Consider the following 288,358-nt stretch of genomic DNA (forward strand, 5'->3'; position numbering starts at 1 on the left):
CTTCAGAAAATTACTTGAATATCCAAAATTAACTTATAAACATAAATATCGCGATGAAATTCAGCACAAATAAATATTAAATAAATATTATATAAATATAAATACATTCACAAAACTCTATCGGGTTTGGTCCATATTTGCCCCTAGCCCCCCATATAAAGTGTCTTTCAGAAAATTAGTTTTTCATCAATAAATTTCTTGAATGTATCGGAACAAGGTAATATTGAAGATAAATGCTTTATTATGAAAAATAAATCACATTTAATATTCATAACTGGTGTAGGGTATCATATGGTCGGTCATAAGGAACGCACAACAAGCCCGATAGTGGCCTAGGTGTATTCTTCGGATTTGATGAGTAAACATCCTCCTATCAACCTAACCTAACCTAAGATTTTATGAAAGGGGACTTTTAAACATGAAATTAAGTATGTAAGCCCGGATTAGTTGAGAAACTATAACTTTTTGGTACTTTTTCGTTCTAGGGGAACGAAAAAGGGGACTTTTTGTACTTTTTCGTTCTAAAAAAGGTACTTTTTGAATTTTCTATAGTATTGACCTTGGGAAAATTAAATTACGTATGTAGAGCCCGGATTAGGCGAGAACACATAAAAGGGGACTTCTTGGTACTTTTTCGGTCTTCGATAGGTACTTTTTGAATATTTTATAATATTAAGCCCGGAAACATGAAATTTAGCATGTGGGACCGGGTACTTTTTCCTTTTTCAAAGAGTGGCTTTTGAATTTTTTATAATATTGAACCAAGAAACATAAAATTACGCATTAAGAGCCCTAAGTTAATACAAATCTGGAGGAAACGATTTTTTTTATCTTTTTGTTCTATGACTGGTACATTCTTTGGTTTTTATACACATACGTAGCATCCTGATTGAACGAGACTCTATAAAATGGTACTTTCTGATTTTTTGTAATAATTTTTTTAACATATTATGGTGAAGGGTATATAAGATTCGGCATAGCCGAATGTAGAACTCTTGCATGTTTTTCATTTGATATAACGACATACAAAAATCAATACTACAGATTTTTCCATCTCTGTCTAAATCTGCAGCACCACATCAAAGATATTTAAGAAAAATCGCTCTAAAGTAATTTGTACAAATAGCAAAGGTAAAGTAAAAGCGAAAACAATGCAAAAAGCTAGAAAATGAACACAAAATAAAAACATGACAAAAACATTCACATGTGTGTGACCAAAAAATACAAATCTTCAAAGCTTTTTCCACATGTTAAATTGACAGTAAAACAATTGTGAACGACGAAAAAGACACGAAGAGGAAAATGCAAAGAGTGGCCAAAATGAAAAGCCAAACAAAACAAGTAAATCCAAACAGAGCGGAAGGAAATTTTGTGTGTGAAAATTCACTACGCAACGATAACAACAATAACATTAATAAACAAAATTAACACTGTGCGCACATGCTTGCTGGCGAAAGTTGACATTACTCGCTCTATACATAGAGAGAGGAAAAGCTGCTAGTTGCTGCCAGCAAAAATACAAAAAAAAAAAAAATAAAGGAAAAACAACAACAATACTGAACTATTTGACGAATGCAAAGTTTTCATTGGAAAATATTTTCACTTTTCAGTGGAGTAACGGCCACAGTTGAAAACGGACGTATCGATTCGAAACGCTAGTACGTGCGCGTTGAAAGCGCCCAAATAAAATTGTATTTTATTATTATTTTTTGGCATTACCTTGAAACTGGGTGAAAATATATACTAAGTGGCAACTAAATTGAAAAAAAAAATATGAAAAATTTTCACAATTTGAAAAAATTAAAGTAAAATGTGAAAATTTCAATTGAAAATAGGCAAATATTTGATGAAAATTGTTTAAAAATTTTGTTAAATAAGGAATAATAACGAAAAATATTAAATAAATTTATGAAAAAATTATAATAATATACAAATAAAAAAGAAAATTTTCAAAGAAATTTATGTTAAAATTAACTTAAATCAATTTAAATTTAATGTAATCTATTCTATTCGTTGCAAATCAAATAATTAAAATTGCAATTTAAAGGTGAATATAAAGTGATGAAATGATTTTTGTGTGAAATTTGTAAAAATCAAAGAATAAAAATTGTTTTTATTCAAAAAAAGAAATTAAATGAAAGAAAATTGAATTAAATAGAAAACAAAGTTAAACAAATTACTCGCAGTGTTTTCTGAATCAATATTCTACAAATCGATTTTAGCAACAACAACAACAACTAATTACAACCGAAACTGTGAGAAATTTATAAAATTTATTTACAAAACTCTAAGCACATTGAAATTTAGATATTTATTTAGTATTTTTGTACAATTACTTGTGTATTTTAAATGTATACCATTTACTTATACTTTTAATTCAAATTACAATTATTATTTATTTTTTCTTCTATTTTCATAATTTTTTATTCGTTTTCGGCTTTTTTCTTTTATTCTAAAATAAAAATTCTACACCATTTGAAAAATATGTATAAGAAGTAGTGGCAATAAAAGAGCAAGAAATAAAAAAACACTGAAAAATCAATCAATATTTAGGCTTGAGAAAATTATAAATACATATGAATATATATTTTCATTTTCAAATACACAAACCTACAAATATACACAAATGTAGACGACTTGTACAAACAAATTTTCGAGAAAAAAAAAAAAAAAAAACAAAAAAATACACAACAATAACAAATGACAATTATTTCACTAAATATTAAAAGAAATGTCAAAATGAAAAAAAAAAAATCTAAACTAAATACATAAAAACCCCCAAAAATCCACCCTCAATTATGTTCGGATGGCCATAGAATATTTACTTTTCCACTCGAGTACCGAGTTGTTGTCGAAGTACCAATTTGTAAATGTAATAATTTTAGTACTTTTTCTATTAAGGGGGTGTTTTTTTTTTTGAATTGTTTTAGAATTTATTATAAAACTGTTTTAACAAATTTAAAGGTTTGATCGAGCACATTTATTTACATCAAATTGGAAAATATTAACTTGACTTTGAAGTTTAGAAACGGATTTTCAATGAAATATTATTTATTTTACTCATGAATAGGCATGGGCTTCTACGGTTCCTACATAAAATACTTTGAAAAAAACATCTCCAAACTTAAACAAGAAAGTATAGTCGGGCGTGACCGACCATATGATACCCTACACCAGTTATGAATATTAAAGGTGATTTATTTTTCATAATAAAGCATTTATCTTCTATTACCTTGTTCCGATACATTTAGGCAATATATGGATGAAAAACTTAATATCTGAAAGAGGCTTTATATGGGGGCTAGGGGCAAATATGGACCAAGCCCGATAAAATTTTGGGAATATATTTATATAATATTTATGTCATCGCGACATTTGTTTTTATAAGTTAATTTTGGACATTCAAATAATTTTCTGAAGGGGACTTTGTATGGGAGCTAGGGTCAAATAATCTTTATGAAATTTGGCAAGGTCATCATGACTTCTATAAAACTTAATTGTGCCGCTTTTTATCGATATACAGGTATATTTAACATAATTATGAGCTCAGAAGCGCTTTTCGGGGGCTTCAATGTATGGGGGCTAGGTGATATAATGGACCGATTTTAACCATTTTCAATAGGATTCGTCCTTGGGCAAAAAAAATTATCTTGAAAATTTCGACCTGTACCTTGCACACAAGGTTTACATGGACAGGCAGCCAGGACGGACATAGCTTAATAGACTCAGAAAACGATTCTTATACTTTAAGATGGGTTATACTTTAAAATGGGTACAGGACGAATATTTTTGTATGTTACAAACATCAGCACAAACCCAATATACCCTTCCCACTAAAGTGTTGTAGGGTATAAAAACGGTGCAAAACTAAAATCAAAAATATGTTTGCCGATGATGTGCACTCATATTTCTTCAAGTTACTTAAACATCATATATGTCATTATAAAGGCCTCATCTTCTTCTTTTTCCGTTGAAAAACTTAAAATCGGCTTAGATTCAACTGAGTTCAAGACTTATAAGTGTTTAAAGGTACGTAAAACCGGTTATTCATCATATTGGAGGTTTTTTGGAGGTTTTTGGCAAATTTTTAAAAACAGATTCTTGTTCTACTCGGATCCACTTTTCAGAAAAATAGTAACACTTCCCAGGTATTTATTTTGTCGCATAGTGTAATTTTATAAATAAAACTAAACACTAGTTTTTAATTATAAAAAACTATCTTGTAAATATAGTACTTTTTATCACATCTACTTTTATATTAAAGTACACAATTCATCCCCTTTAAAGCAAAAACAACATTTTTCAAAACTTCGTTTTGAAAGAATGCTTTTATATGAGAGTACGAATGTATGCGCTAGTGTGCAAAAATTTTGAACATGCTTAACTCTCAATGCTCGTTCGTACCCACGACTACAACAACAATAATAATAAAACAAGAAAAGGAGTAAAACGAAGCACATTTTTTATGGTTTACGTCGTTGATAAAGTGCGTTCGTAAATAACAATATAGATAAAGTTTTGTATATTTTTGTTTGTACTCTCCACTATCCCCACCATAACGAAAAATGGGGTAAATTTCAGAGTACAACTACGAGTACTATTGCTACATTTACGTTTTACTACTTACTAATTGACGAGGGGTGAAAGAGCATTAAAAGAGGGTTTTATATTAAAAAACATTACCATTAAGTATCAGGATATCTACCATCTATCTTGTTGTATCCTTTCGTACGTACTTATAACTATCTATTTACTCTATCTACATACTATGTACATATGTATGTATGTATCAGCAAACTTCTAAATGTATTACAGTATAATAAAGTAGAAGAAGAATAAGTATTTTAGGAAATTTTTATATGCATCATTGTACTTTCCTATTGCTTGACAAGTTCTTTTTTTAGTAAATTAGACACGCAGGATGACAAAAACTTGTATAATGTGGCCACTTATTGTTACAATGACAATACAAGCAACAACAACACACCAACGCCAACAATAAACACACAGACAATATAAAACCCCAACGAAGAACCAGTCAACCATATAAAAAGTCTATATAAGGATATTTAAGGCTCTGTATGTGGGATTGTTTTAAGTCTGGACATACATACATATGTTTCCTACTGAACACATTTTGTTTTGGTTAATTGGAACAGAATTTGCACCGGGCCTTATGATAATTATATTACATAATATTTTTTAATATTTACTAAATTCCAAATGTTGTATTTGAAATCCGAAAATATGCAACAACTATGATTTTATTATCTTACATAGTAATATTATAATATTGTACAAAATATTAGAAAAAGACTTTAGAAAATTTTCGAACCTTTCTAAATTCGAGTTAACAAGAGCAGTCTTAAGGGGTTTGTTCTCCTTTTGGTTTCAGAATATATACCTCACACATTTTAAAAAATAAAAAAAAAAAAAATTTTAAAACTGCAGACGATCCCTAATATAAAGGCATACATATGCATGTATGTGTGTACTAGGGCTCGTTGTAAAACTGTTAGTTTAATAAATGTGCACTGGGATGTACTTTCATGTACATATGTTGATTAGGGTGGCCTCAAAACGGAAGTTACTGATTTTCCCATGGAAAATAAAGACTTAGTTCATTATAAGATATCACATTAAAATTTTTTTATCCAACGTCAATATTTGGTGAGCTGGATCAAAGGATAAAAAGTTTTTTTGGGTTTTTGTGTTTTACAAAGAAACTATATGCAATTTTGGTATCATATGAAAGATCTTCCAAAGGGGCATATTTATGTATTTTATTTGAATTTTTAAAAACTCATTTCTTTCACGATCTTGCATTAGCTATTTATTTTGTATATTAATATGATTTCTTTATTTATGATTTTTTCTTGATTTATGATTTCTTTAGATTACACAGGCCGTCAAATTTATAAAAGTCGAAACCCTGACATCAAGTTATACTGAAAGTCCATTCTTTCAACTGTAAAATAAAAGCTTAACATCTGACATATCTCTTTCTCACTTTCTAAATTGATTTAACAATGTCTGTCCGCCCGTCAGCAATTACAGCAGATTTTTAAAGAATTCGTAAGACATTTTTATAGGAAAACAAGTAAGAGTTCTATATTCGGCTGTGCCGAATCTTATATATCCTTCACCATGATGTGTTAAAAAACAGTCAGTACGAATTTTATTACAAAAAATACAAATTGTAAAACGGTAAGGTACCAAAAAGTCCCCTTTTATGGGTTCTCACTTAATCCGGGCTCTACATGCATAATTTAATATTTCTAAGTTCAATATTATAGAAAATTCAAAAAGTACCCTTTAAAGAACGACAAAGTACCAAAAAGTACACTTTTATAGGTTCTCACATAATCCAGGATCTACATGCATTTTCATGTTTCTGGCTCTACATACTTAATTACATGTTTCTAGGTTCAATATTATAGAAAATTCAAAAAGTACCCTTTGAAGAACGACAAAGTACCAAAAACTCCCCATTTATAGGTTCTCACTTAATCCAGGCTCTAAATACTTAATTTCATGATTCTAGGTTCAATATTATAGAAATTTAAAAAAGTACCTTTTGAAGAACGAAAAAGTACCAAAAAGTCCCCTTTTATTGGTTCCCACTTAATCCAGGCTCTACATAATTAATTTCATGTTTGTAGGTTCAATATCATAGAAAATTCAAAAAGTGGCTTTTGTAGAACGAAAAAGTACCAAAAAGTCCCCTTTTATGTGTTCTCATCTAATAAGGGCTCTACTTACTTAATTTCGTGTTTCTAAGTTCAAAATTATAGAAAATTTAAAAAGTACCTTTTGTAAAACAAAAAAGTACCAAAAAGTCCCCTTTTATTTGTTCTCATCTAATCCGGGCTCTACTTACTTAATTTCATGTTTCTAAGTTCAAAATTATAGAAAATTCAAAAAGTACCTTTTGTAAAACGAAAAAGTACCAAAAAGCCTCCTTTTATGTGTTCTCGCCTAATCCGGGCTCTACAAACTTAATTTCATGTTTCTAGGTTCAATATTATAGAGAATTCAAAAAGTTTATTTTGTAGAACTAAAAAGTACCAAAAGTCCCCTTTTATAGGTTCTTACCTAGTCAAGGCCCTACATGCTAAATTTCATGTTTTTAGGTTCAATATTATAGAAAATTCAAAAAGTACCTTTTGTAGAATGAAAAAGTACCAAAAAGTACCGTTTTATGTGTTCTAGCCTAATTCGGGCTCTACATACTTAATTTCATGTTTCTATGTTCAATATTATAGAAAATTCAAAAAGTACCTTTTGCAGAACGAAAAAGTACCAAAAAGTTCCCTTTTATAGGTTCTTACCTAATCAAGGCCCTACATGCTAAATTTCATGTTTCTAGCCAATAACAACGTAACGTGATGTTCATTCTTTGCTTGGTGTTTATAAACAAGAAATTACAATAACAAAAAATTTACCGTTTTGTTTTTGTTTGTTTATTGTTTCTTTGTTATTTATGGGCCGATTGGTCTGATTTTAAATAGCGTTCTATTTGATCGTATTTCCGATAGAATTATTGAAAATTCGGATCTCTCAGATATCTGGAGTCTTCTGAAAACTGATTTCAACATACACACAGACAGGCAGACGGACATGGCTAAATCGACTCCGCTATCTATAAGGATCTAGAATATATATATACTTTATAGGGTAGGAAAATTATATTATAGAAATTACAAACGGAATGACAAACTTATATAAATATATCCTTCTCACGAAGGTGAGTTTTTTTTTTGTTTGTAAATTAAAGGCGAAATCAGTTTTTGTAAATTTATTGTTGTATCAAGCATTAGGTTAAGATATCTAGAAGAAGAAAAAGATATGTCAGATGTTAAGGCATTATTTTAAATCTAGCAGAATGGACTTTGAGAAAAGCGCTGTTATAGCGTCTTAAAAAAGATACAAAATTTCTTATTTTAAACTTGAAAAATTATAAACGTCTATTAAATTTTAATATTTTGACCCAGTTTACCAAATATTGACGCCATAACAAAAATTTTGAGAAATGGTATTTTAGATAAACCAATCTTTCAATTTCTTAAGAACATTAGTACCTTATTTTTGTTCCATACAAACGGGGCTACCCTAATATATATATATACATACATATATGTGTGTGTAAGTTAACTTTTGTGAATTGAGCTCCCATGTGGGCCATATTCTTTGTAAAAAGGCACAGCATAATAGTAATGCTGTTTTTTCTGGTTTTGCTCCTACAAAAAAAAAAAAAATTAAAAACTAACGAATACAATTCATACATTTTACTAAGTTTCATTAATGTATGTAAGTGTGCATTTAATTTGTATTTAAAATAATTGTACTTTTTAATAAAGATTTTGTGTTTTCAATTTGAGATGGCCAGTGTGAAAAATTTTATATAAAAAATTAAATTTATCAAATCCCAAAAATATTCGGGATCTCAAAATATTTCTTGAAAAATTCCTGGATTCCGAGATTATAATTTACATAGGATAAAGTTGTGTCGATTTTAGTAGATACTAGTAAGTTAGTTAGGAGTATGTACTTATATTAAGTAGGGTTATAACCGCCCTATCGAATACTTTAAAGCATTTGCTGCGGAAACACTTTTCAAAGCTCGGGAAAGGTGATATACCTTAAGTACTTTTTTAAAATCTATGTGGAATTGCTATTTTTAAAAATTGTATAAAAGTTATAACCCTAATACATAACATACTTCAAATCCAAGGAAATAAACCTAGGCCTCTATGGGGTCTATTGTGCACTCCTTTACCAGAGCCTCAGATAGAACAATATTTAATATAATTATAAACTCCAAAGCAGTTCGGTTTTGTGCACCAAGCACATTATAGCATAATGGACCAATTTCAACCATTTTCGATTAGCTTTGAATTTGAAGAAGAGTATGTGCCAAACTTCATCAAATTATGTTGAAAATTGTGATATGTAGCGTGCTCACAAGGTTTAATCAACTTCGAAGTGGTTATAAGAATTTCTGGCGTTACAAACATCAGCACAAACCCATAATATGTAGGGTAAAAGAAATATGGGGAATTTCATATCAAGTGACCCAACTAAAACAAGTAGTCGGGCATGGCCGACCGTATGATACCCTACACCACTGAATATGTTAAAAATGTGGATTATTTTTAATAACAAAGCATTTAAGTTGTTTACCTTAATTCCGAAATATTTTAACAATTTGTTGAGAAAAGTGATTTTCTAAAAGAATGGTTATGGGGGCAAGGGTAAATATGGGCCTATCCTTATACATTTTGGTACATGGCTTTACGTTTACATTAGAGTTATGTATGCTGGATTTCATCGTGATACTAGTGTTTATTAGTGAATTATTGACCTTCAATACATTTTCTGCAGGGGACTTTGTATGGGGGCTAAGGTCAAATAAGACGTATATTGAACTAAGATTTGCCGATTTTTGCAGAGATACTACAATATTTAACATAATTATAACCTCAAAAGCCCTTTTCGTGGGGTAGGGTTGTATGGGGGCTAGGTGAAATAACGGACCGATTTCAACCATTTTCAATAGGCTTCGTCGTTTAGTCGAAAAACACTTATGTTCCAAATTTCATCGAAATATCTTCAAAATTGCGACCTGTACCTTGTGCACAAGGTTTACATGGACAGCCAGCCGGACAGACGGACGGACATGGCTTTATCGACTCAGAAAGTAATTCTGAGTCGATCGGTATACTTCAAGGTGGGTGTAGGACCAATATTTTTGTGCGTTACAAACATCAGCACAAACGTATAATACCCTCCCCACTATGGTGGTGTAGGGTATAAAAATCGATTTTGACAGAATTTGCACCAAGGTTAGCATTATTGGATAGCAGTTCTTGACCGATTGAACTGAAAATTTGTGTCTGGCATACTATTCCATAGTACTAACCTTGGTGTAAATTTCATGCAAATCGGAAGACATCGATTTAAAAGTTGGATCACTTGACACGAAATTCCCCATATTTTAAAATATCTCGAGCCCTTTTCGCACAAAAACACGTAACCGACAAAAAATAAATTTTACAGGAAAGCATTTTTTTAATTATCTTCGAATATTTATTAACTCCGTTAATAAATATTATTACATCTAAAATATGGGATGCAGTTTGTTTCAATTTTATATTGACGCTATATCCGATTTTTTGTCGGTTACGTCTTTTTTGTCGAGACAAATTTTTATATAGAAAACTATGAAACTTGATTTAAATGTTAACAAGTGATTTAACTTTTATGATAATATACGTAAGCAATTTGTTTTGAGTCCATTTCTTCTTTGATCCCGTATTATTTTCTGTCACACTTGCAATCACTTTTTGTAATACAATTAACAAATAACCAATTGCTCGTTGAAATGCATACATTTAACGAATAAAAAAAAAAAACTTAAGAAAGCGCACATTGTGAATTTTGTTTGGTAAAGAACAGCTAAAAATATAAATTTGGTTTAAAACGATTATCCAAACGGGGTTGTTGCACGAACACTGTCTTAGAAACAAATTACATTTTGTTAAAATTATTAGGTTATTGTAGATATGTAAATTCAATTATAAAATCAATTTTTATGCAATTTCTTAGGATTTTCTTATTTGTTAAGACAAATCTAATGGAATTTGACATGTATAAGTCTGAAACACGTGTTTGTTATACAAATATATAGTTATTTGTCACTTGGGTGTTAGTTTCTGTTTGAGGCTATTGAATTTAGTTACCAAATATGTAATACATATAAACAAGTAAGAAAGTATAGTCGGGCGTGGCCGACCATATGACACCCTACACCAGTTATGAATATTAAATGTGATTTATTTTTCATAATAAAGCATTTATCTTCAATATTCCCTTGTTCCGATACATTTAAGCAATTTATGGATGAAAAACAAATTTTCTGAAAGAGGCTTTATATGGGGGCTAGGGACAAATATGGACCAAGCCCGATAAAATTTTGTGAATATATTTAAATTTACATAATATTTTATTGTGCTGAATTTCATCGCGATATGTGTGTTTATAAGTTAATTTGGGACATTCAAGTAATTTTCTGAAGGGAACTTTGTATGGGAGCTAGGGTCAAATGGGGCCCGATCTTTATGAAATTTGGCAGGGTCATCAAGACTTCTATAAAACTTAGTTGTGCCGTATTTTATCGATATATCTGTATATTTAACATAATTATGAGCTCAGAAGCCGTTTTCGGGTGGTTCTGTTCTATGAGGGCTAGGTGAAATAATGGACCGATTTTAACCATTTTCAGTAGGTCAAATAAAACGTGCGTGCCAAATTTCATCCAATTATCTTGAAAATTACGACCTGTACCTTGCGCACAAGGTTTACATGGACAGCCAGCCAGACGGACGGACATATCTTAATCGACGATTCTAAGCCGATTGGTATACTTTAAGGTGGGTCTAGGACGAATATTTTTGTATGTTACAAACATCACCACAAATCCAATAAACCCTCCCCACTAAAGTGGTGTAGGGTATAAAAATAAGTAAGAATATATGGTCGGGCTTGGCCGTCAGAATGATAAACTAAACCAATGTGTAATATTTTTAATAATAAAGCATTTAACTTGTTATTTGCCTTAATTCCGAAATATTTAAATAATTTCTTGACAAAAAAAATTGATTTTCTAAAAGAGGGGTTTTTGGGGGTAAGGCTAAATATGGGCCTATACTTATAAGTGTTGGTAAAGACGTTACGTTTACATTAAACTTATCGTGATACTATTTTGACTTTCAAGTCCTTTTCTGAAGGGGACTTTGTATGGGTGCTAGGGTCAAATGTAGCTCGATCATTGCGGAAATTGGCGGTATCATTTATACTTATACAAAACTAATCGACTTAGAAAATGATTCTGAACCTATTAGTGTACTGTAGGACGAATATTTTAGGACCAATTATGCACTTACGCACAATACCCTCCCTACTATGGTGGTGTAAGGTATAATAAAATTAACAAATAAGAGAATCATTTTACCATGTTATTTTTGGATAAGGATATTTAATAGGAGCCCGATTCTTATGAATCGGGCTGTTATACTGATTTTTAAAGCCATTTATAAACGTATGGGGGCTAGGGTCAAATTTGTGTTTGCCCAGATTAGAGCATTCCATGTAGCAATGGGTTCCTATGGGTATTTCCTCAAATGTTCCATTTGAACATTAAATTCTATCTGAGATCAGTGCTTTAAAATGCCCTACAAATTCTGTGTCTAGCGTACGATCAGGCACGTCCAATATATGTATATACATATGTGCATATATAGTGGCGTTACTGACTGATTGATTATCGCACAACCTAAAATAACAAATGATATTTGTATTATATATTTTTGGTGATGAAGATCAATTAATTTAAATTTGTAGGGTGTAAGAAACGGGTAAATTCGGTAACAAAAATGTTATACATATCGTTGTATTCATTTCATGAATTTTTGGGAGTAAAAATTGTATTTTGGTACCTTTTTTGTTTTTAACTGGTACTTTTTAAATTGTCTGTAATATTGAACATAGAAACATAAAATTAAACACACATAGTTTTGATTGAATTGCAACCTATAAAAGAGTATAAACATTAAGTATACAAATTCCTGAAATTTGAAATATTACCCTGCAAAAATTATTGGAGCACATGATGCATTTAAGTAATCCATTGTTAAAATAGAAGATCCGTTTAGTAGACCTAAATAATGCAGGCATGGATCATATTTATTTTATTGAAAACAACATGGTTTATAGCCTGCATTAAAAGGGACTATGTTGCGGATCATGCAATCCAATAATTTAAGCAAGCAGTTTTGGGAATATTCCAATATAATACATGGTTGGATTACGTGGTCCTCACTGAATGTATTGTCGTCCGATGTTCAGAAACTCCGTTTCTTGGACGTTATTCCTAAGAGTTTTCTAATTAATGTTCACGAGGGAATACTCCCAAGATATTTAGATCTAATTTCGGCGAAAGCCTGACAATGGCAATGAAACTGCTCCAGAGTTTCACTGTCCTCTCTACATGCTCCATATTCGTCTAAATCCGTACGTTCATTTGTAAAGCCGTATCTGTAATCCTGTGTGTCCACTCAGAATACGTACCATCATACTAACCTCAGACTTGCTCATTTTGAGGAGGCTTCTCGTCCTGCTCTCGTTAGGGTCACCCCATAGAATCTTTGTGGTTTTAGCCACCGTTTCATTATTTTAAGAGGAATAATTCTCTCACCCATATTTTTAATTCAGCCATCGTTGCATCAAATGGTTTCGCGTTCGTTAGGTTAACTACCTCGATCACCCTTCCCTTTAAAGTTATTTCATTCGCTCTACTCCTGAGTGGCCTGGTACCCATATAATGTAAACCCTACCTCTGGGAGAGCATTCAGTTAGAGCTTGTTTACAATCTAGTACGCCCTTACAATTGGGCGCCATATTTCTTCTAATCCAATTTTCACATTCCGTTATAGCTCAGACTTCTGCCTGGAAGCTTGTGTTGTGAATAGGTAAGCGGTGATATATTTTTGTTTCCGGGTCTACAATATAGAACACCAGACCCACTTTTTCCAACGGGCATTTGCTATAATGTTCCACTTGACCAAGACATTTTATCTGGGACCAGCGTTTAAAATTTTTCGACACATTCTGTGTCTGCTATGCGATCAAGCACGTCCGATGATTATGAATAGCCTTCCAATGTGTACACTGTGCATTAATGACGTGTCCTGTAACCGTTCGCTTCGGTCTAATGTTATGAGCCATTCGGTTGTAAGTGAAGCCTCTTATCCTAAATATGTTTTAATAGGTGGAATACCTAGTAATGTTTCCAGTGCCTATATTGGAGTAATACTCATGGCACCACTTGTTAATTTGCAGTGATTTCTTGCATAAAGTAGCTAAAAACAATTAAAAATATGTCTCCAGTATGATGTTCAGCTTAGAAACTTAATCAATATTAAAGCATTCTATGTCATCAGATGGTTTCAGAAAGTTGTGGAAGGAGAATAGGACACTTATACATCTGTATACATATACTATGAAATTATACATACTACATACATATGTATGTATATTAAGATTTTATATACTTTGCGATTTGAGGAATTTTGCCACAAAAAGTGTATTCTATTATATAAAATGTTTTTAATAAAACTTTATTGAGATTATAGCTGAATATATAAAAGTATAAAAATTACTCGTATTTTCTTTTCGCCACATAAGTATGCGTGCTTTTGTTGGTATAATTAATTTCTTTAAATTGTAAAAATGTCAAAAAAGCAATTAATAACAAAATGGTTATGGCATTTAAATTGTACAGAATTCATGTATTTATGTTCAACGTGATATATTTTTTAGGATGGTACAAAAAGTTTTGTTTTATATTAAATACAATAAAATGTTGAGGAATAACAAATCGCATTTCCTCGATCTAGAACTACAAATATAAAGTTGTATTATTGGTTAGTGGTTCATAATTCATAATATGTATTATCAAAATCTCGTAGTATTCCCATCTATACGCTTTGAAATTTCCAAAATTAAATACTTCATCATACAAATAAAAATTCACCCTAATAGATATTTATTTGCAAAATGATATACACTCATTGTGTATACTTTATTTCTCTTTGTTGTTTTTTGTGTAAGGTCAGTCCGAAAATTGTGCTTGGATAAAGTACTTAAAATTTTTTTTCGGTATTATTTTTAGCATCAACATATTTGCTGAGATGTAGTGATTTTTGTTGTTGTTTGAACTTGGTGCGTTATTGATGTGTCGTGGTTTTAAATTTATACAGAAACAATCTGTTTATTTCATTAAAGAAATATGTATTTTAAAAATACAAAATAAACAACTTAAATGTATGTATGAGTATGTTTAAAAAAAAAATCATGGGTGACTAATAAAAAATAACAGGATAAATAAAAATAATTCAGAGAGGGATGACAACAAGGGATAAACCAGAAATGTAATGTATTAACAAATATGTACATCTTTATAATATAAAGATACATACTAGATTATTTTATAGTATTCTTTAAACTATTCATCGTAACAGCTTTCTTTAAATAAATTTTATAATATTTTTTCCATGATGCCATAATTTTGTTTTCATTATTTTATGCATAAAATATTGACGCTCGTTTTTAAATTCGTGCTTAAATATAATTTTATTAAATTGAATTATTTTATTATTAATGCAAATTGTTGTATTAAGTGTGAGTGTGTGCATGCAATATTTAAGTATGTTTGTATGTTGGACAGTGGAGCAATAGCTAAAATATGTGTACATGGCCGACCATATGATAATAATCAGCAGTTTAGAGTGTGATTTCATAATAAAACATTTTTGTTGAATTTGTTCTGAAACTCCACTTTCATTGCCACTGTCAGGCATTCGTCGAAGTTAGATTCAAATATCTTGGGAGTGATATTATTCCGGAATTACTTCTAGGAAACTGAGTTTCTGAAATTGAAAGTGAACACTGTTGTTTTACCTATAAACATCGTTTCTTCCATGTGATGGAGCACTCAACAGGCCCGATAGTGGCCTAGGTGTATTTCTTCGGATTGGGTGTAGTATACATCCTTTTATCAAAGTAACCTAATCTGAATTTGTTCTTAGTTCTGTTTTAATTAAGTAATTTGTTGATGAAAATCTAGTTTTCTGAAAAAGAACAGCCACGTAGTGGCTGTGGTTTAAACTCACATTCACGGGAAGAGACTGTTTGTCGGGGCAATTATTGGGTTCAGTTGACTTTGGAAATTCTTAAATCCTTTGTTACAGATCGGTTGATGAAGAAGGATTTATTATCTTGGGTATTTCGGGTATTTACCAAATACGTCTCTAGGTGCTGTTGCCAAAACCAACAGAAGCCATCTCAGTAGTATTGTTGGGCGGCTTTAAGAGGTCCAGGAATGGACTGGGGTGAGTTTTTAGATGATGAGAATGTTTTGTAGGGACACGAGCATTCCTCATAACATCAATAGGGTGTTTTCACCTGATGTTGGGTCCGCCCCTTCTATTGACTCTAACCAGTGATTTCCTTTTCCTGTCCTTCCCCAGCGGGGCTACTATGGCAAGAGATTAGATAACTCGAGTGCCACCTGATTTCTTCATTGAAGATTAAAGGGCCGATGGTAGACCGTTGTCAAGGCTACTCAGTGGATGAAAAAGACCACCGTGAAATAAGGCCCTCAGGGCAGGTGTTCACGTAAAGCACTTTGACATTCTTGTATGGGTCCAGTGAAATATTGCACCGATTTCAACCATTCAATAGACTTCGTCCCACATAGGTCTAAAAAACGTGCGTACCAAATTTCATCGCATTAGCTAGATATTTAACACCTGTACCTTGAGCACAAAGTTTGCATTAGTATATCATCGGTTCAAATCGGTTAGTGTGTAGGACTCATAGCCAGAGATGTACTTTGCTTCCTGATTCACTTGAAATTTGTTTTGGTCAGTTCTAGGATCACTGTTTAAGTTAGGATCTTCCCAAATATTAACTTGTTAATCATACTATAGAGACTGAATTATTATTATTTACTATGATATTAAAAATACATAAGTAGCTGATATTTTCAAATTATTTCAAATTTATACCACTGTATTCTACTATATTATAATAACTATTTAATTGAATGAAATTTTATTTTGAATTATACCAATTTGCTTTCATTTTTTCTGTTTCTAGTTTATTCAAGAGTGTTTATTTTTAGAATTAATACAATTCCATATCAATATGTCACGAAATAAGATTAAAATTTCCAAGCTTATACAAATGGCGAAAAGTGTGCAAAATATAATGAAATATATAAAATTCTGAATTAAATTATATATATTGCTTCTTTTTTTTTTCTTTTAAAAATAATGTAGGTCAGTGTTAACTGAAGAAGTTTAGAAAAAGAAAAATGGGTTCAGGAAAAAGAAAATCATTAAAAACATAAAAAAAGAAATGAAAAAATAAAACAGAACTTGTATTTAGTAAATGAATTAAGTTTTGGGCTTGCTCACACACACACGTTTATATACACGCACAAAGCTCATACTTTCACACACACACATACGTAGGAAAGTTTTTCAGAAAAGAAACAAACAAAAAAAAAAGAAGAACACAAAAAAGAAAGAAAATAAATAGGAAAATGTGAACATGCGACATGCTGATAAAACAAAAGCCATACATTTTCCTTTATTGGTGTTGTGGAAGTATGTATGTGTTGTATTTGTGAGAATGTTGGTGGTTCTCGTGCGACCTTCCTACTTCATTTTTACAATTTTGTTAACACAACAACAAAGCAGACGAAGAAGAAAAACCCACAAAAATTTCCCATAAAATTCAAGTATTTACAGGACATTCAAAATTGCTCCATTCTCTCACTCTCTCTCTATCGCCCGAATTTTAAAAAGTTAACGAAAGAAAGCAAAGTAAATATAACGAGAGAAATAATAAAACTAATTTGTAAATAAAATAATAAAAGAGAACTGCAAAGTGGTAAAATTTAAGACTTGGAAATGTATGAGAAGAAAAACTCTCATTGAAAAGAGAGTTTTCATGATAATAGAATTTTCCAAAATTAGCTTTTATGCTTTTGCGCTTTTATTTTTCATTTACAGTCTTGAAATCAAGAATTTAAAATCATTGCAAATAGTTCCAACGAACACGTCAGATAGTGAAAAGCGTTAGAAAAATAAATAGTAAAAAAAAAATAAAAAAAAATATATTAAAACTTAAAAGAAAAAAAAAAGGATAATAAATTGTGGTGAAACTTACTCAATTTAAAGTGTCTTAAATGTGTTGAAGTTGAATTAAAAAATTAATATAAAATAAAATTTAAAAAAAACTTTAAGTTAAAGTTTTAAAGAAGTGTAAAATAAATAATAACAAATTTCATATTTGTAAAACAATTAAATTATATGGAGTTGAACTTTGTTAGACTGAATCTAGAGCAAATAGTAATTTTGTTTGTCTTTCATAACACTTATTAAATGAAAATTTTTAAAAATTTATAATTGACTTGAAAAAAGTAATAATAAATAAACTACCACAAAAGGAATAACAAAAAACAAAGTAAGTTTTATAATTTACCTCTGCAATGCAAATAGGTACATACAAATTTTCCACCAACATTTGTGTTTCCTCTTTTTACTTTCATCTGATTCTGCCAGAGGTTGTGAATTCTTGTTGATGTTTGTTACACCCAGAAATACTGTATACTGAAACCACGTTTCGATTTTAACTGGTCAGAATTAGCTGAACAAATATTTTGCGCAAATATGACAGAATAAATTTAAAACTAATTCTTAATTAATAATTTTATAAAATTTTAAATTCTTGATGAATATTTTGAAAATTTATTAAACATTTAAAATAAAATAAGTTATTAAAATTTGCTCTGATTATTATCCGTCTCCCGCCACGTGTCAAATTATTAAATGCAAAAAATAAGTATAACCAATTATTTTCAAAATTTAGTTTAAGAAATTTTAGAAATGTAAAAATGACTTGTTGTTTAGTACAATTTGCATTATAAGCAGGGTTTCGTTGTATGTATTTTTTCAGATATTATAAAAAATATTTTTATAAAAACTTATTGTGACTGTTAGGTCACCGTATAATAATTACTAACATTATTATTTTGTTTTGTTTAAATTTTCCATTTTTTATTGTATTTAAATTTATTCATATTTTTGGCTCACTGTTGCCACTGTAATTTGTCATTATTTTTTGTTCATACTAACCACTGTACATATTTTTGGTAATGACCCGTTAGTTTTTATTATTTGTTTCTCACTCCAATTCTTATTATAAGCATATTGTTGTTGCTCTTAAAAATGCAATTTCTTATTTTGGAGACTTATTGCATGTATTTTGTTTTTGCATATTTTGAATATAAATAAACAAGTTGAGTTGGTACATTGGAAGTGAGAAACAAATAATATTACAATAACAACAGTGTAGCCCTTATTTACATGATCAATTGTTAGGCTTAAGAAAAGAATTTTTAAATAAATAAATCATTGTCATAGTTGAATTCAATCGAACAACATCATCTTTTATTCGTGTCTCGGTACCACGGTAGTTCTTTTGTGTTTGTTAATTAATCACTGCCCATCGAACATTTCAGCAACCTATAGACAACAATTCAAAGTAGACCGAATTGCTCTATATCGTTGCCGGTGAAGAAAAAGCTCTTCATCGTACATTTTTGGCGCCCAACGTGGGGCAAGTGATTAATCTAAATCTTCCTAAATTTGTCGTTCTCGGTCCGTGGTATATTCTAAAAACTTTTCGTTGTAGTACAACTTAAAAAAAAAGTGTACGGTCATATTGTGAAGTGGAAACAGTGGTTCTATTACAAGGGCAATATCTAGTGCTACAAAAAGAAAAATAAAAAACTTTGTGGTTCAATAAAAAAAAAAAAAACCTGTGCAACAAAAAAAATTTATAAATCATTTAAAAAAAACTAGACAGTGCAACATATAACAAAAAAAAAACTGTTAAACAAATTTGTAGTGACGTACCTACTACAAATCTAGTTTTTTAAATACCTATTACAAACATTATACAAATTTTGTCGGCTCGCTAAATAGAATCAGTTTTTGTCGAAAAATAAAATAAATAAAAGTGACTCTAAAATTTTACCGCAAATTTTTATGTACAAAAATAAATAAACTTTGTTCGCTCGTAATTCGGGTTAAATAAATTTACCGCTAATCTTTATATACAAGAAAATACATAAATTTGTTCGCTTTTGGTTCCAGTACATAATATAGAATTTTGTGTATACTAAATTTGTCGCTCGGAATATTGCGGTACATATTTATATAGAAAGTGAATAAATACATAAAGTCTGTATATAAACATTTTTGGCGTAAAACTTTTGGCGTCGGTGCTCTACAATACATAGTATCATCCATTTTGAAATTTGTTTTTGGAAATTTTTGGCTCACTTAACCAAACTTTTGGAAATTTATGATGACTTTGGAAGAGGTTAAGCAGCAACGGGCTAATACGAAGAAGAGTATTACCCGCATCAAGAACCAAATCGAAGCCAATGGAAGGGGTGAAGGTAAGACACTTTCGTCTGCTGAGTTGAAGTGCCGTTTGGGGATACTGGAGTCATATTTTAAACAGATATTGACGTATCAAACACAAATTGAAAAATATGATCCCGAGGATAATGCTAGGCCCGAAATTGAAGATTTGTACATCTCAGCCAAAATGAATATCCAGTCGCAGCTTGGTGAAGATGTTCATAACACAACGTTGTCCGAGTCCACCATTTGTTTCCCAGCTCCCATCCATAAATTGCCCCAACTCAAATTGCCCACATTTAGTGGTAAGTACAGTGAATACAAGAATTTTATAACGTCGTTCAATCAAGTTATCGATCGTGAGTTTGGCCTATCAAATATTGAAAAGTTTAATCATTTGCTCAACTGCCTCCAAGGCCAAGCTCTAGAAACGGTCAAGGCTTTCCAGATTACGAACGAAAATTACCCGAAGGCTCTGGAAAGGCTCAAAACGCGTTATGATAATAGCTCGCTTATTTTTATGGAAAATATTACCGCCCTTTTTGAACTTCCTACCATGTCCAAATACAATTGTGCCCAATTACGAAGTCTCGTCGATAATGTTTCTGCCCTTTATAGTTCCTTACTGTCTCTTGGCTCACATAGTGATATTGCTAATTCCATGCTGATTTACATAGTGATGGAAAAAGTGGATGAAGATACCAGAAGAAAGTGGAAAGATTCCTTGGACTTTACCAGATTGCCAACATGGGATGATTGCTCCAAGGTCCTTGAAAGGCGTTGTCAATTTTTGGAATCGGTTGATACCAACCATACTTTTGTGGCCCCTCGTAAGCCTGATCATCAATCTGGTAAGTCCAAATCTAAAAATTCAAAACCTGGCTATACTTTTTCGGTATCAAAACGCTCTTGTGTGCTTTGCTCCAAATGTGACCACTCAATTAGTCGTTGTTCTCGGTTCAAAGATATGGATGTTAGTCAAAGGTATGAAAATGCAAAACGTCTAAGCCTTTGTCTAAATTGTTTGTCCAAAGGGCATCAAGTAAGTAGTTGTTCCTCCACATTCAAGTGCAAATTTTGTTCTCGCTCGCATCATAGTTTGCTTCATCGGTCTCAGCCAGCTTCTCGGCCCTCGTCCCCTGCTGCTGAACCTACTACTTCTCATGTTGCCTTGAATGAATCTTCTGCCTCGGTCCATACCCATATGGAAAAATCCTCGCCGGAACAGGTGCTGCTTGCTACTGCCATGGTTCTAGTTCGTGACTCCACTGGTCGCTATCAATTGGGACGCGCTTTGTTAGATTCTTGCTCTCAATTGAATTTCATAACCGATGAATTTTCCCAAAAATTACATTTGTCTCGTACAAAACAAACTACTGAAGTCTCTAGCATTGGTAACACTCTTAGCAAATCTAAATATAGGTCGTCCACAAATGTAAAATCTCGAGTCACAGATTTTGAAGTTTCGCTCTCATTTTGTGTCACACCTCATATTTCATATCAACCTGATAATGAATTAGATGTCTCATCCTGGAATTTGCCCCCAAATACTGAACTTGCGGATGAAAACTTCTTCAAATCAAAACGAATTGATTTACTTATTGGTACTGAAACGTTTTTCGACATTTTAGCAGTTGGTCAAATAAAACTTGGCCCTAATTTGCCTAAATTACACAAAACACTTTTCGGATGGATTGTAGCAGGTCGTTATGTATCAAAACAACCCAATATTTGTGGCTCTTCTTGTATGCTCTCGATAGAAGAAGATATTGATCTTAAATTACAGCGCTTGTGGGAAATCGATGAAGTTCAATCTGGCTCAAATGATTTGACACCAGAACAATCTGAATGTGAAACATTTTTCAATGATACTGTTCATCGTGAATCTTCTGGTAGGATTGTTGTTAAATTGCCCTTCAAGGAATCTCCTGACGCTTTAGGTCTTTCTCGAAATATGGCTCTTAAAAGATTTGTATCTCAAGAGAGACGATTTGCTCGTGACAGCAATCTTAAATCACAATATGTTGCTTTTATGAAGGAGTATGAAGATTTTGGACATATGAGTCTAGTTCGTAGCCCTCGTCTACACGAGCCTCATTATTTCATCCCTCACCATTGCGTTTTCAAACCAAGTAGCACTTCCACAAAGTTAAGAGTTGTTTTCGATGCCTCGTGTCCATCATCGTCCCAGAAGTCTCTCAATGATCTTCTTATGGTTGGCCCAACAATTCAAGATGAGCTGTATAAAATTTTACTTCGGTTCCGTCTTCATCGCTTCGCTCTTACTGCCGATATAGTAAAAATGTATCGACAAGTCCTTATTGACTCCCAAGATAGAAAATTCCAATATATTTTGTGGAGAAATTCAGAAGAGGAAGAAATTCGAACATATCACCTAAATACAGTCACCTATGGAATGTCAGCTGCGCCCTACCTTGCCATCAAAAGCCTTCACTATCTCGCAGACCAATACATGGACCAATTCGAACTTGGTGCAAAAACCATTAAGTCATCATTTTACGTTGATGATTTTCTTTGTGGCTCAGATACGCTTGAAGAATTGTCTCGTATGAAGCAGGAGGTTAATGAAATTCTAATTCGTGGTTCGTTTCAATTAGATAAGTGGCACTCTAATCATAGAGATTTTCAGGACGACAAAACTGTCAAAGACCTTAATATTGAAGATTCTGCAGTAACTAGCGCTCTTGGTATCTCTTGGGACCAACAAAAGGATGTTTTCTTATTTTTGTTTTCGCCTAAAGTCCAAATTGATGAAAAAATAACCAAACGTACAATTTTGTCGCTCTCGTCAGCGCTTTTCGATCCCCTAGGACTTTTATCCCCTCTCATAATAAAAGCTAAAATCATTATGCAAGAGTTGTGGATTCTAAAAATTGGCTGGGATGAGTCTGTACCTCAAGAAATACACTCGGCTTGGAAATCTTTCGTCTCTGATCTCAAACTATTACCTTCACTTAAAATTCCTCGTTTTTGTCTCGCTCCTGATTCTAAATCAGTTCAACTTCATGGCTTTTGTGACTCATCAATTCGTGCTTATGGTTGTTGTTTTTACTTTCGTGTTAAAACTTCTTCAGGAAATGTTGTTGTTCGGCTCTTTACTGCCAAATCTAGAGTTGCTCCTACAAAGCGAAAATCGTTACCCAAACTTGAGTTATGTGGCGCACAACTTCTAGCAAAATTGTATTCCAAAATCAAAAATCTTTTCGCAATACCAAATCTGGAAGTCGTTCTGTGGACAGATTCGCAACTAGTTCTTCACTGGCTAAAGCAACATTCATCTACTTTGTCAGTTTTTGTTGGCAATAGGGTATCAGAAATTCAAGATCTAACTAATGGCTGCGTTTGGCGACATGTCCCAACCCAGTTCAACCCTGCTGACATCGTTTCTCGTGGTTCAACTGTGCAGGAACTCGCCTCATCCATCTGGTTCAACGGACCAGCATTTCTCGCTCTCGATCCTGTTCAGTGGCCCCCTACTAAAACTGATAAACTCTCCGAAGAAAATCAGCAAGTATTCGACAAAGAAAAACGGAAAACCGTACTTCATCTTGAAACAAAATCTAACTACATCCTCGATTCTGTTGGAAAATATAGCTCGTACTTAAAAATCATTCGTATTATTGCCTGGATGTTTCGTTTTGCTCAAAAAACAAAAACTAATATTTCCAATTCTGACTCTTTGCAGCCCCAAGAATTAGAAAATGCTAAACTTTGTATCGTTTTCAACATCCAGAAACTACATTTTCAAGATGACATAACTCGAGCTCTAAAGAAGAAAGATCCCCAAGGTGCTCTAAAGTGTCTGAACCCCTTCCCAGATTCGTCAAATGGTTTCAACTTGCTCAAGGTCGGCGGACGCTTGGAGTACGCGGCAATTTCTGAAGGCCAAAAACACCCCATAATCTTGCCCAGCAAATGCCATTTCGTCTACTGTTACGTACGTCATCTGCACATCAGTAACTACCACGCTGGACCCAAGGCTCTAATGTCATTGATTCGCCAACAATTTTGGATCATCAACTCCAGGAATTTGTGTCGCAGCATTGTAAATTCGTGCCCTCAATGCATTCGCTATCGCCCAAAGTTGTTGCAACAAATGATGGGAAATTTGCCTGTGGAACGACTCAACCCGTCAAGGCCCTTCGCAAGGTGTGCTGTCGATTTTTGTGGTCCAGTCAACACCTACCTAAGAATTAGAGGAAAGGTCCCCTACAAGACATACATCGCTATATTTGTTTGTCTCGCTACCAAAGCTGTCCATATTGAAGTGGTATCCGACCTGTCAACAGATGCCTTCATTGCTTCCCTAAAACGGATGATTGGTCGTAGAGGTCTGCCCACAGATATATTCTGTGATAATGCAACAAATTTCGTTGGTGCAAACTCTAAGTTGGCTCAATTAAAGTCGTTCCTTTTTGAGCCAAAAAATTCAAATTTTATTACAAATTATTGCTCGAATCAATTTATTAATTTTCGATTTATTCCCCCTAGGGCACCACATTTTGGCGGATTGTGGGAGGCGGCCGTCAAATCGGCCAAAGGTCACTTAACCAGAACCCTGGACAACACAAGGCTCACCTACGAAGAACTCGCAACGGCTATGATTGAGATAGAGGCAGTTTTAAACTCGAGGCCCATTTCGCCTCTATCCTCAGATCCCAGTGATTTTGAAGCTCTTACACCAGGACACTTCTTGATAGGCGCTCCCCTCCGTAGTTTGCCAGAACGTGATGTCCCTACAAATGAGATTAACAAACTTGAATATTGGGCCCGAATAAGCGCCATCAAGCAACAATTCTGGAAAAAGTGGTCCCATGATTATATAAATGAGCTCCAGACTCGCAACAAATGGACTAGCACCAACTCTAATATTACCCCTGGTTCCCTAGTCATCATCAAAGAAGATAATTTACCCCCGCAGCGTTGGCTCATGGGTAAAATCATCAACATTGTTCGTGGAAGAGATGATCGTGTTCGAGTTGTCGACATCAAAACTACAAAAGGAGTTATACGTCGCCCTATCCACAGACTGGCTCTTCTATCTTCTTGAAAGTGTCCTTTCAATGGGGCCGGAATGTTAGGTCACCGTATAATAATTACTAACATTATTATTTTGTTTTGTTTAAATTTTCCATTTTTTATTGTATTTAAATTTATTCATATTTTTGGCTCACTGTTGCCACTGTAATTTGTCATTATTTTTTGTTCATACTAACCACTGTACATATTTTTGGTAATGACCCGTTAGTTTTTATTATTTGTTTCTCACTCCAATTCTTATTATAAGCATATTGTTGTTGCTCTTAAAAATGCAATTTCTTATTTTGGAGACTTATTGCATGTATTTTGTTTTTGCATATTTTGAATATAAATAAACAAGTTGAGTTGGTACATTGGAAGTGAGAAACAAATAATATTACAATAACAACAGTGTAGCCCTTATTTACATGATCAATTGTTAGGCTTAAGAAAAGAATTTTTAAATAAATAAATCATTGTCATAGTTGAATTCAATCGAACAACATCATCTTTTATTCGTGTCTCGGTACCACGGTAGTTCTTTTGTGTTTGTTAATTAATCACTGCCCATCGAACATTTCAGCAACCTATAGACAACAATTCAAAGTAGACCGAATTGCTCTATATCGTTGCCGGTGAAGAAAAAGCTCTTCATCGTACAGTGACATATAAATGAAAATTAAATTAAAAATCCAAAAGAAAAAATTGTGAGCTTTGAAAAATACTATGGCAAACCCTGCTGTGATAGAGAAATTCTCAGAACAGATTCGGAATCAGCGTAACTCATTCTTTTAGAAATGTGCAACTTGATCTCTGGGTTTCTACTTTTTTTTAATTGTTGGACTCTGATAACAGAGTTTCACTTTCTGTAATACAAAATTTTAGAGAGATTTTGGTTTTTATAAAACTTTTACTATATTGGTATTTTTAAGCCAATTTTAAAAGTTAAGGTTAGACTAGGTTAGTTTGATAGGAGTATATATACTACATCAAATCCGAAGAAATACACCTGGGCCTGTTTTGAGCTCCTTTTGATGAACAAATTAAAGAAATTGTTCTCTGAATGTATTATTTTTCAATGTTCTTAGGACGAAATTCCTTAGAATTTTCAAAGATTCTTTGATCTAACTTCTGAAAGAAACTATCCTTTCCACATGCTCTACATTAGTCTGAATCCGCACGTCAAATTTTATATATATATGTGTTCCAAATCCACTCAGAATACTTACCATCATACTAACCTCAAAGTTGCTCATTTTGAGGAGATTTCACGTCTGCTCTCATCAGGGTCACCCCATAGGATCTTTGTGGTTCTACCCACCGTTTCACCCATATTTTTAATTCAGCTTTTATTGCGTCGAAAGGTTTTGCGTTCGTCAGGATAACTACCTCAAGCTCCCTTCCCTTTGAACCTATTATATTCGCCTATTTACATTCATATCGCCCAGCACCGATGTGTCTTATTGATCCAATCCTCTATGTGGTGTCTCCATTTTAATTTCCGGTCAAGGATTACACCTAAGTACTTAACTTTGCCTGTCACCGGTATCTTCTTGACCAGCAAGCAAGGTTCAGTATACATAGACATTTTTGGCTTTCTTGTAAAAAGACAGATTTCCGTCTTCGCCGGGTAAGAGCCTTCTCAGCTCTTTTACACAAGTAATTTGGATCCTTTCCCTTTAAAAGGATTACGACATCGTCTTCATAGCAGACAGGTCTAAGTCCTTTCTCGGTTAAGGTCCTTCGAAGGCTATTAATCGTAGTAACCCAGAGTAAAGGTGACAAAACGCCACCCTGTGGTATACCGCGAAATGCCTTTTTGCTGATAGTTATATCGGACATCTCGCAGCTTATCCATCTATTCCTTAGCAGGTATTTGATCCAGTTATTGAAGGCGCCTTCGATGTCAATGCATTCGCCAGTGTATACAGTTTGCTATCTAAGGTATAAATATTACCATTGCATGCTGCCATTTATCTGGTGTATATGTAAATTTCAAGCATGCAGTGAATATCTGAGACAGATGTACGGAAACCAGTTCCGCCTCCATCTGCAAAAGTGCGGGAAAATGCCATCCGGCCCTTCCCTTTAACCATATCAGATGTTATAACTATTTCCGTCTTAGCCTCCCCTTCCACCAATATCGGTTCCTCTATGTTATTCGATATACCGGGTGGGAAATGAGGAGTTTCGTTTTCTCCTCCACCTTCTCCAGCCTCCTGCCAGTGTAATCGACCATATACTGCGGTTGGCCCAGGGTTTCTCCTGGACCAGTAATAAGCGTTAAAGTAATTTTCTGAAGGGGACCTTATATGGGGGGTAGGGTCAATTATGGACCGATCCTCATTAAATTTGGCAGGGAGTTTTTGGCTCATATAAAACTTATTTATGTTGAATTTCATCGCCATAGTTACACTTTTAGAACATATATGCCCGTTAAGGCAGTTTTTCGGGGGTCCACTTGTATGGGGGCTATCCGAAAACGTGGACCAATATAGCCCATTTTCAATACGAAGCAAACCTTACCTATAGAGAATATTTCAAGCCTCTAGCTCATTCCGTTCGGACTCTATAGTGTTTCAAAAGACAGACAGACGGACGGACATGGCTAGATCGTCTTGGAATTTAATAAGGACCCAGAATATATATACTTTTGTGGGTCTATGACGAATATTTCGATGTGTTACAAACGGAATGACAAAATCAAAAAAGATGGTGGGTATATTGACAGTTTTTCACGATTCATATGGTAATACATATATGGTCTGTGAGCTGTATTTGAAGGTGTTACACACTGTGTGAAAAAGTAAAAATTATGAAATTTTCAACTCTAAAATTAAAAATGATTGATGGGAATGTATGTAAAAAATAAATTCTTGATTACCGTCTCAGTTATATGTGTAAGCAATTTAGTTTTGATAACATTATTATATGATAACATCGCAATACATAATAACTAGCAAAAAAGTGGCGACAACAATCAGTATATATTTATTTAAAATAATCGTCAAATATTTGATCAATATGAATATACATAGCTTAAAGGTTATTTCAATACACCATTGACGTGTCATTATTTCAAAGATACAATATTTATCCATCATTTTTTTACCACTGAATGCATTGCATTTCTATGTTTGTATGTTGAGGACATCCCCAGGGTATTGGTATATAATGAGCCATTAATGCTCAATTTAATTTTGTGTAATAATTAAATACTTTATTTTCCATTAATAAAACTTTAGTAAATACCTGAAGAGTATTTCTTTGTGTTACGTTTAAAAGTTGATTACGTTGATTAAAGTGCAAAAAGATTCATATAATAATAATAATAGTATATAATAATATTATATATTATAACACCGTACAACAGTGATTTTCAACATCTCTCAGTTTTTTATAATTAACTCTTATGCCTCTGTAATAAGACCTTAGATTTTTATTATTTTTAGATTTTTTCATATTTCTGTATACAAATTTAGTATCGCATGAAAGATCTTTGAGAGACGATAAAATATTGTAATTTTTTAGAAAAATTTTAGGTTTTTAAACTTTTTACATAGAATTATTTAATATAATTAATTGAAATTATTGTATTATAAAGCTCATATAAATTTACTGAAACGGTTTTTTTCTGTTTTTCGAAATTTGATTTTATTGAAACTTTTTTTAAATCCTTTTTTCTCAGCTATATTACGTTAGCTATATTTATCTAACATACAAAATATATACAAGGTTATATTCAACTATGTTTCTAATTTATACCCTATATAAGTTTGTCATTCCGTGTGTAACATTGAGAAATATTATTGGTCGATTTAGCTATGTCCGTCCGTCTGTCTATGTAAAATAGGCTCACGTAAAAATAAAGCAAAAGAAATTAACAAAATGTATTTAAAATATTTCCTATTGTCCTGGGCAGTTTGGTATTAAAAATCAGCAAAATTAAAAAAAAAAAAAAAATCCTGCAATTTTTACAAAAACTATTCAATACATTTCCAAGAAAATAATCACAAATTTGCTTTTTGTTGTTAATAATTATGAAATCAAATAGTATTTAGTCTATAAATATTTGTCTGTCTTTCCTTACAAACGTATTTCCAAACTTCAAACCTAATGGGTCGGCTTTGTTAAGATATCCTATATATGTACATATATTTGTTTTTCAATCTTGGTAAACATATATTGATTTTGTCATTCCGTTTGTAACACATCGAAATAGACCCACAAAAGTATATATATAAGGCTATCTAGCCATGTCCATCCGTCCGTCTGTCTGTTGAAGACACGATAGAGTCCGATCGGGATGAGCTAGAGGGTTGAAATTTTCCACAAATATTCTCTATATGTAAGGTTTGTTTCTCGATCCAGGTTTTCGGATAGCCCCATACAATTGGACCCCATAAAAACAGCCTTAACGGACTGTGTTAGTATAGCAATGAAATTCAACATAAATAAGTTTCATATGAGCCAAAATCTCCGTATTAAATTTTATGAGGATCGGTCCATAATTGACCCTACCCCCTATATAAGGCCCCCTTCAGAAAATGATATTAACGCTAATTGCTGGCTTAAAAATACGAGTATAGCGATGAAATTTGACATAAGTAAGTGCCTTGCTAGCCAAAATATCTCTACCATATTTCATGTGGGCGGTCCATAATTGACCCTGCCCATTATATAAGGTTCCCTTTATAAAATGACTTTAACTCTCAATACTGGATTGAAAATACGAATATAGCGATGAAATTGGACATAAGTAAGTCACTTTCAAGCCAAAATCTCTTTACCAAATTTTATGTTGATCAGTTCATAATTGACCCTACCCCCCTTATAAGCTCCCCACCAGAAAATTACTCTAACGCTCATTACTGGCTTAAAAGTACAAGTATGGAGATGAAATAATAACAAAGTTTCTTATGAGACAAAACCTCTCTACTGACTTTTTTGAGAATCACCATATCCGGGCTGGGTCAAACCCCCATATCATCTCCCCTTTAGAAAATGACTTTAAAGATCATTACTAAAAAATATGAAAAATTTGGAAATAATTTTGGATAAGGCCTACCAATGACAGAGGAAGTGTTCCAGAGTTTCATTATTCTATAATGTATACATGTGCCGTAATCCTGTGTAACCCTGTATCATCAAACAAATCTTATAGATTCCTAGGAGGCTTCTGCTCCTCTCGTTTGAGTCACTCTTTAGAATCTTTGTGTTCTCATTTTTATTTCAAGCGGTCAAGTGGTTTTTCATTCCCCAGGTTAACTTCCTCCTTCTTTTTATGGTATATAAATTTGCTCTGTCATTGTCGATTCTTCCTGAGTATTAAATGATCCAAAAATATATTAATTCAAGTCAACGAAGTAGTAAGAAATTTGGGGAAAATAATGAGTAAAACGCATACATGACTCCTTGTAATACTGCCGGATTTTTTAGCTGCTGTTATATTTCTCAGCATTTTCCAAATTTTAATATCGATGTTTCATTTTTATAGTTTCATTGTCAAGTTTATTTAGCACTTAAAATTTTAAACTCTTATTGGTTTTTCTTTGTTTTGTTTTATTTAATTTTTTTTTTCAACTTTTTTACCATTTTCATTGTATGGTGTTTTTATTATTATGGTGTAGAATTTTCATTTTTTTTAAAACGTTCATTCTCCAGACGGAATAAATTTTGTTATGGATACAGAACAAAATAAAAAAAGTATAAAACAAAAAGATAAAAAGTTCATTGAATACAAACACGAGGAATAAATTTGAATAAAATTATTATTTTTTGTTTTTTTTTTTTTTTTTTTGGAATGTATTGTGGTAGTGTTTAGAAAACCCCAGAAAAAGTAATAATTATTCATAATTTTGTATTCTTTTTTTTATTTTACAGAATCTCTTCAACGGAATAATACGGTGAAATTTCATAAGAAACAAATAACAACAAAGGAAACAGGAAGTCCTTATAAATAATAAATATAATTAAAAAAAACTGTATTCATAAACTCATATTTATATTCTTGTTGATAACGTTAAAAAGTGATAAAAATTTATTATACGTTCTTAAGCTAAATATTAAACTACTGCTACTATTTACCCCACTTTGCTCCTTTGATCCGCTCGCTTAAATCAACATAACTAAAAAATATAATAAAAGCATCCTTGTAAAATCAACTTAAAACAGTTTTTAATAATTAAAACGCTTATAAGCTGAAAAGAAAAAAAATTAAAATAATAATAAAGTCTAGTTAAAAATTTAAACACATACAAATAAAATACGTATAAACAAATTTCAAATAATAAATTTAAAAATAAAAATTAATAATATCTAGAAAAAAAGTTAATGGAAAACATAAATACAACAAAATATTCATATAAATATTATTAATTCATTTATTTGGCTGCTCAAACTAAATGTTCATCGCAAAAACTTGTGCATAAATTTAGGTAAGTTGTTTATAAGAAATTTTTATATTTAGTGTCGACATTAGTAGGTTTCGAGTGTGCCAAATTTGGGTGACATTTATTAAAGTTGATAAAATGGCGAGTTTTCGATCTCGACAGATCTAAAGTTTTTCATTCATATTTAGGCCTAAGAAATTTTTTAAAGCACAGCAAACTTTTTGAAAAATAGCACTTGTAATAAATTTAGAATAAAATTTTGTGAAAATATTTTAAGAAGATTCAAAATCGGTCAATGGCAGACCAAGCACTATGTACATTAGAGCGTCCCGAGGAACATCCTTTTTAAGAATCTCATGTAGGAATACCTATCAATGGATGTGTAATAATGTACTGAACACGACGCAAATATTTTTTTAAAGTTTCTCAGTTCCTTACCAGCGATTGGAAATCTTGATCTCAGTTAAAATCTTGATCATATAGTTGGTTACTGGAAAAATAATTAAATTATTTAGAGTACTTTTGGTCCCCAAAATGATTTTTAGGGGGCTTCGCTTTTTATCGGAATAGGTGTCCATTTCAAATTTTTTTTGGATTATTATGGAATTTATAAGCCCCTTAAAAGGCCAGGATACTCTAACAAAACAATAAAATCAAAATTACGAAATTATTAAGACTCATTGCAAAAACAAATTGTTTGAATATAATATATTGTACTGAGATCAAGATTTTCAATAGCTGATACGGAACTGAGGCCCTTTTCAAAAAAATATTTTTAATTTTTCTCATACATCATCATCATTTTAGTGGCATTCCTAGAAAAAAGTGCTCCACGGGACACTCTTGTATACTATGTACATATTTATGTGTTAAAGTAATTTCCCTGCATTATTGGAATACAAAATCCATTTACAAGATCCCAAAACTACTCTCTTGTAAACATTATTGGAGTACATGTAGTCCTATATTATGCAGGCATGGATTACATGGGACCATGTTGCAGATCATGTACTCCCAGAATTTAAGCACCTAAGTAGTTTTGGGATTACTCTGAATGAATGGATTACATGGTCCTCACCTAGGACATCACAACGATAAATGGTGTATGTTTTTTCCTTTAGTCCATTGAGGAGTACTCTTTACACACGTGTGTGGAGTAGTTTCAATTATTGCAGGGTTATATAATCTATGAGAAAAAGTGCAGGTAAAAATAATAGAAATAGTGTTTTTTAAATTTTTTAAAACTTTAAGATAATTTTTAATGATAATAAATAGATTAGGTTAGGTTGATAGGAGGATGTATAGTACATCAAATCCGAAGAAATACACGTAGGACATTATCGGAACTGTTGTACGATCCTTTTCCTGAAAAAAATTCGTCTGAATCCGCACGGCCAATTTTGTATAGATATGCACGTAATCCTGTGTGTTCACCCAGAATAGGTACCATCATACTAACTTCAAACTTGCTCATTTTGAGAAGATTTCTCGTCTTGTTCTCATCAAACGCAAAATCATCGAATGGTTTTGCATTTGTCAGGTTAACTCCCTCGAGCTCCCTTCCCATTAAAGCTATTTCATTCGCCCTTTCGTTGCCGACTACTCCCGAGTGGTCTGGTACCTATATGATGATTTTGGAAATAAAAATAGTATTTTTGCTCTGATGTTTCATATTAAGGTTTAGGAGACCATAAAATTAACTAAATGTAAAATTAGTTTTTGAACCTACCGATCTGTCGAAAAGAACTAAAAGTATATTTATTTATAAATATATTTTTTAAAAACTTTTCTATTTTTACAGCTACTTAAATAAACATGAATTTATGTTTATGGTAAAAGTTTAATGTCGAAACCTCTTTGTCGTAGCTATTTTTATAAAAATAGTTTGCTATTTTTAAATTAGCGCGGTTAGAGAATGAAATACAATAACAGACATATACACTCTGCAAAATTCACATACAAATATGTATATAGCATAAGCAAACGTAACGAAAATTAAATATACATAATTATATGTATCTGTCTTATATAAGGACAAACATGTACATATGTATATATAGATATGTACATAGTACTATTATGTATGTATGTATATGTCGTATACCCGCATTTATCTTGTAAGCATTGAGTCATGATAACAACTCATAAAATTATTTTTTTTTTTATATTTGTTGGTTTTTATGTAGTTGCTGTTTTTCTGCCTTTTTATGACAAAATGAGCAAAAAAAAAATAAAACAACAAACATTATTTTAGAAAATAAAATAAAAAAAGAAACAAACAACAGGAAAAAAATAAGAACAATTTTCTTTATTTTTTTCGTTTTGTTTCTGAATGTGTATTGCATGGATGTCTGAACATCCGCAAAAGAAAAATTACACAAATACAGAGACACAGACACTACAGCACTAAGATATAAAAGTATCTATAGTAAAATGGAGCCTATAATTCATCACTTTGTTACAAATACTGAGACAATTTGGTCACTCAACCGCACCGAACACAGAGAAATAAAACCAAAATAAGGAGACGTATTAGAAAAAAAAGTGGATAAAATAGGAGACAATCATTCGCTTCACTCAACGTAACAAACGACTACGCCTTTATGGTGTAATGGGTAAAAATGTGTATTCATAAGTGATGGTTAAAAGCGAGTATTCGATTCACAAATGTATGTAATTCCATACTGAATTTAGGTTTAAGTATATTCAATTGCGACATAATCTTGCAAAGATATATGTATGTACATTTCCCTAAAAGCTCCTTAAAACATAGCAGTATATCTAAATCTATATTTTGGTGAGAATGCACTGCTTTAGGATCCAAGTCTAATATTAGACGTATGGCCAATAAGAGTTAGAACAACTTCACAAAAAAAGGGGCGGTTATATCATGTCCACGCCTACTTCTTGTGTTATTACTAATTTTGGTATTCTTGAGTACAATAAAAAGCAATAACTTAAAAACAAACAAACTGAATCAACCCTTATAAGATCTGAATGCTTTAAAGAAGTAGGCGTAGTTATAATAAGGAATGTTTAAAAGTGGGCGTGGTTAAGAAAATATTTTAGTTATATTTGTTAAATGCTGATTTTAGTAAACCTTTTGCTTTAAACAGTGATCAAAAGAGAATTTTCAAGTCACGTAAATCAAAACCAGCAAATAAAGTGGGCGCGGCAATGATATTACCGCCCACATTTTTTGTAGGGTTATGACTAAGTTTATGTCAAGTATGTGCATTAGATTTAAGATAATGTCTATAAAATTGAAAAGATATTCAACCTTTAAAGGCTGAAAATGTCGCTTCCAGACGTTTTTACTAATAGCTCTAAAATTATCGGAGTTGCAAAAGGTCGCAAAAGTTAGCTTTTGAAATACATACTACAGATATTAGCAAATGCACCACATATATAGTCCGACCATCACATCGGACCAATTTCAAAAAGATTAAAAATTACTAATTATTAGTAGTGTTATAAAAATCTAAGAAAAATATCACTTAATATAATATTTTCCATAAATATTTTATAATTTTTAATCCTTGATTAGTACACTTTTATATGTAATTTAAATTGTGTAAATATCTAATGGCATATAGAAGTTATTCACTTTTGTACATAATATTCTTTGACCTATATTAGTAACCAGAAAAATTTAGTTTTGAAAGTGAAACTTTGGAGTCAAGTTTCTTTGTTAGCGAACACCTTATCTGATTTTTTCCGATTTTTTATACTACTTAGGACTTATATATAAAAATCGCCAAAATTTTTGTTTGACTTGGAACTGAGGGTATTTTCAAAGAAAATATTTATACCCTACACCACTTTAGTAGGGAGAGTATATTGGGTTTGTGCTGATGTATGTAACGCATTGAAATATTAGCTCTATACCCACCTTAAAGTATACACAGAGGGAAAAAGAAATATACACGCCTGGTACCATATTGACACCAAACTGTTTATAATTCGTTGTCAAAGTATATAATTATGTACGACAACTCTATGTAATGTTGACAACATTGCAACAATTCTTTGTCGAAATCTAAATTTTATACACATCCGTTGTCTAAATGTTAACAAACGGGGTAAGCTCACTATTGACAAACAATCCATTGCCAAAAGTGAGCTTACCACGTTTGTTAACATTTAGACAACGGATGTGTATAAAATTTAGATTTCGACAACGATTTGTTGCAATGTTAATAACGTTGCGTTGTCAACATTATATAGTGTTGTCGTACGTATGTATATACATTGACAACGGAAGTTATTGAAAAATTATAAACTCTTTGGTGTCAATTACCGTATATATTTCCTTAGGCGCGTATATTTCCTTTTCCCTCTGTGTACCAATCGGCTCAGAATCAGTATCTGAATCCTTTTAGCTATATCTGTCCGTCTGTCAAACTACAGGTCGCAATTTTGATGAAATTTGACACAAAGGCCCGACTATACATTCTTACTTGTTTTAAATATTTTGGTATTTAGTACATTAATAACCATTAAAAATGTGTTTCACTGGACGTCCTACTGTCCATATAAAGCTTGTGCACAAGGTACAAAGTCTCATCTTTGAAGATTTTACTATTTAATAATGTCGCTCTAATCAATGGTTCATATGCAGATGAAGATGTTGAAATTTTAACGAAATGATCGAAAAACCTTCTAAAAAGATATGATATCACAAATTTCAAAAATTTCGTGTTAAATACACACATAGATTTTATCTACCTATTATAAAACTAATTTTTTCAAAAGTTTATTACGACTATTGTCACCAGTAACTCTATATTGGTTTTATTATAGAAAAGTTTGTAACATAAAATTTAATTTCCAAAAAAAAAAATGTTTTTCTCATTTTATATACAAAAAGATGTTACCCAAATGTGTATGAAACTTAAACAAATATGAACTTTAAAAAGTTATAGACTTTTTACAAAGAAATATTATAATAAGGAGACAGTAGGAAGAAATGCTTTTACAGTTGTAATTTTATTATTACACAAATTCTATCTGTTTCTTTGTTTGTGTGTAGCATCTAATACAAATGTGTTTACACATCAGTACATGAGTATACACGTCAATTTAACATGGAGCAGGAAAAAAACAGAAACATTAAAAATGCCGAAATGCCGGACAAATAATACTTTAGGGAATATTTTGCGAAAAAAAAGAATGAGAAAAAACACACAATGTTTCGTAAGCATAAACATTATTTTGCTGATTTTGTTTTTCTTTATTTTCTAGGAGAATAAACAAAATAGAAAATTTAAGATACTCACATGTATAAAATAGGAAAACTACAAAAAAAAAAAAGCTACAACAATATAAGTATATTATCAATAAAACAAAAGCAAAATGAACAAATGAAATCCTGTTAAAACAAAGTACTACATACCAACAGAAACAACTACAAAAGTAATGAACCCAAAATGCGGGTTGTGGCCATAATGTTGTTTTTGTTTGAGTATCTATTAGTTTTAATAGATTTTTGTTGTAGTCTAGATAATATGTATGTATTTTGTATATTCATACATATTTACTATTTTAAATAGTTTGTCGAATTTGTTTTTGCTTTATCAGAGAATTTTTTTTTATTAGTCATTTTCCATCAACACATACCGAAACACTTTTACATACATACACACACATTAGCAAGAATAATGACCAGAATTTGTTACAACTTTTGAAAAAGAGTAAATAATAGATAATCAAAACCCGATACGGTTAATCATACAAAACCCCATAACCAATAATACCACCATTGAATTGTGGTTTTGTTTCGGTGTTGTTTTAAGGGTTTTTATAGTTAATTTACAAAATTGTACAAAAAAGGTGTAAGACTGGGTGGTAGATTTGCTGTTTTAGTTTATTTTTTTTTAAATAATGGAAGATTAGAATGTATGTAATAGTTTTTTTTTTTAATCAGTAACAGTAAAGATTTTGTTTGTAAGATAAAATTTATAGGACCTTTTTAGAATTAAATTAATACTAGTTTGTAGTTAAATATCTTTATGTTAGTTCTTCGGAAGTCATTTTCGGAATCCAAATTTTAGATTTTTCTATTTTGTGATTGTTCATATTTATGTCAAATGAAAGATATTTTGGAGACCTTTCATTTGATATGTGGGCAATTTCGTGTCAAGTGACCCAACTAAAAAAAAGACGATTTGGATGAAATTTTCACCAAGGTTAGTACTATTGGATAGTAGACCAGACACAAATTTTCAGATATATCGGTCAAGAACTGCCGGACTTTGAGGGGGTCAAAGTTGAACATTTTGGTCCTACAGGGTTTTAATCAAATGAGTGTAACATTTCACTTATTGTTCCTAGCAAAAATTGTCTAAAGAGTTTAGATAGCTATGTCTTCACTGTTTCCAAAAAGAAAAAAATAATTTTTCTTAAGATTTAAAAAAATATTTTTTTTCTAAATGGGCTCACGAAATTGCCCACATGAATGCATGTACATTAGGGTGGCCCAGTTTGTATGAAGACAAAATAAGGTACTAATGTTCCCACCGAAAATGAAAGCTTGATACAATTTCTCAAAATGTTTGTCCTTAGGTCAATATTTAGTAAGCTCTTTCAAAGAACAAAGTGGTCCTTTTTAAGGTTTTTCTTATTTTTTTAAAGAAAGATATGAAATATTGACATCATGTGAAAGGTTTTTGAATGGCGTATCATCAAGTTTTTCGCTATTTCAAAAATATTGAAAATTTTATAATTTTTTAGAAAAATTTTACATTTTTAATTTGTAATTCTATAAATTTATATAAATTTTTTTTAATTTTCTTCAAAGTAAATTAAAATGAATTACGCAATTTTGAATTATTCTCTGAGGTTGTAGCTGTTGTCATAAAGAACAAAAATTGTGAACAATTAAAATCAAAAAGTCTTCATCTTCAATTTTCATTTCAAGTGGAAAGTTTTTCATAATGAAATTGTACTACTTTTATTTACGACACCTGTACGTATACGTGTTAATGATTTATTGATATAACAAATATTAAGTATACGCCTAAATTAGAGAAGCACTTGAAATATACGTTGAAGAATACGTTTTTTTGTTCTTTGCGACTGGAAGACATGGATCTCTTTTTTGTCTTTTATCACATAGTGATGATCGTATATGTTTATATACATATTTTCGTGTTGCGCAGTGTTATTATAACTAAAAAATATGTTATTCCTAGTTAAAAGTATTGAAAACAATAAATATGTATTTATATCAGAATTATTGCAAGTATCACAAACCAGTTTACAGAATATGTATGTATTTATTTAGTCTCAGATAAGTCTCGAAGCACTTGGAGATGTAAAAAATACATTTTATGACGATTCAAAAACATAAAGATTAGAAAAATAAAATAAATATTTTGTGTAGCTGAGATTCCATAACTTTTTTGTTTCTTTATGCCTAAAATAATGACCCAAAAAATTTATCCACCATATTTGGCTCCAATAAACTGACAATAAGTCACCAAATAGAAAATAAAGCGTAAAAAAGAAATAAGAATTTAATATTTGATTTTCAACACAAGGGGAAGAAAAAAGCAAAATTTCAACAAAAAACCCACTTAAATGATGTAATTGCCTAAAGTTTACTTTTTTTGGGCGAAAACATTAAAATAAATATTTTAAATGGAATTTTCTAAAATTTTTTTTGTCATCTTGTAACTGTGTACATATTTATGTGCAAAAAAATAAAAGGAACGAAAAATGAAAGAAGTTGGTGTGGTAGTATTCCATAACTAAGCAAACACAAAAGTTGCAAATTTAAAGAATAAAACAGCGACATAAAACTGAAACTTAAAAACGTCATTCATTTCAAAATTGTTAGAGAAAAAAAACTAGAACAATAACAAGAAAGAAAAAACTTTTATTCTTATTTCCTTTGAACGCCTACAATTCAGTTAAGAAAATTATTCGATTTTTTTCTTGTTATTCAGTTGAATTCTTTTTTAGTTTGTTCAGTTCGATCCAGTTCAGTTTAGTTTTTGTAAGTTATTTTACTTAAAGACTGGCAGTATTTGAAAGTTACAATTGCAATTCATGTCAAAAGTTAATAGTTTTCTTTTACATTACATACCCACACATTTACAAATATACCAATACATTTTCCAATGTAATTGTAGTTGTATGTGTCTGTCTGTATCTATGAGAACTATAGACATGGACAAGAGTAAATGGATTGTGCAAGAAAAAAAACTTTTGTTTACGTGCCAGTTACAGGCAAAAAAAATATTTCAAATTCCTTTTTTTGTACATATGTATGTAGTGTATGTATCTTTAACCAATCGGTTTGTCAATCTAACAAATTTTTAAGTAAAAAAATACCAATACAACGACAGGCATAAACAGATACTGTATTTTAAAGAATTTTTAACAAAGTATAAGTGTGACAATAAAATTGCTGTTTTGAAACCCAAATATGTGCACTTTTTTATTTGTGATTTGATTTGATTTCTTTTATTTAAATGTACTACTTAAGTACAATGACACCTCTTTTTATAGTTTTTGTTATATATTTGTTAAGACTTTCGTATTAGTTTTATAATGAAGAAATACTATACATGTTAGCAATTTACAGGGGTTAATAGTTCTAAAATATTTTACTGGTTTGGCCTGCACCTATTTTCAATATCAATTAACAAAGAATATTTGGGAAAATATACAGAGAAGATATTTGCAGCGAAGTTGAAAATTGTTTTATCCCTGTAACTTTAATTTAAGGTAAACGAGTTCGAATTCTTTTTTACAATATAGATGCAACTCATAACAATAACAACATTTTCAAATAACAATTGCAAATTCGTTAAAAATTTAGTGAAATATTTTGAAATAAATTCGCGATTTTTGGTAAATGTGATATTTTTTACTTTTAACAATATTTGTTCTTCTTACATCATGATACCATAAACTTATATACAAATATAAGTCTTTGGAAGAAGTAAGATCCTCACAAACATCATGACAAGCACTTACAAACATCAACAACTATATTTTTTAAAAGAAAGGACATCGCATTTATCCAATTCACTGTCGGTATCGTATTGTTGTATCATTGTAATGACATACAATATTATTTCGCAAACAAAAATTTACGACACAAAAACAAAAGAATGGTGAAAACTTACGACATACAACGATACAAAGTTACGGCACCGATAGTGTATTGTGTAATATTTCGGATTACTTGTACTTGTAATTAAAGTTTATAAGTTTGGCCAATTACAATTATTTGTATTTGTAATTGAGGAATTTCCAGTTACAATTACTTGTAATTGTAAATTTTGTTCCTTATAATTACGTGTAATTTTGTAATTAGTAATACCTAAATTTCAATTACAGGTAATTTTAATTGGAAACTTCAATTGCAATAACAAGGTTATTGGTCAATTACACATTACAAGTAATTGTAATTCAATTCAATTGCAAATAATTGTAATTGATTATTTTTCAATTACACATTACAAGTAATAGTAATTGACGATGTAGTGAATTATTTTGTGTAATCATTACCCCCCCATGTCTGCTGCAATAACTGTCATCATGATTATACTCTTTAGAAAGATAATTTTGTGTAGATTTCCATGTTGTTAAAAAAACTTCGAATTGAGTTACAGTTCTGCAAAATTAAGTAAAATCTTCTAAAAAGTGTCGTAAATAGTGTTTGTACAAAAATCGCAATATCTCGAAAACTAGAGCTAACCGAAAATTCTTATAACGATATTTGAACTCAGCGGGTAGAAATACATAGGAATCAGCTTTTTCTATTTAAAAGGCACCCAAAAAGTTCGATTTTGTTGACATGTGTAGTTTGAGTGTAATGATAAATCTGTGTGTACGTATGCCACTACATCATAAAAGATAAAAAAAGACCAAAAAAGGATCCATGTCTTATAGTTTTGTCCAAAGTCATGCATTTTTATGGACCACCAAAGATTTGGGTTATTTTTGCAAAAAAAAGTGATAATTTTCTCAGGCTTATATTTTACTTTCTAAGGCAAAGTTTGTAGCTCTTGTCATAAATTGTGAACAAATAAGATCAAAAAATAAAGATGAAGTTTATAAGAACATATAAACTTCATCTTTATTATTTTCATATCATGAGGAAGAAAGTGTTACATTGTGAATTTGCACTGCTTTTATTAACATCACCTGTACGTATACGTGTTAAGGATTTATTGATATTACAAATATTAAGTATACGCCTAATTTAGAACAGCACTTGACAAATTTGTAACGCGTAAAGATTCGTTTTTTTTTAAGTTTTTTTGCGATTGATTGAAGATAAAGTTTTTTTTGATTTTATATTTTCACAACTGATGTTTTCACAATTTAGCTACAACTTTCCCTCAGAGAGTAATTCAAAATTTCGAAAGGTGTGCATGACTTTAGGTAAAACTGGGAGACACAGGTCTTTTTTTTGGCCTTTTATCACATATTGGTGTACGTATGTATTAGAGCCCTGCATGAGTGACTTAAATAATATTTTAAAACATTTAATTTTTTGAAAGTACTGTTTTTGACTCACTCATTGTTTTTTGAATGAATATAATAATTTATTCAAAACAAAAATGTATATGACAAAAAATTCAAATAAAGTAAAATACATGAATGTAAAGAGTATTGTATGATATGAGTATTGAGAGTGTTTTTGTGTTTCAAATCGAGTGCAAAACAGCGAGTGAATCGAATTATAGAAGGATTTATTATGTGTTTTAATTAGAATGCAATTCTTTGAACGAATTACCGTTCTTATGAATTTCTATAGCGAGATTACAAATAAAATGCATTATTGTTATGTATATATGTATATTTTATTAATTTAACTCATGTAATAATTATATTTGAATGTTATTTAGAGATGTAAACAAAACTACTGTAAAGTGAAAAAATATGAAATATAAGGATTCTTATAATTATATATTAGCACTGAGAGCACCTTCTTCTTGTGGAACAGCGTATTTTTTGTGATTCATGTGTAAGAAAATAATTTGATTTACAGCAATATCATTTGAGCCAATGGAGCATCTTTTTTCAGAAATTACGTTGCGGGCACAAGAGAAAACCCGTTCTGAAGGTGCGCTACTTGCTGGTATTGCTAAGATTCGGCAGCTTAATTTGTGTAAAAAGGGGAACTCGTTCTTATGCGAATCCCACCACTTAAGTGTGTCGAAATCATCAAAAAATGACACTTCTGTGTTTTCGTATCGTCTCAACTCTGAGGCCACTAAATCCTCGTTGGTTTGAAAATCAGATGATCGAATAAAATCTGAAAACAGCTCTAAATTTTTCGATGAGATTGAGGCTACTGACAGTTGTTGTGGTTCTGTTATAGGCTCACAATTCTGTACTAGGCTTTGTATCAACTCGATACATTTTAATTTTATAAGATTTCGATCTTCTTCAGAAAAACTTAGCAATTTGTTTGCAGGGGGGAACAGGAATAGAGCAACTCGATGCCAGATGGACAAATTAGAAAAAACTACAGTATCCAAGTAGTGCCTAAGCTTGCTTTTCAAAGCCTGGGCAATACTTATATCCTCGTTGTTTTCAGCGCATTTCTTTTGAAGGCTGTTTACATAAATGTAGACCAAATGAATTGTTGGATATTTCTCTCCCTCTAGTATCTTCGAGGCTTCTTCAAAGGGTCGAATTATATCCAACACAGCAGTTATATTTCTTAAATCAATATTCTGTATACGATGGATTTCATGCCTTTCTTGTAATATGAAAACAACTTCGTCCCAGCTGCTTTTTAATGACGACAACAGATAATAGAAAGTATTCCATCTTGATGGACAAAAGCTTTTTAAGGACTTTCTTATATTTGAATTTATCCCAGACTTTTTAAAGTACCCCACTATATTGGTGGCTACATCGCAAATAAATTTTACTTCTGGGACTGCATCTAAGGATTTCTGAATAACATTATTCAGTAGATGGTTAATACAATATATATGGGCAGTGCTGCGGAAAGCAGCAACCATATTTGATCCTCTGTCCGTCACGACGGTAACATTTTCAGTGAATACACAATCAAATTCGCTAAGTATGTTACAAACTTTGCAGTATATGTTATCACCTAAAGGATTTCAGAATAATTAATAAGAAATCAGTGGCCATTAAAATTTTATAATGGTATATACAACTTACTAGTACATTTTTCGCCATTCATGCTGCGTATTCCCAACAAAACGTTATTCAATTGTGTATCTTTTATATAATGCATTGTTATTGCCAAAAATGATTTGTGTAAATGGTGGTTAGAGCGAACCCAATGTCCTTTACTTTAGTGATGTCGGATTTTATCTCAGAAAATGCTACATCGTAAAGCTTACAAACATTTCTTCCTACTGTTGTTGAGTGTGGAAGTAATGATTTTACATCGACGTGCTTACCATATTTTGAGCCGATGGACAAAACGAAGCTAACAAGTTCATGAAGACCGGAATCTTCCACCAATGTAAAAGGTCTGCAGTTTTCAATAATCCATTTGGTAAATATATACAATGCTTTCCTTTTTGTGTCACTATCCACTAAAACGTTGTATACGTTATCCCGATCTTTTGTGGCGATGTAGCATTTATGTCTTACCAAGTTTGTAGTAGATTTACTGTTATGTTTATACACGCTAAAGCAAAATCGACACGCGACTACATTTAACAATTCTTCACCTGAGTCGTTTATAATCATTTTCCATACATTACTACGTCCCGTTTTATTGCTTAATTTATATTCTTGGTTAATTATTTTTGTTTTTATTATATCATGGCTTAACAAGCTAGTTCCACTGGAAACGGATGCTGGGCTCTCAACGGCGTCGCTAGAATTCTGTTCCAATTTACAATAAAATATAATATAAATTAAAAAATTATCATACGGTTTAGTATTTATTAATTAGATATACCTCATTGTTTTCATTTTTAAATTAATTTGCGATATCATGTTTTTTGTATTTTGTATTCTTTTAATATACGTAAGTTGTTAACTTACTTGATTTGAATGTAGACGTACACTTACACAAAAATACTCGCAATGATTGAGTAAAACAAAAATTTGAATTATTAAAATCAAATGTACACACTCTTTGTAAATAATATTCAAAATACAAAATGAGTTGAGTGCAATGCAGTGGATTACTCATTGTGGGTGACAAATAGAGTCACTCATGCAGGGCTCTAGTATGTATATGGTTATATTTTTTCGTGTTGCCCTGTGTAATTTACTTCTGATCAAATTTACAACAATCTCATTATTTTTAAGATGACATAAACTATTTATTTTTAAAGCATGACACGCTCACAATTATCCATATTTTCTCACATTTTTTTCAGTTTACTATTTTTGAATGTTGAAAATCTGTATTTAGTCAAAATTAGACTATAGGTCATGAAATTAATTTCAGGGAAAACGTGTGAAAGGAGTATTGTCTAATAATGCTAAAAATATTAATTTGAATTTACAGTTTGTCATGGAACAGTAGAAAATTTAAAAAATTTCCTTTTATAATCTATCGATCGTGAAGGACTAACAAACGCCCATGTTTTGTTTTGGAAAATGTTTAAAAAGTAAATAGGTATTTATATAAAATTCTGCTTAACCCACATGCTAAGCAGTTGATTTTATTATAAAATAAAACCCTTTCATGCCAATAAATAAATACACAATTGCTTTGAATAATTTTTATAGCTTTTTTTACTTTGGCACATCATAATGATGATGACGACAATCGAATTTAAGCTTAAAAACAAAAAAAAAAAAAACAACTGTATCTATTGACATTAACCACTTAACTTTATGTAGATACAAGTAGATTCAACACAAATAAATATACAAAACACATATGCATATAAATACATACAAACATATGTATTTGTCAATATGCATGTTGGTTTATGTACATATATACATACATTTGTATTAAAAAATATAAGCATGAAAGTAAATATGTTAACATGCAAGTAGTAAATATTTAGACTTATTTATACATTTGAGTATATACAATGATACATACATTATGCATGCATACATAGATACATTTTATACATACTAAACAAATGACATAAACAAATATAGTAGAAGAAATCATGAAAATTTTGTTTAGATCAATAATTGGCAAACATCCGAATATTTTTTTTCTCGGTTTATTTGTATTTTTATATATAAATATATATTTTTTTGAAAATCTACTTATAATCAACTAAAAATAGTGGCAAATTTGTATAAAGTATAGAAAGCTAAGAAAATAAACAGTTACTATTTATTCATTATGAAATTTCTATGACACAAGCAGAAAGTAATGTATTTTCGGAACCCGCTGTGGTCCTCCTTCGTACTCGGAAACTTCGATCTACCTCAACATAATTTGAATTAAATGGGAGTAAGACTTTCAAATATGAGAGTTAAATATTTAATGTTCATGGACGTTATGACACATCAAAAATTGTCGTAGAGTCCATGGACGTTATGGAAACTTTTAAAGGTGCCATGATGTCCATGAGTTTTGGAAAGGGACACTCTTATTCCGAAAAAAATGCTCCTAAATTTTATGTTGGATTCCTTTAAAACTCTGCTTTATTTCGAATATCGGGTCCTCTAAATTAAGCATTTTTGATAAATGGGCTCTTTCAAATCCATGGACTTTATGTCATTTTACTCATAGATATTGTGACACTTTCGAAAGTGCCATAACAACCATGTACACTATGACTCACTATGACATCCATGGACATTATGACACACCACCCCCACGAATGCAATATATTTTTCAGAAAATTTGGCAATACATTGCAAGACAATTATCTGACAATTATTTTGTCTGACAATAATGTCAGAGTTCTCAGTTTGTTTACATTTTTCGCTTTTTTTTTTTTTTATCTGACCACATTGTCAGATGTTAAAACTCGCTCATCTGACAATATAAAATGATCTGACAACGTCTGGCAAATTTTTTGGCAAATGAAACGAAGTGTGTTTAAATGGTGGTCTGACAATGATATAACAATGCTTTCTCTGACAATATCACCCGACACAAATTGTAAGAAATTTTCTAAAAATTTTTCCGAAAATATTGTTAGATTTGACAAACGCGTGACATAGCTTAAAAATTGTATATGCGTTTTATTATTTTTAATCTATTGGTGTATTTTTTATAGTGTAGGGTAAAAGTGTAATGCATATAAAATTCCGCAAAATCATTTACACAAGACTGTGAATTGAGCTATTATATTTATTCAAAATTATTTAACATTTAGTTTGTTCTTTTAGAAAAATTTACTTTCTTGTTTCGTGTTGTTCTGCAATTTACGTAATTATGTTTAAAATTTTATGATTTTTTAACATTTTCTTGTTTTTTTAAGCAAAATACTTCTAGTGGCTTGCTCTTCCACTTACTTACATACATTTGTGGGAAATATAACAACACTTGTAAATTAGACTTTTAACTAGTTGTTGTTAAAAAGCAAAAGTTGTATAATGGATGAGGTGCAGTGTTGCCATTACTTATTCTCCAAAAGTCAAATATAAGAACAAGTTAACCCTCTATAAGTTAGCACTTTCAAATTGCATATTTTCTATGAATTCAGATAGATGTTCAAATTTAAGGAAGCATGTATTTTCTATAATATTATGTTTGACAAGCGATGATCACCATTAACCTGGTTCTAAAATATGTATGTTTTGATATTTAAATACATTCATCAATTTTCCTTTCCATTCTGCTAAATCTGATGAAACGTGGCAACAATAGCATGATGAATATGTATGTATCGTGTTTTTTTTCTTTTTTTCCACAGTCTGAAGTAGATATAAATGAAGTATACACATATATGTGTTAAGTTTAAAAGACTAAAATTTCTATAAATGAAATACAAGTAAGAAAGTGTTTGTCGGTCAAGCCTGACTTGGCGATATCCTGACATCGCGTTTTACAGATTTTCCGAAGAATTGTAGCAATTATGAATACTAGATGGAAGCTATAACCAACAGTTTTTTGTGTGCATGAAAGTTTCTGTATTGGTGGAAACTATATCTAAATACGGTCCAATATAAGTGTATAAAAAACTTAGACTACCTTGGAGAGGCTTTGAAATGACATATACATAAGTAATTAGGATCTACTACGGCATAGTGAAGTTCTTCGATAAGTTGATAAATAAGAAATCAGAAACAGAATATTGGCTAAACGCCTTCGCTATATATAAAAATATTTTCATGCTCAGACTCTAGTGAAAAGAAAAATATATATGAGAAACAAAAATTTAAATTGGATAGCACCACTTTATATTCTTAAAAAAATAAAAAAATATTTAGAAATAAATATCTAAAACCCGATGAAGTGACTTTTAATCGATTTTAGTAAAAAAAATTTTAAAACAGCATAGAAATACTTACATTTTTAATGATAAACATTCGTAAGACTGTGCACATTAAGCGTGTATACAAAAAGATGCAGAAAAGAGAGAAAAACAAGAAATTAAACTTGACAGATATAAGGACTTGGTACATTAGCATAAATGTACATTAATATCAAACACAAAAACATTTAAAAATACTTTATATACTTATGTATGTACAAGTCAACACATACATACCACAAATACATTGATGACAAGTTTAATTTCCGTTTTAAATAATTAATTTTCTGGTAATTCTTTACGAAGTGTTCTGAAAATACCACTGAAAGGAAAAACATTGCATAACAGGATTTGTACATTAGTGATTTTAATAAGTAATTTTTTTCATTATAATACGGCCGCAAAAAGTTGTTGAAGTGTTAAATTTTTTTATTAAAAATATGTAAATGTCTGCATTTGTGACATTATGACATCTTCAACCGCAATTATTGCAGTCTTTTTTTCTGTCATTCTTGGGTTTGTTGTACTCTCATACAACGCTTTAATATGCATTTCTCAGATACATTTACGCAAATTCTAATACATTTACACTTACATACTTGTATAAATGTCTAAGAGTGTTTCATGTATTGTTGACTTTGTGTAACATTTTCTTATGTTAAGTACCCATCATTTGCACTTACGAGTAAATAAGTAAAAACATTTAACGATTTATCTTATTATCATTATTACTTGTACTACATGTACTACAATAGTCGTTGTTATATATCTATAGTATTGTTATAAAGCGTCCTTACAAATATAAGTGTAAAAAGTATATTTACTGTTTGCAATAATAGTAAATATTTTCTTTGATCATCATTAATTTTCATCAATCTGTTGATGTAATTTTGAGACGTTCGTTCACTTTATAGTAATGTCTGTATGTATTTTGATTTTTGTCTGTGAGAGTTTTTTTTTTAGAATTCACCCATAATTATAACAATGACTAGGTGTCTGTCTGTGAGACAAGAGTCCTTATAAATGTAATTTATCTAAAAAGTTGTTTTTTCGAATCATTATTAAGAAAATTATTTTTAATTATGAGAATGTCTGAAATGATTTGTTTGAATTTCTTTTTGTTTATTTGTGGACACGTCATTAGTCATTATAGACAGTGATTAGGAAATTTGGGAAATTTAATTTAAATTTTTGCAAAAGAGATAGATAAATTAAGTATTATGAAGGACTGCTTAATCTGCTGTTTTGAATTTGTAATTTTTGGTAGAGTTTCAAGATTTTAGTCAAACTATTTGAATATATTGGTTGATTTAAAGATATTGGTTGATTATTGGAGCGTCTAGAATTTATACATCCGAGAAGTGTTTGTTTTTTAAGTTTTGAAAATGAGAATGTGAAGAAAACTTGCCAAAACCAGTTAAAAGTATAGCTTGTCTGAAAAAATAAAATTGTCAAAAAGATTTCTTATTTCATCATCAACATTTGTATTGTAATAGTTGAGTTGCATATCTTTTTCGTTTTTGATGATATCTTAATCTTGTTACAGATGTGTAATATTCTAACACGTATACGTTTGGGTGTAAAATTAAGAATTGCAGCCTGACCACATGGACGTATGAGTGGCTTAATATTACTTATACTTACACTACTCATATTAATATTATTTCAGCAAGAAAATAATAATGTCTTGCTGAGAGCACCGCCCTAAGTCCAATAGATAAATTATGAAAGGGGAATGAAGGGCGATAGCGAATTGGTAAAAAAATTTAATTAACTAAGTCAAAATGGCTTAAAGAGATCCAAATAATTAAATTAGTACCAAAAAATAACTAACTGAATTAAAAATAATTTTCAATTTTTTCGCTGAAATAATATAGTATAAGTACTTTTATACTTTAAATTGTACGACAGTACAAATTTGCCTGTTCGAAGAGTTCAAGATGTATTGCCCCAATTGTGTCAATTAATATATTCTATGGTTTGTGACTGTTCCTGTAAATATTTGTTTTCCCTACGAAAGTAAGATTAGTATAAATATGTACACATGTACATGTATGTATGATATATCTACTTTTAAAATTTTACACCAAATTACATAAGTTTATATGTCATAAATTCTCTTATCGAAAATCAAAATCACCAGCATATTTTTTAGTTGCCAGTTTACCTATGCTTTTCGCTTTTTGAGCAATGTTTCAAAATCTTTGTATAAAAAATAAATTCTTTAATTTCTTAAGTTTTTAGAAAAAATAAAACCCAATTGGCTTTATAAATTTTTAACTGAAATGTCTGGTTATACAATACATATTTACCGAAAGATACACATCTACATACATCATAATTCATAACACAACAAGCATTGTGTTTAAAGTTTCAACCAATATTCATATTCTAAGGATGCTAAAAATGTAGGAATTTATTTAGATTTTTCCATAAGATATTCAAGAAATCATGATTAAAAGAAATGCAAGCCCTGGTCTAGTTCACAGTGCAGTGGATGAAATTGTCTTAAAATATATGTTCTACTTTGATACAATTATTATTTTTTTAGAATTGATATGTAACAATTGTGAAAATACATTGCTCTACTTAGCACTAGCTTTTAAGTTTGGCACATCAACTTTAGAGAAATTAATCGGTACTCATAATGGCCCCTTCAACTATAAAATGAACATTTGTTTTGTTTCTCCATTGTAAGAGAGATAATAGTTGGATTATAGTGATTTTTATGTTTCAATGTTTGTTGGGTTTCTACAATCGCCTTAATACACATAATCATAATTTTTAGACTTTTTTTGTATCCGTTTACATGTGAAATCAAATATTAGGTTTAGACATTTTATAAAACATTCTTGTTTGCCAATACAAAAAAAAAAGAAGCAAAAAGACATGCAAGTTCTCGCACTGGAAAAAATTCATGTTGAAATTGGAATACATACCAAAGCGACTAAAGGAGACATACATTTTGGCAGATTTAAAGATATAAGTATAAGAACCAAAATGAATATTAAAAGTTAGTCAAGTCAGTCTTACTTCAACGGAAAATAGAAAAATTTCATATAGACAAGAAATGAAAGATAAATATGCCAAATAAAAAACGAAAAAAAACAACAAGAAAAAAATGCAAAGTGTTATAGGAAAAAATTCTAAAACATATTTTTAGTTTTCTTAGAAAGAAATCAATAATGTCACATACTTTAGATTGGCTAGTTACATATGAGATACACAGATACTCAAATAAACACACATACGAGCAAACAACCATGCATTCATTCTTAAACATAAGAAGATTTCTAAGTATATGTACATACATATGTGTTTATATGTTTGTAGGTAATACGATTATTATTAAATACTAGTAGTACCTAGTACAATATTTGTTTTTTTATTATTATTATTGTTATTGTTGGTTGTCACTTTTGAATGTAGTGGCATTCGAGATTTTTTAATGTTGATAATGTTGAAGGTGGTGTCATACATCCCATAGACTTGCAAAATATTACATGGAAAGGAAAAAAACTACAAGAAATAAAAAGTAAACCAGAGCAAATATTATTTGGCATTAGCAAGAATCTTTACTTGAATAAATATTTTAGATTTTGTTATTGAAGAAAACGAAAAAAAATAATAATAAAAGACTACGACGACAACGACGACTATAATGAAAACAAGCACTTAAGCACAATAATAATAATAATAATAATAAACTATATCTAGACGACAAATAGATAAAAGACTATTGATTTATGTAAATACTTATACGTTCTAAGCTTTTTTGAAAATAAGGTAAAAAGGATTACAAAGGAAATTTAAAATGATAATATTAAATAAAATTACATTTAATGTAAAGTTTTTCCTTAGAATTTGTAAATGCGACAAAGAGGTGTATTAAAATGAAAATAAACCCACCAACCCCTTTTTATATTTATATTCTAATTATAATAATGGAAACTGAATAGAAATGGAATGCGTTTCTATGTAATTACATGCCATTTACATTCCTGTGTTGTGAACTCTTACTAGCAATAGATATATTTATTTACGTATGTATGAATGTTTGGTATAATTCCTATTGTATAAATTTCATACAGAAGTTACTTTCACATTTACATAATACGTATGTGTGTAAAATGTATGAGTGCCTGTGTTTATGTGTACGAAAGTGGAAAATATTTTCCATTGTGAAACACACCCACAAATTCAATAGCAACAAAAAAATGTATACATATTTTCAATGCTTTAGATATATACTTATAAATTGCAAAAAAAAAAACAGGCAATTGGGTGCAAAATTATAGGTAAATTATTTATTGACAGTAGCAATCCTATTTTTAGGGATCATACGAACAAGTTTAGCATTAATTTAGTTAAAATGTTAAACATTTTGTCTGATATGCAGATGATGTTGTATTAGATCTAAGGGGACAGGATCCAAAACACATGAGTAAAGTGGATGTCGAGGCCCTCAATACGGCCTTAAACTGGCAATAATAAATAATAAAATTCCAAAGTAAATTGACCCCAGAGCAAAAGGATACCTGTAACCGACAAAGTACTTATGTTGGTTTAATCTTTGACTGAAAATTAAAATGGAGATGGGATCAACAAGTCACGTCGGTGCTGAGGGCTATGAAGGAGATCCATACGAGATATTAGATGAGATTAGGGCGATATTAGGCGATAAAGTCAAATGTAAGACATATAGGACCATAAGAGAGCATTAAATAATACTCTTCCAATGGTAAACTTATCCTAATTTGGATGCCAGACCAAGAGTAATCGGTGGTACGTATTCTGGGCAGACACACAGGAAACGAATCTAGATCACGTGGAGAGGATAGTGCAACTATGGAAACCTTACTTTGCCTGGCTTTCATCGAAATTAAATCAAAACATTTTGGCAGCGATATAATTCTGGATATACAAATCCTCTCGAATACTGATTGCAAAATTCTTAAGAATTACGTCCAGGAACTTCTGTACATCGGACGATAAAACTTAATAGATCACTATATAAAGATTTTACCCATCAACATTTCCATCTAAAGTAGAGTACAGGAAGGTTAGTGGCCTTGGTGTAATTCTTCGGATTTGATGTAATATACATCCTACTAAAAATAAAAGCAATTTTTTTTTTTCAAAGTTTCCTTCCAAAAAGCAACATATGTACACATTTTATTCAAGTATCGGTATTCTACCGATAATGGAATTTCGGCAACGATATTTTAGGGACAACGGTAGTAGAATTAAAATGGTAACCATGATTTTATTTAAAGGCAGAACTAATATATTTACATGTCTTATAAGGAAACTTTAATAACCGGCTCCCTTTCCAAATATTCTACAATTTTAAACATTACTGCCATCAAAACCTATCTAAATACTCCATGAACCTTGACGTAAAGTGATAAAAACAACACTACGCAATTAACAAAACATTTCATTTTATCTTCATGACACACAACTTAACACTCATGGCAATTAGTTGATGAAGGAATGAAATGAACAAAACCCATCATCAAATAGCACCCCTTCATCAATTTCTTCCCTTGTCACTGCTATTTTCCATGCAAAAAAACAACTGATGATCATCACTATTGGTTGTCAACGTTTGACAATACGACAAAGTTTTCCATCTTTATCTAAATGTTCGTATATTCACCATAGCATGGGAAGTGTTTGTGGTGTTTTTTTGTTGTTGTTGTTGTTTGTCTTTATTAAGAAAAATGAAATTAACATTTTCACAGTTTTTAATCGATACTAGTTCGAACCTATACCACATAATCATAAAGAAAATGTTTAATCCACTTGCTATTAACCCACAAGTTTACAATACAAGAGACATATCGTTTACGAGTATATACATACATACTTGTCAGATATATAGTAACTTACCTCCTTCCAGTTATCGTTAATCTATAAGCTATTGTCATCGCCATATCATCATAGCCAAGACTTGGTAAAACAATAACAACTGCACACTGTTTCCTACCTGATGTGAAATAATTTAAATTTGCCACAGTATGCCTACGGTGGCGTGTCATAATGTCCTGTGTCATAATATCAGTGGACGTTATGACACACTAAATTGAGTCATATTGTCCATGGACGTTATGAGAATTTCAAAAGTGTCATAGTGTCTATGTGCAAAATAACATAAAGTCCATTTATTAAAAAAGGCTTAATTTACCGAAGCCGGTATTCGAAAAACCCCAGAGTTTAAAACCCCTACGCCCCACAGTGGGAGAAATGGTCAATCTGGTGGATCTTTATTTATATCTTTATAAATAGTGATCTGATCTATTAGAAATGTTCAGTGAAATTATAGCCAAGGACATGGTCTTTAAAAAAAATTTTTTTTGGGACATGCCACTTTCGTACAGGGTGCGCCATAAAGTGTTGTATCGGTCACCCTTGTTCATATATTTAATAGTAGTAATATGTTTATAATTTTTGTATTTCATTCGATTTGAACACTTTTTGAAAACAATATCATGTTTTAGACATTTTAAGTTATATTTATTGATATTTGGACTTATACCCTACAGTCAGTATGCACCGAAACTATTACTATTTTTTACGTTAAATTCTACGTTAATTCCTAAATATTAAGGCAATTTAATGGTGTACAATTTATTTTTTGAAAAAGGCCATATATGGGGACTAGGGTCAAACATAGGCCAATCTTCATTAAATTTGGTGGGAGTATTTATGTTTATATTAAAATTATTTTTGCTAAATATAATCGATACACTAGTATTTATATGGGAATTATGGATATTTAAGTCATTTTATGAAGGGACTTTGTATGGGGGGTAGGGTCAAATGTGGTCCGATCATTATGCAAATGGACAATGTTATTTAGGCTTATATATAATTTATTTGTAACGACTTTTGTAGAGATACTAGCGTCTTTAAAAAAATTATGAGCTAAAAACCATATTCTAGATGTCCGTTTGTATGGGGGCTAGGTAAAATAATGGGCCGATTTGAACAATTCTCAATAGACTTCATCCTTCAGCAGAATAGTGTCATGTATGGCTGTTAAAAGTTTTTTTTGTTGGTACTGGTTCAATGTACAAAATGAAAAAAGTGTGCGTTTTTTCATTTGGAACACTCATTAAAAAACGTGATAAGTCAAAAAGTTGCAAAAAGTTGCAGCTAATTTTCTTACTTGACATAGAAAACAGACCAAAAAAACTAATAAACTAAACGATAGAGCGAATCTTGTCGAATCCACCCAACTTTTATTCAACAGAAGATTATGTTACACATAATAAAACACTCTCCTACAAAGGTCATTTTGTGTACCACAATTCAGAACTAACCCGTACAAGCAGAGGCCACAAACCAATTTTTTCCCTTAATAGATTCCCAATAATTTCAATTAAACTACTAATCCAAATAAAAAAATCTAAACTTAAGATTTTATGTGTAATCAAACTTAAACTGTAAAAAAGTGAAAAAATAATGAATTCAATTGCTAAAAAAAATGCAAAGTTTGAAAGCTCACTAATGTGTGAATATTGCGAGTAAAATGAAATAAAAAAAAATCAAAAATCACTTGGTTTCTTAGTTACCAGAAAATAAAAAAAAAAAATTCAGAATTCTCAAATTTAAAATTTCCTTAAAGCGACACCAGATTGGCCATTTCTCCCACTGTGCGCCCGGGCGAGGGATATCTATCCAATACACTTTTTAAAAGAAAAATGCAACATACACCAAATTTGGGAGTAATTTTTTTTAGGTATAAGAATGTCCTTTTCTTAAATTCTAAACAAATTTTGCAATACATTTCAGTTTTAAAAGTGTCACAATGTTCATGGACGTTATCACTATGACACTTTTATGTGTGTCATAACGTCCATGGTTATTATGACACGTCACCTATGCCAACAAGAGAATAATTTAGGCGGTTTCGTTGAATCTAGTAGTATCCAAAGTAGGAAATTATCACTTGTACTCCAAGATATTTCTGATCGCGCTCTTTTAGACGGGAAAATCACACAGAAAGTATTGCAAATACATCAAAAACTTCATTTCCGCATGTTCCCTATCTTGAATAAATATGGGTTATTTCACAATGTATTGTCTGTGTTAGGTCAGGATATGAACTTTATGGAAAAGATATTTGACCTAATTACGTTGCGATTTATAGCCTTAACATACATAATATTTCCCTCGAAAATATTGTTAGTCGATTTCTTGAGATTTAGTTATCGTATTTGTTTCATGGGAAGGACAACCTAAATGCATAATTGTTCGACAGAACGTTATGTAAATTTTGGATTCGCAAAGAAATTTCTGCTTTAGATATAATAAAAATGGACACATATTTTTCCATCAAACAAGTGTTCATAAGATTATTTATTGTTGCAGGGACAAAATGAATATGTAATAGAAAAACTAAATAAAACGTTAACTTAATCGATTTTCAATGCTATGCCGGAAACGGTGTTCATTATTGGCAACATCTGAAGGTTTGGAATAAAAAGACAAAATGATATAAAAAACAAAAAAATAACTGTTCACAAATACCACAATTGCCAATCACAGTTAGTAAATAATGATACATTCACACTGACAAGCAACCGGCATGTTACAACACATCCTGCTGAACAAAAGATACAAAAAAACTAAGGATGACTTTTCGTTGGAAAAGTACTACAGCAGGAAAAAATCTAAGTATTTATGTACCTTTTCTATTTAAATTTTTACCTCAACCAAACTAAGTGGCTTAAGTACCTTTAAAAAGGAAACGGAGGCAAGACAATTAGCACTATGTAGCTTGTACACGATTATAACTTATGGTGGTTGGTATTAGATTCTAAATATAGAAAAGTATTTGAGTATATTTGTATAAGTATAGACTTCCTTTTTTGTATTTTTTATTACTTCTTATTAAACACTTATATATGCTTTTTTGTTTAATATGTAGTTATGTACTTATTATTATTGAAAGTATGTATATATTTATACCTGCCATCAAAAAAGATGGGGGTATATTGTTTTTGTCATTCCGTTTGTAACACATTGAAATATTCGTCTAAGACCCATAAAACTATATATATTCTGAGTTCTTATTATTCTAAGACGATCTAGCCATGTCCGCCCGTCTGTCCGACTGTCTGTTTAAAACATGATAGAGTCCAAACGGGAGTAGCTAGAAATTTTGCATAGACACTTTTAGTTGACGCAGTTTGTTTTGTATTCAAAATGGGCAATATAGGTCCACGGTTTCGCCTACCCACCATATAAAGTCCCCTTCAGAAAATCACTTTAACGCTCATAACTGTCTAAAAGAAGCACCTATAGCGATGAAATTCGACATGAACATATTTTATAAAAACCTAAATCACTTTGTAAAATTTTATAAGGATCGGTTCATAATTGACCCTACCCCCATATAAGGTCCCCTTCAGAAAGTGACTTTAATGCTTATAACTGTCTACAAGAAGCATCTATAGCGATGAAATTCGACATGAACATATTCTATAGAAACCTAAATCGCTTTGTAAAATTTTATAAGGATCGGTTCATAATTGACCCTACCCCCATATATGATTCCCTTTAGAAAAAACTTTAATGTCTACAAGAGGCATCTATAGCGATGAAATTCGACATGAACATATTTTATAGAAACCTTAATATGATTGTAAAATTTTATAAGGATCGGTCCATAATTGACCCTATCCGCCATATAAGGTCCACTTCACAAAATTACTTTAACGCTCATAACTGTCTAAAAGAAGCATGTATAGCGAAGAAATTCGACATGAACGTATTTTATAGGAACCTCAAAAATTTTATAAGGATCGGTTCATAATTGACCCTACTCCCCATAAAATGTCAACTTCAGAAAATGGCTTTAACGCTCATTACTAGCCTAAACTAAAATCAATCTAGAAAATTTGACGAGGATCGGTCCATAATTGACCAAACCTCCCCCTCACTCTCAGAAAATGACTGTAACACTTTTTACTACCTTAAAAATACAAGTACAGCGACAAAGTTGTACAAAATTTTCTCTACCAAATTTTAGGAGGATCAGTCCATTTTAAATAGTCAAATGATCATAAATAAAGAAATACGACAGGTATTATTTTTCCAGAAATACAAAATTCTATCGTCAGTTGTTGCAGAAAGTGATGACCTTATAATTTGTATTGATTAGCTTGGAAAAAACCAAAAAACATTTAATGATTTTGACAACACAAATTAAAAAAATATGAGTAATATTTTAAAATTAAGAAAATACTTAAAATTAAGTACAACAATAATTAACAATTAATTTGCTGAAACAATTCACTTCTAATTATAAACTACTCAAAACATATTAAAAATATTTTCTTATGTTGCTGATACATGCGAAACCCACTCTATGACACATGCAGAAGGCATATTTGGCACTCGTGTAGACATGGTTCTTTGTACCAAGTATAAATGATACTTGTTTTAAGATTTCAAGTAGACTTGAAAATGTCACAAGTGTTCTAATGATGCTTTTTCTACTCGAAGGCGGCTTCTCTTTATAGCATACCAACCAAAAACAACAAACAAAATTTAATAGTTTCAATTCAAAAATAATAAGGTGCCTATTTTTATTCGCCTACTTTTTTCATTTAAAAATAATGTTAATATGTATAAGAATTTATATACATATGTATATAAACAGATCCCAACAGTTTTAGAAGGCGTCTAAGTACAGAGTTTTTTAAAATTTATGTTTAATTTGAACATTGCATTTGAACATTGCATCTGTAACAAGAGATATTAACTAGTTCGGGACTTCCACTAAGAACTACAAGGGTACGATAAATTGTTTATTCTTATGTTAAGATGTTTGCTTTCAATGTCATTGGATTTCTGTGTGATTTTTGTTAGAAACGCATCTCATTATATAATATTTTGGCTTTTTATTCCCTACATAATACTTAACAAGTAATAGTGGTATATTCGGCAATGCCGAATCTTATGTATATAAGTGGGTATATATGTTTCGACTATGTCGAATCTGGCCCTTCAGAATTAAAAATATTGAATAATGTTTTCTAACAAATATTTTTTCGAATTTTTAAACGATTTAAATAAACTGTTGGTTTATATAAAACAACCTTTATATTAACATATATAACGTTTGAGTAACCTGTACCGCAATTCAGTAACTTTTTAACTACAAAATTCTGTCGTTAAATAGTAAAAATTCGAAAGTTAACAATAATTGTCGTTATGTGGTATTCTGAATTTTATTTCACCGATTTCTTTCGTTAAACATAATCATTACTTAACGAAAAGTATCAGCAATGCACAGTGGGGCAGAATGGAAATTTTTTGGAAATAAATCTGGCATTTCTAAACGGCTGATCCGATCGGGATAAAATTTGGCGTGAGCGTAGCCAAGGAGTATTCGAGTTTAAGTTTTGAAGATGAACCCTGCAGATGCCCCAGGGACGGTGCTGTGGCGGCTCAAAGTAGGGTACCTACGATATGTAAAATTTTTAAACTCGTGCCATTTTTTTGTTTTTCAAATACAAAGATTTTTATATTTTCTGAAAGCGCTCGACGAGATCTTGAAAAAACATGCTTGGACATACTACTTATCTCTTATAATATCAGAGTTATAGGCATTTAAAAATTTAGTGATACAAAATTTACCATACCTTGGTCCGCCTTTTTTTGAATACCGGGCGTAATTTTGGACCAAATGGACTCAATTTGTTCTTGTTAGTTAGACAACAAAATTTGCAATAATATACAAAAAATTTCAGATCAATATCATTTACAGATCCAAAAATATACGTTTTTTAATTTAAAAATTCAAAAAATTTTAGATTTTTGCTGTTTTTTTACCAAAAATGTGTCTTAACTCTTTTATTAATAAAATAAAATTTTCTTTAAGAACATATAACAATTTTATAGTTTTCTAAAAGGTATCTTTACGCAAAACGCTTTGGCGTAAAAAACTTGTCCTATTTTTTGAAAATGTTGCCACTGCGTCCTTTCGAATATGACCTATTTTTTATCAAAACTTCAACTTTGGGCGACATGTTCTAAAATCCCAAAGCTGGGATCAGAAAACTGAAAGCAGTTTTGGAAACCTCAATATGTTTTCTATTTACTCCAAAAGTATTTTCCCAACCCTGAAAGAAATGTGGACCCTATGGGCAAAAAAGTAAAAAATCTCATTTTTGGGATTTTCATTCCTATTTTTGGGAATTGCGGGATGCCCTTTGACCTTTTCAATTTTTTTTTGCATTTTCTTATTTGAAATGACAAATTTAATAAGCGTTGAAAATTTCATTGAGTTTTGTTGATAAATAAAGATTTTGTCATATATTACATATTTGTTTAATTTCTAAAACTATGATTTATATCAAAATTTTAATAGGGTCGCAGATAGCTACAACAATTTAGTCCATATTTATCCCTTAATATCTTTTTTTAGTTAGATATGGAAATTCTCGATTCTTTACAAAAATTTTCAAGCCAATATCTCAATTACATTCAAAAATATGTTCATTTAAACCTGTATCCTTTAATTTCATATTTTCATATTTTAGTATTAAATATGACAGAACATATTTAAATCTTATATTTACCTATTTTATATTTGTTTGCTTATCCTTATAATTGAAAGGTCCTATTATGCTTAAATTTTCAGAAATTTATAACTATTTTTTACCAAAATTTTTTCTACAGATCATTTCGTTCTGTTTCGTTTATGATCATGTAGGTAAAAATATACGGGTAATGATAATTTCGATTCATTCACTAATAAGAAATATTAATGACTGAATTACAGGTTATAGTAATATAGTCCTAAATGTTAATAGGTAGACAATTCGTAATTTTTTATTTTGGAATACCTGTATCGGAAATGACAAGAATTGGTATATAAGTAAACTTCTCAGATTTTAAGTACCATATTTAATAAATCTACAATGAAGATTACATTAAAGTACGAAGAGTTGTGTTCCGTTTTATGGAGTGTATCTTCAAAAGGGCCAGAAAGAATTGAAGACATTTCAAATTATATAAAAACTACATATAGTAGAAAAGTAGACAAAACAGGCATATCAAAAATTGAAAACTTTTTAAAACTTTTTGATGTAAAAAGTAAGTCTGTGGATGGAAATCAAAAGAAATTTCGATTAAAATTTTGTAGTTGGATGGAAACTACTACGGAAATCTCAACTTACAACACATCAACAGGAGCGCCTTGCAAGTCATACGAAGACTTATGTTCAAGGTAAAAAAAAGGGGGTCACACAAAAACTTTTTTCAATTTCAAACTATCCTACAATCACCTATTGCTGTTAATGATGTGGAAGCTTGTATTGATATATCATCTTTGCTCGAAAACACAGCATCAAGAATTGTGTCAGACTTTTCAGAAGACCAACTAAGGAAAATTCATAACTGTGATGTTGTCTTAATGTGTAATTGGGCATGTGACGGTTTATCAGCACTTCCAGAATACAAACAAGCTTTTGGAAGTCGGACATTAGCAGACTACAAAAGTGTATTTATGTCATCATTAGTGTCATTACGAATTCGTTCATATTCCCTTAATCCATCATCGTCAAGCATCGGAAATTCATTTGAAGATATATGGATCAATACAACTCCGGGTTCAAAAAATTTTTGTAGACCCATTGGATTTGAATATATAAAGGAGTCAAAGAAAACAACAAAAGATTTAGTGGAATATTTAAAAGATGAAATAAATGCACTGGAGTCCATTTGCATAAAAATAAAGGAATTCTCTATTAACGTATCATATCAGCTAAGCTTAACAATGATTGATGGAAAGGTCAGCAATGCCATAACAGAAACTTCTTCCTTCTGGAGATGCTCAATATGTAATGAGAAAAAGTCGCAATTCTCAAATATAAACAAAAACAGAAGTATTAATGAAAAGTCCTGTCTTTCGGAATTTCACCACTTCATGCTAGAATACGATTTTTGGATTACTTTTTACACATAGCATACGACCTCAAATATAGAAGTGTGCCAGAGAATCTTACTAAATCAACAAAAAATAATGAAGAATTGAAAGAACTGAGAGCTGCGGAAAAAAGCAGAATCCAAGTAGAATTTAAAGTTCAGATGGGATTAAACATCGACAAACCACTTCCAAGTTGCGGTAGTACAAATGACGGTAATACGGCGAGAAGGTTTTTTCGTGATTTTGAAATTACTTCAAAAATAACTGGAATCGACAAGGAGTTGCTTCGAAGAGTTAACACTATTTTAATGGCACTGAATAGTAAACATAAAATTAATGGAAATCGATTTGGGGAATATACATCTGAAATTTCTAAATTACTTGTATCTCTGTATCCATGGAGGGAACTAACACCAACAGTACACAAAGTATTGTGCCATGGTCAAATCTAATTGAATCGAATATTCTACCACTTGGAGAGTTAACAGAAGAAGCCCAGGAAGCGAGGAATCGAGATTTTAAGCATGTTCAACTATTCAGCTCAAGAAAATGCTCCAGGCAATCACAGAATGAAGATATTTTTAATAGTTTACTTCTATCTTCTGATCCTGTTCTTTCAATTATGCGAAAAAGATGGATTTGTTATGAAACTCTATCATCTCAAAACATGGAAGATTTAAAGGACTTATATTACCTTCTGGATAGTATACCGATATGACAGATTATTTTATAGAAAATAAGTAGTGTTAGGAATTAACTATATAAGTAGGTTGTAAGAATTAATTGTATTATGTTTAAGATAAACAGTTCAAATAAAAAAGCTATTATACTAACTGATGATATTGTATTAAATTGTGTTTTATATTTCGGTGGGAGGGAAAGGTGGTTTGTGTGGGGTGATTTAGGTGTTGTTGTGCGTGGCTCATAATAAAATTATAATTTTTTTATTGTATATACAATGTTATAGTCTTTAATAAAATAATTAACTAAATAATTTTTAAAAATTGTCCAAATATTTTATTCAACACCAAATGTATGTTCTGTCATACTTAATACTAAAATATGAAAAAGATGAAATTAAAGGACACAGGTTTAAATGAACATATTTTTGAATGTAATTGAGATATTGGCTTGAAATTTTTTGTAAAGGGTCGAGAACTTCCATATCTAACTAAAAAATGATATTAAGAGATAAATATGGACTAAATTGTAGCTATCTGCGACCCTATTAAAATTTTGATATAAATCATAGTTTTAAAAATTAAACAAATATGTAATATAAGACAAAATCTTTATTTATGAACAAAACTCAATGAAATTTTCAACGCTTGTTAAATTTGTCATTTCAAATAAGAAAATGCAAAAAAAAAATTGAAAAGGTCAAAGGGCATCCCGCAATTCCCAAAAATAGGAATGAAAATCCCAAAAATGGGATTTTTTACTTTTTTGCCCATAGGGTCCACATTTCTTTCAGGGCTGGGAAAATACTTTTGGAGTAAATAGAAAACATATTGAGGTTTCCAAAACTGCTTTCAGTTTTCTGATCCCAGCTTTGGGATTTTAGAACATGTCGCCCAAAGTTGAAGTTTTGATAAAAAATAGGTCATATTCGAAAGGACGCAGTGGCAACATTTTCAAAAAATAGGACAAGTTTTTTACGCCAAAGCGTTTTGCGTAAAGATACCTTTTAGAAAACTATAAAATTGTTATATGTTCTTAAAGAAAATTTTATTTTATTAATAAAAGAGTTAAGACACATTTTTGGTAAAAAAACGGCAAAAATCTAAAATTTTTTGAATTTTTAAATTAAAAAACGTATATTTTTGGATCTGTAAATGATATTGATCTGAAATTTTTTGTATATTATTTCAAATTTTGTTGTCTAACTAACAAGAACAAATTGAGTCCATTTGGTCCAAAATTACCCGGTATTCAAAAAAAGGCGGACCAAGGTATGGTAAATTTTGTATCACTAAATTTTTAAATGCCTATAACTCTGATATTATAAGAGATAAGTAGTATGTCCAAGCAAGATCTCGTCGAGCGCTTTCAGAAAATATAAAATATTTGGGTGAAAAACAAAAAAATGGCACGAGTTTAAAAATTTTACATGTCGTAGGTACCCTACTTTGAGCTACCACAGCGCCGTCCCTGGGACATCTGCAGGGTTCATCTTCAAAACTTAAACTCGAATACTCCTTGGCTACGCTCACGCCAAATTTTATCCCGATCGGATCAGCCGTTTAGAAATGCCAGATTTATTTCCAAAAAATTTCCATTTTGCCCCACTGTGCAATGTAACGACAAATAAAAATTTCACGTTAATAATTTTATATTTTAAAAATATTTCAATACAAAACTTTTGACATTCTCATATTTTTCCGATCTTTGTCGTTAAAATATTCTAAAGTCGTTAAAAAGTTACAGAATTGAAAATTCGTTAATGCAACCGAATTGTCGTTACTTAAATCATTGCTGGCCAGAAAGAGAATTTTTAAAATGCATATGTTGTAGTGTAAAATATGAAAGAGAACATAAATGAAAATATGTGTGCTTTGCACTGAAAAAAATTATATGTTAGTACTTATTTGTGTTATTCATATTATTTGTATTATAAATGAACAACAGAGAGAATGTATACATCGATGTATGTATGTATTGACGAAACGATGTATTGATGCATATATTGATGTAAGAATGTATTAATGCATATGTTGATGTATTTATGTACAAATGTATGTATGCATGTCCGTCTATAAGTGTTCAAATGATTAACCGTTAATCGATAAATGACAATACAAATAGTAAATAATTATTTACATAATAAATTTATCCATCAAAAGTATTTATACAAACATTTATTTGTAACGGCTTTTAAAAATATTCTCTGTGTATCATTTCATAAAGAGAGCAACTAAATTAAATTGTTTTTGTTTTGTGTATAGTTTGTTTTGTTGCTGAGAACATTCGTATTGCATGTGTATGAGTGAGAATAACACAATGCCCGCAGGGGCATGATTGGCCGCCAATGGCCACGCCCGACTATACTTTCTTACTTCCCAGCTAAAAACGATCATATATGATTATATATGGATCATATATGAATCATATATGGACCATATATGTATATTCATATATGTTCTTATCCGAAAAATGGCGATATATGATCATGTCATATATGGACACATATATGGAATCATACATAAAAAAATTTTCCATATATGGATAAGTATGGAAATATATGAACATATATGGAAATATATGAATATATATGGAGATTATGCCCAATTCCGCCAATTTTCGGATATGAACATATAAGAAAATATATGCTTCATATATGAATCCATATATGATCCATACATAATCTTTTTTAGCTGGGTTGTTTATTTTAGTTTTGCACCGTTGTCCAAGTTTGGAGATGTTTTTTTGAAAGTATTTTGTATATGAACCGTACTATTTATTAATTGATTAGAAACCTATGTCTATTCATGAGAAAAATGCAACTTTGTTTTTAAAAATCCGTTAGCAATTGACGACGTTATTTATGAAAATAGTTCGTGAATTATATTATAATATTTCTTAAATTTTATAAAAAATGTTGCAGTTTTATTTAATGGCAATATAATTAATATCACTATCGGGGGTGTGATGTACTTCGCACACCCCTATATGTTTAATTTCCCTTAAATTTACGAAAAAAATATTACGAAAGTTTTTCGTTTTTTTTAACAATATTTCGTATTATACACGAAATTTTTGTAAATATTACGAAAAAAGTACGTAGTTACGAAATTTATTTTTCGTAAAATTAAGCATGGATTATTTTCAGTGTATGTAGTATTTATAAACAATATTAATTTATTGGTGAATAAAAATTTCGTTTTTTTGCGTTCCAAATTGTTATGATAATAATTCTGAAAATCTCTTGCGCAAAATATTGGCTTTTTTATAAAAAAGAACATTTGAAAAATTAATATTTTATATCTTACAATCATTTTTGTTTTATAATTTATAACATCTTAAAGGAAATAACTCACTTATTTTTGTTTGTTATGAAATAAATAAATTTAAAAATTTTTTTTTTAATTAAAATAAAGTATTATTTCCTCCCGTTCAATAAATTACTTATTTTTCTTTTAAATAATAAAACATGATTTTGTTGTTAAAGTTTTTATTATTTTAAATTAAATTATTGGAAATATAATTCATTATAAATATTAAAATTTTATCAATGGAAACATAAATTAAAAGTTTATACAATTTTCTATCCACAAATACATTCGGTATGTACAATATTTAGATAAATTTCATGTACTAATTATAGGGTGGGGCAATGGTATGAGTCATGTTATAGAGAAGTTATAATATATTACTCAAAAATTAATAATATTTTTTAGCAGCCAAATAATTAATATTTATTTTTTAGTTAAAATTTTTTTATAATATTTGTTAATAGGTTTGTAGTAATTGTTTCCCTGTTATTGAATTTTAAATAAATATTTTTACGTTAAAATATATGGCTGCTGAGCTCACAGTTTAAGCTTCCCACATCACTTTGTTTACCGTCTACATCAAAAGTTATTGCGTGGACATTTGTCTCCTTGTCTCTCAATAAATTTGGTAGAGAGATTTTAACTTGTATAAAACTTATGTCTGTCGAATGCCAGTAATGAGCCTTAAAGTCATTTTCTGAAGGGTAACTTATATATGGGGTAGAGTCAATTATGGACCGATCCACATAAAATTCGGTGCAGAGATTTTAACTCGTAATAGATTTATTTATGTACAATTTCATCGCTATAATCGTACTTTTAAGCCAGTTATGAGCGTTAGAATAATTTTCTGGACGGGACCTTGTAGGGGGGTAGGGTCAATTATGGTCCACATAAAATTTGGTAGAGAGGTTTTGGCTCGTAAGAAATTTACTTATGTCAAATTTCATCTTTGTACTCGTATTTTTAAGACATTAATGAGCGTTAAAGTTATTTTCTGAAGGGGACGTTATATGGGGGGTAGGGTAAATTTTTCTAAGAGGACCTTATATGGGCGGTGGGTCAAATAAGGACCAGTCCAGTTTTAAAACATATATGCCGGGTAAGGCTTTTTTTCAGGGGTCCACTTATATGGGGACTATCCGAAAACGTATACCGATATTGCCCATTCAATACCAAACAAACCTTACCCATAGATAATATTTTTGGAAAATTTCAACCCTTTAGCTCTTTCCGTTAGGACCCTATCGTGTTTTCAACAGACAGACAGACAAACGGACAGACGGACGGACATGGGTATATCTTCTTAGAATTTAATAAGGCCCCGGAATATATATACTTTTGTAGGTCTGTGATCAATATGGCTTTTATAAATACGGACAGACGGACGGACGGGCATGGCTAGATCATCTTAAAATTTAATAAGGAGCCAGAATATACATACATATATACTTTTGTGGGTCTGTCACCAATATTTCAAAGTGTTACAAAAGATATGACAAAATCAATATATCCTCTATCTTTTTTGGTGGTGGGTATAAAAAGGTTCTCGAAAAAGTGAAATTAAGAAGTAATATTTCCGGTAAAGTTTTAAAAAGTTTTCAAGTAAATCATTTCATCATAAGCGCTACTCAAATGTAGTAGATTATACATTTTTAGTTAAATTAATTATTTATATTAAAGAATTTGCCTGGGAAACTATTGCATTCTCATTTGATAAACAAATTTTTGTTTACTATGTATTTTCGTTATTATTATTTATTTAAAAAAAATGTTTATGGTTGTCTTTGGGTATTTACTACACACCCGAGATGTCGTCTACAGTCCACATTAATATTGTAAGTATAAACAGACGAAAACGCCAACGAACTGATACGCCCATAACAAAATGGATATTATTATATAAATATTTATTTAAGTAAAAATACTTTTACAAATAGTAAAGCATGCAACTAAAAGTAACCAACACTTAAATACTCATTTATTAATCCACTATAGTTTGGGATAAATTTACTAACCCAACGATTCATGTTTTTCCCAGTGAATACAAAAATGGCGAAATTTTCTTAGCTAGATATGTTTTGCTTGTATTTAATACTAGATTACTTTCAGTGGACCAGTAAGTAAATAAAATTGCAGAAAAATTTTGTTAAGTTATCTAAACTTGAGGGATCTCCCTTGAAGTCAGTTCAGTGCTATTTCAAGTAATTCTGCTCAGGATTTTGTGTTTACTGGGTTGAAGAACCTTATTTGCTTAATTCTGTCATTAATGGTTTAATGTAAGTATTAGAAACAACAAAACAAAAGATACAAACTATGCAAATATGCTCAAGTTGATAAATAACTTCAATTAAATAATCCCTCACATGATTGTTTTAATATTGTATATAGGATTAATCAGTTTGTAGAATTAAAATACAAAGCATTTGCACAAACCTAGAGATATACATATGCATGTATGTAGGTCTATGTATATATGTTCCTAAATATGTATGTACATACATACAAAGATTACGGAAATAATAAGGAAATAAAAAAAGAAATATTTAAACGGGATTATAGATGTCTTTCAAACAAGTTTTCCTCTCTAAATAAAATAGAAATAAAACACAGAAAACTAAAAATAAATGAATAAAATTAATTGAAATTTTTATACAAGTCATTCAATTAGCATTTGTAAATACTTTTTTTTTCAATTCTTTCAAAAAAAGCGGATACTTCAAATTTTTGTTTCATCGTGATTGTATATAGTAGTATTGATAAAAATAAAATTCCTTCAAAACATAATTTGTTAATCTTGACTTTATGAACAAGTTCTTAAAGACTATAAAATTTGTGCTGAATTTCATACATATGTACCCATCAAAAACATCCCAGCAATAATTCGATAATGGGTTGTACTTACATAACCACTCACTCTTCAATGACTACAACTTATTGTCTGCATTACTTAGAAGTACTCTTGTAATGACTTTCTTATAATCTGATATAGATGTACTTTATTTTCGGCTTTGTCATTTTGTTTGTACATTTTACTTGATTGCGACTTAAGAATTGTGTTTTACAAAAAGGAGTGAGTAGAACATTTGACTAACAAACCGAAGTCCCCGGTTAGTATTCCCGCTGGCTCTCTACATACCCTACACCACATTAGTGTGGAGGATATATTGGGTTTGTGCTGATGTTTGTAACACACAAAAATATTCGTCTTATACCCACCTTAAAGTATATCAATCGGCTTAGAATCATTTTATGAGTCGAATAAGCTATGTCCGTCTGTCCGGCTGGTTGGCTGTCCATGTAAACCTTGTGCGCAAGCTACGGGCCACAATTTTCAAGATATTTTGATAAAATTTTGAACATACGTGGTTAGTTATGCTGAATCATCATCGCTATACTAATGGTTATAAGTCAATTTTTGGACGTTTAAGATATTTTTTAAAGGGGGGTTTGAATGGGGGCTACGGTCAAGCGACGGCCGATCATTAAAGAAATCGGCATGGTCATTTATGGCTATATAAAACTTAGTTGTGCCAAATTTTGGAGAGATAGTAGTATATTTGACGTAGTTATGAATTAAAAACCCCAAATCGGTTGTATGGGGGCTAGGTGAAATAATGGACCGATTTCAAACACTTTCAATAGGCATCGTCCTTGTGCCGAAAAGCACGTATAGTCCAAATTTAATCAAAATATATTGAAAATTGTGGCCTGTAGCTTGCGCACAAGTTTTACATGGACAGCCAGCCAGACGGACTATATTAGCGTAGGGTATAAAAATACATCCCTCCTCCCAATTTGTTGAAGATCGACCCATATTTGACTCCCATATAAAGCATCTGTTAAAAATTTTGTTTTTCATCAATAAATTGCTTAAATACATCGGAATTAAGGTGAAATTCAACATAAAAGTTTCTTTATGAAAAATAAATTATTTTAAAATATACTAATGGTGTAGGGCATCATATAGTCGGCCATGCCCGACTTTACTTTCCTACTTGTTTTTTTTCAGAAACAAAACTACTTAGTAAGTACATAGCTAGCTCCCTATTTGTAAGCGAGCGTGGTAAATATTTGCCTCCAATGTCTTTCCCGTGTAAAAATAATGACTATTGCTATTGTGTAAGTAAATTTTAGCATTTTAACCCCTTACATTTAAATGTAAGTTTTTGCTGGGTATGTTTATGTTATATATACATAACAATATTTAGTATATATGTATGTACATACATATACACATAACCAAATGGGAATGACTAACAGGACTGAGTTGAAATTTCGTGAGTTGTAGGAGCAGCGGTGACACAGCAACTATGGAACCTATAGTGCCTGCTGACATTAAAGACTCAATTCAACAAATGTCACATAAACTAAAATACAATCAACAATAACATGAACAAATACAATAGCAACGAATTGCTAACACACACTCAATAATACGACCATAATCTATCCTGGTGGTTTTACGTGCAGATATTGTATACCTTTTAGACGATATTTTCAACAAATGATAGATTACGTGATAGACTAGTATTGTTATATATTTTGTTCATTACAGTGTCAATTGCAATTACTTTTAATGTGTAATTAAGCAATAACCAATTTCAAATACTTGTAATTATAATTGAAGTATCACCAATTCAGAAAACAGTAATATAATTGCGAAAAGGTTAAAGGTAAATTATAATGATGCAATTAAATAAATTTAATTGACGTATTATCAATTACAAATAAGTAATTAAAAACTTAATTTACAATTATTTCTAAAGTAATATAATTGGTTGTGTAATTGCCATCCCTCAATTGATTTTCTACTCCGACAAGCACACATTGCAATAACTATTCTCTTTTTTAGTTCTGTAATATGTAAATTTACTATATTTTGACAGTCACCTAGAACTGTTGGGCTTATACATAAAGTCATACTGCTAACTGTAACATTTTGTTTAGAGTATTGTTCAGGTTAAAAGAGGACCCTGGAGAAATTTACATGAACATGGAATAAATAAAGTTTCTATTGACACATTGTACTGCACACAGACGCATAATACTCGTGTGTGTACACTGAAAAAAATCCACATTTTCATTCCTGCGTCTTAGAAATTTTAGGAAACAACTTCTAAATTTGTAGTTTCTGTTTATATTTTTTAAGTTAACTCTTTTCTTTTGCACGAAAGAATCTCATTATGCAGAAAATGCATCCGTAATTTATACAATATTGAAAATATTTTTCAGTGTACAAAATATTCATTGATATTGGTTTCTATTGTTTAATTATGTTTTAGCAATTTATTTGTTGTAGAAATTAATACTTATTATAATGAAAAATAATAATGTTTAACAATTAAATATAGAAAATTTATTTACATATTTAACTTTAGTTATTAAGTCGTTTTTAATTGCCAATAAAATTAAAACAGGTCACCTAGGTCGAAAACGAAAATTTTAGTGTAATATTTAAAATGTAATAATTTCAATAATTTACCATAAAAAATTCTATGTAAATAATTTGTAAAATGTTTTTTTTTCTGAAGTATTATATTAAATGCATTCCAACGCTCTTCTAATATTATCGGTATTATGATTACATTCGAAGTAAGTACGTCTTATAGAAATTGGGGCACATTGTTTCTTATAACGTACAAAATGCAATGGAAAAAAAACTATTATTTAGGTTTCTATAATTAGGGGACAAAGAAAAAGGAAATGAAAATTAATCATTAGCTATATCTAAGAAAAAACAAAACTGAATGCTATTGAAATTAATGGATCTTTTGTTTATTAACATTAACTTACACTGTTTTAGTTGTAATTACTATAGTTTATGTAAAAACAAACATAATTGATGACACATGTTATGCGTTACTCGCAAAACATTAAAAACAACTTAATGTCCTTTAATTGTAATTTGTAAAGAACGCAATAACTAATCTGTAGTTTGGGGAATGCTTCTATGTTGTATCCTTACATTACTTATATAACTAAAAGTCCATGGATAAACTGTTGCTTGTCGATTAAAAAAAACTTTGTCTTAATAAAAATAACCTTCAAAGTATACTTATTGAAAATAAATCGCTAGAATTATTTCAACTATATATTTTTATACCCACCATCAAAAAAGATGGGGATATATTGATTTTGTCATTCCGATTGTAACACATCGAAATCTTGGTCATAGACCCACAAAAGTATATACATATATTATGGGTCCTTATTAAATTCTAAGACGATCTAGCCATGTCTGTCTGTTAAAAGCACGCAAGAGTCCGAACGGAACCAGATAGAGGATGTTCTCTATATGTAAGGTTTGTTTGGTATTGGTCAATATGGTCCACGTTTTTGGATAGCCTCCATACAAGTGGACCCCCGAAAAACAGCTTTAATGTGCATATCTGTTTTAAAAGTACGAATATAGCGATGAAATTCGACATAAATAAGTTTCATATGATTCAAAATCTCCCTACCAAATTTAATGAGGATCGGTCCATAATTGATCCTACCCCCCATATAAGGCCCCCTTCAGAAAATTTGTTGAACGCTCGTTACTGGCTTAAAAATACTAGTATAACAATGAAATTTGACATAAGTAAGTCTCTTATGATCAAAAACTGCTCTACCAAATTTCATGTTGATCGGTCCATAATTGACCCTACCCCCATATAAGGTCCCCTTCAGAAAATTACTTTAACGCTCATTACTGGCTTAAAAATACGAGTGTAGTGATGAAATTCGACACACATAAGTTTCAATGAAGCCAAAATCTCTCTATCAAATTTTATGTGGATCAGTCCATAATTGACCCTACTCCCCATATAAGGTGCCCTTTAAAAAATTACTTAAACGATCATTACTGGCTTAAAAATACAGAATACGGAAAAGCGATGAAATTCAACACACATATTTTTTATACGAGTTAAAACCTCTCTACCAAATGTATTGAGGAACGGTCCATAAGAAAATTACTTTAACGATCTTTGCTGACTTAAAAATACGTGAACAGTTATGAAATTTTATATAAGAAACATTTATAGGAACGTAAATCTTCCTACCTAATTTCATGCGGAAAGTGTCGGGAAGTGATATTCGATGTAAAGATGTTTTATATGAACCAAAATTGGTCTAAAAAATTTGTATGAAAAACGGTCAATTATTAACCCTGTCTCTAATATAAGGTCGTCTTCAGTTAATTTGATGAGTAATATCACCCTGATGTTTATAGGAAAGCATTCCTTTTAAGGTATACGGTTTGATGGTGGTATATGAGATTCGGCACAGCCGAATATAACATTCTCTCTTGTTTCTTTCTCCACTTAACTTTCTGCATCTTTATATAAACTTTTAATTTAAAAATCAAAACAATAATCTGCAAAAATAGCGTTTTCCTTCGAGAATATATTATATAGATGTTATTTCATAAAATAAAAGAAAAAAATGAGTATTTTTTTAATATTTCTTTTGAGTTTTATTCATAAAATATAAAAGTTTTACATTTGACAGAAGAGAATAATTCATAAAAGTTTCTTGCAGTTTTCTTTTGAAAATTATTCGTATACTTACGAAAATATTTATACGAACATAGATATGTATTTATATTAAATACTTTATTGAACTAACTTGGTCTTCCTTCAATATGGCTAAACTTGATAAATTATCCATTTTCACACAAAAGGTCCTTAAGCACACTAAACTATAATTTTCGAAAGAAAACGTGAATAAAATGAAGGTATAATGTGTGAGTTTATGCATAAATCAATTTTATCTGCATCTGTATTAGAATATTAAATACTTCTTAACATGTTAAACAAGTTGTTGTTTATTAAATTGTTTTGATTATACGTGTGTCTGAATTTTCCAATTCACATAGATACACTTATTTAGCCATGCATATATTATTCGAAACTATTATTGCATTTGTATACAATACACCTACAAATGCATGTGTGTCTGTGAGTATCTGTAAAATACATAAACATTATGTGTTTTCGTTCTATCAGGTGGTTTATATTCTTAAAATAAATGAAAACACAACTAAATTTAGATTCATATGCAGATTTCTATTTTCTATTAAAGTTTATTTTTTTAATTGTGAGTTTCTTTTAATGTTTTTTCTTCTTTAACATTTGGAATGATAAATTTATTTGTTTACAGATCAACTAATAAACATTTTATGAATTGGGAACAACTGAATAATTTTATTGTGTTTTTATTCCCAAACGAATTACAAATACAGTTATTTGAAAATGAATGTTTGTTATTAAATATGGAATGAATTTATTCTTTAAATCCTTTAAATTAGGTATGTCGAATATAATTGTTTGGAAATAATTCAATAGCTCCTGAACTAATGTAGATATTGTAGTGTATTTGCTTTTAATTGAATACATAGTTATTCGGCTTGGAAATTAGGGAGGGAAATCATTCTCTCAATATTATGGAATGGCAATTTTAAGGGTATCACAATGGGCCACAAGGCCTCCGAGTGAACTCGCTTACAGCGAGCAACCCACGTAACCTAATTTAACCTAACCTATTAGGCTTCATAGCTGCAATGAGGGCTAGTGAATGGGCATTTAATGTTGAAAACCTTTGTCTAAAAAACAACCAACAAAAAAAATTTTATTAACATTCTCCAAAACTATAGTAGATTTTATAGCAGCTTTCAGAAGAACATATTAAATTATATCTAACGACCAAAGGAATAGCTATATGTGATTTATAATAAAGCATTTATCTTCTATTACCTTGTTCCGATACATTAAGGCAATTTATGGAGTTTTCAAGATATACGAAATTTTGTATTTAATTCATATATGGGTGCCAAGCCCCCCAATGAAAGTCCGCCCGTTGTTCTCTAAATGTTTACATTAATGTCAAAGTTCTTCATGTAAAATTTGAAGATTCAGCTCTTATAGTTTCTCAGATATACGAATTTTTCTATTTAATTCATGTGGGGGCTTCAAGCTCCCAGATGAAAGTCCGCCCTTTTTCCTCCAAAATGTTCAGATGAATATTAAAGTTATTTGCGCAGAATTTGAAGAATTTAGTTCTATTAGAAAGTCCGCCCTTTTTCCTCCAAAATGTTCAGATGAATATTAAAGTTATTTGTGTAAAATTTGAACAATCTAGTTCTATTAGTTTCCCAGTTAAACGAAGTGTTGTATTTAATTCATATGGGAGGTACCAAGTCCACCATTGAAAGTCCGCCCTTTATACTCTATATGTTCAGCTTTATGTCAAAGTTCTTCAAGTAAAATTTAAAGATTCCAGGTCTAATAGTTTCTCAGATATACGAACTTTTCTATTTTATTCATTTGGGTTCCCACAGACCACCCCCCCCCCCCAGATGAAAGTCCGCTCATTTTCTTTAAAAATGTTCAGATGAATATTGAAGAATTTAGTTCTATTAGTTTCCCAGATAAACGAATTTTTGTTTTTAATTAAAATGGGACGTGCCGCTCCCCTCATGGCTAGTCCGCCAATTTATTAATTGTAATAGTTTCTAAGATAAACGAATTTTTGTATTTAATTTATATGGGAAGTGCCACGCCCCCTAATGCTAGGCCGCCCACTTTTTATCCTAAACTATCATATTGATACTAAAGTGGCTCCGACAAAATTTGAGGACTCTAACTGTTATATTATCTCAAATATACTGATTTAATATTTTCTTAATAGGGGCGTGGCTCCTCGCCCACTTGAAATTTCAAAATAAAGAGTAGCCTATTACCTATTCCAGACATAAAGGAATACGCTGTGAAAATTTCAAGATCGGTTCAGCCGTTTAGTAGTCTATAACGTTCAAACATACAAACAAACACACATTCATTTTTATATATAGATTTATTTGTGCTGAATTTCATCGTGATATTTGTGTTTATAAAATAATTTTGGACATTTAAGTAATTTTCTGAAGGGGACTTTGTATGAGAGCTAGGTTCAAATGAGGCCCGATCTTTATGAAATTTGACAACTTGGTCATCAAGGCTTGTATAAAACTTAGTTGTGCCGTTTTTATCGATAAACAGGTATATTTAACATAATTATGTGCTCGTGCGTTTAGGTGATTTTCGAAGTGGACCTTATATTGGAGCTATGACCAATTGTGGACCGACTGAGATCTACGTTGGTAGTATGATTTCATATTATATTCGCATGTACCAAATTTTGTGTTGATAGCGATATATATGAGGGAGTTATTAACGATAAACTAATATCCGGGAATATATACCTTTGTATGGGGGTTATGGGAAATATTGGATGAATTGTTGAGTTTAAACATACTTGATCCCTGGCAGAAAAAAATAATGTTTGACAAAACTAATCGAAATATCTTTGGTAGTTTCTGAGAAAACTACTAATGAATTGGAAAAAATATGTAATTTTTTTCGAGGTAGTCTGAAATGTTTACTCATAACTTTTTACCTCGTGAACCGATTTTGCTGATTTTCAATATTAAACTGCTTAGGATAATAACAAATATTTCTTGTGAATTTGATTGATTTCCTTTAATTAGTTTTAACGTGAGCATGTTTTACAGACAGACATAGCTAAATCGACTCAGAATTTCACAAGGACCCAGAATATATATACTTTGTAGGGTCTAAGATGAATATTTCTTGATATTACACACGGGATGGCAAACTTATATAAACCCTCTATCACCACCATCAGTGGTGGGTATGGAGGGTATAAAAAATATTTTTTAAACAAATCATTTATATAAGATTTCATTTTTTTACATTATTGCTAGTGGAATGACTAAAAGAACGAACAAACTTTAGTTAAGTGGCAATTGAAAGTGATTTTTTTTTAATTGAACGCATCACAAGTTTTAAAATAAACTTTTAGTCATTTTTTTTACTTAAAGACAACAACACACATTTTATAACAGACATTATTCTAGAAATCTAAATTATTTTACTCTTTCATTTCTTTACAGAATCTGTCCATCAGTTTGCTGTGCGTGAAATCAACCGAAATTTTCTGATTGTGGTAAGAATATAGAACTAAAATTTTGTAGTATTTATACAACTTGTACGAAACTTACGTCATTAATTTATATTAAGACTAGCGAACTAAAAACAAGACACTGAAAACACACTTGTTTTCGAAAAACAAAACACACAAATGTTTGTATTTTATTTATGATTTGTTGAATAAACATTCGTATTTGAAAACAAAAATTATTAAACAAAAATTTATACTAGAAATTATTTTAACAGCCGCGCGATGACTGAAATGTGTAAATGCAAAAACAATGACGTTATGGTTTTATTTAGGCTCAATGATTTATTAATAATAATAATGCAAATGTGACTGTTATATACACATTCGGTCATATTGATGCTGCAATTCAATTAATCGAATAATCGTTTATGGTAATTTGGTTTTGGTTAAACCTTTATGGTTAGCGCATTTTCCTGTTGTATTTTTTTAGTATTTTATTAATATTGGAAGTATTCAATGCAAAACAGCGTTGAAGTCGTATTTGCCGCATCTGATAATACTCTACACTAACTATTAAAAGTGATTTTTTGTAGGTGTCACTTTAGAGAGGATTGGAACATTTAAAGAAAATTTAATAAATAAATTTCGGTAGAAGTCTATTTGTGGGCATCAGAATGATCTTTGGAGGAAGACATTCTTATAGGAGCAATTATGAGGCTATAGGGTTCTATAGTTGAAACAACCTTTTGAAATTTATAAAATGCTTTAATTTTTCATCCATATTATTCTCAACTAATAAACCAACCAAAATTAATCGATTAACCGATAACCAGTCAATCGTCGTGCGTTCTCAAGGTTCTTAAAGTTTTCAACGATTCGCAATGATAGATAAAAACGATGTCATAGATTTTTTATTTCATTACATATAAAATATAAATAAATATTGTATCTTAACATTAACATATTCTTTGAATATACCGTCTATATCGTGTAGCTGAAGAAGAAGGTCATTGTATTTCAATATTTTTACGAAATATTTATTTTTGGTTTTGCAACAAAACAACACAATGTAAATGCACCAAAAAGTGCTGCATGCATCAGCACCAACATGAACATCATCTAGAGTCATCACAAATATATTCATCTGTGGGGTGGGTGGATTTTTGCTTGGTTGAATGTATTAATACATTAAATTTTGTTTGCTCTTTAATGCATCAGCAAATTATTTTTATTTTTTAATTTTGAACCAGTTCCGGATTCAATGTACGGAACAAAGAATATAACATATTTTTTTTTGTTTAAATCAATTCCATCATAAAAATATTTATGATAAACATACGATTCATTCACCTACTCAGTCATTGTACTACAACACTTAAACATTTTTCCGATATATTATTTTTGCATTTTAAATTTGTCAAATGTTGGAAAAAAATAAAAATTAGAAACAGTTTTTGTATTCAAGTGGGTGTTATGGTTATATGTATATTTCCTTTGGATTTTTGGATTACGTTTTAATTTGTTTATTTCTCATATTTGTTTTTATTTTAATAACGAATTTTTCAAAAATTTTATTAATAAATCTCAAGTTTAAACAGATGTTGCAATACACAGTGGGGCAGAATGGAAATTTTTTGGAAATAAATCTGGCATTTCTAAACGGCTGATCCGATCGGGATAAAATTTGGCGTGAGCGTAGCCAAGGAGTATTCGAGTTTAAGTTTTGAAGATGAACCCTGCAGATGCCCCAGGGACGGCGCTGTGGCGGCTCAAAGTAGGGTACCTACGACATGTAAAATTTTTAAACTCGTGCCATTTTTTTGTTTTTCACCCAAATACAAAGATTTTTATATTTTGTGAAAGCGCTCGACGAGATCTTGAAAAAACATGCTTGGACATACTACTTATCTCTTATAATATCCGAGTTATAGCCATTTAAAAATTTAGTGATACAAAATTTACCATACCTTGGTCCGCCTTTTTTTGAATACCGGGCGTAATTTTGGACCAAATGGACTCAATTTTTTCTTGTTAGTTAGACAACAAAATTTCCAATAATATACAAAAAATTTCAGATCAATATTGTTTACAGATCCAAAAATATACGTTTTTTAATTTAAAAATTCAAAAAATTTTAGATTTTTGGCGTTTTTTTGCCAAAAATGTGTCTTAACTCTTTTATTAATAAAATAAAAATTTTATTAAGAACATATAACAACATATAACAAGTTTTTTTAAAAAACTTGTCCTATTTTTTGAAAATGTTGCCACTGCGTCCTTCCGAATATGACCTATTTTTTATCAAAACTTCAACTTTGGGCGACATGTTCTAAAATCCCAAAGCTGGGATCAGAAAACTGAAAGCAGTTTTGGAAACCTCAATATGTTTTCTATTTACTTCAAAAGTATTTTCCCAGCCCTGAAAGAAATGTGGACCCTATGGGCAAAAAAGTAAAAAATCCCATTTTTGGGATTTTCATTCCTATTTTTGGGAATTGCGGGATGCCCTTTGACCTTTTCAATTTTTTTTTGCATATTCTTATTTGAAATTTAACAAGCGTTGAAAATTTCATTGAGTTTTGTTCATAAATAAAGATTTTGTCATATATTACATATTTGTTTAATTTCTAAAACTATGATTTATATCAAAATTTTAATAAGATCGCAGATAGCTACAACAATTTAGTCCATATTTATCCCTTAATATCATTTTTTAGTTAGATATGGAAATTCTCGACCCTTTACAAAAAATTTCAAGCCAATATCTCAATTACATTCAAAAATATGTTCATTTAAACCTGTGTCCTTTAATTTCATCTTTTTCATATTTTAGTATTAAGTATGACAGAACATACATTTGGTGTTGAATAAAATATTTGGACAATTTTTAAAAATTATTTAGTTAATTATTTTATTATAATATTGTATATAAAATAAAAAAAATTATAATTTTATTATGAGCCACGCACAACAACACCTAAATCACCCCACACAAATTACCTCTCCCGCCCACCGAAATATAAAACACAATTTAATACAATATCATCAGTTAGTATAATAGCTTTTTTTATTTGAACTGTTTATCTTAAACATAATACAATTAATTCTTATAACCTACTTATATAGTTAATTCCTAACACTACTTATTTTCTATAAAATAATCTGTCATATCGGTATACATATCCAGAAGGTAATATAAGTCCTTTAAATCTTCCTTGTTTTGAGATGATAGAGTTTCATAACAAATCCATCTTTTTCGCATAGTTGAAAGAACAGGATCAGAAGATAGAAGTAAACTATTAAAAATATCTTCATTCTGTGATTGCCTGGAGCATTTTCTTGAGCTGAATAGTTGAACATGCTTAAAATCTCGATTCCTCGCTTCCTGGGCTTCTTCTGTTAACTCTCCAAGTGGAAGAATATTCGATTCAATTATTATTTGACCATGACACAATACTTTGTGTACTGTTGGTGTTAGTTCCCTCCATGGATACAGAGATACAAGTAATTTAGAAATTTCAGATGTGTATTCCCCAAATCGATTTTCATTAATTTTATGTTTACTATTCAGTGCCATTAAAATAGTTTTAACTCTTCGAAGCAACTCCTTGTCGATTCCAGTTATTTTTGAAGTAATTTCAAAATCACGAAAAAACCTTCTCGACGTATTACCGTCATTTGTACTACCGCAACTTGAAAGTGGTTTGTCGATGTTTAATCCCATCTGAACTTTAAATTCTTCTTGGATTCTGCTTTTTTCCGCAGCTCTCAGTTCTTTCAATTCTTCATTATTTTTTGTTGATTTAGTAGGATAGTTTGTTTTTTTTTTCCTGGATCGCCTTGTATGATGGTAATATATTGTGTCCTTTTTCATGCAGAGCTTTCCTTAATATTTGGTACTTATTTCGACTGAGACCCAGTTCCAACATAAGCGCTATTGCTTCCTCTTCAGTAAAATTTGATTATGATGTTGGAGTTGGTATACTTTCCACAATTCGCTTAAGTCGTTTTGGTGATGCATTAGGAAGAATAGTTGCAATATGTACGACATCCATATGTTGGTTTTCCTTTTTCAGCATTTCGTTAAATGTATCAGCAATTTCCTCATTTGAGATTGAAAAAAGTTTTTGTGTGACCCTCTTTTTTTTTACCTTGAACATAAGTCTTCGTATGACTTGCAAGGCGCTCCTATTGATGTGTTGTAACTTGAGATTTCCGTAGTAGTTTCCATCCAACTACAAAATTTTAATCGAAATTTCTTTTGATTTCCATCCACAGACTTACTTTTTACATCAAAAAGTTTTAAAAAGTTTTCAATTTTTGATATGCCTGTTTTGTCTACTTTTCTACTATATGTAGTTTTTATATAATTTGAAATGTCTTCAATTCTTTCTGGCCCTTTTGAAGATACACTCCATAAAACGGAACACAACTCTTCGTACTTTAATGTAATCTTCATTGTAGATTTATTAAATATGGTACTTAAAATCTGAGAAGTTTACTTATATACCAATTCTTGTCATTTCCGATACAGGTATTCCAAAGTAAAAAATTACGAATTGTCTACCTATTAACATTTAGGTCTATATTACTATAACCTGTAATTCAGTCATTGATATTTCTTATTAGTGAATGAATCGAAATTATCATTACCTGTATATTTTTACCTACATGATCATAAACGAAACAGAACGAAATGATCTGTCGAAAAAATTTAGGTAAAAAATAGTTATAAATTTTTGAAAATTTGAGCATAAGCATTATAAGGATAAGCAAACAAATAGAAAATAGGTAAATATAAGATTTAAATATGTGCTGTCATACTTAATACTAAAATATGAAAAGATGAAATTAAAGGACACAGGTTTAAATGAACATATTTTTGAATGTAATTGAGATATTGGCTTGAAATTTTTTGTAAAGGGTCGAGAATTTCCATATCTAACTAAAAAATGATATTAAGGGATAAATATGGACTAAATTGTTGTAGCTATCTGCGATCCTATTAAAATTTTGATATAAATCATAGTTTTAGAAATTAAACAAATATGTAATATATGACAAAATCTTTATTTATGAACAAAACTCAATGAAATTTTCAACGCTTGTTAAATTTGTCATTTCAAATAAGAATAAGCAAAAAAAAAATTGAAAAGGTCAAAGGGCATCCCGCAATTCCCAAAAATAGGAATGAAAATCCCAAAAATGGGATTTTTTACTTTTTTGCCCATAGGGTCCACATTTCTTTCAGGGCTGGGAAAATACTTTTGGAGTAAATAGAAAACATATTGAGGTTTCCAAAACTGCTTTCAGTTTTCTGATCCCAGCTTTGGGATTTTAGAACATGTCGCCCAAAGTTGAAGTTTTGATAAAAAATAGGTCATATTCGGAAGGACGCAGTGGCAACATTTTCAAAAAATAGGACAAGTTTTTTACGCCAAAGCGTTCTGCGTAAAGATACCTTTTAGAAAACTATAAAATTGTTATATGTTCTTAATAAAATTTTTATTTTATTAATAAAAGAGTTAAGACACATTTTTGGCAAAAAAACGCCAAAAATCTAAAATTTTTTGAATTTTTAAATTAAAAAACGTATATTTTTGGATCTGTAAACAATATTGATCTGAAATTTTTTGTATATTATTGGAAATTTTGTTGTCTAACTAACAAGAAAAAATTGAGTTCATTTGGTCCAAAATTACGCCCGGTATTCAAAAAAAGGCGGACCAAGGTATGGTAAATTTTGTATCACTAAATTTTTAAATGCCTATAACTCGGATATTATAAGAGATAAGTAGTATGTCCAAGCATGTTTTTTCAAGATCTCGTCGAGCGCTTTCACAAAATATAAAAATCTTTGTATTTGGGTGAAAAACAAAAAATGGCACGAGTTTAAAAATTTTACATGTCGTAGGTACCCTATTTTGAGCCGCCACAGCGCCGTCCCTGGGGCATCTGCAGGGTTCATCTTCAAAACTTAAACTCGAATACTCCTTGGCTACGCTCACACCAAATTTTATCCCGATCGGATCAGCCGTTTAGAAATGCCAGATTTATTTCCAAAAAATATCCATTCTGCCCCACTGTGCAATATAGCAAAATTTGTTTTTATAGACTTTCGTTATTATTAGTTTATCTATTTAGTTAAAAAAATATAATTTATAATAAATAAGAATTTTTAACATTTCTCACTCAGTGTCACATTATTGTTATTGTTACAAGAATTTTCGGTTTCAATAACAATATTCTTCCGATTACTTGAATATCGGAAACAAAATAATTTAAAATAAATAAGTATGTAAATCATAATGTTTTAAACACCATTTTTTGGAAATAGTTCGGTATTTCGTTAAAAATGGATTAAAAATTTACAAAAATTTTTTTATGATCAAAATGAAATGTCTAAAATAGTGATTTTTCTAATCTATTTCAAGAAATATTTAATTTACACAAATATTTGTTCTTAATTTAGTTTTTTACTTATGGGGAATTTTGTGTCAACAGACCGAACTTTAAAAATCGATGTCTTCCGATTTGGATGCCACTAAGGTTAGTGCTATGGGATAGTAGGCCAGACACAAATATTGAGCTCTATCGGTCAAGAACTGCAGGAGTCAGAGGGGGTCATTCCAATGAATGTAACTTTTCACTTATTGGTCCTAGCAAATATTGTCCAAACGAGTTCAGAAGGCTATTTCTTCATTCTTTCCAACAACATTTTTTTATTTGTTTTTACACAACTTCCTTGAAGAACTTTATAGTCCCATAATGAGATGCGAGTGAAATATATATCAAACAATTATTTAATTATTATCAAGAATAATTTTTTTTTTCAATATTTGGAACTTAATTTTCACCAATTTTTTCAAAATGACGTTTTTGTTGAATTTTTTTACTCAAAAGAAAGTTTAGACCATTTCCTTTAAGAGCTTTGTGGTCACTTTCGAAATAAAATTTTTTAACTATTTTTTTAAATTTTCTTTATTTTTTTAAATTTTCAAAGTCTCGGCTTATTTGATTCATTCGTATTTCGGTCTACCGGTTACGTCTCTAGGTGCTGTTTCCGACTCAACAGAGGCCATCCCATCTGCGTGGTTGTAATTGACAGTGATGTTTTTTCATCTCGGAAGTTAAGCAACGGGGCAGCAATAGTCAGAGATTAGATAGCTCGAACCCTGGAGCAAAGTGCACGTATACTGGACGGGGAATTCCATGTACGTAGGACGGGCATGGCAAAATCGACAACGCTATCTATAAGGATCCAGAATATGTATACTTTTTAGGGTCGGAAAATTATATTATAGAAATTTCAAACGGAATGACAAACTTATATATGTATGTATATACCCTTCTCACAAAGGTAAAGCGTATAATAACGAACAAAAAAAAACATTTTAGAAATTAATTTCCGTGCGGGAAGTTTTTCACGATATTGACTGAAAAAAGCCTTTTATTATCAGAAAGTATTAGCTATAAGGTAGTGCCGTGGTATTTGCAACCCAAATAAAGTAAAACCCGAATGTAGAGTGTTCCAAGTATGTATAAAGGAAAACAAGTAAGAGTGATAATTCGGCTGTGCGGAATATTTTATCTTATATAGTATTATAAAGTCGAAAATTACAAGCTCAATGACAAACTTATAAATACCCTTCTTACGAAGGAAGGTGGAGTGTATAAAAACTTGTACGACAGGCCGTCCCACAATAAAATTGTTCTTTTGCTTTTAAAACTAGGTTGTGCAACTAGATAGGCTTATAGAATAACGTTAACAGATGCGACAAAAGCTCTGAAGTTTCTAAATGTATTTACAAGAAAAAAATTAAATAATTAATTTTGCACTTTCTTTTAAAGGAATCGTAATGTGCACGGCATTTTAGAAAGTTATAAACCTCAATTGGTTGATAAATTAAGAGGCATAGTAAAAATGTCATAAACATAAACGTTGAGTTAATTAATTAAATTTAAAAAAAAATCACAATGATCATTAAAGTTATTTGTAAATAGTGTTCACTCATTATATACGTTTTAATAGTTACAATACATAAATTCAAGAAATACCGAATTATTTAATAAAAATTTTCAAATCCTCTGCCATCCTTTACCAAAATGTATAAATTTTAGAAAACAATTAAAATTTCAATAGTTTTAACCCCACAGTTATTATGGATATTTGATATTTTGGGTAGCCATTGTGCTATTGAGCTTCACATATGTATATGTTTATGGGGTGGTGCACATATATACATATATATATATATGTAAAAGAATTTAACAATTCTTGTAAGTACATATGTTTAAATAAACAACCAATATATGTAGGTCTGTGGCACACTTCAAACAGAAGGCATTTTTGCCTTCATATTTATACTCAAGCATGTGGGTCGAATACCAATAAAATCAATTTAGAAAAAAGTGTCCACAAAAAACGCAACCTCCACCTTGAAGTCAATACGATGATGATGATGCGATTAGTTTGTATTTAATGTGTTTATATTATGTACTTCATGCATGGACGTGTTTATGTATCATGTCTAAATAAACATAAACAATACCGTACTCTTGAACTACTTTGAATTTACTTTAGCTGATGTTAAATATAAACAAAACAAAAAATTTAAAAAGAAAAAATAAAGCGACAACATACATCTACAACATAATGACTAAAATAACAAAAATGCATTTAGATGCCAAATTAACGAATGAGATATTGAAGGGTGTCATTGATGTTTTGTGAACAGCCAAATTTACAAAAAAAAAATTAAAACTATTTTGACTAAATATAGAGAAATAAACATGTTCAAATGAAAACAATACAAAAAAAATCATTTTACAAACACAAAATTAAACACGAAAGAACAGGGGATGGCCAATTTATAATTTTCTATTTTTTTCTAATAAATTTGTTTGTTTTTTTTCACAAAAACTTTTCAAAGTTCATCACCATTAATACCTCGAATATTCAAAATAAATTTCAAAGTGTTTTGTTTGTTTTTATAGCAGAAATCAGTAGTGTTGCACAGTGGTATAGGAAAAAAAAAAGAGGGAAATAATTCGGTAACTTCTAAACGGTTAATCCGATTTTCATGAAATTTGGTATGCACAAAGAGGAGGTGTTGTCGAGTTTAGGTTTTGAATTTGGACCTTATAGGCCAACCAGGGGCCCGGCGGGGGGTCCTCAAATTAGGACACCTCGGCTATGTTAAATTTTTAAAACGATCCTATTTCTTCATTTGAGTTCCGATTTAAAAAAAATTTCGTATATAGAATCTCCTCATCTTTTAGAAAATTTACCTAGCACTATTATTTTCATCCATATATGTAACAAATTTAAGAGTTAACCTTATGGATGAAAATAATAGTGCTAGGCAAATTTTCTAAAAGATGTTGAGTTTTCCCTAATTAATTTGTCACTTAAAAAACATTAGGTAGGCATGTTATATATCAATGGAAAGGTAATTTTGTCTATTTTTCAAAACTGTATATAATTTTTGAAAATTAAAAAATTCGCGGAATACTTTTTTTAAAAAAAATTAAAAAATGTTTTTTATTCAGTTTTTGCGAAGATACAAATTTTTCTAATTGCAATAAAAATTTTATTTATGAATATTTTTTGATGAAATTTTACAGTTAGGTAGATTTTTTTACTTAAAATCCAAAATTAAATCAATATTTCGAATTTTCTTATTAGAAATCCCGGAATTCCCAAAAAAGTTTTAAAAAATCCCAAAAATGGGATTTTTTAGTTTTTTGCCTATTATATCCATACCAGGGGCGGGGTTATCGAAACCCGTTACAAAATGATTAAGAACATATTGGGTCATATAAAACAGGTCACTATAATTTGATATCGACTATGCGATTTGAGAATTTTTGTTCAAAATTTAATTTTCCATAAAAAATAGGGTTTTTTTGGATGGACCTGGTCCCCTCGGTATCAAAAATTTTTAGGTTTTGTTTCATTTATCGTACTTTATGTAAAGTCAGCTTTCCAAAAAGTATAAATTCTATATACATCTTCTTAGAAACTTTTTAGATAACTTAAAAAGAAAAAGATACTTTTTTCCCAAAAAAATGACAAAAAATCGCCTTTTTTTAATTTTTTAAATTTAAATGCCTATAACTTTGGACTCAGTCATGATTTTTACATAATTCTTTCACTGCTTGGTATATAAACTTGTTGTTAAGCAAATAAAAAAAAAATGGCGAAAATCGGAAATATTTGGACCTGCTATTATCAAAAAAACTAAAGTAAGGACGGTAAAAATTTTAAAATTTTAATATTCAAATGCGAATATCTCCTAAACTATAAGAGATAATTTACTGCTACGACGACATTTTTTATAGTGCTTGATGAGGAGATTCTATATACGAATTTTTTTTTAAATCGGAACTCAAATGAAGAAATAGGATCGTTTTAAAAATTTAACATAGCCGAGGTGTCCTAATTTGAGGACCCCCCGCCGGGCCCCTGGTTGGCCTATAAGGTCCAAATTCAAAACCTAAACTCGACAACACCTCCTCTTTGTGCATACCAAATTTCATTAAAATCGGATTAACCGTTTAGAAGTTACCGAATTATTTCCCTCTTTTTTTTTTCCTATACCACTGTGTGTTGTGTTATTAATATTATTTGTTAAAGTATTTTATTTATTGTGAAACACAATAAAATTAATTATGAAGAAAACATTCATTGACCTTGAATATAATTCATGGAAGTGGTTTTCATTTCCAAAAGCACTACAATTCACAAAATATTTCTTCATTCATTAATTTTTATTCATACACATAATTGTTCTCAACAAAATTCGTACATATTTATTATTTTAATATTATGAAAGTGTTGAAATTTAAAAATATGTATTTTTCAAAAAATTCTTATACCTCACGTCTTGTTGATGGAACTGTTCACTTTTATGATTTGTTGAATTCAAATTTGAACTTAAATTTTAATTTGAAATACAAATGTTAAAAAGTTAATAAACTATTTTAAAGAAATATTTAGCACTTTAAGCTAAATGATTTTCATTTATTTGTGTTATGAATTGTTTGTATATTTTATTTTAAATTTATTACGTTTTTAAATAAATAAATATGAAATGTGTTATTGTTGTAAGAATAATATTTCTTTTAGGTTACATTGAACTTAAAATTTATATTTCTAGTGTAAATAATAAATAATTTCTATTTCATATACTGTAGTAAATCTGGCCTGACAACCAGAAATACCGTTTAATTTTAATCGTTCATTACTTTGTTGAAATAGTAATTTTTAATTAAATTTTTTAAAAATACCTTTAAGTTATATTGAAAAACCAATTTACTGTACTTTTTCCTCTCTATATAAGAAATTGTTTTTAACAATTTAGCCCAGTAGATCCAAAGACTATTTAATATTCTTCCTAATAAAATTTATAATAAAATTTTATTTGCAAATCGATTTAAAATTTTAAAATGATAGTTTTGACGTTTTTAACAAACACAAAATAATAGACAATATGTTAGGTGCCACGCCCACAATAGCTAGGCTGCCCATTATATCCCCATTAAGGACTCCAGCGCTTGCAATTTCTGAGATATCGACTTCTACTACATATTTTGTATATGGGCGTGGCAAGTCGCCCACTTGAAATTTTGAATTAAAAATTACAATTTAGTTCCTTCCATACAGAAAGACCTCTTCATTTTTTTATATATAAAGAAGAATCAAAAAATTTTTCACTCCTTTAAAATTTCATTAAACGACTTTAAAGAACTATAAATTAACTACTTTGTAATTTGATAAACAAAACTAATTAAATTATTATATAGTTAGTGCTTGTAAGTAATTAAAATTAAAAACTAAAATGTTTTACATACCCTTGCAAATAGCATGTCATTTTATATTGTTTAAATATTTAATAAAAAAAAAACAATGTCTGTCCATCCGTCCACATGAGAGAAAAGTATTTTGTTACAATTTTGTTACTAAAATGACTAAATGGATGATTAAACATGAATTGGGGCGTGTTTATTGTTTATTTAGTTCATCATTCTCTCGGTTATTGTTGTTGTTTTAGTTGTAGTTTTTATTTATTTTTCAACAAATCGAAACTGGTCTATAAAATAATAGTTTTTTTTTCTCCTTTCATCTAATTTTCTTTGCCATCAATATTTTATATATTTTTTGAATAAATTTTAAAGTGGGCATTGTGGGAGTTGTTTCTTTTCACTCAAAAGAAACAAAATAAAACACAAAACTTAAATGAGTTTAGTACATGTGTTTTCAGTTACAAATAAATAGTTTAATGCCTTTATGGTTTTTATTATTGTTATATTGATTTTTACAGCACATTTTTATTGTTGGTTAAGATGATGTTTTAACGATCAGCTCATTAAGATTTAAGTTTTCCTTGTTTTTCGTTTTTATTTTGCGGTTGCCATGTTATTACAAGTTGTTAATTTGATGACAAAAATAGCAAATAGCAAATCGTAAAACATAGTAATTTTGTAAACAATTTGCAAGAGTAAAATATCTGCGGTGACAAGCCATAATAGGTTAACTTGAAATCTTAAGTCGTATTAGGCAGTAATCGTCTAGTAGACAAATAAAACATGTTAAATCTGCTTTTAGTTTTTTTTTTTTTTTTTTTTTCTTGAAATTTCTCTATTTAATTTGAAGTTTATCTTTTACGAAAAAACATAAGAATACTTAGATGGGGTTATATCGGATTTATCACTCGAAGTATTAGCCAGGATATATATGTAGATTATAATCCACGTACGTCTGTCTATTTAGTCGAGCCGAAAGTTTCCTTAAATAAGTTTTGTTTGGTATTAAAAATAGCAAGCATGAGTCTACGTTTATGATTGGATTAAAAAAATTATTATATCGATGAAATTCGTTATAAACTAGTTTTATTATAGTCAAAATCTTTCTAACAAAAATCATGAGAATCGATCCTGAATTGTGTATAAAACATTTTACAGAAATCAGCTTAATGTTTATAAAAAATAGTGGTATTAAGATAAAATTAAACAAAAAGAAATTAATCAATGTTTTAAATTCTCTACAGTTTGATCCAGTTCGGTCCATACTTGAAGCAAGCCTCTTAAATTATAATCCTTTTCTGATAAGTACTCTATTGCTCATGTTTATCCCGCGTACTAATAATATAATATATGTATATAAAAAAGAGTAAATGTCTAATTCGTTTTATTGATTAAATCTGTAAAATCTCCACAAATATAAAACTTATCACAAATCACTTCACTTCAATAATTTGCACACTGATACTATTATCCAATCCCTAGACCAGTTTTATGTTGAACGGGTGCTCCGTTACTAGATCAACTACATGCTGAGGAACTGATGGATAAGCTGCGCGATGTACGATATAACTATCAAGAAAAAGGTATTTCGCGGTATACCACAGGGTGGCATTTTGTCATCTTTACTCAGGGTTAGCATGATTAATAGCCTCCTAGGACCACAACCGAGAAAGGACTTAGACCTGTCTGATATACAAACGATGTCGTAATACTTTTAAAGGGAAAGGATCCAAATTACTTGTGTAGAAGAGCTGAGAAGACTCTGAATATGGCCTAGAGCTGGGCTCAACCGAGAAGCCTCAATATTAACCTGGCGAAGACGGAAATCTGTCTTTTTACAAGAAAGACAAAAATGTCTATGTATACTGAACCCTGCTTCCTGGGCAAAAAGATACCGCTGACAGACAAAGTTAAATACTAAGGTGTAATCCTTGACCGGAAATTAAACGGGAGACACCACATAGAGGATAAGATCAACAAGGCACATCGGTGCTTGGCGATATGTAGGAGAACTATAGGCATGAAATAGGGTCTTAGTCCTACTATGACAAATTGTTTAGCTTATGATTCAATAATCTGGTGGACTGCTTCGGACAAAAAGTGTTATATCAAACTACTACAGGGAGTTCAGCGTACATGCTGCTTGGGTATAAGTGGTGCCATGTGTACGACTTCAACCAAGGCTCTGAAAACGTTGTTACATAATCCACCCATTGAAACATATTTAATATATGAGGTGGCGCTTACAGCCGAACGGCTCTTTACTTTAGGCGAACTAGACAAAAGCGATTATAGGACACGTCATCAATGTATACTGGATACATTGGAAGGTTATACACAATCATCGGACGTAGCTGATCGCATACCAGACACAGATTATGTCGGAAACTTTGAAACGCTGATCCCAGATAGAATGTCTTGGTCAAGCGGAACATTAGATCAAATACCAGTAGGAATCCGTTGTTACACGGACGGCTCTAAATTGGGGGACAAAGTGGGCCTGTGGTTCCTAATCATAACACAAGCTTCCAGGCAGAAGTTCGAGCAATAACGGAATATGTAAATTGCATTAGAATAAATAAGCCCACAGCCCTTAAAATATTTACCGGCAGCCAGAAGGCAATTATGGCGATATCGTGTTATAGAATTAAATCTAAGACCGTATTAGATTGTAAGAAAGTTTTAACTGAATACTCTCTCAGAGGCAAGGATTACATCATATGGGCACCAGGCCACTCGGGGTAATCGGCAACGAAAGGTCGAATGTAGCTTTAAAGGGAAGGGAGCTCGGGGTAGTTAACCAGACAAACGCAAAACCATTCGACGCAACAAAACCTGAATTAAAACAAGTAAGAAAGTATAGTCGGGCGTGGCCGACTATATGATACCCTACACCAGTTATGAATATTAAATGTGATTTATTTTTCATAATAAAGCATTTATCTTCAATATTCCCTCGTTCCGATACATTTAAGCATTTACGGATGAAAAACTAATTTTCTGAAAGAGGCTTTATATGGGGGCAGGGGCAAATATGGACCAAGCCCGATAAAATTTTGTGAATATATTTATATTAACATAATTTTTTATTGTGCTGAATTTCATCGCGATATTTGTGTTTATAAGTTAATTTGGGACATTCAAGTCATTTTCTGAAGGGGACTTTGTATGGGAGCTAGGGTCAGATGTGGCCCGATCTTTATGAAATTTGGCACGGTTATTAAGGCTTCTATAAAACTTAGTTGTGTCGTATTTAATCGGTATATCTGTATATTTAACATAATTATGTGCTCAGAAGCCCTTTTCGGGGGGTTCTGTTCTATGGGGGCTAGGTGAAATGATGGACCGATTTTAACCATTTTCAATAGGCTTCGTCCTTAGGTCAAATAAAACGTGAAAATTGCGATCTGTACCTTGCGCACAAGGTTTACATGGACAGCCATCCAGACGGACGGACGGACGGACGGACGGACATAGCTTAATAGACTCAGAAAACGATTCTAAGCTGATTGGGTCTAGGACGAATATTTTTGTATGTTACAAACATCAGCACAAATCCAATATACCCTCCCCACTAAAGTGGCGTAGGGTATAAATATGAGGGAGAGAATCCCAAAAGGAGTTATTATGTTGGTACGTATTCTGAATGAACACACAGGATTACGAGCACATCTATACAAAATTGAACGTACGGATTCAGACGCATGTAAAGCATGTGGAGAGGACAGTAAAACTCTGAAGCACTTTCTTTGCCACTATCAGTCATTCGTCAAAGTTAGATCCAAGTATCTTGGAAGTGATGTTATTCCGGAAATAACATTCCTGACTAACACTGATTGAAAAATTCTCAGGAATTACGTTCAGGAAACTGAGCTTCTGAACATTGAAAAATAATACATTCAGTGAACAATTTTTTTCATGAAAAGGAGCGCACATCAGGCCCGATAGTGGTCTAGGTGCATTTGATTTGATGTAGTATACATCCTCTTATCAACCTAACCTAACCTACCTATCACAAAATTCTTAATAAAAAGAGAAAGTTAATAAATTTGTATTACAACTTCTTTACTAAAACAGAAGTTATAGAATTTATCGAAAAAGACTCTACAATAAAAGAATTAACCAAAAATTATTTGGAAAGAAAATTCAAAAAAAAAAAGTTCTTTGAAAATAGAAATTAAAAGAAAATGTAAAATTATGTTTAAAAATTAAGTTTGTAAATAAAGTATTAAAAACATATTTTATCAAATTCCAAGCCTTTTTTACCACCTTGATCTAAACTTGACTTATGACACTTTTAACAGTTAAAATAATTATTTTGAAATATTTTTCGTGTATATGAGAGGGAGAGAGTAATTGTGCGTGCTCATGTGCGTATAACTAATATTTAATTAGTATGTTGAAATGTAATATTACTTATACGCAGTGTGATAAATTATTAGGAATTTTATTTAAATATTTTTTGCATGTTTCAAATAATTTTGTGTGTGCATGTTTGCTTGTACTGATGTTAGAATTTTGTTTAATAAAAATTGCAAAATTCATGGGATTTAAAAAAAAACTAAAATTGTTTGGTATACTTTTGAGCAGCATATTTTTGTTGATTGTTTTTTGTTTCAATTCTCTACACCATTGAAGTGATACAAACATGTAAGAATATAAATATTAATTTTCAAATCGCTAATATTCTATAATGAATGAAACACATATGGGCATTTTGAATCACATCAAACTATAAATCATACAAATAAATCATAATAGTAAACGTAAAAATACAACAATATTTGCCAATTATAAAACATACATAAGTACATGATATCACTCAAAATGATTGATATTCGACAGAATATTTTATGGACGTTAAGTTTGTACTCTAGCAAGAAATTTAATTGCAAATATGTATAAATGCGAAACGATAATAGAATAAAGCTAGAGAAAAATTTTGTTTGAAGGACGATCATATACTACCCCTACACCATTTGTTGTCATAATATCAAAATGTACAGTGAAGTTTTAATATAATGAACAATCATTTGATTGTTTCCATTTATCCGCATAAACTAAACAGACCACAAAATTTTGTATAGCATGCAAAAGAAAGAAGAAGAAGCGAAAACATTTGTTGTGCCACTTATATCTTCTTCTCATTTCAAAGTGATTGATACTGTTTATTTATTTAAGAACTTTTGCAGTTAAGTAGAAAATTTTATTTTCAATATCTATTTTCGAAAAATTAAAGAAGACTGAAAATTAAAAAAAATATCACAACGGAGCGGAAACAACAAATACAATCAAATCAGATTTGATTTGTGTGCAAAGTGTTTGTTTAAAAACTTTCAAGAAATAAAATAAACAACTCATAACGTAGATATAATCAGTAAAATTGTATTTTAAAATACACATTTCTAAGTAAAAAGATAAATGTACAATGCATATAATAACTAAATTGAAACACATTCTTACACGCTTTTGAATTCAATCTTATGTAAGAAATTACACATATATCTACATGTGCATAACTAATAAAAACGAATGTATGTATGTATATGTTTAAATGTATTTATAATTACTTTAGTTACATTCTGTGGTTTCTAGATACTTTTGGCAATTTGTAAATTATCTTTTCATTTTACTCTACGGTACTATTAGTTGATTATGAAAGACCTTTAATATATCAAAAACATTTAAATTACCCAAAATGACACATATACATATATAGCGGGATGGGAGGTGAAATAAAAAATCCATTTTGTTAGTTAAATATTTAATGCTGTTAAAATATAATTAGATAATTACTCGAGTAAATGTTTTATAATTTTTGTAAAATTCTTACATATTCTTTTCACCTTCAGTAGCTTAAAGCATACAAAGCAAAGTTATTAAATATTTATTACAAATTTATGTAGACAAAAGTTTATAATTATTATATGCAGATAAGAAAGTTTATTTGCAATTTGGCTACTTCTTTCGGCATCTAATGCAATCTAATTTTTAGAACTTTATTACTGTCGTTGTCTGAAAAGTTTTGCAAATGCGTCAAGCTGTTTTTTTTGGCACAAATATTAAAATCTTATTTATTTCTTAGTTATAAAGCTATCTGGCATAATGATTTAATTATAATTTTAAAAATTATGGCTTTTTATCAACTAAATTAAAAATTTCTGATAACAGGAAATATGTATAATGAGGCTGAAAATGTATATTAAGATAAAAAGAATCGTAACGGGTTAAAATGCTACAATTTACTTACACAATAGCATTTTAAGTCATTATTTTAACATGGTGATGTCATTGGAGGCAAGTACTTACAACAATCGCATAGGTTAGGTTGATAGGAGGATGTATCTACATCAAATCCGCAGAAAAACACCTAGGCCACTATCGGGCTTGTTGTGCGCTCCTCATGGAAAATGTTTGTTGGTAAATAAACCATATATAGTATTCAAATGTATTATATCCGATGTTCAGAAACTCAGTTTCCTGGACGTAATTCCTAAGAATTTTGCAATCAGTGTTCGTGAGGGATATTATATCCGGAATAATATCACTTCCAAGATATTTGGATCTAATTTCGGCGAAAGCCTGACAATAGCAAAGAAAGTGCTCCAGAGTTTCACTGTCTTCTCTGCATGCTCTACATTCGTCTGAATCCGCACGTCCAATTTTGTATAGGGGTGCCCGTAATCCTGTGTGCCCACTCAGAATACTTACCATCATACTAACCTCAAACTTGTTCATTTCAATCAAAGTCAATCCATAGCATATTTGTGGTTCTACCCACGGTTTTATTATGGGTTTCTCTCACCCATAATTTTAATTATTCTAATCCAATTTACGCATTCGGTTATTGCTCGGACTTCTGCGTGGAAGCTAGTGTTGTGATTAGGTAAACGGTGGTATATTTTTGTTTCTGGGTCTTCAATATAAAAACCAAGCCCACTTTGTCTCCCAATTTAGAGCCATCCGTGTAGCAACGGATTCCTATTGGTATTTGCTATAAAGTTCCGCTTGACCAATGATGTGTCCGGTATACATTGATGACGTGTCCTATAACCGTTTTTGGCAGGTTCGCCTAAAGTAAAGAGCCTTTCGGATATAAGTGCCTCCTCATATCTTATATATATATGTTTCAATGGGTGGAGTATCTAGCATTGTTTTCAGAGTTCATGGCTCCTAAAGTATTTGAAAGTATTTATATAACACATTATCAATATAAGGCGAAGAAGAGTCGCTACAATACCTTTTATGTGACTGCCATGTTCTACAGAGGTCAGACTGTGATACATATCTCTGAATAATAAACTTTCATGATCTGGACTGTCTCAAATATTATCGAATCTCATGAAATTTTTTAGAATTAGAAGTAAAAAGACAGCTCATATTATATTCATCTATATAATCTTTTTTAATTTTTTTATTTGAGTTACTTTAGTTTTACATATTTCTATTTATAGCAACCTTAATTTTACTAGTATTTCACAGAAAATATTAAGTTTGTTTCTACACCAAAGAGATAAAATAAACAAAAAATTTCACACACATAAAGATGCATCTATAAACCGTATAGAGATGTCTTTGCCAACAAAATTATTTCTTCTGTGGCATTAAGTGGTTCTTGTATTTTTGTTATTCTATTTTTCTTTTTTGTATACATTTCATTCAGATTAAGGTGATTATTGTTTGTTTATGTTAATGACATAAAATGTTGTTGGAAACACATATGCATAAACAAACAAACATGACAATACATACTTACATATGTATGTATCTGTATTATAAATAAGCATTACCCAGCATTTCTATTGACTAATACCAAACTTGAGATTATAATATGTAAGCGAGTCCTTTCAAAAATCTTTTATTTTAGTATATCTAGTCCCGAAAACTCTAGCATATTACATATGTATATATGAGTTCATAGATCTTTACAAGAATATACCTAAAATTCTAAATATTTTTCTCAAGATTTAGGTTGTCAATCGAAAACTTATAAACATATATGTACATACATATTACATTTTATTTTATATGTATGTAACATTGTACTTTATATGTATGTAACATTGTACTTATGTACATATATGTACATATATGTACATATATATGAAAATTATCTCTGTTTTTATTTATTTACGTCTGCTTTTATTAATGTGTTTTAATGTGATTATGAATTCAATGGATAAAAAGCAGAAAACTAAATAAAATACAAAACATACACAAAAACATAAATAATTACAAAGATAATGCTAATGCTTAAACAAAATAATTATAATAATTATGTTTATCTACCTGTCTAAGGGGCCTATCAGTAGGATTAAATTGCAAAAGGTACAAACTTTAAACTGCATACATATTAAGTAAAATTTAAGTTTAGATTCAGTTGACAAACCTGTTAACATCTTATGCTAGTTGGTAGTGTTTTATTCTGTCTCTCCAAAGGTGGTGTGTACGATTTCCGCCAGAGTCACAGAAACGATGCTACAAAGAGAGAGAGAGAGAGAGGTTCAAAGTTATTCAACTGCTTCCAAGAGGTAGTTCGGGAATTAGTTTTCGTTCTATTGAATAACTAATGTCAAATAACTAGTTTCTAGAAAACTCTTTAGAAGAACTTTAGAACCACAACAATGTTCTGAGGAACGTGTTCAAGAAGTAATGCCGACTTCATTAGTTGTTGTTTAAGAATCTGAAGTGGTTCTGTTAATGCTCATTTCAGATCTAGTTTTTTATAACAAGTTCGAACATGAATGAATATGTATTTGAACAGATTCTAAGAGGTTGTTTTGGAACAAGTATGTGTTCTATTGAACTAAAGTAGTACCAATGTATAACTAGTGTTAAAGACCTAGTTCCTAGAAAACTTTGTAGAAGTATTTTAGAACCACAACATTGTTTGGAGGAACGGGTTCCAGAAGTAATGCCGACATCACTAGTTGTTGTTTAAGAATCTGAAGTGGTTCTGGTAATGCTTGTTTCAGATCTAGTAATTTTATAACAAGTTCTAAAATTTTCCAAAAGTCGAATAATCTTAAAAAAATTAAACCGTTTTTTAAATTAGGTTTTTAAATATTTTTACATAAAATTTACTTTGATTTTTTCCTTTAAATACATTTTTATTCCAATAACAGAATGTAATACTTTAATATCCGGAAAGAAACGCCAAAGTTTAGAAGGAATTTGATGACACAATGATAATGACGATAATGCTGTTGGTAAACTAATCTGAAGCGCTTTTCATGAATGTCGATCCGACTGTCTCTAACACTAACATAGATACATACATACTTACATACATGCCTATTTATCAATGTTAATGTATAGATACACATACTCACTTAGTCTTTTTATTATTCCCTTTTTTATTACAAAGTTGTTTGTTTTTTTTCCTGTTTTAATATTCTTAACTTGACTCCCATTAATTCCAGTTCCTTGGGTACTTTGTAGAACAAGTAGAAAGTGTAATGTTTAAAAAATAATAATAATAGTAGGTACCTTTTCATCCTTATTTTCTCTGAAATACAAAAATAAGCGCATATACACAAATACAAATTTCGTGCACAAACACATTCACGTTTATATGTTTTTTTTTTTAATCTAGGTCGGCCTTGTCGTTCTATTAGTATCTGTGGATATGTTTAAAGTTACGTATGTATTTATTGCTTTCATTGGGTTAAGGAAACAAAATCAGTGACGTCATTGGTTGGCCATTATGTTTTACATGGTTGTACATAGTATTTCGCTATTATTTTTCGAACTTTTTGTTTATTTAGCAATTTGTGTAAAAATATTTTTCAATTTTATTTTTGAGCAAAAATTGTAAGATATTTCAAAAATTTAAATGAGTTTTTAGTAAAATGTAATTTTAAAATATTTAATATTATTTTATGTTTTATGAAAATTTACAATTGTTTTTCCATCTTCTTTGCTTTCACATTTTCAATTTGCAATTTGTGTATTTGCTTTACCTTGTGGAATTTTTGTTACTTCCAGTGAAATGAGAGTTATTTCAGAAACATCCTTTTTTGCGTCTGCGTTGCCATGAATTTGGTTTGAAAACAAAAAGAATAAGAGTAAAAAAGTTAAACTTGGAGTAAAAACGTAGTGAAGCCATGTGCAAATACAGATGTGTTCCCATTTTAATACTACGTACGTATGTATATATTTATTACTCTACATATACAGATGTGTGTAAGTGAGAAAATATGTGAGTATGTACCTTATATTTGAAGGATTTAATTCTGGGAAATTTATGTTATTTCAAGTATTTCCTTTCTGTCTGCTTTCAGTTTTTTTATCGTTTTTGGCATTTTGTTTTTTGTTGCTCTTATTCTCTATTTTTCTATTATGAGCTGGCCAAATGTTGGCTTTTACGTGTGTCCTGTTTGTTATTCTGTGTGTGTGTACACTTGTGAATATAAAACTAGTTTTAATTTTTCTTTACTTACAACAAGCATTTTATTTAGAGTTTGCTTATACTTTAAAATTAAACTCTTTTATCCAGAGGCAGTAATTAAATCATGCCTTTGAGTATTAATACGGTCATATGTAACAAATATAATTTTCTATATTAACATCTTCCTATACTTCAAATTAAAAGTATATAAAACGCACATATTTTTGTGTCCACAAATATTTGTATTGTTTTTTTTTCTTTACCAAATTACTATGTATTTGTTTAAGGCTTTCAAACGTAATTGTTATTTATGTATTTTTGGCGTTTTGTTTCATTTCTATTCATTTTTATTTCATGAAAAGAAAAACAAACAACGTCTTTCCTAGAGAAGAGGAGAATTTTTGTGTTACTTTTCTTTTTCAACTTCACCGCGCCCTATGATAATATAATTTTATTTTTCGTATCTTTCATTTCTTCTTTTGTGACATTTGTGTTGTGCCTACTGTGTCACTACTACACAGGAAATCAAATACAACTAAAAATGCGTAGCATATTTTTGGGCTTCGCCAACCTATGGATGTCTGTGTTATGATGTTATTTATGTATGGATTTCTTTTATACATATTAACAAAAGTTGTTTTTGTTGTTTGAAATGTTTCCTTTTTTCCTTTATTTTGCTAAAGATAAATGGAGATTTGTTATGCTTATCCATTTTCAATGACCTGCTTAAGAATTAAGTCAAAATGTTTCCTTTTTCTTCTTATATTTTGTTTATTTATTTGGCAATATACTCAAACTACGACATACACAATGAAACATTATTTACGCTCCATTTTCGAAATATATCTGTTTTTATGTTTTGATAACTTTAATATTCATGTTTAATAGAACTCTCTATAAACTTTACATACGTGATTAACTCGGAATTAGCTTTGTGTTGCTAGAATATGTATATACTTTTGTAAATGTAAGTAATACATTAATATAATGTAATGCTAATGGAATACGAAATTTTTATCAAATTTAAGTTTTATATAATTTAAATAAAAAGTTTTCTTAAGTTCGACGATAACTGTTTTTATACCCTTCACCTTCGTGAGAAGGGTATATATAAGTTTGTCATTCCGTTTGTAATTTCTATAATATAATTTTCCGACCCTATAAAGTATATATATTCTGGATCCTTATAGATAGCGGAGTCGATTTAGCCATGTCCGTCTGTCTGTGTGTATGTTGAAATCAGTTTTCAGAAGACCCCAGATATCTGCGAGATCCGAATTTTCAATAATTCTATCGGAAATACGGTCGAATAGAACGCTATTTAAAATCAGCCCAATCGGCCCATAAATAACGAAGATATGAATAAAAATCCGAGACCACCTCTGAAAATTTCATCAAAAATTTACTTTTTTCGTGCATGCTTATACAAAACAATAAACAAACAAAAACAAAACACAGTATCAAACGGTAAATTTTTTTGTTATTTGTTATTGTAATTCTTGTTTATAAACACAAAGCAAAGAATGAACATCATGAACATATGTAGAGCCTGGATTAGGCGAGAACACATTAAAGAGCACTTTTTGGTACATTTTCGTTCTACAAAAGGTACTTTTTGAATTTTCTATAATATTGAACCTAGAAACATGAAATTTAGCATGTAGGACCTTGACTAAGTAAGAACCTATAAAAAGGGATTTTTTGGTACTTTTTCGTTATACAAAAGGTACTCTTTGAATTTTCTACAATATTGAACCTAGAAACATGAAATTAAATATGTTGAGCCCGAATTAGGTCAGAACAAATAAAAAGGGACTTTTTGGTACTTTTTCGTTCTACAAAAGGTACTTTTTGAATTTTCTATAATATTGAACCTAGAAACATGAAAATTAGCATGTAGGGCCTTGACTAGGTAAGAACCTATAAAAGGGGACTTTTTGGTACTTTTTCGTTTTACAAAAGGTACTTTTTGAAATTTCTATAATATTAAATCTAGAAATATGAAATTAAGCATGAAGAGCACGGATTAAGTTAGAACGTATAAAATGGGATACATTTGGTATTTTTTGATTTTTTTGTAATAAAATTCGTACTGACTGTTTTTAACACATCATGGTGAAGGGTATATAAGATTCGGCAAAGCCGAATATAGTACTCTTACTTGTTAAAATATATTATTACATTACCGATATTTATATATCCTTTGGATATCACTTCCAAGGAACGAGTGACAACTATACATACATACATATGTACTATGTATATGTAGAAGGTGTCCAAATATCTTCACATTTTATTATTGAGATACAATTCGACAAAAATTATAACAAATCCGAAGAAATACAACTAGGCCTCCAAGGGACCTGTGGTGTCCTCTCAGATGTAAATCGAATCCACGACCTCCGATCTGACAGATTAGAAGAAAAACTACTAATAAGCTAAATACAATAAATCATTACATCGCTTTAAGAAATTATTAAAATATAGACCCTAGATTCAAAGACCGCTTTTTAAAGTTTTATTTAAATTTAGGACGCATGATATGATGGTGTATGTGTAAGAATCGTCATTGATGAGTAAAGCGCACTTACTTGTTGAATTTGGTTGTTAAATAAAACTGATTTTATAAATTATTTTATTCACTATTATTAATACAAGTAAAAATGAGAATACATATCCATTTATTCTTTAAAAACAGAAGTTTTTCTAGTACTTTTAGTACGGAGGGTATAATGCAAAATTAACTTTTCTAAACAAAACTTAATAGTTTGTGATAAATTTGAATCAAATTGTTCCTGATATTTACAAGCGTATTAAAATTTTGATACAAATTATAATTTGTAGTCAAACTAAATTTGTCATTCTAAATAAGTAAAAAAGTGCCAAAAGATCAAAGGAAATCTTGTAATATGTTCTTACACAATAGCATTTTAAGTAATTATTTTAATACGCGGATGACATTGGAGGCAAGTACTTACCACGCTCGCTTCCAAGTAGGTGGTTAGGTAAGTACTTTCTACGATCGCCTACAAATAGGGAGTTAAGTAAGTAGTTTTGTTTCTGAGAAAAAAATGGTAATGAGAATACGTCCACTGCGTCTATTATCAATTTTCAAAAAAAGGCTAAAAAGAAAATACTTATTATTTGTAAGTCATTGCTAGACTCCTTCTAAGGAATGCAGACGGTATATAGTAGTCATTTAAAAGTAAGTTGTTGAGTAAGTACAAGTCATTACCATGGTTTTAGTATATTTAACTTTTTACAGGACCATATAATTTCTTTTTTGGTCTTCCTGAAAAGTTTGCAAGTTTCGAAATTACAATTAATGTGTCATGTAAATTTTTTTAACTACTTTCTTTCTTAAATAAAAAACTATTCTAGTCTTAAAATTAATTTTGATACTAAGCCTTTTTAGTATTTTTTTTTTTGTAAACTATTATATAAATTATCTTAAACTAGGCTTCAAATCTGTCCCAATGTAGATATTTATTTCCGTGCTATTTAAACTATTTAAAAAAAATACAATTTATTTGCTTATTGTAAATGAAAAAGAAAAAATAACATCTAGATAATGCATCATAAATTTAAAGAAAATAAAAAATAACTAAATGACCACATTTATATAGACAGGATATTTACCAAACCAACAGGCAACGCCATTATGCCATCATCATTTTTTAAAATATCTACTCACCCTCGAACTTTGAGAATACCTGTCAACATGTGTAAGTTTGTAAAAATGTACAATGTATAAAGCATTATTTTAAAGGAATTGTTTCATTCAAGTTTCAGTTAATACTGCTTTTCAAATAAAATATTTTTAGACAATGCTATCAAAAACAAGTAATAGTGTTATAATCGACTATGCCGAATACTATATAACCACTATCAAACCGTATGCCGCAAATGTAGGGTCAATTATGGACCGATTCTCATAAAATTCGGTAGATAGATTTATGTTCGTAAGAAACTTACTTATGTCGAATTTTAGCCTAGAGTCGTAATGGGCATTAAAGCCATTTTTTGGAGGAATAGGGTCAATTATGGACCGATCTTCAGAAATTTTTATAGAGAGAATTTGGCTGACGAATTCCATCGCTATACTCGCATCTTTAAAACAGTTATGACTAATAAAGCTGATTTTCGAGGGGCCACTTGAATGGAGGCTATGCGAAAACGTGGACCGATACAGCCCATTTTCAATACCAAACAAACCTTACATATATGAAATATTTGTGGAAAATTTCAACTCTCTTGCTCTTTCCGTTCGGACTCTATCGAGCTTTCAACAGACAGACGGACGGACTGATCGTCTTAAAATTTAATAAGGACCCGGAATATATATACTTTTGTGGGTCTATGATTAATATTTCTATGACAAAATCAATATACCTCATCTTTTTTGATGGTGGGTATAAAAAAATAGAGAGCCGATAATATATTGTAATCGGATTTTAAATATATGTATATTCGATGATCTCAATCTTTAAAAATATTTTTATAATGATTGAAATTGTTATTTTAATACTCTGACATATCCGCTGATGTGCCCTCTGAAAGTAAGGGTTTTCATTAACTTTTTGATTTACTAACAACTCCTAAAAACATTCTTGGCACTCTATACTACATTAGTTATAAGCGTTAACTACCTAAGTCGACTTAAGACAAATTTAGTTTATTTGATATTCTCATTTCTGTTACAATATGTTCTGATAAAAATATTTTTTTTAGTTACATATGTGCTTTTTGCTACTGACACAGTACAACTTTTTATTCAACAATTACAGTTGAGAATATAACAATAATTTACGAAACAAAAATCAGCGAATTAGAAAAGGGCAATTCCAGGAAAACACTCTTTCTGTAAAGAAACCCTATTTGATGAATAAATATACATATGAAACTCTATCTAACAAGAATGTTTTTCAATTTCCTTTGGAAATTAATGTTCGAAGTAGTTAATGTTCAAGGTAATTGAGAAGGTGGAACTGCAGCCACAACCTCGCAGACATACTAAAATATATTCAAAGCATTTGATTCATCCATCCATCAAGTGTTCGTACATATGTATGTGTTTATATATACATACATATGTGCGTAAGAAAGGACAAGCAACAATTTTTATAAAATATAAAATATGTAGAAATTTAATTTTCAATTTCTTTGTTTTAAAATTTCTACAATATTTATGCTCTACACATTAGAATAAGTGTAAATGATTTTAACGTTTTTTTCTTGTTGTTCTTTTTGGAACATTAATTAAAAAGTTTTTTAATTAAACAACAAGTTTAAACTATTTAGTTTTCCTCTTTTCGTATATTTTCCCCTTTTTTTCTATTTAACTTGTGCACAAATATGTAACTTAGTAAGTTAATTTAATGTTCATTTTTACGATCATAATGATGTTTTGTAGCTCCTTTTTCGCCAACTAAAACGACATCAAAAATTGTGCTGAAAGGATAATTGAGATGACATTTTTTTGCTGCTTAAAACACAAACAAAAGGAAAATTGTGTGTGTGTAGAGTATGAAAAAGTCATATAAAATATTTAATAGTTTTTACTTAGAGACAACTTGTAGTTTTGAGGTTTTTTAGTAAGTTTTAGTTACATGATAAAATAATAAATACTGGCAAACAAACAAATTAACAAACAAAAACTGTAAAACAAAAAATAAAAAAATTAAAAGAAAGTAAAATAACAATTTGGCAGCTAAAACTTTGTTATGGTCCAACAATATTTATACCAAGATAAAAAATTAAATATAACACACAACAAGGATAAAACTAAGATCAAAGTAGGAATAACAACAAAAAAATAAGAACAGGAACAAAAACGAAACGGAATAAGAAAATTCCAACCATTTGTGTCGACAATAAAAATATTTCTACATTAGTAATTCTTAGTACTTACAACAAATAGAGACATAAACATATGTCTCTATTATTTTGATAATGTTGGTTAAAATTATAAATTTTCAATTGTTCGTTTTTTGCAGATTTTATAAACTATTTTCACAATTACTCTATTTTATTTTAAAATTTTACTAAATACATATTTCGAAGGCTTTGAATAGAGGCGAGGGTCAAATGAGACCCTGTCACCAAAAAATTCATCAGGGTCATGAAGTATAGAACTTGGTTTCTCTGTTTTTTGTCGAGATACGAGTTTATTGAACATAATTATCAACTTAAAAGCCCTATTCGGAGGGTACAGTTGTATGGGGGCTAGGCCAAATATTGGACCGATGTTACCCATTTTTAACAGGATTCATCTCTAGTACGATAGAAGATCATGTGCAAAATTTTATTGAATTATCTTCAAAATTGCGACCTGTACTTTGATTACAAGGTTTACAAGCCCTTTTTGGGCAATAGGCTTCGTCACTGAGACAATAGAAGATCATGTACCAAAGATCATTGAATTATTTTCAAAAATGCGACCTGTAGTTTGATTTAAAGGTTTACATGGATTTACGGACATAGCTACATAAATCGACTCAGAAAATGATTCTAAGCCGATTGGTATACTTTAAGGGTATAGGACCAATATTATTGTGCATTATAAACATCAGCACAAATCCAATTTTTTATAATATTGACCATAGTGAATAAAAGGGCATTTTGTAGTACTTTTTCGTTCTCTAAATGCTACTTTTTGATTTTTCTGCAATTTGGAACTTAGATTTCATTACTAATGGAATGAAAATTTATAAGAGTAAACTTTTTGGCACTTTTTCGTTCTTCGTACTTTTTGATTTTTTTAATATAAAACCTAGAAACATAGAATTAAACGCGAATTTTATCCTAACAACTTGAATATTGTATAATATGGAATCTAGAAACATATTAGTTATTTTTATTTTTATTGCGATGAAGATAGCGAAGTACATCGGGTTATGCTAGTATAAAATAAATAAATAAAAACTGTCATTATTTGTTTTAGTTAATATAATATTTTTTTATGTTTTAAACTTAAATAAAATTTAAATTAGAACTTTATAACACATATTATTTTTTTTTTAATTGCAGGTATGTAAAAGTCTTCACGATTTTTAATAAATAATACGTGAGTATTTGCTAGTTTTAATTTAATTAAAAATTCTAACCATAGAAATTTGCACTTATATCTAAGAAATTCGAATTTGTTTTGACGATGCCAGTTATAATTATCAAAAGAAGCATTCAAGTATTTTGGGTTTTTGAAATGGTACCAAAATCTACCGAAAATTGACTTTAAAGCACTGGTCTATACATATGGAATAAGGTTTAATTCATGGACATTTGTGCTAATTTTTTTTGGATATATTTCATGCAAAATTTTATCGTAAATATTAATTGAAATAAAAGAATTATGGAGTTAAAATCACTTTTTGGAGAAGGGTTTGTATGGGGACTAGGCTTTCTAAATCCGTTGAGAAACTTAAAATCGGTTGAGATTCAACTAAGTTCAAGACTTATAAGTGATTAAAGGTTTTTACCCGTATATCACGATTTTGGAGATGTTTGGCAAAATTTAAAAAAAAAGATTCTTGTTCTACTCGGATCCACCTTTCAGAAAAATAGTATTACTTCCCAGGTATTTACTTTTGACGCATAGTGTAATGTGTCAATTTAGTATCCAATATCATTAATTAGGTAATCTTCTACTGTACTTTGATCACAGAGTTTCACAAACAAAAGGATGAATGGACATTTTTCGATTGTTATACAAATTTAGAACTGTACACTTTTATACCGTAATTTAAACGGCTTACTATAGATTGACTTGTCTAAAATTCATATATTGGATTTCAGCTGAAGCTTAAACAATGTCCTTGTATGATATGTTTACAGAAAAAAAAAAGAATTAAAATAAAAACAACTTACACTTGCATCCTTTTTCTATTTTGTCTCAGCATGTATTCCATTATGATGGCTTTTTCAACCTAAAAACAATTTTATTTCCAACATCTTACAAAAAAATCAAGCTAAACCAAGAAAGAAATTTATAATAAACAAAAAAAAAAAAGAAAATTGTAAGAAAAATGCTTTCTGCTCAAAAAAAAAACATGTGGTGCAAAAATGGAATAAAATGAAATTTGCCACAAACCACGCACAAAAAAATGTCTTTTTACACTTCAGTAACTTCCAAATATTAAAGTCGATAAAAGAAAAAAATTTGAGATTTTTTGGTTTTTTATCACATTTTCAAGATCACTCAAAATTTATTTTGAAACTATTAAATTTTGTTGATTGAATGAATGGGGAGGAGAAATTTAATTGCTATGTCTGTCATAAAAATTGTGACAGATATTATAGATACATATGTATGTATGAAAAAATTAATGATAGCAAGTACTTGTGTTGTGTAATAGCAAATAAATAAATATTAAAAAATGATTTATTTAAACACCAATTTAACTTTAATAAATAATTAATAAAATACAAATTTATGATTTTGCACATTGAAGTGAAATGAAAACGATGCAAAGGAATTGCCATAAAATATTATAATTTAAACAATATATTTTATTATTATTTATTATTAAATGCGTTTGTTTGTGTTGTTCGTTCGTTCGTTTAACGTAAACGTTAAAATCAAAACAAAAATCAATTTTTCACAGTCTAGGAAAATATGCCGGTATTTTTGTTTATAAATGGATATGTATGTAGATATTTTATATTGTGTGAATTATATGTAGTTAGTACGTTTATACTGTAATTGTATTATTTTTTTTTTATATAAAACATTGATTATCAGATGTTTTAAAAAGCGATTATAAATATACACAAACGTTTTACCAACGTTTTTTCACTCATTTCCATACTGTATCTATCCATTTCGTTGTTGTTTTCCTTCTTTTTTGTTTTTGCAGCTTTTTTGCTGTTTCGTTTTGTTTGGCCAAAATCTCTTAAATAATTTCTGGACTTTTGCCAAAAACATTATTTCTCACATATAAAATGCACAACAAAATTGCGAAAAAAAAACTTTGAAAATATTGTAAAAACATGAACAACTAATAATAAAAAACGAAACAACATGAAAAAAGTATATTTTCAATAATAAATAGAAAGTCTTGTTTTTGCATTTAATGACGTCATTACTAAAGCATCAGTATTTTGAATTGAATGGAAAAATGATTTTCTTCTGTGTGCTAGTGACTTCCTTTTATTCAACACACGTCAAATGTAAACAGCAACAAAAAGAAAAACAATAACAAAATAAAAGAATACATAACTGTAAAATTATATGAAACTATTTAGACCAATTCTAGGGAATAATAGCAATTTTATGGACCATTAGCATTAAAATATAGTAAAGCATCCGCGATTATTAAATACCCTACTAAAAGCTATCATAATGGGACAACCAACTTCCGAGTATAATTACTAACTTTTGAGCGATCTACATACATATGTATGAAACCTAATTACATACATACATATAGTAGCATATAGGCGAAACTGATTGTCAAAGATCTAACTGGTGAGAATGTATTAGTAGAAGTACAGAAATAAACACAGTTGTTCAAAAAGTACTAAATAATAAATGTTGTGTTTAAGTGATGAGAAAAACTATAAAGTGCTAATAACCTCGGAATTTCGCGAAGAAAATTTAAAGTTTTGTTAGTGCTTTTAGTTCTATCAAGTGTGTTTAATTCTCTCAGAACTCGTCTATGTGATGAGAATAAAAAAATTTGTTTGACAACCGCTTCAGTTTCGCCTATATGTATGTATAATATGCCTAAATATTTCAATTTAAAATGTGCTAACAATCTGAAGTGTTGGATTTCTTAGAGTGAGAATCATTAAAGTGTTGCTATATTGAACTAAAATATCAGCAAACCAAAGGTAGTTTTTGAAAAGATTCTACTCGAAATGGTGGAGTTTCGGTCAATATGACCAAGGGTCAGTATTTGGGAAATTAATTTTTTTTAAATTAATTAATAACCAAAAATTATTAATCAGATGCGTAGATAAGAAAAGTAAGGAAGTATCATGAGTTTATCATATGATCATGTCCTATCATATGATGCCCTACACCACACAGTGGGGCACAATGCAAATGTTTTGGTAATAAATCTGGCATTTTTAAACGGCTTGTTCAACCAAAATAAAATTTGCCATTTATTTTCCCCTATTGGATATAAAAGATTTTATATTTATATACATGCTTGCGTTCTACTTATCTTTTATAATTTCTGAGTTATAGGCATTTTAAAATTTAAATTTAAAAGTTTTGCCATACCTTGGTCCACTTTATTTCAAATATAGGGCGTAATTTTTAACCGAATGGACTAATTGCCAAAAACATACCAAAAATTTCAGAGTAACATCATTTTTGGATCCAATAATAAACAATTTTCAATTTAAGAATAAAAAATGGTAGATTTTGCAATTTTTTGGGTGAGAAGGTACCTTGAATATTTTTTTTATTAAAAACAATCTTTATTAAAAAACATATACAAATTTTATGTTTTTCTAAAAGGTAAGGAAAGGGAAATATCATGGTATAAAAAACATGTCCTATTTTGTGAATATCTCTTTCCTACGCCATTCCTAATTTGACCTATTTTTTATCAAAACTAAAATTTTAGGCCACATGTTCTAAAATCCCAAAACTGGGATCAGAAAACGGAAAACATCAAGCCTTTGGAGACTTTGTGTTTTACCTAGTTATCCCCAAAGTATTTTTAGAGTCCCGAGAGAAATTTGGATGCTGTGGGTAAAATTGTAAACAAAATAATTTTAGGGATTTTCGCATCTTCTTTAGATAATTTTTCGTTAATTTTTTAACTTAAGTTCCAGACAAAGAAATATACCACCTAATTATAACACAAACATAGTCCGAGCAATAACGGAATGCGTAAATTGGATTAGAATAAATATGGCGCCACAGCCCTTAATATATGTATTTACCGACAGATCTTAAAATTAAATATAAGACCGTATTTGATTGTAAGAAACTTTCAAATCAAATCAAGAACTAGTAATAAAGCAGATCACAATCATCGGACGTGCCTGATCGCATACCAAACACAGAATATGTGGGAAACTTTAAAACGCTGATCCCAGATAGAATGTCTTGGTCAAGCGGAACATTAGAGTAAATACCAGTAGGAATCCGTTGTTACACGGATGTCACTAAATTGGGGGACAAAGTGGGTCTGGGGTTCTATATTGAAGACCCAGAAATAGAAATATGTCACCGTTTACCTAATCATAACACAAGCTGCCAGGTAGAAGTCCGGCGCCCACAGGGCTTAATATATTTAACGATATCCAGAAGGCAATTAGGCCGATATCAGTTATGAGCGAATCAGGTGTAAGAAAGCAATAACTGAATACTCTCCCAGAGGTAAGGTTTGCATCATATAGGTACCAGGCCACTCGGGAGTAGCCGGCAACGAAAGGGCGAATGTAATAGCTTTAAAGAGAAGGGAGCTCGAGGCAGTTAGTATGATGGTACGTGGACACACAGCATTAAAAGCATATCTATACAAAATTGGATGTGCGGATTCAGACGAATGTAGAGTATGTAGAGAGGACAATGAAACTCTGGATCACTTTCTTTGCCACTGTCAGGCATTCGTCGAAGTTAGATTCAAGTATCTTGGAAGTGATGTTATTCCGGAAATAACATTCCTGACTAACACTAATTGGAAGATTCTTAGGAATTATGTCCAGGAAACTGAGTTTCTGAACATTGGAAAATTATACATTCAGTGAACAATTTTTTTTTCATGAAAAGGAGCACACAACATGCCCAATAGTGGTCTAGGTCCATTTCTTCGGATTTGATTTGGCATACATCCGCCTATCAACCTAATCTAACCTAATTTAACTTCATCTGCCAAATAATTTTGTATTTTACAATTATCACGCGATCTTCTAGGTTCTTTTGTACAAAACAGTACCGAAGATTTAAAATTCGACAATTATCTTTATTTATATTTCATCTAAAATCTCTAATGAGTAATAAATCGCAAAATTTTACGATTTTATACAAAAATAGTATCATCAATTCTTTGTTTTAAATACTATTTTTATTATTATTATTAATTATATGTGTTTAATTTTTGCTTATTGTTTGTTCGGTTCAACGATTTTCAAACAAATATTCATGCGCATTACAGTGGCCCCAAAACATAAGTTGTATATACTTATTCCCAACTAAAACATCTGCAAATTTTGTTTTTGCGCCGCCCTAATGATTATAATTTATTACATTTTTTAATTTATTAAATAATAAATATCTTTAAACATAATTTTTCTTCATTTCCTCCACTTTTCAAAAGTCTTAAAGCTAAAATCATTAAAATTTTTAATAACTGCGTATATTTAATATTTTGTTTTTCAACATTCAAACGCAGGTATTTTGTGTAATATTTCAATTTTATTTTTATATTTTGTTTATCTCTTTAAAGCTATATCTTCATGGTATTTTATGGCAAAAGTCTATACTTTTCTTTGTGTGTTTAATAACATAATAACAAAATTCCATTAATCTTAAGTACTCGCACTCATAGAATTTCAAACAAAACTTTTTAACGTCTTCATCAGTGAAAATGTCGGCCGAAAATCAAACAAACACATCTTTGGCTAAAATATACATACATACAATATAGAATAACAAAGTATTTAAGTTAGTTTCTTTAGCTTCCTTGTTTTGTTTACTAAAACTATTAAGATATTTATCAGCCAAATATTTAGAAGAGCAAAAAAAAAAACAAAAACAAAATTGGGACATTTTGGCACGTGCTAGTTGCTGTAAAAGAATAAGTGTTAAGTGTCCTTTCCAAAAACTAATACCAAGTTGAATACATGTGTATGTATATTGTAAGACATATGTTTACATTAAGTATACATCGTTAGAAACATATTAATTGAACCACAATCATCCATATCCAACCGCAAAATATAAAGTTGGCAAGAGTATGAGATAGAATAATTTGTTAACTTGTATTTTCAAGTTCTTTATATCGTTATATGAACACAATTTGTTCAAAGCTTATGTTTACCCGTACATCTAAATTAGTATAGTGACTATAATTTACATATGTATATGATAGATAATTTATTATATTTTTCTTAAGGTACGGGTAACTCATGATGAAAAATTAATAATCGATGCTAATGTCTCGATACTAAATTTTCAAGTCATGACAACGTACTTTTAGCATTCCAGCAGAAACTTTACTTATCCGGTAATCAGGCAAGTAATATTGGAGCAAAATATTTACTTTTTGATTAAATTATTAATTTTTGAAATGGATTTTATTTACCATAATGTGCCATAGGATAAGAATAATAGGACTTTTCCAAACATTTAGACGTAACTTTCAGTGTTCTACACACATACATTTGGAATTAATTGCCCCAATTTTCATCTAGCCTTCCCGTTTCACGTTATTGAAGACACATTTTTTTGATCCTAAAATGATGGCTCTTTCATTGACATTTCTTTAACCCTTTCACGCGAAGAAATTAACCAAAGTGTGACTTATTGGACTAAAGACTTTTACCACCATGGTGGTAAAGATATTATGCGTTTCAGCTTATGTTTGACACGCAAAAAAATATTGGTTCTACAAACACCTTAAAGTACACCAATCGACTCAGAATTACTTTCTGATTTAAAGTTTTTATCCATATAATTGCGAATTATCTTCAGATTAAAATAGCATATTTTAAACATCGGTCCAGATATTGATTATAATCCAAAATAATAAGTTTTTCTTATTAAATCAATTAATGTTATAATTATATATAGATTCATCAACATCAAACTAACATATGTATTAAATTGCAAAATTTTATGACCCTAATGCACATCTATCTATCTATATATATAAAAATGAATGTGTGTTTGTTTGTATGTTTATATGTTTGTATGTTTAAACGTTATAGACTACTAAACGGCTGAACCGATTTTCTTCAAATTTTCACAGCGTTTTGATGCATGTCCGGAATAGGTAATGGGCTACTTTTATTTTTGAAATTCCAAGTTGGTGGTGAGCCACGCCTATATTAAAAAAATATTAAATCCGTATATTTGAGATAATATAACAGTTAGAGTCCTCCAACTTTGTCGGAGCCAATTTAGTGTCAATATGATTATTTAGGACAAAAAGTAGGCGGACTAGCATTAGGGGGAGTGGCACCTCCAATATAAATTAGATACAAAAATTCGTTTATCTTGGAAACTATTACAGTTAGAATCTTAAAATTTTACACGAATAACATCCATTTAAACATTTTGGGTAATATATTGGCGGACTACCTATGAGGGGAGCGGCTCCTCCCATATTAAATAAATACAAAAATTCGTTTATCTGGGAAACTAAAGGAACTAAATTCTTCAAATTTAGCACGAATTTAAATATTCATCTCAACATTTTGGAGGAAAAAGAGCGGACTTTCATCTGGGGGGGGGGGGCTTGAAGCCCCCATATGAATTAAATAGAAAAATTGGTATATCTGAGAAAATATTAGAGCTAGTATCTTCAAATTTTACTTGAAGAATTTTGACATTCATCTGAACATTTAGAGTATAACGGGCGGACTTTCAATGGGGAACTTTGCACCTCCCATATGAATTAAATATAAAATTTCGTTTATCTGGAAAACTAATAGAAATTGATTCTCAAAATTTTGCTCAAATTATTTTAATATTCGTCTGAACATTTTGGGGATAAAGTACGGGCTTTCATCTGGGGAGCTTGAAGCTCCCACTGAGAAACTATTAGAGTTAGAATCTTAAAATTTTACACGAAGAACTTTGACATTCATGGATGGCTTGGCACCACATATATGAATTAATTACAAAATTTCGTGTATCTTGGAGACTCTTATATTCTTAAAAATTTTCATAGATAGATAGAAATTGGCGATGGATAAAAACAGGCGAACTTGCAATAATTTACTTAACATCTCTCATATGTAACATATTGTAAATCTGGAAAACTATTGTATTCAGAATCTTCAAAATTGTTAAGTGGGTTTTTTATTTATACATATTGCTTTTAGGGTAGCAAAGCACACTGGGTATAGCTAGTTACATATATTATTTAGAACTATTTAAACATTCAAACAATGGTAGGTTTTTACATGTTTACCCATATAATGTATAAGACATAAGCAAAATACGTTTGCTATTAAAAATTTTTGGTATCGCCATTTTTATATCAGTTGTATGGTTTATCTATACTAGATCAGATTAAATAAAGTGTTGAACAAACGAATTGTTAAAATAATTGTGAAAAATAAATAATATTTACAAATGTAATCGTAGACAACATTATAAAATTTAAAGGAAATATAAAATATGGTACATTAAAAAACTAATAATTAAAAAAAAATTGCAAATTATCTTAGTATTGACATATATTATGTTTAATATGTAACCATAATATGGTTACTAGAAGCCATGTGATTACTTGAAACAATAATATGATTACTTGATGCTATGGTTACTATGATGCTACAATATCACATTATGATTAATAAAACTATATTATGATGAAATATTCGGACTATATTTAATCATAATATGATATCTTATTATATTAATAATGATCATAATATGATATTTTTGATACTAATAATGATTATAATATGTTTTAACTTTAACCATAATTCTAACCATTATATGTTTCTCTTAGATTATGGTTATCACAGCCATATTTTTTCTCTGCGCGCAGTTAAAGCATTCTTACAATCCAATACAGTCTTTGATTTAACTCCATCACCTGATATTGCCCTAATTGCCTTCTGGCTGTCAAAAATATGTTAAGCCCTGTGGGCGCCATATTTATTCGAATACTCTAATTTTAAACTTTTTAAAGCCATTTTTAAAATTTGTATAAAGACTCCATGGGCAATAAAAAAAACTCCATACTTAAAAAATTCCATAATTTATACTTTTACTATGTTTTATCGTTGTTTTATTAAAAACCTTAATTGATTTTAAATATAACAAGTTTAATTGAGTTCCAAAAACTCACATAAAAGTTCATTGACTTGTTAACTTGTGTCTTTTTGAAGTGAAACAAATCACACAAATTTTTAAATCAAAAAAAAGCTTTCTGATTTTCGCTTATTGTTGTTGTTGCTACTGTCTTTAATATTGTTATTATTTCTATATTTAGTTTTAATTTTAGTTTAACACAGTCGGGACACGATTTGTAAAGTTTTATCGCGTGCAAAATAAACAGAAAATCAAATTAATGTCCAATTAACATTTTTCATAAACAAATGAATGTGCAAATGATTTTGTCATTATATTATTTTTTTTTTTTTTGTAGTTTTTGTTTAACTTTATAAATTATATTATGTCGTGTCGTTGATGATGGTGTTAGACCTCTTTTGTAAAACTGTTGCTTTATTAATTGTAAATGTGAAATTAAATATTATTTTTTAACATTACAATAACATTTATCAATTAATTTTTAGCTTTAAACAGTTTTTTTTTTTAAATTTTTATGAAATCTTATCAAATATGTGTTACTATATAATGTTTATGTATACGCCCTTAATGTAACAGTTATACCCCTAATATAACCATTCTTTGAATTTATATTTTAAACACTTGTATTGTTTACTAACAATAAAAAACACTTGAATTTTTCTCCTGGCTAAATGTACAAAGAAACTTTTGTGCGAACAATTTGTTAACAAGGTGTTCTTAACAAAAGGATGCAATATTCTTTGTTTTGAAGTGTAGAAAAATGATTCATTTTTCTAGCCACAAAAAAGAAAAACACAATTCAGAGTGATAAATTTGACTTTAACATACACTTGCTAAACACACATACATATTTGAGTAAAATTCCCCAAATTCCCCACTTTATTTCATCTAGAATTAAAAAGTATATCGATCGTATTAGTAGTAAATTTGTGAGAGAACTGCAATGCTAAAAAGTTAGGGTCAACTTGAACTACAATTTGAACTCTGCAGATTTGGAAAATCATATTTGCTTTTCTTAGAGAAATTCGTATGAATCAAAACACCTTATTCTATTTAATACCTCAAAATTGTAAGAACCTTGTATCCCAACAATTTTTAATATAATTATTACAAATTAACATCAATGTTTATTTAATAAAATGTTCCGCTCCAATAGTTTACACCCAAAGAAAAAATCAATTAAAATTTTCCACTTTAAACCTTTGCAAAGTTGGCAGAACGGAAACTCCTTGAAGGCAATTTGTAAACATTTTCATTTATTTATTTAACCATTTTTGCAATCATGTGGAAATGTAATTGATTATTCTTCATTTTGTCCAAGCCTGGTTGCTGCCATTGTGTGACGTTATTAGAAACATTTTGTAAGCATTTAAGAAAACTACCACCACTGTTTCTATATTAGTTATTTATAAGATATATTTTATATAACTAATTTCATTCATATTTAGGTAAATAAATACATACAAACCTACATCGTTATACATGTTAGTAGATATTTATGTAAATATATTTCTGTGTATTTTAGCCTAAGGTATCATTATACTAACATTGTGTTTTTGTGAATAGTGTGCAAAAAAAAAAAAAAAAGAAACTAAATAAAATAAAATGCTATTATAAAATGTCAGACCTTTTGAATATCATGTTCATAAAAGAATAGAGAGAAACGCCTAAACACTTAAGTTTATGATCATACCATATATATACCCAAATATACTAACTATATTTGTAAGTGTACACACATATGTATGTATAGCCACACTTCTAAAAGAATGTTGGTGGTAATTGAGGCAAAATTAGATACTTAAGCTGTCGTAATTTTTAGGCCTTGTAAATATAAACTCGGCAACTTTATCAAAATACAATTTTTCTTACATACATACATATTTAATTGTATCTATATATTCGTAAAAACCACCCGGCAGTTCTATCAGGAGTCAATGTTAAATGGGTAGATAGGGAACTTTTAACAAATGTCTAACAATTTTCACTGAAATTTGTATTTTATCACTTTCGCGGCCCAAATTAATTTAGTTATTTCATTCAGCAGTAATAATCTATAGATTAGACCATTTGTTATCGATTTTAGAATAAACAACTCTAATTCCAAATAATATGACAGTCTTTGAGAACTGCAGGATATTTTTAAAGATGTCGTGGAGGTGGTAGTAGTGCAATATTATTCAGTTGTATTTAAGACTGTTTTTGAATGTACGTCAAAGAAATAAAGTTCGTAGATTTAAAAAGATTCTAACGTCATTAGAATGTGTTATACAACATGGTCAAATGTATAATAAAATATCTCACTTACATAAACCTAATCCTGACATAAATAATGACAAAAATATTTCGTTTAGTTTTAAACTTATAATTTTAACTTGCCTATTTTACCTGCTGCACTAGAGAGTAAGAGATACATACATATGTATGTACAAATAAATAATTGAGAAATGGAGACCTTGTTACTTGATAATATTTATATACATTTTAAGTATATTTGTGTATTATTCCCTTCAAAGTTTCAAGAAACTCCGTTTTCACCACACTGGTATTTTTATGAACATAAGTTTTCTAAGAGTACCTATTACCCAATTTGCATGATTTCGCCTACGGTCTTACGACCAATATTTCGATATAACAAATTAAATGAAACGCTCAAACACGGCTTAGTAAAAATCTCTGAATGGGGTCAAACTAATACAACGCCCATAAGACTCAATATTGCTTCTTGACTTACAAACGCATGGCAGATGATGTTTTCCCATCCATATCTATGAGTGGTGTAAATATTAAGGAATCAAAAACTCCAGATATTCTGGGCATGAAAATGAGATATCTGCTGGACTAAACACAATTTTTAAGTGTCGAAAGAATCATCCAAGTTCACTCCATCTTATATCCCCATTATTTACATCACTTTAATTCGACCGATAATGGAATACTACTCTCATATGGCGTCATGAAATAACTCCCCACGAAAAAACCCCCAAAAACAAAAATGAAATAACTTCCTAAAAATTTGTTCAGAAAGCAAAAAAAACGAAATTTGGGACTTAATTCGTTTTTTGGGGCATTATTTCACATTTAAAATGGGGAGTTATTTCATTATAAAATAATTCCTCAAAATTCAAAAATGAAATAAATCCCTTAAAATATTTTTGGGGAGTTATTTCATTATATTACTTTTGTCACACGAAATAAAAAATATATGTCTGATAGACGGCCTTCGGCCGGGCGCAAGGGTTTTATCCTCTGGGGTACATTAGACACTGGCTTCGCTAAGAATACACTCTCCCTGTATCAAGAGTGTTCGGCTTTAGGTCGGCTATTTAGGAAATATTTATTAAGCGAAGCCGTTGTTGGACATACCATAGAGTAGAAAGTCCTTGCGCCCAGCTATTAAGGGAATCTTTATTAAGCGATTAAACTGAATTGTTGTAAACTTTGAAGACCCACTCGAAAGAAAGAATGAGCGACATACTTTTTTTTAGAAATGTCACCAAAACCGACTTGTTCCATAATTTGTTACTTTTAAATGGGAACTTATTTCATTTTAAAATTAGATATTTGTTTCATATGAAATAAATCCCCAAAAGTGGGGTGTTATTTCATTTTAATTTAGGAAGTTATTTCATTTTGTTAGGGCTTTTTTACGTTTTTAAATTGGGGAATTATTTCATAATGAAATAAGTCCCAAAATTTTAGGTCTTATTTCATTTTTGTTTTGGGGAATTATTTCATGACGCCATCTCATATAATGGCCGGAGTTTCAAAGTCTATTTTGGAGCTAATCGACCAAGTACAGGAGAGAGAGAAGATACTCACTGATGGCAGTAGGGATCCAACTCTATTGATTCATTAGATCATCATCGCAACATGGGGTGTATTCCACTGTTGCACTGTTTCCAAATTACAATGGAATGTGTTCCTCTGATATTAGGGAACTTGTTCCCGATACCCGTTTATTTTTGCGCAATACACGTCTATCATCAAAAACACACCCATTTGCGGTCGATTGGCCTGTGAATCTCCCAACACATTATAGAGAAAATTCATTCTTACGTCGTACCGTCCGCATGTGGAACAGAGCTTTTCCTCCACCTCTTTCGATGTAAAATGATTTAAATCAAATGTCCACAAATACTACTCCCCCTATTCTTCCTCCCAGAAGCTACATATTGTCTTAATTACAACACAATACACTGCATGAATAGGGCCCATACCCAGAGAGCTGGTCCAAGAAAAAAAATTAAGCCATATTTTAAGTGGATTGATGTAAATTCGATTGTTGTGTAAAATATAATCAGTACAAATACATCATACACTACCCACTATAGCGTTATAGGATAAATCAAAATTTCCCTCTTATATAATTTAGGTTTTGTACCAAAATTTATAACGATAGCAACCACTTAATCTCAACACCTCCTTAAGCACACTTCTCTTACCACTAACAATCACAACATTTTGGCAATACTATAAATAAAAGCTTTATACAAAAAGCGGTATGAAATCAAGTCAAAACTGTACTTCTGCTTTGTAGGTGAAAATTGGAAAATTATTGAAGTTTTGCATGCCATGTTTGACTATTGGCCTTGGTCAGGATATTTTTTGCTTGTACAATTTCAAAGGTCTTAAAATAGTTTATTTCTCTTCCGTTGTAATTTTACTTTCTATTCTTTGGCATTTTAATATAAACTGTATTTTACTGCCCAAAAATTCAAAGTTTGCGCTCGTGTTTATGAGCTTGACATAAAATAAATTCATATCCTGGTGTGTATATGTATGTATGTGTATGAACATTTCTTTTTTGTTAGTTTAATTTCAATTTCATTGACCAATTTTATTTTATAAACAAGGTATTTTCAAAGGCATGTTGTAATAAACTGCCAAAACTGCTTTATTAAGTAATTTCATACTTTTAAGTTGTACAAAATATGACTAATAAATGTTGAGTGATTTTAAACTCCAATGGAGTTGTATAGTTTTTTTAACTAAGAATTAAATTTGTTAATGTAATTGCAACCCAGCTATGTCCATCAGCATGTTCCCTGTTAATAAGACTTACTTCATATAGAAAATGGCCTTTATCAGTATTATCAAATGACGTCTTTTAAATAATGGGACCTCAGAATATGGAATATTCGACATTTTAAATCACTTCAAATACTTTCAATGCTCAATGCCAAATAATTAGTAAGTTATAATGTTTTTAATTTATTAAAGTCTAAACCTGTATTACTATAGCATTATCAATCCAAATTGTTGTAGTAGAAAGTATGTTTATTTCACACTTACATACATACATATTTACCTACCCAGCAGTTCGACAAAAAGTTGGTTGACTCTAATTCGTCTTTCGTCAAGGATGTACTCTTTGTAAACGAAGGTGAAGATAATCGTCACTTTAGTGTCCCCTTTATAAGCGAGAGCTTGGACATTTCAAAACAAATTTAAGCTTTTTATCTGATTCTTCGTAATCTATGGGGCGACGATCGACTTTCTCGTAGGACAAGCACATGTTAAAATAGCTAGTCACATGGGCAGTCGGTGGCTAGGAGTAGCCCTAAGTGGTTGGTTAAATACGTAGTTCGTAACTGTTCGACCGAACTGCTGGGTAAGTATTCTCAAATACAAGTGAATGAACTTTTATTTATCCTTGAACGACTAGAATATAAAATCAGTAATAAATTATGCTTTTAATTGGAACGTTTAAATAATTTAATATCCTTCAAAGACACTACCTCTATTTAATAAACGTGTTTGTTAATTATTTTTATAATAAAAACTTTATTCTAGTGTCTAGACTGTCCTTGAAACTTGTTGCATTGCACGAATATTTAAGTTTACTCGATGTCAAACAAAAACAAGTAAGAAATTATAGTCGGGCGTGGCCGACCATATGATACCCTACACCAGTTATGAACATTAAATGTGATTTATTTTTCATAATAAAGCATTTATCTTCAATATTCCCTTGTTCCGATACATTTAAGCAATTTATGGATGAAAAACTAATTTTCTGAAAGAGGCTTTATATGGGGGCTAGGGGCAAATATGGACCAAGCCCGATAAAATTTTGTGAATATATTTATATTGACATAATATTTTATTGTGCTGAATTTCATCGCGATATTTGTGCTTCTAGCTTATAAACTAATTTGGGACATTCAAGTAATTTTCTGAAGGGGACTTTGTATGGGAGCTAGGGTCAAATGTGGCCCGATCTTTATGAAATTTGACAGGGTCATCAAGACTTCTATAAAACTTAGTTGTGCCGTATTTTACCTATATATCTGTATATTTAACATTATTATGAGCTCAGAAGCCCTTTCGGGGGGTTTTGTTCTATGGGGGCTAGGTGAAATAATGGACCGATTTTAACCATTTTCAATAGGCTTCGTCCTTATTCATGCCAAATTTCATCCAATTATCTTGAAAATTGCGACCTGTACCTTGCGCACAAGGTTTACATGGACAGCCAGCCAGCCAGACGGACGGACGGACGGACATAGCTTAATCGACTCAGAAAACGATTCTAAGCCGATTGGTATACTTTAAGGTGGGTCTAGGACGAATATTTTTGTATGTTACAAACATCAGCACAAATCCAATAAACCCTCCCCACTAAAGTGGTGTAGGGTATAAAAATATAAGGAGTAAAAAAGACAAATTTCATTTAAATTATATGTATGTACGTATGTATATGAGTATACTAGTAGTAAGTAACACTTACGGGAATTGTGTTGTAACCTTTTGGGGTTTTTGAATTAATGGTCATCGTAGATAAATTTTCTAAGTTTGTTAAAAAACTGGGGCAACACATTAAATGGAAAAACTAAACTAAAGCTACTTATATTTATATATATGGGAAATTCCATACCATCGTTCGTAGGTTGTGTAAAAAGAGGAATACTTGAAATTTCAATATGAAGTAAAATAAGGGAATATCATAAGTAGTAAAAACGGAAGTGTTTTTAAAGTACATATAAAAATATAAATAATTCTACGGATTGTGTAAGTGTTTCTTTTTTATTTTAATTTCTTAAATTACAAAAAATTAGGATAATTATATAATGAACATATTCCAATGTCGTACGTAACTCATTATATGTGTAAATTTTTTCTTTTGCAGTTTTTTTTTAGATTATAAAATATATATTTTGCAAATATATGCATACACAACCTGAAAGAAATAAAAAGGAGTAGGAAAGTACTGTCGGACATGGCCGACGTAAATACATACATGTATGTATTAAATATTAAGCAATTTATAGTTGAAAAAAATGGTGTCAAAACAGGAAACTATTGTCAAATGGGGTCCGATCGTTATGATAATCGGCAGTATGGTATACGATTATATATTTTTAAAAGGATAGTATTATAAGTAATATACATAATTATGATCTTAACGCGATACTTGTAATAATGGACCGATTTCAAAAATATTCAAAAAGAAGTTGAACCTACGTCTTTGGTACAAGAAAAGATCATACAAAAAAATTTCCAAAATGCTCAAGGTTTAATTTTGTTCAGTCGTGGTTTAACTTTTTATGGAGATGCCCATATATACATATATCCATATATAAATTCCTACAGCTGGGGTCAACTAATTAGAAACGGTCTCTTTATATTACTGGTTGATATGATTTATATAAAATTATGAAAATATAACGTTAGATAAAAGACTTTAATATGACACATAAAATAAAACACGTTTGTAACAAATTCTCGGTTATTACGAACTATTTTTCAAGTCCAGACATTTTAGTAACTATTTTCATACAAAAAAAAAAAACATCTCTTATAACTAGAGTTTGGGGTTCGGGAAATCCCGTCCGGGAATTCTCGGGAAAAGTTTGTCGGGATTTCCCGGGAAATTTTTTTAATTATTCCTGGGAAAACGGAAAAAAATAAGCGATTTTATAATTTATCGTAGATTTTTTTAAAGACAAATTACAAAACATCATTAATGGTGTAGAAGGAAATGAAAAAAATCCTTAATTACAAACTATCAATCTATATAAAAGCCTTACTTGAAGCAAGTACAAACAGAACAAAACATTTTGACATGGAAGAATTTCTAAAGTCAACGACTGTGGAAAGCGTTTGAGTTATCTCAGTAGCTCGACATTTTTCCACAAAATAATGGAAAAGTTGATCTTTTTTTATATTTAACTAATTCTAAGAATTATGAAAGAATTTTATTAATTTAATATTTAACTATTCCTCTGCCTATGAAGTATATGATCTGTTTAGTAGTCCTATGGTACGCAAACTATTTCTCCAAGGTTGGCAATGAAGTAACTTCCAAACAACAGTTTCTCTTAGAGGCTAGAGAGGGACATTCACAGAGAAGATTGAAGACAGTTTCTTCCTTTTCCCTACAACTGCGACAGTACTCATTGCAGGGTAGCTCAAGCCGATTTGCATATCTGCCTAGCACCCAGTGTCTTGTTATTACTGATATCAATCGTGTAATTCGGGTTATAATGTGTAATTGAAAGAAGGCCACAATGCCTTCCATCTATCTTCCACATTCTGAAGAAAGAATGTGAGGATACTGCTCTTTCTAATACCTAACGGAGTTGTTACTGAAACGGCGTTGTAGATATCAAAAGCTGATCCCGTTCTAGCAAACTCATCTGCTGTTCATTTCCATAAAAGCCCCTATGCAGAGGGATCCAAACAAAGACAAGGACAGATCATACTTGCATTGTCTAAATAATAGGGAAGTAGTAGTATAAGAGTTTAGTGGAAGAATATTACTATGTTGCCGCGAATATTGAGATCATATAGTACCCTACAGGTAGGGTTGCCAGCCTGGCTGGACTTGGCTGGATTGTCCAGCTTTTTTAATGCTTGTCCAGTTTCAAGCTAAAATTTAATTTGTCCAGCTAAATAGAATTTTTTTAGTACACTGCAATAACTTGGGCAATAATTTTTATGTTATCTTTGTCAAATCATGTTAGCCAACACTGTTTGTACATTTGTTATACAACTAAGTTATGATTTCCCTCTTCTATCATCACCGACAACATGTCTCAACACTGGAACAGCTGATGTCGTAATAAATATGATTGCGAGCGATAGTCAATTTCTTTACGTACAGCTTACGTTTATTACGTTTACGATTTTTATACCCTACACCACTATAGTGGGGAGGGTATTATACGTTTGTGCTGATGTTTGTAACACACAAAAATATTGGTCCTACACCCACTTTAAAGTACACCGATCGACTCAGAATCACTTTTTGAGTCGATTAAGACATGTCCGTCCGTCCGGCTGGCTGTCCATGTAAACCTTGTGCGCAAGGTACAGGCCGCAATTTTCAAAGTAATTTGATGAAATTTGGACCAAACTTGTTTTTTGGCACAGGGACGAAGACTATTAAAATTGGTTGAAAGCGGCCCATTATTTCACCTAGCCCCCATACAACCGTACCTCCCGATTTGGGATTTTATGCCATTATTACGTCAAATATACTAGTATCTCTCTAAAAATTGGCATAAATATGTTTTATATAAGTATAAATGACACTGCAAATTTTCGTTATGATCGGCCCTTATTTGACCCTAGCCCCCATACAAACCCCCTTTCAAAAAATGTCTTAAACGTCTAAAATTGACTTGTAACCATTTGTATCGCAATGAATCTCAACATAACTAACTGTTATTTACAAAATATATCCTTTTCCCAAATTGAATGAGTATCGGCCCATGTTTGACCTATACTCCTATATAATTATATATTTATATCAAAAATGGCGCTTTTTCAAATCTTTTGCTCTTAAAAACTAAATTAACGAAGTGATCGGGGAAAACTAAAAATATATTCGTACTCTATGGACTATAACAAAACGGAATTGTTATATGAGAACCCCTGCATTTTTTTGGTGTATCACTGTGAAATTATTTACACAAAACCAAAATTAACATTTTCTCTGTATTTTTTATGTCCAGCTTTTTTTGTTTTGTCCAGCTTTTAAAAACCCAATGCCCAGCTTTTTGCGAATCGGAATCTGGCAACCTTACCTACAGGCTTGATTTAAATATGTTCTCAAAAGAGGGATATTTTAGATATCGCAAAATTTATAAAAAAAGTTGTCTGTTTTTGTTAAAAATGTTGTTATTATAGTTATAAATTAAGTTTTATATAAATTCCCGGATTCCCGGAAATCCCGGGAAATGAATTTTTTCATTCCCGTTTCCCGGGAAATTAAAAAGTCCGGGAATTCCCAAACTCTACTTATAACCAACTCGATTATTACGAATCCTCGTATAAAACAAAGTGCAATTTCATAAAATTTTTTATTTAACAACGAACTTAAGCTTAGACAAAATATTTTTTTAAAAAAAACTTATTTTTTTTTTAACCAAATCTCTTTTGTTCTTCCTTCCACATTCATTTCATTCAAGGGATTCTTATATCTTTTGTTGTACCTTTATATTTAATTTTTGTTATTAACTTTTTGTCTCCATCAAAACGCGGACACTGTAATATTTAAAATGTTATTGTTTTTTCAAAACCAAACGAATAAATACCAACTACTTACATTTTAGACAATAATTAGCTGAATGGCATTGTAATGTTTTTATTTTTATTGTTATGTGTTACTCTATAAATTTTATTGGTAATATTTCCGTTTTTTTAAGTGGAACAAAACAGTTTACAATATTTATTGTCTTGTCTATTTGCTAAACCACAAACATTTTCGGAAATTGCAAGGTTACTTTAGCTTTGACTTAACAAATTTAAAAAACGATAAAAACAAAGTACACCCTTGGAATAGTTACGTATAACAAATTTTTGGCCACTACATTAATAATACAAATTATTAGAACCTTTTTAAACTAAATAGAGTACAAATTAGAACAAATCCTTTAAATAACTAGATACAATAAAAATACTGTTAGTAAAAAATTTTTAAACAACAGACAAACTTCGATACACGTCAACTTATATTCGGGTAATAAAATCTACTGGATACTCCGTTTTGAAAGATCAGGTCAAAATTAAGAGATTTTAAGGTCTATTTTCCCTCTGAAGATATTTTTTAGTATGCCATAAGAAAAAAACAAATTAACGGGGTTTCGAACACCTTTTCTTTGTCCTTGTACCCTTATAAGAAAATAATTTCCACAAATATCTAACCACCTGGTTGAATCTAATTCGTACTTATCTATTATGTCATTGGTCATGTTTAGTCACTGATTTCAAGTTATCTAGAGAGTAGATACTTTTTTTGCATTGTGCTTCAGAAAGCGACCCCCCGGGGAATGTTTCCATGATGAAATGACCCATCATGGTGGAATAAAGCTTGTCAATTAAAATGTTCCGTGTTTCGGACTACCAATTACGTCCCCTAGGTGCTGATGCCGAACCAACAGAGCCATCTCAGTAGTGTGGTTGAGCGACATATAAGGTTTTTCCTTTGTCGGGGTTAGATTGAGCTTGCTCATGACACCTGTTCTTCCTCAACGGGACTACTATGACAAGAGATTAGATAGCTCGAGTACTTGAGCAAAGTTCGCGTATTGCCACCTGCGTGTAAGATACACAAAGGGGCGGTGGTGAGTCATTATATTTTAGCTCACCCAGTGGATGAAAAAGACCACCGTGAAATAGGCCAACATGGCAGGTGTTCGCGTAAAGCACCTCGATATTCTTGTGCTTCAGAAAGTTATTATTTAACCTAGTAGTTCCGTATTGCGGGGTATTTAAAGTTTAGAATCTAAAGCAAAGAAATTTGATTTATTAATAAACTACCTTTTGATATTTCAAACCTAACGGAAATTAACAAATTAAATTTAAACGTATTGTTTCATGTTACTTGTAGCGGGATAAACCAAAATTGTATTTTAATTTTTTTTTTTTGAGCATGACCTTAATCTACTTATACATACCCAGCAAAAATATGGTAATGACTTGTACTTACACAATAACTTACTTTTCAATGACTATTACATACCGCCCACATTACTTAGAAGAAGTCTAGTAATGACTTACAAATAACTATATACGTAAGTACTTACTTTTGAGTCTGGCAAAAACGAAATGAAACTAATAGTAGACGCAGTAAACTTATTCCATTAAGCTAATTTTTTCCCAAAAATAAAACATCTTACTTAACTCCTTATAAGCGAGCGTGGTAAGTACCTGCTTCTAATGTTTTAGCATTTTTACTTCTTAACTTTTCAATGTAAGCTTTTGCTGGGTATGTATACAGTACATATGTATGTGTGTATCATTACAAATTTGTTACAAGTTTAACATTAAGTGGCCAGTAAATTTAAGCTTTTCTAAGACCGGCATTAAGAGTTTGCTGCAACAATCAAAACATTGCATACATATTGCAGTTAAAGCAATTAGATTTGAATTTAAATGTAGTTTTTCTTCAAGTATTTAAGGAAATGTCATGTAATAAGTTTTCTACATTTTTAAGAATAAATAAGTTGCGTTGTTTTTGTTGGTACGTAATTGCATAAACTTTGAAAAGTTTATGGTTTTAGAGAAAAAATTAAATGAACAATATTTCCATCAGTATTTAATACGATGACCTACGTATTTATTTACATGCACACGTACACATTTAAGCAAGTTAAATGTTAATACACTCATAAAAATGTCTACAAAAAATTTCGAATTAATTACAACAATTTTGAATGCTGCAATATATAACAATCTAACCGAAAATGCAAAAGTTAATATAATATTTTTTTTAAACTACTGTATACAGACGGGCGATTTCTAAATTTTCTACATAAATTATTTTTTATACCCTACACCATCATAGTGGGTAGGTTATTATACGTTTGTGCTGATGTTTGTAACGCACAAAAATATTGGTCCTACACCCACCTTAAAGTATACCCATCGTCTCAGAATTTCTTTCATGTTCGTCCGTCCGTCTGTCCGTCTGTCCGGCTGGCTGGCTGTCCATGTAAACTTTGTGCGCAAGATACAGGTCGCAATTTTCAAGATATTTTGATGAAATTTGGACCATACGTGTTTTTCGACGAAGCCTATTGAAAATGGTTGAAATCGGTTAATTATTTCACCTAGCCCCCATACAACCCTAGCCCCCGAAAAGGGCTTTTGAGTTTATAATTATGTTAAATATTGTAGTATCTCTATAAAAATCGGCAAAACTTAGTTCTATATACGTCTTAATAATACTACTACCGATTTTCGTAATTATCGGACTTTATTTGACCGTAGCCCTCATACAAAGTCGCTTTCAGAAAATGACTTGAAGGTCAATAATTCACTAATAGACACTAGTATCACGATGAAATCCAGCATACAAAACTCTAATGTAAACGTAAAGCCATATACCAAAATTTATAAGTATAGGCCCATATTTACACTTGCCCCCATATAACCCTTGCCCCATATAACTTTTAGAAAATCACTTTTTTCAACAAATTGTTAAAATATTTTGGAATTAAGGTAAAAACTTTAATGCTTTGTTATTAAAACTAGTCCACATTTTTAACATACTCAGTGGTGTAGGGTATCATATGGTCGGCCATACCCGACTATACTTTCCTACTTGTTTCTTATTAAGTATGCTGTGTACCTCCGGGGAGTTAATGGTTACTGTTCTAGTCTGTTAGACCGGAGATCATGGGTTCAGTTCTCACACTGAAAAGAAGCGCACAACAGGCCTCGTGGAGGCCTAGGTCTATTTCTTTGGATGTGATGTAACATATTTATGTACATTATGGTTATAACTTTCATACAATTTTTGAAAATTTCAAATCGAGAAAGGTTTGAGAAAAGCGATTTGCCGCGGAATGTTTTTGCACCAAAGTATTTTCTTAAAAATTTTCTTTGAATTTCTCACCTGATATCTATAATTAGTGACAAATACATATTTGTATTTTTTTGAGTGTACACAAAATTGTGTGATTGAATACATACTCTACGCAAGTATGTATGTCGTCGTAGCCTTTGGTAATATTTTACAATAAAAATTGTATAGTATGTAAGTACTTGTATCTGACCTTTAAATATGCAACAACTTAAAAACAATAAATCTTACAGAAGAAAATTTTTTCGAAATATGTACTGCATAGATCCTGATAGTGGTAAGAGTCCTTCGATATCAATAGCAAGTATTTTGAAAGTCACCTTAAGAAAATACTTTAGGATGTAGAAAATAAATTGAAGAGCTTCATTTTAATTTTTTTATTACACAGAAAAAATTAATTTTAAAAAATTTTCAATTAAACGATTAATCAAAAATTTTAAAAGGGTTCAATTCATTTTGTATTTGATTCATAAAAATGTATAATCAAATAGGTATTTAACAACAACAAAAATAGAAAAAAATAAAAATTTTGTGTACGAAATCAATTATAAGTAGTAATTGAATATACAATTTTTGTTATAGGTTGAACTTCAAAAAATAAAATAATTGAAAACGAGGTTTTGGTAATTGAAATCGTTTTTCAGTTTTTTCTGTGTATTATTATTGAATATTATTTTTCGTTCTAAAAATATATACTTTATGAAAAATGTATCTTATACTTGAGCTTTCTTTACCCGGTTTATTATATTTTACAGCTGTTTATGGATTCACTTCATGTACTGAATACATAAAAACATTTTGAAGATGAAGAATATATGAATATATGAAAACATTTAACAAAAACTTTTAGAAAGGTGTATATAAAAGAATACTTATATTAGGGTGGTTTTATTATTATGAATATATTGATTCTTATATAACGGCATGAGTAATACCGATTCACGATTTCACCTAGGCCTTATACTAGCCTCCGAATACAAATTAAACAGCCCTAAATATGTAAATTATTCTGCAATCATAATAAAATTAAATAATTAAATTTTAATTTGTTTTAAGAAATAATCAATCATTCTAGTAGAGTTCGAATAGACCGTGTGGATCCAGAGATCAACAAAGTTGGGCACCTTGGATATGGGATTGTTGCAATAATATCACATTTCTTTAAAATGTAAAAAGAACATTTAAAAAGCATATCTCTAGATATGTGAAATTCCACCACTAACATGGAACCTTTATTAATTGTAGAAAATCTGTTCCTGAAGTCCGTGTAGCATTAAGCAATTTCACAGGGACCAGCACAGAATTCCTGATCTTAAATTTTAAATTTTCAAAAGAAAAATTATACCCAAGTATGCATATTTACTTAGTATATACACTTTATTTATGTATATTGAATTTTTTTTTAAATGTACGACGGATGGTACTTGTGGTTGCCCATGTTGTAAGTGGGTACTTACACGACATCCTCTTTCGCATTTTTGTTTTGTTTCCAGTGGCACGTATAATTTTTGTTTGCATTGTTGTTTCATTTTCTTTGTTGCACATTTCTTGTTTGATAATGTCACGGCATAAGTTGGTTGGTTGATGGCGTTGTTTAATGTGCACCTACTTTCTTCATGTCTTTCATAACCACCAAATGTAAGTGTTGCTGGTATTGTAAATCGTATGGTTTCTAAATGTGATTTCATATTGTTCAGTAGAGGATTATTGGAGCATGTAGCAGTTACAAGCGCTTTCATGTGTCATTCTATGTTTAAATTACATTCAGTCAATGAAAAACTGTGGAGCATGTTGAATTTATGAAAACTGTTTTTGTGATAAATCTGAAAAAAGACATGGTAATGACATGTACTTACCAAATAACTCACTTTTCGGTGACTACTACATATCGTGTGTATTACTTAGAAGGATTGTGGTAATAACTTACAAAGTATTACTTTAGCCTTAAGATTTTGTTTTAAAAAGTTATATTTTATACAATTGGAAAAAATAATATCTTTCGGAGTGTCTGTTTGTTTGGGATCTAGATGTACCGATTTAAAACTTTGGCCTAAAGAAGCGAACGTGTCAAATTATCTTGAATTCCGACCAATACCTTGAAGAATATTTTTATGGCATTGAAAGCGCGAAGACATATGAAACGTCTTCGCGTCTTCGATACCAAATTTCGTATATTTTCTTGGTAAGAAATATGGAAATACATATGTATGTAATTATAAAATTAAATTTTTATCCCTTAATCATCACATAATGACGTCAGGACAAACATTGTATATAAATCAATTTTGTGGCAACCCTAATGTACATATATAAAAGTTTTCCCAGTTATTTAAACTGTACGTTTCATTAATTAAAATATGTGCTATTAACAGGTTCTAATTTAGTCAACACCTAGACTATAATATTCATGTTTCTATACACCTGCATTCACGCACGCCGACATTCCATAATTATAATGCATTTGCATAATGACTGAACAATTAGTAGAATGTCCTTAACCCACTTTAAAAAAAAATATGTTAAAATGTTTGTGTAAAAGACGCATTTAAGTTTAAAACAAAATATTAAGGTTCAAGTTTATTTAAATATATTAATAAACTATATATGTATAAATATACCCAGGAAAACCCTGGTATTGACTTCTACTTACTTTTCAATGAAGGATAAGGAGTCTAGTGATGACTTAGAAATAACATATTACTTGTTTTTGAACTTTGTTTTTAACACAAACGGAAAAAAATTGTGAAAACTAATGGTAGATGCCGAAATTACTTACTTAACTTAGCATATGAGCAGGCGATCGTAATATGTACTTACAATGAACTAAATCCCCAAACCGATAATTAATTAAGTACCCGAATTGTTATATTAAGGAAAACAACAACGATTTTTAAGGACTTAGTTATTTCTTTTTGGGGCCCTATTTCATTCTCGAGGTTGGGGAGTTAGTTGATAAAGTATATTTTTACTTATTGTGTACTATCAGATTTTCTGTACAACTGGATTTCGGTGGGACTATCTCCTATTAGCGGGCGCTACGAACTATGTCCCTAATGACATTAATCACCAAATTGATCATTTAAAAATTAAAAGTGATATTGGAACTAAAATGAAAATATTATTTGTCTATAATTCGAAAAATTAAACAATTTCTTAATATCGACAAATACCTACTGCAATATAGTTTTATAATACACTGCAAAAACGTACACTGATCAAAACATCTATAAAATTAAAAAGCGAGCTAATATGTTTATCAATATAATTATAATTTTAGTTTTATATTATACAATAATCCCCATAATATTTCCTTTTAGCTACGTGTATTAAGAGAATGTAAAAATATTTTTATCATTATATTTTTATTATTGATTTACACCCCTATTGATTAAGAGATAATAATACATTACTTTTTATGCCAAACAATTAAAATAACCCTAAAAACAGGCTTCACTTGAATTCAACGAACTGTATTGAACCCTATGCTCTGCTATGTAACTAAATTGGAAACACTTTAGCTGTTCAAATAATATAAATAAAATCTATTTTGTGAATACAGCTGGGTGCATATCTTAAATGGTTTTGGGGGTTGAATATTTGCTTCTATCCTTAGAACATAAGCCGGGGACTCCGATCAAATTTGAACTTTTTACAAATATACTCTTCCTAAATTTAAAGCTAAAATGCCTCTCCAAACTTTAGTAGGGTACATAATATGAAACGGTTATCAAATGGATATATGCACCACACAAATTCCTGCATAATCTATTAATCACCACGCATGCAATAAATAATCAAACAGAAAATATTGATAATATATTTCTGAATGATAAAAAAAGATATTAATTAATCGGGTAATAATTTCGTTTTTCTTATTTTATTTTCAGACCAATATCATCATTTCCATGTGGAGGATATAAATTTCAAACAAAACACATTTGGCTGCCACAAATATAAAAAAAAGCTAAAATAAAATATAACTTATAATTAATACAACGTCATTCATACTTGCATACATTCATATGTATATATTTACATGCGAGTACATAAATATGTATATAATTAGATAAAGTCTGTTGTAATAAAGTAAATTCTAAATATAATAAGTCCATCAAGAAAACTTCATTAGAACAAAAAAAATATATTTTGTTGCAACATCTCAAAAGAAAGAACTCAACAAAGAAAAATCTGTGATTTAAGTTAAAAAGACAGCAACAACAAACAACCCTAGGACAACAAATTTTTTCTGTGCAAAACTCCTAGAATATCGAAAACCTAGTTAAATTATTCAGTTTTTCATGAATTAATGGTTGATGTTAACAAAGAAAAGGATCAATAGATGAAATGTAGCGGTAAGTTGATGAAAATTTTAGCTTTTTCTTAAATGTATATGAAAATTAAATCTGAAATTGAAAAAAAAATATTTATTAACTGTTTTGCTTTCTCTTTAAATAGCGGTTCTATGGTCGGCGAACGTGATAGAGACCGTGAAACGGTACGCTGGGAAACGGGTGCGTCAACACCACCGACCCAATACAATAATGGAGTATTACAAATGGTGGGACAATTGCATGGTGGACAGGCTACAAGCCAACAACAACAGCAGCAACAACAACAAACAATACAACGTGATTCACAACAACAGCAGCAACAGCAACAACAACCGCCACAACAAATCATACCAAAACAAAAGCAAATACAGCAACAGGAATTTAACTATCAACAACAATCCAACAGCTGGATCGATAACGAAACTCTTGGACGCAACAGTGCAACATCAACTACCACAACGGCCAATATCGGAGACGGCTGTGATAATCAACCCTACTACGACACCAGCGGTAATGTCGATTGGGGCCGGGCGATGGGAACCGGTGGAACTGGTGCATACATTGGCGGCGATGGATCTATCCCAACAGCTGGCAGTATTGCTTATAACGCTAGTCAAGGTACTACAGCCGCGCGAGGTGCCGGCATCAATACCAGCGCCGCTACTGGTGGCAACATGGATTATATTGATGGTAGCAGCATTGCTGGCGCATCCGCCACAACTACACACACTGCTGGTGGTATGGCAGGTGGCAGTACGGCGAGTGCTGTCGGCTGGTCAAACGATGTCACACTGGTTGGCGTGCCTGGCAGCACGGCCATTACGACTACAACTTCTGGTTCGGGCACTGGCAAAGAAGTACGCTACGCTCCATTCCCCATCACCTCACCCACACATTCGAATCCCACTACTTCCCAACTGCACCAGGGCGCCATCAATGCTGGCGCTCTACAACGGACACATTCCAGATCAATGTCCTCCATCCCGCCGCCGGAACCTTTTATGATAGCACAGTCGAAGCAAATGAACAGTCGCGTATCCATCAATGTGGGCGGTGTCAAACACGAAGTCCTCTGGCGCACCCTCGAACGTCTGCCCCACACACGTCTCGGCCGCCTTCACGAATGCACGACCCATGAAGCCATTATAGAGTTGTGCGATGACTATTCGCTGGTCGACAACGAGTATTTCTTCGATCGCCATCCCAAAAGTTTTAGTTCCATTTTAAATTTCTATCGTACGGGTAAATTACACATTGTCGACGAGATGTGTGTGCTGGCCTTCAGCGATGATCTCGAGTATTGGGGCGTCGATGAACTCTACCTGGAGTCGTGCTGTCAGCACAAATACCATCAGCGCAAAGAAAACGTGCACGAAGAAATGCGTAAAGAAGCCGAATCGCTACGACAAAGAGACGAAGAAGAATTTGGTGAAGGTAAATGCGCCGAATATCAGAAATACTTATGGGAATTGCTAGAAAAACCGAATACAAGTTTTGCCGCCAGGGTAAGTTCGATTGATTTACAATTTTATTAAATGATATTTGAGAAACTATTAATAAAAAATTAAGTATATTTAACTTTACTTTATTTTTATTTCAACTAATTCAAATTATACGTTTTTAAGTAATTATTATTTTTCTTTAAATTATTTTAATTTTAAAATTATTATTTTTCTTAAATCTTAAGTTTAATATATTTTCATTCAACATTTTCACAAATTTAGTAAAAAAAATAATAATTTTTACACTATTTCCTAAAATTGTCAATTTATATTTGGACAAATATGCCTGAGAACCGGTAATAAATTTTCGTAAATTTATTATACGTTTCAAAAAGCAATGTACAACAATTTAAAACGTTTTTTCATGGATTGTTAATATTTATGACAAATTTATTTTAAAATTCTAAAATTTTATTGATGATTTAAAAACATCTTCAAAGCACTTAAGATTAATTTTATTTGCTCACTGGCATAGTGTAAAAATTACATATTTATTCAATTCAATTTCAAACTACAAAAAACTACAATCTTAATCTCATTTGGTTTTTCTTATGAAAAATGCTGTAAAAACTGCCTTACTTCACCATTACCACTACAATAAATAGTAAAAAACAAGTAATTAAGGTTTCTTTTAATTTAATCTAAATATATATCTTTAATAATTTCTATTAATTGTTATTACTTTATCATTATTGAGTTAAATATTGTTATTATGCTTTGTTGTTTGTTGTGCGAAAAAGTTAACAAAATAATCTGAAACTAATTCTCAACTTTTATCAAATATTCTACTGTATACAAAAAAATATATCTATTCTTTAAAAAATCGCTATCACAGCTTACAAAAAATTCTTCAACAATTATGCTGTCATATGCTGCTGTAAATAGCAATGAAGTTAAAACAAATAAAAAAAAATATTTCTAAAATATAATGTTGTTTATTTATTTGTTTATTTTGTTGTTTACTTTTTAATTTTCATAATTTTACTTAAAATAATCGAAAGAAAATATTGTTTTGCACTTCCTAAAGAGTACTCAATTGGCACACTTAGTTCTTTTCAAGGCTGATTAAGTTCGGTAGATTACTCCAACTATAATCAATTCTGATTTACTTTCAATTTGGTGTATGAAAAACTTGTAATCAAACTAAAAAAGTTTTTAAAACATTTGTCGATATGTCATTAATGGAATGTTTTTTAGGATCGAGTTCGAGTACCACTTGGGGATAAATTTTTTCCAAATTGTAATGATATTTTTAATTAAAAGAATATTGTAAAAAAAAATTTTTTTTGGAATTCAACCTGCTACGGCTCTTCATCAACAATCTTCTTGTGCCATATGCTTTGTCACTTTTACACATCATCTATTTAACGCAAAGTTTTGAAGAAATGGAATATGGGAATTGTAACGAAGTCCTTATTTCAATTTCATTCTACATTATTGAGTTAGATCAAATATTACGAGCTTTTTATACCCGCCATCAAAAAATATGTCATTTCGTTTGTAATACATAGAAATATTAGTCATAGACCTACAAAAAATCAAAATTCAAAGACGATCAAGCCATGTCTGTCCGTCCGTCAGTCTGTCTGCTGAAAGCACGATAGATTTCGAACGGAAAGAGAAACAGAGGCTTGATTTGAATATATTTCCCATGGGTAAAGTTTGTTTGGTATTGAAAATGGACAATATTGGTTCACGTTTTCGCATAGCCCCATACAAGCTTTAAAAGTCATAACTGTTTATACCCTACACCACTATAGTGGGGAGGATTTTAAGCGTTTGTGCAGATGTTCGTAACACCCAAAAATATTGGTCCTACACCCTCTTTAAAGTATACCAATCGGCTCAGTATACGTCCGTCCGTCTGTGAGCACTCTACAGGTCACAATGTTAAAGATAATTAGATGAAGTTCGGCACATACCTTTCTTTTGACCCAGGGACGAAGCCTATAATGGTTGAAATCGGTCCATTATTTCGTATAGCCTCCATACAACCGTACCCCCAGAATAGGGCTTTAGAGTTCATATATATGTTAAATGTTCTTGTATCACTCCAAAAATTGACAAAACTTAGTTTTATATAAGTCTTAATGATACTGCTGATTTTCGTAATGATCGGGCCTAATTTATCGCCCATATTAAGTCCCCTTCACAAAATGACTTGATGATCAAAATTTACTTATAAACACGTAAATATCTCTACCAAATTTTTTTTTTTACTTCAACTCCTCTATAACCCTTCTTTTAGAAAATCCCTTTTTTGTCAACAAGTTGTTAAAATATTTCTGAATTAAGGTATAAATGAAATTAAGTACTTTATTTTTATAAAATTAATCAAAATTTGTTACAAAATCACTGGTGTAGGGTATCATATGGTCAGCCATGCCCGACTATAAATTCTTACTTGTTTAAAAATGCGAGTTTAGCGTTGAAATTCTACATAAATAAGTTTCATATTAGCCAAAATCTCTCTACCAAATATTGTGAGGATAGGTCCTATATCATTACAATTTGGAAAAAAGTGAGACTCGAACTCGAGCCCGAAAAATATTCAATTCATAATATAAGTCCACAGTTTGGAAAAATGAATATATCTAAATTTATCGATATGTTTTCAAAATTCAGGAATTCCTTAAAATAGCTTTTTATTAAAAGTGTAATTTAATAAGTTATCGAGAAGATGTTCATATTAAGTAAGCCCCTTGTGAAGAAACATTTTTTTGTATAATTTCTGAATAATCTTCTGAATCGCTTAAGATACATCTGTTTATCTCTTCGGCTGTTAACGTAAAAAAATATTAACAATATTTTACATTTGATTTTTATGGGAAGAACCACTTCCACTACTTGCTAGTCCGCCATAAGAAGTGTATTCATAGGATTTCAAAGTTTCCCATATAAAAGCCGTTATAGATTTTCAGATATAAAAATTTGTGTCTTTAAATTTACAAAAATGGAAAACCGAAACAATATTTTGTTAAATACGTTTGTATGTATGTATAATTCAGATCGATTGATATCGAGAAGAGTGTGTTCTTTTTTCGAGATACATATTTGTGTGCGTCATATAAAACCGTTCAATGTTTCATGTTGTAATGGTTTATGCATATTTCGTTTTCTAAAACTTTTTAATTTTATTTATTTCATTCTATAACTTAAAATATACTACATACTTCCGATATATTTCTATGAATTATATTTTATTAATTATGTATTTATTTTTTTATGTTGTAAAATTATTATTCTTTCAAAATTTCCGTACTAATAAACAACAAGGGCAATCTAAATTCTTGCTATTTAAATTATACTGAAGATACTTAAAATCAAAAATAGAATTCAACTGGTTAAAGGCAAAACTAATGCCAATGGTTAGAATGCAATTAATTGCTAAATTGTTTTAAATAAAATTTTATAAAATGTGTGAGTGTAGCAGCAAACAGCAGTAAAACTACAATAATGAGATGGGGACTAATATTTCCCCCTACTCCCAATAATTACCCAAAAGTCCCATTAACATTTCACCTTGTTTTGTTAATTAAATTACATAATTAATTATTTTTTTAATATCTCTTTTGTTGTTATTTATGAGTTCGTACTACCAGCATTTCGTTATTTTTTGATTTTTTTATTGATATTTAAGTTTTATTTAATATTCTCAATCATAATTAATAATAATGATGCAAAAACAAACAAATTTAGAATAACATAAAAATAAATCGTTTAACTTTTTTTAGACTAAGTATTTTGTTAAAAATCATATAATTATTTGCTAAATAACTAATCATTTTACTTTCTTTTAATTATTAAACTATTAATCAATTTTTAATGCAAAATATTAACTTTTTTCCAACAATAACAACAAGAACAATTAACCAAAAAGTAAAAAAACGCTAAAGCAAAAAACCGTAAATTCACCGCACACAGTATAAACGAAAATCAAATGAAAACGTTCTGAAAAATGAACGCAATACTAAAAAAAAAAAACGTTGCAAAACTCTATTGTTTGTTAACCAATCAGAGTTTTTAATGTAAAAATATTTCCAACATCAAGCAACAATGTTTGGGAATGGGCAATAAGCGATATGACCAGGCGGCAGGTGTGCTGTAGAAATCCTCGAAATTATTGATGATAGAAAGATCTCTGGGGAGAAGTGGCCAAATTCGTGTTGTAATACATTTCCATATTGTGTTTTTTTTTCTCTCTCTCTCAACCTTTATTTTTGTTAACTCTTTTAAGCAGAACTCTTTAAGCATTATCTAGTATATAGGCAAGCATTAACGAAATCGAAAATCGACTTCAACCACTCACCGCCTTAATAAGCTTCTACTGTTACGCTGATCTGTATATAAAATGCTTATATCTTAATTTTTTTCATTCTAAACAAAACAGCCGTTTTTTGGAGGCCCCTTAACTAGTTCGATTTGCTCTAGATAAACACTGTAAAAGTTTTAACAAATTGCCTTTAGGTGCGCTTTTTTTTTTTTTGTTTTGTTTGAAACTTGTTTAAGAAGTTAGTGACCCGAAATGGAAATAATTACAACATATTTGGGGACATCTCCCATAATTTTTCATTTTTTGTTCTTTTGTTCAATGTATTTATGATTTTGTAAAATTTTTATTTTATTTTTAATACTTTTCATTGAGGAAATTCACTGAAAATATTAAATAACAAAGAAGAGAATTTAATTTTAGATTAAATATATAAATCATATTGCTAAATGGATTTAAATATAATAGTATAGTTTTAGGATGTATAATAATATGTTTTGCATAGCATATTTTTATGCTTTAGAGTTAACTTAGATTTACTTAGGCCATCTAAAGCATACACATGTATGTATGTATATAAAATATCTTTTATTTAATAATATTTGTTTTCTTTAGTACTAATTTCAATTAGATCTAATTTTTTTTTAAATATTTTTTAAAAAGACTTTTAAATGTATATAACATTAACTGAAGGAAATTATTTTAGATTTTGTAGCATATTTTTAGTTGCATCATAATATACAATTAACTTATATTCTATAATTGTATACTTCTCATAATAATAGGCAAAAGAAAGCGATTACTCTTACTTATAGTTTTCCTAAGAGAAAATTTCTTTCTATTTAAACTCCCTATATTTTTTATCAACTAAAACTTTTATAATTAAAAGCAAAATTATTGGAAAACTTTAAAAAAATCTCCTAAAAGCAAATTCTTGTTAAAGTTATTACTATAAACTTGTAAAAAATTATATAAAATAAATGATAATTTTCAACAAAACTCTTTTTCCTATTTTATATAAATCTTTCCTCAAAAAACCCAATATTTTCTACAGATTTTCAATATAACTATTTCAAATTCCTATTACGATTCCAAATAGTTTTACCAAAATAACTTTTTCACAAAAACAAAGAAAACATTTAGCAATATGATTTATAAAGTTACTGATATTTTTATATGTAAATGGGTAAAAAAAAAACAAATATTTTAATTTGATTTTTTTATAATTTCCTCTTAAGTTCATTAACCCCTACCCATTATTTTAAGTTTTTTAGAAAAAGTGAAAAATTTTCGGAGTTCTTTGCCAGTTGTACCTTTTATGCAAATGTTTAAGTTTTTTTAATTACTATTTTGTTCTTTTAATTTCTGTTAAAAAAAAATTACATGAATTGAAAATTGACAAATAAAAAAACTAAAAGAATAAAACAAAAAAAAACCGAGAAATAAGAGTAAAAAAAACTAAACAAAAAAAAAATCCTTAATTAATAATTTTTCTTTTTGTACATTTTTAAGTTTCTAATACACCGCCTAAACACATCCTTTTTGAGAATAAGATAAATATGAGAACCAATTAACAATAACAAAAATATATAATTTATAAAAAAAAAACTGAAAAAAAAGAAAATACAATACATTTATATGTTTATTTTTTCTCTTTGCGTTTGGCAGTATATTTTCTTTTCGTTTCGTCGTTTACGTTCGAAAATATAAATTTTGTTCAAAATACTTACTATATACATACTATATAAAATATATAAAATATTTATATAATTAATAAAACAAAACTCCCACAAAAGACCACCATAAAATATTAAAAAAAAAAAAAATATATATTAAATATATTTATACTCCATATAATCTACCACAAAAACATGTCTTTTTTTCGTTACTTTTCCAAAAACAATCAACCAATTCAAATCAATACAATTCGTTACTTTTATGATTTTAGTACGTTTTAAAACTTAAAAATATATAAACAAAATCGTTAACTACTTCATCTTAATTATGATCAAATACAATTAACTTTGTCCTTTTGTTTATTTTAAATTTAGTTTTATTTTTGAATTCTTTTCTTGATTTTTTATACATCCGTATCGCCTTTCACACTATAGAAATACCTTTAGTTAGTGTCATGTAAAACTGATTCTGATTCTGTAATGTGCATAAATAATACAACTGTTATTACTACTACTAATACTACTATTTAAAACTAGTACTATTATTACTACTACTATGTATTACAACTACTACTAAATGTCTTTCTACTGATGTATATAAATGTCTTCTTTTAAATGTCTTTGTTTTAGATTTATTTTAAAGTATTTTTGTTTAGTTTTCATAGTTTGAATTTTAAGTTTTTGTCATCATTACAAAAAAAAAGAAGTATTAAATATATAAAGAATATAAAAAAAACAAAAAAAAAAAATCAAACAATAATAATCTCCCACCAAATTATATGGAACCCAATAATATATATAAAAAATTGGCCATAGTACGTCAGTAAAAATCTATACAAACTTTAAGTTTGCTGGTAGAATGATAAACTATTATAATGATCGTTGTAGAAAATACTGCTTCAAAATTGAAACTAAAATTCTATTCGGTTTGTCTCGAATTTTGTTTGTTTTTTAGTAAGGTCGAAAAAAGTATGTGAACCCATAAAATACATAATATTCCAATTTCAATTCCAATTCAAATTCGTTCAAATCCAGTAGAATCTAATTTATTTTCATTTATTTTTCATTTTAGTTTTCTTTACTTTTGTAGTTGTGTATTGAAGGAGTGCCCTTGTCTAAAAAAAATATATATACTATATCTTTTAACAAAATTCCTTTATATTTTCTAATAATTTCCACTTACTTAGTTCTACTTAGTAATTTTTTTATTTTTTTTTGTCTAAAATCCTTCATCATTTTTTTGTAAATTTTAATCTAACCCCTTATTTTATTTCTTTTATTTTGAATGTTTCTATATCGTGTCCTTTTTAATTTATATTGTCATATTAAATCATAACATTGTGATGAAACAATATGTATGTGTGTACAGTGAGAGAAACTTTCTTTATGTATTAATAAAAAAAAGAGTAACGCTAGGATCACTCCAGGTTATAATAAGTAATTCATCATATCAAGAAGAGACTTCCGATATTTTTGTCTGTTTAAACGGAATGGGAACTTCAGATAAAGTGACATGCATACATATGTATATCCATATAGATATTTATGTAATTCAGTTTTCATATTTTCAAAAACTTTAAGAGTTTTTAATAGTTGGTTTGGACTGGTCGTTTGTGACATTGACATTTTCAATATTTAAAGAGATGATCAGAAGTTGTACGTGGAATAGTCCATAACTGAACTATGATAAATATGGATTAGTGAAAACATTCAGAGGTGATTTGACCCATTGTGAATCTCTAATTAATATAATTTTGGAATCCTGTGGTACCGGGAGAACCATACGATAGATGGCTGCAATTTACCAATACTTTTTCTTCATATAGACAGCTAGTAGTTACTATAAGTTTATCAATTATCAAAAAGTTCCCCAAACGTAAAAGGAAGCATAAGAGCCTTTTTTATTCCACAAACGGTAATTGTGAATCACCATAGTTTCGTGTTCTTTACATTTATTCAACACATTCTATACTTTGGACGGGGGAACATGAATAATCTTTCGCGAAACAGTTTAATTCAATAACGATCCGTTAATAACGTATTCGTCGAAAAATTGTGCATTTAGAACCAATACTAATTCAATAAAATCTTATTTGAACTGGGGCAGGATGCTAGGTTAGGTTGATATGAGAATCCGAAGAAATACAAATAGACAACTATCGGGCCTGTTATGCCCTCCTTTTCATGAAAAAAAAATGTTCACTGAATGTGTTATTTTTCAATGTTCAGAAACTCAGTTTTCTGCACGTAATTCCCAATAATTTTCCAATCACTTTTAGTCAGCAATGTTATTTCCGGAATAACATCACTTCCCAGATATTGGATCTAACTTCGACGAATGCCTGACAGTGGCAAAGAAAGTGCTCCTGAATTTCACTGTACTCTCTAAATGCTCTACATTTGTCTGAATCCGCGCGTCTAATTTTGTATAGATGTGCTCTTAATCCTGTGTGTCCACTCAGAATATGTACCACCAAACACTTACTCATTTTGAGCGGATTTCTCGTCTTGCTCTTATCAGGGTCACTCCATAGGATCTTTGTGGTACTACCAACCGTTTCATTATTCCAAGAGGCTTTATGGGATTTTCTCACCCATATTTTAATTTAGCCTTTGCTGCGTCGCACAGTGGTATAGGAAAAAAAAGAGGGCAATAATTCGGTAACTTCTAAACGGTTAATCCGATTTTAATGAAATTTTGTATGCGAGTTTAGGTTTTGAATTTGGATTGAATTTGGGATTTTTTAAAACTTTTTTGGGAATTCCGGGATTTCTAATAAGAAAATTCGAAATTTTTATTTAATTTTGGATTTTGAGTAAAAAAATCTACCTACATTTTTTATAGTGCTCGATGAGGAGATTCTATATACGAAATTTTTTTTAAATCGGAACTCAAATGAAGAAATAGGATCGTTTTAAAAATTTAACATAGCCGAGGTGTCCTAATTTGAGGACCCCCCGCCGGGCCCCTGGTTGGTCTATAAGGTCCAAATTCAAAACCTAAACTCGACAACACCTCCTCTTTGTGCATACCAAATTTCATCAAAATCGGATTAACCGTTTAGAAGTTACCGAATTATTTCCCTCTTTGTTTTTTCCTATACCACTGTGCGTCGTATGGTTTTGCGTTTGTCAGGTTAACTACCTCGAGATGCCTTCCCTTTAAAGCTATTACATTCGCCCTTTCGTTCCCGACTACATCCGAGTGCTATTGTACCCATATTATGTAATATGATATAGTTTGAAAAACTTAAAATCAGTCATTTTTTTGTACAGAAAATCTACATCAAAGAAAACTTTTTTGAGTAGAAATCTTAAATTAGAGCTAAATAACAGAAAGACGACGGGAGCCATTTTGAACTAGCTTCAATCGGTTTCGGGGAGGTTCTTGTCTCTCTATTTTTAGTCCAGTTTTACATAAAAAATAATTATTATAGACTCCCTATAAAAAAAAATTCAAAAGGTCTTAATAACCATAAACAAATCTAGCCCCATTATGGTTATACATGAGATGAAAATTACAACAAACATATTGACTATATCGCTTATCAGATTCCAGGTATTATGAGGAATCTGTGCCTCTTGACCCGCCCATTCCATTATCTTGCTGGCACATTATTAGTTTTACAAGATCCCACAGAAGTGATCAACCTAATATTTCATACCATGGAAGAAAAGATTTAGGGAATTAGCAATTCATAATGAATATATTCAATATTTATTCACCCCATAAAATTAATATTAACAAATAGTGCAATATTATCTTAAAATAGTTTATAAGTTTTAGTTACAAGTTTAGATTTTAATATTAGAACTAGTTTTATAAAAAGAAATATTATTATTAGTAAATATAAAATTAAGTTTTCAAATATAGTTTATCAAACCCTATTCAATTTAATCATAGTGTATAAATAAATTAAACTTCTTTAAAAAAAAGATAATGAAGCAATAAGCAACAAGAACATCATTATTAAAACAAAAGTTTAAAAATATAAAATAAACCATGTTCTCTTACAAATTATTTCTTTTAGTTAGTGTTCTTTTTACTTATTGCTTTGCTTATGAAATGTTGTATTAGCAAGAATTAAGAGTAAACTAATATGTATTATTTCCACTCACCAATTTTACATTGCTGTCGCAGAGGCCTCTGGATCTTATTTATGAATGATGATTGACTAAATGATAGAGTTTATCAATGGAAAAATTCTTGCATATACGTAAGATAATAAATAATAGAGTACAAAAATATAAGTTATATAATTTATAGTCTTTTAGTTAATTACAAATTTAGGGTTTCCCTTATCATTGAGAATTATTAGAACTTATAATTTTACAATTATTTTTGTTTTTATATATGTAAATTCTAAATTTATATCATGTAACTTTATGTGATTAGAATAGTATATTTATAATCTTAAGCTTTGGAAATTTGCAACAACAAATAGTTTGGATTAGGTTATAGTATAAATTTGTTTCAGAATTTTAAATATTAACAAATTTGGGTTTTAAATTTCTAACAAATATGATTCGAGGTGAAACAAAATAGGCAAATTTATAGGATAGATATCGTGCTAGCAAAAGTATAGATATTATATAATCGAGTTTCTTGAATTTTAATGCTCGAAACAATATGATCTCGTTTAGTACATAAGTGATTGATCTGTGATGGTTGTGATCTTTTCTTTTAGAAACTTTTTAAACATGGATGGAATGTAGTATAATAAGTTTGTAGCAAAAATATAAAACTGGTGAAATTTTTAACAATATATGCAAGAATTACTTAATGGCTGGCTATCATTTAGTCATATAATAGACGATGATTAACCTGATAAATAAATTTCGATTTTAGTTGAGGATCCTACATTTCTAATTTCACTTGCTTACCAGCCAATTCTGCATTTATATGTTTGATGTTTATATAATAAGAAAAAATTCCAGAATTTCCTTCAAAATGGCGAAGTGTGGTTTGAAAACGAGGCAAATTATAGTGTCTTAAGGGGCCAAATTAAATTGAGGTTAGATTTTTCCTCGATTTTTAGTCAATCGTGTAATTTGGTGTTCCGGGTTAACCCCATAGGATATATTGTTAAGACTTGGTGATATTTATTGGAGTGCACTGTAATACTTTTTCTTACTTTATTGATTTTTTCTTAATTCAAATTATGACTTAATTGTTCCAGAATCCAAAAAGAAAAGAACGACCACATGCAGTTTTTGTAAAGACGAAAGATCTTTTCTGATTAGTGCTATCAAACTTTTCCCGCACAAAATAATACCGATTATCATGAATGATTATTTTAATCATTCTTTCGTATTATAAAAACGCTAAACACAGCTACTTTTAATTGCTTACCAACACTGGTTATAAATTAATCACATAAAATCATTCACAAATTATATTTTTATTAAATATTCAAGATAATTTCCTTTCATAAATAATATAAATTTCATTCATAAAGGAAAATAAGAATTATATATATATTTCCTACTTATTTTACTTTATCAATAACTTACGAGATCTTACTGAAATGTATATAATTAACTGTTGAAATGTTGTAAGAGATAAGTTTATATACTAATGTTTATACACATTTAATATGTTTCCTCTGAGATATTACTATACAAATGTTTATAAACATATGTACATCTATATGAATAAAGAAGAAGGAAAACAAAACAAAGTACACTGGTTATAATAATAATAAGGTTTTTTTATAATATTCATAAAATATTTCTCAGACCAACAATATTTTAATAAAATAATAAAAGAACATAAACCAATAAGATATATATACACATATATATTAATATGTATGCAATTTATAAATATTTTATGGGCAAAAAAATTTGTATTTTTTAAATTTTAATAACCATCGAAATCTATGCTTGGAAAATGTTTTGTATTTGACTGTAACTTTGGCGGAAAAGTTAATATTTGAAATTGTGTCATAAACGTCTATTACAAACCAAGTAATATTGAATCTTTGAATTGACAATATTATCTGGAAAAAAAAACGTTTATGTTTTAATATCTTTGGAATGAAATGTGCCTATAAGTTTTCCCTCAATATCCTCAAGTTTGTAGTAATGATTGCCAAGCTTTTCACGTATTTTGGCCTTAACAAACATTGGTGCAAATTTTGCATTAAAGCGTTTTTCAACGTTACTTTGCACGAAATTCCTTCTCCAAACTTCCTGACCTATGTTATACGATTGTGGTCTAGTTCTCAAATTATAGTAATCCCTGTTATGCTCATAAGCTTTCTTAATATGTTTTTGCAAATCACGCCTGATTATTTGGAGGCTATCGTCCCTAGTGAGCTTGTACGAGGGCTCATCCAAAAGTTTAAGTTTTCGCAATAGTGTATAGCTTGATCCATGAGTTATCATGTCGAACCCATAAAGGGCGTGATAGGGAGAAACTTCGATAGAACTATGAATTGAGTTTCTTAAGGCACAGCTAATGGCACTAATGTTTTCGTCCCATCTGGTATGGTCACCTTTGAGATAGGCTCGAATTCCGGCAATCAACGAACGATTTACTCGCTCTGATGCATTAGATTGCGGAGAGTAAAATGCTGTATATATGTGGGTAATACCCAATGACGTGAAAAAGGCATTAAGGTCATTGGCCTTAAATTGCGAGCCATTATCGCTAACAATGAACTCTGGTACACCATAAGTGTGAAAAATCTGTTTTTCTAAGAAGTCTTTTATAGCCGATGATGTAAATTTTCGCAAAGGGTGTAGCCACTGGAATTTTGACAGATGATCTAATACAATTAGTAAGCCGATATGACCAGACTTACTTCGTGGGTATGGGCCTAATAAATCCACATAAAGCCTTTGAAAAGGACGTTCAGATATTATCTGCCTACCCATTTCCGGCTTCATTATGAAGTTTGGCGCTTTAGTGGCTTTACACACCTCGCATTCTCTTACGAAATCGCGTACTTCTTTTGACATACCGGGCCAGAAGAAAAATCTTTTTAACAATTCTAAAGTTTTACACATCCCTCCATGAGATGTGGTTGTAGGGCTGTGATGGTTAGAAATCAATTTCTTTCTCATATTAAGGGGAATCCACAGTTTCCACGATTTTCCCTCGTTCTCTTCTACTCCGTCATAATGTTGCGTTCTAATATATACAAACTCATCTACGATTTTGATATCAGGATAATTCTCCTGATTCTCACTGATTTTTCTACGCAAGTTTATGTAGTCTTCGTCCTGAAAACAAGGTGAGGAGAGGTCTATTTTGGGAAGATCTATATCAAGAGATGAAATCTCATCACTGGGAATCCTAGAGAGTGCATCCGGCACAACGTTATCACGACCTTTGCGATGGCTTACAGAGAACTTGAATGCTTGCAACTTTAGAGCCCATCTCGCTAGTCTGCCGCTTAAATTTGGTTGTCTCATCAGCCAGACAAGACTAGCATGATCGGTGATCACTTCAAATTCCTGTAATTCCAGGTAACACCTAAACCGTTGGATGGCCTCTAAAGCTGCAAGACATTCGCGTTCCGTAACACTGTAATTACGTTGTGCGGAATTGAGTTTCTTGCTCATAAAGGCGATTGGCCTCTCTAGACCCTCTTCATCCAACTGGATCAAAACGGCGCCTATACCATAATCACTGGCGTCGCAATGAACAAAAAATTTCCTACTGAAATCTGGGTTTATGAGTATGGGAGCCGATGTCAAAAGGGATTTAATTTTTTCAAATGAACGTTGGGCCTCTGGGGTCCATATAAACTTTCTTTTCGAAGAAAGTGTTTCAGTAATGGGAAATACTATTGTTGAAAAGTTTTCAATAAACCTCCTGTACCACCCCGCGATTCCCAGGAATCCTCTAACTTGTCTTAGATTGGAGGGTACAGGCCAATTCACAATTGCGCTAACCTTCTCTGGGTCAGTCGTAATTCCCCCTTCCCCTATTACGTAACCTAAGTATTTAACCCTAGTCACGCAAAAGTGGCTTTTGCTGACATTTAGAGTAAGATTTGCTTTTCTAAACTGTCCTGCGATACGTAAAAGAACTTCCAAATGGTCTTCAAAGTTTTCCGACACAACTACCAAATCATCTAAGTATCCAAAAACATTATTTTTAAGATCGGCTGGCACAATATCATCCATAAGGCGACACATGGTTTGTGGGGCATTACACAGCCCGAAAGGCATTACAACAAATTGGTACAATGGCCTTCCAGGTACTGTGAATGCCGTAATAGCCTTGGACTCATTCGTCAACCCGATCTGCCAGTAGGCATCTTTTAAGTCGAGTTTCGAAATAATGTTTGCCTTTGGAAGACGTGAGAAAATGCCCTCAATGGAAGGTAGGGGATACGCATCCTTCTTTGTAACCGAATTTACCTTTCTAGCGTCTAAGCAGAGACGTACTTTATGGGGTTTAATCACAAGCCTCATTGGAGAGCTCCAAGGTGAGGTAGAAGGTTCTATGACACCCAACGACAACATACGGTCTATTTCCGAATACATGAGTTTTTCAACCGCCGGTGAAACGGGGTAAAATCTCTGTTTAATTGGTTTGGCATTGCCAACATCAATATCATGTTGTATTAAACTGGTTCTTCCCAAGCCCTTATGTTCAAAATTAGGAAAAACTGCTATAACAGCTTTTAACTGCTGTTGTTGACTTGGGGTCAATTTGTAAAAATAATTTTCATAATTCGTATCACCTTTTTTCACACAATCGGACGGACTTTCGGACATTTTTTTAGTGTTTTCGGACAAAATATTGTTAGGTGAATTACCTGTATCGATGCTATGAATAAAAGTATCTAAAAGATCTTCAGAATTTGTTATGTTAGGCAAAAGATTAAATATCTTACAAAAATCTATACCAAGTAGTAATCTGTGAGATATTGTTGGTATGATGAAAAGGTTAATGCTATTGGTAGTGTTTTTAAAAGTAACATCTACTCTAATCCAACCCAAAACTTTTTGTGTCGTACCATCCGCAGTTTTTACTGTCGTCTTACACTTGAAGAAATTTGGAGATTTTGAAAAATTTTCTAACGCAAAGTTTCCCCCAATGCAGCTTATACTTGCCCCAGTATCTATTAGACCATACTCAATGTAATTTAAAAAAGATACTTTTGCATAGTATCGACCATCAGTACAGTTGTTGACTATTGCAGATATTAAAAGTTTAGAACCAGATTTCCTATGTTTATAGTATTTCCTAAGCCTAATTGTAGAGCGTTTGGGAAGACGTTTGCAATTTACTGAAAAAATCGAAGAATCACTAAAAATTTCATTTCTTTTAGAAATGTAGGACTCCCATTTCTTATGCCATGGTGTTTTAGGGTAAATAATTTTAGAAATATCTATGGTTTCGTTTGATGTCGCTAAATCTCGTTTCAATATAGTATATTTTGAACAACCAGAATTACACTTCATATTAGAATTTAAAGAATTTTCTAAAAATTTATCAAAAACTAACTTATCTAACCCATCGGAATCCGAGGCTCCATCAAGTTTTTCATTAGAAATAATGTTTGGGTTGTTTATTGCTCCTTTGGAGCATTGCTCCTGAAGTTTTTTGATGCTTTCTTGGCAAGACATTTAGCACATTGTGGACGATATGTGTTTTTAGCACCGCAGCCGTAGCAAAAAATGGTGCGGTCCTCAAGGCAATCCTGGTAGTAATGACCAAGCTGGTCGCAATTCCAGCAACGAGGTATATTTTCATCCTTTTGGACAGCATCAATTGACGGTTCCTCTACTATATTTACAGGAATTTTTTGTTCCTGAGCAAAATCAAGTTCAGCGATATGACGTCTGGGTGGAAATTGGCTAGAAGATCTGGCAGAAAAATTTCTTCGGACATACTCATCATTTAGGAAGCTTTCTCGCATCTGAACAAGTTTTCTGAGATGCGGGATTGAGTGAATTGGAATATATAATAACTCATGCCGTATTTCAGGCCTTAGGTTTCGAGTTATTATTTCTATTAACTCCATTTCTGAGAGAGGGGTTGGAAGCCTATCCATTATGGCAGACAGAGCTTCGTAAAACACGTCAAAACTCTCTCCTGACTTTTGTTTTCGATTTCTAATTTCTTCGCGAATGTCAAACGTCGATTTGAAATCTTTATATTGAAATCTTATAGCCTCATTAAAATCGTTCCAGTTAATAACATCCACTTGCTTGTGGTATCGCCAAAACCATTCTCTGGCTTTACCAGTGAGCAAAATGTGGAGATTTTTACAGATGATATTAAAATCACCTTGGAAATTATCTATAGTTAAAGATTTCAATCGGTATAGAAACTCCTCAACTGTTAGACCAGTTGATGTGCCATCAAATTTAAGCCCCCAGTTCTGGATGATAGAAGTTATTTTGTCGTTTTGATAGCTTGACATATTTGAAGAAGGAGAGAAATGCGAGTTGGCCAAGGGATTTTCATAAGTTCGAGGTGTTTGAGAAGTATTTCTTACATTTGAACTATTTGCGAAAGTTTGCCTATTTTGAGCCATGTTCTGTGGATGATTTCCCAAAGATATATTTGGGATTATATTAAGATTTTGTAAAATTTTAGTAATATTGTTCTCAATCATTTTGTTTATTTCACCATAATTGATTGAAATATTTTGAGAAGACTTTGTCACTATATTTTGTTCAGTATTTACAGAAGCATTTTCTATTGGGTTTTGTGTCGGAAGCTGATTATTTCTAGACGGGTTTGGCAGAGTAGCTGGGTTTGTACTATCACTTGTGTTTATTAAAGGTGTCACGGGTTCATTAAAAAGATTTCTTGAGAAACTTCGCGTGTGGTATTGTTTAGTAGACCCACCACGTCGCAATGTTGATTTTAACGGCTTTCCCGGAAAGGAAATTTGTTTTAAGTCAGAAAGTTGACAAGGAAATCTACATACTGGACATTCACTGTCGTTTGAGAGATAATTTTCTATACACGGACGATGAAAGACGTGACTACAACTTACAATAATTAGACACTCTATTTTACCGTCAAGGCGTTCATTGCAAATGCTGCAAAGGTCATTTGAAGCTGGAGCTATTATAGGAGCTTGAGAAGGCCCTGAAGCTAAAGATATTATTGGGGATGGATTTTGGGGCATACTTGATGCAGGAGGAGGTGTTCTTTCTAAGGACATTATCGAAAAACAATGCACAAATTTGAGTAAAAAGAAACTATAATAAAAAAAAAACTATTTACATATATAACATTTGAAATTCTAAATCAATCAAAAAGTAGAAATCCAGTATTCTGATTTTCATTAATTTGAAACGTAGGTGCTTTATTAATAATAAAAAAAATTATAATGTATAATATTCTTTTTTCCATGGTCGAAATTATTTAGGTTGAAAAAAATAAATGCGATATATAGTCAATACAAGGAAACAATCTGGGTTATGGAATAATTTGTAATAGATTACCATCATAACCTGTTAACAAACCTACATATAGTAAAACGTTTATCCTTAAAATCACTTATATATAAGAGATGTGAAATAGCAAAGTGCAACTTAACATAATCTCATCATATAAAAGGTGCAGATAACTCAGTTAACAAATTATAATAACAAATATATTACAAAAATTTGCAATAGTGTAAAACGAATTTTGATTTTATTTGTCTACGTTTGTGAAAGGATTGTTTAGTGGTAAAACGGTTAGATGACTCAAACCTCAAGTCTCTAAAATCCTGTAATACATAAATAATTATTCACTATGAAGTCGCATAAATAACAAAATCAGTTTTGCACTAAGCCGATAATGAAATCTATAAATTAAAAAACAGAACCGAAAATGACCAAAAGAATTGAACCATATTCGGCCCCACGTTGGGCGCCATTTTATGTAATATGATATAGTTTGAAAAACTTAAAATCAGTCATTTTTTTGTACAGAAAATCTACATCAAAGAAAACTTTTTTGAGTAGAAATCTTAAATTAGAGCTAAATAACAGAAAGACGACGGGAGCCATTTTGAACTAGCTTCAATCGGTTTCGGGGAGGTTCTTGTCTCTCTATTTTTAGTCCAGTTTTACATAAAAATAATTATTATAGACTCCCTATAAAAAAAAATTCAAAAGGTCTTAATAACCATAAACAAATCTAGCCCCATTATGGTTATACATGAGATGAAAATTACAACAAACATATTGACTATATCGCTTATCAGATTCCAGGTATTATGAGGAATCTGTGCCTCTTGACCCGCCCATTCCATTATCTTGCTGGCACATTATTAGTTTTACAAGATCCCACAGAAGTGATCAACCTAATATTTCATACCATGGAAGAAAAGATTTAGGGAATTAGCAATTCATAATGAATATATTCAATATTTATTCACCCCATAAAATTAATATTAACAAATAGTGCAATATTATCTTAAAATAGTTTATAAGTTTTAGTTACAAGTTTAGATTTTAATATTAGAACTAGTTTTATAAAAAGAAATATTATTATTAGTAAATATAAAATTAAGTTTTCAAATATAGTTTATCAAACCCTATTCAATTTAATCATAGTGTATAAATAAATTAAACTTCTTTAAAAAAAAGATAATGAAGCAATAAGCAACAAGAACATCATTATTAAAACAAAAGTTTAAAAATATAAAATAAACCATGTTCTCTTACAAATTATTTCTTTTAGTTAGTGTTCTTTTTACTTATTGCTTTGCTTATGAAATGTTGTATTAGCAAGAATTAAGAGTAAACTAAGATGTATTATTTCCACTCACCAATTTTACATTGCTGTCGCAGAGGCCTCTGGATCTTATTTATGAATGATGATTGACTAAATGATAGAGTTTATCAATGGAAAAATTCTTGCATATACGTAAGATAATAAATAATAGAGTACAAAAATATAAGTTATATAATTTATAGTCTTTTAGTTAATTACAAATTTAGGGTTTCCCTTATCATTGAGAATTATTAGAACTTATAATTTTACAATTATTTTTGTTTTTATATATGTAAATTCTAAATTTATATCATGTAACTTTATGTGATTAGAATAGTATATTTATAATCTTAAGCTTTGGAAATTTGCAACAACAAATAGTTTGGATTAGGTTATAGTATAAATTTGTTTCAGAATTTTAAATATTAACAAATTTGGGTTTTAAATTTCTAACAAATATGATTCGAGGTGAAACAAAATAGGCAAATTTATAGGATAGATATCGTGCTAGCAAAAGTATAGATATTATATAATCGAGTTTCTTGAATTTTAATGCTCGAAACAATATGATCTCGTTTAGTACATAAGTGATTGATCTGTGATGGTTGTGATCTTTTCTTTTAGAAACTTTTTAAACATGGATGGAATGTAGTATAATAAGTTTGTAGCAAAAATATAAAACTGGTGAAATTTTTAACAATATATGCAAGAATTACTTAATGGCTGGCTATCATTTAGTCATATAATAGACGATGATTAACCTGATAAATAAATTTCGATTTTAGTTGAGGATCCTACATTTCTAATTTCACTTGCTTACCAGCCAATTCTGCATTTATATGTTTGATGTTTATATAATAAGAAAAAATTCCAGAATTTCCTTCAAAATGGCGAAGTGTGGTTTGAAAACGAGGCAAATTATAGTGTCTTAAGGGGCCAAATTAAATTGAGGTTAGATTTTTCCTCGATTTTTAGTCAATCGTGTAATTTGGTGTTCCGGGTTAACCCCATAGGATATATTGTTAAGACTTGGTGATATTTATTGGAGTGCACTGTAATACTTTTTCTTACTTTATTGATTTTTTCTTAATTCAAATTATGACTTAATTGTTCCAGAATCCAAAAAGAAAAGAACGACCACATGCAGTTTTTGTAAAGACGAAAGATCTTTTCTGATTAGTGCTATCAAACTTTTCCCGCACAAAATAATACCGATTATCATGAATGATTATTTTAATCATTCTTTCGTATTATAAAAACGCTAAACACAGCTACTTTTAATTGCTTACCAACACTGGTTATAAATTAATCACATAAAATCATTCACAAATTATATTTTTATTAAATATTCAAGATAATTTCCTTTCATAAATAATATAAATTTCATTCATAAAGGAAAATAAGAATTATATATATATTTCCTACTTATTTTACTTTATCAATAACTTACGAGATCTTACTGAAATGTATATAATTAACTGTTGAAATGTTGTAAGAGATAAGTTTATATACTAATGTTTATACACATTTAATATGTTTCCTCTGAGATATTACTATACAAATGTTTATAAACATATGTACATCTATATGAATAAAGAAGAAGGAAAACAAAACAAAGTACACTGGTTATAATAATAATAAGGTTTTTTTATAATATTCATAAAATATTTCTCAGACCAACAATATTTTAATAAAATAATAAAAGAACATAAACCAATAAGATATATATACACATATATATTAATATGTATGCAATTTATAAATATTTTATGGGCAAAAAAATTTGTATTTTTTAAATTTTAATAACCATCGAAATCTATGCTTGGAAAATGTTTTGTATTTGACTGTAACTTTGGCGGAAAAGTTAATATTTGAAATTGTGTCATAAACGTCTATTACAATTATGTAAACCTTACCTCTGGGAGAGTATTTAGTTAAAGCTATCTTACAACGTTTCCAGAACCACTTATACCCAAGCAGCATGTACGTTGAACTCCCTGTAGTAGTTTGATATTACACTTTTTGTCCAAAGAAGCCCACCAGATTATTGAAGCATATGCAAGAATTGGTCTAATTACACTTTTATAAAGCCAATTTGTCATAGTAGGACTAAGACCCCATTTCATTCCTATAATTCTCCTCTATATCGCCCAGCACCGATGTGCCTTGTTGATCTTATCCTCTATGTGGTGTCTCCATTTTAATTTACAGTCAAGGATTACACCTAAGTACTTAACTTTGTCACTGGTATCTTCTTGACCAGGAAGCAAGGTTCAGTATACGTTGAAATTTTTGTCTTTCTTGTGAAAATACAGATTTCCGTCTTCGCCGGGTTAATATTGAGGCCTCTCGGTTTAGCCCAGCTCAAGGCTGCATTCAGAGCCTCTTCAGCTCTTCTACACAAGTAAAACTGGGGCAGAAAATCAATACAATTAAGAAAACATTTTGACAAGTCAAAGAAAATGTCAGTGACTACTTCAGATTTTAATGTAAATCCGCTTAGCAGTCTCTTTATACACTACATTACTATAGTTGGGAGGGGAGGTTTCTACTGACCTTAAAGTATACCAATCGAACCAGTTGATTATACCATGTACATCCGGCAGCCTAAACCTTGTTTGCATGGTATAGTTCGCAATTTCAAGATAATATTCTTAAATTTGACACGTATGACTGGTTTTTTCTTATTGAAAATGATTGAAACGGTCTATTACTTAACATAGTTCCCACACAACTGTTAAAATTTCGACGAACTGTTGTACGTTGAATTGTAACACCTCTCGTATAAAGAAGTTTTTTATAAATCTTCTAAAAAATTGTAGGTGAAGGCTTTTAAAATAAATAAATATAAAAAAGTAATATGAACTTTTCGTTTGAATTCCAAAGACAGGATAAGTTGAAACTAAACTTAATTAAAAAATAAAATTTATTACTACGTATGAACTGCGTAAATTTCTCTCACTGTAGCTAAAAAAATAAATCCTTCTAATTTATTTCTAAACTATTTTAGTTTTCATTCAAATACATGTAAATCACAAAACACATACATACACAAATACGATCACAAAAAGAAACTGCACACATATAAACACACACACACTCACTCAATCACTTACATACACCAATACGTTTGTATGTATGTGTATGTATGTAAACAAACACCACAACAACAAATTGTTTTGAATGTCGTTTATTTATAATTAATTTATTTATTTAAATAATTTCATTATTTCTTTGTAAATTTACTTTTTATTATTATACGTTTGTTGTGTTTATGTGTATGTGTATGATAATGATGATTAAATGTTAATTAGTAGATGAATTTGCACGTTAAATACAAATAATTACATAATTAAATCCTTGCAACAACATGCAAAATATATTAAAAGGACGTAGATGTATGTGTAGAAAAGTTTGTGTGATGTTCGTGTGATATTTAAATAAAGCATGTGATATATTGGCATGACATCACTATCACTATTACCATCTCTCTATCACTCCCTCTCTCTCTCTCTCTTTATCACTATTTACCTCTATGTGTGTATGTTTTTTTATTAATTTTATTATCCAATTATGATTTTGTTACATAAAGTTTAAATTGTAATTATTTGATTAAGTTTTATGTAATTTGAAATATGTTTTAAGTTAACTTTTGTTTTTAATTTGTTATTTATAAACAAAATTTACTTATTGATTCAATAATCAAAGATTAATTGCAAAATTTATTTTTAATTAGTTATTGATACTTTAGTATTTATTTTATAAGTTAATTGAGTATTTTTTGTTATTTAACTAGATTTTTAGTTTATTTTAAAAAAAGCTTATAATTTAGAGCTTGTAAGCTTCCTCTTTTATCTAGATAATGCACCAGAATTATGTTTATTATTTTAGTTCTTTTTTTTTTTAAGTAATTTATCAGAATTTGTATTTTATTTTTTTTAAGATTTATTAAGAACTATTATAGCAACAAAAAATATGAGAATAAATTAAGTATATAAACCAATAATATTTAAAATACTTATAAAACGAACTTGTATAACACCGTTTCCTAATTTTGTCTTTTAATTCCTTTAACATTTCCAAATAAATAATAATTAAACAAAATTATGTAATATGTCAAGTCAGCATGTTTAATCCTTTTAATCTTTACTTTGATATAATATTGTATGCAAATTCCATACATTCCCTTCAAAAAAAAACTAAACTAATCCAAACTTTCCCGTTATAAAACATATGAAATTTCTTAAAAATCACTTAACAATTTAAATACTTACTTTGAAAGCTAAAAACCAACAAATCAAAAAATTTACAAAAATTAACAAAACTAGTTGAAAAAACAAAAACAATTTTACCCTCAAACAAACTGCGTGGTTACGTACAGTGGTCTCCATGGTAGATGCGGACACAAATATGAAAAACATTATAATGAACAAAATAAATTATAAGTTGAAGAAAAACGAAAAGATATACAGAAACCAACCAAACAGATTTCCTTGTTTTAGGGATGTCCCCCTTTTGAAAAAAAGCCCTCTAATCATTCATATGGAAATGTAAGGAATAATGAATCATTTTAAAAATTCTATGAATTTTATTACACTCATTTCGCGCCATTTATTTGTATACAATCTATGTATTGTGTTCAAATTCATTTACCCTCGATTTGATTACATACGATACGAATTTATATACATATATATCTAAATGTATTCTTTTATTCAACTGTAATTAGTTAGAAAAAAAGTCAATAATGTTTTGTTAACTTCTCTTCTATAATATTAATATTTTTTTTTAAAATTTTATAATTTATAGTCCCTACAACAATAATAGATTAGTAAAGATTATGTTCAAAATAATAAGGATTAAACAGCATGATTAAGGTTGTGAATAACTTGTTTTTAACTTTGGTTAATGTTGCATTTGATCGCAATTTAATTTCCATTTGATGGCGTAAGTTTCTGCCTGGATAACAGCTCAGATATTAGACTAACAACTAGTTAATACAGAACATTGTATATATTCGTGTATAGTTTAAAATCATATATTTTTAAGAAGTTATCATTTTAAAATAAGTAATAATTTATGAAAATCTTTTAGAGTTGAACATATACTTAAGCTGAGCTTGTGATTATGGGTCTGTAATAGGTCTTGATGCACTACTAGACCTATCAAAAATGTCTGTGAGAAGGGTATACATTAAATTTATCATTCCGTTTATAATTTCCACAATCTATTATACTATATTGTATATATGTATCTTCTGATAGCAAGACTGGGGGGTAATGACTACATTTTCAATTACAATTACAGTTTAAGTAATTGAAGCTTTGCCAATTACAATTACTTGTAATTGTAATTGAAGTTTTTCCAATTACAATTACTTGTAGTGTGTAATTGACCAATAACTAATAACCAATTACAATTACTTGTAATTGCAATTGAAGAATTTCCTATTACAATTACTTGTAATTATGAATTTTGTACCTTATAATTACATGTAATTTATAAATAGTAATACCTTAATGACAATTACAAGTAATTTTAATTGGAAACTTAAATTACAACTACAAGTAATTGTAATTGGCAAAACTTTAATTACAATTACAATTCCAAGTAATTGTAATTGGTTATTGGTCAATTACACACTACAAGTAATTGTAATTGGAAAAACTTCAATTACAAGTATTTGTAATTGGTTATTGCTCAATTACACATTACAAGTAATTGTAATTGACCATGTAATGAATTACTTTGTGTAATCATTACCCCCAATGCCTGATAGACAGCAAAATCGATTAAGTAATATCCGTCCGTCAACATACACTACTATGAAGAATATACATATAAGCATCTTTAAAATAAAATCGTTATTGTAAGGTGGCGTATACGTGATATTAACCATACGCCACAAATCATTCAGCAAACATCCCTAAAAGTTTATATCGACATATACATACATATGTATGTATATGAGCTATTTATTAAATGTATAAAACAACTATTTAAACTAAATATTTTCTCACAACCTATTTTACCATGCTGTTAACTAAACTTTAAACATTTATTGTTCTAAGGACTTTTTATAATTTTGTTAATGTGTATAAGTTTGGTTTGTTACCTTCATTTCCCCGTGTTATGTAGTATTTAGAATATTTATTTTTCTTTTACCGTTATTATTTTAAATTTTATTTTGTTTAAAGAAAAAAAAAAACAAATAAGAACACAACAATTTAAATTGAAAGAGTTTTGTCAATGTTGTTTAATTGAATTTGTTAAATGAGCTGTTTGTTAAATTTTTAAATTATACTACATAATAAATAATATAACATCATGTCTATCTATTCTATTTAACTAACTAACTATCTATCTATATATATTATATTGTATATTTCTATATTATCTTTTTCTATCTAATACATGTATTTTAGTTTCTAACCATCGAATGTGGCTTCAAATTTTTCCTATTTTTGTGTTAAACTTAATTTATTTATTTTTTTATTTTGTTACAAAAGAATATTAAAACCACCCAAAAGACATTTTGAAATCTTTTTAGTTAGAAAAAGTTTTAAATATTTTTTCCAAACTCCTTCTGTGTAAATGTTTGGGTTTCTGTTTCATTTCTTTGTGTTTGTATTCTATTAAATTATTTTTCTATTTTTTTGTTTTTGTATTGTTTGTTTTGAGAAAAAGTATTTCTTTCTTTCTACTTAAAAACAATAAAAAACTAAAACAATATAACCACAACAGAACATTAGTATCACCAAAACCCTAAACACTTTTTTCCAATTAAGCAAAACATTATTGTTTTTTTCTAAAATCAAAACAAAATTAATTAACTAATTTAAAAATTAACATCCAAACAAAATTGATTTATATAAAATTGAAATAAAAAGAAAAGCAAACAATTGACATGAAATCAATGAAAATCATTTTAAAAATCATTAAATAAATCGACTGCAGACCCGGATTGTAGATGCTCGTTGTAGTTTTTTCCCATTTTTTTAATTATAAAACCAATAGCAACAAAAAAATTTATATTTTTTTTTAATTCTTACATTTTAACAAAAGCTTTGATTACAATTTTTAGAAAAAAATAAACAAAATTATGAAAATTGTTTCGAATGGTTTAAATCACAAGAAAAAATGTAAAATTTTTTGTTGAATAGTAGAATTTAATCATCATTTTGTCCTCGAATTTAACTTGTAGATAAAGATCCTATACTTCTTCTAACTCTTATACTTCCTCTTCCCCCCTTCTTCTTCTATTGATCTAATTATACTTTAATTTTTTTTATAATTTCTAATGTGTATTGAGAAGTGAACAAAACCAAAAATATACTGTACTCTATACTATAGAACCGTTACCAAAACCAAGAATTCATCTTTAAAAATAATTTTTTTTATTGAAAGTAGTTTTATAGCAACTAAAACGATTTAGTTCTATTATCAAGAAACAACTCCCCTTTAAAAATTTTATTTATTTTAAAATATTTTGTTTTTGTTATTTTGTTTTATTAAATCACGCAGAGCAAATGATTACATCTATAATACTTACAATATTGCTGGAAGAAATACAATAATATTATCGTTGTAATCGTAGTTCTTGTTGTAACAACCATGTTATTTAAAAATCCATTCAAAGTAACTACAGCAACATGCTAAGTTTCTCTAAATATATATGACATCATAATTAGAGAGCTACAAATTATGATAACCAAACCGAATAGTTATTATGATAAACTCGTTTGCTTTAATCATTGCGGTAGTAATTTGAACGATGAATTTAACTTAGTATGGTTCCGACAACTAGACATAGTTTTCCCTGCGAGATTATTTTATATTTTATTGTTGCTTTGTTTGTCCACTATCATTGAATTATTAAAAAGTTTTTAAGTTTTTATGTTTGTCTTACATTATTTCTATTATTAAATTATATTTTTCCTCTACTATTGTCTTTACAAATTTTATAATAATTTCAACACTTTGGTATTTTGTCTATAAGTATTTTGTATTCGTTTATTCATTTATTTCTCTAATGGACATTTAATTTAAATATTATAGTTATAATATAATTTAAGTTCATTTTATATTTATTTATTGTGTAACTGTTATGTTTATTAGTGTTATCAACCAAATACCAAAAAAATGCCAAGAAAACCAAAAAAACTATCAATCTAAACACTAGTTATTAATTGTCTTTAAACAACTTTGAATATGACCAAACAAGAGCATACACACTCTTTCCACCATCTTAATCCACTTTTAGTCTATAGTACACTCAAAGAAAAAAAATTCTTGAAAAAAACTATATGTGAAATTTACACACACATAAAACTACACACCATATCTATAGAATCTATCTTCTATTTTTCTTTAAATTTATTATATTTGTTAATTTTATTAAAACAACAAAATTTCTTTAATATTCCATTCATCACAAAAACCTCTTTTCATGAAATTAGAATCTTTTTCAAAATTCATTTGTCGGAACAAAATATCATGAGAAATCGAATAATTTAACAAATTACATAGAGAAAACTATTATTCGTTGTTAATTAAATTTGATTGATTCTTTAAATGTATTGAAATATTTATAATATGCTTAGACAATTGCTTACACATAAGCAATGTTATTATTAGAAAGAAAAATCTTACAAAAGGCTCTGATTAAGCTTATCATTAAACTTTTCGTCTTAAAAAGCGAGTTTTGTAATTCTGTACTTATATTTCGAATCACAGTTTTAACTCAAAATCTTATGTGTTATTAGATATATTTTTTATCTGGGAATCATTGTAGTGCAGTGATCTGGTCAAAATCCATAATAGTTGAATTGTTGAAAGTATAACTCTACAATAATGCTGGTCCATAGCAATATTGATGTCCTTCCTAATAATAGCCGAAAGTACTTATCGTTAGACATATGTTGACAATTTGACCACACGTTACAAACTAACCTGTAATAGCTGTCAGTTACAAGTTGTCAACATGTGACGATCAACATTATCTTAAAAATAATGTTAGTACTTTTTGTGAAAATTTTTAAATTTAACCCATTAAATCCTAAGAAGAAATTAGCTGTTACAAATACGTTTCTTGTTTTTAATGAATTCAGTACAAACTATCAACAAAATTTGTTTTTCTTTTTTAAGAAAAAAATTGTGGGGACAATTTTAGAGACATTGGGCGGGAATAAAATTAAAAACACTAGTAAAAAGAATTAGTACAACTCATGCTGTTAATTGTTAACCCCTTAAGTGAAAGAAAACAGAAAATATATGTTAGCTTAATTCTTAACAAACAATATCCTCATTTGGATCAGGCTTGCGGGGTAAGACTAAATTTTCAATTACAATTACATTTGAAGTAATTGTAATTGAAGCATTACCAATTACATGTAATTGTAATTAAAGTTTTGCCAACTACAATTATTTGTAATTGTAATTGAAGTTTTGCCAATTACAATTACTTGTAATTGTCATTGAAGTTTTGCTAATTACAATTACTTGAAATTGAAGAAATTCCAATTACAATTACTTGTAATTGTGAATTTAGTTCCTTATAATTACATGTCATTTGTAATTAGTAATATCTAAATTACAATTACAAGTAATTGTAATTGCAAATTTCAATTACAAATACAAGTAATTGTAATTGCAAAAATTTCAATTACAATTACAAATAATTGTAATTAGTTATTTGTCAATTACACATTACAAGTAATTGTAATTGGAAAAATTTCAATTACAATTACAAGTAATTGTACTTGGTTATTGTTCAATTACACATTACAAGTAATTGTAATTGACCTTGTAATTAATTACATTGTGTAATCATTACCCCCCATGCCTGATTTGGAACTTTAATGAGTTAATAAAAGACAGCTTATTTTGGGATCACTTAATCGAATCTCCGATAGAAAGAACCAAACACCTAAACTGGTCATTTGAGTTCATAAACATCTAAAACATACACATAAACACATGAAACTATGTATTATATATGTAGGTATTTAGATGAAAAGTAATCAGTAATGAAATTTATAAAGTCCATAATAGAAAATCCCTTAAATTTGCATAATTTGCATATATGATATCGATATCAAAAATTAACACACATCAAAGTCATAGTTTCTCATTGATCGGATCATAACTGGACACGTCTATCATTTATGAAAAACACTAGAATAATTTACTTTTAAATTTTGGTATCAAATCATTTTAACAAAATAAAAAAACATAAATTACAGACGTCCAGCCTTAAATGGACCACAACTTCCATAAAGTTTTGAGAAATATATATTTTACAGTTCACTGGACTACTCCGTAATATTCTTACCAATACCTACTTATTCGTTATGCTAATTTAATTGAAACTGCCTTGTTTCAGAACAATGTGATTTAAAGTTTAAAAAACTCAAAGTGTTTACTCTCTGAGAGATTCCTCATTCCAGTAGGCTGGATGGTCGACTCAAAGAACACTAGTTCGGGTTTAGGTATACGTGAGGATCCGTTCAAGTTTGTTAAATTAATTCTGTATTTTCCCAACATTTATCAAGTGGTAATTCTAAATCCCTACTCGTTTCTTATGTACAATGACGCACCCAACATGGTCCTAATGTCCAGTATAAATATGTCGAAATTGACTATAAAGGCATAATTTGAAGTGATCGAAACTTATAAGTATAGAACAATATAGTACACTTATTTGAATCTTATAAACAAAGTTACTCAGAATCATTTTATATACATCTACTTACATACACTGCATAATCCATGCTTAATTTTACGAAAAAAAAAAATCGTTACTACTTTTTTCGTAATATTTACGAAAATGTCATGAAAATGGTTGAAATCAACCCATTATTTCACCTAGCCCCCATACATATAATTATTATGTTATTTAAACCAGTATCTCGATAAAAATCGGTGCGAATAAGTTTTATACAAGTCTTAGTGGCCTTAGCTCTCATACAAATTCCCCATCAGAATATGACTTGAATATCTAAAATTCACATATAAACACTAACATCGTAATGAATTTCAACACAAATATACATTATATAAATATAAATCTAATCACGGTATCGGTCCATATTTGCCCCTAGCCCCCATATATAGATTATATTGAAGATAAATGCTTTATTATGAAAAATAAATCACATTTAATATACTTAACTATGGTCGGCCACCCCCGACTTTACTTTCTTAAAATAATAATATATTAATATTTCTATAAAATTTAGGAAAAATTAAGAAATAAGTTGTTAAAATTAACAAGAATTTTTGTATAAATAAATATTTCGTAAATTTCACCATTTATTCTAAATTTACATTTTAAAATTAAAGTAATTTAACTAATATTTCTTAAAATAAACGAATTATACTAAAATATTTCATACAATTTTGTACATATTACGAAACAATTTGGTGGTGCGAAACAACGAAACTTTTCGTACAATGTACGACAATTCTCGTATATATTACGCATGGATTATTTTCAGTTTAGATAAATCAACCTATTACATTTGACCAATATCTGCATATATTAGAAAGATTTCATCAATTGATTTCTCATGAAGTATTTTGTTTTTCCATTTGTTTCGTCAATAGTGGAGCATCCATTTTTCTTTTTATCTAAAAACACATACATATATTCATACATAAACCAGTAAAAGAAAACAAAAACCTAAACAGTATAGGAAATCAAACACATTTCCGTACAACTATTTTTGAAGAACTTTTCTTATATTTTTTTCCTTTAAATTCAAATCTCAAAATCTCCAAAAAGTGATGATGGTCCAAAATCTTTAGAACGAAAAAAAAAACAAATTATATAAAACTTACTCCCCAATACCCTTAACCCATTTTTGTTTACTCCCAGAAATGATGTTTATTAATTAGAATCTGTTAAAAGGTAAAATGCAAATGTGATGCAACAAAGTAACCAACAACAATCTTCAGCGCCAAAAGTATTATAAGTGTTAGACATTTTCTCTTGGCCCTTGTGACTATTTCAAAACCCCATCCCTCCACAATTCCAAATGTTTAAAGAGCGAAGAAAAGGATAATAATGATCTTGAGGAGGAAAAAGTGTGTGTGTGTGTGCGTAGCTGAGAGTTAATTTATTATTGCTAAAAACACATCGTAGATACATACGTATAATTAGTTTATTTTAGATCTAAATTAACAATATTTAATATTTAGGTATTGTTGTATTTGTTTCATAAATAAATATGAACATTTACACACCTTTCGTCTCTGTTACTAAACTATTGAAAAAACAACAGAATTAACAAGAAATAAAGATAAAATTAACAAAACCATTGTTGAAAAAAGTTTCAAAAACTTAACTTTGTCTCTCTCTATCTTTCTCTCTCTCTATTTTTATCTCTCTGTGTCTCTCGCGCGCAAAATGTGTGTGTGTTAATGTAACAAAATATGTGTGTGTGCAGGTTATCGCTGTGATATCCATACTATTTATAGTCCTGTCTACCATAGCCCTGACGTTGAACACCCTACCACAGTTACAACATTATGATAATGATACGGGTACACCAACAGATAATCCACAATTGGCTATGGTTGAGGCCGTTTGTATATCGTGGTTTACGCTAGAGTATATACTTAGGTTTAGTGCGTCGCCAGACAAGTGGAAGTTTTTTAAAGGCGGCTTAAATATAATCGATCTATTGGCAATACTCCCTTATTTTGTTTCCCTGTTTTTGTTGGAGACAAACAAGAATGCTACGGACCAGTTCCAGGATGTGCGCCGGGTGGTGCAAGTTTTTCGCATCATGCGCATCCTGCGAATCCTTAAGCTGGCCCGTCACTCAACGGGCCTGCAGTCGTTAGGCTTTACCCTACGCAATTCATATAAGGAACTCGGTCTACTAATGCTGTTCCTGGCTATGGGCGTTCTCATATTTTCTTCGCTGGCATATTTTGCCGAAAAGGATGAAAAGGATACAAAATTCGTTTCAATACCGGAAACATTTTGGTGGGCGGGTATTACAATGACAACTGTTGGCTACGGGGACATCTATCCCACTACTGCACTGGGAAAGGTTATTGGTACTGTGTGTTGCATATGCGGTGTTCTGGTAATCGCTTTGCCTATTCCCATCATAGTTAACAATTTCGCTGAATTTTATAAGAATCAGATGAGACGCGAGAAGGCGCTCAAACGCCGTGAGGCGCTCGATCGTGCCAAACGTGAGGGTAGCATTGTTTCTTTCCATCATATCAATCTGAAAGATGCCTTTGCCAAATCCATGGATCTCATCGATGTCATTGTTGATACAGGTAAGTCTCTTTAAATCGTAATATCTTTTACATCTAAAAATTTACAATTTAACAATAAATATCGTAAACAACACTAATAAAAAGTACACATTTCACTTTCAACCTAAAAATCTCACACTGAAATGCAGTAAATGTGTATTTTTTGTTTTTGTTGACTAAGGATAGTAAATCCAATTCTCTTATTACTAACAAACATTTGAATTGGTTCGTTATCAATTCAAATAGTTAAAACTATTACTCGTACCATAAAAATATCACATTAATCGTATAAATACTAAATACTTAATATAATTAATCCTATTATAATACTTAGTTTATAATATTTTCTTTGTTTATTTCTGTACTTAACGCTTTAAGTTTTGCCTTTAATTTTATTTAACATATTTCTACTTCTACCACAACATAAAATAATAAAAAAACAAACCGATTTGTGCTTTTTTTCATATAAAAAAATTCAATTGGACTTAGACTTATTCCTATATTACTTAATATTAGCTTCATTTTCTTCTCCTTTGGCAAAAAGGCATGACTTTTCTATTCAGTTTTTGCCGTGTTTTCACACAAATAATGCTTTTTTACGTTACGTTGATCATGGTAGAAAGATTATTATTCTTAAGCCTGTTTTGCTTCTTCATTCTCTTCTGTAAAATAATTTCTTCATTTCGATTTTCTACTTAATTTGTTTTTCTCCTCTTTTTAACAATTATTTTGCATTTGATTTTGTAAAAAGATCAGTTTATGATAGAAATTCCCATTGTATTTTTATAGTTTCTTTATATTTATTTGTTTTATTATTAATTTTTAAGATATATTCAAGCTGTAAATAGATATAATATTTAAAATTGTTATAAATTGCGAATATTTATTAATTATTGTATTGTAAAACTTAATTAAGCATTTTATTTGAGGAGATGATTTTAATATCGATGTCATACGACCATCAGTGGAATAGCAAGTTACAGTTGGAAAATTATTAATTTTTAATTTGCTTCTTAAAAATTCTAAATTTTTAATAACAAATGGTAATTTTCAATTAGTTGTTACGCCACTAAATTAAAAAATTCAAAATTGAAGAGGGAATATGAAATGCTCAACAATAAAAGGTATCCATTTTATAAAAAACAACAGTTATTTATATAATACAAGTGTTTGGAACTGAAAATTTAACATTACATTATTACATAAATTACATCAAACAGTAATAATAAGCGGGGGTTTCCAGTAAGTCAGCTGTATAAGTAGCATATATTAGTCCCACTCACATAAAATGGTGCTTAAGTTGCCCTTCTGAAAATGTTGTGTTATAAAATGTTATCCAAAATAGTTTGTGTTAAGTGCTGTTAGTGACCTGGAACAAAGGGAATACGAAATTACCCGGCTTCAAAAAACCGGATTATATCCCAGCAGTTCTGGTTGACTACCCTGAACTACTATATAGTTAATCTACTATATTGATAACCTACAAAGGGTTACCCAACTTTCCCGAATTTTTTTTTTTCGGGAAATGATTTTAAAAAATGTTCATTCCCGAGAATTCCCGAGAAAAATACGATCAAACCGACTTGAAACAATTTTGAGCGGAATGTCTGACATCTCTATTTGAATACAAAATTGGTCTCTAGAAGTCATTTCCCACATTTAAGCTTGTCGTTCACATAATTCACATTCTCGCATTCTACGCATATTTCAAAAAATTATAATCAAAAACAAAAGCTTAGGATGCATTGACGAGTAGAATGCTTACAGTAGGTTTACTTTCTACTTTTCTAACCGTCACAAGCTGAGCATGAACATGTCAGCAAATTTGGAAAGATATACTCTATAAATGTATGCATATAAAGCGGTAAGAAGGTATAAAAAGCACGAAATTCTTTGTCACGAAAATGCGTGGTGTGGAGAAATCAATATGATAGAAATGAATAGGATATCGAATCTTTCCTTTATTGAAAGCTTCTTATAATTCTAATTAAACTTTAATGTTCTTAAAATGAAGCGCTATTTTTAACAAATTTAAGAAAAAATACTTTAAATGTAATTCCTCAAATTTCCGGGGTTTCCGGGTTTACTAGTGACGCATCTCTGAGACTGTCCAGATCATAGAAAGGCTGGACAGTCACATAGAAGGTGTTGTACCGATTCCACTTCCTCTTCGTCCAAGCAGCTTCTACAGCAGCTAATGTGGGTAGCCCATACGTTCCGACATATGTCCATATGTTAAGTCTAGGGACGACCCTTTGATATTTCATTTCCCTGGATGCCCTTATGTCCTTTAAATACTTTAAATGTAATTCCTCAAATTTCCGGGGTTTCCGGGTTTACTAGTGACGCATCTCTGAGACTGTCCAGATCATAGAAAGGCTGGACAGTCACATAGAAGGTGTTGTACCGATTCCACTTCCTCTTCGTCCAAGCAGCTTCTACAGCAGCTAATGTGGGTAGCCCATACGTTCCGACATATGTCCATATGTTAAGTCTAGGGACGACCCTTTGATATTTCATTTCCCTGGATGCCCTTATGTCCTGGAATCCATATCAACGTTACGTGATGTTGCGTCAGTTGTACCAATGATTGAATACAATTGAGAAGACATTTCGAATTAATAACATTGGAGTTAAGAGTCTTGATTGATGCAATGCTGTCCAAGTATACATGTATGGTCGAATTTTCTAGATTCAGTTTTTCGCAGGAGATTCCCAAGATTGAGGGTAAGAGCCCGCGCATCGCCGCCAAAGTTTGAAAATGCGTTTATATGAAATGGCACTTTTTGGAGTTTTTTTTTTCACAAAATGAGGCTTTAAGTTAAAATTAAGCAACAATTGGTAATAATATAATTTTTACTTAATTATTGGCAAAAATTGCCTTTTTCCCGAAATCCTTCAAATTCACATCGCAGGTACGGTAAAACTATGAGAGGTATTAAGCACATTTTTTCTGTGTTTAATTCTTATATATATCCTTTATAATATCCAGTATAGAAAACTTTAATTTTTAATAATCCATTTAACAAAATTTTTTAAAGTTTGAAAATGGTTAAAATAATGGCCCTTTTTTCACTAAACCGAGTAAGCGTTATCCAATTTGAACAAAAATTCGTACTAGCACATTTATGAACCTTATAAAGATAAACATAATATTTTTTTGTAAAATTTTTCAAAACTAACAAAAATTTTCTTATATTTACTTTTATATGGCTTCAGAATTACAGAATTCTCGGGGGAAATTTTAATAACTCAAAACTTTTTTAACCAATTTTGAGTTTTTCCATCTTTTTGTAGACATTACGATTTTGCTATAAAATTGTGCAATAATTAATACATAAAGCCTCATTTTGTGAAAAAACTCCAAAAAGTGCCTTTTTTCCCATATAAACGCATTTACAAACTTTGGCGGCGACCCTCAAAATAATTGAATAATATTTTACAGTCTTCCATTTGACGATAAAATACAACCTAATTTCACTATTAGAAGTTGATCCAAGAGAAAAGCCTATTTCGAGCCCATCCTACTGAGCCTGAAAATGATTTTATTTACGACCAGATTCCACAAGAGTGGGGAGATGACACCACTCTGTGGTGTACCCCTTGTCACAACTTTTCTTGTCTTGCCAATACCCATATTAGAGTTGATGGCCCTGCTCTTGAGCATGTTTTCTGTCTAATTTTTTATCCGCTGATCAACCGATCTCCACTAAGTCAACCCGGTTTTACATTACTGTACCCCCAAAGAAGAGGACGATTGCATCTGGTGGAATGCCGTCAATGCAAGAAATTCTGATTTTTTTGAAGACTCATCTTTTGATGATCTCTTGTTATGTAAGTTATCATCTTTTAGACAGATAGATAAAATCATCTCTTGAATTACATGCTTAATTAAATACAAATAAATAAATATATTTTTTCGCCCTTTAAATTTAGCAATCTAAATAGTTATTTATGTAAATATGCAATACGCAATAAATAATAAAATAAAATACTAAGCATACATAAGTAGATATTTGTTTAATTGCCACCAAGTAATTGTCTAATTTACATGGTATTAAAGTCATTAATTTAAGCCGACATAAGAATGATATAAACCTTTCCATTACAAAAAAAAAGTGGAAAATAACGTTTCTTTTTTTTTTTTTTCTTTTTCAAATCACCATTCGCAATTTGTACGTATTTTTATGTAAAATTACGTACTTTATTCACACACAATTGATTTAATTTTTTTTATTTCGTTCTTGGCCCATTGAGTGCTGGTAAATAATATTTAAAAGTAAAAACTAAAACCGCTGTTTATAAATAGTTAAGTAGATAAAGAAAACCAGCATTAGTAAAACTATTGTTGAGCTGATTACATACATTTCTTTATTTCTTTTTAAGTTTTCTATTTTTGGTTACATTTAAAACCTTCTTTTATAAAAAAACACCTTCACCCTACAACAAACCGTCTACTAATATTGCTTAATTTTTTTAAGTTTAGCCAACAACCAAAGAAATAGTTTTCTATAAATAATTTAATGAATACAGTACATATTTGTAGAAATAAAATGCAAAATGCCAACGATTTAAGCAGATAGGCAATTTGCTAACACCTAGCTAAAAAAAAAAAAACTAAATAAATAAGCTAAAAATATTCAATATTGTTGATTAAAAGTCGTGCTATTTAAATCAAACAAATTTTGTGTCTGTGTCTCTTTCTCCCTCTATCTGTCTCTATTTCTCTCTCTATCTCTATCTCTCGGTGTTTTCTTTTAGGAAGCAAACAAACAAATGTCGTTCATCCAAAATGTAGAAACAGACAGTCAGCAACAAATATAGGAAAACAACCTCTAAGTAAAATTCTGTCAGGTGAATACAAACAAAATTTTAATTGAAACAACAACAAAATACAAACAATCGCTGCGTTTGATTTCAATTAATAAATACTTTCATCAATTTAAATTACACTTACTTAGTTTTGAAATATCACCATCTCTGAATCATGTAAATTCTCTCAATTTATATCATATACACTTAAAGAAAAACTTTCATCACAATACACATACAAAACACAATTGAATCGACACCGTTACACGCAGAAATATAAGAAAATTTAAATGATATTAATAATATTGTAAGAAGTAAACTTTTGTACATACAACCGACAAAGCAACCAACTCTTCATAATCGAGTTTGCTTTTAAGAACTTTTTTTCTGTAGATTTAGTTGGATACAATTAAGAACTATTAAGTCTGTATTTAGAAACAAGCGCAAAAAATCAATTAATTCAATTTCTCACAAAAGCAGCTTAATTTTGACATTTTGTAAATATGTATTTAGTAAGATATGCAATACTCAAGTCAAAAATACTTTATAGAAATAATGAAAATGCCGTAACTTTAAATTTGATATGTTATCGTTGAGTTTGGATATATTTATTTAAATGTGTAGGATTATAAATTGTAATTTTTAATTTGAGTTTATAAGGATACTATTTTTGTTTGAGGAGTCATTTGAGCCTTTAGCAGTTCAAAATTTTTCCATATCCAATCTGTTTTTTTTTTTTGGAAATATCGATCATAATTTATAATTTCATAAATAATATTTTTTAGTGTGAGATTCAATAAGTCCGTATTTTTTCGAATGAAACACAATGTTTTGAATAAAAACTAATTTTCATAAATGAAGCCCGATCATTACGCAATTCGGCCTGATCATCAAGACTTAGTTGTGCCGAGTTTTGTAGGGACACTTGTTATTTAACATAATTATGGACCGATTTCAACTATAAATCACTGGATCAAAATAAATATTTATGACAAATTTTATAAAACTGTCTTAAAAATTAATCAACTCAGAAAACGTATTTAATCAGATTGGTTTACTTTAAGGTGGATATGTGACCAATATTTTTCTGAATTTATATTGTATCAGCTGTGATATTTGGCTTTGAATTTGGAAGCTAAACAATTTAACTATTTTTTGGTACCACCAAATATAGACATTACTTTAGCTCCATGATATTTAGCTTTTAGAAGCTTTCTGCAAATAATGCTTTGTTGACACAAAATATTTTCGAAGAAAAATCGTTTAGATTACCACAAGAGAGAATATAATTAGGAAAACTAACTAAAAATTTACTCAACATCAGAACTTGATCAACAATTAAGACTCCTCATGTTTAATTTTATGTTTATAGGCTTCTTATTATAAACAATTAAAAAATACCTGCTTTTACTTTTAAAGTAGCAAAAAGTTCACCATTATACCCTCTCATTTAATTAGGATCCTAAGTATTTGTCTGATTTTATGTTTCTATGTTTTAAAAAAGTAACGAATTCTATGTTTCTAGGTTTAATATTAAAAAAGATTCAAAAAGTATCAGTTGAAGAACGAAGAGTTAAGAGTAAAGTCTTGTTAATTTCATCAGGATCCAGATAAAGCGACCAGATAAAGCGACCCAATATTTAAAAAACTAAGAGAAAGGTGAATCTTAATGTGAGTTGGGTATTGTCGTGTTGTCAGGTCCACGGTATGTCCAAATTAGTATTGTCATTCGAATAAAAATTATCTGATTAATCGAGGAAAACATTTGTTTTTCTTCGAACGAGTAAAACATTTCCAATTTAGAACAAAGAATAATTCGAACAATTTTTGTCGATTAATCGAATATTCGAATAATATTTGAATGTTACTTTTTACGAATATTTTATGTAGGAGAACTATAGGCATGAAATGGGGTTTTAGTCCTACTATAACACATTGGTTTTATAAAAGTATGATCGCATACCAGACTCAGAATATGTCGAAAACTTTGAAACACTGAGCCAAGATATAATGCCTTGGTCAAGCGGAACATTTTTCACGAACACAGATTGGAAAATTCTTAGGAATTACAGCCAGGAAGCTGAGTTTCACAACATTGAAAGATAATACATTCTGTCGACACTATGTTGTTTTTTTGTCAACAAACTTTTTTCTTCCATGAAAAGCAGCGAACAACGGGACCGCTAGTGGCCTGTTTCTAATACATTAATAAATAGTACGATTTTCTTATATAAAATAGTTTGTAAAAACGTCTGCAAAACAGGTTAGTTAAACATAGTATATATCAATATAAAGGCCTCAGCTTCCACTTCTAAATCCGTTGAGTTTAAAATATAGGTTGGGATTTAACTAAGTTACTGATTTATAAGTGTATTGATGTACGAAACCCGTTTTTACCGGTATCTTAAGATTACATTTATCAATGTAGATTGCTATATTCTGCCTAGTTTCTTTAAAATATATCGATCTCTTCTTCAAGTGATGCATTATACATAATACATAGGTAAAGAGAAACAAGTAAGAGTGTTATATTCGGCTATGCCGAATCTAGCATTATAGTCATTTTTTCTAAAGGGGACCTTATATGTTAAACGAGTTTTGGACGTTAAAGTAATTTTCTGATGGGATCTTTATATGGGGGATAGGGTCAATAATCGACCGATCTTCATAAAATTTTTCAAAAATATGTTGCCTCCTAAATGTCGAATTTCATTGTTTTACGAGCCTTTTTTTAAGTCATTTTGTAAAGGGGACCTTATATGGGGGCTAGTTGAAATCGTGGACCGATATTGCCCTTTTTCAATACTAAATAGTGCCTATCAATGAAATGTATTTATGCAAAATTTCAGCTCTCTAGCTTTCCTCGTTTAGGCCCTATCGTGTCCATAACAGACAGACAGACGGACATGGCTAGATCGTCTTAGAATTTAATAAGGATCCAAAATATATATACTTTTATGGGTCTACAACGAATATTTCAAAGTGTTAACAACGGAATAACAAAATCAATATACCCCCATCTTTTTTGATGGTGGGTATAAAAACGAATATTCTTTTAAAACAAACCGTTCACTATTTTATATATACTGTTAATTTGGTGGTCTTTTAAGAATATGACCTTTAAGTCCAAAAAATTGTTATAATTCAATATCTAGTTTATAAGATATATTCATTCAAAGTTTTACATATCTACCTATCACTTTTGGAACTTTTTTTCTCATTGAAGAAATAAATTTAATTCAAAAATTTTAATTTAAAGAGTGACAATATCGTAGTGGGAGACCATTAAGTATTCCTACATATGTATAACACAGTGCAGCACGAACAAATATAACCTTATACGGACACCACTACGTGATAAAAAACCAAAAAAAGATCCGTGTCTCCCAGTTTTGCCCAAAGTCATGCACATTTTTATGGGCCCACAAAGATTTGTGGCCTTGGTGTCATTTTTATCAAAAAGTGATAATTTTTTCATTTTCTTGGAATAATGATTTATCCAGATAAAGAAAAAAATGCCAACATATAAAATAAAAAGAAACTTTATCTTCAAGATCAAAATCGCAAAAAAAAACGTAAAAAATCGATTTTTTACGTGTTAAAAAATTTTTCAATTGCATCTCTAAATTAGGCGTATACTTAATATTTGTAATATCAATAAATCATTAACACGTATACGTACAGGTGTCATTAACAAAAGTAGTGCAATTCGCAAATTGGATTCTATAAATACATATGTTCACAATTTTTGTTCTGTATGACAAGAGTAAATCAAAATTCCTAAGGGTTTGCAAGATATGAGCCTGAGAAAAATTCAGAACGGTTTGGTAGTGGTGTCTGTATATGGTTATATTTCCATGACTTAAAAAATTACACGCAGTGTAAGTCAATAAGTAGCAAACAATGTTTTATTAAAAATAATTAAAATTGTCACCCCTTAATTGTGCGAAAATTCCAAAAATTCTACATTTTTATTTTATTTTGTTGACAAGTTACGTATTTATTATAGAATGTATGTATATTCACTAGTTTAGAAGATACACGGGGTACTTATAAAAGTACCAAATAAGTTTTTTCATCTCAAAAAAAAGTACCAGACATCTATCCAGTTGTTTTGTTGTACTTCTTTTAGTTTAGAAGATATAAGAATTTATCTGTTCTTATTCTTTTTTTACCCCCTTTATAATCAAATTTCTACTCGATATCGAAAAATAATTTTATGTCCTAATTGTATTACCACATATCTTGGCTACCATCACAGAAAATATTTTCATATAATTATTTTATACGGCGAAATATATAAGGTCTACTTGTACAAATTTTCATAGAATTTTAAAATTTTTTAAAACTTTAAAATTGTTTTTCTCAAATTTTTTTTATTTTGTGGCATACCGAGTTATTGTATGATAAATTTACACTATTCGACAAAAATAAATACCTGAGAAATCATACTATTTTTCTGAAAGGTGGATCCGTGTAGAACAAGAATACGTTTTTGAAATTTGCCAAACTCCTCCAAAATCTAGAGTTACGGGTTAAAAAAGTATTATCGTACCTTTAGGCACTTAAAAGTCAGTAACTTACATGCATCTCAACCGATTTTAAGTTTCTCCACGGATTTAGAAATCAGAAGTTGAGGCCTTTATAATGGCATATATGATGTTTAAGTAACCTGGAGAGATATGTGTGAATTTCATCAGCAAACATATTTTTGATTTTAGCTTTGCACCGTTGTCCAAGTTTGGAGATGTTTTTTAAAGGTATTTTCTATAGCAAATATACTATTTATGAATTAAATAGAAACCCATGTCTATTCATGAGTAAAAAAACCCATGTCTATTCATAAAAAACTGTTAGCAATTGACAAAGTTATTGATATTTTTCTTAATACAAAATTTTTCAAAAACTGATTTTCTGAAGGATGCTTTATATGGGGGATAGGGTTAAATATGGAACGATCCTCGTAAAATTTGGTGGAAGGATTTATGTTTATATAAAAGTTAGTTATCGTGATATTAATATTAAAAGGAGAATTGTGGAGTTCAAGTTATTTTCTAAAGGAGGGTTTGTATGGGGACTAGAGTCAAATAAGTCCGCATTGTCCAAAGAATCAGCAGCATCATCAAAGATTACAGCAAATTCATTTATATTGATTTTTGTATTAATCGGACCTTATTTGTCCCCATGCAAATCTTCCTTCAGAAAATGACTTTAATTCCATAATTCTCTTAATTACATTAATATCACGATGAAATTCAGCATAAATAACTGTCATATAAATCTAAATCCTTCCACCGAATTGAGGATTGGCCCCTATTTAACCCAATCCCCTATATAAAGCATCATTCAGAAAATCTTGTTTTGAACAATTTTGTATTAAGAAAAATATCGATAAAGTCGTCAATATTTTTCAAAAACAAAGTTGCGTTGTATTCATAAAGAGACATATTAATACTTTCAAAAAACATCTCCAAACTTTGACAACGATGCAAAACTAAAACCAAATATATGATTTCACACATATCTCTCGAGGTTACATAAACATCATATATGTCATTATAAAGGAATCACTCAGCTTCTGCTTTCTAAATCCGTGGACAAACTTAAAATCGTTTGAGATTCAACTATGTTATTGACTTATAAGTGCTTAAAGGTACGAAACTCCAGTTTTTTACCAGTAACTCAAGATTTTGGAGGTGTTAGGCAAATTTCAAAAACATACTCTTTTTCTGCTTGGATCCACCTTTCAGAAAAGTAGTATTACTTCACAGGTATGTCAATTTTTGCTTATTTTGTCTCACTGTGTTACTAATTAAATTAAAAATATTAATAATTTTCTTGTAAAAATGTAGATTATATTAGGTTACAATTTAGAGAGAATAATCGCAGACTAATCATTAAAGAATCTTGTACAAAGATATATCCCTGAAAGACAGCATTTTGAATATTCTGCAAGTGTAAAAATGTATAAGTATAGCAAATAACTACGACGGATCGTGGAATAAATAGGTATAAATAAATTAGTAATAGAGAGGAAATATGCTTCAATTATGAATTTCTACCAAGTTTTCCAATTTTAAATAGGAACAGAAAGCTTAGCTCCTCCATCATATTTTATATTAGTTTTTTTATTTCTTTTACCATACATATAAATAATACATGTATTAAAAAAATAATAAATGACCACTACTGACAAGTATGTAAAGAAACAATTAAATTGAAATTATGACATACTACGTAGATTATTGTAATTATTAAAATGAATTATTTATATATAAAATCTAATTTTTTCAGGATATTTTAATAATTCTTTTGTAATTTTGTAGAGATGAAGTATTTTATCCTTTTCAAGTGCTGATTATGAAATTATGTATGTAGAATAAAAAAAAATAATAATTAAATTGAAAATAATATGCGATATAGGTTTAAAACCATAGAAAAAATAAATAGTGTGCATGACTTTCACTTGTTATTTTTTAAAAATCCATTTTAAATAACTTAGTAAATTCCTTCTTAGAATTAAGAATAGAATTGCTCGAAGTACTAAACTACAATTCATTTGAGCAATTCTACACAAATTTCCTCAGCACATATAGAATTAAAACGCTAATTTGGAAAATATGGATTTGGAAACTGATTTGCAATACTCTTAAAAACTCATGTAAAAACCTGCCTAGTGTGTGATTTATTTTTAAACTTTTCTTTTCATAAATAGTCTCTAGTTTAGGTTTATTTATTTTGTTTTTAGTTTGATTAAGTTTTTTTAATTTTATCTTTAATTATACATAAATGCGAAGCTTTTTAGCATAATTTTGGTTTTGATATGTTGAAAGTTTATTATATTTTGTACATGTATTTTAGAGTTTTATTGTTATTAATAAATTATAATTCCAATGATTAGCAAATGTAATTTATTTTGCTCTTATTACTTATATTATAATTATAAATGAGAAAACAAATGTTAATATTACAAAACTTAAAAAAATATATATAAATATAATTAAATGCTATATTAAGTTTTACAATTTGTAAAATTATATTTCTTTTCTTATCTCTTTCCCTTCAAAAATCTGTACTTTGTGCAAATAACCACCACAATGACACATAATATTGAAAATTAAAAAAAAAATCACAAAACTATCACCAAAAACACTTGACAAATATCACACAAAATTTCCACCAACAAAATCTCATCATCACTTCTTCAACTTGAACATCCGCTATACAAAATCTTAATCACACAACCAACACACACCGTTTCTAAACTCAACTTGTTCTAAAACTATATAATTGGAAAATTGAAAATGCGAAAAAAAATAATACATAATCATGCCAATCATCTTTAATGTGTCAATATGATTTACTTTGTTTTGTTGTTGCTAAATGTGGATGGTGGAAATGTAGGCGAGAAGAATACATTGATAGAACCGCCACCGATACCATCTTTTGGTACACCACGAAGAAGAGCCTTATCTGCCCGTATACAAGAATTAAATCGTAGTCTTCTAGAGGAGCGTGATTCCCAAAATCAGAACAGTTACAGTGATGCCGACGACAGTGGATAGAGGAATAATTAATTTGTTTTTAAAACTTATTTTATTTTTAAATAGTTTTAAGTTTTTAGACTTTAGGAAGATCTTATTGATTGCAATTAGATTTAAATTAATTGTAGATCACTTACACCGTATAAAAACACAGTAATACACATGCATACAAATTCACAAACACATACACAAAGACATGCTAACATCACTGAATATTCCTAACGAGAGGTTCATATTGAGTCAAATATTTTATTTTAAGGATCAGTCATTTTTAATTTCTTATAGTTTCATCTACAAAAAATTTTCGATTAATTCTCTTTTTACAAGAAATTTTTGTATAAATGTCCGGATTCGTCTTTGTATATTAGACATTTATATATACATACCCTTGTATTCATAAAGATACATATAAATTGTTTATTTTAGGATTATTACGAACATTTTCCATTCAAAATTCATACAATAAACCATGAACAACTTTATTAATCTTTACTTCCAATCTGAAAGATGAAATGCAGGATTAGGGAGTCCATTAATAGTATGAGAGCAAATAGTTTTGCTCAAATATAGGACCAAGTTACCATGACCATCAAAAATGTACACATTGTCAGATTATTTTCTTTCAGAGTTTGGAAATAGATGCACAATACTTTAGAGTCCTTTCGACGACTATACTTCTTCCCATTTGAATCCCAAACACTATCAGAGAGAATCAAATTTTCACGTAATTTTCACACTTTAACTCATTAGCCAAACGTTCAAAATACTCTAGTTCGTATGAACATTAGAACGCTATATATGACGTCCACGATATATAGCATGATACAAAATACAATCCATAAATACATTTACATGGATTATGTAACATATACATACATACTCTGCTCTAGCAGATACCTTAAGGATTTATAATCTGCTCAGAATGTTTATCAGTCAATCATGTCATATCTGTCTCTCTGTAAATCGAATGACCAAATCTAGAGTTCTCTCTTTTCCAGTGATTTCTCATAACTCTGACAAAATGCGATTTTTTCAATTCAAAGCTGATGCTCTATATACACTGAAATGCAATGAAATCCTCTTTAGGAAAAACCATAATAGAACTGAAGATATTAATTAACAAAATCTATCGTTTCTTTCTGTCACTACGAGTTTCTGAAATATAATAGTTTTTGCACTTTGCAAATAAATCATATAAGAATCAAAAAAAAAAAAAATCGGTAATTCACTCAAGGATCAAAAAATTTCACAATAAATAATTATCAGGGCCAGCATTATGACTTGAGTATAAATGAATATTTCGTAAAAGTTCTTCTAGAAATATTTCACCCTCGAACAATTTTAAAAAAAAGCTCACACTTACACAAAAAAATTTAATTTAAACAAGTAAGAGTGCTATATTCGACTGTGCAGAATCTTATATACCCACCATCAAACCGTATGCCGTAAAAGGAATGCTCCCCTATAAACATCAGGGTGATATTACTCATCAAATTTACTGAGGAGGACCTTATGTGAGAGGTTTGGACCGATTTTGGTTCATATAAAACATGTTTATATCGAATATCAATTCCCGACACTATCCGCATGAAATTCGGTAGAATGATTTAAATTCCTATAAAAGTTTCTTAGGTTTTGTCTCGTAAGAAACTTACTTATGTCAAATTTCATCTCAATACTCGTACTTTTAAGTCACTAATGAGCGCTAATGTAATTATCTGAAGGGACCTTATATGGGGGTTGGGTCAATTATTGACCGATCCATATAAAATTTGGTTGAGAGATTTTGGCTCATATGAAACTTATTTATGTCGACTTTCATCGCTATACTTGTACTTTTAAAACAGATATACCCGTTAAAGCTCTTTTTCGAGGGTCCACATGTATGGGGGCTATCCGAAAACGTGGATCGATATTGCCGATTTTCAACACCAAACAAACCTTACCTATAGATAATATTTGTGGAAAATGTCAACCCTCTAGTTCATTCCGTTCGGACTTTATTGGGCTTTCAACAGACAGACGGGCGGTCATGGCTAGATCGTCTTACAATTTAATAAGGACCCAGAATATATATATTTTTGTACATTAGGTATTCTTTCATCAAGATTCAGTGTGAAATTTAATTTTAAGTATCTGTTGATAGTTATTTCTGCTTTAATTTTGATGAACGCTAGTTAACATTTATGATTATTTATTTGTCTTCAAATCTGAAATGATTGATTCAATATGAAATCTTCTTTTTTTATGTAAAGTTAGAATAAATAACCGACATAACTTTCACCAACGAAATAAACTACCAAATAAATAAAAAAATATTAAATTAAATAAAACTATTTAAATAAAAACCAGTTAACAAAAATCACATAAAATGATGATGATTCTTATATAAATAAATTATACTAAATAGTTAAGTATATTGTGTATGTATGTATGTAGTTTAGTTTTAAAAATAGTCAAATGAAATTTTAAAACAATTGTGATTCCTGTAAAATGTATAATTAAGAAAACAAATTAAAATTATAAACCAAAATTGTGTAGAAATTAAAAGAAAATATTACAACAAAACCAATTGAATTATAAAAGCAACAAATTAGTATAATTAAATTGCTATTGAGCTTAAAAAAAAATAATTATTTTATTAAATTAGAATACAGTTAAAAGCAAAGAATTAGCATTTAAATATTTTTGTTTTCAATATTTAGTTTTTCCATTAAATTATATTTTGCGTTCTTTTCTTCGTTAAACTTTTATTTTTTACTTAAACACATTTCGAAATCAGCTTTGCAAAAGTACATCATAATTGAAACCAAAAATCAGCACTTGAAAAATTTTCAAACTTTCAATTTCAAAGTATAAAATTTTTATATCTTTATGATCTACAAAACAAATTATTATTATTGTATTAGTTATTATGTATTAATTCTCATACCGAAATATTGCTAGAAAGAAGAAAAGTTTTTGAAAACTGATATTCCAATAAAATTAGAGTGAGACTTAATTATTTCAAATACACATAATTTTTTCTAGTTACTACATGAAAATTGGATCTGCAATTGTTCAAAGTAAATATTGTTTACCTTGAACACCTTTAACTTAATTGTAACATAATTATTTTTTTGTAGAAATTAATATTACTAAGTATTAATTTTGTGATGAGCGCACTGTGATTCCAAATCATAATCTAAGTCAACAACATTATGTAATGCTCTTTTTTATGGAATTAGTGTCTTTGAATCCAAAGAAAATGTTAAGCTAATTTTGAAGTTACAGTAGGGTCTATTAAACTTAAACCTTCTTTGGTCTGTCTTGGCGATTATAATTTTACTGAAGAAACATTCCTTGGAAGTTCCTTCTACATACTCATTAGACTGGCTTCGACAGTGTTTTTTGACAAGCTGTGTATGTATATAATATTATAAAACAAAAGTAAATATTTATATATTTGAGACCCAAGTTTAAAAGACTAAGACAGGACAAATTAATATAAAATTTACAATTAGTGAAAACTTATTCCAGTGCCCATATATAAATTTTGAAGTATGGATTTCTATGTGGTAAAATAATTAAGATATACATGCATATGCAGAAAAGTTAAGCAATAATATATCCCAGTTGGGCATGACTTTAAGACATCCTCAACGATGGGTACACGACAATGTAAAGTCCTGGAAGACAAATGTAGGACAGCTGGAACAAATCGTCAACGACATTTGCGAACAAGTGTTGCGAAAATCGTGGACGATTCAATGAGAGACAATGTCGCTCAGTTTGTCGTTCACGCAATAACAGTGAAAACGTCGGGTATATGTTCACTGACGACATTATATAGGATTAAATCCACCGCTTGATCGTCAACGATTACATTGGTGACAATGTCCCCAGCTTTGTCGTTAACGAATATATAGGTGACAATATCGTCAACAATTATATTGACGACAATGTCGTGTACTTTATTATCAATGATTTTTGGACGATAATATCGTCTACTTGGTCGTCAATGATTTTATGGACGACAATATCGTTTACTTTGTCGTCAACGATTACATGGATGATAATGCTAGAAATATTATATTTTCTTTGATGTTACCACTTAGATCCTACATCGATGTAGGTACGTCCCATCTCCTTGTAGATCCTGTTTAAAATGTACGTATTTTAAAAAGTTATTTATACGATTTATCCATTTTAACCAAAATAATTAAAATATTTTATATAAACGGCCACAATTTTTCACTCCTTGAAAAGTAGTTTATATTACTTACCAAAATTGGAAAAAATTATATTTTGACTAAATTTAAATTTAGTTTTATTAATTATATTTCAATTATAATTAATTTCACAACTTAAAATCACTCTTGCTTGTTCAGATGTTCGTACTCAAATAAATATTTTTTTTAAGTTGTGTCTTTTATCATATCGCAATTATTTTACCGTTATTTTAAATTTTTTTCCATAGCAATATAGCGTATAAAACAAAATGCAACAAAATGTCGCTTGTCTTGTCGTCAACAGAGTCTAATATAAGACAGCATTCCAGACATTGTCGCTGATCTTGTCATCATGTATATTTGATAGAGGACAATATTGACGGCAATATCGCCCACAGTGTCGCCAATAACTGAATTATATAACGACATTGAACACATTGTCGTTTGCCTTGTCTGCATGTAAAATTATTGGCGACAACGTTTAAAAATTAGTCGTTCATATAGTCGTCAACAGAGTTAGATATATGACAACATTCAAGACACAGTCTCTCATCTTGTCATCATATGCGTCCGATAGAAGACATTTTTGAAGACAGTATCCTACATTTTGTCTTTAATATTGTTAATAGCGGACAATATTTAAGATGTTGTCGCTCAACTTGTCTTTAATAGGGTTTTAAAGATGAAAACCTTGAGGTCTATGTCACTAATCTTGTCGTTAACGAAGAATTCTTACACATTGTCGTTTAGCCAACTTCAGCGATTGGGGACGAATTCAAAAATATCGTCAACGACAATGTCGTCTACTGGGATATTAAAAATATTTAAAAGGAAATATTATCTAACATTTATTTTTTATGAAAACGAAACGACCTTTTGAATACCCTTTTTTAATTGAAGGAGAACAATTTGTTAGCTAAAGATGATACAGATATTTTAATTTTGTCCACATATCTTTTGATATAGAACCACAGTGCATCGATCTATGAGGTCTTATATTAAGCCCGTTTTCGAAAATCTTAACAGTCTGATTCGTTTTATTTATAAAATGTACACTATCAGTAAATCGGAAAAACATACACCAGTAAAACGGGACGCTACCATTACAATACTATATCTCCCCCTCGATGCTAAATCGTTTGTACTCAGGAAACAAATAAAATTTTGATAAATGAATGTGATAAATGGATATAAACGGTTCTCACTGCCGCTCACTTAAATAGGTCCGCTCGGGACATTATATTTTTGAAATATCCATGACAAGTGTTCAAAGATTTCAGAAAATGGAGGAAAAACTGTTACAGTTCATACCACATGAAAGAAATTATAGCTCACATGTTTCTATTACACTAATATGAAATTTCCCACGCAATTATGCAGACAAGACAAATCATAAAAATAATAATTATATTCATCTGAACCTTCTAAATTAAACTTTTTTCATCCGAAAAAAAAAGATGTTGTATTGCTTTTTATAACCCATGTGTTGATGGGAAAACTAAATGCGTTTTATCTTTACAAGTGGCATTTGGAGTACCTTTTTTGATTTTTTAGGCTTGCTGTAACATAGGCTTTTTCTTTGATTTTTGTGGCAGAATCTGTTGACTTGGTGGCATATTTTATGAAATATATTCTGTTTGCTTTTGTTATGACTCTATGTATACGTCCATAAATGTCTTTTTCATATTCAGACTGTTTTCATATAAAGTTACTAATAACATCCTAAATTCCCATAATTGTTTGCCAAATTCCTGTAAAGCGCTGAAAAATTTTCCATTTTTATCTTCAGTTAATGGTTTACCGCTACCTAATTTTAAAAAAATATATTATCTATATTCACAGACACTAGAATAAGAATTAATTTTAGTCGCTGACAGCAGTAAAGTGAATATATTCTGAACTAACTTAGTCAAGTGAACCAAAAAAGTATAGTTCATAAACATAGTATGTTAGAAAAAAAAAATTATTAAAGATCAGGTTTTAAGTATTACGCTAATTTCCATTAGTTTTTGCAAAAAATAGTGAACCTATTCAAACGAGCGGCAGTGTATAATAAAATTCTGTATGTTGTTTATGAATAAAAATGTATAGCTTATTTGAATATTAAATGATTAACTCGTTTGTGATAATATGTCTGTTCAATAATAAAAAATTGTTACAAATTATCACAAATTGTTTTTGTATTTCAATACAAATTTCAAATATTTTTGTGAAAATTAGTAACAACTTTTAGTTATTGAACAGACATAATGTTATTTTAAAAATTTGCATAAATTGAAGACATTTTGCCTAAAAAGCAATTATTGCTAAATATCATCCTATTTAAAGAATCTGATAGAATATATGTCCGTTATTAAAAATAGTTCGCAAACTCTGCAAGAAAGCTCCAAATTAAAATGTGTATCGTTACAATAAATAAAATACGCAGCGAGCTCTCAAATGAGCTCTGCTTTTTCATCTTTCTCACGAGTTACACATAGAGAAATCTCTGATATTAAACATAAAGATAAGTTCTTGTTTGTCAAAAGTTATTTTTACAAATGAGAATGTTTGATATTTAATATTTATTTTAATTTTAAATCAATAACATAAATTCCGAAACAAATTTAATACCCGTTACTATGTTAATTCGTGTCATACGAGCCCATTTACAAGATTATCCTGTAAATACCTTGAATTAATTGACATTTACAGCACTGCATATAAGACAAACGTTCTTGATGGATATTTTTATACGCCTAACGATCCATTATTTGTATAATTTTTTAAATTTTCCATTATTTCTTCACTTTTGTTCAAATGGAGTATATAAGGTTCATTTGAATCTAAAATTGCAAATAAACTTTTTCCAATCATATTCATACAAAATCCAGAAATTTTAATGTTTTTTGTTATTTCTAATACAGTACACTGTAAAGTAGTGAAGACACTACAGCAAAAAGCACTAAAACATTTTACACACTTATATTTCAGTGTATGGAATCCAAAAACACAAAATGAAGTGGTGTTAGTGTGAAAAGAAAATGATACTCTCTGCCGATATGTGCAATAAATCTAATAATAATTTTTGGATTTCATGTCAAATTACCCAAATTTTCAAACCTAGGTCTTCCGATGTTTTCAATAAGATCGGCCAAGAACTCTCTAAGTTACAGTTGGCCAAAGTTTGACACTTTTGGGAAACAATTGCTTCTTCTCATCTAAGTAATAAATACCTATTGTATGCTTGACAGTGGCAAAGAAAGTGCTCCAGAGTTTCACTGTCCTCTTCACATGCTCTACATTCGTCTGAATCCGCACCGCCAATTTTATATAGATGTGCTCGTAATCCTGTGTGTCCACTCAGAATACGTACCATCATACTAACTTCATACTCGCTCATTTTGAGGAGATTTCTCGTCTTGTTCTCATCAGGGTCACCCCATAGGATCTTTGTGGTACTTTTTGAAGTAAAAAGTAGCCTATAGTTCCTTCCAGACATACAGGAAGACACTGTGAAAATTTCAGAAAAATTGGTCCAGCAAAGTCCAAGCAAACACACATTCATTTTTATATATATAGAAGATCTTTTTGGATCAATCTACAAATAATTTCAAACATTTTCTAGCCCCTTCAAGTGTTTCTATTGAATACATACTATCTTAATACTATTATCTAAAAAATTTCGTTTCCAATAATTTAAAACGTTGTTTTTTAGTGGTCATAAATTTGCGTCACACATTTCTGAAGATATGATCGCATCTTAAATATACATATTTCTAGTATCAGTAGTTTTCACGTAGTAGTGTTCACAATAAAAAAATTTATAATGTTGAAAATCTATTAAAATATAAAATATTCCATACCAAGTGCTGCAGTTGTTTTCGCGAACAATTAAATAAAATTTGTAACTGCCATTTAAATACAATAAAAAGGTAAAATTCTATTATATTAGAAATACTAAAACAAAAATACGATTCATATAATTTTGAATTCAAATTTAACAGAAACATGTATGTACTTTTGCAAACATGTAAAAAATTTGTTAAGACTATTTTAATATGTACGAATTTTCAGTTTACTTATGTATGTCATTTTTGTTAACGATTACTTTGTCCGTCCAATCGAAAATAGATTTTTTTGTGGAAAAATATTAAATTATTATTGAATATTAACAATCTCAATGCATTATTTATCTTCAAGATGTTTTTAGGTGAAATAATTTAAAAAGTCTAAAATGCCTTATCGTGTGTTAAAAAAAAACAATCCGCTTTATATGTATGTATGAATGAATGATTGTTAGTTTAAAATAAATACTTTTATAATGAATACCTATGTATGTACATTTATTACATATTCGTTACCAATTTAAGTACATTTAAGTAGTATAATTGTTATGTATCTGTAAATATACATATTTATTAAGTATTTATTATAGAAAAAAATTATTATTATTTGTAGGATTAGTTTATGTGTATATGTAGTTTAAAAGTAATTAAGTCTAAAACTTCCACACACAAAAAACAATAAGAAACATATTAAGAGCTTTTTTGATAATGATTTTTTAATGAGTCCACTAACAAAATTAAGTTTAGACTATGAGAAGGGATAAAATAAAAGAAGAAAAAATATATATAATAACAACAAATCAGCCAAATTTAATGCTAAAGCAAATCCTTATTCTTTTAAAGCACATTGACGAGCTTAATTTATCTTGAATTTACTTAAATTAATACACCATTTCAATTTTTAAAAATATCAATGGTAAAAAATTGACATCTAATGTCTATTTGGAAGCAGTTGTATACTATACTGTTAATTAAAATTAGTGTCCTTAAAGAAAATAGACTTTTCTTTTATTCACGAATATCGTATATTTTTTCCTCCAAACCTATACATGCGCACTTTAATTTTGAACATTATTCGTTCTCATCAAATTTGAAATGGTGATGTTCACTTTGCATTTTATTTTACTTTTATAAACTCAAGAAGAGCTAGCAAATAATATATAGAAGTATATAAATACATAATAGCCGAGGAAAAGAAGCCGACAAGAGAATAGCACCGAGATTGTTTCTTTAGGTGTAAGTATCATTTTAAGTCCAATATTTAAGACTTATTCAAGTATGATCCCAAAATACATAAAACCAACTGATCCAATAGTTTACAGTTCGCTTGTGTTGATGTAGTCCTGATTTCATCAATAGTTAGTCAAAGCAGTGGAAAGTATTTTAAGTCCAATACTTAAGACTTATTCAAGTATGATCCCAAAATACATAAAACCAACTGATCCAATAGTTTACAGTTCGCTTGTTTTGATGTAGTCCTGATTTCTTCAATAATTAGTCAAAGCAGTGGAAAGTATTTTTTATAGCTTGTCACCACAGTATTAAACCACAAAGGATTATGATGTGTAATAACACAGGTCAACACATATTTAATCGCAACACAATATACTTTTCTGAATCCGAATCACATCAAATTTTCTAGTTATCGTGTCATAAACATTGGTCAAATTTGAGACGTTATAACAGCAGCTAGAAAGTATACTTTGGTATCTGGCTTTCGACTCTTTTCAATATCTCTAGCTTTTGTGCAGAAATAACAGTGTACATTGGCCTTATAAATCATATTGTGAACTCCATTCTGATTTATAGCTAGGAGAACATCAATATTCTTTAAAGTATAATTGGAACTTTAATTAAAATACTAGAAGAATGTACTAAAGTGCCCTTTGAGAGATTCTACTAGCGAGTACGACTTTCAAAGAGATAAGGGCATTTCTGAAAAGTACTCAAAAATATTTACACCTCTCGTTCTTTCATGAAAAAAAAATTGTTCACTAAATGTATTATTTTACAATGTTCAGAAATTCAGTTTCCTGCACGAAATTCCCAAGGATTTTCCAATCAGTGTTAGTCAGGAATGTTATTTCCTGAATAACATCACTTCCAAGATACTTAAATCTAACTTCTACGAATTCCTGACAGTGGCAAAGAAAGTGCTCCAGAGTTTCACTGTCCTCTCCACATGCTCTACATTCATCTGAATCCGCACGGCCAATTTTGTATAGATGTGCTCGTAATTCTATGTGTCCACTCAGAATACGTACCATCATACTAACCTCAGACTTGCTCATTTTTGAAAAGATTTCTCGTCTTCCTCTCATCATGGTCACCCTATAGGATCTTTGTGGTTCTACCCACCCTTTCATTATTCCAAGAGGCCTTATGGTATTCTCTCACCCATATTTTTAATTGAGCTTCTGTTGCGTCGAAAGGGAGAATATTCAGTTAAAGCTTTCTTACAATCCAATACGGTCTAAGATTTAATTCTATCACCTGATATCGCCCGAATGGCCTTCTGGCTGTCGGTAAATATATTAAGCCCTGTGGGTGCCATATTTATTCTAATCCAATTTACACATTCCGTTATTGCTCGAACTTCTGCCTGGAAGCTTGTGTTATGATTAGGTTTTAAAGTTTCCGACATATTCTGTGTCTGGTATGCGATCACGCACGTCCGATGATTGTGTATAACCTTTCAATGTATCCAGTATACATTGATGACGTGTCCTATAACCGCTTTTGGCCAGTTCGCTAAAGTGAAGAGCCATTCGGCTGTAAGCGCAGCCTCATATCTTAATTATGTTTCAATGGATGTAATATCTAGCAACGTTTCCAGAGCTTTGGTTCAAGTAGTACACAAGGCACCACTTATACCCAAGCAGCATGTACGCTGAACTCCCTGTAGTAGTTTGTAGTAGTATTACACTTTTTGTCCAAAGCAGTCTGTTTATTGAAGCATAAGCTAGAATTGGTCTAATTACACATTTATAACGACAATTTGTCATAGTGGGACTAAGATCCCATTTCATGCCTATAGTTCTCCTACACATCACCCAGCAACGATGTACCTTGTTGACCTTATCCTCTGGTGGTGTCTCCATTTTAATTACCAGTCAAGGATTACACCTAAATATTTAATTTTGTCTGTCATCGGTATCTTCTTGTCCAGGAAGCAAGGTTTAGTATACGTAGAAATTTTTCTCTTTCTTCTGAAAAGACAAAATTCCTTCTTTGCCGGGTTTACATTGAGGCCTCTCGGTTGAGCCCAGCTCAAGGTCATATTCAGAGCCTCCTCAACTCTTCTACGCCAGTAATTTGGATCCTATCACTTTAAAAGTATTACGACATCGTCTGCATAGTAGACAGGTCTAAGTCCTCTCTCGGTTAGGGGCCTCAGGTGGCTATTAACAGTGGTAATTCAGAGTAAAGGTGACAAAGTGCCACCCTGTGGTATACCGCGAAATAAGTTTTCCCTAATATTTATATCGTACGTTTCGCAGCTTATATATCTGTTCCTTCGCTGGTTTATGGATTGGATAAGAGTATAAGTGGGCAAGTTATTAAACGTGCCTTCGATGTCAATGCAAGCCGACAATGTCTACGGTTTGCTATCGAACGATTCACCCATGTTGTGGACAACTTCGTTAAAAGCGGTTTCCACCTATCGTCCCTTTACATAAGCATAATGCTAAAATTTAAGACCTTTGTCTGGTACACTGCAGTGCACTGCTTTTAATCATACTATCGACTATCCGTTCCAAGATTTTATGTAGGAAGGACTTAAGACTTATCGGTCGATATGGCTTAGGTGTCGCATATCTAGGTTTCCCTGTTTTGGATATAAATATACCCATTGCCACTGGTGTATGTGTATGTGCCCGTTTCATCGATCATAGATTTCGGTTGGACGTCATTTACGCTATCTACCTGTTCACAGAAAATATTCCAGGAGTCTCATTTGAATTTTCGAACAATTTTCTTATATTCACAAGGTTTACTACGATATTCATCCCAGTATACTGCGGTCTTTTTACACCGTGCCCGGTTAAATAGTTTGCGAAGAGCCTTTCCAAGGTTCCGGATCTCCCCTGTTACCCAGGGTTTCTCCTGGGTAAATCTCCACTCTCGCAGAGATCAGCTGTCCTCGAACAATTCAACCAGGGTACTTGTGAGCATTTTAACTTTGGTGTCTATGGCTTCTTTATTTCGACATTGAAAAGTGTCTTGACATAAACTGTTCTTAAGTAAAGTCCCAAACATTGTCCAATTAGTTTTAGACTTATTCCGAAACTTTATCGGTTTTGCTGGTGGCCGTAATAATCTTATGTACCGATGGTCAAAAAAGGAGTGCTCGTCCTGAACTCCCCAATCCTGAATTTCGTTTATAAGCTCTTCTGAACATATACATATCGTCACCTAAAATGCAAACGGCCCTATCTAACATTTTTAAAATTTTACAGGAGAAGCAAAAAACTATTTAAATTGAAAAGTTTGTTTCTATCAATGCGATTTATTTGTAGTAGATAAACAAATTGTTTAATAGTGAAACCTATCAGTTGTTATAATAGTTGACAATGGCGTATATAAAAATGGATAAATTGGACTTTTTACCTTTAATATTTAAATGTTTTTGTAGATAGGGCCTTTTGTTTTTTGTCAATACAATCGCTAATTTTGGTCGGAGGAGTCCAATTTTTTGTGTGTACATTTGTTTTGATGCAATACATTATAGTCAACAATAAAATCGATTTTGAATTTTTGGTTAGTTAGGGTCGTTTGCGTTTCAGGTGACGAAATGTAGTTATATCGAATACCTCTTCTCTGATTCTATTGTCGAAGGTAGCTAATGATGTAACAAAGAAATATTTTTACTTTCCATAGTAATAATAAAAAAAATTTATATGAATTGTATCAGTGTTAACCAAGATAAGCTCCTTTTCCATTTTAGTGTATGTATTTAATATGTACATTTATGACATTCTTCAGTTTTTCGTCTCTTCCAAACACTTGCGCCAAAGAGCAGAATCGTACTGCTTTTTATAAAAGTAAACATAAAAAAAGGTATTTTTCCCATATTTGTAAGGACCAATTAGGAAATTTGATATTACTTTGTCCAGGAGGTGTAAAGTGAACAACAAACTTAGAGTCATTCTATAATTATTATATTATTATTGATTAGTGCAAAATGTGATAGTAAGGTTTTTAATTTATTATCAAATAATAAATGCAAAATATAATTGTTGTTCCTAGACTCGTTGGATGTAAAATTAATAGCAAATGCATTTATGTATATGAATATAAAACGACATGAAACAAAAAAAAAAAAAAAAAACAACAAACAAAAAATGCCTTATTTAGATTTATGTATATGTATGTTTATAAATGTTATAACTATCATTATTTATTACTATTATTGTTATTATTATAAATATTATTTATTCCAAAAGAATGACAAATGATTTTTCAAATGTCATTTTAAGGCAAAACCAAACATTAGCAAATTATAAATTATTTGTTATTTTATTAACAAAGCATATACATTGCATAGAACAACGTAATATTTAGGTGTTATTTTCTATTTCGTTAATAATTTAAATTTTACAAAAGACGAACAAAAAATATATTGATTTAGGCTTAATTAAAACGCAACAAAGTTGTTACAACCTCCAATGAACCATGAACACACACTAAAACCAAAACAAACAACCAAAATACCAATAATTAAATTAATAATAAACAACAACAAATCTTGTTATAATTAGTTAGCTAGTACAAATAAATATAAATTTATATACAAGTAAATAAACCAAATAAATAAATTAAAAACAAAAGACAAAGAAACAAACATTTAAAATAAATGCATTAAAAAAACACACACATACACAACATAACCCAGCAAAAAATATTGCGAGTAAAATGTTTGATAACAAATCGTAATAAAACCATTTGCCTCTCATTGAGGCCGAAAACTAACATTGCTTCTGTATATAGAGTATTGCAGACTATGTTCTGTAAATCAGATTACAAATTGATGAATTCAGATTTGCACTATCTGAAGACCAATTAAAGCTAAAATTAAAATTGGGAAATTTTTGAATGAATTAGTTTTTTCTTTGAAAGTTCCTTGACATTTTTATTTATATTCCTTCCATCAAAAAGTACCGAAGTATCGAAGTACCGTTCAAAAACTCTATAAAGTATGTATAAATATGTATGTTACGGGTTATATCTAAACTTATAATCCTAGATCCAGATATCTATATGTTAAAGGTACTATTTATAGGGTTTTCAGGAGAAGAGCTAGGGGAAATAAATATTTCCCTCATATTCTCTGATGATCCGGAATATCCGTTAATAAAAACAATTTTCTTAACTAATCTTTATATTAATAAAATCCGAGAACGTATTCGATGCTCCCAAAGCACGCAAAGAAAGTGCAATACTCTAAAAACTTTTGACTGCAGTTATGTGCGTGTGTATATGTGTGTTTTACTCAATTTAGGATAATTTCAAATTGTATCACTTTTAATCTATAGGTTCATGTTTTGTATGTATGTATTGTATGAATATATCCATTTTATCTGTATCTGTAATATTCTGAATGAATCTGTACAATAAAACGTATAACAACAACAACTACAACATCACTAAATTATATGAATTAAAAAAAAACTAAATGAAAATATAGATAAAGTTTAATAAAAACCAACAAAAAATTGATTTCGTTTAATTTTTTCTAAAAGGAATTTTTTATTTGTGTTTATGTAGGAAAAGGATTTTTATTATTTTCTTTCAGTTTGTTTTAGTTTTTTTTTTTTTGCGTTTCAGAATTTCTATCATAAAACTGATTTTTGTTTGGAACAATAAAATCTGGTTTAGATTTTTCTTTGAGGCGAATGAAGCATACATATAAATATTATATATATTTTATATCAATACACTTAAATAGTTATACATACATGCATACATGTTAGGATACTTCATTAATTAGGTTTTTGGGATTTTTGCAATTTTATAGAATAAACATAATTTGACTATAAAGGATTCGATAAGGCAAAATATTTTTTTTTTTTTTAAATACATATATTTTGTATTTGTCAAGCGGAATTTAATAAACACATTCTTTTAAATAAGTTGGCTCCGAAAAATGCTTTATTGAGCAATTTTGGAATAAAGTATGTATTTCGAATTACTTTGTTTTCCTGGTTGTAAGAATGGCCGAAAAAAAAGCCATTTCCATTCTTCGTAGTAAATTTAATACCCATTTAAGTTTACTCCGACTTTTTGCAAAAAAATCGAGTACCAATTTTTAAATTCATTCTCAAATTTTCAATTATTAAGAGTTTTTACAAAATACTTTTTGTTACCATCTGTTTCGGACATTCCTGGCTTTTCCCAAAATCTATTTGCTAGCAAACATCTTATTTCGTAGTTTTTTTTGAGTACTTGTATTAAACATAAACTTATTGGATTTGTAATCCGGGTCAAGATTTTCAACTCAAAGTCGACAGCATCAGTCAAAAAATTATGAACTCTTAAGTGAAACTGTTACATTATATTTTTTTTATTACACAAAGTAATTCATTATATTTTCAATTACAATTACTTGTAATGTTTAATTGGTCAATATCAATTACAATTAATTATAATTGAAGTTTTTCCAATTACAATTACTTATAATGTGTTTTGCCAATTACAATTATGTACTCGTAATTGTAATTTAAGCATTACTAACTACAAAGTACATGTAATTATAAGCGAAAAATACACAAATACAAGTAATTGTAATTGGAGATTCTTCAATTACAATTACAAATAACTGTAATTATCAAAACTACAATTACAAGTAAATGTAATTAGCAAAACTTCAATTACAAATAAATGTAATTTGCAAAACTTCAATTCAATTGTAATTTAGGTGTTACAAATTACAAATTACATGTAATCATAAGCGAAAAATACACAAATACAAGTAATTGTAATTGGAAATTCTTCAATTATAATTACAAGTAACTGTAATTGGTAAAACTTCAATTACAAATAATTGTAATTGGCAAAACTTAAATTATAATTGCAAGGAATTGTAATTGATAAAGCTTCAATAACAATTACTTCAAATGTAATTGTAATTGAAAATGTAATCATTATCCCCCACGCCTGTCTAAATATACTTAAAACTCTACACTGAAAATAATCCATGCCAAACTTTACGAAGAATATCGCAACTACTTTATTCGTAATATTTACGAAAATTTCGTATATACTACGAAATATTATTTTAATCAAACCTATTTCTAATTTTACGGCAGTACGAAAACCTTTTATAATATATATTTTCGTATATATTAAGAAACTTTGTTATGTTTGACATACGAAAAAATTTCGTGGTGTGAAACCAAGAAGCATTTCGTACAATGTATGAAATAAATCGTATATAAATATTAGGCAGGGATTATTTTCAGTGTAGGACTGATGTGATTTTTTATAATAATTTCACTGACCTGGTGGTGCAACAGTCGACGTGTAATATATTCCAAAATCAGTTTTTTAAACCTATTATAGTTTAAATATAGTTTAAAGATTAAGAGTCTTATTCATAAACTTTTATCAAAGGTTTATAAATCAAATTGTTGTCTGTCTGGCCACTTTAATTCCAGCAAATTAGAATCCAGTGGCGACAATAAATTAAAAGTATAAAATGAGAAAAATAGTAATAATTTATGAAATTTTGGCACAAATCAAAAAGTAGCGACTGAAATTTCTTTGACATTTACCTTTATAAGTTGTATGTATGTATGTTTATCTATGCATAAGTGGTAAGGTATAAAATGCTTTACAAAAATATAAAACAAATGTATGCAAATTACAACAAATTAATAAACTATTGAGTAATAAATTTGAAAATATGAAAATTTAAGCATGCACTCTATAAACTTGAATTACTTTCTACCATTAATACGTAACATAATTCTACTACTGTCTATAAAAACGTATTGTATTCGTCTAAATAAAATTAAAAATCATGGCTTTGTCTTTGTCTACTAATTAATATATTTATTTTTTTGTTAATTTATTTATTTATCTATCAATTGTATACTGTACTTGTATTATGTGTGTGCGTGTGTGTGTGTATATAATATAAAAAATACTTAAAATATTTCTACTTCTTATACTTCCTTTACATAATATATACATATATATAGAATTAAATATACATTTTAGTAATTATAATATCCTCCCACACATATGATAAACTATTTTTGTATTGTTATTATAGAAATTAAATAGTTTTCCCAAATTTTTTTTTTCAAAATTCTTTGTAAAATTGTTGAATTTTTCTCTTGTCTGCGGCTGAAATTCTTATTTCTTTCTTCTTTGTTTATTAAAATATTTAATTAAAAAAATGTTTTTCTACATAACGTTTCTAATAAATGTGATTTTTTTTTAAATAAAAACTAATTTCTATTTGCTATGCCTAAATATAATTACATATTAAAGATTTACATACCAGGGTGTATTATTAAAAATTTAACTTCTTTTTTGTTGTTGATAACTTTCCAACTCTTAACTTTGAGTGAGTTTAAGAAAATTATAACAAAACAATGTACAACAACCAACAACCGAATACCAACCAACAGAAAAAGTACACAAGTATATTCATGTACATTCAAATAAATTAAGTCAATTTCAAAATATATTTTACAAAACTTATTTGATTCAAACATATTTCAATCATATGTCTCATCTCAAATTCATAATACACCAAAAAAATAGTTATTGGATTAAGAAACTTCATTTCACACACCCTTCAAACAACAACATTTCTAAAAGACACACATTACAATCAATTACATAAATGATATTGTAAAAAAAACAAAGCCGCAGAATGTTGTCAATGTGCAATAGTAGCTAGAATTTAAAAATGTAATAATTACAGTATCGGTCAAAACATATGGGACACAAGTAACACGTTACATATTTATGGAATAGAACTATTTTCTCTTTCTCCCTCTCTTATGAAGAAAAATGAACTTGAAAATTTCATACAGCAACACTTTTCTTATCACATTCATAACTTTAAAGTAATATTTAAAATATCATGGGAGTTTTGTGTTTGCCGACATTGAATCTATTGAGAAATCATAAAAAAGAGAAAAATCAAAATGAGTTGGATGGAAGCCTACACTCTTACCCGACACCAGTTATAAAATTAAAATGTGATTTAGTGTTCATAATAAAGCATTTAACCCTTTCACGCACAAAACTAAACCGTTGAGTCTTTTTATGGATATACCACACCACACACTTTATTTTGAAGAAGTGAAGTGTTTTCGAAGTATATCGCAGGGTATTATCCTTTTTAGCATGTAGTGACTTCAAATTCTAAAAAATAACTTATTTTTCTTTAGAAATAACCGTTTACAGTAGCTGTGAAATCAAAATTACGCTCTATATCGAGAAAAATGTAAAAAAAATTTGGGGGCAACAGTGTCCCGTATACGTGAAAGATTTAAGATGAATTGTCTCAGACATACTTTAACCATTTTCTGTTTTGTACATTTAAGTCATATTTCGAAGGGGGCTTTGTATAGGGGCTAGGGTCAAAAAATTCCCTATCATCAAAACATTCATCAGGGTCATGAAGGCTAGTGTAGAACTTGGTTTTTCAGCTTTTTGTCGAGATACGAGTATGTTGAACATAATTATGAACTTAAAAGCCCTATTCGGGGGTTTCAGTTGTATGGAGACTAGGTCAAATATCCCATTTTCAATAGGATTCGTCTCTAGTACAATAGAAGATCATGTGCAAAATTTCATTTAATTATCTTCGAAATAGCGACCTGTACTTTGATTACAAGGTTTATAAGCCCTTTTCGGGGTTCATTTGTATGGGGCCTAGGTGAAATAATGGACTGATCATAACCATTTTCAATAGGCTTCGTCACTGAGACAATGAAAGATCATGTACCAAATTTCATTAAATTATCTTCAAGGTTTACATAGACGGACAGACAGACAAACAGATATATAGACAGACAGAGAGACAGACAGACAGACATACAGACGGACAGAAAGGCGGATATAGCTAAATCGACTCAGAAAATGATTCTAAGCCGATTGGTATACTTTAAGGTGGGTAGAGGGCCAATATTATTGTGCGTTACAAACAAGCACAAACCCAATATTCCCTCCCCACTAAAGTGGTGTAATAAAGAATTTTTAACCAATTATGATTCCAATGAAAGTGATAAAAAAGTGCTGTTGTTAAAAAATTAGTGTTAAAATTTTATTATAGGAATGTCATTTTCTTTATAAAAGAGAAAATAATTGTGTGTCAATATGTTTTAATCGACACTGTATGTATTTAAAATCCTTCCAACTTTATTCCCTTTTAATAACTACTTCTTAGGTAGATAGTAGAAAAAAGAAAAATATTTTTATGTGTTAAACAGCTCCCATCCAAAAATATCATTAAGAAATTCAAAAAAATACAAGTTTGAACTTTTACTATAAAATGTTGGCAAAGAGGAAAATATAAATCCAAATGAAGTTTTGAAATTTGAATGCATCTTCAAAAAAGGTCTTTACGATATTTCAACGAAATTAAACAAAAAAGTAAAGATATACTGCCTTATGCAAAAACGATTAGTTAACAATATAGGTTTCATAAAATTTAACAAAAATTTGCCATTAAATATAAAAATTTTACCTAAGACCCTAAAACAAATCAAATCAAAATCATACTGAACTGCATTGTGACAGATCCAAAAAGTTACATTTATTTCAGTTTAAATGTAATTGACGTAATGTCGCATCCACTCTCTATAATCAATAAAATTTTGAGATTATGGGATATTACATTTTAATATTGTGAGCAGAGGCATTATTCTCAGCTTCTCTTTTCCAAAACTTCCCCAAAAAATACCTATATCTTTTAACAGAGGTAAATGCATACTAATATAACTTTTTTAGATAACACAAAAGGGGACAAAATTCAAATTTGAATGTTTTGAGTATTCTTATATTCCTAAAAGAAACATAAATATTTTACTATTACAAATGTATTCAGAGGTCAGTGCGTTGGTAATAGTTCCTTTCCGTCGATCATGTATTTTCGTTTCCTTTTGTGCCACAGTTTACCGATATTTGTTAATTGGAAGCAATTTAATTTACTTCAATGTCCTTGAACCGATTTATATTGATTTGTATGTGCGTTACCTAAATTGGGACTAAACAATTTGGTATTACGGGCCAAATTTTCGATAAGGAAGTCAGGGGAACATACATAATATACTATCGCGGGCAATTTCAATTTGCGGGACGTCTGAGTTGAAGTAGGGAATGAACACAATTAAGAAGACATTCTGATGGCAGCAAAAATACCACAATCATCAGAAAGAATTCCGAGTTTAATTTTAAACAAAGTAAATTTTAATAAATCATATTTTCAGAATGTATTCTTATTAGTAAAAGTTCAAACAATTTATACAATTTAGTTAGAAGTAAATACTTATGTATGTGAGTATAAAATATAGATGTAATTTCTTAATAAATATAATATTTAATATTCGTATTATAAATATATTTCTTTGGTATAAACGTATTTTTTAAAAACTTTTTAATTCGTGTACTAAAAGAGGAAAAACTCCACCATCACTAACATAGCTGTGTTTTTTTAATAAAAAGTATATTTATTTAATCGTATTCGTATTTTTGTAAATGTATTCTAATCGTTTATAACAAATTAGACGTTATTTTTTTATAACGTGCTATATTTGTAATTTAATCCTAACCATATTTACCCACTACTACTTACTACTACTACTGCTAATATTACTACTAAATACTACTACTACTACTACTAAATATTACTACTAAATCTAATTAATACTCATACGTACATTACATTAATTGTTGTAAGTTTGTTGTGTTCTGCGTGTGTAAAACTACTCAAATTCTGTGTTAAATCCTAAAAAACAAATGGAATTCAAACAAAAATTTCCTTTTTCTTTTTTTTCAAACCAACCACAACAATATAACGTTTTCTTGAATTGATCCTGGCCAACATCTAATGAATTCCAATCTATCAATTAATCAATCAATCAAATGAAAATGTGTTAATCTAATCCACCAACAAACGAACAAACAATCGATAATGGCTTAAATATGTGTGACCAAAATTTTATTGAAAAAATCTAATATGAAATGTATAAATTATCTAAAATCAACCAACAACTACAACTACAACAACAAATCTAAACAAAATATAAAACTTTGGCAAACATTTCCTCTTCCCTTTCAAAAAAATAAAAAAATAAATAAAATTTTAAATGTATGCACATTTAACACTTATGAAATTACTAAATATTACAAAATATATATTGACTAAAACAAATTCATAATTATGTCTCATAAAATGCGGCTTAATTGATGAATGACTTCAATGAATGATTAAATGTATGAATGAATGGTATGATTATGAAAATCATCAACGCCGTCTTGATAAACTAATACAAATCTTATATTAATTTATAAAAAAAAACAACAACAACAACTAACACTTATTAAATTAAAATGAATACAATCTAATCCGTATCATACAAACACAAATGTGCATGAAATTCATTACAACAACAAATGCATTAAAAAATCATTAATTCATAACAATTTAACAACCATTCTTCATGCCATTAAAATCACCTAAAAACAAACTAACACAAACACATAACCTCACATTTACATACACACTCACTCTATGACACTAATACACACAAACATTAGAAAAGCGCGAAAGTCGCAATAGATCCATAAACAATTGGCAACGTTTAACAAAAGCCCTACGACGATCGTTACCCACAGGGCACAATCTCTCACAGACGGATGGGAATAGCACGGAAGGCGATTCGACCAGTGGACGAAACCCGGCTACAACAGGAATTGGTTGCTATAAGAACTATGATCATGTCTCCAATCTAAGAAACTCTAATGTTCCACATGTAAGTATGCATTCTCTTGAATTTCGTCCTTTGTATCTCTTTTCTCTTTCTTTATGTCTCTCTTTCTCTTACTGTGTGTGTTTTTCAATCTCTTTTGTTTGAGTTTATGTTGTAATAACCCAAAAAATCTGTATGTACTACTAATAAATATGTCTCTACAAAATCTAGGTTGCATTATTAACTACAAGAAAAAAAGAAATGAAAAAAATACTAATAATTAAATGTTGCATGTTCCCCATTTGTATAAGGAGAGGGAACAACAGTTTGTGCCTTTTTAAATTGTTTAATTAATTGATTTGTTTTTGTTTACACCATACCTAGCTACGTTCTTCATCAGTACCTGATCATCATGATGCAGTCCCACCATACTCCTTTGAAAATCCCAATGCTCGTCAGACCTCTATGATGGCCATGGAAAGTTATAAACGCGAACAGCAGGCGTTGCAACAACAGCAGCAGCAACAACAACAACAACTGTTGCAATCTGCTTCACCAGCCCTCGCATTGCCCTCGAATGCAATTTCTACAAACGCACCAAATTCTGCGGCCTTAATACCAGCTCCACAAACGACATCTGGTCTTGTATCAGATGATGCTGCTGCCAATACCTCACAGGCTGGTGATGACAATGCTCCAACATCTATTATACCCGTCCAAATGATGATTAAACCAGGGGTAAGTTTCAATCATTAAGACGATCTATATAAATTACATATTCTCTTCTTCATTGAAAGAAGTTTTTATGTTGATCATGTATTTCCACATAAAAAAAAAAAAATAAATTGTCACAGTAAAAAATTAAAATCAAAAATCACATCAGATTTCATTTCTTTTTTCTCTATCTGTTTATCTTTAAATTTTATATAATTTAATTTCAAATATTTGTTAGTTGTAGTAAATAAATACAATAAACAGTACAATAAACCAAAAATAATACAATTAACAATTTACCGTTGTCATTAGCAATTAGCAACTGATACAATCAAATGATCCTTTTCGATCATTTATTATTTATGTTTGTGATCGGCAATAACACGGTAAAATGTTAAAAATTTAACTGTGCATAAGTCGATTGTATAATTAATTTTAAAGGTTTCAGCAGATTAGATTATAGACAGAGCCCTAAGCACTGCGACCCTGTTTTGGAACTTTTGTACAGCCCATGGGTTCATTATAACAGGTTTAAATCACGTATGAAAATAACAGGTTTGATTGGTGAGAGCACCTAAGATTCTTTCTCGACGAGTCCTTAGTGTTGGACATTTGCACAATATGTGTTCTGAGGTTTCCTCCTGACAGCCACAAAATCTGCATAGCTTCGATATGGAGTTTCCTAGGATGAATTGATGATATCTGAGACCACATTGTCCCGTGAGTAGTCCCATTAGTATTCTGAGATCACTTTTGTTAAGCGATAACAACTTGGGATTTTCCTCTTGATAGCGTTATTAGGCGTTTTGTCTAAGACTGATGTCAGAGTGGGCACTACAAGCAATGCGAAGCATTGCGCTACAAACCTTTCCTTGTCTTTTCCTACGTGTCATGTCAGAGTGAAAACGAATCTGATGCTAGAAAACACAAGCAAAAGTTTATACCGCAAAGCTTCGCATCGCTTGTAGCGCCCACTCTGACATCAGCCTAAGCCCTGTTGTTGCTTCCCAGTGGCGAGCAAATTCCGATTCGGCCCACGATACGCATCTTTGTCTGACTCAACCTTGAGGGATGCCAAAGAATGGTTCAGGGCTGATGATCGGCCCATTTGTTCCTTTCAGGTATCATAACCTCGAAGGAACGGTCAAAAACCAATGTGGGTCGTTGATAAACCAATATGGGTCGTTGATAAATAATTTGAATATACTTATGTATATGCCCTTCCAGGTCACTTGTTCTTAGGCTGGCGATTTCCGATAGGCGAATTGCCAATTTACAAGCCTCATCTTAAATAAGAATATCCAAATGTGGTATGTGAAGAATAGGCCCAAATGGCATATGTAGGACTTGTTCTCATGGCCCCCGTAATAGAGACGCAGACAAGACGATAAAGTTTGTCTATTTTCGGTTTTAAACCGCATGTATTCCCAAAGAGCCTTTGACAGGCATAAAATGCTCTAATGGCTCTATTGATCGTACTGGATACATGCGAGTTCCAATTTAGGGTTTTGCCAAGAATGATTAGCAGATAAAAATACATGAATATCAGTCGAATTGGTTTTAAACGTTTTTACAAATTTCGATGATCTTTGCAACTTTTCAAAATTTTACATGGCTCTATTGATCGTAGTGGACACATGCGAGTTCCAATTTAGGGTTTTGTCAAGAATGATTAGCAGATAAAAATACATTAATATCAGTCGAATTGGTTTTAAAAGTTTTTACAAATTTCGATGATCTTTGCAACTTTTCAAAATTGTATACCAACCTGCATCGCTACATTTATTGAAAATTTTATTGTTTTTATTGTTTAGCTTCCACATTATAGAAAATTTCGAAAGTACTATTTGAAAAAGGAAAATGTACTATAAAATACCTCTTAGAGATTCTCATTCAATGAAAAATTTTGTGTTTCTGTGTTGTGTTTCAAAAAATATAATTTGATGAACGAAAGAGTACTTAAATTCCCTTTCTTTATATTCTCATTTACTCAGGTATCCACATGTTAAATTTTATACTTCAATTCAAAAAGTACCATCAGAAAAACGAAAATGTTCAAAAATCTCTCACAATAAATTTTCATTTAATGTGAACCCTGTGTTCCATTTAAAGAATGGAAAAGCACCAAGGAGATCCTACTTATAGATTATTCTTCAGTCAGGATCATGCATGTTCTAATTTATGTTTCTAGGTTGAATATTTTACGAAATTCAAAAAGTACCATTTGAGAGATAAGAAGAACTAAAAAGATCTCTCTTTAAGAATCTTATTCAAAAAGAATCGTGTATGTTTAATAATCATGTATTTTGGATTCATTTTATACAACATACAAAGAGTATCATTTGAAGGAAGAAAAATTACCAAAAGTGGAAAGGTAGAATTTCCTTTGTGGAAAGTACAAAAAAAGAGTATCATTTTCCCCCATTTCGCCTAGGAATAGATTTTCCGAGAACTAAGTTTACATACAAACCTTTCCTTGTGTTATCCTATGTGTCATGTCAGAGTGAAAGCGAAGCTTGATGCGAGAAAACACAAACAAACGTTTGTAGCGCAAAGCTTCGAATCGCTTGTAGTGCCCACTCTGACATCAGCCTAAGTCCTGTTGTTGCTTTGCAGTGGCGAGCAAATTCCGATTCGACCTACGATACGCATCTTTGTCTGACTCAACCTTGAGGGATGCCAAAGAATGGTTCAGGGCTGATAAGTGGGCGATGAGCGCCTTTATTTGCTATTTTGGATTCATTTTATACAACATACAAAGAGTATCATTTGAAGGAAGAAAAATTACCAAAAGTGAAAGGTAGAATTTCCTTTGTGGAAAGTACAAAAAAAGAGTATAATTTTCTCCCATTTCGCCTAGGAATAGATTTTCCGAGAACTAAGTTTACTACATATTCCCTGTTTAAATCTATATATCACAAATAGAACTCAAACGATTCACAACATTTATTCTCATATATTTATATATATATTTAAACTTCTACTTTTAAACGATTCAAATCTGCATTCATTTGTTCCAGAAAAACTGTGCTTTCAAAAAGTACCAAACAATTTACCCGAATTTGGTCCTATATAGGGCTTAGTACCCGAATTTCAAAATAAAATAGCAATAGCATATTTTGTGTGAGTAAATTAACTATTTTTTCAAATTTTATAAAAATTGACTCAATGATTTGAATATATTAAATTTCCCGTTTTTCCCTTTTTGGTACTTTTCTCCCCATTGAAATAACAAATATTTTGTTTCAATAAATATTACAGAGTTAGTACGTAATTTAATATGTAATAGACTAAAAAAGTACCAAAAATACCCTTTTACACCAAAAAAGTACGAAACAGGTTTCTCATAGTTTTGGAAGATATATTCAAAATATTTACAAAAATGTTATTATTTTCATTAGTTAAAATGTTAAAAAGGGCCAAAAAAGGTACCAAAATCACCTTTGTTACACATTTTCACCCCTTAATAGTACGAATTTCAAAAAAGTACCAGACACCCATCTGCTTATTTTAAGAGTAGATACAGCTGCATTTAAAATGTGTCTTCTATCACTAATACTGTGTAAGATAATTAAGAGAACCTGTTTTACCCGTTTTTCCCTTTTTACCAATAATGTACAAATTTCCAAAATTCCTTCCTTAGTGGATCTACATAACAAAAAACACATCTGCTGTCAAAATTTTATGATTCCAGGTTTAGCCGTTTGGGCTGTGCGATGATTAATCAGTCAGTCAGTAACGAGACTCTTTTACATATAGTAGGGATATAGGCGAAACTGAAGGGGTTGTCAAACAAAATTTGTTATTCTCTTCACACAGACGAGTTCTGAGAGAATAAAACACACTTGAGAGAACTAAACTCACTCACAAAACTTCAAATTTTCTTCGCGAAATTGCGAGGATATTAGCACTTAATAGTTGTTCTTATCACTTAAACTTAATATTTATTATTTTTTGCGACACTTTTATTGTATTTAAAACCCCGAAAATAATTTATATTTTACAAACGAAAAAAAAATATATTTTTTATTCTTTGACATTTCATTTTAATTAAAACTCAAAAAAGAAAAGTTGTAAATTTTCGTATTGAAAATGAAAAAAGTATTTCACATACTTTTTTTCTTTTTCCATTAGTACAGAAAAAAATATCAAAAAGACGTGTTTATAATATGTTTTAAGATGAAATATCTTCTGAAGAAAATTAATTAACTATTATTTTCATTCACTAGTATATAAAATCCCAGTAATAATATACAAAAAATAACGTATCAGAAATACATTTATTATTTAGTACCTTTCGAACAACTGTGTTTACTTTTGTGCTTCTACTAATACATTCTCAGCAGTTAGGGACTTAGGTCTTTGACAATCACTTTCGCCTATATGCTACTATATGCTCTTTTATATATGGGTCATTTCGTGTCAAGTGACCCATCTTTAAAATTCGATGTCTTCCGATTTTGATGAAATTTGCACCAACGTTAGTACTATTGGATATTAGAAATTTTCAGCGCTATCGGTCCAGAACTGCCGGACTTAGAGGTGGCCAAAGTTGGAAACAATAAAGAAATAGCTATCTGAACTCCTTTGGGCAATTTTTGCTAGGGCCAATAGGTAAAAAGTTACACTCACTTGAATACAACCCTGTATGACCAAAATGCCTAAATGTCCTCTCTAAGTCCTGCAGTTCTGGACCGATAGCGCTGAAAATTTGTATCTGGCCTACTATCCCATAGTACTAACCTTGGAGCAAATTTCGTAAAAATCAATTTTTTGAGTTGGGTTACTTGATATGAAATTGCCCATATATAGATTGTCTAATTATTTTAATAGCGAACTCCAAAATTCCGTTGACATTACTTTGTGAAAAAATTTTGAATGACGCATTTTTTTTTAAATATGTCAAAATACTTTTGATTTTCACTTCTGTGCAGGAGAAATTTAAAACAGATTTGATCTAGTATTTGTACTTATCATACTTCTGACACCGCTTCGGATTGATTTGAGTACGGCTAACTAAATTATTTTCTTTAGCAAGAAATGCTCATTTGATTTGATACAGACTTTAGTGACGAATTGTCGTAAAAGCTTTATCTATACAACTGCACAGAGAGAAAAAAATATACACGCCTGGTAGCAAATTGACACCAAATTTTTCAATAACATCCGTTGTCAAGTATATACATACATACAACAACATGTAATATTGACCACGCAACGTTGTCTACATTGCAACAATTCGTTGTCTAAAAGTTAACAAACGTTGTAAGCTCTCTATTGTCAACGGATTTTGAAAAATTATTGAAAAATTTGGTGTCAATTTGGTACCAGGCGTGTATATTTTTTCTCTCTGTGTACCACTTCATTAGTTACTAGGAGTAGTAATGTTATAGCTAGTGGAACGTTGTGATTTCTTTTTATCAGACGGTAGGATATGTAGTACTTATTTCTAATCGTCTTATGCACAGTTTAAACACAACTCTAACAAATACAATTATATAACAAATTCCATTTTACACACACTTTCACAAACATTTCAAACAACAACAACAGTATATACATAATTTTAGATGTTATTTAAGAAAAAATGAATCGATATTTGTTTATGTTGTTTTTTTCACATTTCAATTCTACACATATTTCTTGTTGTAATTAATTTAAATGTTTTTGTTATAAAAAAAAACCTAAAGAATTTCCTTTAAAATATTTGTTGGTATATGGTTTTAATTTGTTAATACTTTCTTTAACTTATGTTTGTAATAATAAATTCATTAGTAAATAAATATGTTTGATTTTATTTAGTTAGTTTCTGTTTGGATTTGTTTTTGTTCTGTTCCGTTTCCTTTCATTTCCTATCTCTTCTTCTCTCATGTAGGATTAAACTTTATGTTTATTTTATTATTTTTTTTTTTCAATCCTTATAGTTTATAAATTGTCTATCAATATTTCTCTCATAAATGTTTTAAAATAAATTAAGAAATTGTTGTAAATTTAAACACACAACCTTTCAAATTATAGATTTTACGGGGACGGAGTAAGGAGGTATAACAAAATACCTTAAGATTGTTATTTTCTCTTTTACTTTTTATCTTTCTTTGTTTTCTTTTATCTTTTGAAATAAATACAATTTATTGTACTTTCGATTATACTCGATTTTATTTTTTTTTTATATTTTTATTCAGTTTTCTTTTGACTTCCTTATTTCTTTCTTTTGTACTGTCTTGTTGAAAAATAATTACTAGAGGCTGTTGTTAAAAAGCTAAAAGAAAAGAAAGAATTTTATTTGATTTGATGAAACAAGAACAAAAATACATATTCTATTGGCACCGGTTATGCTCAAAAAAAAAAAAATACAAAACAATTGAACATTTCTTTAATCAGTTTGACCATTTTATAGTTCTATTTTGAATGATTTTGTTTTTATTTTACAACAAATACAAAAACTATTTACTGCTTTTTATATCTTTATAGAATAATTGTTATGGAGGTTTATATTTCGACTACAATTCTAATTATTATTCGATATCTGAATTATTTGAAAAATATAGTTTTAATTATATGACTCATTTTAATGGCCCAAATGGTAGTTCGATTAAGGCCTCCTCTAATCAGGATGTACACGAAGAGTCTAGGTGTTTGTAATAGTTCCTATAGTGCATGCGGGGTGCAATGATTACATAAAGTAAAAGAAGCAATTCGACATACATAAGTTTTATAGAACCCAAAATCTATATACAAGGATAGGGTATTGTTTTTACTGGCTTATAATAGCTGTATAGCTATGAAATTCGACTTAAACAAGTTATAGAGGAACCAGAATTTATCTACTAACTGTTATGAGATTCGGTCCATAATTTATTCTATTCTCTATATCATTACTCCTAAAGAAAATCAGTTGATTCTTAATATTTACTTGTTTTACTTTATTTGAAAAAACTTATTCCATGAGTTCTAAATCATTGATGATTTTACAAACTAAACACTATTGCCTACACGTTGATGTACAAAATGTTTGATATTTCTCTTTACATGACTAAATAATGCGTTTATAATAGCAACTTGTAAGGACCAAGCACGTCTTCTTTGTATATTTTTAATTTTTAGGACTTAGTACATTTGCATACCATAACAACACTACATGTTTAGTGTTCCAATAACTGCAATTTTTGATTGAAATGTGTATTTCTAGTATACTACCACTATCAATTTCGTTTAAAAGTGGACTTGTCACTCGTACTAAGCTAACGATATAACCGATTTTTATTATTTTCATACAATTTAAAACTCTTACTGCATTACTTCTTCAGTTATAATATTCAAGTTGATTTTTTTAATAACGGTAAAAGTTTTACAAATACATCTACAAAGTATATAGTTATAAAATATAAATTAAAAATGCATAAATAAATTCAATTTGCATGCCAATCTTAATTATTTATAATAAAAATGTTGATAATCTGGTTCCTTAAAGTGTTGCAGCATACGATGATCATTTGTAGTTTGAGTGGGAATCTGTAAGACTGTAGGCACGGGTGTAGGTTTTTCAGCTTCCTGCAAAGGTTTTTTGAGTTTTTCTAATAGTTCTGTTAAATCGACTGTAACTTTGGGTTGTGTTATGCCTTCAGCTGCCTGTAAGCCCACCATTTGTGATGACAAGGCATCTACATCTTGACGTGCAGCAAACAGCAATTGATCATGGGCTGCAAGTTGCAACTGAGCGGTTTGTGCACGTATAGCAGCAGATGCAACTTCTTGCTGAGAATTTTGCAAGGCAGCTGTTATTGTTCGTACATGATTGGCAGCTTCTTCAAGGCACTGCTGCGCCGAATTAGCAACGGCCTGGGCTTTTTTAATTTCAGCAGCTTCAAGTTGTACCCTTGCTTGCGCAATGTATAAAAGTTGTACTAAATTTCTCAATTCTTTAGCTTTATCATTCTGATCTTCATTGTTGATATTATTTTGTGGCGCATTTCCTGTTGGTTGTTGTGGTTGTGCTCCGGGTAATGTTTCCTGCATTAATGGTGGTAGCGGACTCATAGGTTGTATAGTTACTATAATAATATTATGATTTACATATATCTAAACGCAATGAATATAGACATTTTCTTTACCACATTCTGTAGTTTCGATGACTGTTGGTAATTCCGTGAGTGTCATAATATCCGACCTTGTAAGACCATTAACAATTAGTTTATTTGGTTTATGGACTGCATTTAGACTGACTTCATCCGATATTTCTGGATCGAAATCAAAGTAATCATCATAGTTTTGAATCGTGCTTTTCAACGTATCTGCCATACGGAATATTATTGATGTTAGAGCTTTAAAATATGGCTATTAATATAAAATTTTGCTTAAACCAACATTTTATCTTACCAATCCACATAATAAATGTAACTTTCATTGATGAGGCATGGGAATATCACTTTCTGCAAAAAAAAAATATTAATAAATTTATTTAACATATTTTGAATATATTACTTATAACAAAAAAAGTCAGAGAATGAGTCAATTGTCTTCGAACAAGGTGTTTCGAATAAATAAAATTACATACATTTACACATGCTTTCCGATTTACAAGTTTTAAGTAATCGAATACAATTTTGAATAATACGAGCGATATATTTTATGCCTCCAAACAAACAAAAACTTAAAATTGTTTATAAAATATATATTTTTTTAAAGATAAATTACATAAATAAACTACATATTCAAGCAGTAATTGCCTTAAATTTACCCAAAACATTGAAATTATTCTGAATGCTATTTGATCACATTTTATTAAATGTTGGTACAATTCCAAAATTATTTCGGATTTAACACTTTCGACCCAACTGTTACTTCTGTGTACCACTTCTTTTGTTTATACTAGTCGTATTTTCAAAACATTAAGCGATGCACATAGGTACCATTTGCCCTATGTATACAGTTTGAATTTTCAATACAATTGTACAGCTAACACATGTATGTACGGATGATCACCCGATTATGGTTGAGTCATATTTGTATTAAAGATTTAATTGGAAAAATACGTTGAATATATATAAGCAAAGCGGCTGCCTAGATTATAGACTCGAAATTATACTAGAAAACGAAAATTTTATATTAAGGTGACGATATATGCTATTCGAGAGGTCTCAAAGTTTTATTTCTAATACCGTTTGTAAATTTAAATCAGACGATCGGTGAAAACTGCGTTAAACGAAGTTGTCCACTATATATGTAGGTGAATCCTTCAATGTCAAACTGTATACACTGGCGATATGCATTGACATTGAAGGCGCCTTCAATAACGTACACACTGATACTCTTATCCAATCTTTAGACCAGTTTTATGTTGACCGTGTGCTCCGTAACGGGATCAACTACATGCTAAGGAACAGATGGATAATCTACGAGATGAACGATATAACTATCAGGACAAGGGTATTCCGCGGTACACCACAAGGTGGCATTTTGTTTGGACCCTCCATATGACACTAACCGAGAAAGGCCTTAGACCTGGTTGCTATGGAGATGATGTCGTAATATTTTTAAGGGAAAATATCCAAATTACTTGTGTAGAAGAGCTGAAGAGGCCTGTCCTTTCACAAGAAAGACACAAATTTCAAAGTAGTTTTATGGGCAAGAAGATATTCGGTGACAGACAGAATTAAGTACTTAGCTGTAATCCTTGACCGGTAAATAAAATGGAGAAACTACAAAGAGGATAGGATCAACATGTAGCAGAACCGTAGGCATGAAATCGGCCCTTAGTCGTACTATGACACATTGTTGGCTTTATAAGAGTGTAATTAGTCTATTTCTAGCTTTGGACAAAAAGTGTAATATCAAACTACTCCAGGGAGTTCAGCATACATACATGCTGCTTGGGTATAAGTGATGCCATAAGTTTTACGTCAACCAAGGCTCTGTAAAAGTTGCTAGAAATCCCATATATAAGATATCTGGCTGTACTTACAGCCAAACGGTTCATAACTTTATGCGAACTGGTCAAAAGCTGTTATGGGAAACACTGATGCCAGATAGAATGTCTTGGTCAAGTGGAACATTAGAGCAAATACCCACAGGGCTTAATGTATTTACCCACAGCCAGAAGGCAATTAGGGCGAAGTCAGATGATAAAGTTAAATCTAGGGCCGTATTGGATTGTCAAATAGCTTTTTCCGAATACTATACTAGGTCACTCGGGAGTAGTCGGCAACGAAATAGCGAATGTAATAACTTTAAAGGGAATGGACGAGTACCCTTCTCAAAAGTTCAAAAATTCGGAAAAACACTATCTATTTGAATATTGCTCTATACAATTTGAGGAAAAATTATCGGATATTTTTTTAAATTCGTATTTCGATTCAAAAGCTCTCAATCTAATAAAAATTCATATTTATAATAGGGTTTTCCAACGTAGAAACAAGATACGAAAACAAATATCCTATTACTATATAAAACTTATTTGATTAACTTTATTTAATTTATAGCAAAGGTAATGCGGACCTTTCTTTGATGTCCATAAATAATATATAATATAAAATAATAATATACAACTGGAATTAAACTATAATTAAAGCAAATTTAATAAATTATTTTTCAAGAATTGGAAATAGAACTGAAAAATATGTGAAGCCTGATACAATATAAATGAAAAACTTTTCTGTATGAGATTTAAGTTGCAGATTTTTCTCAGTTCGTTTTAAGATACCACCAGTTCTTTTCTATTATTAATTATATTTATAATTTTGTATCTTTTATTAGCACGTCATTATATACTTACAACATGATCGTAAATAAAAAGATCGAATGTAGCTTCTTTTATTTAAAATGCACGCTTTTATGATTTTTCTACATATTCATATGAAAATACTTATTCAAAATGAAATATATACATACCTACTGCATATAAAATATTTATCATTTACATACATACATATTTATTTCTTCAATCTTTATTTTAATTTTAATGTAAATATAAAACATATACATACATAAGTAAACGAAAACATTTATCATACAAATTTTAATCGGTGTCTATGTGAATGTAACTATCAATATATTTTTATTATAAATATATTCATATTTATTTATCTTATAGTTAATATTTTATTTCATTAAATCTAAAATATCTATATTGTATATATATATTAGATTATATATATTTTTTATTATGTTTCCATGTATGTTTATTGTGTATGTTTTAAACTATGTCTGTAATTTTGTCTTATTTTTATTGCATTTTAAATTTTTTTCTAATTCTTATTATAAAATATAATTTTTAATTTTTAAATTAAAAAAATACATGAAAAATACGAATGACATGAAAACACATTTTGTAGGAAGTGGCAGAGTTGCGTCGCCAGGTGGCGCTTGAAAATTTGCAAAATCAACGCATGGATAATTATGATCAAGATGTACCTGTGGAATTTGAATGCTGTTTTTGCACATCAAAGGTATAAATAAAAAATCACATTAAAATCATTAAACACATACGACATACATATTACACATTGCCAATTACAATATACAGACAATTGAGAGCATGTAGATAGCAGCCGATTTAAATAAATTTTAAAATGGTCTTTGGAAGCTCGTTACGAGATATAAGCATCGGAGGCAAACACGAACCAGAAATTATAAAAACATATCATAGAAAAACATACATATGTATGTGTGTATATAAAATTCACTTCATTCGAAATTAAACCCATATACTAATAAGTACTTAACATGTTAGAGTGTTATTCAGAATCTTATATACTCACTATCCGAGCAATATTGACAATAAACTGATCTTCTACTAATATCTTTATAAATAAATTTCCGGCCTATTTTTATAAAATTTAGCAGCAATATTAGTTAGTTAGTTTGAAAGGAGGATGTACACATGTTACATCAAATCCGAAGAAAAACACATATGCCTACATTAGGCCTATTTTGCGCTCCTTTTCCAGTGTCTGTGGTTTGAATCAAACCCACGACCTCCGGTCTAAGAGACTAGAACACTAACCCAACGAAGGCATACCTAACACATCGGAGACACACATCAGCAATATTGCCGATTTTTTGAAGACATGTCACATATCTTCATTTACAGTAATTTTCTGAAATTGGTCATTATATGTATGTGAGGTAGAGAAAGTTATGAACCGATCTTTTTATTTCCTATCTCTACTAACCACTGACTAACAAACTGTTCAAACTGTATATGATAGCTAGATGAAACTGTGGACTGATATTGCACAATAGAGAAAATTTGTGTATCTTCTCTTAATTAGATAGTTTTAGAACTTAATAAGAATACTGAATATACATATACGTTTGAGGGTCCTCTATCAATAGTTTGACGTCATAAATAACGAATGACAAAATCTTTTTTGATAGTGGGTATAAATAAATATTCTTAGATATTGATTAAATGCTGCTGAATTCTGATTCTCCCCCAATATAGAACCACCGCAAATTATTTTAAATATGGCAGGACTATACATATTTATACCCACATCACATCAAAAAAGATGGTGGTATATTGATTTTGTCATTCCGTTTGTAACACTTTGAAATATTGGTCATAGACCCACAAAAGTATATATATTCTGGGTCCTTATTAACTTCTAAGACGATCTACCCATGTCTCCCTGAAAAACAGCTTTAACGGGCATATCTGTTTTGAAAGTGCGAGTATAACGATGAAATTCAACACAATTAAGTTTCATATGTTCAAAAATCTCCATTTCAAATTTAATGAGGATCTGTCCATTATTGACCCTACCCAATGGAGCCAAAATCGCTTTATCAAGTTTTATGTGGATCGGTCCATAGTTGACCCTAACCCCATTCAAAAAATGACTTTAACACACATTAATGGTTTAAAAATACTAGTATAGCAATGAAATTTGACATAAATAAGTCCCTTATGATCCAAAACCTCTCTACCAAATTTTATGTGGATCGGCCCATAATTGACCCTACCCCCCCATATAAGATATCCTTCAGAAAATGACTATAACGCTCATTACTGGCTTAAAAATACGAGTATAGCTATGCAATTCAATACACATGCGTAAGTTTATTGCGAGCTAAATTCTCTCTATCAAACTTTATGTGGATTGGTGCAAAATTGACCCTACCCCCCATATAAGGTCCCCTTCAAAAATGACTTTAACGATCATTACTGGCTTAAATATACGAGTATAGCTATGAAATTTGACATAAGTATCTTACGAGCCAAAACCTCTCTACCAAATTTTATTTGTATCGGTCCATAATTTACTCTACTCCCCATATAAGGCCCCCTTAAAAAATGACTTTAACTCTCATTACTGGATTAAAAATATGAGTAAAGCGATGAAATTCGATCCAAGTAAGTTCCTTGCCAACCAAAATCTCTTAACCAAATTTTATGTGAATCGGTCCATAATTGACTTTATCCCACTATAAGATCCCCTTCAGATAATTAATTTAACGCTCATTGCTGCCTTAAAAGTAAGTTTCTTACGAGCCTACCGTTTGATAGTGGGTATATGAGATTCGTCATAGCCGAATATAACACTCTCACTTGCTTCCTATTTGTTTTGTATCATTGAAGTGAACAATAAAAAATTCATGCATTTTTAAATAATTTAAATAACATGAACATTAAGGTTATAATATTTTTAAAAATTTTAAATCGGCCCTATCCATTCCACATATGTAGAGTATTAAAAAGTACGCCGAAAAAGTATATCACCTTTTTTCCTAGCGGCAAATGCTGTAAAATTTTTAATTAATTTTTTGAATTTTTTTGGCCGACGACATTTACAAGGAGAAAAATCAAGGATAGGGCTACGGTTAGTATCCATGTAGATTTAGTGGAACATGTAGATTATACTACTAAAAGAATTTTGCACAAAATGACCAAAGAAAAATGTTTTCGTTATTAGAATACTAACTTACGAACTTACAAATTGGACCTGCTCAAATTGAGAGATATAATTTCAAACATTTTTCGAAGCCGCTATGTAAAAAAATAAAATTGTTTTTTTAGTATTGTAGTATTATATTTTTACAAACGATGCCAATTGAAATCGGTCAACTCTAGACCAAAATTATTTTGAAAGATATCACAAAATAAAAGTAGGCAAATATACAGAATGGTTCGGCCTAATATACATACATATATACAATATTACACAATATTTACATAACATAATACATATATACATTCATACATTTACATGTGTAAAATACAAGTGTCTCTATTTAATCATTACTATGTCATCAATGAATGTCTGTCTAAATCACCTTATTTTATTAATTGTGGTGTATTGGTGTTTAAGCTGTATGTGTTTGAGTGATAATATGTACATTCGATTGTCCCGTGGACAACTTTTTTGTAGGCTCACCTTTGAAACGATGTGTATTACTGTACTGAATACGGGTCCTCAGTTTCCCTATTAGCGATTGAAAATTCTAATCTCAGTACAATTAGGCAATTTGCAAGACCCATTTTGTGGAATTTTTTTTTCGATAATTTGTACAGATTTCCGGATTTTTAATCGCTGGTAGGGAACTGTAGACACTTTACAAATTTATTTTTATATTTTACCCAGTTTCAGTACAAAAATAAGCATTATTTGAAAAATGTTTTCAAAGCTTTTCCTCGGGATACTCTAATATATGTACATAAATATATGTAAGTATATGTATATATAAATATTTTAATGTTCATGAATGTATACCCTGCAAAGTTTTTGCAGTGCAAACATACAGGAATAATCTTAAGTTGAAAATGGTTTCGAAATTCGAATATAATTGTATAAGTTTTAAAAATGATTTTGGGAGGTAATATTTGAAAATAAAATAATTTGTGTACATACATATGTATTTGTATATACCATCAAGATTTTTAATGGGAATACATACATATAACGAGTGATCTTTTTGTACGTTCCTAATTTTTGAATAGTTTGGATAGGATTAGTACAAAACTTGATATACATACACATAAAACGCAAACGGCCCTATCTAACATTTTTAAAATTTTACAGGAAAAACAATTTAAATTGAAAAACTTGTTTCTATCACCGCGATTTATTTGTAGTAAATAAACAAATTTTTTAATAGTGAAACCTATCAATTGTATATAAATGTATGTATAAATGTATAGTAGAGTGTCACGTGGGCCACTTTTTTCGAGAAATACCTCTCAAACTATGCATTTAATGTACTAAATACTAGAAAAATAAAAAACTTTTTTTGAAAAGGTCATCTTGATCTCAATACAATATGTTAAAAAAATGTTCTGCAATCTTTTTGAAATGTATGTCGAAAATGCTGAAATTTTGAGCTTATAATAGTTAATTCCCACTTTACTTTGTCTATATATATGTAAACTAATCTAAATTTTGTTATGTCCCTTGAAGATTTTAAAATTATTGGTTTTTATGTAAAAATTCATCAATAATTTAAAATCTTTTTTAAAAAGAATGAAAATCCCCATTTCTAGATTGGGTACAAACAGAACCACTTTAGATTGAACAACTTGAACAACTTTGTCGCCATTACTTTCAGAATTAGTTCTATAGATCATTGTTGCGATTTAAAAGTTTTTCTTAAGAGTTTTAAAAGAACTCGTTCTTTTACATTAGTTATGCAGTGGTACTACACTAGTTCAGTGGAATAAATTCGTGGAACCAGTTGAAAATAGTAAATACATTTTTAGAATTTTCGAACTGGAAGAATATTTAACTACCAATCGATCGACAATTTTCATATATTGGATATATGATCCTTTACTTTCTTTTAAATGAAGCGTCTACTCCCCCTTATGTTACTGAAGTTCCCAGTTAGTCAGCTAGTCCGCATTGATATTTTCACATATGCGTTGATGTCTGGTATCCAAAAAATCCTAGCAAAAAATATTTCAACAAAATTTATTAAAGGAAAATATAAAAAAACCCAATTTAGTAATAGTAATCTTGAAATCCCCAAAATTAAATCTTTACAAAAAATCCATAATAATGGGTGTAGTGATTCGAGTGATACCTCTCAATAGTTGCTTATTAATGTACTGAATATGAGAAAAATATCCAGAGATACTTTAACAAAAATTTTAATTATTTTTCGTGCCATAAAGCCAAAATGACGGAATTTTTTAAACCCATTTCGAGAAGATTGCAGAATTCTTTTAGCATATTGTACCGAGATCAAGATTTTCATTCACTGGTAAAGAATTGAGACTCTTTTCCAAAAAAAGTATTTTGTATTTTCTTATAGTCCACGGGACAACCTAATACAAAGGCATACATACATATATGCATATATAATTTTTATTAATTGTATGTGTTGTTGACATGTTTTTATTATTCTTTATGTCTGTGGGTACTGACTGTGTGTTTTTGTAATTATAAAAAAAAATTAATTTAATAAATATGTATTAGTAAATATTATAAAAACCCCTAAGAATAACGTAATTATTGTTAAATTGTTTCAACTATTTGTATATAATATGAAATAACTATTACAGGATCGTGTTTGTACATTCCATGGCAGAAATTATACAATGTCACAATTGGTTCGTCCACCACCTTCGCCAACAAATTATAAGATTTTAAAACGTATGATAGAAACTGGTGCCGTTGAAGGTTTTTATCTTTAAGTGGTAAAAATTCCATTAACTTTTCACTTTTACTACATCGAATTAGATTTTCTCCTTTTATTAAAAAATGGCTACAATTAATTTTGTATTTTTTCTAAAGACATTTTTCCCATATTTTCCCCTTTTAATTAGATTTGTAATGGAATTCCTTAGGATTCGATTCTAGTGTACATACGTTCTAGTGTATAGTATGTATAAAAGTTAATATGTAATAAGATTATTGATTGGTCTTCCTGTTTTATTGTAAATACTTGGAGTAAATCAACAATAAAAGTGCAATTATTTACAGCTTTAACTATTTCTATTGTATATTTTATTGTATATGTAATTTATTTTCCTGTACATCTTTGCATTTAAAAATATTTAAGTTTCCTGTATCTTTTTATTAATCCCAATTTTGAAATACAAACTTTATTTAAAGCTATCACAACTATTGAACTTTATTGCAAAAGTTTTTTGTTAAACATTAAACGAAAATAAATTTTGTGTTTATCATATCTGTTCTGTAAATCGATTCGGTTTCAAAACCAAGAAGCTTTTACAACCGAATTTGGTGTTCTACAAATCGAATTTTTATTTGAACTTAAAAAAACAATCATATTTTAAATGAAAAAGAGTTTAAAAAGCTTATAGAATTTATATTAAGTTATAAATATATATTAAAAACGCAAAAAATAAATTTTTAATTAATTTATCTTTATTTTTTAGAAGAGAAAATTTAGTTTAAAATGATCAGTTCAAATGGGCGATCAAATGTATCAGTGCTGTGGAAGTAAAATCCCATTCAATTTGTGACAAATTCAATGTAAAATAAAAAAATAAAAAAAATAAAAATAAGGGCCCTTCAGACGATCACACTTTACGTACGATAAGTCCAATGAAAAAGTAAAATTAAATTCAATCCGTATGACCAAAAAGTAATAAAAGTCGTATGATTTATATTTTTTGTGTTCACACGATTGGTATAAAACAATAACAAAGTAAGATTGAAACAGCTGTTTCACTTTTATTACATGTGTTTACATAAAAATACATCCCTGATCTAATGCGACTTGCTTGTTTATTGAATCATTTCAAAAAATGAAGAGAGTCATACGACTGTCAAATTTTCCATCCGTATTTTCTCTCAATGTGTTATGGTTTGTTTCATTACATATTGCGTTTAGACGATCCCATCCGTTCTCTTCTACACAAAATTTTGACAGATCTAATTGAATTTTCAAATTGGACAAAACACAGTAAAAAAATTAACGTTTTTAATTCCAAAAATGAGTCGGATAGTACCTAACACCATCCTAACGTTTTATAGAATATTCACGCTCAGCCTTTCTATCAACCATGTACCGGTCAATTGGAGTAAAGTTAAGTTGGTTTTTCCCAAAGCTGGCTAAAGAAGTCATGAGGATGCGAAAGACTTTCGTCGAATCAGTTGTAATTGCAAAGACAGAGAAAAAGGAAAGACGGTCTTCCATCTTCTCTATGAATTCCCTGCTGTAGCCGCTAAGAGAAACAGTTTCTTTGGATGTTACTTTACATCCAATATATGTAAGTGAGATATTTGAATCCAAACTAAATGACATTCTGAAATTTCTCACGGCTACAGGCTGGATTTAATACTATATAATACTACTTCTACATCCCAAAAAGCAGACCATCAAATGCTCTGTTTTTTTTTAATATCTTGCATAAATTTTTAACAGAATTCAAATTTTGTTTTGAAATTGAAATTGTTCAGACATGTCATATTTCGCTATTCGACATTCCGAATATTATTTTATATTATTTATCAAATTTTTATATTTGGGTCACATGTTCTATAACCCCAAAGTAGGGATCGTAAAACAGGTTTTGGGAATTGTAAAATTTTTCGGACCATATGTCCCCATTGCAATTGTGGGGTAAATTTTCTAAACTTAAACTCAAATACTTCTTTGCCGCCGTTTGGTTGATAGATTAGTTGATCCTTTTGATCCCTTTGTGATAAGTAGGTAGATTAAATGAACAGATTAAAAGGAAAGAAGAAGTTGTGGTAAGAGACAATAGTAAAGAGTCATTGAAATGAGGAATTGCGTGGTTACCAAATTTGCAGTGGCCTTTGATGACAGCTATCATTTTGCTGAGTTGGGACCAGCTATGCCTCAGAAGATGGTCCCTGCGCTCCTTATTAAGCTCTGTCTATATCTTTTTTGTTTAAATACAAGTACCACAGAAATAGTCTATGTCCGAGTCGGGTAACTGTGAACCTGTTTTCGCGAGCTCTTCAGAGTTACAATTGCCTGTAGGGTCCCCGGGTCCTCGTACCCATACGAGTTCGATGTTTCAATGTCTCGCCATCCTGTTTAAGGATGTCCGGCATTCCTGGACTAGCCGTGATGTAGAGTATACACCTGTCAGGGACTTGATTGCAGCTTGAATGTTGAGATACCAGAGCTAGTTTGTCGCTATTGCTATTTCGGCCTGGATTGGATTACAATCATTGCCGATATCTGAGATGAAAATACATCCCTTCACGCGTCCTACTCGTTGGCCGCCGATTAGAAATGCCATATTTATTTCAAAAATTGTTAATACTGCCCACTGTAATGTAGTACTTTTCGATAATCCTTTGACACTATATTTATTGTACAAATTGAAAATATGTATTTTATTTTGTTATTATATATTTACAAAATTTTGTTTTTGTTTTAATTATTGTTATTTTAATTAATTTTGTACACAATTTTGAATTAAGTACGTGTATTCTTTGTAAATTATTTTGTAATTTATTTCATTGATTAGTCTTAAATATCTGCATATAATACTCTATATGTACGTGAATAAGTTTTAGTTTATTTATTTATGTTTTTATTAAATATTATTTTTAATTTTATGTTTATTTATTTTTGTTTTTTTAAAGGGATATCAAAGATGTCAAGGCGAATGTATTCCATTACGAGCGAATAGTGTTTAACAAAGAATATTAGTGAAATTCTCTGATACCACATCAGTCAGTCAATCAATCAATCATAAAGTGTGAATTGAAAAATTCTAAATCAAACGCAAATTGTACTAAATTAAAAAAAACATAAATTTAACTAATATATAATTAAATTAAAAATGCCTTAAAATGATGAGATAACAAAAATTTACATACTTTTATACATAACATACATACATATACATAAATCATATAACATTTATTTAAAATATTATTTCGAAAGTAATTATTAGACAACGACATATTGATACATTTTTGCAAAAACAAAACAATACAATACATTCAATTACATATTACGTAGTCAATTTTGAGTAAAATATTTTTAGTTTTTTGTGTTAATTTCAATTAAGATTTATTCGATTATCTGTTCTAAACTAAATTTTAATACCATTTTAGTTGATTTTGTTTTCGATTTATTATATTAGTTAGATTTATTTTGTTTTTTTCTTTATTGTGCTTTAGATTTATTTGATTCAATTGTATTAAGATATGTTATAAATTGTAGTAAGAAAATATTTACAAACATACATTGCAAAAAAACATTAAAATTAAACAAATGAATAAAAGACATGCAAAAATTCAAAGAATTTTTGTTAAATCTTTTCTACTTCATACAAACAAATATCAAACAAAACAAAAACTAAATACGAAAATTTATAATAATGAAATTATTTTTAACAATAACAACAACAACAAAAACAATTTAATTACAAGGAAATTGAATGCTTTAATTTATGAGTATGAGTAGTTATTAAAACTTTAAAGTATTTTATAAATTATATAGTTGTTTTTTTTTTATTTTTTATTTTAGATAAATTTAATTTATAAAAAAGAAATTATTGAATTTAATAAACTATAAATTTTAAATTATACATATTTTTAATTGCACTTGAATAAAACTTATTTACTTAATTCAGTATCTTACTGTATGGAAGATCAAAATATAAAATATTTCTCTCACAACGTGTCCCTCTAAAAGTAAATATTCCCGATTAGAAGTTCTCAGTAGATCTAAGTACATAAATAAACGAACATGTCGTAAATTGTCTAAAAGGTATGATACCACTTTCAGGAAATCACCATATTACTTAGAAGAACTGATTCCTTTCACATAAAGGGTAAGAACTTGAATCGATCTCTACGTCCAAGAACTAGAACCGCTCTAGTTTTGTGTTAATTTCCAACACCACCCCCCCCCCCCCCCCTAAGGTGAAATCACTATATCATTAGGGTCAAAAAGTAATATGTTTAAAAGTTAACAATCATACAAATAGGGGCAAAAAATATACACGCCTTGTACCAAATTAACATTTTTCAATAACATCCGTTGACCAAGCAACGTTGTCAATATTACAACAATTTGTTGTTGCAATCTATATTTTATGCAAATCCATTGTCTAAAAGTTAACAAAAGTAATAAGCTCACTATTGACAACGGATTTTGAGCTTACCACGTTTGTTAACTTTTAGACAATGGATGTGCATAAAATTTAGATTGTAACAACGAATTGTTGCAATGTTAACAACGGTGCGTGGTCAACATTACATATTGTTGTTGTATGTATATACTTGACAACAGATGTTATTGAAAAATTTGGTGTTAAGTTGGAACCATGCGTGTATATTTATTTTTCCCACTGTGTAGGAATTTTAATTCCCCGGCCCCTGAATCTATCGGAATTCGGATGCTGTTTTCTAAAAATAAACCATGCAAAGTTCGCTTAAACTACCTCTTATTTTCTCTTTAACACAATATATCATAATACATTTTTAGACATTTTTTACAGGCATGTTTCTAATATCTTTCTTTTAATATACAATCGGGTACGGTACGGGTTCAAGATATCCGATTTGACTGAAAATATATTCAAAATTATATAAAAATAATTTTTTTCAGAATTTTAGTCATATTTCCGTTATTGCTGATTTTAAACATAGCTACATGGACTTCCCTATTTATAAAGATTCAGAATACACATATATATATGGGGGATTTCAAGTCAAGTGACCCAACATTTGAAACCGATGTCTTCCGATCGGAATGAAATTTGCACCAATGTTAGTGCTATTGGATAATAGACAAGATTGTTCAAGAAATTTCGGAGTTAAGTCAAAATTTGACATTTTTGCCGAAAATGTATTTCTCCTTATCTACTTAAATATACATATGTAACTTATTACCCACTGTTTGTGGAAAAATTTGTTCCGATTAGTTTAAATACCCAGCAAAAAAATCTGAAAATTTTGGTAATGGCCAGTAGTTATTTCATACATTACTTGGTAATGAGTGTTCATTATCATCCACATTATTTCATTTAGCTGAATAGGTTATTGCTGGTAAAAAATAAAACAATTTAGGTTTGTTATAGCCCAATTGTCTAGGGTGTTCATTTAACAAACAGGGAGTTCGTGGTTCGAGCCCTCCTGAATACCGCGTATTTTTTCAAAATGACATTCATTTATATTTTTTATAAAAAGCCATTCTAAAAATTACAAATGTAACATGTTAATAGATCATCGAGTAAGCGGCTGGAGTGAGAAACATAGAAAACAACTAATTGCCTGGGTTCGAATCCCGGCTGAGGAATTCTTTTATTTGTTGCTTTCTACATACAACGAAAGCAAAGTTTTTGTAATCAAATTATGAACCATTTATTAATTTGTTTAAGGTAGGTACATATTATTTGAACCTCGTCGAACAAAAAATAATTAGTTATTCACCCCAAGAGTAATTAGTTTCCACGTGATTCCAATATTACTTTCTAGCTTACTAGGTAATGAAAGTTTTTGCTAGGTAGCTATTGATCCTAATTGGAAAAAAATTTAATTTTGCAAAAAAGAATCCAAAATTTTAATTTTTTTTTTTAATATTTTTCCGATGATGTCAAACTTTGACCCACTGTAAGTCAGAGAGTTCTTGACCGATCTTGTTGAATTGTGTCTAAATTACTATCTAACAATAACGAAAAATACGTTCTTATTGAATGTTTAACCCCCGTATTCATAAAGATACCAATCGGTTTATTACGCACATTTTCCATACAAAATTCCTATAATAAACCATTAACAACTTTATTAAGCATTTATAAATATGAGGGTAAATCTTTGATATTTTGAAAACCATCTTAAATAAAAATTTGTGATTTTTTGTAGATGAATGAGTTTAATCATTTATGTGTAGTTTGCATTTTAAAATGAACATGAAAAATTAAAAAAATAATGTGTTCATTTAGTAAAAACGTCTAATCAAAGGTAAGTTTTTTTAATTTAACATAATTTATTTAAGTTGTGTTAATTTAAAAATTTTAAATTAATTATTTTATGTCGCATGTTTTCTTTTCATTAGATTTAATTAAAAACATTTCACCTTTAAGATTCACTGTAAATTATTGATATTTCTTCATAAACCAAAACTAAATAATAGTTTAACCTCTCCTAAGCCTAGGTCAGGTAAAAAGTAACCATTAGATATTATGACGTTCCGAAAAGAATCGTATTGTCACCTCAAATAATTTCTCACAGATTTTGCTTAAGTTGATTAAGCTAAATGAACTGTAAAAATTAAAAAAGTTTAAACGCATTTTAAAGCAATATGAACATACTTTGTGAAAAAATTAAAATAAAATACTTAAAATAAAATATTTTGAATAAATATCACCAATTGGTTTTAAACATAATAAATGTATAAGAAATTTAATTTAAAAATCTAACAATATATTTTTACATGAGATACATCTACTTGCCATCCGCTGTCTGATATATACAAATTAATATCTGAGATGTAATTCGATTTTTAAAAAAATTCAAATAATAAGTTCTGAATTATAATTTAAATTTCGAAGATACAGTGGAAAAATGTCTAGTGTTAAAAAGTCAAAAAAAAAAAAAAAATCGAACAATAAAAGAATTGCGAAAAATTAACCAGATGGGAAATACCTATGTATGTATGTATGTAAAGCGTATTTTAAGCGCAAAATTTTTTTCTAAACATATTTACATGTATAAATATAAATATAAATCTTATTAATATAAATAAAATTTAATCAGGATGTAACTTAATCAGATTATTCACTCAATATCGTTGGCTTTAATCTATGTAAATGTGCTGAATATAACGCATCATTTAAATTATTTTCAAATACATACATATTTCATTTTAAAATAAACAAAAAAATTACAAAAATCATTAACTTTTTGTTTTTCGTTATAGGACTTCAAGGAATTCACTGATGCCGAAGGTGTTATCTCACTTCCAACATCGGACTTCCATAAACCGATTTGTTATGAAATGCGACAAGCGGCTAATCGTGATCTACAGCAAACGCTTCCATTCGGCCTACTGACAACAGCAGCGGCGGTACCCCTACCAACTACCGCAACTATACCGTCAGCACTTCAAATGTCCAGCCAAATGCAACAGCAGCAGCAACAACAACTCTTGGCTGGCATCATCTCAGCCACGACGGGTACAACACAAACTGAATTGTTATATTCTGCCGGCAGCGGAATGCCATACACTGCCACTGGCGCTGCGCCAATTTCACAATCATCTTCGACCTCATCGTCGTACGGTACCACAACATCGACAACAATAGCGCTGCCATTAGATACGCCTCTGAGATATCCACCGTACATAACCAGCAGCAGTATCAGTTCCACTGTTAATAACTTCAACCACAACTACAATAACAACTTCAATACAACATCTCTGGGAACTTGCCATCCGCTGTCAATGAGCACAAGCCAACAAGGTGCACTACCAACACTGGGGAACAATTACAGCAACAATAATTTGAATAATTTGAATTTCAATAACAACAATGCCGATCTGGCGAGCGTAGACAGTTCTGATACGTATGCCAGTTGTCAAACCCACCCATTTTTGTCGCAAGGCGATCTAACGTCCGACTTTAACGACGAGGTGTGTGCCTTAGACATAGACATGGACAATTTGTATATAAATCCGCTGGAAAAAGATTCGGCCGGTAATACAACAACCGGCTATATGGTCGGTCTGCCGCCCACCCCCTCCTCTGGCCAGATACGGGCCCACGTCAAGAAGAGTGCCTCGGGTGATACGGCTTTGCGAAATTTGGCAGCCGGCGGTCTAAGTCCCATGGATGATGTTTATCAAAGTGCATTCGATGCCCACGATCGTGGTAGTCATATTAGTCTTAACGAGAATCCAGTGCCAAAACATCGTAAAACACGATTCCAGCAAAGCTTTACCGTAGCATTGCCACCACATTCCGCCGTTAGTGCAATTGGACAGTCATCGGCGAAACCACGAGCTCGATTCGAAGACTCGAAGTTGTCGCATGAAAATCTGGGAAGTGAAAGCAGTCCTGCGAGTAGTACGGGCAAAAAGAAACGTTCTTCGTTTATGCCCGGTAAAAGTTTAGCCACTGCCACTAAATTAATAAATCAGCACCTGTTTGGTATACAAAATGTTGGACCCAAAGGTAATGAAAGCTTAAAAGTAATATTTAATTTCGTTCTTGTTAATGGTTTCTAAGTTCAAATAGTCGTGTAAATTTTTAATTTTAATTTTGTGTATTTTACATAAAAATGGCTTCAAATTTTATTAATAAGTACGTGGAGTTGATTTTTTATTTGTTGATTGATTGCAGTTTCTTTTTAACTGTAAATATTTTTTTGTAAACATTATTGTACTGTGTAAAAATATCTTGCGTATTTGGTACAGTTAAAAATTTTATCTGAAATTAGCTGGATTTACATAGAAGGACAGTTATTTTTGTGCGTATAAACATCAGTACAAACCATAATATCCTCCCGACTGCAGTTGTGTCGATTATATATTTAAATTATAGTTAAAATATTTGGCTGAGATTAGAACTCGAATTATCGCGAGATTTTGTATTTCTTAAAAATAACTTAATGAATATATCATAATTTTAAAGGATGTTTCCCTAAATGAGCAATTAACCCTTTTATACATATAACTGATCTTTATTATAATTTGTTTTCAGACTTCTTAAAATATTTCACAATTTTTTCAAAAAAGTTCACTAATGAACAACTTGTTTAATTGATATCCCTACACCCCCATATCGTAAAAAATATTCAGTACACTTTCTCTAATATTCCTTATTGAATAGATTGATTAATGTAACAAGTTTAACATCATAATAACCCAGAAGTTCAGTGGAACAGTCCCGAACTACCTATTTAACCTCCCACTTAGGGCCACCATTTTGTCTTGGGAGGAATTCAGTGGCAACTGCATAGGTTATAAAGATACAGTCAGACGGCTAGTCCAAAGGAGTAAAGTCATGGTAATGAACCTTTTTCTTAAGTTTGTTTTTTAAGTGTTCACAGAGATTACTTGGGGACTGTAAAGTGACGAATGTCTCCGCTCTTGTTTACAAAGGGGACACTAAAGTGACGTCTGTCATCACTCTCGTTTAAAAAGAGTATATTCGTGACGTAAGACTAATTAGAGCCCAACAGGAGGTTAGACCTTAGTGGAAATGACTGTCTTTTTCGGAGGAATTGTTTCTTTGTCGAACTGAAAAGCAGTTTCAATAAAGAATTTCCCCATGATTATTATCTCGCTCTCGCTAAAAAATATCCAGTTTTAATAATGTCTAAAAAATTTGCAACAGTACTCTCTATCAGAATTTGATGTTCGAATTTTTGTTTTAATGTAAATACTGTACTGTTAAATAATTATATTTGTAATTGTTGCTGTTAACATTTATGTTATTAATATAAATTTGTATAATTATGTATTTATTGTATTCTTTTTTATACGTATTTGTTTATTTATTGTATATTCCCATTTGAAAATAAAAAATCATGTATATATATATATATACATATGTACATACGTTGGTGTTGTTTGCTTGCTTGTTTGATTGATTTAGCCAAATTTGAAAGTAAACATTCCTCATCGATAGACTCTATAGATGCATCGCCAAATTTAGAACATCATCGACGATCCAAGTCGATATTGAAAAATAAATCGGATGTGTCGCGTGTACTGGCAGATCCTGAAAGTGAACGTCTGCTAGCGGACAATATGTCTGGGTCTGGCGTCTCAGATAATGGCACTGTCATGGTAAGTACTTCTTTACAAAAATTCATTAAAGTGTCTTATTAAAAATTTGTAATTTTTATTTTACATATAGGGCGAGTCTGGCAGTGATTACTCACCGAATAAATTACCTCATTCAGTTTTAGCTAAGTCAATATCCCCACCACCCCTTAGGCATCGTACCCTAATGCAACAACGCTCAGGTCCGGCTAATCTACAATCGAAACCGACCAAATTTCAAACACCACGCTATCCGGAGGAACAAGCCTTACGTCAGGTTAAACCGGTACTGGCACGTTCCGCGGCAGCATCTCATATGTCTGGTGATAGTAACCGTTACGATTCAACGAATAGAGACAGTAGTTTAGGTAAGTTAACTAATCGATTCAGCAAACTATTTGAATTCATCAACTTAAATAAACTGTTTGTTTAATTAAAATATTACAATTTTATTTGTCTTTCGTTAATGTCAATGATTCATCATCAGTCATATTCGATGCTGCATTTTAATCGAGATCATCTTTAAAACTTAAAAATTACTCTTTCAAGAACTGCATGTCTCTAAAACATTCCAAGCATTCAGATTTTTGTTTTGTTATGGATACCTCTAATTTTTGGTAGTAGAAATACATATTTTCAATTATCAATTATTTGCTTCTACCTCTCTAATTGGTAATAATTGTAAATCATTGTTAGATATTTGTAAATTTGGAACAAATACAAAATTATTAAAGCACTTCAAAATTAAGCACCTCTAATTTGCACTTTAATATTTTATTGAGTCTACTCACTTCTATCTCCTCTGCACAATGACAATTTTCACAAATAAATTGCTTAAATTAAAAAAATACCTTAGTAAATTAGTATTATATAGTACATTTTTCTTAAATTAGAAATACATAAATAACTACAGACAGTTTTTTTAAATCATAATAATTAAAAAATATAGTTTTCATTGGCTAGATCAACGGTCTGACATTATCCTAGTATGAGTCCCTGCTCAAAGGAACTGCTATGGAAATGAACAGGTATATGAGTTAGCCAGAACGACTGTACATCTCCAACGACGATTTACTAGCAACTACATTAGGTTTTATCAAAAATCTTAAATAAATTAAAAAGGCTAAATATAGATGGAATAGTCTAGACACTTGTAGAGGGGCCAAATTAATGTGGCATTCTTTCTATGAAAAACGCACTAGCCGCTTATAACCCGAAATATGCAGGATGTATCGAGGTTGTTGGCAGTAATGAATACTGTCACAGTTAGAAAATAGCGAAAAAGTTCTTCTATCTTCTCTGCGAATGCCTTGCTCTAGCCACCAAGAGAAACTGATTCCTTTTCAATTACTTCAAATCGCTGCTTTTAACAGAATTATATACAAATATAGGTTAGGTTGATAGGAGGATGTATACTACATCAAATCCGAAGAAATGCACATAGGCCACTATCGGGCCTGTTGTGAGCTCCTTTTCATGAAAAAAATTCACTGAATGTATTATTTTTCAATGTTCAGAAACGCAGTTTCCTGGACGTAATTCCTAAGAATTCTTCAATCAGTGTTAGTCAGGAATGTTATTTCCGGAATAACATCACTTCCAAGCTACTTGGATCTAACTTCGACGAATGCCTAACAGTGGCAAAGATTTTCACTGTCCTCTCTATATGCTCTACATTCGTCTGAATCTCCACGTCCAATTTTGTATAAATGGGCTCCTAATCCTATGTGTCCACTCAGAACCTCGGACTTGCTCATTTTGAGAAGATTTCCCATCTTGTTCTCATCAGGGTCACCCCATAGCATCTTTGTGGATCTACCCACCGTTCCATTATTTCAATGGGACTTATGGGATTCTCACCCATATTATTAATTGAGCTTTTGTTGCGTCGTTACCTCTTTGCTCTTTCGTTTCCGACTACTCCCGAGTGGCCTGGTACCCATATGATGCTAACCTTACCTCTGGGAGAATATTCAGGTAAAGCTTTCCTACAATCCAATACGGTCTAAGATTTAATTCTAACACCTGATATCGCCCTAATTGCCTTCTGGCTGTCGGTATGTTTATTCTAATCCAATTTACATATTCCGTTATTGCTCGGACTTCTGCCTGGAAGCTTATGTTATGATTAGGTAAACGATGGTATATTTCTGTTTCTGGGTCTTCAATGTAGAACCCCAGGCCCACTTTCTCCCCCAATTTAGAGCGTTTCGGATTCCTACCGTAATTTTCTCTAATGTTGCGCTTGACCAAGACATTCTACCTGGTATCAGCGTTTCAAAGTTTCCGACATATTCAGTGTCTGGTATGCGATCAGGTACGTCCGATGATTGTGCATAACCTTCCAATGTGTCCTATAACCGCTTTTGGCCAGTTCGTCTAAAGTAAAGAGCATATACAAATATTAATATTAAAAAAATCTGTGAGAATTAGTATCGTTTATCAAGTGCTATTCTAGACTTTCTGAAAAACATTGATTTAGGTTATCATAGGGTCGAGAACCTCGACTGTAATATTTTTCTCATTTTTTATCATTTCACAAAACTATTGCACATTAAATATTATTGTATACATATTAAAAAAATTACAAACACCAACAAAGTATATTTCATAGTAGAAATTTAAAAAATGATTGTGTTAATATTTAGTCATACCATTCGCAGATTCCGAAACAACATTTACATCGAATGTTAATTTACGCAGTGAAGCAGCTGATAGTGGAAATGATGGCAGTGGAGATGCTGGTGGTTCAAGTGATGAAAATCGATCACTGTTACAACGTGATAATTCCAATGAACGCACAGAGGAACAAGGTGATATTAGCGGTTCGAAAGCGTAGCAATTAAAGAAGGACAAAGCTAAAAGTGAATAAAATGTATTTCATAGCCAATCACATCCACCAAAAACACTTTTGTCTGACACTGTGACACGCATACTTAAGTACATTCGTACTACCACTAAAAATGACAATTCTATTGGTCATTCTTATCTGGTGGTAATAAAAGATAAAACCAAAAAACAAAATGAAAAATATCCTCGAACAGAATGTGAATATGAAAAAGCAATGAACAGTATTTTAGTCTGATTTAATTATTTATTTTTAAAATGATATTACTTGAAAAAATACAATATTTATTGTAAAAAAAATGTTAAACAACCAAAAAATCCCACTTGCAAAATAAAAACTAAAATCAAAGTTGTAAAAATTTAAACTTAAATAAATTTAGTTAAGCTTCAAACTAAATAAAAAAATTAAAACAATCTTTAAGGTAAAAGGCAAACAAATATGTAAAACTTCAAAATTGTACAGCTTCACTGTTTTTTATACATGTATGTAATTACTAATAAAAAAAACAAGAATTATTAAATTATAAATAAATTATATCTAAATATAGTACGAGTACATGTATTTATTATACTAGTATTTACACTTCAAACTCAAAACAACAAAAAATCTAAGACGGAATTCAAAACAAACCAAAAATCCAAAAACTAACAAACGAACACAATTTATCACCACAAAAGCCTATTTAAAACAAAAACAAAAAATGCAAATAAAAAAAGTATTTTATATTTAGTCAACAAAATACAAAAACAAAAATTAAATAAATAAATTGAAATTAATATAATAAACACTTTATACAACAAAAACAACAACTACTTAAATAATTATAAATAAAAAAGCATCGATTCTTTATACACTCAACAAAGAAACAAAATCTAAAAACAAATCCCTAAAAATAATATACATATATTTACAAAAAAAATAAAAACAAAACTTGCAAATTTATTAAAACCAAATAGATTATAAGAATAAAAAAAAATTATTAAGAAATACTATACTATATTGCTTCATTCAGGTCTAAATCATGTTAAAACAAAAAGTATTAAAAAATAACTAAAATTAAAAAAAATCCAAAAATTTTCCTAATTATATTGAAAACATTTATAATTTTTTACAAATATTTTGCAATCCATATAATTTATAGTGATTAGTTTAATACACTTTGAAGATGAATCAAAAAAATATTAAGTTGGCTAGATTCCCAAAAGTTGCAAAAAATTCCAAATATTTTAAATTATTGAATTTTGGTGAAAGACCCCTAGTCTTTTGGCTGATTGATAGTTTACACAATATAACTTACATAAAAGAGGGCATGTGAAATCTAAGTATTCCTTTTATTAATCCTTGTTTTGGGATTTTTGAAAAATTTTATTAAAATTTCTATACAAAATCTACTTAAATCCGAAGAATTTTGAAAAATATGTCTTAACGTAACACCTGTACAGTGTCACATTTATTACAATCTGGTACGACAAAAGTCTAATTTTCAGCCTGTTCAAAACTGACTTAAGTCAAAATTTTATTTTCTCGTGTTTATTTGCTTAAAACCTTAAATTTAAGCTTTGAACTATGCACAACCCAGCAAGTATTTTGAAGATTGTTGGTTGATTAATCAGTAAACTGAGTATTTTTGAACTCCTTTTTATGACCTAAGAGTGATTAATAAGTTGCACGCTTAAATAATGATCCGAAAATGATCCCGATATATAACTAAAAAAAGATTTTTTGAAAAAAAACAATAACAAAATTTATAGCAATCATAAATTGATCATCCTGGTGTTTAAAATATTATGATTTTAAAAACTTATTTTGTGATCATAATTCAAGCAGTTGGAAGATCTAAAAATGTTTTTGTTTGTAATGGAACAGAAACACTTTCACTTAAAAATTACTCAAAAACGATTAAAAAATGAGTCGAAAATGATTAGAAGGCACTTATAAAATACTTATAAAATACTCTTTTAGATAAGTTGCTAAAAAATTAGTTAAAAAAATTAGTCTTTTTGTTTATAATATGAGTTTGTATAAAATAAAATTTCTGTAAAGTTAATTTAAATTATGTTATGCTTTAATTATAATTATAATAATTATAATTTTCTATGTTTAACAATCTTCTGCGGAAGATAGTTGAGTGACTAATCACTAAACTAAGTCTGGTGATTAATTCGTAGCGAGCTTAAAAAATTATCCCAATGATTAAAATGTGATTTATTCGAAAAACAATAACAAAATCTACAGTAATCATAAATAGATCATCCAGATGTTCTAAATATGATTGTTTATACATTTATTTTGTAATTTTATTTCGCTCAGTCGGAAGATTAACAACTGTTTTCTGTATTATTGTATTTGTTTGTAATAGACATAAAAATGACACAGAAAAGACTCAAAAATTACTAAAATATGATTCTAAAAAAATTCTAAAACGACCAGCAATTCAAAAAAGATTTAAGAATGACTCAGAACAGACCGCTTATGTGTTCACAGAAGAGTCATAAATGACTCGAATGTGATCAAAAATGTCAAAAATCTGGGATGTTACTTGTTTATATCTGAAAAATATCAGTGTAATTGTTGTTAACTGCAGAAAAAAAAACTGTTTTTGAGTTGAGTCACTTTTGAATTGGGTGTGAGATATGTATGTTCACAATAAGAGTTAGAATAACCTCACCAAAAAAGGGGCGGATATATCAAGCCCACTTCGTATGTTAGTGCTAATTTTGGTATTCTTGAGTAAAAGAAAAAGCAATAACTGCAAAACAGACAAACTCAATCAAATTTTATAAGTTTAAAATGCTTAAAGTGAGAAGGCGTTGATATAATAAGGACACGCGTACATAACCATGCCTACAACCAAATATTTTGCCCACTTTCAGCTATTATTTTCTTAATAATTTAGTTAAACATTTTTAACATTATAGTTTTTTTAATTTTAAAAGTAGGCGTGGTCAAACAGTTTACTTATATTTGTTAAGCTTATTGCTAATTTTAGTAAAAGTTTGCTTTTAAAATTCACATAATAACGAATGTACCTTATAAGTATAGTCCGGCGATCGCTTTGGACCAATTTCAAAAAATTCATTCCATTAAATATTAAGTTTTTGTTAATTTTCTGTATGTCTTGCAAAAAATATTATTATACCCACCATCAAAAAAGATGGTGGATTTTGTCATTCCGTTTGTAACACATAGAAATATTGGTCATAGACCCACAAAAGTATATATATTCTGGGTCCTCATTAAATTCTAAGACGATCTAGCCATGTCTGTCCGTCTGTCCGTCCGTCCGTCCGTCTGTCTGTCTGTCTGTCTGTCTGTCTGTCTGTCTGTCTGTCTGTCTGTCTGTTGAAAGCACGATAGAGTCCGAATGGAAAGAGCTAGAGGGTTGAAATTTCACATAAATATTTCTTATAGGTAAGGTTTGTTTGGTATTGAAAATGGGCAATATCGGTCCACGTTTTCGGATAGCCCCCATACAAGTGGCCCCTCGAAAAGCAGCTTTAACAGCCATAACTTGTTTAAAAATACGAATATAGCGATGAAATTCGACATAAGTAAGTTTCTTATGATCCAAAATCAATATGCGAAATTTTATGAGGATCGGTCCATAACTGACCCTACCCCCCATATAAGGTCCCCTTCAGAAAATGACTTTAACGCTCATTACTGGCTTAAAAATACTAGTATATAGATGAAATTCGACATAAGTAAGTTTCATACGAGTCAAAATCTATCTAAAAAATTTTATGAGGATCGGTCCATGATTGACCCTACCCCCCATATAAGGTCCCCTTCAGAAAATGACTGCAACGCTCATTAATGGTTTAAAAATACGAGTGTAGCGATGAAATTCGACACAAATAAATTTAATACGAACCAAATTCTATCTACCAAATTTTATGAGGATCGACCCATAATTGACCCTACCCCCCTATATATGGTCCCCTTCAGAAAATTACTTTAACGCTTATAACTGGCCTAAATATACGAGTATATAGATGAAATTCGACATAAGTAAGTTTCATTCGAGTCAAACGAGGTTTGATGGTGGGTATATAAGATTCGGCATAGCCGAATATAACACTCTTACTTGTTTTTATATTATAAAAATTTTATAATTTTTAATCTTAGCTTAATACACTTTTTTATGAAATTTAAATTTAGTAAATATCTAATTCTAAATAGAAGTTATTCACTTTTGTAAACATCATATTATTTGGCCTATTTAGAAACTAGAAAGATATACTTTAGAAAGTGGAACTTTAGAGTCAGATTTCTCTATAAGCAAACATTTTATCGTATATCGTCCGATATTTCCCAGCACTGGAAGTCTTAGGTCACATATATGTATGTATATAAAAGTCGCGAAAATTGAAAAAGAAAGAAATTGTTCTGACTATTGTCGTTCTATATCGGGAAAATGTGGCACTGTGCCCTGCGTTTTTTTTTTTTTTTTTTTGACGTTTACAAAAAAAATTACTCGTCCACCGAAAATAAAAACATTTTTAAAAATAGACAAACTTAAACTTTTCTAGTACTCAGTTCAAAATTTACTAATTCTTAATTCTGATCTTCCATACACGCAGAGAAAAAACAAATAAATAATGATAACTATGTAAACATATTATATTATTTAGAACCATATAAACTTTTAAATAACCAATAAAACTAAAAAAATAATTACAGTTTACGCCGAACACATTAGATTAACCATATTATGTTTAATATGTAACCATAATATGGTTACTTGAAGCCATGTGATTACTTGAAACCATAATATGGTTACTTGAAACTACAATATGATGCTACATTTCATTATGATGCTCAGTTCAAAATTTACTAATTCTTAATTCTGATCTTCCATACACGCAGAGAAAAAACATGGTTAGGACAAATATTATATGTTTTTTGTAACAATATTTTGTTGTCATAACCAAACAATTGTTATTTTTTATACTTTTGTTCCTGTAAATATTTATATGTTTATGACAATTATAAATTTGAGAACGATTCTCTGAAAAATAATTATTTTTACAACAAATAAATAATGACAACTATGTAAACATATTATACTAATCAGAACCATAAAAACATTCAAATAACCAATAAAACTAAAAAAAATAATTACAGTTTACGCCGAACACATTAGATTAACCATATTATGTTTAATATGTAACCAAAATATGGTTACTTGAAGCCATGTGATTACTTGAAACCATAATATGGTTACTTGAAACTACAATATGATGCTACATTTCATTATGATTAATAAAACTATATTATGATGAAATATTCGGACTATATTTAATCATAATATGATATGTTATTATACTAATAATGATCATAACATGTTTTAACTTTAACCATAATTCTAACCATAATATGTTGCTCTTGGATTATGGTTACCACAACTATTTTTTTCTCTGCTTGTAGTAACCAGAAAGTTATAATATGGAACGTGGGACTTTAGAGTCACATTTCTTCATGAGCAAATATTTTATCGTATCTCAAAAGTTTAAAAAAAATTTATTTTGAATTTTTTTCGTTCCTTATCGGGTAAATATGGCACTGTGTCCTGCAAAGATATTTAAAACAAACTGCAATTTTGACGTTTGCAACAAAAAGTCATTCGCTCACCGAAAATAATAGACAAAATTGAAGACTTTAATATGATAGATATTTTCTAGTACCAGTTCAAAATTTATTAATTCTGATCTTCTATAGTTGACACTTGTCATTCTTGTATTATTTTAAGAACCTCTCATAATTAACCAATATTCCTCTAATCGACATTATTCTAGTCAATTTGAGGGATTTTTTTATTTTAGTCTATTTGTTTATTGTTTTAATTTCAATTTTTTTAATGATCATTGTCCCTTACATAATGGCAACTAAGTCCGGTCAATTTATCGGCTTTTTAGGGTAAAATCATATAAATCGCATTTCTTCTCCATAAATTTTACCTATTATGAGTCGAAAATTATAAAAAAATATATATATAACCGTTTTGAAAACAGATGAAAAATACCACATGTGTAAATAATTTAATTCTCATAACACATCACCTGAAGTGTTTGTGGGGCCCATCTTCAAACTTAAATTCCGTTTGTACCAGTAGCACCACTTAAACTACAAACAAGTTTGATTTTGTCCCACTGTGAAATAATCAGCAATCATCATTCCTTGAATAAGTCTTAACAAATTTTGATCAGAGTTCAAAAGTTGTAAAGTACTTTTTCGTTAATACATGTATGTACGTAAGTTGATATATAAATTATAATGAAAGATCAACTAAATTCCTTTAGTTTTGTCGAGCGTGTTCGAATCCGCAGTTAGAAGAAGATCAGAGCTTTAATAGATACAAAACTGTTCACACCCATGGCCCAGATATTAGGTAATATTATAAAGACAAAGAGACTTAACTCACTAGTGACAGATCTAAGATCACTTTAGATCATTCACTAGGCATCATTCCAATTATTTTTAATTACTTCTAGTTTAAAAGTTTTACACAAAGTTGGAAAATTATCTTTTCACTATAATATAAACATGGATTGCAAATTTAAGAAATGCCTGTGAAAAGTGATATGTATGTTTTTTGATCATATAGGATTTTACTAGGTTCACTCAAACCTGCTATACATGTTGTTTGTTGAATTTTATCACGTTTTCAAATTGTTTTTGTCAGTGTATTATTGTATTACGTAAGTCAGTTGATTAGTGCGTTGCAACGCTTTGGTTGATTAATTGAAATGATGGAATGAATGGAAGGTTGGATGGATGGATTGAAAGGTAGAGACTGATTGGCTTGTTAATTGCTTAATTGTTCTTAAGATTTAATTGTTCGCAATAAGTGTGTAGTATTTAGTAATTTGCTATAAATTCAGTTGTAAACCGATATTTTTAATTTCATTCAAACAAAAATCCAGGAAAAAATTTACAAAAAGAAAAAAAATATTTATTTGAAATTGTAAAAAAAAAATAAATATTACAGGTTGTTTTAAATTGAAAATTACATTTGCTTAGATGTTAGTGATTGATACTTTATGTATAAAAATAAATTTTCTTTTTCACTTTAACGCAAATTTCTCATATACATCCTTATTTTATGTAAATGAGTAAATTTATAATTATACAACAAACATTTGTAAAAATTAAGAAATCTAGTTATTAATTATTTTTATATTTGTGTATTCTATTTTAAATAGTTATAAAATTATTTTTAAAACTTTTTGTCAAATTTTACAATTATTTTTTTTTTATATAGTTAGAATGAACTGATGCGATATTTAAGGAATGTGGTGTGTTTTGTAATTGAGAAAGAAATACTTATATTAATTTTTTAAAGCAATATAATTTTTATGTAAATGTGAATATTCACATAAAGAGCTAAACCATTTGAGAATTTTAACTATAAATTTATTTTACAATTTAAACATTTTATTAAAATTGAGTTTCTTTAAGATGCGAAATTTTTTTTCCTTCAGTTATACTTCTTAAATATATATTAGTTGGTCAATATTTATCCCAAATTGTAAATCTAGAGTATTAGATGAATGTTTGCAACGATGTAATAAACATTAGATACAATAATAAGACTTCTTTAGTATGTTATCGCCGCCTTTTTTAACATCAATCACCACCGAAAACCGTCCAATAGAAAAAACGAGAGTTGTAAAATTCGTTCTGATAAACTAAAATATTGTACAAGTTCCAAATTTACTAGAATTGGACTAATTAGGCAAATGAGTAGGTAGAGTAAAGTGTTAGATATTATTTAGAAACTAGATTGGTTCCTCTAGTCGAAGTCCAGCTATTCAATTTCCCCTTTTTAAGCCATACAGACTGTGAAATTAAATGTAAAATAATATAATATTTGATAAATATATTCAAAGAAAATAGCGATAACATCTATATATAAATTATTGAAAATTATTGGGTATTATTACTTATGGGATGATATTTTGACACAAAAAAAAATATATATATTTAAGGAAAGTTTTAATTTGTTACGATTTCAACATTTTCCATATTTGATGCTTTATCTTTACAAAATTGAACTTCGAGATAACGTAGTCAATGTGACTTTAGTTTGTAAAACTTTAAAGAGTCTAGCAGTGGCAGTTTCTATGTGACTTAAAATTAGAGTTTAGGAATTCCCGGACTTTTCAATTTCCCGGGAAACGAGAATGAAAAAATGAATTTCCCGGATATCCTGGGAATTTGTATAAAACTTAATTTAAACAGACTACTTTTTTTATAAATTTAGCGATATCTAAAATATTCTCTCTTTTGTGAACAAATCAAACCATTTTTTTTAATTTTTCCAACGGATAATTTTAAACATACTTATTTAAATCAAGCATGTAGGGTTCTACATGATCTCAATATTCGCAGCAACATAGACGTTTTCTCCCACTAAACTCTTAAACTATCTACTTCTCTATTATTTAGACAGTGCAAGAATGATCTGTCTTTGTTTGGACCCCTGTGCATAGGGGCCAGGCACAGGGGTCCAATTCAGGGGTCCAATTCCAGGGGTAATTAGCGAAACTTCAATTACAATTAATTGTAATTGGTGAATCTTCAAAATGTAGTCATTACCCCCATGCCTGATAGCGGCTTTTATGGAAATGAACAGGCAGATGAGTTTGCTAGAACGGGATCAGCTCTTTATATCTCTAACGCCGTTTCGGTAGCAACTCCGTTGGGCATTATAAAAAGCAGTATCCTCACATTCTTTCTTCAGAATGCTGAAGATAGATGGAAGGCATTGTGGCGTTCTTTCAATGAGAAACGCACAAGACACATTATAACCCGAAGTACAAGACACTGACTGCTGGGCAAATATGCAAGTCGGCTTGGGTTACCCTTCAATGAGTAATGTCGCAGTTGCAGGGAAAAGGGGGAAACTGTCTTCCATCTTCTCTGTGAATGTCCTGCTCTAGCCGCTAAGAGAAACTGTTTTTTGGCAGTTGACCTTGGTAGCCAAGTTTGGCTATGAAGTAACTGCCAAAAAACAGTTGTTTCTCTTAGCGGCTAGAGCAGGACATTCACAGAGAAGATGGAAGACGGTTTGATAGTTTGCATAACATAGGTCTACTAAACAGATCATATACTATATAGGCAGAGAAATAGTTAAGTATTAAATTAATAAGATTCATTCATACTTCTTAGAATTAATTAAATATAAGAAAAGATCAACTATTCCGTTATTTTGTTGAAAAATATCCAGCGACTGAGATAACTCAAACGCTTTCCACAGACGTTGGCTTTAGAAACTTATTCATGTCAAAATATTTGGTTCTATTTGTACTTGTTTCAAGTTAAGCTTTTACATAGATTGATAGTTTTTAATTAAGGATTTTTTTCATATCCTTCTGCACCATTAATAATGTTTTGTAAAAAATCGACGATAAATTTTAAAATCGCTAATTTTTCCAAAATATGTTACATATACGTTAACTTAAAATTTCCCGTTTCCCGAATGATTAAAAAAATTTCCCGGGAAATCCCGAGAAACTTTTCCCGAGAATTCCTGGACTGGATTTCCTGAACCCCAAACTCTACTTACAATACTTATTTTGTATGTAGTCATGCCACCTCAATTTAGATCTAGCAAATATTAATTAGATTGACATGTTCATTCGTGCTTCGGGATGTTTAATGATCTGTCTGGGGTAACTTAATTGAACTTATTATATAAGGTAAAGCATCATTATATTTAAAAAATATCAAAAGATTTTGCTTAAAAATGTATTCCTAATTCCAACATTTAAAATATGATTTACCAGAAACTTATAAATCAACAGCTGGTTTATTTGGAAAATATTTGCAAAAACTGCTGAGAGATTTAAAGCGCATCTTATTTATTTGGTTTAAAAATTAATTTTACGTATTTGATAATTTTTGAACTGCATAAAAACGTTGCTATAAATACAAATTAAAACCATTTTTACAAACCAAAAAGAAAATATTAAAAAAACACATATTAGGGAATTTAAATTTTTTGTAACCTAAACAAAAGAAAATATTTAAAAACAAAACCCACTTCAAACAGATAATCGTTTAAAATTTTATTTTTTTTATTAAGAAAAAAATAATAATAATATGTAATAATAAAATATTGTATGCTGTACCTTGGAAAACAAAAACAAATAAATTAAACTTGCAAAAATATTGAAAAATTAATTAAAAAAATGCCAATTTTTCCCCCAAATAAAAAAATATTAACTGCAAAAACAAGCAATAACGAGAAATGCTTGCAAATAATTTAATTGAATTAATTAAAACACACAAATAAAGTAACAAACAAACAAACAAACTTAAAATAATTACCAACAAAATAAGCTTATTTACAATTAAATGTTTATTAGTAATAAATTTAATTCAATTTACAAAACCAAAACAAACAAAAAAATACAAATAATAACGATCTTAAATTAAATATATTGCAAATATTGTATTTTTTGTATGCTAAAGTTTGCAGATTCTAAAATGAAAAAAAAAAAACAAAAGAAAAGAAAAGAAAAAACGAAACAAATTTTATTATGAGAAAAAAAAAGAAAAGTAAACTTAAAATACACAAAAAGGCATTTATTATTTATCAACTAAATATTGTCCAAATTACAAAATATTGTTACAATGAAATGATCATATATTGTATTCTAGATAAAACAAATTCATTAAGAAATTAAACTAATTAAACATTTTTAAGCTACAATTAATTTAATGAAAAAAATTATATACCAAAAACCGGAAGGGAAAAAATCGGCGACAGACAAGAAAGTAAAAACGACAAGAATGAAATTTGTTGTTAAATTGATATTTGTATATAAAAACTAAGTATGCAGGCGATTTGGTATAAAAAAAATATAAGCGCGTTTATAATTGATCATTTGAATTCTTAGGCTCTTTAGAAACATATCAGTGAAATCACATCAAAACAGACAAATAAGACATACACACATAAATACATAGGTCCTTTTAACATGAATACACAAACACACGACTTCAAGCATTTACATACATACATTAATAAATATTATTTAAAATTTCTATTTGTTTCAAATTTGTATTAGCAAATCCTACATCATAAATAATGGACTATACATACATGTATGTATGTATATATGTATGAAACAATAGGTTCATTCAAATTTACCCAAACTTTCATATGTTTTATGCTAAATTATACAGGCTAACGATAAAAGCTATTTATTAATAAATTTGCCGTGTTTTTTACGGTGGACAATTCGGTGGTGTGTCATAATGTCCATAGACCTTATGACACACTAAATTGAGTCATAATGTCCATGGACATAATGACAATTTCAAAAGTGTCACAATGTCCGAGAGCAATGCGACAGAAAGTCCATGGATTTCAAAGAGTCCATTTATCAAAAAAGGCTTATTTTTAGAGTCCATTTATCAAAAAAGGCTTATTTTTAGAGTCCATTTATCAAAAAAGGCTTATTTTTAGCGAAGGAGCAAATCTTTTTGGTGTAAGTGTGTCCCTTTCTTTAATTCTAAACAAATTTTCCAATACATTTCTATTTTAAAAGTGTCACAATGTCCATGGACATTATGACATTTTAAAAAAGTGACATAATATCCATGGACATTTAAGGTCTATAGACATTATGACATGCCACTGACAATTCTACTTGCACAAGTCTTTAGAAGTGGCGTGTCATAACGTCTTGTGACATAATGTCCATGGACTTTATGACACATTAACTTGAGTCATAGTGTCCATGGACGTTATGACAATTTCAAAAGTGTCACAATGTCTATGAGCATAATGACATAAAGTCTATGGTTTTCAAAGAGTCCATTTATAAAAAAAACTCATTTAGCGAAGCCGATATTCGAAATACCTCAGAGTTTAAAACCCCTGCGACCGGCCGATGGCCGTCATCCAGAGCACTATTTTTAAGGAATCCAATATAAATTTTCGGAGCAATTCTTATCGGGATAAGAGTGTCCCTTTCCTAAATTCTAAACAAATTTTCCAATACATTTTTGTTTTAGAAGTGTCACAATGTCCATGGACATTATGACACTTTTAAAAACTGCTATAACGTCCACTTTTTGGCGTGTCATAACGTCCATGGACATTATGACACGCCACCGTCTTTAGGGTTTGTGTGAGATAGAGAAGGATGGTATTTCAGTTTTTTTCGCTCTCACACATAATCAAAAACTTGCGCATGTATAATTTTCCGGTCTAAATCAGGGCTTTCACTAACCCAATATTATTTGGTGTGCTGAAGGCGAAAATGACTCACCAAATGTTCATCTTTTAGATATCGTGACTATATACTCCAGGGTTGGCAAATAGAATATTCAAATTGTACGAAACAGCATTAACTCTTGTACTTTTTTAATTCCATTTTACCAAATCATTTATTTTTTTTTTTTTGAAGTTTTATATCAATTTTGAAGCACTTTCACAATTAGCAGTTCATTTATATTAACCCATAGATTAGTCATAAGACTAGACAATAAACAAGTTCATTTGGTCAACAGATTGGTCCATAGACTAGACAGTCTATAGACTCCCTATGGAATACATAATAGAGTAGTCTATAAACTAAACAATATACTACTCTATAGACTAGACAATATACTAGTTTAGAATGTTATATATTAGTCGAAAGGCAAATACATAGAATTGTCTATAAACTAGATAATAGAATAGTCTAGACTCTAAAGGCTAGATAATAGGATAATCAGTAAATAACGCAAAGGCTACTTCATGGACTAGTCCCTAGACTAATTTATAGATCAGACAATAGAAAATTCATTCGACTAGGCCAAAGTCTAGTAAAATGTACTTTAAACGTATATTCTAAATAGCACTTAAAAGACCCTTAAAATTATTTAAAATTTTAGCGATCGAATAACAAATAATCTTAAATAAATAATAAATAATTGTTAAAAATTATTACTGCTTGTCTGATTGTAATCAGGTTTCTAAACAATATGAGAGAATAAAAACAATAAGGACTTCCTACCTTTGAACTTTGTATCAGAAGTACAATTTTAGATTATTATTTCAATAAGGAAATTAATTTCAAATTGTACAAAATGGTACCATTGTACTTTTAAGGATTAAATTGTACCAAAAAACGTACCAATTTTGCCAACCCTGATATACTCGTTTCCCAAGTATTCAATTTTGTACTTTTGAAAATTTTGGTAATGTTTGCCACTGCCTCATCCATAATTTTGAAAATGTTAAAAGTTATTACAAATTCCCCAGACCATGTGTTTAATAATAGTGTTTTAAGTCATGAAAATAAAACCATATATGGACACAACAACGTTATAAAAGACCAAAAAGAAAGACCCGTGTCTTCCAGTTTTGTCCAAAGTACTTTTTTTATGGTCCCTTGTTGCAAGAAAGTGATAATTTTCTCAGGCTATTATGTTTAACCGATTGGAATTTTGATTTACTCTCTGAGGTAAAGTTATAGCTCTTGTCATAAAGAATAAAAATTGTGAATAGATAAAATCAAAAAACTTTATCTTCATTTTTGCATTTCAAGTGGAAAGTTTCTTTTATTAACGACACCTGTACGTATACGTGTTCATAATTTATTTATATTACAAATATTAAGTAAACGCGTCATTTAGAAAAGCACTTTAAAGTAAAAAAAATATTTTTTTTAAGTTTTTGTGATTGTGATCTTCAAGATGAAGTTGGGCAAAATTGGAACAAAAGGGTATTTTTTTGGCCAATGATGTATATCGGTAATAGTAGGTTAGACAACTAAATTGCTTTACGGAACGACATCGCAATGTGTTGTAGGATATGCTCAAATTAAACTGATTTTCTGTAATTTTCAGTTAATTAAAAAAAATATATTTTTAAAACCTATCAAGTCAATTTTGTACCAAAGGACAATTTTTCTTTAAATCGTTTTTGTTCTCCACATAAATTTAATTATGTATTAATTAAAATCTATACTATTAATTTTTAATGACACTATTTACATTTTTAGTAATAAATCAACTCAAACACTCACACAAACAAAGAAAAACTATTGTATAGTTATTTAAACAAATGAATAAAAGTAAAAAATCTAATTTTATTATATTTCGTAAAACAAGAAAAAACCCAGAATTGTAAAATATATTTATTTACTATATAAAATAAAACTAACAAAATAAAACAAATTTGTAATTATTAAATAAAAAATGAATTAACACAAAGACTTGAATAAATTATTTAAAACAAAAATAAACATAAAAAAACAAGAAATGAAGTGTAACAGCAATATGTATTCATATTTTATATGTACTAATAAATTGAAATTTAAAAAAAAATCATTTATTTTTGGAAAATGGAACATCAAAAATATTACTTATGTACATTTAAATAGACACATTCTTTTAATATTTAGTTAATTGTAGATTATTTATTGTTAATTCGCACAAATTTTCAATTTCTTAAGTTGTTCGTTAGTTATGTTAAATTGAAATGTTACACAAATTCACTCACAACAAAATGAAAATATTAAAACAAAAATAAACTGACAAATTGACCTCATTTTGTAAATTCAGTTTGAATTTTTTATTAAAATATATTTTTTTTTTTTTTTTGTATAGTTTTCCATAATTTTAAGAGTTTTAATAGTAGTAAACAGAAAAACATTTTAAGAAAAAGAAAAACAAAAGAAAAAGATATATATTATTTAATTGCATCCGATGTATTTAATGAATGAATTGTTTGAAAATAAAGAAAAATTATGAAAATTTAAAGATTTAGTTTTATTTTATAATTGAAAAGATATATCTCCAGTCAACACTCACTTGGAACAACTAACCTGTGTGTAATTTTTTTAGGTGATTGAAATTTATCAATAAACGGGCATCAATACGTGATAAAAGACCAAACAAACACCCATGTCTTCCTGGTTTCCCAAAGTAATGCTTCATCTTCATTTTATTTATTCAAGTGCAAAGTTTTATATTCCACGATGGGGCAGCCACATAAAGACCTGTGTGGCGATAAGTCAAAAATGAAAACTGATTTTTATAAAACAAATGATATATCATTTGAAAGAAGCTTTAACCTGAGCTTGAGCTTAGTTCAAAGTTGATGAAACAAAATAATATTTGAAATGTATTAATAATTCCTGTTGAAAGACCTATACTTGATGTTAATAATAGGACGTTCTATTGTAAAAAAATCCATTTTTTCTTTACGAATTATAATATTTTACATATATCGTTGAGAACAGTTAACTTGAAAGGAAAATTTTTTATTTTAATTTTCAAAATTTTAAAGGTAAAAAAGTAACACAAATGTCCAAAAATGCGCATAACTAATATATCCGTTAAAAAAGGGGATGTCTAGAATTATATTATTTTTTAACATTTTGCGACTTTTTGATTTTTTTTTTCAGATTGAAAATATTCATATACATATAGATTTTTTCAACCAGATTTATTAAGTAACTGATTTCATTAAGGTTTATATGCAAAAAGGTTAATATTTTTTTTAAATTGCTAATATTAAAAATTATTTAATACTGAATTTTAAAATATTTTTTATTAAAGCTCATCTTTAGACTAATGATCAATAATAGATCGGTACATTTAAGCATGACAATTTCGAATTACAATATCAATGAATGCATTATAGTACAAAGTACTAAAACTTTTCCTTTAATTTTGAGGTTATGATTCGAAATGACTTAATCATAAAATTAATGTTGCAATTCTTGCTACATATATTGATAAAAATTTCGATTATTAGATGTCTAAGTATTTACGTTCATCAATTATTCAAAGAATTTATTTAAGTGTATTTTAATTTTTTAAACATATACAAGGTGGCGCAAAAGTAAACTTCCGATGTTTTTTGGCTGTAAATAAAAAAAAATGAAAAACTTTGATTCTTCTTGTGGATTATTTTTATTTGGTCTTTTAATTTTTTTTTACATCAAGTCCAGATGTATGATGTCATGTAAATGGCCGCCGCTACAGTTGATAGTCATTTGAGCCCTTTTTATGACATTTTCCATCACTTTGGCCAAAAATTCCGGCAAAATGAAGTCTGGAGCGGTCAAATCAGGCGATCTTGCTGGCCAGTGCAAATCGCCAAAACGGGCGATTGCATCCTTCGGAAATGCATCCTTCAGCATATCGGTTGTGGCACGTGCAGTGTGTGCCATTTCACCGTCCTGTTGGAACCACATGTTTTCCAATCCCAATTCATCAAGTTGCGGCAAAAAGAACTCGTTGATCATTGCTCTGTAGCGCTCACCATTCACAGTAACCGTTTGGCCCGCGACGTATTCGAAGAAAAAAGGTCCGATGACTCCTCTAGCGAAAACAGCACACCATACAGTGACTTTGAGCGGGTTACACGCGGATTTTCAGTGCCCCATAAGCGTAAATTTTGCTTATTTACGTAATTGCTAAGATGGAAATAGGCCTCACCACTCATGATTATTTTTGATGAAAAATCATCTTCCTCTTAGTGGTGATTAAGGATGGCTTGAGCGTATGTTAGACGCGATTGGCGGTCAGTAGGTAACAGCTGATGCATCGTCTGGACTTTGTACGGAAACAACTTCATATCTTGTACCAAAATACGCTGTAAGACCGTCGACTTATACCCATTTGCGTGGCACGTCGTCTGGTCGATGTCGACGGCGCTTCCATGACATCCTCGGCTACAGCAGCAATATTCTCAGCAGAACCGCTACTCCGGGATCTGCCACGCATGGCAGCATCTCGTGTTGTGCCAGTCTCTTCGAGGCGAGCAGCTAAACGTTGCAGTGTTTCACCAGTAGGCGTTGGACGGCCAGGAAATCTACGACGAAATTCACGTTGTGCCAAAGTCACCGACCAATTATTGGTCAAATAAATAGTCAGCAATATTCCGCGTTCTGGAGCAGTGTAGCGTAACAGTGTTTATTAACGTGTATTTCGCGTGTGTTTACTACACAAATGTCAAAACAGAACTAACATTAGGGGCCAATCGCAAAATTTATAGCATTTTCTAATAGGAGGATTACTTTTGCGCCACCTTGTATAATAGCGTCATTATACAACATTATTCCAATATTTATTAACTTTTATAATCATTCCAATATTTTGGAAAAATGTAAAAAAAAAATTTTGGTATTTTTTTAAATTTTAATAACTTTTTTGCATAATTTTGTTCGCTGGGTTATAATACTTTACATATTTAAAAACTAGAGACAATTATCTTTTCAATGATATGAATCACTTGTACCAAAAGCCATTGGTTGATTTATCGCTCTTTTTAATATGTCTATGCCCCTATGTGCATTGTGAAATTACTTTTATTAACGACACATGTACGTATACGTGTTAATTATTTATTGATACATATTACAAATATTAAGTATACGCATAATTTAGAAGTATTTTGCCGATTTTGATCTTGAAGATGAAGACAAGAGTTACAAATTTGCCTGAGAGTAAATCAAACGGGCGGTTTGCATGATTCAGCACAAGAAAACGATCACTTTTTGCAAAAAATACACCGAATCAAAAGTTTCTCTGTTTCGGTTGACGCTCCGTCACTAAATAAAAACTTACAAAACGTAGCTACGATTGTATTACAGAATACAGGAATTGCTTCTTCTTCGTTTTTTGTTGGAATACCTTTTTCAATCGTTACGTAACTGAATGATGAAACGTAATCGAAATGCAGAACAGAGCTGAATATCAGCAACAAGAAAATTTACATCGAATAGTATATTAACCCTTAATAGCATGATTTTTTGTATAATGGTCCGGTTGTATGTAGACTAGGTGAAAAAATGGAGCGATTACAACCATTTTCAATGGTATTGGTCCTTGGATCGAAACATGAAAATTTCATAAAAATATCGTGAAAATTGCGGTCTATCAGGCGAAGGGACGGACATTTCTTAATCGATTCAAAAATTTATTCTGAGTTGTTCGGTATACTTAAAGGTAGGTATATTTTTGTGTGCACCAAACAGCACCAACACATAACACCAACCCAACTATGGTGGTGTAGAGTGTAAATACCAGGTTGCTTCTTAGCAGAATCACCAGGCAAAAATAAGCGATTTCATGATTAATGTAGAATTTATAAGAAAAAATAAATCCGATTTAACAAATTTTTCTATTTAATTATTTGTAAGCGAATGTGGCAAGTACTTGCCTCTAATGTCATCACCGAGTTAAAATGCTAACGAGGAAGTAGTGCAAATCAATGTAAAATTTTGCTGGGAATACATAAATATTTAAATTTTTTTAAAACATATTATATTTAAATGATTAAAGGACTTTAAAATGGAAACAAACATAGTTTATACCATTCTCTAACACATACTTACATACACTTTTTATGTATACGTACATAGTAAATAATTATAGTAAAAGCTCACAGGCGTTAATGTGGTTGAAACATCCGCTTATCGTAAAAGCTATTTCAACTTTATCTACTCATAAGCTTTCCCCCTGTATTCATAAACGCTTGTCACCACTGTTGCCAGATAATATTGGCAGAAAATCGTCAAAACTAAACTTGAAAATCGGCAAAATACTCTGAATTAGTCAAAAAAAATCGGCAAAATTATAAAACACAAAAATGGTTGACAAATTTAAAAGTTCTTATCGAAAACCTGGTAATGACTTGTACTTACTCAACAACTTACTTTTCAATGACATACATACCGTCTACATTACTTATAAGGAGTCTAGTATTGACTTTCTTTTAATCTGATATATAAGTACTTTATTTTCGTCATTGTCATTTTGTTTGCACATTTTATTTAATTGCGAGTTAAGAATTGTGCTTTACAGAAAAGAAAAAAAAATAAATTGCATGTAAAAACCATTATTAGACACCCTATAAAATACATAACTAAACAGTGAGTAGAACATTTGATTAACAATCCGAAGTCCCTGGTTCGTATTCTAGCTGGGGCTAATTCTCACATTCGTATAGGTACGTACGAATTTATATTCGATCGTACAAGTTTTTTTTTACTTTTTGGATTATTCGATAACGAATAAAACGTATCGAAGATTCTTATGATTGCTTTCGAAGTAAAGTTTTTGTGAAAAAATTAATGAGAAAGAACATGAATTTTAATAAATTAAAATTAAAAAAAAAAAAAAAATAAAAAATAAATGGAATACTTTTAGGTCAAAAGTGAATTATGCCAAAATAAATCTTTGGCAATTTAATGATAAATCACAAGAGGTTTATGCCAAATACTTCAAAAGGGAAACAACTCTATTTCGGCGGGTACTGGCAGTTATAATTTTATTGCAGATGTTTCTTAAAGATATAAATATAGTAATTATATATTTGAGATCCAAGTTTAAAGGACTAAAACAGGACAAATGGTTCCATGAATATAGAAATTACATTTAATAAAATCTTATTCCAATGTTTAAGTTTTGAAATATTGATTTCTATGAGGCAAAATAATTGTTATTATTTAAGCACTAAAAATATTTTTAAACAAAACAAGTAAGAAAGAAAATTGCGACCTATAGCGTGAGCACAAGGTTTACATGGACACAAAGACGGATGGACGGACATAGCTAAATCGACTCAGAGCCGATTGTTATACTTTAAGGACGGAGTAGGACCAATATTTTTGGGTGTTATAAATATCAGCACAAACGCATAATACTCTCCCCACTATAGTGGGGTATAAATATGATGCAATATTTGAATTTCTCGCGATTCTCTCATGAAACGTCCATTTGAAAAAAACAAATTTATCCAAATTCAGAAAATACAGATTTTTAATTTTGTCCACCTAGATTTTGATGGGAACAAATCGCTGCTAAATTAAATTTTTGTGACCCACCAATAAAAGATGTCTATAATCCAAAAAAAAAATCCAATCAATCAAAAAGCAATTAAACTCCATATTTATATTTTAATTTAATTTATTTTTTTTAATTTTGCTTTAAAGTTTTGATATTTAATGAAGTTTTGTTAACATTTCGTTCAGTATTGTAAAACATAATCGAAAAATTATATTAGTTAATATGAATTGCAATTTTATTTTGACTTAGGTAAAATATTAGCAGATGTTAGTTACAAGACCTTAACAGATTTTTGGATAATAATTTAACTACCGAATTTAGTTAATTTCAGCTGCAGATATTTTTATACCCTCCACCACCATCAGTGGTGATAGAGGATATATATAACTTTGTCATTCCGTGTGTAACACCAAGAAATATTCATCTGAGACCCAACAAAGTATATATATTCCGGGTCCTTATCAAATTCTGTGTCGATTTAGCTATGTCCGTCTGCCTGTCTGTGTGTGTAAAAGAAAGCCAAGGAAATCAACCAAGTTCTCCGAAAATATTCATTATTGGCCTGAACAGTTTGGTATTGATAATCAGCAATATCGGTTCATAACTTAAAGAGTTATGAGTAAAAATTTCAGACTACCTCGAAAAAAATTAATTTTTTTTCATAATTCTCGAATAGTTTTCTCAGATACTACCAAAGATTATTCAATGAATTCTATCACACGTTATTTATTTTGCCCAGGGATCAATTACGTTCAAAATAAAAACAATCGGTCCAAAATTTCTCATAGCCCCCATATAAGGTCCATATTCTCGAAAATGGGTTTATCGTTAATAACTTCGTCAAAAATATCGGGATATTAACAAAATCATATTACCAACGTAAATCTGTATCGGTCCATAAATGGTCATAGCTCCCATATAAGGTCAACTTCCGATAATCACTTATATGCACTTAACTAATTAAGAAATAAAGATATTGCTAAAATATTCCCATGTTTTTTTTTAATTTACGGATTCTATCCTGGCCTCTAAGTAGTCTTAAAAAAATTAAATCCAAAAGAATTATTCAAATCAGTCCAGCTGTTTAACTGTTATTAATTTTGACAAAAAAGGGGGAAATTCCCTATAGTAAAATGTGTGATCGTAGCTATGAAATTGTTATTTTTAAGAAAATTTTTGTAATATAAGATTTTTTTACATTTTTGAAGAAAAGCGTGTAAATTAACTTTAGTGATTACAAACAGACTTTTAAAATCATTTACATAATGAACCTGTTAAAAAATAAGTAGGGTCATACCACTTTCAAAATAAACGATTTGTTTAAATGTCTCTTTTAATTTCTTTGAATTATCATGAAATGATTTGAATAATCTATAAAGCAATTTTAAATCATAATCTTGTTTTATAAACCTTTGATAAATTATTATGAATAAGACCCCTGACAAAAATATTTAATAATGTCTTGCCTATAAATTGACCACACAAAGTACTTGATTCCTTACAGTCTGTCTGTGTGGCAATTGGGGTGTTTCGATCATAATTAATTAATAGTTTAGACATTTAATATGTATTTTAGTGTAAATATGTATGTGTATATGTTAATTGTTATATGTATTTTAGAATGGATGAAGTCTTACTCATATGTACAAATGACTTTATAATTAATTTAAAGACTTTTAATAACTGACAACTATTTATGTTTAAAATTGTTAAATAGTTAAATCATTACGTTGTAAACTACTTAATTAGTTACATATAGTGTTCGAAAAATGTTAGCTGATAATGAAGTGAAGAATTTAAAGAAACGCAATTATCATAAAATAAGAGAATTAATAAGAATATCTCTAGGATTGGGTGTTAATTTAACAAGATCTTCGTTGTTTAAGGATTCCCTAAGGATGTAAGTAATTTATTAAAAATATCAAGTTATTCATATAGACGTATTAATAGCGATTTATTAATAACACATGCCCACCATACCAATTAGAATGATTTTAATGTATTTTTAGCTTCTGAAACCGAACCTAATATTTGGTTTTTTCTATCACCCAGCATTTTCTTGAAAAATGACATCGAATATTTTGTTCAAATATTACGGACATTTTATATAATTAAAAAAATATATGTATTTTCGTTTAAGAGTTAATTTCGATTTTTTTTATTTTTTTTATTTTATTCCCTTCTTTATTGTCCATAAGTCACATGGAGATTTTCTTAAAATTTTACAATTTCCTTAATTGTTAAAAGTTTGAAACTGAAGTTTTGAAACTGCAGTCTGTAGAGTATCTCTTAAAAAACTATACCCCAAGTACGGTATACGCTATCTCATGATGATAAAAACTGACATATAAGTTAATCCTAATATATCGTCACTTGAAATGCTTAACTGTGTAACAATTTAACAGGAGGATTTTTGATATATAAACGACATTTTCTTACAAGTGTTGTATCCCAACATCGGTAAACACATTTGAATATAACTGTACCGCCGCCAGACATTTTCTATTATATATTGTTTTTTATTGTTTTCTTACTTGTGGAAATGAATAATTTTTTTACGCCTTTTTGAATTTTATTTCAATAAAATCGGTATTTTTGACAATAGGGTTCTGAAAATTTGCAACAACATGTATTTTGATGCTATTTTCAATCAAAAAGTCTATATTAAATTTTTTGGTTGTCATGGTATTATTAGAATATTTTCCAAAATTTGTTAAAAAATTTGTTTCTCAGTTAAGTTTTTTGTGACATTAAATAATCGGAACCATCCGTAATAACTTTTTTAAATTTTTGACCAATTTTTGTGTTTTATATATTATTGGAACGATGATTGCATCATATTCCAATTATTTGCTGTTAAAATTCGAAAAGATAAATTTAGTGCCAAAAATTGTTTAAAAAATAATTTTTCTCTTCAGAGCCGTTGCGACACCAGTTGATGAGGTCCTATCACGCAAAATTTTTATACCCTCAGTCTGTATACCTAAAACACGCTCACGTTAAAACTAAGCAAAAGAAATAAACCAAATTCACCAAAAATATTCATTGTCCTAAGCAGTTTGGTATTGAAAATCAGCAACAACGTCAAAAGTTATGTGTACAAATTTCAGACTACCTCAAAAAAATTACGTTTTGTCACACCTTATTTTTTACCCACGTATCAATTATGTTCAAAATCATAAAAATCGATCCAAAATTTCCCATAGCCCCCATACAAAGGTACATATTTCCGGAAATATATTTATAGTTAATAACTTCCTCGGTATCAACTCAAAATTTTAAACATATAAATATAATATGAACAGAAATCATAGTACCAACGTAAATTCGTATAGCTCTCATATAAGGCCCACTTCCGAAAATCTCTCAAACGCGCATATTTCATTGATAAATAAAGCTATCGATATAAAATTCGACATGAAATTGTATGTATCTATCACTCTACGAAATTTTTTCCGAATCAGTCCATAATTGGTCATAGCTCCCATATAAGGTCCACTTCCGAAAATCACTTAAACGCTCATATTTAGTTATTGAAATATGAGCGTTTAAGTGATTTTTTTAAGCTATCGGGGTAAAATTCGCCATGAATATGTTTTGTATCTACATAAATCATTCAGTGAAAATTTTTTTCGAAACAGTCCACAATTGGAAATAGCTCTCATTTAAGGTCCACTTTCAATCACTTAAACGCGCATATTTCATTGATAAATAATGCTTTCGAGATAAAATTCGGCACGAATATGTTTTGTGATAGCCTCGAATTGGGCATAACTCCCATATAAGGTTCACTTTCGAAAATCACTTAAACTCACATATTTCATTAACTAATAAAGCTTTTCAGACAAAATTCGACGTGAATATGTTTTGAATATATATAAATCACTATGCGAAATTGTCCCAGATCGGTCCATAATTGGTCACAACTCCGATCATTTCCGTTTCATTGACATAAAAGTTTTCGGGAAAAAATAAAGAAATTACTAAATGATAGTATCCTCACTACGACAAACTAAATAGTTAAATGGGTTTTAATAAAAAGTACCTTGCTGGTGGAGGGTATTTAAGATTCGGCATAGTCGAATATAGCACTCTACCTTGTTACAGAATGCATTTCTATAACTTAAAGAATAAGTCTAAAGGCAACTTCTATAATATAACAGAATTTTATATTTGGGTGGGTGATACGACTTTTTTCTTTTTCATATTCAGAATCAGCATACGAAATAACACTGGAGTTAGTAAAAATTATTTAAAAAGTTTTTTCACTGTTGGCCTGTGTAATTAAAAATACATATCGCTCATTTACTACTGGCATAATCCATAATTCGTGTTTTTTGAACAGAGTACTAGAAAATATTTTTATATAAATGCAAAATTATGTGATAATATTAACCATAAATCCATTTTCCTGGAGAATATTAAGCTATGTATATGAAGTTCCGAACTAAATCTGAATTTTCAACCAAACTAATATCTGGACGAAAAAAGTCTTGTGACAAAATTTGTTGAATTAGCTGCTATGGTTTCTGAAAAAGAACTAATCAAGAATGAGAAAAAATGAATAATATCATGGGTTGTTGTTACTGATATCTATAAACTTTCCGAAGAATGAATTACTGAAGATTTGGATATTAGAAACTGATTTCAACCCACATACGGACAGACAGATAAACATGACTAAATCTATATGGATCACTTTCTCACTTTACTTTCTTACGAAGCTTACGTACCAAAAAAATAACTGAAAACTATTCTCCCTTTCTATTTTCAGAATAAATTTGATTTTAGTAATTAGCAGTGGTCTCTCCATGTATGGACATTGGAGCTATACAACTCGTTACTTTAAGGATCTCTCAAAAATAGCTGAAGTAAAGCATTATAAATTATTTTTAATGAAAATACAATCATAAAAAATATTCGATAACTCATGACAGCGGCAGCCAATACCTACTACGTATCTGAATTAATATTTCTTTAGGTTCTACTTGTCAGAATTTTTAGTATCATAGTAAAATAACAAAGTATTACTAAAAAGGTTAATTTTAGAATATTTGCATATATTTTAAATTTTTACAAACGAATTTAAAATATGCAAAAGTGTGCCATATATTAAAAAAGGGAAAGTTTTCCTCTAGGACCTACATATAACAACAATCAATTGTTTATTGCCTGGATCGTGTAAATGCGCCTTTACATTACAATTTATTTTTTACACACGCAACAAGAAATAAATTAGCAAATGTAAAACTTCCATGACCAAATTTTGTCACAACATTTACTTTTATTTTAGGTGGCATTCATGATCCAGGTCGATTGCTAGTTTTTGTGCTAAAATTTGTTCGATGCAGCTGATTATAGTGTTATTACTTTTATAAATCTCATAGAACACTGAAAGACAGGGAAATATAAATCAGCTATGCACTTAAAAAAAATTATATTAAAAATAACATTACCGTTTTAAAGAGATTAATATAATTTTCATAGATACTTACAACTAATTTCTTATTAAATATTTTACAAACTAATTAAAATATGTTATATATTAAAAGAGTGTCTGCACAGCTCTTCAAACTATTGTCTCAATGATAAAGATGGTCTATTTTCTCTTCATACAACGGAAATTATATATTCTCCTTACCCAGGCTCAAACTCATGAAATTATACGAAATATTGATATATTTCACAAAGGTAAATTTTATATTGAATATTAAAAATAAACCTAAAGTATTCCTAAAATATTTTATTATAGATTTTCCCATCTCGAATAAACTCAAAAAAATTATACACGATATTATGGAAATCAATTGGAAGGATATTCGTGGTCAATTGATATTCTATATCTGTTGTTGTGCTGGTATAATTAGCAATTATTTTTTTGTGGCCTTATTTAAGAATATTTATCATGAAATAAAGAAAACTCCCGACTATGAACATATATTACGTAAGTAGATCTATTAAATCTTTTCAAAGAGTTTGGCACTGACAAACGAGTTGTAAGTCGCTCAATTTTGTTCCCTACAAACAAATATGTAAAGACAATAATTATATCTATTTTCCATTGATATAAATAGTTGAAATAATTATACCCTACACCACTATAGTGGGGAGGGTATTATGCGTTTGTGCTGATGTTTGTAACACGAAAAATATTGGTCCTACACCCACCTTAAAGTATACCAATCGGCTCAGAATCACTTCCTGAGTCGATTAAGCTACGTCCGTCTGTCCGTCGGTGTGTCCACGTAAACTTGTAAACACTCTACATGTCGCAATTTTTGAGATAATTTGATAAAATTTGGAACTTGAGCTTCTTTTGGCCTAAATGAAACGAATGCTATTGAAAATGGTTGCAATCGGTCCATTATTTCACCTATCCCCCAACAGCCTGACCCCCGGAATAAGGCTTTTGACCTCATAATTATGTTAAATGGTCTACTATCTCTACAAAAATTGGCGAAACATAGATTTTTATAAGTCTTAATAATAGCGATTTTCGTAAAGATCGGGCATTATTTGACCCTAGCCCCCACACAAAGTCCCCTTCAGAAAATGACTTGAATGTCCACAATTCACTTATATACACTGGTATCACGATGAAATTTAGCACAAATAAGTTTTATATAAACATAAATCCGCACATTAAATTTTATAAGGATCGGATCAATTTTTGCCCTAGCCTCCATATAACCGGACACCGATTTGGGCCTTTTAGCTCATAACTACGTCAAATATACTACTATCTTTCCAAAAATTAACACAACTAAGTTTGATAAAATCCTAAATAACACAGTCGATATTCTTAATGATCAGGCCTTATTTTACCCTAGCCCCCATACAAAGTTCCCTTCAGAAAATGGGTTGAATGTCCAAAATTCACATATATATGTACTAGTATCACAATGAAATTTTGCACAAATAAGTTTTATATAAACATAAATATCCACATTAAATTTTATAAGGATCGAATCAATTTTTGTCCTAGCGCCCATACAACTGGACCTTCCGATTTGGGCCTTTTATCTTTTAACTACGTCTTATATACTACTATCTATCCAAAAATCAGCATAATTGAGTTTGATATAACCCTTAATAACACTGTCAATTCTAGTAATGATCGGGCCAAATTTAACCCCTATACAAAGTCCCCTTCAGAGAATGACTTGTATAAGTTTTATACAAACATATGTTTTATATAAACATAATTCCCAACAATTAATTTTATAAGGATCGGCGCAATTTCTGCCCTAGCCCCTATACAACCGGACCTTCTGATTTGGGCATTTTATTTCTTAACTACGTCTAATATACTACCTATCCAAAATTCGGTACAATGTGATGATGTTTGTAATACTTCTCAGGATCCAATGACGAAGGCTTTGAATATGATTGAAATCGGTCTTTTATTTCTCCTAGTCACTATACAACCATACATGAACAGGCTATATTTGGAACCTATGTAAGATTCAACATAAATGCTTTATTATTGAAAATTAATCACATTTAATATTCAAAATTGGTGTAGGGTATCATATGGCCGGCAACGCCCGACTATAGTTTCGTATTTGTTTTCAAATTGTTATTGTAAAAAATGATGTTAATGCAAATTATATTTTTTAAATTTAACTTTATTTTTTAGCATTTCCCGCTGTGTATCCAATATGGGAGGATAAGGGAATGTCATTTCCATATTATCAAATACAAATGTTTATGGGTGGATGTGCGGATTATATTGCCGGAATGTGTAAGTAACAAATTTAAAGACTTTTTATTACGAATTTAAAAAGTCCCTTTATTAAGTCGAATACTGATTATGACGTTGTCTATAAAGGAGTCTTTGACAAACTGTCCAATATTTTTTTATTTTGTAGGTGCCGTCAGTTTCGATGGGGTTTTCATAGTGTTGTGTGTACATGGCGTTGGTCTAATACAAGTACTAAATGCCATGATTGAAAATTCAACTTCACCTGAAGTGCCCAAAGAGAGACGTGTGGAATATTTACGCTATTGCATTTTTCAGTACCAACGTATCTATGAGTGAGTTTTTCTATTAAATTTATTTTATTAGAATTTTAGAACTGTATGCCAAATAACACGTTTTAACTTTACTTTTAGCTATGTGCTGACTATAGACAATATTTACAGACAAATCAGTTTGTCACAATTTCTATTGAGTTTACTTATATGGGGCATAGTTCTTTTTCAAATGAGTATTGGTTTTGTAAGTATGAAGAATGTAAATTAGGGCTATAACTTTTATAAAATTTTTGGTAATATCAAATCGAACTTCACCATAAAGGACCCTTTTTGGTTAAGTGTGAAAAACAATGGTTCACTGAATACATTGTAGTCTTACGAATAATATAATCACTAAAATATAAAGATATATAATACATATTGTATATTATTAAATAAATTTTTCAGGAATCAAACAAAATGACTATGGTACGCATGGTATTATATCTTTCAGCAGCTGGTTATGAAATCGTTATTTTCTGCTATAATAGTCAACGTTTAACATCTGAGGTTTGATTATATTAACACTATTTATTTATTAATATTTAATTTATTTCAATGTTCAAAGTGTGAAAAAATACCACTAGCTCTATATAGCTGCGAGTGGTACAATGAATCCGAGGAATTTAAGCAACTCATACGCATGATGATTTTACGTACTAATCGTATTTTTAATCTAAACATATCCTGGTTTACTACGATGTCGTTACCAACTCTAATGGCAGTAAGTAAAATTTTGTAGAATACCACATTAAACAAGTTTTCTATATATTAATAAATTGATGTTTCAGATGGTAAAAACAAGTGGATCATATTTTCTATTACTGAGAAATTTAGCGGAGTAAATCCTGAATGAAAAGTATATGTGGAATACAATTATATAAGATACATATTTACATAATATTACATTCGGCATAGCCAAATATAGCACTAAAACTTGTCTTTTTTTATTTCTGAAACGCAAATGGCATACCCCAACATAAGAACGAACTTGAATACATTCTGATCGCCACGTTTGATTTCCCCAAAGGCATGTGTTTTGCTTGATACAATTTCTAAAATAGTTTTGAACGTGATATAGGACATCCTATATACTGGCCAATAGATTCACCGGATGATATTGACTTTGACGTGCTAAATGCATCCCCAAATTAAACCTTCTTTGGAATTATCTTCAGATCATTCAGCTACTAATGCTTTTCTTATGAGCCCCCGATAAATTGTATCTCCTTCTGGTTACTTAACGATAACAGGCACACAAATAAATTGGCTAAAATATAAAAAATAGCTCAGTGCACACTGCTTAAAATGCATACCGTTAAGAACATCAGAAAATATCGATGTCTAATAAAAAATCTTAAACTTGCTGCTCAACATGCTGCCAAACAAATCAGATATACATATTTACTATACCCTATAGGATATATTGGGTTTGTGCTGATGTTTGTAACAAACAATAATATTGGTCCTATATTATTCACCTTAAAGAATCATTTTCTGAGTCGATTTAGCTATGTCCGTTCGTCCATGTAAACCTTCTAAACAAACTACAGGTCGCAATTTTGAAGTTAATACAATAAAATTTCGTACATAATCTTCTATTATCCCAGGGACAAAGCCTATTGAGAATGTTTAAGATTGGTCCATTATTTCACCTACCACCTATACAACTGAACCCCCGAATAGGGCTTGTAAACCTTGTAATCAAATAACAGGTCGCAGTTTTGAAGACAATTCAATTAAATTTGGCACATGAAATTGTATTCTCTAAGTTTTAATAACATCAAAAGTCGTTATATGTATATGTTAAAGTTATATGCAAAGATTTTATACTTATGACCTTTGACTTCCATTATCTCATTAGGACCGCAACTTTTAGCTCTATATTTAGATTGTTTAAATGATGCTGTATGTTTTTATATTACCGTCATAAATTCTTAATTTTTGGTCAATTTGTCCTCTAATTTAGACAGATTACATTTGCAAAAGTAAATATCGCAGATGTTGTGGATGTAATGCTCACATTCGCTGCATGGTATTATAATTAATCTCTAAACCCAAATTTCGATCGAAATTTAAGAATCAGTACATAAAATGGGAAGAAAATTTCAATATAAAAACTGTTTTCCAAAAAGTCCTATCTGGAGATTTTTTTTAATTCAGCTATTTTTCAAAATACAAATGAATAACATTATTTAACGAATCCGTCAAGATACATAGTTTTTTTTAAACAACGCGATATGATAAAAATACAGCTTAATCGGACTGTTTGTTTGCATTTCTGAAAACTTTGTTAGAACCCGCATAGTAGTAATATTCAAAACAGGGACGATATCATATGACAACATATTTACATACATATACATTAGAATGCTCCAAAAAACGAAGTTGCGAATTTCACCCCCCCCCCCTCTAGAATTGATCTTTGGGTTTTAAAACTATGTCATACAAAAAATTAGGCTGATAGGATAACGTTAACAGGTGCCGCAACGGCTCTGAAGTTTTCAAGTTTTCTAAAAGATGTTGTTTTCTAAAAGATGTTGAGTTTTCCCTAATTAATTTGTTACTTAAAAATAGGTAGGCATGTTATATATCAATGGAAAGGTAATTTTGTCTATTTTTCAAAACTGTATATAATTTTTGAAAATTAAAAAATTCGCGGAATACTTTTTTTAAAAAAATTTAAAAAATGTTTTTTATTCAGTTTTTGCGAAGATACAAATTTTTCAAATTGCAATAAAAATTATTATTTATTTATGAATATTTTTTGATGAAATTTTACAGTTAGGTAGATTTTTTTACTCAAAATCCAAAATTAAATAAAAATTTCGAATTTTCTTATTAGAAATCCGGAATTATTGCCTATTATATCCATACCAGGGGCGGGGTTATCGAAACCCGTTACAAAATGATTAAGAACATATTGGGTCATATAAAACAGGTCACTATAATTTGATATCGACTATGCGATTTGAGAATTTTTGCTCAAAATTGAATTTTCCATAAAAAATAGGGTTTTTTGGATGGACCTGGTCCCCTCGGTATGAAAAATTTTTAGGTTTTGTTTCATTTATCGTATTTTATGTAAAGTCAGCTTTCCAAAAAGTATAAATTCTATGTACATCTTCTTAGAAACTTTTTAGATAACTTAAAAAGAAAAAGATACTTTTTTCCCAAAAAAATGGCAAAAAATCGCCTTTTTTTAATTTTTTAAATTAAAATGCCTATAACTTTGGACTCAGTCATAATTTTTACATAATTCTTTCACTGCTTGATATATAAACTTGTTGTTAAGCGAATAGAAAAAAATGGCGAAAATCGGGAATATTTGGACCCGCTATTATCAAAAAACTAAAGTAAGGACGGTAAAAATTTTAATTTTCAAATGCGAATATCTCCTAAACTATAAGAGATAATTTACTGCTACGACGACATTTTTATAGTGCTCGATGAGGAGATTCTATAAATCGGAACTCAAATGAAGAAATAGGATCGTTTTAAAAATTTAACATAGCCGAGTTGTCCTAATTTGAGGACCCCCCCGCCGGGCCCCTGGTTGGCCTATAAGGTCCAAATTCAAAACCTAAACCTCAAAACCTAACACCTCCTCTTTGTGCATACCAAATTTCATTAAAATCGGATTAACCGTTTAGAAGTTACCGAATTATTTCCCTCTTTTTTTCCCCTATACCACTGTGCGACCGTTTCAAATCTCCAATTTCAGTTTTTTTGAATCTTTGTTAAACAAATTTCAAAATTTTTAGGACAACATATGGGGATTTATGGTCAATAGATAAGGCTATTAAACGGTAAAAACATAGATCAATATTTCTTACAGTTTAGCTGTACCTGCGATTTGAACTCGGCGGATTTCGGGAAAATCGAATTTTTTTGTAATATGTTAGAGAATACGTATTAATTCTTTACTGATGCATATTTTAAATAAAGTATTATCACAGTATTATATATAGTCTAGATAATACAAAATATATATTCGAAGTTCTTAACCCATAAACTGTAGTGTTCAAAGGTCAAATTTTGCAATATTTGGGAATTCTTGGTGTACCATATCGAAATAATATGTATTTGTCGGCCATCTTTACCAAGAATGGAATGTGTAGTATATAGTCAGATATTTAAAATAGAGTTAAAAAGGTATATTAACGCTTTAAGGCACTTGGGAACAATTTAACAACAAAGTTAAAAAATTCGAAAAAACTCTCCCAAAAAACTCCTAAATACTCATAAATACGTTAAATATGAAGCAATTTCCACACTGAAAAAAATCCATGCCTAATATATACGAAAAATGTTGTACATTGTATGAATCGTTCGTTGTTTCGCACCATGAAATCCTTTCGAAATATATACGAAATTGTAAGAAATATTTTAGTATAATGCAAAATAATCTTGGAAAAATAAATTTACTTAAAATTTAAAAAAGTGAATTTTGAATAAATATGGTAAAATTTACGAAATATTAATTAATGTAAACATTTTTGTTCATTTTAAAATAATTTTTCTAATTTTAGTTCAAAATTATTCTCCACACGCATTTTTAATTTTTTTATGAAAATAATTCGTGAATAATAATATACTTTTTCTTAAATTTTATAAAAATGTTGTAGTTTTATTTAATGATAATATAATTAATATCATTATGTTTAATTTCGCAAAAATTTAAGAAAAAAATATTACGAAAGATTTTCCTACTTTCGTAAAAATAGAAAAGGGTTTTATTAAATAATATTTCGTATTATACACGAAATTTTTGTAAATATTACGAAAATAAAAGTTACGAATTTTTTATCGTAAAGTTGAACATGGTTTATTTTCAGTGCATGAAATTTAGCACAAGTCAGTTTTATGCACCCATAAAATTTACGGTATAGTATGGCGGACTATATTTGACCCTAGTCCCCGTAAAGGTCCTTAAATGCTGATAATTGGGTTAAAAATACTAGTAAAGTAACGAAATTTGACACAAATTATTTTTATAGGAATCTTAACCCCTCGACCAAATTTTCTGGCAATCGGTCAATAATAGACCCTACCTACCATATAAGGTCCCCTTCAGATAATTACTTCAACGCTCATTACTGGCTTAAAAATATCTGTATAGCAATGGAATTCGACACAAACATGCTTTATATGAACATAAATTTGTGTATCAAAGTTTATGACAATTGGTCCCTATATAAGGATCCTTAAGAAAAAGGGTTTAACTGAGTGATAAATATCAGCATAAACATAAATATCAACATAAACAAGTTTTATCGGCGGTAAAATCCTTCTCTCAAATTTTATTTAGTTCAGTCCATAATTGACCCTTCCCTCCTCCATTTGATTTTGTACTATTCATAATATGTCGTACCGTTCTCTATTTTTATGAAGTTGAAATATATGGAAAATTTCAGCATTTGTAATAGACGAAGTCATTAAAAATGCTCTAGTTACTAGAGTTGCAGGAAGTTGCAGAATAAATTTATAATACTTACTCCTGATATATAACAGTAGTATATACAATGTTCACCCAACCTTTTATAGCCCCTTTTCCTTTTCTACGGTCTTTTAAAATTTGGATTTGTATAGTTTTTTTAGTTTTTAAAGTAGGCCACGATCACTTAATTTATCCAAAAAAAATTAAACCGCACAAAATCTCAATTTAAATGCTAATTTACAAAGAAAACTTTAAGGAAAACTCATAGCCTTCATTTATGTAAAGGTGTCTAAAATCTAATTGAAAAACCTTAAAACGACAGGCATAATATATTATCAACTTTGTATATGTATAAACAGTCACAAGGTTAAGCAATAATCAAAATGTGATTTAAATTGTATGATTTGAAGTGTTAGCTATAATCTACCATCAAAAATTTATCAGAATTAAATAATTGAAAGAAATCATTTTTGGCCGGAATTGACCACCGTGCAATGTTAGTACTATTGGATAGTAAACACAAATGTTCAGCTCTGTCGATCAAGAACTGCCGGAGTTAGAGGGGGTCAAAGTTGAACATTTTGGTCATACAGGGTTTTATTCAAATGAGTGTAACTTTTCACCTATTGGTCCTAGCAAAAATTGTCCAAAGTAGTTCAGATAGCTCTGTCGATCAAGAACTGCCGGAGTTAGAGGGGGTCAAAGTTTGACATTTTGGTCATATAGGGTTTTATTCAAATGAGTGTAACTTTTCACCTATCGATCCTAGCAAAAATTGTCCAAAGGAGTTCAGATAGCTATTTCTTCATTGTTTCAAAAAAAAATTTTAAAATTTGTTTATTTTTTTTTAATTACACTCATTTCAATAAGACCCTGTATTACCAAAATAACCAACTTTGACCTCCTCTAACTCCGACAGTTCTTTACCGATTAAAGTTTGTGTCTGGCGATTTTTTGAGTTGGGCGACTTGACTTGAAATTTATCATATATGTGGCACCCTGTTAATCAAATGCCTTTGTTTAATACCAAATGTTACTTGGTACTAAGTTATTTTTACCAAATTAATATCTTTTAACAAAATATTTGTAATTTCTCTATTCAAGGATTCTTAACTATTGTAGAGTTAAATATTGCAAATAAATATTATGAAACATTTACGTTAAATTTTAAATGATTTATAAAGTGAAAACTAAAGGCTGTGAACTTAATTATTGTATTAAGTGCAAAAAAAATATTTTTAGAGGTGTAAATTTGTAATTTTTTTTGTTCGATGGAAGTTGATACTGTTTATTATATGCATATTAACTAACTGCCTTATGCAAAAACGATTATTTAAACCAATTTTTATATCGAAAAAGTAAGACATTCAACTTTAATAATCATTTTTGCATAAGGCACTTCAGCTTTAGAAACCTACGTTGTGTTAATTTAAAATTAATTGATAGTTTATAAGCAAATTATTGCCTAACATATCGCTTATTTACGACAAAATTGACATAACTCAAAATTCTGGGTTTTTAACTGCGTATTGACAAATATGATTAGGTTTATAGTAATTCATAAAGCTTTATCTATTTTAAAAAAGTTTAATTAGTTTCGGTATGTTTGCTGTAAACGTCAAAACTAAAATTCACGTCTTAGATATGTATTTTATTAGTAAAAATGTAGTTGTAATTGAGATAAGAAACATTCCAGTAAAATATTTTCATATTTTGGTAAGGAGTAATGCAGGTAATGTCCGTCATCAATAATATTAATTATTTTTTAATAAGATTTGTTGCCAATTATATAGAGCGTATGTCTAACAAGAAATTATTTAGTGGTTCTAACCCTAGTTTCTTTAAATATTGATTTTAAATTTGTGTAAAAACTATCCAAATATAGCAGGGAGTAAGAGAATAGACTAATAAACACAGAAAATTACTTAAAAGCCGGTTTTAAATCGGAAAAGTCTATTTGTTAAAAGTTATTTTTTTGGTCATCGTCGAACAAAAATATAACACTTTGCTCCATTTTTACTTGCCTACTTAGCAGATAAGCAAAGATGTACATAGTTGGGATATTAATATGTACATATACCTGGTTTTATATTTGAAATAATTTTTTTTAATGTTATTTCAGAAATAGTATATAATAACATTAAAACCCGCTTTTCTCAAAACAACGTTTTTTAGATTATGTCAGTCTTATAGCAAATGAGCGATATAATGTAGGCATTAAATATTTAAGTGTAAATTCACAATATTATAAAGTGACAATAGTGTAATGAACTTGTGCCTACTTATATTTCAACATATTTAATTCTTAAATCAGTAGAATTCGAAACGTTTGACTTAGAGTAAATATTTATATATTAAAGTGAATTTTGTACGAATTTGTGAATAATGTTTTGCGATAATGAAATTAAAACATTAAAGAAACGTAATTACAATAAAATCAAAGAATTAATAAGAATTTCTCTTGGCTTGGGTGTCAATTTAACAAGCCCTTCTCTATTTAAAGATTCTTTGAAAATGTAAGTATTTAAAAATATACATAAAGAGCCATATTAAGGATAATGGTATGGGGAGTGAGAAATTCGATGGCAAATGGAAGTACTACTTTAATATAGAATAATTTTTCAAAGAATATACAAATGCATATTAACCATAAATATTAAATTTTACATTTATTAAGGAATTAAGCAAATCGCGCTTTAATTTTAATAAATTTAACAAAAAGGATATTATATTCAGGCAAGGTCTACCATATAATGTCTTACACCAGAAATGTTCTGTTAACCAACTGTAAACTTTTATTTACCGTTAGCCTACAAATTTTACCTTAAAGCGAAAAATGCTTTGAGAGTTTCAATAATTCCATACTTTCAATTGTCGATGAAACTTTTCACTACCCAAAACTATAATATTTGAGTGAATAGCATGTCTTTATATCTCAAAAACTAAATACATATGTATTTATGTACATGCAAAATTTAACTCTATAAGTCAGTTTTCAATTTAACGATCTTTCCAACAAACATTTTCAAAATGTTATTTTTGCATTGATTGATTGCATTGTTTCGTTTATTAGTTTACGTGACCAACGCGATTTTAACCTGGTCAAGAAAATTGTGACTAAAATAAACTTAAATATAAGTTGAACACTGGGTCTAATAGAAACTATTAACATTGTTATCAGTGTTGCCACAACAAAATTTTTTTTCTAACCAAAATTCGAATAAAAAATAACCAAATTAAGAAAAAAGTAAACAAAATTATTTTTATTTGTTTCATGTTTACATTTGGACACTAAAATAATAAATTCATTTTCTGAAGTGGAACTTGTAACTATGTTAAATTTCGTCGCTAAACTGGTATTATGAAGACAGTTATGAGCGTTAATGTAATTTTCTGTACGGGATCTTATATGAGACGTATGGGCAATTATGGATCAACTCTCATAAAATCTGACAGAGATATTTTAGTTCCTTTAAAACTTGATTATGTTGAATTTTGTTGCTATATTGCAGTACATTATGAGCTTTAAAGTCATTTTCTGAGGAGACTTTTTATGAGGGATAGAGTCAATTATATACCGACCCTCATAAACTTTGACAAATACATTTCCAATAAAACTTTTTTTTTTTGAATTTCATCGCTATATATGCTTTTTTAAGCAATATAGTAATTTTCTGAATAGGGCATAATATGGGGGCTAGGTGAAATCGTTGACCGATATTTCGCAATTGGGTCAATTAAAAATATTTTGGTAAAATATTTCAGTTTTCTATCTTGTTTCTTTTCGACTCTATCGTGTTTTCAACAATAAATATATGTCTCTTCGCGGATTCGTTAACAAATGTAATTAATATTTATTTTAAAAAACAACTGAGTTTTTAACGCGTTTTAGCGCAATTCAAAAATACTCCACATATGACTTTTTGGAAAACAATTTTAAATTATAAAATTCTTCCCATTTTATGTACAGATTTGGAGATTTCGTTCGAAATTTGGGTTCAGCAATATTTGTAAACGTAATCTATCCAAATTATCCGACAAATTGACCAAAATTTAGAATTTAAGACCGTAAAATAAAAACTAGTATACAACATCATCTAGAAAATGTAAATAAATAACTAAAAGTCATGGTGAGATAGTAGAAGTCAAAGGTCATGAGTATCAAATCTTTGCATATATCGCGATTATTATTCGTCGTACGAGTTTAGATGTTATTACAACTTTTGTATACAATACAATTTCATTTTCCTTAGCTGTGTTACTTAAAAATATCAGTTGATTAATACTTTATTGTGATACTATTTTTGCATCAATTAGCAGAAAATACTTTATTAATTCTTTTTAAATCATTTATCTTAAAATTTCGGTAAATTAGTATCTGTTTATGCAAAATTTCAAATAGAAGTTGCAATTATACTTTAAATTTTAAATTTAATTCGGAGGACATAATCTACTAAGTACGTAGACTATTCCCACCAAATTTCATAAAAATCGAAATGCGAAATGCAGCCTACTTCATTTTTTCATATATGTAAGTATCGCGAGTTCTTTACATAAAAAGTTCCAATAGAAATAATAAAAGACGGACGGACGGACTAGTTTGAATCGACCCAAAAAGTGATTTTAAGTTCATGGATGCACCACGGTGTTAGATTGACTAGTGTAAATAAACTAATATTACGGTGTTGTTATGATTTAAATCAACTCATTTAATATGTGGAAAACTCATAGGTACTTTTGCTAAATCCTAACCAATTAAGATATTGATAAATACCCTTGTGCACATAAGTATAACCAGTAGATGTACAAATTGCAGTAATAAAAAAATTTCGAATAGTAAAAACAAAATTCCACATATGTATTACCAAAATTCAAAACAGGACGATATGTATATTTACATAGTTAATTTAAAACTAGAGATAAAAAAAGTTTTTTTTTTAAATTTTATTTTTAGAATAAAAGCAAACAGCATTTAGTTTAATTGTTTGCAAATAATAAAAACAACCAATTTTGGTTAATAATAACCAAAGTGGCAACACTGATTGTTTTATTTCTTTTATATTAAATATTATTTTTTCTCTTTTTTATTTTACAGTATAAATATACTCTTAGTGATATGCAGCGGTATTTCAATGTATGGACATTGGAGTTATACAACACGTTACGGCGATGATCTCACTAAAATAGCAGAGGTGAAATATTAAAAACCAGGGTCCATAGAATGATGAAACTTACTCATTTTTATCAGAAATGTTTCGGTTTCATCAACTAAAAGTATATGAAAACCTGAAAAATTACAAAACTTAATTTTGTTGACCTGTGTAATTATTTATTAATTTTTATTTCATTATAATAATAACATTGAAATAGAGCATCTGCACTGCGCTACAAACAATTGTGTCGATGATAAAGATGATTTACTTTCTCTTTGTACAACGGAAATTATACGTTCTCCTTGACCAAGCACAGTCCCATGAAATTATTAGAAATTCAGAAATATTTCGTAAAGGTAAAGTTACAAATGTCTTTAATATATATGTATCTCATGAATATTTTTTAAGCATGTTTGTTGCAGATTCTCCCATTTCACGAAGACTTATAAAGATTATACGAGATATTATGGAAAGTAATTGGAAAAATATTCGTGCACAATTACTGTTCTATATTTGTAGTTGTGCAGTAATAATTAGTAATTATTTCTTTTCTGCATTGTTTTTAAACATGTACCATCAAATAAAAGGGACTCCCAACTATGAACACGTACTACGTAAGTTTAACATATGAGCTAAACGTCGAGTTACAGTGTAATTATAAAAGAAATGATTTTCCTTACTAGTTTCTGTTGTGTTTTTATACCCTTCACCTTCGTGTTAGTTATTTTGACGGAAGGATTGTATGTTAGATCAGATCCAGTCACATCCACACTACCTTTTTGTCCTTTTATTTTTTGAACTTCTAATTATGCCTATATCACTATAGTGGAGAGTGTATTATGCGTTTGTGCTGATGTTTGTAACACCCAAATTTATTACTCCTATACCTTTTTTGCAAAATAAAAAAAAAAATTGTATAACTATTTTTAAAATTTATGAATATTTTATGCATTTTACAGAATTTAAGTAACCTTAAAGTATTTTTATTAATTAAAATTCAAATGTATGTAAATACATATTGAAATTCGATAGCCAAAAATGTACATTTTCATATCTATCTTCTTCTTCTATATATAAAAATGAATGTGTGTTTGTTTGTATATTTATACTAGCTATACCCATTGTGCTTTGCTACCCTAAAAGCAATATAAATAAAAAATCTTCTTAATAATTTTAAAGATTCTAACTGTAATGTTTTCCAGAGATGCATTTTTTCCGAACGTTAATTAAGATTTTAATGTAATCGATGACAAATTAAAAAAAAATCTAATATTTTCCCAGATATACGAAATTTTGTATTTAATTCATATAAGGGGTGTCAAGATCCCATTGAAAGTCCGCCCGTTATTCTCTAAATGTTCACATTAATGTCAAAGATCTTCATGTAGAATTTGAAGATTCTAGCTCTAATAGTTTCTCAGATATACGAATTTGTCCATTTCAGATGAAAGTCCGCCCTTTTTTTTTCGAAAATGTTCATATGTATAATAAAGTTCTTCTTGCAATATTTGAAGAATCTTGTTCTATTAGTTTCCCAGATAAGCGAAATTTTGTATTTAATTCATGTGTGAGGTTCCAAGTCCCCCATTGAAAGTCCGCCCGTTATTCTCTGAATGTTCACATGAATGTCTAAATTCTTCAATTAAAATTTGAAGATTCTAGCTCTAATAGTTTCTCAGATATAATAATTTTCCTATTTAATTTATATGGGAGCTCCAAGCCCCCCAAGACGAAAGTCCGCTCTTTTTTCTCAAAAATGTTCAGATGAATATTTAAGTTCTTAGTGCAAAATTTGAAGAATTTAGTTCTATTAGTTTCCCAGATAAACCAATTTTTGTATTTTATTAATATGGGAGGTGCTGCTCCCCTCATGGGTAGTCCACCAATTTATTTCCCAAAATGTTTACATGGATGCTAAAGTTACTCGTGCAAATTTTTAATATTCTAACTATAATAGTTTCCAAGATAAACGAATTTTTGTATTTAATATGGGAGGTGCCACGCCCCCTAATGCTAATCCGCCTACTTTTTGTCTTAAATAATTATATTGATACTAAAGTTGCTCCGACAAAATTTGAAGACTTTAACTATTATATTATCTCACATATACTAATTTCATATTTTCTTAATATGGGTGTGGCACGTCGCCCACATGAAATTTCAACATAAAAAGTAGCTTATAGTTCCTTCCAGAGATACAGGAAGAAACTGTGAAAATTTCAGGAAAATCGGTCCAGCCGTTTAGGAGTCTATAAAGCACAAACAAACATACATACATACAAACACACTTTCATTTTTATATATATAGATTCATATGGGAGGTGCCTCGCCCCCTATTGCTAGTCCGCCTATTTTTTGTCCTAAATATTCATGTTGTTAATAACGTAGCTCCGAAAAATTTGAGAACTCTAACTGTTATATTTTCTCAGATATACTAATTTAAGATATTATTATATGGGAGGTGTCACGCCCACTATAGATAGGCCGCCCATTTTTTCCACATATGTTCATATGGATGTCAAATCTGAGGACTCTAGCTGTTGCAGTTTCTGAGATATGCAACTTTTAATTATTATTTTGAAGGTAGGCGTGGTAGCTCGCCCACTTAAAATTTCTAATAAAAAATTTCATATATCTGGGATACTATTAGATTATTAAAACTTTTTATAGATTACATTAAAATCTTAATTAATCGGAAAAGTTTGCGAACTTGCAATAATTTGCGAGGCATCTTTCATATATAAAAATTGTATATCTGGAAAACTATTATAGGTAGAATCTTAGAAAATCATTATTTATATTGCCTTTAGAGTAGCAAAGCACACTGGGTATAGCTAGTCTATATATATAAAAATGAAAGTGTGTTTGTTTGTATGTTTATATGTTTTTATGTTTGAACGTTATAGACTACTAAACGGCTGAACCGATTTTCTTGAAATATTCAGCGTATTCCTGCGTATTCCAGCGTATTCCTGCATGTCTGGAATAGGTAATAAGCTACTTTTTATTTCGAAATTTCAAGTGGGCGATGAGCCACGCCCACATTAGGAAAATATAAAATCCGTATATTTAGAGATAATATAACAGTTAGAGTCCTCAAATTTTGTCGGATATATATGATCATTTAGGACAAAAAGTAGGCGGACTAGCATTAGGGGGCGTGGTACCTCCCATATAAATTAAATACAAAAATTCGTTTATCTGGGAAACTAATAGAACTAAATTCTTAAAATTTAGCACGAAGAACTTTAACATCCATGTAAATATTTTGGGTAATAAATTGACGGACTACCCATGAGGGGAGCGGCACCTCCCATATTAATTAAATACAAAAATTCGTTTATCTGGGAAACTAATAGAACTAAATTCTTAAAATTTTGCACAAAGAACTTTAACATCCATGTAAACATTTTGGGTAATAAATTGGCGGACTACTCATGAGGGGAGCGGCACCTCCCATATTCATTAAAAACAAAAATTCGTTTATCTGGGAAACTAATAGAACTAAATTCTTAAAATTTTGCACGAAGAACTTTAATATTCATCTGAACATTTTTAAGGAAAAAAGAGCGGACTTTCATCTGGGGGGCTTGGAGCCCCCATATGAATAAAATAGAAAAATTCGTATATCTGAGAAACTATTAGAGCTAGAATCTTTAAATTTTTCTTGAAGAACTTTGACATTCATCTGAACATTTAGAGTATAACCGGCGGACTTCCAATGGGGTACTTGGTACCTCCCATATGGATTAAATACAAAATTTCGTTTAACTGGGAAACTAATAGAACTAGATTCTTCAAATTTTGAACAAATTATTTTAATATTCATCTGAATATTTTGGAGGAAAAAAGGGCGGACTTTCATTCGGGGAGCTTGAAGCCCCCACATGAATTAAATTCGTATATCTGAGAAACTATTAGAGCTAGAATCTTCAAATTTTACATGAAGAACTTTGACATTCATGTGAACATTTAGAGAATAACGGGCGGACTTTTAATGGGGGGCTTGGCACCACATATATGAATTAAATACAAATTTTTCATAGATAGATAGAAATTGGCGAACTTGCAATAATTTGCTTGGCATCTCTCATATCTAACATATTGTTAATCTGGAAAACTATTATAGTTAGAATTTTCATTTAATCAGTTTAAACGGCTAAACTGATTTTCTTGAAATTTTCACAATATCTTCCTGTATGTCTGGAAGGAGTTATAATTGCTTTTTATGTTGAAATTTCAAATGAGCGAGGTCCCACGTATAGAGTCCCCAAATTTTGTACAAGTAACTTTTGTTTAAATACAAATATTTTGGACAAAAATAGGGAGTTCAGCAAAAGCGGGCGTGCCACCTCCCATATGAAGTAAATACTAAAATCTAATTATTAAAATCTAGAAAACTATAACAGCTAGAGTCCCCAATTTTGGTGCCTCTCACGTGAAGTAATTACAAAAAATGGTATATTCTTATCTATATATATAAAAATGAATGTGTGTTTGTTTGTATGTATGTTTGAACGTTATAGACTACTAAACGGCTGAACCGATTTTATTCAAATTTTCACAGGGTATTCCTGTATCTCTGGAATAGGTAATAGGGTACTCTTTATTTTGAAATTCCAAGTGGGCGAGGAGCCACTTGGAATCAAATTTTGTCGGAGCAACTTTAGTGTCAATATAATTATTTAGGACAAAAAGTAGGCGGACTATCATTAGGGGGCGTGGCATCTCCCATATAAATTAAATACAAAAATACGTTTATCATGGAAACTATTACAGTTAGAATCTTAAAATTTTGCACGAAAACTTTAACATTCATCTAAACATTTTGGGTAATAAATTGGCGGACTACCCATGAGGGGAGCGGCACCTCCCATATTAATTAAAGACAAAAATTCGTTTATCTGGAAAACTAATGGAGCTAAATTCTTCAAATTTCGCACGAAGAACTTAAATATTCATCTGGGGGGCCTTGAAGCCCCCACATGAATCAAATAGAAAAATTCGTATATCTGAGAAACTATTAGAGCTAGAATCTTAAAATTTTACATGGAGAACTTTGAAATTCATGTGAACATTTAGAGCATAACGGGCGGACTTTCAATGGGTGGCTTGGCATAACATATATGAATTAAATACAAAATTTCGTGCATCTTGGAAACTCTTATATTATTCAAATTTTTTATGGATAGATAGAAATTGGCGATAGATAGAAACTGGCGAACTTGCAATAATTTGCTTGACATCTTTCATATGTAACATATAATAAATTTGGTATTTATTTATACATATTCCTTTTAGGGTAGCAAAGCACACTGGGTATAGCTAGTATGTATATAAATATCGAAAAAACATTTCTTAACCTAAATGCATTTGAGGTGGATTTGCATTTAAATATTTGCATTAAATCTATTACAATTGTAAGATTTATTGAACATTACGAACACCATTTTCTTTTAAATTATTATAGCGCCCTAAAATATGCTTTAGTATGTACGTGAAAGATTTAAGGAAATTAAAATATTTTGTTGTACATAAATTGTTTATACTAAACAAATTTTAGTAAAGATAATGCAACTACTTAAATACGGTTAAAGTGGTTTTCGGGAAGGGACCTAGTATGGGAGCTATGACCAATTATAGACAGATTGTAAAAAGTTCTTACAGTAACATTTTTGTATATAAATGCTATAATCGGTCAAATTATGTATCTATATCGTTATTTGGTAATAAGTAATGTGTGTTTAAGTGATTTTCGGGTACCTTGTATGGGAACTATCACCAATAATAAAACGATCGTGAACCTGAAGGGGACCTTATATCGGAGCTATGACCAATTATGGACAGATCCAGAAATGTTGTTCTCTAGATGAATTCTATTTACATTAAAACTTTAATTTTGTAAAATTTTGTGAGGATATCAACATTCGAATGGAAGTTATTAACAATAAATTCATTTTCCGGGAATATGTACATTTGTATGGGAGATATATGAAATTGTGGACAGATTCCACAAATTTTCAACAGGAATATAGCTCCTTTTTAGAGCAAATGTGTGATGATTTCATGGGGTTATATTGCACAGTTTTGTGAAAATTACATTATAAGGTTTCATAAGGTCCAATAATATAGGTATATACTTTGTTGGGTCTTAGGTGAATATTTCAGAGTGTTAAGGTTAAATAATAGATCGATTTTAACCATTTCCAATAGGCTTCGTTCTTGGGCCAAAAAAGCGTATGTGCCAAATCTCGTCCAATTATTTTGAAAATTGTGATCTGTTCCTTGCGCACAAGCTTTTCATTGACAGCCAGCCAGACGGACATGGGATAATATTTTTGTGCGTTACAAAAATCAGCTATCCTTTTTATATCTCCCACTGCGACAGGAATATGATATTTACCAAATTGACTTTGTTACATACTTTCTTACCATAATTGAACTGTGTTTTACTACCACACATTTCTCAGGTAATTTGTATTTCTACAAAATGTTGGACTAAATGTTTTGCTTTAAAATATAAATTAATTTTTAATAAATCATTGTATCCCATAAAAGTAAGTAGAATGGAGACGAAGATGATGGATCATTAACAATACTACCTTTTGAATTGCATTTGGGTTGTGGTTCGATAAGACAGTTATTTTTTACGTCAATTAGTCTGTCATAGTTTACATGATTTATCTCTTTAAATTTGCAGTAGGAATCACATTTCTTAGCCTTCGCAACAATCATAAATCTTATCTGTCATAGTAGGTAGTTTATCTAAGTGGATAAAATGGCTTCCATTTGGGATGGTAGTTGTTGTATCCAAAGTTGTTTTAAAATATTGGTTGGCTTTCTGTCTGGTAATTCGACGACGAAAGCCTAATAATGGCAAAGAAAGTGCTCCAGAGTTTCACTGTCCTCTCTACATTCGTCTGAATCCGTACGACCAATATCGTATAGGTGTGTCCGTAATCCTGTGTGCCCACTCAGAATACGTACCATCATACTAACCTCAAAGAGCGTCCTGCGTTCTACCCACGGTTTCATTATTTCAAGAAACCTTATGGGTTTCTCTCACCCATAATTTTAATCCTGCTCTCGTTGCGTCAAATAGTTTTGCGTTCGTCAGGTTAAATACCTTAAGCTCACTTCCCTTTTCTGGCTGTCGGTAAATATGTTATGCCCTGTAGGCGCCATATTTATTCTAGTGCAATTTTCGTCCTTTCTGCCTGAAAGCTTGTGTTATGAAAACGGTGGAATATTTCTGTTTCTGGATCTTCAATTTAAAAACCCAGGCCCACGTTGTCTCAAAATTTAGAGCCATCCGTGTAGCAACGGATTCCTACTAGTATTTGCTCTAAAGTTTCGCATGATCAAAGCATTCTATCTGGGATTAGCGCTTCAATGTTTTCAACATATTTTGTCTCTGGTATGCAATCGGGCACGTCCGATGATTGTGTAAAGCCTTCCAATGTGTCCAGTATACACTGATGACGTGTCTTATAACCGCTTTTGGCCAGTTCGCATAAAGTTATAAGCCGTTCAGCTGTAAGTGCCGCCTCATATGTTATATATGTTCCGATGGGTGGAATATCTAGCATTGTTTCCAGAGACTTAGAAACATACAAAAACAACAGATATTTTCTTTTTGTATGAGCTTAATGTCAAAATCAACTGACATAAATAAAAACAAACAAACAATTTTTGAATTTATTTTTAAAAAGAAGAAAATTTTTTTAATTTAATAAAAAATAATTTATATATAATAATTTTAAGATTTAAGATATCTTGGATAATTGCTGTCGTTCGCCAGTGGAACCAACTACACCGACTGTTGCAGCACGAATGAATTTGGCAGCTGAAGTTTTGTTCTGAGTGACCAAAGTTTGGTCGCAAGTTAGCCTTGGTGCCATTAACGATAGCGGTACTGGTAATGGAGACAATGAATGTCAGCTGAAATAATGTCATGGGCGACATGGTGGGTTGTGTTCTCAGTGTTCAATATTTGGTTTTAGCTCCGTCCGATACCGGAACTAGCTACACCGTGAATCAATGTCCTGAGGGTCAGGGGAGTTCTTGAGTGTTTTGATTTGTGGCTAGGATTGTGTTCTGGATATAATCAATGTCCTGAGGGTTAGGGAAGTTATTAAGTATCTTGATTTGTGACTGAAAGGCTTCTGGGGTTGTGTTCTCAGTTGACAAAATTTGTCTTTGAATTAATCCTTGGAGCCAATAACGAGAGTGGATCTGGTAATGTAGACAATAGGGAAACAATTGATAGAAAGATTAATTGTTGAAATGCAATCCTTATTTATTTGCCTACATATACATATGTGTATATTTCCAATTAACGCCACTTCAAATAAATAATAACAATAACAAACTTTGACAAAAAGCCTATACAACAATAAAATATCAGCTGTTCGATTGCTTATACCTGTTTATTGTATCATGGCATAGAGTATCTTTTGTTTAATTTGTAAAAGGAAGACATTTAAGTGAGTAACATATTGTTAGGAATCGTACATATTTTTATCACAAAACACTTCCAAATGTTTGTATTTACGAACAGTTATTTTAAGTCTTTCGCGTGACTCGAATAGCTATATTGCGGCTTTGACCAGGACAACATAGATACTTTCGTTAAATGTAGTATGCATATTTTGTGGAATAGAATAGTGTTACGCTCTTACCATGGGAAGTATTTAACATTTTTTTGGAGATCAAAGCTACACAGAGAAAAGAGATTCGTTGTCACAAGCGAATTTGTTTCCAATCGAATTTGGTCGGTTCTACGTACTATCTTGTGAATCGATTGCAGTGACCGAATATTTCTTTTACTATCACTGTATTTTTAGAACATATAGTGGTCTTCACAACCGAATTTTCAGTTATAGTGAATGTAATTCTAGTCTAAAAATTGGGTACAAGTAACTAATTTAAAATAAAATTCGGTTGAAAATACAGAAACTATCATTTTAGGGACCAATAATTAATTTATTTTTATATATTTTTTAATTATTACTTGCAATTTTCATTAAATATACATATGTACATATTTATAAATATATAAGTACATAAAAAGTGCAAAAGTTATTTGCTAAAAATCATAACATAACATATACATATGAACATAATAACAAATTTAATACACATTTGCATACATTGTTTATTTGAAGTGGTCTTGCCTTGTCCATAAAAGTATCTTGAAATTTTCCAGCAATGCAAAGCTCGCTGAAGCAGCAGTACATATAGTTGACTGATGTCCGTCCAGTCACATAATTTTCCAAAAAAAAAAAATTGCTTTTGCAAATTTGGTGCAGAGGAACGATTTTCATTAAGTTACTTATCTTGAACGTCCTGCTTATCAAAAACGTCCTGCGCAAATATATTTTATTGAGTTGTGTTACATTTTAATAAATTTATTTATTTATTTTTATTTATAAATAAATATTTAAATAAGAAATGTAAAATTGTTTGATGACTTTTGTTTTTTAGAACTAAATAATATTATATAAATGTCAATGAAAATTTTACCATTTGTATCATATAGTCGGTTGGAACTACCGAATAAAGCTTTATTGCAATCAATGTAACCAAAATTTATATTTTATTCAGTTGGAAATACCGAATTAGGCTTTATTGTATTAATAACAATTGAATTATTTATACTTTCTATTGAAATATGGAATTACAGTAATTAATAGCATATTTTTGCATTAAATATATTAATCTAACCGAATATTTTATTGAAAGTATTGATATTTACAATTAGAGTGAATAATTATTAAATTAAATATGGTTGTGCTTGACAAAATAATAAAATAAAAGTTTTAAAAGCTCGAATTGCTTAAATTATCTAATTTAATGATTGTGTGAACCTTAATTCGATTATATTCATGTCTTTTCAGTTCTTATTATAAAAAATTAGTTGAGTTTTTAGATTTTTAACAATTGCAATTAATATTCTATTATAGTAACTAATTATTTGTATCTATAATCGATTTCCGATCGATCTTTTTTCTGTGTGTATCACATAAAAATGATGTATTTGTTTTGCCTTGTTTTTGTTCCTTTGAAAAGATTTCTTTTACTTTTCGTGTATATGATTTTGATATTCTTTTGTCAGACTTAAAGTAATTTGTTCTTCACACATCCAAGTTTTTAAAATTTTCACAATTAACCCATTTATCTCGTTTGGGAGTATGAAAGCCGACGTGAAAAACATTTTTACAAATGTCCCGAAAACTGTTATGGATAATTCTGCAGACTTCTTATCTATATTTTTTGGAAGGTAAATCTTACTACTTTTATTTCTGCAGTAATGTGATGGAACTGCTGCATATTGTTTTATAAACGATTTTATAATTTTTACATTTTCATCATCAGACTTGCTATGGGGCCTGAATCTACACTTTGTGTTATTTGCATTTATGAACTTTGTACCGTTCCTTCTATTTATGAGCACTTTCTGCGATATACATATGTATGTATGTGGAGAGTTTCCAAACCCCCTTTATTTAATTTTTCTTATTCATGTAAAGTTGAAACTGTTGCATCTATAGCTAAAAAATGTTCAGTGATGATACTATTACTCCGAAATTATAGATTTCTATAAAAAAAAACTGAAATATCATGTCCCTTACGTCCATTTTGCGAAAAGGGCTCGATAAAGGGTATATAAATTCGACACAGCCGTATATAGAATTCTTAAAACATTTCAAGAACTAACAAGTAAGAGTTCTATATTCGGCTGTGCCGAAACTTATATACCCTTCACCATGATGTGTTAAAAACAGTCAGTACGAATTTTATTACAAAAAATCCAAAAATACCAATTGTACAACGGTAAGGTACCAAAAATCCCCTTTTATGGGTTCCCACTTAATCCGGGCCCTACATGCATAATTTAATATTTCTAGGTCCAGAATTATAGAAAATTCAAAAGGTACCCTTTGAAAAACGATAAAGTATCCATTTATAGGTTCTCACATAATGCAGGATTTACATGCAATTTTATGTTTCTAGGTTCAATATTATAGGAATTTCAAAAAGTACCTTTTGAAGAACGGAAAAAGTACCAAAGTGTCCTTTTATAGGTTTTCACTTAATCCGGGATCTTCATACTTAATTACATGTTTCTAGGTTCAATATTATAGAAAATTCAAAAAATGCCTTTTGTAGAATGAAAAAGTATTAAAAAGTCCCCTTTTACGTGTTTTCGCCTTTTCCAGGCACTGCAAACATAATTCCATGTTTCTAGGTTTAATATTATAGAAAATTCAAAAAGTACCATTTGTAGAACGAAAAAGTACCAAAAAGTCACCTTTTATAGGTTCTTACCTAATCAAGGCCCTTCATGCTAAATTTCATGTTTCTAGGTTCAATATTATAGAAAATTCAAAAAATACCTTCTGTAGAACGAAAATGTACTAAAAAGTCCCCTTTTATAGGTTCTTACCTAATCAAGGCCCTACATGCTAAATTTCATGTTTCTAGGTTCAATATTAGAGAAAATTCAAAAAGTACCTTTTGTAGAACGAAAATGTACCAAAAAGTCCCCTTTTATGTGTTCTGGCCTAATCCGAGCTCAAAATACTTCATTTTATGTTTCTGGGTTCAATATTATAGAAAATACAAAAAGTACCTTTTGTAGAACGAAAAAGTACCAAAAAGTCCCCTTTTATAGGTTCTTACCTAGTCAATCAAATTTCATGTTTCTAGGTTCAATATTATAGAAAATTCAAAAACTACCTTTTGTAGAACGAAAAAGTACCAAAAAGTCCCCTTTTATAGGTTCTGTACTAAAAAGTCCTTTTTTATGTGTTCTCGCCTAATCTCTACATAATTAATTTCATGTTTCTAGGTTCAATATTATAGAAAATTCAAAAAGTACTTTCAAAAAGTGTTCTCGCCTAATCTCTACATAATTAATTTCATGTTTCTAGGTTCAATATTATAGAAAATTCAAAAAGTACTTTTTGTAGAACGAAAAAGTACCAAAAAGTCCCTTTTTATAGATTCTTACCTAGTCAAGGCCCTACATGCTAAATTTCATGTTTCTAGGTTCAATACCAAAAACTCCCCTTTTATGGGTTCTTGCCTAATCCGGGCTCTAAATACTTAATTTCATGTTTCTAGGTTCAATTTTATAGAAAATTCAAAAAGTACCTTTTGTAGAACGAAAAAGTACCAAAAAAACCCTTTTATGTGTTCTCGCCTAATCCAGGCTCTACATACTTAATTTCATGTTTCTAGCCAATAACAACGTAACTTAATGTTCATTATTTGCTTTGTGTTGTTTATAAACAAGAAATCACAATAACAAAAAAAATTTACCGTTTGATACTGTATTTTGTTTGTTTATTGTTTTTCATGACATTTCGGATTTTTACTCATATCTTCGTTATTTATGGGTCGATTGGGCTGATTTTAAATAGCGTTCTATTCGATCATATTTCAGAGAGAATTATTACAAATGCGGATCTCGCAGATATCTGGGGTGTTCTGAAAACTGATTTCAACATACACACAGACAGACAGACAGACAGACGGGCATGGCTTAATCGACTCCGCTATCTATAAGGATCCAGAATATATATACTTTATAGGGTCGGAAAATTATATTATAGAAATTACAAACGGAGTGACAAACTTATATGTATATACCCTTCTCGCGAAGGTGAAGAGTATAAAAACTACTTTATTGAAACTGTTGTGTTAGAATTTCAATATAATTTACATTAGGGTGATCGATTATTCGACATTTTCCAAAAACCGGTTTTCGAATAGTTGACATTTAAAAAAAATTACAATTAAAAAAATATATATTTTAATTTGAAAAACTTAATGTTTATGTTTAAATTTGATTAATAAAACATGGCCCGAAATGATTTTTAACAGTTTAAAAGATTATAACTTTAGATCTAGTCGTCTGATTTACATTATTTCTTTAATATAAAAAAATTAGGAAAAAAGTGGGACACTTCTGTTAAACATGTCATCCTAGCTTATTTTAAAAGCCCTGTCTAGGAAATTTGCATAGGCATTCCAACACTTCCATAAAATTTCAGCCGTAAATTAATTATTGTAATTGGAATATAATCTTAAGATTGCTAAATTTTATCAAACAGTTATCCATTTTACAAATAATTTTTAATTAATTAGGAAAATCAAAAAAGTTTAACCAAAAGAGCTGTAGAAAAATATACTCTAGTTCCTCGACTCGAATATTTTTAAAATTTAGACGGGCTGTATTAGTATTTACTTAAAAATTTCATTTAAATTATCTTTGAATACAAAGCAAATAAAAGTATTCGAAACCGGGTTTTAAAAAGTGAAAAAACCGGGTTATTCGATATTCGAAAAATCAACATTAAGAAAAAACCGACACTGGTAAAGCAGAAAAAACCGGTAGAAAAATCGAGTCGATCACCCTAACATACATATATGTATATAAGATATTTTCTTTAATAATATATTTTCTTTTTAGCTTATCCCTCTGTGTATCCAGTATGGGAGAGTAAAGGTATGTCATTTCCTTATTATCATATACAGATGTTCCTGTGCGGATGTGCTAACTATATTGCCGGAATGTGTAAGTAATACTCAATAGGCCTAATAAACATACATATAATGTAAATAAATATGTATATTCATTACGAAATTATGATATAGATACAGAATTTAGTCAAAATTTTGTCTTTATATACATTAATGTTGCTGTAAAATTTGTTTTCGATCGGTCCATAATTGGTCCTAGCTCCCATACAAGGTCATCTTTCAAAAATCTTATGAACGCACTATACTCATTACCAAATAACGCTATTGATAAAAAATTTGGCGAAATTCACTTAAACAAACATGACTTTTTACTAAATTACGATATAGATAAAAAATTTGACTGAAATTTAGCTTTAATGTACAGAAATGTTACTTAAAGAATTTGTTACGATCGATCTATAATTGGTCATATTTCCGGTACTAGGTTCTGCCCTGAAAAATCACTTTAACCGTATTAAACTAGTTGCATTATCAGTGAGACCCTATGTATATTTTGTATTTCCTTAAATCATTCACAGACATGAATACATTTAAATTATTAAATATCGCGCTATAGGGCGCTATAAAAATATAAAAGAAAATTATGCTTGTAATGTTCAATAAATCTTGCAATTGTAACAGATTTAAGCTGTTTAAATCTTGAGTTTTTTCTATTTAATACATGAGAAAACTTATTTCTACAAATATTTGATTAATTAAAAAAGTATTAATATTAAAGTAGCTGGTGGAGGGTATTTAAGATTCGGCTCAGCCGAATATAGCACTCTAACTTGTTTATGTATAAAAATACAAAACTAAAAAAGAATTCACTTTCTAATCCATCTATATATATAAAAATTAATGTGTGTTTGTTTGTATGTTTGAACGTTTTAGACTACTGACTACCGAATTTCTTCAAATTTCCACAGCGTATTCCTGCATGTCTGGAGCGAGGAGCCACGCCCATAGAGTCCACAAATTTGGCCGAAGCCACTTTAATGTCAATACGATTATTTAGGACAAAAAGTAGGCTGACTAGCATTAGGGGGCGTGGCACCTCCCATATAAATTAAATATCATGGAAACTATTACAGTTAGATTCTTAAAATTTTGCACGAATAACTTTAACATCCATTTAAACCTTTTGGGTAATAAATTGCCGGACCAGCCATGAGGGGAGCGGCACCTCCCACATTAATTAAATACAAAAATTCTTTTATCTGGGAAACTAATGGAACTAAATTCTTCAAATTTTGCACGAAGAACTTAAATATTTATCTAAACATTTTGGAGGAATAAAAGCGTACTTTCATCTGGGGGGACTTAGAAAAATTCGTATATTTGAGGAAATAGTAGAGCTAGAATGTTAAAATTTTACTTGAAGAATTTTGACATTCATCAGAACATTTAAAGTATAACGGGCGAACTTTCAATGGGAAACTTGGCACCTCCCATATGAATTAAATATAAAGTTTCGTTTATCTGGGAAACTAATAGAACTTGATTCTTAAAATTTTGCACAAATTACTTTAATATTCATCTGAACATTTTGGAGGATAAAGTGTGGACTTTCATCCGGGGAGCTATTATTAGAGCTAGAATCTTCAAATTTTACATGAAGAACTTTGACATTCATGAGAACATTTAGAGAATAACGATGGACTTTCAATGGGTGGCTTGTCAGCACATATATGAAGTAAATACAAAATTTCGTGTACCTTGGAAACTCTTATATTATTAAAATTTTTCATATATAGATAGAAATTGGCGATAGATAGAAACTGGCGAACTTGCAATAATTTGCTTGACATCTTTCATATGTAACATATTGTAAATCTGGAAAACTATTGAAGTTCCTATTGTAGTCCTGACAACATTCCTTTATGTTGTATATTAGGACATTAACACTGGAAAACTCTCTTCCTTTTTCCTAAGCCTTGGAGGCAAGTATGTCCCATAGATTTGCCATAGGATTGCGGTCGGGACTGCAAGCTGGCCATCCGAGAACATCAATATTTTTATCGGAAAACCAAGCATTTGTGAGCCTAGATACATGTATTGCTGTATTATCCAGTTGAAATACGTAATTTTTATGGGAATATTCATCTAATTGTCTTCTAGGAGTTCTATGTACATTTCAGAATTTATTTTGGTAGATATAAAGCTAATTGGTGGTTTAAAATCGTAGGAGAAAAAAAAATTGTTTTGAATGAAATGTCAGAGGAATATTTATAAAAAATTATATGCGTTCAAACGATTATCTACCACTATATTATAATTAGCGAATACTGTTAAAACTATAAACGATTTTGCAAATTGTTTAAGAATTTCGTATAATACTTTGTAACGAAAATAATATCATCACATTCCTCAGTTAGACTGAGGAAAACTATCAGCTTTAAGCTGATAGTTTTGCTATCAACAATCTTTAAACCTGGAAAAAGGAGTTCTAAAAATTTCAACTAAACACTTTTTGCTACCAGGAGCCCATAATCAAGTATATAGTAGGCAACAAAAAAATTTTAAATTTCTCTAGCATCTTAATTGCTGAAGCAGATTAAAAGCTTGTATTTCTCATTTTTAGGTGCAGTTAGTTTTGACGGGGTTTTTATAGTACTGTGTGTACATGGAGTTGGGCTTATCCAAGTGGTGAATGTCATGATTGAACAATCAACATCATCTGATGTACCTAAGGAGAGGCGCGTGGAATATTTACGCTATTGTATAAATCAATACCAAAATACTTATGAGTATTTACGAATATTATATTATTTTTTTTAATTGAAAAAAGAAAAATATTTAATATTTTATTTCTTTTAGATATTTACTTAGTTTCAGTAAAATGTATAAACAAATCAGTTTATCACAATTCTTACTGAGTTTGGTTATTTGGGGAATTGTACTTTTTCAAATGAACATAGGTTTGGTAAATGTTAACCAAATATTTTAAACAACAAAAAATAATTTTAATAAGTTATTTTTTTCTCAACACTATTTCTGAATTTTTCTGTGTTTTACAATTCCAGGAATCTAATAAAATAACTTTAGTGCGCATGGTGTTATATCTTTCAGCAGCTGGTTACGAAATTATTCTTTACTGTTATAATAGTCAACGTTTAACAAATGAGGTTTGTAACAATTGCTATTGGGTACAATTATAAAGATTAATTAATAACTGTTACAAATTTCGTTTTCAAAGTACGAAAAAATTCCACTGGCTTTTTACAATTGTGACTGGTACAAGGAGTCCAGAGAATTTAAACAACTAATCCGAATGATGATTTTACGCACGAATCGAATTTTCAATATAAAAATTTCCTGGTTCACTACAATGTCTTTACCAACTCTCATGATTGTAAGCAAATTTTTATTCAATTTATAATTATCTTACAAAAATATTATATGTACTTATATTTTTAGATGATAAAAACAAGTGGATCATATTTCTTGTTATTAAAAAATTTATCCGAATAATTGTCAGCAGAGAAACAAAAATATGCAAATGCTTATTTTTATTGTGCGTAGAATGGACTCATGGACAAGAGATTTACACTTTTCAAAACAATTTAATTTTGGTAACGATTAGTTTGGGCATAATTCTGCATATTTTACCCATACTTGTTGATTTGATTTTAATATCATATTTCGAGACTTTTAGAGAGTACATTTTAAGTTTTTACAGCATATTTTGATATTTTATGTAAAATTTGTTTATTATCTTCAACATTTTACAGCTTTTTTTTCGATATCAAAATAAAACTAACACAAAAAATAGTGTGGCTCAAGATTTTTAAATTTTAAACTTGCGCGGGCACATGCAAAGTTATTATCAAAGTAGAATTAATGGGAATTCTAAGTTTATTATTTAACTAAATTTAGTTTTTATCGTGCTAAATATTCCCAAGCCTTTAATTTAATTAAAGTTTGTGTGTGTGTGTTTTTTCCATTTCCTTTAAGAGCTTTTGAATAAAACCCGGTATGACCAAATGGCCAACTTTGACCCCCTCTAAGTCCGGCAGTTCTTGACCGATAGAGCTGAAAATTTGTTTCCTACTATCCAATAATACTAACCTTGATGCAAATTTCATTAAAATCGGAAGACATCGATTTTAAAAGTTGGGTCACTTGACAGGAAATTGTCCATATGTAAAAAAGAGTTCATTTTTAAAATATGTAATATAAAAAACTAAAATAATATAACGAATATTCGGAAATTCATGTATTTTTATGTGGACAAAAATGAGGAGATTTTAAAAATAATAAAACTTTGTAACTAACGGATAATGTTTTGACTAATTACACCATGCGACAGCAATTATTGGATCTGAACGAGACCACATACACATGATACTAGAGGTCATTTAAAGTGAAACTGCGTTTTCAGTTTCTTTTTTTCTCCTTTCTCCATATTTGGAATATGATATTGAAAATGAAGAAAATTTTAGTGACGACGTATTCGCTATGATATGTATTTTGCTATGATATTTTAAGAAAGTTTCAAGCCAATTGCCGATACGACAATATAAGGAACTAGTAATAGGTGATTTTTACAGAGAATGGCTATTGTGTGAAATTGAATTAGAAGATATGTCAAACTCAAACTATATTGCAAAATTATTGTTGAATGCTTAAAAAAAAAACGAAAAGAAATGTTAGTTGACTTTATAGCTGTTATATATATATGTCATTAACTACATTAATAAGGATCAAAAGATTTGTAAGGATTTTTAATAATGAATAAAAAGTTGATAATTAAGCAAAGCACAACAAATTCAACCAATTTTTATTTCGTAGTCTCATATACTAACAATTTACAATAAATTAAAACTAAGTGGGGAAATCAAAAAAAAAAATTATTGAATTTTTGAATTGAAAATTAGAAATAAAAACTGCTCTGAGTTTCTCAAGGCGAAATAATTGCAGTTCCATCCAAGAAAGTTTGGAAAATTTGCAATATGAAGAAAAATTGCCTTTTAGTTAATACCAATATTTTAACATTTTGGAAATCAGAGAGTTTAAAAGACAATGTACATTTAGAAAATATTTTACTTCTGAAGCTTAATCCTACACTTGTTGAAAAAATTTCCACATATGTAGTATGTGGTAAGATCATTATACCCTACACCACTTTAGTGGGGAGGGTATAATAAAAAAATATTCGTCCTATACCCACCTTAAAGTATACCAATCGTTTCTGAGTCGATTAAGCTATGTCCGTCCGTCTGGCTGTCCATGTAAACCTTGTGAGCAAGGTACAGGTCGCAATTTTCAAGATAACTGGATGAAATTTGTCACACACGCTTTTTGGCCCAAGGAGGAAGGAAGCCTATTGAAAATGGTTAAAATAGGTCCATTATTTCACCTAGCCCCCATACAAGACAACCCCCCTAAAGGGCTTCTGAGCTCAT

General features: G+C 29.9%; 5 protein-coding genes across 24 annotated transcripts; 4 read left to right on the plus strand and 1 right to left on the minus strand.

The window, feature by feature from the left end:
• Nucleotides 1-1,289: 1,289 nt before the first annotated feature.
• Nucleotides 1,290-231,737, plus strand: LOC119606497 (potassium voltage-gated channel protein Shab). Of its 19 annotated transcripts, none has more exons than XM_037961167.1 (15): nucleotides 1,290-1,730; nucleotides 2,048-2,255; nucleotides 30,984-31,537; nucleotides 76,736-76,788; nucleotides 132,594-133,058; nucleotides 133,162-134,542; nucleotides 165,623-166,472; nucleotides 171,213-171,305; nucleotides 200,628-200,842; nucleotides 201,164-201,517; nucleotides 212,824-212,937; nucleotides 225,311-226,562; nucleotides 227,988-228,181; nucleotides 228,252-228,525; nucleotides 230,806-231,731. In XM_037961167.1, exons 6-15 carry the CDS (start codon nucleotides 133,169-133,171, stop codon nucleotides 230,994-230,996), a joined length of 4,911 nt encoding a protein of 1,636 aa, XP_037817095.1. In that variant the 5' UTR covers nucleotides 1,290-1,730; nucleotides 2,048-2,255; nucleotides 30,984-31,537; nucleotides 76,736-76,788; nucleotides 132,594-133,058; nucleotides 133,162-133,168; the 3' UTR covers nucleotides 230,997-231,731. The 19 variants fall into 19 exon arrangements, with proteins under 19 accessions (XP_037817095.1, XP_037818629.1, XP_037821631.1 ...); XM_037962701.1 differs by lacking the exon at nucleotides 1,290-1,730 and adding an exon at nucleotides 105,971-106,007 and having other exon boundaries at nucleotides 1,884-2,255; XM_037965703.1 differs by lacking the exon at nucleotides 1,290-1,730 and having other exon boundaries at nucleotides 1,884-2,255; nucleotides 200,706-200,842; nucleotides 230,806-231,737.
• On the plus strand, nucleotides 18,604-25,595 carry LOC119605665. The gene is made up of 2 exons (XM_037959292.1): nucleotides 18,604-20,095; nucleotides 20,161-25,595. Exons 1-2 carry the CDS (start codon nucleotides 20,081-20,083, stop codon nucleotides 25,129-25,131), a joined length of 4,986 nt encoding a protein of 1,661 aa, XP_037815220.1. The 5' UTR covers nucleotides 18,604-20,080; the 3' UTR covers nucleotides 25,132-25,595.
• LOC119616000 lies at nucleotides 208,678-209,996 on the minus strand. 2 transcript variants are annotated; one of them, XM_037972151.1, is made up of 4 exons: nucleotides 209,975-209,996; nucleotides 209,870-209,922; nucleotides 209,605-209,814; nucleotides 208,678-209,544 (listed from the first exon to the last, which is right to left on the minus strand). In XM_037972151.1, the coding sequence occupies exons 2-4, from the start codon at nucleotides 209,895-209,897 to the stop codon at nucleotides 208,925-208,927; spliced, it is 858 nt and encodes a 285-aa protein (XP_037828079.1). In that variant the 5' UTR covers nucleotides 209,898-209,922; nucleotides 209,975-209,996; the 3' UTR covers nucleotides 208,678-208,924. The 2 variants fall into 2 exon arrangements, with proteins under 2 accessions (XP_037828079.1, XP_037828155.1); XM_037972227.1 differs by lacking the exon at nucleotides 209,975-209,996 and having other exon boundaries at nucleotides 209,605-209,784; nucleotides 209,870-209,935.
• Nucleotides 231,738-252,580: 20,843 nt separating the features above from the next.
• LOC119601963 (odorant receptor 63a-like) lies at nucleotides 252,581-259,758 on the plus strand. The gene is made up of 10 exons (XM_037953299.1): nucleotides 252,581-252,711; nucleotides 255,586-255,682; nucleotides 256,364-256,502; nucleotides 256,564-256,755; nucleotides 258,451-258,555; nucleotides 258,683-258,848; nucleotides 258,927-259,032; nucleotides 259,236-259,337; nucleotides 259,396-259,551; nucleotides 259,619-259,758. The coding sequence occupies exons 1-10, from the start codon at nucleotides 252,581-252,583 to the stop codon at nucleotides 259,670-259,672; spliced, it is 1,248 nt and encodes a 415-aa protein (XP_037809227.1). The 3' UTR covers nucleotides 259,673-259,758.
• A 6,894-nt stretch (nucleotides 259,759-266,652) lies between these two features.
• On the plus strand, nucleotides 266,653-286,437 carry LOC119606061 (odorant receptor 63a-like). Its single transcript, XM_037959474.1, has 10 exons — nucleotides 266,653-266,783; nucleotides 269,363-269,459; nucleotides 269,638-269,776; nucleotides 269,843-270,034; nucleotides 282,901-283,005; nucleotides 285,535-285,700; nucleotides 285,771-285,876; nucleotides 285,977-286,078; nucleotides 286,150-286,305; nucleotides 286,371-286,437. Exons 1-10 carry the CDS (start codon nucleotides 266,653-266,655, stop codon nucleotides 286,422-286,424), a joined length of 1,248 nt encoding a protein of 415 aa, XP_037815402.1. The 3' UTR covers nucleotides 286,425-286,437.
• Nucleotides 286,438-288,358: the final 1,921 nt, after the last annotated feature.

The sequence above is a fragment of the Lucilia sericata genome, unplaced genomic scaffold (assembly GCF_015586225.1).
Source record: "Lucilia sericata isolate MDLA Ls3-8-SP2 unplaced genomic scaffold, ASM1558622v1 Contig000000F_arrow, whole genome shotgun sequence".
NCBI classification, from domain to species: Eukaryota; Metazoa; Arthropoda; class Insecta; order Diptera; family Calliphoridae; genus Lucilia; species Lucilia sericata.

What these genes read in the sequence shown, in the direction of transcription:
- LOC119606497 (XM_037961167.1), top strand. Translation starts at nt 133,169, where the DNA reads ATGGTCGGCGAACGTGATAGAGACCGTGAAACGGTACGCTGGGAAACG. An exon ending in GCTGTTTTTGCACATCAAAG is followed by an intron (nt 212,938 to 225,310) that starts GTATAAATAAAA and finishes TTTTCGTTATAG; the next exon opens with GACTTCAAGGAATTCACTGA. An exon ending in ACAAAATGTTGGACCCAAAG is followed by an intron (nt 226,563 to 227,987) that starts GTAATGAAAGCT and finishes TGATTGATTTAG; the next exon opens with CCAAATTTGAAAGTAAACAT.
- LOC119616000 (XM_037972151.1), bottom strand. Translation starts at nt 209,897, where the DNA reads ATGAAAGTTACATTTATTATGTGGATTG. An exon ending in TACATTTATTATGTGGATTG is followed by an intron (nt 209,815 to 209,869) that starts GTAAGATAAAAT and finishes CATATTTTAAAG; the next exon opens with CTCTAACATCAATAATATTC. An exon ending in CATCGAAACTACAGAATGTG is followed by an intron (nt 209,545 to 209,604) that starts GTAAAGAAAATG and finishes ATATTATTATAG; the next exon opens with TAACTATACAACCTATGAGT.
- LOC119601963 (XM_037953299.1), top strand. Translation starts at nt 252,581, where the DNA reads ATGTTAGCTGATAATGAAGTGAAGAATTTAAAGAAACGCAATTATCAT. An exon ending in TTTAAGGATTCCCTAAGGAT is followed by an intron (nt 252,712 to 255,585) that starts GTAAGTAATTTA and finishes TTCTATTTTCAG; the next exon opens with AATAAATTTGATTTTAGTAA. An exon ending in CGACTATGAACATATATTAC is followed by an intron (nt 256,756 to 258,450) that starts GTAAGTAGATCT and finishes TTTATTTTTTAG; the next exon opens with CATTTCCCGCTGTGTATCCA.
- LOC119606061 (XM_037959474.1), top strand. Translation starts at nt 266,653, where the DNA reads ATGTTTTGCGATAATGAAATTAAAACATTAAAGAAACGTAATTACAAT. An exon ending in TTTAAAGATTCTTTGAAAAT is followed by an intron (nt 266,784 to 269,362) that starts GTAAGTATTTAA and finishes TTTATTTTACAG; the next exon opens with TATAAATATACTCTTAGTGA. An exon ending in TTCAAATGAACATAGGTTTG is followed by an intron (nt 285,877 to 285,976) that starts GTAAATGTTAAC and finishes TTACAATTCCAG; the next exon opens with GAATCTAATAAAATAACTTT.